The sequence below is a fragment of the Calypte anna genome, chromosome 2, assembly GCF_003957555.1.
Source record: "Calypte anna isolate BGI_N300 chromosome 2, bCalAnn1_v1.p, whole genome shotgun sequence".
Lineage (NCBI taxonomy): Eukaryota > Metazoa > Chordata > Aves > Apodiformes > Trochilidae > Calypte > Calypte anna.
In genome coordinates, this window is record NC_044245.1 from 128,661,983 (window position 1) to 128,950,340 (window position 288,358).

The 288,358-nt window shown below is 40.4% G+C and overlaps 2 protein-coding genes across 3 annotated transcripts; both read left to right on the top strand.

Moving 5' to 3' along the window:
* The first annotated feature begins 5,576 nt into the window (after positions 1-5,576).
* On the top strand, positions 5,577-66,287 carry SDC2 (syndecan 2). The gene is made up of 5 exons (XM_030445701.1): positions 5,577-5,914; positions 53,354-53,465; positions 61,819-61,952; positions 62,650-62,785; positions 64,030-66,287. Exons 1-5 carry the CDS (start codon positions 5,855-5,857, stop codon positions 64,191-64,193), a joined length of 606 nt encoding a protein of 201 aa, XP_030301561.1. The 5' UTR covers positions 5,577-5,854; the 3' UTR covers positions 64,194-66,287.
* Positions 66,288-76,134: 9,847 nt separating this feature from the next.
* CPQ (carboxypeptidase Q) lies at positions 76,135-239,197 on the top strand. Of its 2 annotated transcripts, XM_030446385.1 has the most exons (9): positions 76,138-76,551; positions 98,045-98,115; positions 103,234-103,690; positions 115,169-115,376; positions 141,685-141,892; positions 179,633-179,744; positions 193,868-193,959; positions 204,211-204,412; positions 238,666-239,159. In XM_030446385.1, exons 3-9 carry the CDS (start codon positions 103,264-103,266, stop codon positions 238,824-238,826), a joined length of 1,410 nt encoding a protein of 469 aa, XP_030302245.1. In that variant the 5' UTR covers positions 76,138-76,551; positions 98,045-98,115; positions 103,234-103,263; the 3' UTR covers positions 238,827-239,159. The 2 variants fall into 2 exon arrangements, with proteins under 2 accessions (XP_030302246.1, XP_030302245.1); XM_030446386.1 differs by lacking the exon at positions 98,045-98,115 and having other exon boundaries at positions 76,135-76,551; positions 238,666-239,197.
* Positions 239,198-288,358: the final 49,161 nt, after the last annotated feature.

Consider the following 288,358-nt stretch of genomic DNA (forward strand, 5'->3'; position numbering starts at 1 on the left):
AAAATGTTATAGCTTTCACTAGAATGGCAGAATGGTAAATTTTATCCTGTTCAGGAGGCCAGCACAAAGTGCCATTGAACTTCTTATGATGGTTAACATCAGAGCCAAAGCTGGGAATAAAAAATTTCTTTGGCTAAATTTCATGATTTTTGGTGGCTCCCATTGTCAGTATTGTGTAATTCTCTTTGCTTTTGGTGGCTGCTGGGCTTCTCTCCTGGGAAAGAGACACACCACCCCCACCCCCAAATGAGCAAAGCAATTGAGTCACATATTTAGCATTTAAAAGTTCCAGACACTTGCTGAATGGCAGGGAATGAGACCTGCTCTAGGAGCACTGCCAGGTGTGAGGGCCATCTCTGCATCTGGATGAGTGACTGGTTCAGATTTCCCCCTCTAGATGGGGGTCACAACTTCCTGAACTCTTCTGGAAAGCTGGCTAGTAGCATTCCCTCCTAGCAGATTATTACAGACCCCCTTGCTTACCTCATCCCCCTCAGCACCCATTACTGGAGTGAAGCCCCCAGCCTAAGTCTCTCTCTTTGTCCCTTAGCATTGATACTCACTCCTCTTGTTCCACAGTGAAAAACACAAACCAGCTTCATTTCCAGTCTCCTCCTGTACTGTTTCACCCTTCTCCCCATTCCTGAGGAAGCTGCTTCTTCTGCTTTCCCTGTAATGCCAGCCTTTTATTTTCTCCTAGGATGCCTCTTACATTGGGGAAGAATCACAGAAATACAGAATTGTTATAGTTGGAAAAGATCTCTAAGATCACTGCATCCAACTGTCAACACTGCCCACCCCCAATAAAATACATTTATCAATATTTGTATCACCCACTAGAGCATGTCCTGAAGTGCCTCACAGTTTTTAAATACTTCCAGGGATGGTGATCCCACCCTCTCCCTGGGCAGCCCATTCCACTACCTAGCTAATCCCTCAGTAAGGAAATTCTTCCTCCTCTCTAGTCTAGACCTCCCCTGGTGCAAGAACACAGGGTCATCATGGTCCTCCTTCAGCTCCCTCCTCACCACTATTCTTTTCCACAGAAAATGAACAAAAAAGCTTTATATGCAAGTTTTCTGTTTTCAGTTGCTGCCCAACTAAATTGCAAGCCAAGCTCAGACTTTCAATTGCATTTATATAAAGACCAGAGTTATAAACCACAGACATTCCTACTGTATGGCCCTGAGAGTGCCACATCAGACACAACAAGCACTGGTTGCTTAATCCTGCCCTTAGCTCCTGCCATGCTCTTCTTTCAGCTATCAGGGAGCACCCACCTCTGCGCAGACATATTTTGCATTTCATTTCTAATAAAAATAAACAGATAGTTGGACTAAAAAATAAATAACCAGCATAACTATATGATTCAGAGGCTGCATAGCAGAAGAGACCTTTCAATCAAAGAGAAACAAAGATATCCCAGTGTATTTGGAGGGTGATTAGAAGAGGTACCCTTGCAACAAGAGCCTGTTGAAGAAGGATGCATGTTCATGTAATTACAGTATTAAGAACTGATGCAGAAAAGAAACATTCAGTGACATATTACCAAAAATTGCTACCAGCTCTCCCGTTGTTCAGTGGTCCCAGAACTGTCGGTCGCATCCTACCACATCCCTGAATTCAGCTTGTAACAGAGAAATGAACACAACTGCACTTGCAAATATTTAGTGAGACATTTCAGTAGAAGAGATGGATAGTTTTATTGTTGTTAAATTAGAAACAAAATTTGGAAGTTTGGTGATGTACTAATAAGTCTCACTTTGAACTGTCCTACCAACCTATTCTAGCAAGATTACTTCAGATCATTGCCAATATGGATTCAAACACATACAGTGTCAGATACTTTCTTCCTTCTCACAGGTTATACTGCTATATGAGTAAGTTATTTGGGATAATTTACCACCTTTTATGATCTCCATCCTGGGCACAAACACAGCTACTGATCATTTATACAACAAATGTCAGCTCCTGCCAATGCCACCTCATCACCCAGCTAAGGCTCAGGGTTTTGCTGTGTTTGCTGGTGCTCTGGGCCAAGCGTTCTCAATCCTTCCTTGTATTATTGTCCAAATCTTAATGGAGAACCAGCATTATTAGCAATTTCCTATAATCTCTTTCTTTACCCCTGTGGTGTAAGTCCACTGGAGAACTTGGCCACGCAGAGATGAATGTTTGGGAAGTGCTTGGGAACTTGCTGAACACACACTTAAGGTGTCTTATGGTGCCTTGGCAGCCACAGGCTAGAAAACTTTCTCCTGAGATTTCCAAACTTGCTTTTTGCACAGCTCCCATCTCTTTCTAACCATGGCTCTTCCCTAAGATTCCAGTAGCTCCATTGCACACCCCACTAAAAAGGTCCTGCAAAGGCCTGCCTGTGCTTTGAGGTACTCCCAGCTTTAGAAGTGTTTCCATGGGTGTGAAGTCACTCAGTGCTATGATTGCACAGTGCAAATGAGCCAGAGCCAGGAACACAGGGTACAAATCCAGAAAATCTATTTCCTCTGGGAGAGATGCCAAGCTAAATTTTCAAATTTGGTGGACATTTGGGTTATTGTTGGGGCTTTTCTGTAGTTGATAACCAGGTGGCCCATACTACACGAGGTCCCCTTGCATCCTTCCAGCCCACAAGATGTTTTGTGAAAAAATGCTCTTTGGGGAAGTTTGCTCCTTGATCCCACTTTAATGTCATTCCAGCCTGGTTTGATCCAATGTTGGGGTTGCAATTGGGTCAGTGCCCATGAGAGGGGGGGGGGGGACTCTGGGTGGCACAAAGGCAGCACAGTGATCACTGCCTGACAGACTGCATCAGAAATGTCCAGGCAGCTCTTGCTTTCTCTTGGCAGCTCTGTCTTATTGCTTGACTCCGATTACCCTCTCATTGCAGTTCTTATTAAATAATTCATTTACATTAAAAACATTTGGTTTCAGTTTTGTGCTGGGTTTTCCTCTTGCCTCTGTCTTTACAAAATCAGGGTGAGAGTCGGAGCAGGTGCCAGAGGACTTGGCTGTGATAAGGTAACACATCCATCCTTTCTGGTACTACATGTGGAAGTGCTCCTACTGCACTGCAAGTACTCCCAACCTCAGGAGTGTGGGGAGGCAGCAAGGGGATCCAAATACAACTTTTTTTTTTTATTTCTGTGTCCTACAAGGGTTATTTTCTCCTCTTTCCTCCTCATGGTCATTTCTATCTTTCCAAATCATCCATTTGGCTTTGGCTCTTCAATTCTGTTCCTTAAAGTATTAGTGCATGTGCTTAGCTTTATGTTTGGCATCAGACATTGCCTCCCCACATTTAAGGATGTTTGTAGGCATCGGGGGATTTTGCAGTTCTTAGCCCCGAGTCCTTCATGGGCACTGCCTGTATGGATGCTTGTGGTCCATGAGGAGCCCATTAGCTGCTGTCATCTTTGCCTGAGGAAGGCCCTCCCTTTGCAGGTTGCAGATGATATTTTGGTTTTAATAGATTCTACCGAGTACATATATCCCTGATAATCATGAACTGTATACCTGCAAGAAAAGGTGAGCTTGGTTTACTTATTAAAGATGTGTCTGAAAGGTCTGAATGCTAAAAAACCCACCCTGCTGTAGTAAATCACCTGCCCCTTGGTATCTGAAAACCGTAATATGCTTCCTGTAGTCAGCTTCTCTGTCTTCACATTTGCTCTTTTATGTTATTTGTTTTTAATGTGCTGTTCTGTTTTCCTGCTGTTAAGGATCCTGCCAGAATAAGGAATGCTATTTCTGGATTCCACTTTGACTTGGGGCAAGTTGCAACCTCTTTATCTGTGCCTATGTGAGGTCCTACAGACTTGGCCCAACTGGAGTTTTCCTCCCTTTGCTTCACTGCACTTCACTCACCCACACCAAACAGTGTTGAAGTTGTTGTTTAGTTGGATTTCTACCCTGCTGTCTACCAACCAAGAGGACACAGAATTGTGTCCTAGGTATTTGCAACATACTTTGAAAGAGAAGGGTTCTATAAATCAATTTGCTTAATATAAAGAACATATTAATCAGTGTAAGATACCCCCAGCAGACCAGTCAAAATCTGAAAAGATTCCAGTGAGGAATGCAGCCTAAAAATCAACAGCATGGCATGTCCGGAAGATAGATCTAGAAATAGCAAGTGTGGTAACTCTTGAGAAGTATCACGTTCCTGGGTCTGGGTTGTGCACTGCAAGAGCACTCCAGGCATGGCCACCTACCCCTCTGGGGACAAGAGTCCTGCTGTGTCCCAGCACAGAGCTAGCTGCTGCAGCCACACTTTCATAGGGATCTCTAGAGGTGTTCCTTTGCCCGGGAGAGGTCAAGAAGGTGATGAGCAAGGTGAGTGATTGTGCCAAATTATTTTCTTTACTTACGTGGCATTCTTGTCTTGATCAGAAGGCAAGCAGAATGGGAACAGAAGGTAGTTGAGATCTCAACACCGCCCATTGGAATAAGCACTCCGCAGAGCACAGGGGAAGCAAGGCAAAGGGCATAGAAAAATAACTGTGTGGGAAAAACATCCAGATATATATTCCCTGGGCTCTTCTTGCCCCCTCTATGGCCAGGGTCCTCCAAGAGGTAAAGGTTTTGCTAAAACAAAAAGACCATTACATCCTTAGGACCATTTGACTCAGGCTATAAAAAGCTGCCTACAGCCTTCTGAGTTAAATCACAAGTGGAAGTTTGTAAGAGAGCCTGACATATTTTGCTTTCCTGGTTATTGCTCCTTCCCCGTGCCCAGTGACTGATGTAATATATGGACACGTTCAGCAGTGGAAATGCGCTGGCACAGGAGCGTGCATCGGGCTGAGGCTCTGCAATACCACCATTTTGCCCAGTTGAGAAATACCACGGACTAGTCACGGCAAGACTTCTTGTTTTGGCTTTTGGAGCACACATTCTTGGGGCTGTCAGTTCCTGCAGTATTTATTTTGAAGACGTAGCTCCTGCACCGATGAAAGTAGGTGCAAATCTCAGCTGTCTCTTACTTGCCATCTTCTCATCCCTAAAAGTTTCTAGTTTTCTTGTTGAGGGAGAAAAGCCCCCAAAATTGAAAATCTTGAGGTAGAAAGCCAAGTGGGGATCCAAAACAGGCTAAAATTTTGGAATATCCCCCCTACCCGTTATTTTTAACCCTTCCATCCTGTTTCGTCAGATAGTAGATGCAGCCACCCAGGCAAATTCGGGAGGGTGGCCCGGAGCAGCGATGCAAAATCCGCCGGCAGAGCTCTATATACACGCTGCCGCGGCCAGACTCCCCTTGAAAAGAGGGAGCCACTTCCACCTTCCCCCCCGCCCCTTTATACCGGGCCAGTCCTGGCTCGGCCAGCCCGCGGCGCTGCTCATGTTTTCCACTGGGGAGGGAGGGGGGTAAGACGAGAACGGGGAGACCGCGGCGCAGGAGGAGGGAAGGAGTGTGTGTGTGGGGGGGAGAAAGTTGGTTGAATTTGCGAGGGGCGAGAGCCGGCGGCGGCATCGCGCCGCCTCCTTCCACTGGCTGGGGGAGCTGCCAATCTGTGTTGTAATCCTGCAGGAATTTCTGCGGGGTTTAACTGGGAGCCGCGCCGCCGCCGCCGCGCACTCGGGGCGGAGGGAAGGAGGGAGGGAGGGAAGGAGGCAGGGCGGCGGAGCCGGCAGCGTGCAGTCTGCAGTCCGGGCGCCCGTGTGCCGCGCAGTACCGGGCCCGCCGGGCAGCGGCGGAGCGGAGCGCGGAGAGGAGCGGAAGGAGCGCGACAAGCGGAGGGCGTCCGCGGTCCTGCCCCGCGCCCCCCCGGGCGCTGCCGAGCGCCGCCGCCCCCAGGTTTCTCCTTTGTGCCCGGCCCCAGGTGGCCGCCGCCGCCGCGCCGGCTCCGCGGGAATAATGCGGGGCGTGTGGCTGGCGCTCACCGTCAGCTTCGTGGCCTGCGCCTCCGGGCAGCCGGTGAGTGCCGGGACGGGCGGAGGGGAGCGGGAGGGCGACGGGACGGGACGGGGGAGGCCTCCTCGGCTCCGTCTGCCGAGCTAGGGGCGCGTAGTCCTGGCCCTATCCCGCGGCATCGGTGCTGGCCGGGCCAGCGGACGGGTTCGCGGGGGCATCTGTTGAAAGCTGAGCTCTCCGCAAACAGCAGTTATCCTCTAAAAAAAAAAAGAGACATCCCTCCAGTCCCTAAAGAAAAAAGCCCACGAAGCCAAGCCGAGCACCCTGCCGCCCTCCAGCGAGCCTCCTCCGAAGTTTGCTGCGACAACCCAACCGCCTGCCGGCCCCGGAGCCCCCCTGGTGCCTCTTTCTCTGACGCTCTGGAGGAGGGGGGGCTGCCCGGCTGCCGTGGGGCGTCCGAGGGACTGCGGCGGAGCGGGGTGGGCCCGGGAGCCCACGGGGCGCAGCGTCCCGCGGGGTTTTGTACCCGTCCGGACCCCGCGTTTGGAGCCGTCGGGCCGCACCGTGTCCGAGCGGCCGCCCGAGGGAAACGCCGCCGCCCCCCGGCTTCGCAGGCGGTGAGGTGGGAAAAGCAACTCCCTTGGTTAGTTGCTAAAAGAGAAAAATAACAACAAAATAATGTAGCTAGCATTGGCTGCGTGGCTCAGGACCCTTCAAAACCTTCGGGTACGCCGCGCTGCCTGCGCCTCCCCTTGCGCGGGTGCGCACCGCTTCGCGCCTCCCGCCCAGCCGCCTGTCCGGCTGCGGAACCACCAGTGCCGGCTCCGCGGAACCCGAGCCTGCCGCTGGCCTCGCCGGCCTCTCTCCTGCGGGCTTGCTGCGAGTTGCTCGGGATAATTCCGCAGTTTACAGTTTTTTCCCAGCCCCAGTATTTGCTAAGCGAGGACTTCTGCTCGATGCAGTTTACTCCGTTGCCGGGATTTGTACCCCCGGAAAAGCCACTCTCCGGAGAACCGCTCCCTCCTGCGGTAGAGAGCCGGGTAGGGCCGCTCAGGGGGCTTTAGTTTTTTCATCGGCGGATCTGAGATTTTCATGACGAAAGGGGGCATGCAGATGACACAGTTGCAGTGTTTGGGCAAATATTAGGAAATAATAAGTTGAGGTTTCAGTATAAAATGAAAAAAAACATGACAATTTAATCCAATTAAAATGAGCCGCTTCACTGAACTAAATAGTGTCACTAGCTTGGGTTAGCTTTTGAAGTTGTCTAGCTGTTGTATAAATTAGCCCAGTCACAGCCTTCGTGAAATCTGGCTCATCGTTAGGGATTTCTAAGGATACAATTGCAAAACACTTTTCTTAAGGACTAATTAAAACAGGCTTGTGTAGAACACCGACTCCTGTTTCCGCTAAGTGTAACTGCACTGCAAAAATACCCTCGGCTAATGAGGTACAATACACTTTAATTTCATAGAAATGCTGTTATCACAAAGTTCTCTGGTGGTGTAGTAACTGTTAAACTGCCACAGTAATTGGTAAAGCATTAAGTTTTCCTCTTATTTGCCTTAGGATGAAGGCGCTGCGGCAGCACGGGCTGGGTTGCTGGGGTGTGCGGGAGGCAGTGGGGAGGGTGAGGCGGGGGGAGCCTGCCTGACCCTGGTACAGCGCCCTGCCAGGAAGTTGTGGAAGGACTGGAAAAGTAAGGGAGAGTGGCTTTTTTCCTTTTCTTTTTCTTTTCCTCTTTATTTTTTTTCCCTCCCACCCCCTTTTTTTTTTTTTTTTTTTTTTTTTTTCCCTTTCTTTTCATTATGCAGCAGTTACATGATCCCTTAAGACAGGACTTTGTAGACTGGTCTGTGGGAAAAGATAGATGCCAAATGGCTTCTCTTTAGAAACTCTCTTGGTCATAAGAGAAAATTTATATGGATGCTTAGAGAAACCTGCTGGCTTTCCAGAACACTCTCAATTATTTTTACCTGAAAATTTCTTCTCCTTCATTGATTCTGCTATTTATTATTATTATTTAGGCAAAGTTTTAAGGTAAAAGTCTTGTTTCTGATTAATTATCCAGGGGTTTTTTGTTTGTCTGGTTGGGTTTTTTTAGGTCTTTTATGAGCAGGGGAGATGAAGGCAGCAGATTTTTTATTTCCTAAAGCAGTGAATTCCTCAGGTTCACTTTGTGTAACCAACAAACCTCTCTCTTGGGGCAGGCCAAGTGGATGTTAGAGCCCTGTTAAAAACGTACTGGAAGTGTGACCTGGCACTGAACCTGGGAGCAGTTTGTCTGTGCTGGGTGCATGCTTCGTGTGCCCTGACATAGGCTGTACTGCAGATGTGTGTGTGTTTCAGTGTGCTGTGCCAGCTCCTCTGGGGGAGCAGCTCTTTGGGGACACGGTGGGGATGCAGAGGGTGAGAGGAAGCTGAGTCTGTTGCTAGTGTATCATCAGGGCTGGTGTATCACAGCCAGCACTTGCAAGGGGGTTCGCTGCCATCAGTGCTGCATGGGGTGAGATGCTGGATTGGAGTAGGGTCTGATAACCTTGGAAGGATGTAGGGGATTCACCCAGGCTTGGCTGAATGGCAAAAAATGTGCTTTTTATGTACCTTTTCCTGGTTTCCTTTTAGTAGACGAAAAGCGAGCAACATAAAACTGCTGGAAAGAAAAGTCATACTCTGCGAGACGCCTGATGTGCTTTTTAAAAGGTTGGGTCCGGTCCTGATGATAGTGGGAGTCAGCTCTTGCTGATTTTAATAGCACCAGAGAGCAGTGCCAAGCATCCAGCTGTATGTGTCAGCTCCCATTCGGAAGAGGCTGATAAAGCTTTCCCTTTTATCCTGGTTTGCAGCAGTGAGATGAATGGTTTTCCAGAGCCTGTGTGATGCTCTGACCTTCTCTGCAAGCCCAAGCACGTGTTGGCTGGCAGGTCGTGCTACATACCGCAGCATTACAGTGCTGCTCTCCTTATAGAGAGTTAATTGTGGTTCTCCTCTTCCTCAGTGAGGTTTCTGGAGATTTTGCTTCATGTCAGCAATGCATCCGTGGGGTTGGTTTTAAGGCTTTCAGTAAAATACGTAAAATAGAGTATTAGGACATCAGTGTCAGCTGGGTGGTCTTTCTGGTTCTTCTGTAAGCTTCTGAGCACTGACTTGTTGGCATAACTGCAGTTATTGAAGGATGGTCCAAAGGTAATATTTGGTGTATTATTCAGAACTGTCTAGTATTTTAGAAATATGATGCTATAATTTCTCTGCATTAGTTTCTAGTGGTTGCTCTGCTTTTGGAGTTTGGAAAATTAGTAGTGTATTGGAGAGGAGGAATCTTGGGTTTTGGTTTTTTGTTTTGTTTTGCTGGTTTTGGGTGGGGTTTTTTTGTTTTTTTGTTTTTTTTTTTTAAAAAACCCAAAAACGCAGCTAGACTTTGGCTATAGTAAGTAGAGGAGAAAAGGGAAGGACTGAAGAGAGGGGTGGTGTTTCAGATTTTTATGCCATGCATATGTCTCGTGCGTTAAATCATCATTGCCAAGGAAGTTTCAGAAATAGGTAGGAAATTTTTTAGTCTTGATTTATTTCCACCCATCCTCAATTCATGCGAGTTTTTTCTTCCCACTGTAAAATTAATAAATATCCATCCACTGTTTGTGGCTTGGCAGTGCTTGGAATCATCCAGCAGCATCTGCCATGGCTGCTTCCCTTGCTCTGGATGAACATCTGGGTGCTCCCATCCAACAGCTGCCTGCTCTGTCGTGCGCTGGAAATTCTGGGGAGCTTTGGGTTTTGACACCAGTCTTAGTTATTAAGATTCTGATGCTGCAATGGACCTGTCCCATATCTGGATGCTCTCAGGAGCAGCTTGCTGGGAATAGGTTTCCTTCCCAGGTTAGCTTGTAATTTTAAAATTAAAGAACAGATGATTCTTGACGTGAGATCAAACACCAAAGCAGTTTCTCTTTTTAATGTCTTAGCCCCAAGGTCTGAATTGGAACTGACTTAATATTCAGGCCTAAAGTGCAGAGATGTTTTCTCTGCATTTTTTCTAGATCCTTATCAAGGAAGTAGATGAGAGCCTCGTCTTTGGGAACAAGTTGGGACAAATATCTCGGGGTTTGAAGTCGGGTACAGAGATTTGAGTTCTTGGGCAGATGATACCACTGTGGTAGGTTTGAGACAATTGCTGCAGCTAATGGGATAAAGATGGTGGACTTTGGAGAATGAGCTGTAAGCCTTGGGTTTGTTTGAAGTTATGGTGGATCTAAGTCTCTGTGGTCCTAATCTTAAGTGTAATCACAGGATGCCCTGCTCAAGGCCTAATTTTTTGACTAGCAGAGGTCCAAACCTGATTTCTTGGCTAGCAGAGGTGCAAGTTGTGAAAAGCTCCATTTCAAATACAGGGTTGTGATCTAATGCTTCCAGAGAGGATGGTATGTCCCTTTGTAGAGGGAACATAGCATTTTGGCAGGGAACTCTGAGCCTGGAGAAGAGCTTGCTCCTCCCTGCAGCAGCTGAGTTCCCCGTGGAGCAGCCAGTTGCTTACAGAGCTCTCTGTTTGCCCTGCTCTTCATGGCCAATTGTCTTTATAAAACATCAAGCAGAGGCATATGGATGGCATTTATTAATTACATTAGCTCACCAAATTGACTTTTGCCATTGACCAGTTTAAACGTTTTCCTCATGGCAAAGAATTGAAGGCTTTAGTAAGGCTAAACAAAGGGCTCTTGTCTAGTTATGGAAAAGTACTCTTTTGTTTTCTCAGTAGATTTGACTGACTATGGTTTTTAACAGAAATGTTGTGTTTGAGATTGGGAAGCTTATTCGAGGCCCCATGCAAGACCCTACTTGAATATAAGTGATAAAGATGCTCTCTGTGCTGCTGCATTTGCGAGAGGGAGCAGAAGTCATGAGCAGGCGACTGGGTCCATACTACAGTCACTTTGCTCTCTCTGTTGTAGCAAGCATGAGAGAACTACTGTAGGCTGTTCTGTGAACAGTTTGTTGTTTGGTTATCTTCAGTTCATGCTTACAAGATTATAGCAAGCTGCTCTCTGTAACCTTTTCATGACTAGTAATTTATTCATAGGTTACATGGCACTGTTGGGTGGTTTGGGAGCAAGGTTTCTCTTGCTCACATTGAAGTGTAATTTACAGTCTCTTGAGTAAAGACTGCATTAGTGTTTGACCCTGTAGTAATGACAGTTCTCTCTTGTTTTCTTGATTAGCTCAGCCCTGAGGGATGCTTTCAAAAGCATACTAGGTATTTAGGCAGAAATAGAAAATACATGTAATCCTTAAAAGTATTGGAAAACTGGCTGCAGTAGGAGAAAACGTACCATTTAACAACCATTTGCAACAAGCAGTTTTGTACTGAGCAAATGATTTTTGTTGATGTCTTGAGTAGGGGGTTCATTTGAAGTGAATTGATGAGTAAAAAGGTGATGATGACTCTGCAGAACCTGGCCTTGTCTGTAGACAGGCTATTAGTGTGTCATGTAGGCTGTGCTTAACTAAAGCCTGAGCTGGATGCTCCATCTGAAATAACTATTTTTAGGTTATATATGAACAACAGCTCAAAAAAGTCTCCCTTCTGAGCAAAGTTGTTTTGTTCCAAAGGTGAATTTGTTTGGGAAGGTTCAAATAAAAACCTGTTTGTCTGTGTTTGAGTTGTGAGCATGAAGATAAATACATACTTTGTACTCTTATTAATGGTAAGGAGACAGTAAGAAGACTTGAAGGAGGTTAAACAGACTGTGATATACTGAAGAGGTGAATCAGAATGTTCAGAAACCAGCATTGTGATAAGCAACCAGAATGTATTGTGTGTACTGAAGTATTATATAGTCAGACATGTTTTGTTCCTGTTTGATTAATCATAATAAAGCATAATTTTCTCCAGAGGTGCTTCCACACTAATGGAGGTCACTTGTCACCTTTCAGATCAGCCTGAAGTGGCCCATCCTTATTTTCTGAAGTGTATTTCAGAATTGTAACTGTAATAGCCTCGTAGAGCTGTAGGGAACAGTGCTGGAAAAGTGATATAGCCTGGAACATGAAGTACTTCTTGGGGAGCAGTTGGGTGCCTGCCTGGTGTGGCCCCAAGACTAAGGATGTTAATCCTTAAGGATGTTTTGAGAGAGAAAAAATAAAGTAATAGTCTTGCTGCCATGTGAATAAATAACCTAACTAGGTCTTCCATCTGTCCTTCTATGCCTTCCTGGGATTCTGTCTGATATGTCTGCTCCTGTGCGTCCATTGGTTCATAGATTCATAGAATGGTTTGGGTTGGAAAGGACCTTAAAGATCATCTAGTTCCAATCCCCCTGCATGGGCAGGGACACTTCCCACTAAATCAGGCTGCTCAAGGCCCCATCCAACCTGGCCTTGAACACTCCCAGGGAGGGGGCAGCCACAACTTCCTTGGGCAACCTGTTCCAGTGTCTTGCCATGCTCACGATGAAAAATTTCTTCCTCATGTCTAACTTAAATCTACCCTCTTCCAACTTAAGACCGTTACCCCTCATCCTACCACTAAATGCACTTTTTAAAAGTCCCCCCACAGCTTTTCTGTAGGCCTCTTCAGGAGCTGGGGGGCCTCTCTAAAAGGTCTCCCCAGAGCATTCTCTTCTTCAGAGTGAACAACCCCCCCAGCTGTCTTTGCCTGTCCCTGTAGGAGAGGTGCTCCAGCCCTCTGATCATCATCATGGCCTCGATTCAACAGCTCCATGTTTTTCCTGTCTTGATGGTTCCAGAATTGGACACAATACTCCATGTGGAGTCTCATAGGAGTGGAACAGAGGGTGAAAATCACTTCACTTGACCTGCTGGTCATGATTCTTTTAATGCACTCCAGGATATGGTTGGCTTTCTGGGCTGCAAGCGCACATTGCTAGCTCATGCTGAGCTTTTCGTCAGCCAACACCCCCAAGTCTTTCCTTTTAGGGCTGCTTTCAGTCCGTTTCTCTCCCAGCCTGTATTACTGCTTGGTGTTGCCTCATCCCACATGCAGGACCTTGTACCAGTTGCTCAATTAGAAGCAAACTTTCCTCTTTCCCTGGGCTAAGGTGCATTAATCCCAGCTGTGTTGATTGCAGTACCTGCAGGCTGTGACCAGCCAAGCCCTGTGCACTTCATTTCTTCTGGCTTTAAGAGCTGAATCTTGTTTGCTTTTTAGACTTACTTTTTGCAGTGGAAGACTGATAATTATTCTTCAGCACAGCTTTTTCTCTGACCTCAAAGCTCTAGTAAGGGGACAAGCACTTGCAAACTGTGACTGAATTAGAAAAATACTGTTCTAAAGAGAAAAACTGTGAATAATGGTTAGTATAGATCTGTAGCCAGCCTGTATGGGCTGGGAGGTCAGAGCAGAGCTGTTGTGGCCTGGAAATACTTTTGGTTCAGCTGAAATGATCTGTCCATGCTGCAGCTTGGGCCAATTGAATTTGTCTTTTCATCCCTTTTGGCCAAAATGTTTTGGTGGATATGTCTGTGTGCTGTGTGAAAACGTGGGAGAGGTCTCTAGAAGTTTCCAGAGGGTTTGTCAGTGAGCAGGAGGTGGATGAGGAAGCCCTGTCGTAAACCATGAGATAGTTTCTGATCTCCTGGTAGGAGCTGTGGTCCTCCCTGCAGAGCAGCCTAGAACATCCATTGGGGTGTGGAGCTCAAGGATGTGGTGAGGGAATTGAAGAAGTGGCAGCTCTGAAAACTGACTACAGAAGGATAAGCTGATGCCATTTAACAGCCATATTTTCAATATACTGAATAATGATTGGAAATCTCATTGCAGCTGAATATCCAGGCTATGTGGGGTGTGAAGGGTGAGGAAAGTACGTACCATGGCCACCTGTTAAAAACAGAATTGTCTCCTGAAAATGTGCAGGTACAATAGTTGTGTTGCATAGAAGAAATGCTTTCACTCTCTGGTGGCATTTAGCCCAAGCAGCCATGCCCAGTTGAAGAGCTGGGCTATCTTCTGCCAGGGAGGATCTTTGTGTTTTGCTGAGGCTTAGGCTCAGTAGAAAACAGCCTTTCTGCTGGGATGGAAAGGCAGAAGGGTGCCTGTGCCACTGTGCTGGGGGTCATCAGATGGAGGCAGCTTCTGAGCTCCTAATAACACAGGAGCATTTGGTCTAAAATAGTTTGAGACAGTACTCTTAATAGAACTGCTGTGCTAGTGGCTGTGCTGAAAATGCTACTTCTTGTCTCTTTTGTAACTGTAGGGCAATAGAAAGGGGAAATGACCTTTCTTCCTTTTGTTCCTGTTCTTACTGTGATTCAAATCCTGAAAAGCTTTTTCTACTCTTGGCTGGTTTGGGGTTTTGTGCTTTCACTAGTGCTGCTTTCTTCACTATATTTCTGCCACTTAACCAAGACCTGGTGACTCATTATCTTGATGTAGGTCTCTTTTGTTGGACACCTGTAATTGGTCTTCCGCCTGGTGGCATAAATTGTTGTGTACTAAAAGCTACATAAACTTAACAATAATGAAGGCTTCCTGATAGTTTTTCTGAGAACCATGAATCTTGTCTGTGGTTAGAGAAGTCTTCTGGGCTTGTAAGTGTTTAGTAATGCTGCTGAGGTTCTGTGCCTATAATTTTTTTTTTTTAATTTATTTTTTTCTGACCTTTTGTAAGTGCACTGAAAGAATTAGACATCTTTGGGTTTGGGAAAAAATGTGGTGCTTCTGTAATATGCAGGTAGGAGTCTGTAATGCTTCTTCACCATGTTACTTCTTGCTGTTTCACATAACATATGAAGATCTTATCTCCAGTGTTTTAAATATGTAAAGGTGTTTGACTTGAGCAACCTGAGGAAGACTGAGGAGAAAACTTATTCTGGCAGATACTGTCAGTTTCAAAAAAAGTAGGTAGCATCCCTTGTCATGAAGATTGTGGCTGTTCAGACAGAGCTGGCACAGTTCCCACGTAGCAGAGTAGCTCACATGGCATTTCTGTATAGTGATCAGAGATGAAGGGGTCCTGAGGGAGGATTAGCAAAAGTATTTTTTGGAATTTCTCTGTGGCTTCCTAGAGATGCACAGAAAAAGCTAATCTTTCTCTCTTGTTATTTAATTCAGCTAACTTAATTGGAAAGCCTCTTTAGAGCAGTCTCTGGCAGTGAGCTGTAGCAGCTGTACAATTAGTAGTGTCACCTAATACGTGCACAAAACAAGAAGCTGTAGGAAACTGGAGGTAGATGTTTTCTCTGTATCCTAACAACCTTCCCGACAGCCAGGCTTGCGAGAGTGGACTTAGCTGTGAATTTTAAGAGCACAAAAAAACCAACCAAATAAAAAAAGGTGAATTTTTAAAGACTTGTAATCTAAATGCTTTGACTTCTTACTGCCAGTCCTGCTCTGCTGCAAAGCAGAAGGTGTATTTGACCCAATAGTTACTGTTTGAGCTATATAACTCCCTCCTACTCTCTGAAGCATTCAGTTTTGGGGTTTGGGCCTTGTTGTAGTTAATTTACAGAGTAATTTATTAGTGAAGTTTTACACAAAGATGGCTGAATAGAGGGGCTGGTAGGCTCTATTGATCATTCTTTGGTCATTCCTTAATTACTTTATATATCTGGGAACAATTCTTTGCTCTTTTCCCTCCCAGCTTGGCTGCTGGAATGTGCTGTACCTGGGGATAGCCCTGAAGCCTATTCAGAGCAGGAGCTGGGTGTGGAGGAGAGCATCAGCCCTAGGGCTGGCCAGGCTACAGCAGGGTAAGAGGTGGTGGGGTTGGTGGCAGTAATGCTCCCTGGCTGCACGATTCAGGGCTGGATAAATGCATCAGAGGGCAGAGACAGGTTTGCATTTGAATCACCAGCTTCATACTTTTCACCTTCACACGATTAATTATCATGATGCCAGTGCCAGTTAGGCGTGCATGTATATTCAGGGAGTGCTCAGTTAAGAGTATGTGCAAGACAAGTAATAATTTCTCAATCTGTACCGAGTTATGTGGTTTTCATATTTGAAATGTGTGGCCCATGGCTACAAAAGATGGTTTTTGGAAGTGCTGTTAACCAAGTGGCATATGTCAGGGACTGGAAAATGTAGGCTATTTATAATTATTCACAGGTGGAGAGGGAGGCAGCAATGCAGGGTACTTGTAATAATTATCAGCAGTATAGAAGTTCATCTCTCTTAAGCTGTTGGGTCTAATGCACTAAAAAGTATTTGATCTGAAGTCTGGCACAGCCTTCAGATGGAGCCGTTCAAAGGCATCCTGACCTAATTTTACTGCAGAAGTGTGTGAGCCTTCCTCATTCCTCTAATGTCTTGCAGAAGGTTCAGTGATAAAGCCTTCATCCCCTACACGTGCGTGTATTTTACCGCAGAGCATTTGAATAAAAGCAGCCATTACAAGCCAGGTGGTAAATATAGCATACAGCTTAACAGAAATGACCTTCAATTGCACAGAGGATGGCCCTTGTCCTGCACTTTGCAGTTGTCAGTTAGCTTTCCTTAAGGCTTTTGTTTTAATTTGCTGTGTCTTTTTTTGTGATTAATTGCAAAGCCTGAAGTGCAGTGCTGGCTCTGAGCATATAAGTAAAGACTTTGTGTTATACTGAGCTCCTGTTCCAATGAACATCTCAAAAATGTGAAGCAGCTTATGAAGAAAAGTTTGCTTTTTTTTCCAGTGGCATGCATAATTAAATTATAAAACATTGTCCATGGAGCTATATAAATTTATCAGTTAAAGCATACAGCATAAGTGCTTTGACTTTCCTGTGGCTAAATCAAAGCAGCTTTAATGATATTACGTCTTAATGAGCTTTTGTCTTTAAAAGAAAATGGGTAAAACATTCAGCAGTGGTACAATAGGGTGTAGTGCAGTGGTGGGTAGCAGTCTGTGCTATTGTCTGTTGTATGTGTAGGCTGTTTTAATCAGGTGAAAAACAAAGAAAGCAACCTGGACCTAGGGCTTTTAAATTCTCTCTAACCTGTTCACGTGTGTGTTTTTCTCATGCCATTATCACTGCAGTGCTACCAGTTGCCTACCAGAAATGTCTCATTTTTTCACAGTGTGGATTTTTTTACTTGCATTAATGATATTTCTGAGCAACACTAAACAGTACATGGTAACTGTAGTGCACTTAATTGTAATTTGTATCTTAAGTTCTTTATTTGCGCTTTTTCTCTGCATCTCTCTCCACCTCATTGGGCTGTTGAATTTTTGTTGGGTTTTTTTTCCTTTCCTGCTGCTTTTGTGCTGTCAGGCGAGCCAGGTAACTGCTAGCATTGGCACCACTCTTCAGTCTCTTGTGAATATGAGATCCAAGAGCAGAAGAAAGGTGGATGTAAACTAGGCCTGCACTGGTTGTTTGCCCACTCTCAGGAATCTGGCTTGCTCAGCTCACAGCAGTGAAAAGAGGGAAACTGGGGAGGGGAGTTGGGAATGACTGAAGTACTGGCAGAACTTGTGATGGGGAGGGGATGTTGGACTTCTGGCACATCTTGGACAGATCATAATTCACCTGGAGGTGACAGGTCTGGGGTGGAAAAAAGTTCCTGTGTCAGGGATCCTAGCTCCATCTTTGGCTCATCAGCTGTGTGTGTTTGACAGCACTGGAGCACGCAAGCCAAGTGTTTAAGCAGATGTGGATGATTTGAGCACTGCATCCCTCTTTCTCTTTGGTTTTTGGAAAGTAAGTGTATGGAGACAAACTTTGCAGCTTGGTATTTCTGCTCTTCAGGTATTCTTAGGACCCTGTGTCTTCTCCTCTCAGACTAAGGACGGGAATGCTGGATGCAGCAGCATGAGCTCTGCTGATATAATGAATGTGTCTTCTGACCCACACCATCACTTTAAAACTTACTTTTGTGCAAATCACCATTTGACTTTTTATGTGGTCAGTAACTATGCTCGCTCAAGCGGAGGGGTGGGGGGCTGGCTGAGGTTAGGATTAGTTGGAGAAGTATCAGGTTCCAGAGGACACTGTAATCAAGGTGACAGCTGCTTTCCCTATGTTATACTGAAACAAAATATCCCAACCCCTTCAGCAGAGCCTTACCAAATACATATAACCTCAGTGCTTTTACTTTTTTCCACAAGTTGGTGGAATACTTTGCACTGTTGTCTAATAAAGTATTGGAGTGCTAATCTCTTTCCATGGATACCAGAGGGGAAAATTTTGAGTTATTGCTACCCCATGATCATGGGCATGTGCTTGCAGCAATGAGTGTTTCAAGGGGCAGGGAAGGAGCACTTTCTCCCTAGGGTCCTTGTGCACCGGCTGTAGGTGCTGAGTGTGGCACAGGGGAAGAGAGGCCCTGGGGGGATTATCTGTGGCGCAAGCAGCTGCTGCTGCTGCTGTCTGGATGCTCATTTGTCCATACCCTCCCTGGTGAGGAACCTGTTAATGCAACCCTTTCTCCCTCCCACCCCTTCTGAGGTATTTACACTTGCCCTTAGGTAACCATGTCTTTCTTTGGCTACTTAAGCTGACACAATTTGAGATGCTTGGGAGTGAAAAAATGGGAGCTGCTACTTTTAATAGCCCTGATGTTCCCTGCTTGGGAGAAGCATGTTTGAAGAGCAGGCTATGAAGTCCTCTCTGAGCTCTGTATATACCTCTTTTCTAATAATAGAAGTTGAGTTTATTTTATTTTAAATAAAAACTCCTATGGGTGTGTCAGCCACAGAGAAAGAACAACCCAAAAATACCTTGCTGGGTTTTGGGTGCAGTGTGTTTCCAGTGATGAAGGGCAAGCACGTGTGAGGAAGAGGTTTATGTGAAAGAAGATAAATGAAGACCACAGGTGATGACTAGTCCTGGGCTTTATTGTGGGGCTGTGGCTCAAGTTTTAGGAGTTGTTCTCAGGTACAAAGACTTTTCTTAGTAGACTTCTTTTCAGAGAAATCTGGACTCGGGCTTTGTTTTTGTATTGCTAGGGGTGTGCTCCCAGAGCAGGCAGAGGGGCTGTAGGGCTGGTTTTGATTCAAGACAGAGAGGAGAGTCCTTTTTCCAGGCACCTAAGGAAGGGTTTGCTGCAAAACACAGCATGAGGAAAAGGGAGGTCAGTCCTGGAAGACTGAATCTGTAAAAACAGCAGGGATGAGAGACTTTAAAATTGGGGGGGAGGGGGAGGCAAGTGTAATCTAATTGCTGAGCCTCACTGAATAGAAAGTGTACCTTCAATAGTTGTGTGTCAAGTGCCTCATCCCCCTTTCTGGTTAGGAAAAGCGAAAACAAGGAGTGAAAGGACTCGGAGAAAATCATCTTGATTAAACTTGACTCACACAGGTCTGATAAAATGCCCCAGGAATTTCACGGAGTGCATATTCAGAGATGGCTGCAAAAGCCTGAGGCAGGTGGAGCTGCAGCAGGAGGGAAGGTGGGAGGCTCCAGCTGCAGGGTTTGCAGGAGGCTCCTTCTCCACCACCAGCTCCCTCCCTTTCCACCAGGCTGCCAGTGTGACTGGAAACCTCTGCTTTCCCTGGCCACAGGAACATTCTCCAGTTTATGGAAAAGCATGTCTGCGTCACTTAATTTGTGGTCAATGATGTGAAAAGTTTCCAGAGTTGAGAGTGCTCTGAGCAGCCCTGATACTCCCATCAGGGCAAAGAAACAGGTTGAGAGTTAAGGTATTGGTAGAGCATGAACTCTTCATTTCCTGGCTTGAAGCTACTTAGTTATTTCAAAGCACCTAGTTTAGCCTTTTAACTTTTCTTAGTCTCACCTAAATGGGGTGAAGCCTGTGCTGTGTGGAGACCATGTTAGAAAATATGCATTTTGAAGCAGAGAAACTGCTCACTAGTGAGGAATCATAAATATCTGACACAGGTTTTGTACCCCATGGTTTTTATTCTTAGAAGGTCTGGAGCAGTAGGTGCCCCAGTAATAAATCTCCCATTAGGAGAATGGTAGTAGTGGTGTGGGCCACAACAGCCATGGTTGCATCCAGGCTTTCCCAGTGGGACTGGTTAACCTGAAGCCTTGCAAGAGGATGGCTGGGGTGTGCCAAGTCTCCACTTGTGTGGCAGAGATCCCTCTATGGTTCCTCTTCAAAATTCTTGAGGGCTTTTTAATCTTGCCATGCAAGTAAAGGCTGACCTTTTGCATGTGGTCGAAGCTTCTTCCAAGGGAGAAGGAATAAACACCAAGGAAACTGAAGGGAGAAGTGTTCCAATAATAATTTTTAGGGCTATTTTGTTTTATTTTTCCATAATTATTTTTAATTCTCTCCTGCTGGCAGCGTAAGAGGCATCAGAAGAAGGCAATGTGTTCATTAGGTGTGGTGCAGGACTTGTAACCAAAATGAATAGGCTTCCCTGGATGGCCATTGAGTACATGATCTGGAAATAACTCCTTCATTTTCTCTTGGGGTTTGGAGATGAAGGGAAACTTTCAGCCTTCATACTTATTTAAAATAATATGCTGGCATGTCAAGCAGAGCAGGATGTTTTTTCTGATGCTAGGAGAAGCAGCTCATTATGAAAAAACTCTCACTGTTTGTGACACATTTTGTTTCCTTGTATTTGTATTTTTGATGCTTGTATTTGTGCGCTGAGGTGTTCACAAAAGCATAAGAAAGTGTGTTTTGGGGAAAGTTGTGAAATGGATGACATTTTCCAAAGGGACAGTGTGTCTCTTTTGGCAGTGTCATGATCAAACAAGTAAATACGTATTTTGGTAAGGAGCCTAATTTTGAAAACATCTGTGGAACTGTCCCCTCATACCCTTCTTAGTGTGTTTGTAATTCCACAGTCAGTCTTGGAAAAACCACAGGTGTCAAATCGAAGTATTTTTGGGTTTCTGTTTTTTTTTTTTCTTATTTCATGGATTTCAAAGTACTTTTTAATTCTGTGATAAAGGTCTGCACAGTAATACTGTATATTTTGACTATAGTAACAGAAGTTAGGGATGACTTAGCCCAGAACTCAAGTCATGGTGTCTTGGCACTTTCTGTGGAGCAAGAGCTAGCAGAGTAGTACCAGCTTCTGTTTGTTCTTTACCTCTCAGCTGAAACTTACTAGCAGAGTTTATTTGTGCATTTGTGTTTCTGATGTGGAAAATCTGTCCTCAACTAATGAAAAATGTCAAAATTTCCTCTGCTGAAAATCTGGTAGAGGAGATGAAGTACTGCTGAGCTGCTGCTGCTGATCTCTTGTGGGTAGGGAGAGCACAGCATAGAGACACAGGCAAAAGGAGAGAAGAGCCACCATTCACTTTACGTGCTGAAAATCTTCCTGTCACTGCTCCCAACCAACCAATGCCATTCCAAGAAATACACATGTTTGGGAAATGGCTGCAGCAATGGGAGACAGGCAGCTTTCCTTGTAAAGGAGGGAAAAAGCCTCAAGAAAACCCACTTCATGTAACTTTGGATCCCTTCTACTTTTGTGATTGTTTTACTTTTTTGTTTGTTTGGGGTGTTTTTGTTTAATTCCATGGAAGATGTGACTACAGTCAAGTTCCTCACCGTACTCTACCCAAGGGCCAAGCAAAACACTGTTGGGTAGCAAGTGAGTACTTGGTGCAATTTCTCCCAGTTGAGGTGGCAGGAGGTGAAGGACTTGAAGCATTGTCTCACCAGTCTCTGAGCTGCTCATCTTCTCCAAACTTGTGCTTCACCAGGGAAGCATGACAAGTAGTGTGAGAGTGAAGACAAGGTGAATTTATTAGTGAGACTAAAAAAAAAAAAAAAAAAGGGGGGAAGTGGAGATTCTGCTACTGTGACTTCTCTTGTGAAAGCAGAGGATGGCTTTCACTAGGAGAAGTGGGACAGAGTGACAGGTTGGAGCAGGCTATTTAGGTAGAAAAAACCCAAATACTTCTTGTGGTATTTAATATCTGAACTGATGTGAAAATGCACACACCTATATGGTTATGTTAATAATTCAGCGTAATGTAAGAAATCCCTATCTCCTATTGTAATGCCAGCAAATCAGTACCTGATGTGTTTTGTTTGTGAGTGAAGTACCTGTGTTTATTGTTTTATCTTTGGAAATATGTATGCTTCAGAGCTTCCAGCAAAAGAATTATCAAGTTAAAGGTTGTGCATTGCAGTGCATATGGTTATCACATTCTTATATGATGAAAATTGGCTTATGTTTTATATGAGCTATTAAAACTTATTTAGCTTTTACCTAATAAATATTTATGAGCTGCTAAATATCAGTAATTCATGGCTGATCACTTAGGTTTTCCAGGAGGCAGCTTTGGCAGGGAAGGCATCTCTCTCCTGCCCTCTCTGCAGTTTCACATTAAGCAAGATCTTTCCCACCTGCTGCTTTTTTTGCCTGCAGTTGGAATTTCCCTTTTCAGTGCTTGTCACCGAGTCTAGATTGAGATGTGGGTATCTTGCACTTCCCAGCAGTCAGAAAGGGGACAGTTCTCCAGGACAAATCCGCTTAGAGATGTGAATTGGTTTGCTTCACAGGGAGGATTGAAATGGATCATCTACTCAAGCAATGCTGTGATTTCTCCTTGGGAATTTAGGTGGATATTACGCATGTCACACAGCTGAGTTTCTGAACACATTTTTCTTTTTTAAAGGCAGCGTTTAAATGTCAATATCCTTATCTCTGAAGCTTAAGCATTCAGAATTGACCGGTATGTTTTTAGGACTAGGCAGTCTGTGAGAGGAAAATAGATAGTAATAAAATAAAGCATTGGGCTATTTGCTGGCTCATCTTCAATGCTGGGGGATGACAAGGCAGGGAGTACTACAGCTGCCATTTTCCAGAGCACCATTGGCCATGCAAATTGAAGATTTTCTACAGAAGAGGAAAGAAATAATTCATCTGTGTGCATTATGGCTCTTTGATGATCATGGCAAAACTATGTATGAAAATATATGTTACAAGGGGTGAAAAGGCAGGACAAGGGGGAACTAAAAAGAATTGGCCAGGATTGCACTGGTTTGTTTGAACAAAAAAAAACAGATTAAGTAAAAACCCGCCAACAGAAAAGATCCAACCCAAAGTCTGATTGATTTTACCATGATCAGTAAGGGCCCAACAGGCTTGCCTCAAACAACAGCTTGGTATACACTGCTGGGTCTTTTATAAATAAATGCTTGGTAAGTGGTGTTTTGCTGATGCATTAAGTGGTGGTATGCAGCAGAACTGCCTTGGGGAATCAAAACAAGTTACGGACTTTACTTGCTCAAATGTAAAGTTCCTCTTGCCTAGCGGGTCAGAGATTTCCATGTATCAGCATGATCCACTGGGATTATGGAGCTGGATTTAGTTATGTGCTTTTACCATTTTAAAAAGTCAATGCTGTTTACCAATTTTGTATAAGAAACACTAGATACTGTATGAATTTCCCCTTCAGTCAGTGTGTTCTGTGTAAGGCTTTATTTATTTTTTTAAGAGACCACAGCATATGAAAGTTAGAGGATTAAAAGGAACTTTCAAGGGTGTAATTACAATGCAGTTCTCTGCATTACACTTGTTTTGTAAACTGTTGCTATACAGCTGAATTTACCCTTTGAATAAAGCCTTATGTACTCACCAGAGTTAAATGTTTAAACCAAACCACAGGCTTAAAATTGGCTAGTCGTTACCCCAGTTACATTGAATTAGAAACTCCGGTAACAAAGTGAAAAGGTTCTTGTTTTATAGCATGAGCCGTTTTCCCACCCTCAGGCAGCAAACTTATTTTGAGTCCCTTGCTCCGAAGAAAACAGAGCTGAGTCCTACAGCTGCAGGTGGCCGTCTCGGCACCGTGAAAATAGAAACTATTTGGGTGCTGTCCCAGATGTTAAAGCCATCCCGCAGCTCACAGGCTGCGCAGAGCAACTCCGTGGCTGCCGATGGCTCCGCGGGGCGCGCTCTGGGGCTGCAGTGCCTACGCTCCTCTGCTGCTCCCGGCTCAGCCTCTTCCCAGTGGGAAAGTTGGGAAAGGCTTCCTCTAACCATGTGGGCAGCTTGGCAGCCTCCCCGGGGCACTCAGGGACCCCTCTGCTTTTGGCAAAGTAGGGGATGACCTTGCAGCCACCTCAGTTATGGGGAATCATAGAATCATAGAATCGACTGGGTTGGAAGGGACCTCAGAGATCAAGTCCAACCCTTGAACCACTACTGCTGCAGTTACTAGACCATGGCACTGAGTGCCACATCCAGTCTCTTTTTAAATATCTCCAGGGATGGAGAATCCACTACTTCCCTGGGCAGCCCATTCCAATGCCTGATCACCCTCTCCGTAAAGAAATTCTTTCTAATATCCAACCTAAACCTCCCCTGGCACGACTTAAGACCATGCCCTCTTGTCTTGTTTAAAGTCATCTGGCAAAAGAGCCCAACCCCTCCCTGGCAACATCCTCCTTTCAGGGAGTTGTAGAGAGTGATGAGGTCTCCCCTGAGCCGCCTCTTCTTTAGGCTGAACAGCCCCAGGTCCCTCAGCCTCTCCTCATAGGGTCTGTGCTCGAGTCCCTTCACCAGCCTGGTTGCCCTCCTTTGGACCTGCTCCAGGACCTCGATATCCTTCCTGAACTGAGGGGCCCAGAACTGGACACAGTACTCGAGGTGTGGCCTCACCAGCGGGAGCTTCACCTTGGAAGCTTCACCTGCTGTTGTCTCGGTTGAATGCAAAGTAAAGAGTTGTAGAAATTATATCCCAACTTTTTGAAGGTATCCTTTGAATGAGAATAGAAGGCTTCCAGCTTTACAGGAAATGGTTTTGTTCTCAAATTGTGTAGGAAGAAGCAGTTTTGTAAATTGTAGAGATGCTGTGTGAGGTATTTTTCTTCCTTTTCTCTTTCCAACCAACCAGTACTTGTTTCTTCCTCTCCATTGCATCCATGTTGCTTGTTGCTGCTACCAAAAATGAAGAGTTGGGATGAAGATATGTTCACTGTTGGATATTTAAGAAGTGCAGCTTGAAGTAGCTAATGGTTAATATTAATAGCAAACTTCTTCTAGACCATTTCATTTCCATTAAGAAATATGGGATATTCTTGCTTTTACTCTTGATTGTATCTGAGCAAAGGCCATCAACTTGTGTGAAGTTTGTTATAGTAATTGGAGATCTTTTAGTAATTTTTTGAGACACTGAAGGATGCAATAACATCAGGTGGAAAGGAGAAATGTTGTTTTCTTTACAGAGTGAGGCTGACCTGTTACTTGTTTTGGTAATAGATACATACCTGTGTATTTCTATGCTATTTTTATTTTTAGAGGAATAAACATTGAGCAATGAAAATAAATACAGTATATATCAGAGAAAGGTGGAAGTATAGGTGGCTTCTCAGCAAAGAAAAGAAATTCTTTGAAGTCTGTGCTGTACAGGTGCAGAGGACAAGCACACAGAACTTTTCATTATGAGGCTTTTCAAAAGAGTTTTTTCTAATGGCCTTCACCAAAGTGATTCTTGCTCTCTTCACCTCTCTTCTAAGCCATTTTTGTTTATCTCTGTATGCATATAGGATGTAGATTTGGCAGAACTTCATTGATTTAGGAAAGCCCTTCAGTCATGCTAGGTATCCATCAGTGACTGACGGATGTGTGGAAGCTCTGACTGTTTCAGGTTACGGCTTGAGGAAATCAATCCTCAGATTAAGTGGATGCTTGAACCAGTGGGAGAATGGCAGTCAGAGACGTGGTTGTCTTCATTTCCCAAGTATGTCCCTAGTGCCAGCAGTGGAGTGGGCAGCCCTCCTGCCTGAGACCCCTGCCAGCTTGCTGTGGGGCTGGTGCCCCAGGTCCCCTGTAGTACCTCTGCAAAGGGGGAGGAGGGCTGGCAAAGCTCAGAGACTCCTCTGCTCTGCTGGCAGCTCTGTCCCTGCTGAAGATCAGGTGGGTTGGGCACACATCTGGGAGCCCTGTGCTGCCATGTGGGAGCATGTCCCTTCCCAGTTGCCCCAATGAGCCTTTCCTCATCCTATAGCTGAGGGTCTGGGCTGCCTTTCCATTGGTGTGTGATGCCCATGCAGAACAAGCACAGCCTGGGGTCTGCCTATGGGCCAGGGACCATGGGTTGGACACGTGGGCTCAGCATCTGAAGCCAAGCTAAATTAGGAACCTTGAGGATTTCAGTCATCAAAGGAAAGAGGTCAAGCTGGCAGCAATTCCTTGTTGCAGGTGTCAACATCAGTTAGCGTGGGTGCTTTGCTCTGCTGGATGATGATCTTCATTGTGCTGGGATTTAGGACTACCCCTTTCTCTACGTATGACTACATGCAGGAAAATGTTTTTGCATAACACTAAATAGTGATTGATCCATAACCTCACTTGGCTCTCTTCAGCTTCTGGTGACTGACAACCTTTAAATAAAACTTTGTGTGACCGTGATACCTTTTTTGTAGTGACAGCTATAAGCTGGGCTCCAGCTGGTCCTCATGCGTTAGGTATGTACAGTAGATACTGTCTGGGAAGGCTGATGGCATTTAAGTTAGCTGGATCCCAGCATCTACCTCATTTTCTTAGACCTCTTAATTGTTAACAGTGCCAAATAAAAATATCATAGGGGTTTAAAGTACAAGCACATACTTTTATGGTGTCCTGAAGTATTTAAGAATTGTAAATAAGTAAATAAAACAGAAAATGAAGAGAACTTGCACTTTTCAGAGCAGTCCTTTACAGCATGAAAAAAAGGCAAATCCATTGCAATCCTTGACTTAAACACATGCTCAAATTAAGCAAACCAAATTAAGAGCAAACCAAAATGGGATCCCTGGTAAGATTCCTTTTGCGTATATAGTAAGGCATATGTGGGTATGTAGGAGCATTTGGTGGCGGTCCAAGCTCAGAGTCACAGGTTGTGGGCAAGCCCTAATCCAAAAGTGCTAACGGGGCCCTGGGCCAAAATCCATCCAGTGTGTTCCTTGGAGGGTTTGTTAGCTCCATTAAAATGCCCCACAAAGTGGTTTCACTGTTTTGGGTTGAGCCAGGACAGGCCAGAGCAAACTCTTTTCTTTTGAAGATCTGTTTATTTATTTATGAACTTACAAAATGGTGTCTTCAATTTTAGTGCTCTGCAGGGAGGAATGGATGATACAAAATTTAGTATAAATACTGAATGGCATGAACACTTAGACTAACACTGCACAGGTTGCTTTATTCAGTACCGTATCTCCTTGAAAAGACTGTGAAGGAAGCAAACCCCACCCAGTGTTGCCTTGGCGGGAGCAGCCTGGGTAGCCCCAGCTGAGTAGGAGGAGCTGAGAATCACAGAGAAGAGGCAGCTGTCTGCCTTGCAAGTTTGTGCTAGGAGCAGTTACTTCTTTTTTAAAAATCATAATAATAAAAAAAATCAAGTTATGTGTACCAAAGGCAGTTTATGTGCTGTGTTGGGCAGTTAAAGTTAGGAATTCAGATGAGGAGCGGGATGCAGTTGACTGCAGACAAGCACAGAATCATCTCAGTGGAAAAGATGAGTAACTGCAGAAAAGAGCAGAAAAGCTACTGCAAGTGGCTTGCTTATTTTAGTCAGCTGTTTAGAGAGGGAATTGAAATGGCAGAAGTCTGAGAGTCTGGGCAAGTTTTGACCATGCTAAGTAGAAGAAAGGGTGAGAAGGTGCCCTCCTGGTGAAGGAGGGCAGTGGTTGTCATTGCCTGTGTAATTCTGTTACCTGTGAAGCACAAGACGTGTAATACCCCTGTTTTCAGTTCAGTAATACTTTCCATTCCAAGGTCTCCTTGCATACTGATTTGTGATGCACTCTTTTTTTTTCTTGGTAACTGGCAGTTTCCTGCTCTTCTCTCCTCCAAAATCCTCCCTCTGCCTCCTGGCATATCGCCTGTCTGTGGAGCTGAATCCCAGGCTTGCCTCCTAGCTTTGCCACTACCTTGCTCCCGTTTGAGGATAATCTGCATGGCACAAGCAGGAAGTGTTTCTAAGGACTGGAACTGCAGCACTTGGAAATTTGCAGGTGTGGGCTTTGGTCTAGCACAGACTTGGTCGCCTCTCTGCACTCACAGTTTTATTCATCATGCTTTGTTTCTGCAGTTGCTAAGCCTTTATGTCATTCATCTTTGATAGTAGGTGGCTTTTGCTACTGTAAAATTTGAGGTAACACATGCCCTTGTGTCACGGAATCATAGAATGGTTTGGGTTGGAAAGGACCTGAAAATTGATCTAGTTCCACTCTTCTGCATGGGCAGGGGCACCTCTGACTACACCAGGTTGCTCAAAGCTCTGTCCAACCTGTCCTTTAACACTTCAAGGGAGGGGGCATCCAGAACCTCCCTGGGCAACCTGTTCCAGTGTCTCACCACCCTCACAGTAAAGAACTTCTAATGTCTAACCTAAATCTCCTCTCTTCTAGTTGAAAGCCATTGCCCCTTGTCCTATCACTACACACCTTTCTAAAAAGTCCCTCCCCAGCTTTCTTGTAGGCTCCCTTCAGGTACTGGAAGGCTGCTATAAGATCTCCCTGGAAGTTTCTCTTCTCCAGGTTGAGCAAACCCAGCTGTCTCAGCCTGTCTTCACAGGAGAGGTGCTCCAGCCCTCTGGCACACAGCAGCCTGCAGCTTGATGTTCACATATTGCACAGCAAAACCTGGCGTGGACAGGGAAGATGCTCCCTGTGGTGTCTGCTTCTCCTGTGGCTCTTTATCTGGTGATTAAGAGCTGGTCTGCTCCTGAGGCTGCCTCACTAGCAGCAAGGAGAGGTTAATGTCTTAGAGAGTAGAAGAAACTGGTGTGGGCTGCATGGAAAAATATTTTTTCTTATTGGAATCTCTTTCATTTGACAGAAATTCCAACATCTTGTGCTTCATGTGTAACTCTTGGACAAGCACATTCCCACATTGTATTGGTGCAGTGACTTGGCCAATGCCAGCAGTCAAAATTACCTGTGTTCATCCCTCTAGGTGTATGACACCTGTTTGTGTAATGTTGATAAAAGCAAAATATGCAGAGGAAGTTTTTCTCCCTCCTCTTTTCCAAGTGAAGCTTCCATTTTGGACCTGTCTTTCCACCCAGATATGCCCAGGGGGTGCATCTAAAAAGGTGGTGTGTGAGTTTTCAAGCACAGTATAACATGGAGTGTGGGGTTTCTGCTAGCATGTCACCTCACCCTGCTTTGCCAGCCTTTTAAAGAACTTGACAAGGAAAGTATAAATTACAGTTTATGACATGTTTATACAGAAACAACAGTATTTTACCAGAGACCTGTATTTTTCACTCTTTTCCTACAACTCACCTTGAACTGCCCAATTTTTGAAAGTGTATGCATTATAGTTATTTTTGTTTGTATATCTTTTTTGTATGCTTTGTGGGAAGTTTTTATAAAAGTATATTTTTTTCATCTTTAACTTTCTGTGTCATTTTCTTCAGTGTTGTGAGATACTGAATGAACATTCCTCCTGTTTCTTGAAGCGTCTTGCTTTTGTTAGTATATAATGTTTCTGCAATTCATTAGGCTATATAAGAGTTTCTTCATAGTGAATGAAAAGAATTGCAGGTATTTCAGGAATCTATGAATAGCTGTTTCATAATAAAAGGCTAATAAGATGGGAGCATTTTTTCCTTATAATCTGAGTTTCAGGAGAAGTGAGTACTAAGAGCTCAGTGTTAAGGCCAGCTTGCTAAAATTTGATACTTCAGCTGTATAAAAGAAAGCTGTAGTCTTCAATGAGATTGCAGAGAGATAAAAATACGGATCTGCCCTGTGCCAGAGTATTTCTTGCCACAGCACTGAGCGAGCACTGAGGTCTCTTTATTTAAACCGGGAGTGACAGCAGTGTTGCCTTCAGCACGGCCAAGAGCTAAGGTAGAAGGATTTACAGGATAACGAGTCCTATTTGAGTGCCTGTAAAATAAATAACTAAATTACTTGTAAATTCTATAGTATGCCACAAGTTCATCTCTGGTAAGGAGTGTTACAAAATTCTGATATGGAAATATATCTTGGGATGACCATTTGACCATTTAGGAAAGTAATTGTGCCAGATTAGCCTTGCTCTGTATAGTGAACTGCGGTAGCTGCTGTGAGAGCCCTTCAACCTTAATGCCTTCCTTTTAGGAAGTGGTATTGCTAATGGGAAGTTGTACAGATTAGGTTATATCAGTGCCTGGTTTCTATCAAACAGCTTGGCAAGAATTGCTGCATTCTCTGTTAATAGATTCTGTTCTCTAACTGTGGATTCTAAACACAATCTCAAGTGAGATGCTATAGTGTGACTTTGGAGTCGTGACTGTACTTAAGAGTATTGCCTTTAAATCGTGGAGGCTTATTGTGCTTCAGTTACTGATGTTTAATTTTTAAGCAGGGATTTCCTTGAGCTAGGCACTCTGTTTTACTTAAGGCACATAATAAGGTAAGTGTTAGATATGGATGGTTGTTTAACGGCCATAGATTTTCACAGGGTAATTAAGGTTAATGTTTTCCTAAACTTATTTGGTTTTGTATCTTTTTCAATTACTGTCCAATGTAAAAGATAGGTTCGTTGGCTACCTCTGCTCTATTTTTTTTTTTTTGTCTTAATGTGATTTAATTATTTCTGAAGGAAAAAAGAAATCCTCTTTGGTTTAGCTTCAGGGTTTCAGCAGCCTATAATCTGAAAGGAATATGCTGAATCTTGAATTGGGCTAAGCTTTTCTTTTTCCTCTCTCATCAGTAATGATCAGGAGCAAGTTTCCATAATGTAAGACATCTTCCAAGGGCAGTAATATTAACCTGTGCTGTGAGTTCAACCCATACAAGGTGGGTTTCATTACAGATGCTATAGAAGGAACATCTCAGTCAGTAGTTCCAACAAAATAATTGTCCTTTTTTTTTCTGTTGTCAGAAGCAGCTTTAGAATTTTTCTATCAGAGAAAGTTACCCTGAAATAAGTAAGTCTAAATTTACACGGATGTTGGATCCGTTTTGAAAATAATGTTAGTTCCTTCCTGAAGTAAGAGACATTCAATTTAATACTACTGGTTCAAGGTATATTATCTTTATCAGCAAAACACAAACAAATCCTGCCTGTGTATTTGAAAGGAATAGAAGCACTTAGGTGCTGTCATATGACACACAGGAAAAACTTAAGCACCAGAAAATAGAATTCAGTGAGCAAGTTTAAACTGGGAACCTATTTTCTGCTTTAAAAAGACAGAATATGCATAGAGTATGCACCTTGCTAGTGACTTCTAGATAGCTGTGACTGTTGTTATTGCAACAGCTATACTTCATGTGAAAATCAAGGAAATATAGAAATATATGCAAGTTTTCTAAACCCAGCAAAAGTTTTAAAAAAAATATTGCAGTTCGCCACAGGCTGTGTTCTGATTCTGAAGCTGTCATGAAGAGTTTGTGTATTATTTTCTGTTCCTCACAAGAGGTACTTGTATTTAGAGAAAATTAAAAGCCCCTGTGGGGATTCCTGTTCTGTAGGAAGCTGTCAAGGTTTTCTGGCTGTATATGCAGTAAAGCTTGTGTGTTACTCGCACAGAAGTTAATTGCTCCTGTGTTTAACTTCATCACAGATCTCAAGCATATAAAGGAGTTAAAATCTGGGACTTGTTCTTCCTTGGTGATGGCTGGATTTTGTGAGGGATACTTGTGTGTGTTTTATAGAGCTTTGTTTTTAATCTAAGATTGTCCTTTTACCCTCTTAAACCTATTGTAATAAAGCAAAATGGTTATTTCTAGCAGAAGTGCATATGGAGTACAGTTACACATTTTTTTTGACTGCCATACAAATTACATTCTGCATACCATGCTGCAGTGTGTTAGTAGGTAATTTGTTTTATGGTTGAAAAAAATACCTTTGCTAGTGTTTCTGGGAGCCTAAGAAGGAAGGAAATGCCTGGCCTTCAGTCAAGAGAACAAAACCTCTCTTGTTGGTTTATGAGGTTTTGGGGTGTGCCTATAACCTAAAAATGTTGTAACAGCATTTATTTTGGAAGCTTTATTTTGAGCTTTCATCAACACCTTGATGAGAAGGGACAAGCTGCCATCAACCCCCTGCCTGCTTAAATTTTGGTTTAATCCAACCAAGAGGGAGACATCATCAATGATGCATCAGACTTTGCAAACCTGCCTGGACCTGTATTTCTGGCTTTGAAGAAAGAGTGAGATGTTCACCAATACTTTCTACTAATCTCTGTATAGATATTGCTGCTAATCTCTACACTGAGAAACTCTGGAAGCAGATCTACAGGTGTTTTAACAAAGCCAGCCAGAAGTGCTTTACTTTGTTGTCTTCAGCTGCCCATCTAATACAGGATCCACTTCAGGACTGTGACCTGCAAGTTCTTTTTTAAAGTCCTTTGAAGACCTGGTTTGGTTCTTGGTGTGGCTGAGAACTGCAAAGAGCTACGTGTAAATCTATGCAAATCACCTCTTAGCTATATGCACTGAAATTATAATAAAGCTTGCTGCAAATCAGAATATGTTCTCCAACTCTTATACTTTCTTACACTGTAGGTGCAACTATCGTGGCATTTTTGAATCTCCTGCCTGTGTCTATAGGCATGTGTCTACAGGCATGAGGCTGAAAACTGTTTTCTGTGACTTGGAGTCCGGGGATGGTGAAAATGCTGATTTCTCACTGTGGAGCTAGGACAGCATAAGCCTGTAGGAAGAGTGGTCTGCTCTTTGCCACCATGCCCTCATTAGCTTTTCGTAGTGGCAAAGGGGAGGAGAATTGTTCCATCCAGAAGCAGCTGTAGCTACTGTAGCACCCTGTGCTTCCACAGCCTCTGGCATGGATTAGTTGGAGGAGACAGGGGAAGAAGGGGACTTAGTGATCTGTAGGAGGGTGCAACAGGGTGCAGTATAGCTTAAATGTACTTCTTCACTGGTGCACAAGCTGTTGCTGGTTCTCAGGGTTTTTCCCAGAGCAGCAAGAGGAACCAAAGAATGAGGTTCTTGGTTTTCTAGTTATCAGAAAACTGGGAATAGATTTGTGCTACAAAGATGTTAGTGTTCTTCTCACTTCCATAAGCAACTGGTTATTTAAATTAGCTTTGAAGTTTTGGAAACTCTGCTTTTCTGTGCTTGGCATTTTTAGCTAGAAAAAACAATCTCAGAGAAAATTCCTGAGTGTAAAGAGTCTTGCATGCATGGGATATTGAAGTCTACATTACATCTGCTGTTGTGATGTATCCTAGGGTTTGACCTGGACTTTGTCATCTGAGGAGTTTCTAGGCATGGTGTAAGTCAAGACCTGTTGGATGACACCCTGGAGTGCTCTCCAAAGCTTATCCTGCTGTGTGGGAGCTGCTGTCATTGAAAAGTGACAAGCCAGGCTTCACTCATGTTATATTCAATACCTGTGTACAGGCAGTGTGTGCTGAGGTGAAAAGCTGAGTGTTCCACAAGTGTTTCAGACATTTGCCCTTTATGCCCTGTTTTGGAGACAGCCTCCTTCTCTTGCCTGCATCTCCTACCTTTCCAGAATGGCAAAGAGAAGACAAATGCTCTTAAATTTTGTGCCATGGAAGATACCTCAGGCACAGAGGAGGTTTGCACAGCCCTGGAATGTGCAATGGGACCTGCAGGAGGCACGTGTCCATCTGGTGAGGAACTGGGGACCCAAGCAGTGCTATGTGCCTGTGGTTAGGAAGCCCAGCAGGGCACCCCTGGCTGCAGTGACTCCATTTCCACTGATTAAAATGGGATTTAGGACCCTGAGCTCCAGCTCAAATGCTTGCCTAAAAGTAGCTGGGTTTGGAGCTGAATCCTTTGCTTTAAGCCTGGAATTCTGGGCAGCTGGGGCTCTCCAGGAGTTTTAAATTCTCCATGCTTGTTTGTGCTTTTTCTTTTTTCCTTTTTCCCTATCACTGACAAACAGTGATGGTGCTGCAGCTTGGAGGCAGGAAGCATGCCGATATCCTGTAATTGCCTCTCAAATGTTAGCTGGGAAGTTGCTTTTGTATAATTGTCTTGTTTTGTTTTCAGCTTGTTTGTTCCCACAGCCTCCTATTACATTAGGACAATATGTCCCTCTTGGAAGGTTTTCTAAGCTACTGTAAGGTAATTTCATCTTGCTGACCAGGACACCACTGTCTGTAAGTGCATTTTTATGCAGGTATCCTTAGGGAATTTTCATACTGTGTGGGCACTTATCAATAGTCTGGCTTGAAAGAAGAGAGGGTGGTACAGGAATAGAACTGGAGTGCTGTCTTATGCTGAGGGAATAGGTCCTTATTGTCCATAGGTAGAATAGGTGTATAATTAGCAGAAATTTCAAGCACTTTTTAACACGAGCACATCTCACTTTTACAGGTTGGTCTTAGGTCAATTTTTCTGCTATTCTGTAGTTGGTAGGTATACAATGCTCTGACTGAATAGTATTACATATGCTTAGGGTCCATGAAGAATTTAGTAGGTAAAATGTTGCTAAAATGATAATCGGCATGTTTAACAGCAGCAGTTTCCTGCCATGCAGTTCAGGGTTGATTCTTTTCACCACCAGCAAACTCCATTAGTTTCTCATTTCACACCTGGGAGATTTCTGATGCTAACTGCTGCAGAATTTCAAGAGGTTGTTTCACTTGCATCTGAATGCTTCCTCTTGCTTCCTCTGTTGATTTTTGGAATTAAGCTAAATTTACATAGAAAAGAAATGACTTTTGAACTGATTCGACTGGTTGCTCTGTCATTGCATCATCAATAAGTCATGTTTAATTTTAAGCCTTGATAAATTACACTTAATTCTCATTGTGCATGAGAAGATAAAGTACACAGTCTAAAGATTTTACAAAACATTACATCCTTCCGAGATAGCTCAAGTCTGAATAGTTGTGTACCTTGTGGATTTTGCTTACTGTATCACAATGCAGCTGCTCCTTTGGTTTCCATTCCTTAAAGCAGCATGTGGAAAATCTTATTTCTAAAGCACTGTGTTCAGTGTGTGTTCTGTACACACTGGATGGCACTGAGAAAAGGTCTGATATATGTTAGCATTCATTTAAGGACTGCACACAGGGTAGAATTAACAACTGGAGGAGAGTTGCAGTGCTCCAAATGTCAAACAATACAACTTTCACAGCAGTAAACGAGTGACTGTAAGCAGCATAAGAGGTAAAAAGTTTACCTGGAAGAAATTTTTTTGGCACATAGTACTGTGCTAATTAGCTAGCAGAATTGGTTTTCTGTACAGCTGGGTCTCCACATTTAGCTGTATCACAGTGATTCCTGAGTGCTTGTATACTTTGGAGCTGAAGTAGCTGCTGTTGTTCATGGCCATGGAAATCAAGCTCCTTCCTGCTGACAGAACTCTGCAGTTAGGAATTATGCTGTGGTTGCTTTTTTTCCCCCTTCCTTATAAAGCATCCAGAGAAATGAGTACTCACTGTCCCAGTCCAGGGACAAGTCACCCTACTTGGTTGAATTACACTGTGTCATTACAGATAAACAGAGGTCTCTTATTGGAACCATCAGCTGCAAATGTATGGGTCTGCAGCCTGAAGTCATGGGGTTTGGGGTTTTTTTCAGTGCAGCTTATGGCAGCACTGAGATACTGAGGTTTCTGTCCGAGTCTCGTAAATGTGCTGTTGTCACAGTAATTGTTCCCTTGGAAAATGCAGATCTGCTGGCTTTGCAATGTGCCTCTCTACTGTTTTAGTCCAAAACTCAGTCAGACCTACTGGAACCTGATGTTATGGGTGCCATTTCAGTCAGAGGTTGACTCTCTTGTTGAACGTGTGTTGGAAGGACTGTTCAGCTGTTAGCTGATCAGCCTGAATTCAGATATATAAAATCAAGACTGTGACCAGCTCTCTGGAGAAGCTCTCTGTCTCAATTGATTTGCAAAAGGACCTTTTAGTCCTGAATTCAGTTGCTTTGAATTGAAGTCAAGTTAGGTACCTGAAATACTCTGTGACTTTCTGTCTCCCCATTCCTGTAGTCTCATTGGGGAGTGCTGCTTTATTAAAGCCCTGAATTGGATAATCCAGTGCAAGGCCAAAAGGTTCAAAATTACAAGTGAAATCTATTTGTAGTGATTATTCTAATTTGTATAGAGATATTGAGAGGGAAAGGAATGTGCATGTGACTCTATGGGGACTCACTTTGATCCTTGGCCTCCCTGTGCCAAGCAGAGAGGGATACAGAGTAGGAGTAGAATGCAGATAACATGGGAAAAATACCTCAGGTTTAATCCAAGGCTGGTGTTGTGTTTAGGCTGTGGCACTTTTCATCAGGTCAGCTGAAAACTCAGATCCATGCAGGAGACAGTGGCAAGCTTGGATGGTTGGAGCCAGCAGCAGAACTGAGTACTGGTCTTGGAAGGATCTGTGCCCTTCTTGTCCAGGCCAGCCTCTGTGCTGAGTGTGTGCTGGAAACTCAGAATTAATTGAAGAATAAATGCATGGGGCAGGAGGTCCCTTTAAACTAGTTGTCAGCTGAGAGACGTGAAATCAGTGACTGATATCCCTGTAATGGTGAACTGATTTCAGTTTTGCCACGTCTAAATTGAATGATGTAAATTGTGCTTTTGTGAAACAATCTGTCTGCCCACTCCAGATAAAGCAAGAGGATCTGCCACATGAAATCCTGGCTTTGGGGGGGGGTTGAAGGGATGAGCAGATGATGGATGTTAGTCATGTGCTTTATATACCACATCAGAGAGCACTGTGCCACAACCTGTGTGTGGCAGAATAAAGAAACATGAAAAGGTTTAGCATTAATCCTCTCTGGAAGCCATTTCTTGCATAAGGGGAATGGCCTGGGCCTCTTGACATCCAGCTGGGGAAGCACAATAATCCAGGTGTGACCTCATCACAAGGTGCTTGGAGCCTCCAGGAGCTACCTGTCTTCAGCTCTGGCCTCTCTCCAACCCAATCCTGTGGCTGGGTTGAAGTGTCACATGTCCTTCCCTGCCTTCCCCATCTTAAATGGAAATGCCTTTAGTTTTCTTGAGCAGGGACATCAGTCTCGAATGTACGTACGCTCTGCTGGCAAGGTCCATGTAGCTCTGAGATCAAGGGGCACTTGCACCTTAACCAAAACGTGTCAGCACAGATTCCATTGTTAAAAGAAATAAGCCTCTGAATCCCCAACATGACAGTTGTAATCCCACAGTCATTACAACATCAAGCAACAAGTCTGAAAAAGATGTTGAGTTTGATGCTGTTGCTTGAGACAGCTTTAAGCCAGAGCAGCTGAGCTCCATGGGTGGCATGGGACCAGCAGCTGCATCCTGCATTCTCTTCTGAGTTGATGAGGTTTCAGAGAGGAGCAGGATGATAGCTCTGATGGGAAGCTGCTTTCCTTTGGCAAGCCCAGGAGTATTAATGGCAGTAATGCATACAAAGAGAAAGTAACATGGCAAGGAGCTGCCATAACTCGAGGTTTCACAGGATCTTCTCTGCTTTGCTTTGAAACCATAAGCCTGAAACTTGGCATGTGCCAGGATCACTGTGCCTTCAGACTGGAGCTGTGTTTATTTCTTTAATGTTGGGGTATAAACAAGGAGTATGTGCCCTGAAAATTTTTCCAGCTGCTTGCAGAGAAGCAGTAATGGAAGCTCAATACTGAGATTGATTGATTACTCACAGATTATAAAGCAGCAATTGCAGACAGTTTTACTGTTTAAACACTGCTTGGTATTAAACCACTTTTATAGCAGACTGGAAAGGCAGATGTCCATTTAATCTATTTGGCTCTCTCAGTGCTGTATAATATCAAGAATGACAACGTTCATCAGTGAAATGGAAGCATTCAGCTGTGTGATCCAGCAGAGTAGGCTTGGAAGTAAGGGAGAAGCTTGTTTCTCTTAGTGACTCTGGTGAACTTGAGCTTTAACTTTCAGATAGAGATGATTTTAAACTGATAATAGGATGTGTTATATCCTAGGATATGTAGGATACTATACCCTGATTATAACTTTATAATAGGACATTAAGTCGATTTCCTAAGATAGTGTAAGGTGAAGAAGTGGCATGATATATCCTAAACTGTCTCTTTATTTTAATCTTGTGTAGTGTTTTTAAAAAGAAAAGACAAAAAAGCACTACAATTGCAGCCTGTCCCTTAGCATACAGACTGTATATACTCTATTTTCTGGTTAAATCTTCAAGTGCCACTTCTATACTTGGCTTCAGCCAACACCACAGTTCTGATGTTGGCTGTTACAAACCCAGGCACTTTCCATTTTGTGTTACCTCAGCATCACACCTGTAATGAGCACAGGCAGGGGAACAGAACAGCCCCTTTTTATCCCCACAAAATGGGGTTTTGAAACCCCAGGCCCTGTTGGGTAGCTGGTGCTTGCTGTACTTGCTGCAGGGCCAGCAGGCAGTGGGCTGGCAGAGGTTAATGTCCAGCGGGCCCGGGCAGGGGACAGCTCGCTGGGAACTTCTCTGATGACAAACTGAGGTTTTTCACTCTGAATGCAAATAGTGTGCCACTTCAGACCGGCCCTACTGGGAAAGTAGGAAAGAAAATGCTGCATTGTCTGTAAAGGCAGCGGCCTGCGCTTGCCCAGACGGTTGCCTTGGGCTCCCGGCACCCTTTGCTGCCTGCCTGAGGTTGGTGGCTGCAGGCCCTGTGTGTGGCGAGTGGCAGTGTCCCCAGAGTGTCCCCAGGGCCCAGCAGCTGCTGGCCCCATGGACAATGGGGCAGGCGGGACAGCCCTGACCCTTCCCCGCCTCTGCAAGGCCCACGGTGGAAGGCAAAGGGACCTCCATGGTGGATTTGAAGATTATTGGGCTTGATGACTGTAGTCTGGCTTTTCTTTCTTTCTTTAAAAATTGTCAACAGGCTTATGAAGGAAATGGTGTTTGAGCAAGCCCTGGCTTCCCGGCAGGCTTTGTGGCAGGCAGGGCTGTTGGCAGAGCCTCCCGACTCTGCCTTCACCCCTCTCATTGAAAACTGAGGGGTTAGCCTGCAACTTTGTACTGCGTTTTGGGGTGTTTGTGTCGCTTTTCTGGTCTTCGTCTTCGTGACTGATCATTTTTTTCCCCTTCAAACTGATTCTGAAAGAATGAAATGGAGGCTTGTTAAAGCCTTTTGGTTGCATAACGTGCTGTATCTGAGCCATAAGCCAGGAGTAATCTGCTCTCCCAGCCCATCAGAGGCTTCCCCGGGGGCTGCAGCGTGGGCCTGCGTATGCACACACGTAATTAATGGAGGAAGGACAGTCCCTGCCAGGAGCTGGACCAGGGCCTGCAGTCTCCAGAAGGGCTCATATTCCATCAGGCTTTCAGTGAGCAGTTTCAGAACAGCAAACTCGTGGGGTTCCAGTTTATACCAATAAGCCAGTTTTTCTGCAAGTTGTGTGTTTCACTGGACAACTACCTTTAGTTTTTGTGGGATGTGTCTGGTATGGACTAATTTTTTAAAAAGATATGAAATGAGTTGATGCCAGTAGCTGTTGCATTCTTCTGCATAATGGTCTTTGTTCACCATGTCATTATGAAGTTAATGAACTTCTGAGTGACTTTTAAGAAGAGATGTCAGCTACCATCATGAATTGAGTTTTCGACTGAAATGATTTTCAACTTCTAGTTTCTCAAGTGCTTCCCAGTCATTGTTTGTCCTCATTCAATTATTGTACTCAAAAGTGGCATATGAAAATAGCTCTTCCAAAAATCTCGTGTCTGTTCAAAGTGGGTTAGCAAATGCTGCTTGCTGTGATTTAACACATTGCAATTGCCTCCTTGCCGCTGGCTTTCTCAACATGCAAAAGCAGCCCATAAATATTGTTGGAAGAATTGTATTTATCAGCAAGTTCTTGATCTAATTTGCTGGTGTATGTTTATCAGAAAACCTTATCTACACAGTTCATGCCTACCCGGTGAAAAAAAGGTTTATTCTTGATCAAAGTGTCTAATTTGAGAAGAACTTAAATACAGTGTTATTGTGTGATATGCTTTCTACTAAAACCACATTACAGGCACATTCTTCTGTCTAGCTAGTTAGATGCCTGTGTTAAACTATTCCTTTGCATAGGATTACTCCCATTTGAAACAGTCTGTGACCACTCTTATTTTCTTACATACACATACACAAGTGTTCTAGTAATGTTATAAAACTATTCTGTGTTGTCTTGCTGTGGCAGATCTGACTGTCTTGCCGTATGTTCTCCCTGAACAGAGTCTTTACACCTCCTCTTTGTCCTCGGTTATTTTTTTAAGCTCCCAGAACCTCGGGAGGTGAGCAGGTTTGTGCAAGGTCAGGTCTATTAAGCAGCCAACATCCGTAACACTTAGGCTGATGAAACTCCTTTTGCTTGTTCCATTTCTGAGTGCCGAGTGACCCTTTCACTGAAACAAACAGAAACCGGAACCAAGAAGCTTTCCAATGCCATCAGTGTAGCAACCTTTATTCTTGCTTGCAGAGAAAAACCTGTGGGTTGAATTAAACTTTTGTTATTAAGCTGGGGTTAACTTTGTAAAGTGTAATTGCTTTGGACATATTTGCAATAAAACCTTAAGAGAATTTGTCCATTTGATTGACAGCTATGTGGAGCAGATTATGTGCTGCTGTTTTGAAGCAGAGCTGTTGGAAATAAGGTGCAGATAATTGGAATACATTCATGCTTTATCTAGAATAACAGGATTGACAAGTTACTTATCAATTGTGACCATTATTTTTGCCAACACTTAACCATGTTAAGTGGCATAAAGATGCCAGTGCTAAATTAGTTGCTTCCAGAAAGCATTACTTGAAAGGCATTCTTGTGCTACCTGAAAACTTTAGTGAATTGATAACTTAAAACATTTCTTTCCATTTGCTATGAAAGCTATGGGTTTAACAAGGGAATAGGAAAGCTCATCTAACATCCAGAAATAAAGTATAACCAGCAGAGATTTTGTGGGCTCCAGTTATGTCAGTTTGAATTTCTTTTTCCTTTGCACTTCTCCCAGCTTCCTTTGTATGTCTTGGCCCTCAGCTGAGTCTGCTTATCAAGTGTGATACAGAAGTTGGCATCAAATCTAAATCTCTCTCTGCCTGTGTGGTCTGTCTGTTGAATACATTTTATAGTGTGCCCTTGGATTAAAACATGGTAGGTCTTAGTAGTTCTGGTGACACCAAGGATTGGTATGGGTGATTAGTCACACAAGCCTCCAAGATGTGAAACTTCAAAGTGAAAGGAGGAGCAAGAGTTGCTTCCCCAAACAGGATCACCCTAAAAATATTTTGGATAAGCAGGGAAGTAGAAGCATGTATGTTGCTGCTCCATTGTGACTATTAATAATTTACAATCCAAGGAAGACTTCCAGGCCATGAGCTTGCAGAAGATTGAGATTGCTTTTTGATGTGTGGTGATATGTGTTGGTCTGAGGCTTGTTTTTCCTACTATGCCATAGAAATGGTCCTCAAGCTGGAGTCCATTATTTGATTAGGAATTTAAGAATAAATAATATTAATACTACCAATAATACGAATTTAAGAACGAAGCCAACTGTTTGGTCTTTGAGTTTGGTTGTAAGTGTGAGAAATTTACCCTTCTTTTTCTTCTCTTTCTCACCCCCCAAACCAGGTGATGGGTTTTCTTACTCAGTAGGTAGATACACTTGCTAGCTTCTGTTTCTCTACACCAGAGGTAGATACATATATGAGATACATACAAAAGTGCTGAGAAGGAAAAAGAAAATATGCAAAATAATAGCCTGGTCCTGAAAATACAGGGGTTTGGTTTCTTTTGTCTGCTGTGCATTCACACTGCTTCCTCTCAAGAGGTGGCTTAGGTGTGTAACCAGATTCCTGGCAGCAGGGCAAATGATCTGTTAGATACTATGATAAGCATTATCAGGAAAACCAAGAAAAAAAAAAAAAAGAAATCACATAGGAACTTGACAGATCCCTTTCTGGTTTCTGATTAGTACCTCCCTGGTTTGTGCTGTATTGTAAGCAGTGCTTTAGCAATAATACAGACAAAGCCTAACAAAGAGACTTGCTTGCTGGCAGAAAGTTGCTTAAAATAACTTACTGAGGACAAAGAGGCTGCCCAGGTCAACAATGCTGTGAAATCCGCAATGTGTAACAGCTTCAGGAGGTTTTGTGGGCATATGGATTTTTAAAAGCTTTAAACTGTTTATAAGGCAGCAAAGATTGTAGAGGGCTGCTAACCCTGTGTTGATGGTGGTGGGTCAGATTTGTGAAGATTCAAAGTTTATCTACAGAAATACGGAGATCTTTGTTCCCTTCAGCAGAACTCCAATTGAAAATATGAATACTAGAAAGAAAGGATTGTTCTTTGTTAACAGGTATTTAATACCATTAAGAGTCTTTGTTATATTTTACTCTTCAGTCAGATGACTGTTAAAAATGCTGTCAAACAACTTATCTGACTTGCTTTCCTTTAATTCAAGGGAAGTGAATTTATCTAATACAGTGTCATTTATTTCTGCCTTCATTATTCTTTTGGTTCTAGTTCTGTGTAGCTTTATTTTTCAAATATTAGCAGAAGGTAATGAATAGGAAGCTTATTTCATCCATTTTTCATTAAAGGTAGCCACTCATGATAACTGGGAGAGATTATGTTATCAGTTCACTAATCCTTTGATTAAAGCAGCAGCTTTCTTGACCATGCTTTAAACCAAAAAAATTGTAACATGCTCTTTGAAGGTGATCCCTTATGTAATTCCACTTGAAACTTTTATTTTGAGAAATTCCCATGTGTTGATTTTCAGAGTTGTTTTATCCGTGTTCTGCCACATCCACATGCACAGCTCATAGGGAGTGAGTAGCACAGGGGAAAGGGTCGGGATCTGGGGTTGTGGTAGGGAGAGGAACATCCATGGAGAATCAGGTGTCAGGCTTTCCACTGCTCATGGAGTAACTTTTTATTTTAGTGTAGCTCATACTATGTGTTTTCAGCTTGATTCTTTCTATGTACATTTGTGGGCGGGTCTATTGAAGAGCAGATGTATGTTAGATGTTTTTTCTCAGTAATATGAATGTATGTTATACCCCACTCTGTATTTGTCTTCAGACAAAACTGGCCTCTTGGTTCCCTTTCCCATCCTGATGCCTCCCTGCAAGCCCTATGGAGCCACCAGCATGCAGAGGAGGACGAGGGGGAAAATCCTTCTTGCTGCAGCCCCACCTGGCTGGGAAGCTGTCTGGGGCTGCAGGCAGGGTGCTGTGTTCTCCTCCAGCCCAACCTGTCTGTCATCTTTGGCTGGGGTGTCTGGCAGGCTCAGTGTTGGTGATGCACCAGTTACTTCTCTCTGTGGAATGAGGGGAGTCATGCCTGAAAGGCAGCATACCAGACAGAAGACTGCTCCTGAAGCCTGTACGAGCTGACGTATCTCTGATTTCACTCAGCTCCTTTTATAGTGGAAGTTATTAGCATAATGTTTTATACCATCTGAAGTAAACTCATTTCTTATCTTCGTATTCATCAAAGAGGAAATAGACTCCAAGCCTCTGTAGCAAAAATTCAGTTGAATAGGACAGGATCAGAGTGACGAATCCAACCACTTGATCATGTAGACCAGTGAGCTGAGTGGGCGTTAGACTGGTTGGCACCTTTAAACTGCAATAAAGTCATCTTTGTTGTTTCACTGTTTGGGGATCTGGGCTATGAAGAGCTATCTTACAAGGATGTACCTGGTCTCTCATTGCTTTCTGTGTTTGCTGTCTCTGTCTGAGAAGACTGTACCAGTGGAAACAGTAGCAGTGATACTATTTATGATTTCCGCTGTAGGGATTATGGTTCCTGGCCCAATTTAACCAAGTTTTAGATTTACCAGTGTTTTTCCTGACAGGGCAAATTGATTCCCTAGCTCTGTGCTTCCAGGCACTACCCAACAAGTGTGAAATAGTTACCTGAATAAATATAGTTGTTATTGCTCTCATGGGCTGGACAAAGAGCAAGTTCTGCTGGCTAACACGAAGTTCATGTGGATCTGTTGTTCTGTTTTGCACCACTAGACAGCTGTGAGAAGAAAATTTTCTTTGTCAGTATCTGATGTAATATAAAGATGATAATTTGGGGCTTTTGTTTGTTTGCTAGGTTATTTTAAAGGTATTTGTATAATGGGTGATTCTTTCATGTTGAGCACACAAACTGCACATTGTAATGAAACTGAGAGCTCTTGTATTAAGGTGTTTCATTTAAGCATATTTAAAACTGACTTGAGCTCTACTTTGCTTAAGTAAGAATCCAGTGAACCTGGGGTATAAATGTGTTAACAACAATATTCATCTCAGTTCTAGAGGATCCAAGATTTCTTTAAATTTTTAGAGCATTTTATCGCCGGCTTCTGAAATAGGTTGAATGTGTTCATGGGAGGGAGGAAAGTTCGTTCAGCTGATTGGTGCAATACCACACAATTTTATAAATATCAAACAGATTTCAGGTCTACTGGTGGATGTTTTTCCACCTGCAGGGAGCAGAGTCTGCTGATTGCAGGTGCCAAATAGAAGTGTCCACCAAGAGATTCGCAGACCTTGTTGTTCAGTGAGTAAATCTCCACTGAATAATAGATTATGCATTCAAGAATTGGCAGTGCTCCCTCCTTAAGCTGTGAGGTCTGATTTATCCTCACCTTTGACAAACTTCAGTTGCCATATGTAACCTTTGCTAGTAGTATTTAATTGATGCTTAATGTAACTTTAATAATACAGTAGTTGTATATGTAATGTTCCTGTTTAGGCAAAAGGAATGTACTTGATTGAGACAGTTAATTGCCAATTCTTGCTACTGTTGGCAAAAATATCTTAATTCGGATAATTTCACATTAGTCAGTTCTGGTTCCTCACATGGGGTTATTTTTGTTAAAATCCACAGACTGGAAAGGAATCAATATGAGGCTTTTGAAACTGGTGGAGGTTTGCAGTGTTCCCACTATGATTGATTACAGCTTCTTTTGTAGGGTTTTAAAAAGAACAATCTGTATTAAAAACATCATTCTTTGGTAGGAGCTCGAACAGCTCCAAATAGGTTTCCATGGGGGCTGCCCTGCAATTTGACCACTTCAAGGGATTGCAGTAATCACCAGTGGGCCAGGGCATGGAGGCAGAGGAAAGGCTATTAGGTGGGGAGTTATTGGCATGCATGCCAAAGAGTTACCCTGGCAGCTTTAATCATTCATCAACATTCTCAAGAGGAGGAAGGCAAATATAAGGGTTAGTTCTTCTATTGATTAGGAAAAAGGATCAGGAGGGCATGAAAGGAGAGGGGAGGTGTGTGTGGAAGAGGCAGTGCATGTTTGATTTAAAAGCACTGACCAGGGCAGGTAAGTGTAGTTATGACCTCTCTACCAATAGCTACCTGCATCTCCCATTACTGTCAGGCTTGTGACTGGTGATTCAAAGCCAGGCAAACCTCTTCATTCAGCATTTTCAAAGGAGCACATTGAGCTTCTTGGTCACGGCTTTCCCTTAAATTTAACCTGTCTGCACATGGGCTGATGTGTCCTTAAAAACCTGATTAGCACTTTGAGCGGTGATGATTTGCATGGTGGTTTTGATCCTATTTTTGGTGAAACTGATGGGTGCTTTTGGGGAAACATGCAGAAAATTGCCATGCTAATTGAGATAAATCAATCTGTAATGCCGATTGCAGGCTGCTGGATTCTGACGATGTTTCCACTACAGAATGCCCTTTGATATTTCAGTCTGGAGTGGTGATTTGGAAGCTGATTCAGCTGTAACCCTTCTAAAATTGTTTCCTCGTTGTATCGTGCATACGCCAAAGGCAGAGTTGAAGAATAAACTGTTCTTTGCACTGATTGATAGCTTGGCATGAAACCTGAAATGGCTTCGAATTCTTTAATTTTGGGATTCCCAGAGAAACTTTGGTATTAAACTTCGGCTTTTATATGGGAAATAAGAATTACTATGTACTGTACCCTGACTGTCATGCAGTCTCAAGGTTTTCAAGGTAAATGAGACAACTAAACTGTAGTATTCAGTTCTGGGTTTCACATACAAGGAGGGAAGGACCTGTTGCTGTGGAGTTAGGGTATGTGATATAATGTCAAATCAGGGGGTTCGTGTAAACCATACAGCAACCCTGTTTGCTTGGATTGGTGTTATCTGAATTGCCCTGTCCCACTGTCATTCCTAAGTAACCATTTCTGAGTTTGGAGTAAGTCTACGTGGGTTAGGCAAATACTTTGGTCCCAGCTTCTGGCCTGTGTGGAGGTGATCTGACCATGCAACTCTTGTTCTAGGGAAGGACCAATGGGGCTGGTCCCCTCTTGATCAGTCCCACCCTGGACAGAGTGATTAGGTTAACAGACTGAAGTTTAGTCTTTCTGTGCCTCTAGTGTATTAATGATGCACAACTGGAAGTCAGACACTCTGAAAAGAAGTGGAATTGGAATTCCATTGGAATTCACCTCAAAAAGGCAAGAACTTTTTATAGGATGTTTCTCTCCTTATGGCAGGACAAGCCTCAGCTCCAAAACTGTAAGCAGACCGAAGACCCACTACACAGATATGTGAGCCTTCATAATGGGAAGAAAAACATTTTCAAATAATCTTGAACAAGTTCTCCTGTTATCATTTAAGTTCTTTCATCATGCAGCGTACTGTACAGCATGTAATTACACATTAGGGAATATTTTTAAAGGCATAGATGACTGTTGGAAAACAGACCCACAAGCTTCTATGACTTCATGAAGAATGTGAACTTCAGTGTATCAGCAGCAGCACAGTAATTTCCTTGGTGCATGGCTTTAAGTGAACAGTCACTGACATGGTGGTGGCTTGTTGGTGTCTCCTTACCCTGGGGGGCTCTTTGCCTTGGAGTGCTTCCCTGTGAGCACCATGGATCCAGTGTATTTCCTTTAGCTCGAGCCATGACATAGGCTGCAGAAATGCCTGACACTGGCAAGAGTTGTTTTATTAATGCTGTGCCTGTCAAATACGCCTCTGTTTTGGTAATTAGTCTGGCATAACAGACTGTACACATCTTAAAAGCCAGCATCTTCTGACTCTTGGCTCTGACATGAGGCAGTCTCTGTAAATCAGCTCTTTTGGTAGACTCCTCTATTGTTGGATGCTAGCAGTAGGAGAAGCAGTTTGCAGTGCTTGCCTTTATTTCGGGCTCTCCGCCTTTCCTCCACAGCCACAAGCGGTCAAACCCTTTCTTTATCTGTTGGGAGAGATTGAAGGCCTAAAGCTATAGTTTTGTGCAGCATCAGGAAGTCCTTCTACATGAGGTACAAGGAGCGTGAATAATCTTTCTGGCATGTGCTCCATCCCTGGTAGTGCCTGTGCTGCACTGGGCAGGGTCTCAGCCTGCTGTGCTGCTGCCGGCACCAGCGCTGTCCCCACAGGCAAAGATCCGACTTACAGCACTTGTAGGGACACTTGTACAAAGCTGACTTCCTTTTCCACCCTAACCTGAAGAGGGGCAGCAAATGTTTTATAAGGTATTTTTTAAAATACCTTTGGAAACGAGCTCTCCAGAATGAGTCATGGCAATCAAAGCATTTTATGTAATTGGCCAAAGCCAGCAGTGGGGGAGATGGTGGCTTCTGCAAATTTGGTCCAGGCAGTTCCAGGTGCAAGGCTGATTTTCACATTGGGCACATGGATGAGTGGGAGGACTGGCATGGAAAGGCAGCAGCCATGGGGAGTTCTTGGAGGGGTTTCATAGAATCATACAATGGCTGGGGTTAGAAGGGACTTTAAAGATCATCTAGTTCCAAACCCCCTGAATAGGCCGGGACACCTTCCACAAGATCAAGTTGCTTAGGGCCCCATCCAACCTGGCCTTGAATACTTCCAGGGATAGGGCAACCACAACTTCCTTGGGCATCCTGTTCCAGTGTCTCACTACCCTCACAGGAAATAATTTTTTCCTAATGTCCAGTCTAAATCTCCCCTCTTCAAGTTTGAAAGCATTTACCCTTGTCTTCTTGCCATACCCTGGTGTAAAAAGCCCTACCCAAGATTTCTTGTAGGCCCCCTTCAGGTGTTGGAAGGTTGCTGTAAGTTTTAATCCCTTCCAAGGTAAAACAAAGAGATGGTAACCCTGGCAAAATGATTTGGAGAAATGAGGAATGCATGTGTTGGATTCTGTGTGAAAACCTTGCTCTCAAACTTGCAAAATTCAATTTTCGGCCTGTTGTGATGGAAAGAGTATTTTTGCTGTGATCAAAGTCACCCAGACCGTGGTGTAGGGCAGCTTTCCTACAGCCAGTACCCACTCCACTCACAGCATCATTGTGAAGGCCCCACTGCAGCTGTCACAGTGCAGTGGAGAGGTTTGGTGGGAGGTGGTTGGCCTCCATATCCTTAAAAAAGGCCACCACCACCTTGAAAGGAAGTTTGATTTCCTTGGTGCTTCTTCTGTGAGCAGCTGTAGGAGGTAACGGTGAAATGAAAGAAAGCCATCTGTAGTAAAACTATGATAAATGGTAAATATGCCTCAACATAAAACCCTACTTCAAAATGAGACATTTGTAGCAGGGTACACGTAGGCAGTGCAGGGATGCAGAGGCTGAAGGAGGTCAGTGGGCACTGTCAGAAATGACAGAGGCTCATCTCTGAGAGCCAGGAACACAATAAGAAATGCAAGGTGGATGCTTTTCTGGTTAGCACGTTTCTCTGGGGAAATGTAGTGCTTTGAGGTGTAACTCTGATTCTCAAGTTTTTTGTTGTAGAGTTTTTTTGCTTAAACTCATTACTCATTCCTGGACAAGGTTAATGAACTTTTAATGGGAGAGTCTCATCAGTGAAATAGTGTGATGGTGTGATGAGAGAAAGCAAAGAAACAGTGAACAATGATAGCAAGGCATCTGCCAGCTTTAGGATTGGCAATGATGGGGTCTGTGAGAACTGACTTCTGCTGGGTGGGAGATCATCTTTGCAGGAAGCCTTGGTGAAAATTCAACTTCTTCACACAACTGCCTTTTCTCCTGCATTCAGTGGGATTCTCTGTAATGGCCCTTGGGCATTAGCTGAATGCATTCAGGTAGTTAGCATTCAAAAAATATAGTATGTATGAGGAATGTTTCACTTCAGTAAACTCAGACTCACCAGCTGAACATGGTTTTATACAAGCACTCATAGAACAGTACAATCTGTTAATAGAAGAGGAAAATCTGTTTTCTTTCTCCTTCTTACATATAATATCTCCGCCTAATCAACAGCTGTAATGCTTGCAAATTTCCAGAGCCTTCTGGCTTAGATATTTGGGGTATAACATCACTTTTTAAATATTAGTTTTTGGTTCTGTGCATACTAAATGTGTTAAATCTAAAAGACTTCCATCTGGGGAAAAAGGAAGGCAACGTACCATTAATAACCCAGCTGCAATCCTCAAATTCTCTGTCCCATGCATATACCGTAAAAGGTAGAGAACAGAAATAGGAGCACATCTGCAAGTAATAAAATGTTTCCTTCCGTATGTCAGTTACTCATCGCTCTTCTGTCTGAGTTTCAACCAGCCATGGCAGACATTCCTTCTTCACTGCTCCTCACACCAGCTTTCTTGGCTTCATCCACATGGCATAAAAAGTCTGTGATGTCTTACTCCTAAATCATCCCCACATATTGGGAGGACTGACTGTAGCAGCAGCACTGGAAAAGTGAATGGCTATTACAGGGCACTTTATACGTTATTTTTTTAAATTAAGTGTGCCATCCTTTCCAATCCTTATTGTCTGAAGATTGTTTTCAGTTTTTACCATAGTAATTTGATGAACAATTTGTGCCTTTCATGAGATGATAAGTCAGAAAAAACCTTTTTGTTCTGTTTTCTCTCTCATTTAATGTTAGAATGAGAGTTTTAAAAAATATGCCAAGTGATCTAAATGTATTTAATTTGAAATAATTTAAAATATAAGCTTTATTAAAATAAAGACTCTGAGATTTAAATTTTGACATATAACTGGTGTGGGAATATCTTTTATCTAGTTCTTAGTGGGTGCTAATCTACACTGCATCCAGGAGATTTAGATTTATGCCAGTCTAGTCAATAACCAGACAGGAATCAGTGATCATTGGCATGTAGCATGTGAAGTATTTAGGTCACAGGATTTTGCAGCATTATATTCTTGGAATAAAAACGTAAGTGGGATAACAATGACGGACGAGAATGCAATCTCTGTCAAGAGGTAACGAGCAGTTTTTGTGGCTTCAGGGCCAGATTAAAGGACTGATAACAGAGACATCCTTGCCTGGTGTTCCTGCCATTTTAATAGATCTGAAAATAAGGCTGGTACGTAAAAGTGACATGAGGGCCCTCATTTCAATTGTTAGCCATAGGAAACCGACCCTTAAATATTTGGCCTTCATAATAAGAACAAATAGATTTATGGAGCTGGAATTTGCAAAGTTTTTTTTTTTCCTTCCTTCCAAGCATATTGAAGTGCTAGTACAGACCTTTCTCTGTCCAAGCCTACTGAAAACAGACTTGTTTTTCCAACTTATCTTTTGTGAACACTCTGGAAGTAGTCCACAGGCTGCCATGGGTTCCCAGCTGACAGGCGAGAAACATTTCTAGAGCAAATATTAAACCTCATTTATTTTTACATAGCATAAAATTGCAAAGCATGGCTTCAGTACTTGATATGCACTTAAGCACCATGAAGTACTTTTAAATTTTCATTAACCATCTCTCATTTCCCTAAGCTTAATCTTCATGGTATTATTTTTAATGTTTGTGCTTTTTTTGTTGACTGCTGGGCTTTTTTTTTTCATTCTTAACCTTTAGTTCTCCGGTTTTCATTCTAAGTGGCCCCAGGCAGCTTTGTGTGAGCAAAAAGAGGTGCAAGCTGTGGGTGTAGAGTGGGTGCCTTTACCCCAAGTCATCTGGCCAGCTTGCAGAGAGTCATTTTGGGGACAGTACAATGCATTTAGCTATGCAAATGCCTGGGGATCTTTAAGATAAAATGCTTCTTTGTGCCTTTGGTTTGAGAGAGTGCTCTCTGGATGAGAATCATTTCTAATGGAAACAGGCTGAAACACAGGGTCTGGCCAGAGAAGCTGCAGAGTATCTTCCTCAGGTGAAGCTTGATATTTGATCTGATTTTATTTGGGGTTCACTATACCCTGTATTTCTCCCTATAGTAAATGTTGTACTGGATCTGTAAGACTGTAGGGAATAATTTTCTCATTCTGATGGAGTTGTGCCATCCACAGTACTAGAAATTAAATAATGTTTCACATTGTATCCTTTTCATCCCCAGAATAAAATACAACGGATGCCCAAATTGCTGCTGAAAACTACCCAGGATTTTCTTCCATTTCTATTCCTCTGTTCTCAGCTGGTTTCAATCTTGAGAAAATCTCAGCATAGCTAGAAATGAAAGCTTTTGGCAGCTGAAAAGCCATAATTCATTGAAATAAAGGGAGTGAATATGATGGTGGGGAGCCTGGCTGACCAGGCACTTGCAGCTTGGGCTGGGTTGGATTAGCTGCTCAGTTGCCTTACAAAAACTGAATCTTTAGAATAGTCAGGAACAATTTCTGTCTTTTCTAACTCCTGTGAGACTCAAAAGAGAAAAAAAAAAGGGGGTTGTTTATTTTGGAGGGAGGGTGTTGTTTGGGGTTTTTATTTATTTAATTCTACTACTAAGTTTGCTTCTTATACAGAAAGAAGTGGGAAATGGCCTGGGGAATAAATTGATTGTTAAGTTCATATTTTTAGTCAAGACGAAAAATAACATTTGCAAACTCAGGCAGTTTCTCAGCTGTTACCAAATGCTATTGGCAGTTTCCATAGTTAAAAAAAAAATCTCCAGATTGGTCTTCAATTTTTTTTTCCCAGCTTGGCATTGGGTGATATTTACTTCTTCTTTCACCTTTTGAATATTGTATGCTTTTTCTATACTCTTTGGCAGCCACCTGCATTTCCTTTTAAATATGTTTTGTCTTTTTTCCTGCCTGATATTGAGGAGTGGGTTGTTGTGTACCAGTTATGTCAGAAAGTAAAATGGGGCAAAATGGCTTGGTCCATTGTGGCAGCCTGATCAACAGCAGGATATTTGTCCCGTGACAGGGAGATGTTTTCCTCTACAGAAAGTCTCAGCTGCTTCTTAATTACAATACCACCCTTATACACCTACTGCTGTACTTCAGGCCTTCCTTTGGAGACATCTTTTAAAGGAATTAAGGAACTTGGTGGTGACCAGACATTGTCTCCGATTTCTGCTTTGGATTGCAGCCAGTTCCAGGCAGACCGTGTGAACCAGCAGCAGCAGAGGAGAGCAAGCCTTTTGTAAACCTGTCATAAAAACAGGGCTTTTCCCTCTACAAATCCCACAGGTAAAAGCTGCCATAGCAAGAGTAGACTTTGACCCAGTATCATGTTGTTTTTCTATTCCTCTGTGGAAGAAAAACAGCATAGTGCTATTTTAGTTTAGAGCTGTTGAGAGAAGCATTAAGTACCCCCAGTGCAAAGGTCTTTTACTCTGAAATACTCTAATAATCAGGATGGCCTTTCTGCCTTTTGTAAGAATCATTTTTTAGTTAGATCAAACTGAAGACCAGTTTTTTGCTGTTAAATAGCTTAGAACTGGAATATGTTGCCAATCCTCCCCCCCCCCCCCCCAAAAAAAAAAAAAGTCACAAACATCTTAAGTGTTATTTTTTAGTTCTCTGGGGGGAAAACTAACTTTGGAAAGTCAGATATGAGTCTTTGGATAGAGGAGTTAGCCCTTTCACAGTTTGGTAACCCTTCAGAAATTCTATAGTGAATGTTATGTAGAATAAAAGAGCAATCAGCGCTGTGCAGTGAAAGTAAGGTGGAAACCCTTGTGACTCAGAGCAGCAGTTTTGGGCACTTATGTGAGATATAGAAATGATGCATTTTGGTATAGCATTTTGATTTTTGGCTTAAGATCCATTTGCAATTGTCATACTTTTTTCAACAGGTTGTGACAAATAGGTGTTCACAGTAATGCTGGTAAAAGGAGCAGTAGTAATAATAGCAGATACCTTCTCAGTCAGTGGAGATACATGGCTTCCATTAGATGGTTTATGCTCTGTTGAAAAAGCACAAGCAGCTGTGGAGGAAGACATTTTTTTAGTCTTTCAAAGTCTGAATTGTCAGTCTGAAAGGATGACTGATATGTTTTTCTATTATCAGCTCATTTTAGCAGAATCTCTTTTTAGTGGGGAAATAACTGCAGACATAAAAATGTGGTGCAAGTCATTGGAAGTCAAATTACAGCTTGTCGAAGCCACAGCTACATTTTGGGAGAGATGAATTAATTGGGGAATTGGAGCATTTTGCCTCACCAGAATTTTGGAAATGTGCTGTCTGATCTGGCTGGAAATGTCATAATCCTTAATGAGCAGCAGTCTTAGAAACATTTTTATTCTGTAGTCCCAACCAATCATTCTAATTTCTAAAGAGTTGTGTGTGGTTTGGCTCTATATACCTCTAAAGTGTTTTTTGATAAGTGTTGTTGGTGCTTCCTATTTGAGATCAAATGACAGATTTCATGTGACATCTTGATTCCTAGGATTTGGTTCTTTCTTGTTTCAGAAGCTCTGCAGAGTATACTGCAAATCCTATTTATTCATTCATGCATTGAATGAGATGAAGTGTGATTTGAAGGGGGCTTCCTTCCTGAAGATTGGGTGGTTTCCTAGTTTTCATTGTGCAGCCTTGGATTTTTTTAACATCTTAGACAAATATGTTGAATAAACTGAATGTATAAACTGTTCAGTTTGCAATCACCAGCTCTGGAAATAGGAATGAAGATTAAGAGACTGCTGCACTGGAGAACTGTTACCTTTTTAACCATTCCCTCTTATCTGTTTTCCAGAGAACAGATTTGACCTCTGATAAAGATCTATACCTTGACAACAGCTCTGTTGAAGAAGCATCAGGAGTCTACCCAATTGATGATGATGATTATTCTTCTGGGTCAGGTTCAGGTGAGACAACATGTCACAATCTACATTTTAAAAGTGTAAGAAGTAATGCACTTGCTTGAGGAAAAGCTGTGCAGATTTCCTTTATAAGCTGGAGATGATGTTTTCAATCAGCACCATTGGTGCTTGGCTCTCTGTTTACAGAGTACCGAGCATCCCTGTGGGCTGGGTTTTAAATATTAACTTTCTGCTCTGTTCTCTTACTCCTTTGTTGCATCATTTCACTGCCTCTCTCTGCTTGTCCCTCTGGTTTCTGTGTGGGCCTCTCTGTAGTTTAGAAATATGGATTAGAGAAGGCTTAGTTCTCCCGTAAACTAAGAAAACATAGCAGCAGCAAACTTCTTTTCTTTTATATGCATTCAGATTCACATAAACATGGTGTCCATTCCTTTTTTGTTGTTGTTCTTTTAAATTTAGAAGTCTAGGTACTGCCAAAAACATGACAGTCTGAGGTAATTACATCCATATAGTGAATAAAGAAATTCTTAAACATAACATACTGAGTTCTCAGACTTAAACACTCATTAGAGGCATGTAGCTAACTCATCATTTTTCAAAAAAACTGTCAGTGAAGCCTCGTTATTCATATCTTTTCAAAAGGCCCTTTTTGGAGTATCTTCTAGAATAACTGGGAGGTTCCAACCGTTAAAAATTCAGTGCAGGATTTCGTGGTAGTTCTGGAAGATTAATTTTGTTACTGTTGTGAGCATTTGCTGAGCTGTTGTGGAAATCCCATTTAATTTCCAAGTGCGTCACATATTTGTTTGCTAGTGAACTTTTGTAATTTGTCTGTTGATAAATACATATACTTGTGATTTTTTTAAAGGGTGACCTCTTGTAGCACTTTCCCTTGCAAGCCATAGCTGAGCTTTTTCAGTTGGATTTTTGGTTTTCTTTTATTTTCTCTTTGGAGGTTCAAAGATACATTAAAATGAAGTCTGCAGAGGTCCAGTTGTGCTGCTCATCCATTCTTGGCATCTGGGTAATACCCTGCATTTTGGGAGTCCTCCATGGGGGCAATTTGATATTCCAATGTGATCATGGGCGTAATTGAATCTCCTTGCTGTAGACTTCTTTGTGGGGAAACCAGACATTCAATTTGAAAATAAAATAAAAATTAAAAAATTAACAAGTCAGTGATTTCATCCAGTTCCCAAGGCTGTCTAAGGAAAATTCTGATCCCTGAGAAAATTGCACTTTTGGTCAGAGTGCCATTCTGTCATGTCTTCAGATGTTGGTAACTTTGTAAGCTTCAGGAGAGGAGATAGGCTGACAATAAAGAGCAATATGGGGAATGGTCTGGTTTTGTTGGGTCTTTTTTTTTAAATCTATCCGTGGAGTTTGGCTGTTCCTAAAAATGAGAATTCAAAATGCAGTCCTGTTTTTGAAGTGGAAAGGACTGTATAACAACTGGCTTCAGATTTTATTAACCCATCTCAGTGGTAAAAGTGGGGCCAGAAAGGACAAAAACTATTTCTAGACTGCGCCAACAGTAACGTCTTGGCTTTCTCTTCCCTCTTTTCCTCTTCTCAGCTTTGAGTCATGGGTGGAAGATGAAGTGTATAGCATGCACTCCCGCTGCCTCTCCTAATCTCTGTTTCTTTAAAAGAGGAAAGCAGGAAAAATCTCACAGTAGACCCAAAGACTAGCTGGATGGCCTTCAAGAGAGGTCGTGTGACAGTACCAAAATCTAATACTTTTTAACAAGAGAAGAACTCTTAAGCCCAAATAATCTTCTAAGCAATCTGTGAACTCGGTTTTATGCACTTAAGAAAAAATGTCAAGAGGGAAACAAATTAGCATCCCCTTGACCCTACTCATCCTATACTTACTGCTTTCTCCAGATTATGAAATGGAAAATGACCTTAGGGTGTACCAATGATCAGTTTTCCTCATAGTATGTTGAATGTGTCTTTCTGTACTTGATACTCAGTGATGCAATGTTCCTAGCAGGAAGAGCTTTCCCACTCAAGGGTAGTTTTCTTGCTGTTTCATTCCACTCCAAGCAAACAGATCCAAGATGACAACATGCTGACTCCTTTCCTTGGTATGGAAATTGCCACCAGGCCTGTGGAGATAAACAGGAATTGTCAGCACCACCATTAATGCCCTTGCAGGTCTGCAGGCAGCATAAACATGGACAAATGTCACTGTAAGCGTGACACGTTTCAAACTGGAAACTGGCTGAGGGCTTTTTCTAAGGAGAAAAAAAGGTGATGGTGTTCTGCTTTTTTTCTTTCTTTTCATGGCCTCTTTAGTCTTCACATACATTCAGCTGCTGCTGTGTGTTTGCCCTCTTGCTCAGGCCTAATCCATTGGTCAGTAGATTCCAAAGGAGCTGTGCCTGCTTCCTGAATGTCCTGTATCAATATCAGAAAGTCCACAGTGAATTCATTAGTCCATTGTTTTCTTCTTGCAGCCTCATTCTCTCAGGAGATGCCTCATTCTGTCATCAGTCTTTTTACTGTAGATGTTTGTATAATGCAGAACAATAAGAGAAAAATAAATTTTCCTGCCTGTATACAACCTGAAATTCTTTTATAACTGGTGTTGCTTTTTCCTCTGGCATAAAAGATCTTAACTGAGCCCTGGTCATGCAGCTAGCTGGAAGTAGCTGCTGAATTAGGAAAGCCATCCTCTCTATTAGCTTTATCTACACATTCTTCGGATTCTTACATCTTCTCTTAAGTTACACCTGGTAGACAATCCTATGCAATATATTATCAGAATCTGATGCAGATTTTTGTTCTTCTTTTCCCTCAGCCTAATACTTCTCAGTCAATGACATCTTGAGTTCAGATGGTTAGCTCAGGATGAACTAGGTCTAGACTGACATTGTCTAGGGGACTGTTCTTGGAGGAAAGTTATATTGGTGGGACTGGAGCTCCTCCAAGAAAAGTAAGAGCAGCTCTACTTTGGCTCTTGGCCTAATGGGAAGCTGAAGTTATGCTCCAAGGCTGGAAGGCAGTTTTGGAGTCCAGTGGCAGTGTGGTGTGGGGATGGGCCAGGGGACCATGGCTCTAGGTAGAGGAGGCACAGGTGCTCTGCCAGTTGCTGAACAGGAGCTGGCAGGAGGCAATGGTCAATTCTGGTTGCTTCTGGCCCCAGTGGCAGTGTGCCTGGCAGGCACTCTGGGCGAGGTGACACAGCCTCTTCTGGTATGCTTCCCCTCCCATAGTGCAGGCAACACAGCAGGTATTTTTTTTTTTGCTTACTAAGGTCCCACTTGCATGTGCCCTTCAGATAGCCTTAGAGCAGGAGATTCTCTTTCCACCAGCTACACTAGTCCCAAGCACTCTTTCTGACATTTACTACCTTGTTCTCCAGATCCTTTAAAGTAAAAACCTACTGTAATACTGTTTGCAAGTGGTATTTTGTTGTTCTGGACAGAATCTTCAGTATAATGCAGAATAGTTAGGACTCTTATTTTTTTCAAGGTTTTTTTGGTTCTTTTTCCCCTCCTTAGGTGAGAATTACAGGAGGCAACATCCTTGCACTGTCCCCAGTTATTTCAACTGCAGTTCTCTGTTAGGGCACTGGTGTTAGGTTTACAGTGTCATCTCTGATTGTCTGATGTTTGTTGATAAAAGGTTTGTTGGGGGCTTTGCATGTGATCGAGGGTGAGATAAGCCAGCTAAAGAAATATATCATTCTGGTATGTCACACTGATGTAGGGATGCAAGGTGTGAAAGAGGTGATGGGTATGTGTGTGCCCACCTTACGACAAGGTTTCTTGTGGTGGAAGTACTCACAGAGTGCAACGTGCAACAGCAAGAAAACGTGATACCAAAAGATAGAGTGAAATAATTTGATTTGTTTGGTAGGAAGAGTTAATCACTGGCTGCTTTGCAAGTGAGAGTGCTAAATAGTGTGGGCTTTTTGTTGTATACAATGATTTAAGCTGGCACAGTCTTGATTGCCTGACAAGTTTCCACAAGCACAAAGAGTGTGAAAGAGCATTTGCATTCCTGTCATCCACAGGGCAGCTACCAGACACATCACTGAAGGCTACATTAGATATTTCCAATACTACAGCACAATTTAGAGCTATTTTGACTGCTGTGAAGATAGCAGTTGTAGTCTCAGTGGATAAAAAGGCAGTTGTGTGATGGTCGAGAGTTCTCAACTCTTTACCACAGAGATGGCTATGGATTTAGTGACTGCAGGGTTTTTGCAGTGCCCTCACTAAGAGGGCAGTATATATTTGTAGAGGGACTCAATGGAATTACTACCCTGCATTGTCACTCACACTGACCAAATCCAGAAACTATCCACAGAGACAGTGATATTTTCAGGAGGAAGAACCAAGCTCTTGTACTCAACCATTTTGCAATATTTGTCTTACCAACCTAGTTGGAAGTTATGCCCATGACACTCTGTTGGTTTTTTCTTTTCAAACCTACTTGGATTCAGGGAGAGAAGTAGTTATCTTTTTTTTTTTTTTTTTTCCTTGCCTTTTAGGGAACATCATACTTTGTAGAATGCCATTTCTGTGTTGTGGGGAGCATTAGAGATGAGTTTTTGAATCCTCAGTCATACATGCAGGTAATTTGTGGCAGTCTAGAGAAGTCCTCACTGACTGGAAAAGGGGAAACATAACCCCCATTTTCAAAAAGGGAAAAAAGGAAGATCTAGGGAATCAAAGGCCTGTCGGTCTCACCTCTGTGCCTGGTAAGATCATGGAGCAGATGCTCCTGGAGGCACTGCTGAAACAGAAGAATAATGGCAAGGTGATCTGGTATAAGCAACATGGTTTCTCCAAGGGCAAATCATGCCTGACAAACCTCATGGCCTTTTATGAAAAGGTCACAACATCAATAGACAAGGGAAGAGCAACCAACATCATCCACCTGGACCTGAGCAAAGCCTTTGACACAGTCCCACACGACATCCTGCTCTCCAAGCTGGTAAAACCTGGGATTGGTGGATGGACCATTTGGTTGAAAAAGAACTGGCTTGATGGCTGCACCCAAAGAGTGGCTGTCAATGGGTCCATGTCCAAGTGGAGGCCATTGACAAGTGGAGTCCCACAAAGTTCAGCACTGGGACCAGTCTTGTTTAACATCTTTGCCAGTGACATGGATGGTGGCACTGAGTGCACCCTCAGCAAGTTCCCTGATGACACCAAGCTGTGTGGTGTGGCTGACACACTGGAGGGAAGGGATGCCATCCAGAGGGACCTTGATAGGCTGGAGAGGTGGGCCCATGCCAAGCTCATGAAGTTCAACAAGACCAAGTGCAAGGTCCTGCATCTGGGTCGAGGCAATCCCAAGCACTGATACAGGCTGGGCAGTGACTGGCTTGAGAGCAGCCCTGAGGAAAAGGACTTGGGGGTGCTGGGGGATGAGAAGCTCAACATGAGCCATCAGTGTACATGTGCATCCCAGAAAGCTAAATGTATCCTGGGCTGCATCAAGAGAAGTGTGGCCAGCAGGTCGAGGGAAGTGATTCTCCCCCTCTACTCTGCTCTCGTGAGACCCCACCTGGAGTACTGCATCCAGTTCTGGAGCCCCTGTTACAGGAGGGACATGGACGTGCTGGAGTGAGTCCAGAGAAGAGGATGATCAGAGGGCTGGAGCACCTCTCCTGTGAATACAGACTGAGAGAGTTGGGGTTATTCAGTCTGGAGGAAAGAGGGCTGCAAGGTGACCTTATTGTAGCCTTCCAGTATCTGAAGGGGCCTACAAGAAAGCTGAGGAGGGACTTTTTAGGATGTCAGGTAGTGATAGGACTGGGGGGAATGGATTTAAACTAGAGGAGGGTAACTTTAGATTAGATGTTAGGAAGAAATTCTTCACCATGAGGGTGGCAAGATACTTGAACTGCTTGCCCAGAGAGGTGGTGGAAGCCCCATCCCTGGAAATTTTTAAGGTCAGACTGGACAGGGCTCTGATCAACCTGATCTAGTGGAAGGTGTCCCTGCCCATGGCAGGGGGGTTGGAACTAGATGAGCTTCAAGGTCCCTTCCAACCCTGAAAATTCTATGATTCTGTGAATTCTGAGAATACTACTGTTAGCTCAGCAAGGGAAATGCCTTCCCCTTATTTAGACCTGCTCCATGGCAAGGAAAGAACTTTCTCGATAAAGATAATTAGAAAGCAGAAACCACAGGGATATGTCTAAGTCAGTACCTGAGTCAAGCCTAAATGACAGGTGCCCTGATACTTTTGGGATTGTTAGGATTCTCCTAAGGCTGTATAGAACAGGAGCTGGGTACCTTTGGTGCAAATCCAGCTACTAGTCCAAAAGTTAGATTAGTCACTTATTTATTGAGAAACTGTAGATCTGCCTCCTCCGTAGCCAGAGCAGTTCAGACCTGTAATGTTCACCATATTGTCTGGCAGACACAAGTGTTGCCTGAAGTGAAGATGGGATTTAAGGATTTTGGAGGAGCAGTTTAGATTAAATGGGATTTACCATTTCATAAAAAGAAGAAAATAAAGTTTTGTACTCTCAAAGTGTGTTTTATCAGATCTCTAATCTGATTATCGATTTTGATTTCCCCAGCTGTGAAAGTCTTGTGTAATTTGGAGGAACTCTGCAAGGTAAAGCAGGCTGAGCTACCCATTGGGCCCTTATTTCTCAAAGAAAACTCTTGAGGCAAAGCCAGAAAATTTTTCCTGTTGGATGCCTTCCCTCACCTCTGTTTTGAAGCAGGATGTTGGGGTTTTTTTCATCTTTAAATAGCATTTCAGGAAAATATTTGATTCTTTTTGTGAGGTCTTTATTCTGGAGACTGCACTGTAATTTTGGTATCTCTGAAGGTTTTTCCAGTATTCTGTGCTGGCAGCTTTAATGTAGTACTTTTTTTTTTAATGATTCCAAAATTTCTTTTATACAGTAGAGAAGTTGTTTTAGTTATTGCCTCATTATTGCCCTTACCTCAATGCCAAATGTATATAACTCTTGATCATAAGTTCAAAACTTTGTTATTGCTCTCATATTTTCAGCCTGTTTTCTTTCTCTACAAAACTAAGATTAAAAGTCAGTTTGGAATGAATGAGTCATACTGTTCTGTTGTAAGATGATATATATATTTATTTGTTAGGAATTATTCTTATGCCTATTTGCTGGAATTATTACCCCATAGTAACTTGGGTAACCAGAGTCTGTAATGAGCAGAACACATTGAGATTCCTAAGGCGTGATCCAAGAATAGGTTGATTCTTTTTCTCTTTCAAGCCTTGCAATGATTTCATCTCTTGTCTTTTTCTTCTTCCTTCCAGTATCACTAGAGGATATTTATAAGACATGTCCATTAACTTATTCTAAAGAAACCTTCATACCCCAGGAGGGCTTTGAATGTGGAGGAAATTAAATTTAAGGTTATCTTCAGGGAGTTTTATGTCCTCTTACTCTTTATTTCAAAATAAAAAGGCTTCTGCATTATGTAGAGTTTAAAAACATGTGAATTCCTAGCAAATGAAATACAAAGTAGTAGCAGGATTTCTGTAGATAGAAACCACTTGATTTTTTTATTTTTGAGGGTTTAACAGATTTGCTGCAGAGGAGAGATTTTATTGTTGAAGCAGTGTGTTACAGGGAAAAAACTGTTCAGTTCATGTGGTGTAAATTAAGTCAGGACAAAGATGTTGATTGATTGACTGCATAATTATATTCAGTTAACTGGTAATCATTGATGATATTAAGCTTTTGGCTTAATAGTTGAAGCTTAATAGATACAGATAACCACAATATCACCACTTAAAAATGGTAACATGCAGCTACAGAATTCAGCCTCCCTTCTGTAACTGATCCCAATGTGATTTGCCATGGGGTAAGTTCCCTTCATCTGGTATTGAGGACCCTCTTCCCACACACCCCTGCTATGGGACACGTGAGTGACCCCAGCCCCATGTGATTCCAGGACCTCACCACCTCCTGCCTGATGGTGGCTGCAGGAGAGCTGGAGTTGGCTGCTGGGGGCACCCCTGGGGTGGGCAGTGCTGCTGCCAAGCCCCAGCAGAGCCCAGAGGTAGACAAGATCACAGCAGCCCTGGAGGCTGCTGCTTCTGCTCCTGGGTTTCTTCCTCAGTTTCAAGTGTTTATGCTTTTTTTGTACTTCTTTTCAATCTGGTTCCTTCAGTTTCAAAAATGGTGTGGTACTTTCCAGTTTATTGCTTAACCCAGCTGCTGGTTCCCCTTCCTGTTTCATGGGATCACTTGGCACAAATATTCCCCTGACAGTTCGAGGCACAGTGTTTGGACTCAAATCTTATCTCCACAGGCATTGTCATCTGTGCCATTTCTCTAGGGTGGGCTGTGCAAGCACTCCTACCTTGCTGTCATAATAAAAAATGTAATTGGTCTGGAAGATTTTCACAGTTCAATTAAATGTTCCCTTTTTTGTCTCCAGGTGCTGAAGAAGATGAGGATAGTGCAGTGGTAACAACATCCAGAACACTTCCAAAGTTACCAACAACTAGTGATGCATCTAGGGCTGAGACTACCACAGTGAAAATGCAGACCAAGGTGCCTGCACAAACAAAGGTGTGTGGCTGGAGAGCAAAACCACTTAAAATGGTTCTGCTGTACCCCCCTGATGGCTTGATGTTAACTTTGTTTAATTGATATGTATTGAAAAGCCCCCCATAATTTTATTTTACGTAGTTGCAGCCTTCTAAATGAATACAGAGCTTCTCTCTCTACAAGAGAGTCTGTGTAGGACATCTGGAAAAGGGAAAAAAGAGAGATTAAATTTTTAAAAAAGTATTTTATTATACATAAAACAATTTCTCATTATACCTTTGAGTCTAAGCTGTACCTTTTTTACATCTCTGAAGATCTTGCCAGGTTCCATTTACTATTTCTGTACTTCCTTCTCCGTTGCCCAGAGGCAATATTATCTAACTTACCCTCAAAGGTGTTCTGAATATAACATACCTGGTGCATTAATTTCAGAATAGTTCAGAATAATTATTTCATTCATTTCATTCTGATGAACGCAGGCAACATTTAACAGCTGTTTGCTGAATATTCGTGCTGGGGTTTTGAATGTGTGGATAGTGTTTTTCATTCCAACACTGTGACAACAGATAGGTTCAGTGACAATGTCTAGCACAGATTTCTGCAGTTTCCCATGTGTTGTGTTTGTGGGTGTTGTGGAGTACCTGTGTGGCAGTGACTGTGCTGACTTGTGGTGTGCCCTGTCTGGAAGCAACAGGCTGTTTTCTTTTTTGTGCCACAGTCACCTGAAGAAATGGATAAGGAGGAAAGGTCCCAGACAGATGCCAAGAAAAAGAGCGATGAACCAGGGGAAGACTCAGACGTGTTCACCGAGAAGCATTCAGAAAACCTCTTCCAGAGAACAGAAGTTCTTGCAGGTGAGATGTCATTTGCCAAGGTCCATCTTGCCAGAAATAGCACAGAAAAGAGAGGGGATCCATACCAACTGATGCAAATTCAATGTTTGTGTTTTCCTGATAGATTCTTAAACACATTCATGGGGGTAGCCAGTGGTTAATCTAATGAGAAATGAGATAAGCATCTTCTGGAGTTGTTTAATAGTGAGGTCTTCCCAGTTGGTTTGATGCCTGCAAATTGAATACTACCTGCTGAATATTTGGACCTTTCACAACTTAGAAAGGGAGTTGCAATGTGGATTGATGTCTGTGTTGCAAAAACACGTTTCTCACCTGCACTCCTGAGAACACACTGCTGACTGGTCTGTCTGGTGCCAGTGGAGCTGCCTGGGAAAAGCTTATGGCAGGGGTGGGTGAATGGAAAGGGATAAATGAATGCTGTCCTTAGGAGAGAGAGGGTCTGTTTCCATACATAACCCAAGGAGACAGAGGCAGGCCACCCAAATTTTCACGTGGCTTACCCACATGTGAGATTTTTTTTTGGTGCAAGAACAGAGTTTACAGGTATACTTTCCCCCTGTCTCTGTTGAGAGGGCATTGGGGTCCATGAAGGTCACAGTTTTGGATGACACCTTCCTATGAACCTTCCTCACCAAAGAGTGAAATAACCTTAATATCCATGTCATTGGAAGCTTGCTGGTTTGCTCTTGAAGTTCAGTTGGAGTTGATACTTTGTGCATGCTCACAGGTGTGTGATGAATGTAATTCCTCTGTTCCCTAGAGCTCCATGGAATGTTCTATTACTCATCAATAGGAAATGAATTTCAGTCAGGGTGAAAAGTGATGGGAAAAGGGAAACACCATTTCTTAGCTAGCATGACAGAGTATTCTTTTAAGGCTGAAAATGCTAAGTGTTGAAAAATTGATTTGAAAGCAATTTAAATATTACTACAAAAATAGACAATTTTATGCTGTGGCAGTATGGGTGTCTTAATTAAAGTTTTTAGAAAATTTGTAGTAGCTTTTTTAGGTTGTTGGATCACTCACTTGTAGGTGAAATGTCCTGTGAAATCATTGCCTTCATAAACATAAGCAGGCTTTCTGAGAAGATATTTCAGGACACTAATTATCAAGACAGTAGCATAATGGGAGTCCTTTTCTGTAATTTGAACGTAATTGCAAGCTCGTTGTGCGAGATGAAAAAGAAACATGGTACTGAACTTGTTTTTCTGGCATATTGTGAATCTCTGTTTCTTTGATTGCAGCTGTTATTGCTGGCGGAGTTATTGGGTTTCTTTTTGCAATCTTCCTTATCCTGCTGCTGGTATATCGCATGAGAAAGAAGGATGAAGGCAGTTACGACCTTGGTGAACGTAAACCATCCTGTGCTGCCTATCAAAAGGCACCTACTAAGGAGTTTTATGCATAAAATTCCTATTTAGTGTCTCTATTTATGAGATCACTGAACTTTTTTAAATAAAGCTTTTGCATAGAATAATGAAGATTTTTTTTTTTTCCATTAAAGAGCCATTACGGCACCTTTATGATAAAATCCCATTGTATTTAAAACTTCTCATGTATTCCTTTAAAAATGTAAAATTAAAACTTAACATTTGCAGTGTTCTGTGAATAACAGTGGCAAAGCATTATTTTATAAAACCATTGAAGTTCACTGAATCATTTTTAAAACTTTATGCATAAATATAAAATAATGAAAATGATTGTTTTATCATATGGTTCAATGAAAGTTGTTTAGTTTTGTCGGCATGTCTCAGATTGATCTTACAAGTTAGTTTTTATTTCATTAATTTATCTGTTTCCAAAAACTGCCTTTTTGTAGTTGTCATGGTGCAATTTGTCTTTGGATAATCCAGATAACAGTAACTTTTAGTGTAAATGTAATTTTTCAGCTATGTAAACTTTAAACTCCACTTTGTATAAATTTAAGTGTCAGAATATCAATTTTACACTTTACATTGTTTCTCAGCATACCTGTAGCTTCAGTGAGATTTGTAACAGCAAATTAATGTGTAAAATTGGATTATTACTACAAAGTGTATAGTCGTATTCTTACTAAGCAAATCTCCTGTAAGGAAGATTTGGAGTAAGCTACTGACAAACCTAAGCAAACCCAAAGACTCTAACAGTATTTTGAGAAGTTGCTGCAGATTTCTATGGCCACTGTACTTGTTAATTATTTGCAATTTGAAGGTACCAGTAGGGGTTTAAATTTTTGTTCTTTAAAAATGCATTTAAGTTGTAAACGTCTTTTAAAGCCTTTGAAGTGCCTATGATTATATGTAACTCGTCGCAGACTGGTGTTAATGAGTATATAACAGTAAAAGAAAATGTTGGTATTTTATAAGCACAGACAATTCTAATGGTAACTTTTGTAGTCTTACATGGATAGACGTAATTGTAATTTGGGATCATAAACACTACTGAATAAATCATGTGGCCTAATACTGAGAATTCCATTGTGATATGCTTTTGTATGCTTTTCATTTTATGTCTACTTGCTTATGTTTTACTGTCACAAAGTACATCTGGTAGATCTTAAAAATCCAGACCAAAAAAAAAAAGGCTTTTGATCAGACTGATCCTCGGACCAGATTTGTTGCTGAGAAAATTCCTGTATCTGGCATATGACTGATAAGTCATTCAACCTTTGCATTATATTTTATGGCAGTATTAACTCAGACCTGTTCTTCCTGCAAATGTTGTTTCCATACTGTAAAATTCGAAGGAGTACCTGGTTTCATTTGTTGTGTATATTGGTTTTTGATTTGTTGTTCTGGTTTGTTTTTTCCCTGGCCTTTTGGAGAATTTTTTCTTTTTAAATTCTGCTCAGACTACAACAGAAGAGTTGGGACAAGTGGAGTATCTTCATAAGAGAAGAAAGAAATATTCCAAGTAGAAGAGAAAAGGCTCTGTTGCTTAGACCACAGATAGGTGTTGCATAGAGGGACATGTGGAGAAGACGATAGTCTGCCCCTTTATATAATGCTTCCTAACAGACAAATGGCTTCGTCTTCTGCTCTGTTAACCTCCTCATTTATAATTTTTTTTAATTTTTTTTTTTGTGAGAGAGAGATTTCCAAAACATAGGTGTTTAGGACATCAAGCTGAACTGCTTCTCAGAAATGGCAATGTATTGTAAATAAGATCTGATAGCTCTTCAGATAAGAGTTGCATAACTTGTATTTGTTGCTGTCCCAAGTTCAATGGTCATTTAGGAACAAACAAACGCTATCCCATGCTGAAATATTTAATATATTGCTTTTTAAATTACTTACACTTACTGGCAAGTTTTTTCAAAGCCATACAAGTTCAGCAAGTAAAAACAGGGTAAAAATTTAACAGGTATATCTTATTGTGCAATATTTAGTGAAATTCAATTAGTAAAATAACTGCTTGAATTAACTGTGCCAAGAAAAGAAAATTTCTGGCAAATGCTGTGCCACTGCTGTAAAATAAAGCATTTGTTAAAGTGCCAAAATAAAGTCTACCATGCCTAAACTAATACTTTATTTGTATAGTCTGACATCCAGTTTTTTTGAAGGCCACTTTGCTTAAGGTAGTAGATCTGGATTTATTTTTAGTGGTGCAATGAATATCACTGTAAGTATTGCTATAAATATGAGACACCAGATTGTTTCCTTCATAAGCAAATTGATAATTAGAAGCAGTTTTCTTTTTATTTATGTCTTTGACTCTGCCTGTATATCTAATGCACAGGCCATGTTATCCAATGTAGACATCTGTTGTAATTATGCAAGCTACCAAATATTATGCCTGTTGGATTCCTCCTGCATCTGCTTACAAGCAGAAGTGATGATAAAGTTTTAGCTCTGTTCCACCTCTCACATTTTTCCCCCTACACGTCCATTATCCACTCTGTTATACACAAAAGAAGTTTAAAGCTTCAGCTGTGTACACAGACTTAAAGTATCACAGTCTTCCCACCCTCCCTAACAAAAACTTGAGATTTCTTTAATGTGCAGTAGGAACCATAGCTGCATTTACCACCTCACGATCTCTTTGCCTTTCTCTGTTCAGTGCCAAACCATACAATTAGGGAAAAATTCTAACAGAGCTATCATCTTGCTTACAAACATCAGTTCAGTTTTCCCCAGGCTGACGCAGACCCACGGCTTCCAGCAACGCTCTTTGCAAAAACCGGGCAGCTGAATGCGCGCCTCTGACACTGAGCCTTCCTAGCACGACTTGGCCTTTGGTTTTGCTTCCCTTTTGTTCTCCCCTTCCTGGATGTGTTTCTAGCAATACTCTGGCTACTCGTGGGTGTTGCTGGGCAGCTGGGAGTCCCAGTGCCAGGCTGTGGATGCTGTGCCACGTGCCTGCAGCTAGCAGTGGCATCCGCGCCTCTGGGATGGCTTTTCCTAAAGACTCTTCTTGGCTCTTCTCTCGAGCTGCTGTAGCAGCTCTGAAATTCCTCAGCAACTTGATCCGGCACCTCCTTGTTATTGATGGGCTCTAGTGTTTATCAAAATGCCATTTTGCTTTGATTTACTCTGGGTTATAAATGGTTACTTCCTCTTAAGATTTTTTGCAAATGAAGCCTGATGCAAGTAATGCAAAGCTTATGTTAAAAGAAGTCTCCCACCTTTGTTTTTACTCATGGAAAAAAACTTCAGAAGTTGAGTTTCTTGTTCCTCTGCTTGTCAGCTTTAAAAGGGAATTCTAGCTCATGTTTACAGACTGTGTTGCTAGTTTGTTCTTCACTTTGGGCATTGCACTTCGTTGAAATAGGATAAATTAAAACCAAAAATGTCTCCTGTATCTCCTTCAAGAGAAAAGCGTATTTCTAACTTTGGCTAGTTGTTGCTTTTTTTCCTTTACAGCTGTGTATTGAAATTTATATTTGTTTGCAGTCTTAAATGACAGATTCTATTTTTAAGCAACATATGGAATACAGGAAACTTTTGTAAGTGAAGAAATATCCAGATTAAACAAAAACTATCAGTGGGAGGGAAATGATGATAGCAGGCTGGGTATTGCATCCTTTGTTCAAGTAAGCAAACAAGGGACAGGGAAAAAGGAATCTGAGGGGAAAAAGAACTCCAAGGAAGCTATTCTTGCAGATGGAAATAATACAGGGGTTTTTTTGCTTTTTTTTTTTTTTTTTTTTTTTTTTTGGGGTTGCTATCAGTTACACTTGCTACTTAACACTCGCTCATTCAGACTGGCATTATTTCCTTTAAGGAATTTGCAACATTGGTGTCCATTTTTAATGAAATTCGATATAGGTTTTGTTACATTTAAACTGTGTATGAGAGTTCTGAAACTTGGCATGAAAATTCATGCTGTCAACTTTTAGAGCATTGCCTTTCCAAAACTTTCTTCAGGTTGAAGAAACATAGCTTTGCTGGACAGTTTGTCTGTGGAAAGATACAGCAAGTATCCCCCTCCCTGACACATCTTCTGGGATGGTTTGTGGTTAGAGCAGAAGAGCAGTTTTGCTAAGGAACTGGAGGGAGAGAGGGGGATGCTGACATGTGCATTTAATTTCCTTCTGCCTCTTGGGCTGACCAGGCACTGGGTTCAGCTGCGTGGGTGGGAGGGGAGGAGCTGTAACCCAACCCTGCCAGTGGAAAAGATGCTTTGCTGAGATTTCTTTGCATGTGAAGTAAAGTTGTGTATTTTCTGCTCAGAAAACAAACAAATGATAAAAATGTAAGCACAGTAGAGCTAGAAATGGTAACGTGGGCTCCTGCTCTGACCCTTGTGAACTGATCTCACATGTGCATTGGATGTGCAGAGTAGCTGCTCGTGGGGGTGGAAACACTGAAAAAAACGAGTTTGCAGGATCTGAGCTTAGTTCCTAGTAGGGCTGGGAGGGGAGAAGGGATGGGGAAAGAGCCCATGTAAATCTACAGACATTAATTTGGGATGAGTGGAAAGAAGGCAGGAAGAGAAACTGTCCTGACAGCCCGCATTTTCCACTGGAAGTTACAAGGCATTTTGTTTTCTTGTCACACTGAATTTACCCTTAACAGAGAGCATCTGTAGGCAGGAGAGTGGGCAGATGTTGGTGTCATACCCAGAGAGACTCTCTTGGTCCCACAGAGCTTCCCAGCACGTCAGAGATCCGGGTTTCCTGGTCACTCCTGGTGGCAGTCATAGCTTGTGCTGGATGCTCTCTCCCACAGCTTTGCCAAGGCGGGAGATGCTGCAGCAAAACTACAAGTTGGACCCCAGGCACTGTCTCACAATCAAGGGAGGTACTGGGGTGGCAGAAGGCAATGGTTAGGGTGCTGCATTGCACTTGGAAGGGTCTGGGCTGTCTTTAGTCCATGGGAGTTGGGAAGAAACAGATGAGATGTGCAACTGGAGCTTTGCAGTTGAGATGTACTGTTGAATTATGAGGCAACTTTCCATTTCTTTTCCATGCTTGGGGCATGTCAAGCTTTCACTACCCATAAATCCTTCAATATCAAATGTGTTTATGGCACAGCCTGCAGAACTCTTGAGTTTTTTAATTCATGTTCCAGCTTAAAAACTGTGCTGTAGTTGGGCTGAAAGCCACTATCTCTCATGGCTGAAGGTTAGGTCCAAAGAATGGTTCCATCCTGGCAGTTCAAACCCATCCCAGAGTGAGAAAAAGTAGGAATGCCTGTGAAAAACTTCCAGAAAAATATTGCAAAACCTATAATAGTTGGTTGAAAATAAACAGAGCACAAGTTCTCTGTAAGGGGTGGCTTTATTTAATTCAGATTTTTTCTGGGGCATTATGCAATTTTTTTTTCCCATGGATCTTTTGTTGATTTTTTGAATGCAGAGGAAGCTTCTGATTTTTTTCTATTTTTAATCCTAGAATGAACCAAGCATTGACGCATAAGGAACAATAATTCCACCAGACAAACTACTTGAAGCTTATTTAGTGGTGGGAAACTAAGCTCAGTGGATGAAAAAGTTGTGTCATAGCTACCCACCCACCTTGTATGGCCATATGTAGTCCTAGAGCCTAAATAAAGTTTGGTGCCCATTTTCCTGAGCTCCTGCAGTGGAACAGGAGCTTTTCCTAAACAGTGCAGCTCCCCAGAGGCTACCAAAGAGAAACGGGAACGGACTTAGGTTTTGATGTTTTTGTGTCATAACCCATAATATTAATGCTCATCTCCCTTGTAGTCCCTTTGCTAAATATAGCGGCAGGAGAGCAGTCAACAACCATCACACTGAGCAGAACTGAGAGAATGTAAAACAGTCCAAAGTTCAGTTTTCATCATTCCTCCCCATAATTTCCGTTGCCACAGAGCCCCTAACAGAAGCGTCTCTTGTGAAGAGAAGAGAAGCAGAGCACATGCTTCCCTCTGGACCAGCCCACAGTGCCAGCTGAGTTCATGCTGACTTGAGGGAAAAAAAAAAAAAAACTCTTCTGGGGAAGGAACAGCTTCTGGAGCCAAGTCTCAGATGGCTGAGGCCACAGCTTTAACTCCTCCTCAGACCAAAACACTTCAGTGAAGGACCCTGCCTCAACCTGGTGTCTCGCTGCCAGAGCAGTGGCTGTGCCAACTCTGTGCTGCTGTGGCACAGCTTCAGGAACAGTTATAGTAAATTGTCATTACTTGAGACCCATTCCATAGGAAAATCTTCCCTGAGAGTCACAATCTCCTTGAATTATTATCTACAATCAAAACAGCAGCAAGAAACCTTTCTTTAAATCATCAGCTTTCACCTTATTTTGTATATACCCAGATATTTGCCTAAAGAAAATTGGTTTTCTTTGGCTGGTAAACAAGACAACTTGTTAACTTGTAATTTAATTTAATCTTTACAGTAAATTTTGTACTTTTTGTTCTGCAGGACCACACACTGTTTACATATTTATGCTGTTACAAAGCTTAACTCCCATTTTTATGTTCTAGTTTTTCCACTCTGTTATGTTAAAAATGGTAAATAAATATTTATTTACCAGCTGATACAGTTTATAGCTTTTATTTATTTAAAATTGCTTTTCAATGGAAATTGAGATTTCATTAAGAATGCATAAAATTAGCATGTCTTATGAAGTAAAATATATGAAGCACATCAGAAAGAAGATTGGCAAAAACATTTTGACTTTAAAGCATATGTGATTATTGGAAGTAATTTATTAGAAGCATTCTTGCTAGTTATTGAATGGCACTAATTCGAATCACAATGTCTGTTAAGACTTTAAAACAAACAGGTTTCAATCTTCTTTTTTCCCATAGGCTGAAAGAGTACAAGTTTCCCTGGTTTTTCAGCTTCAAAGTGGTTTTCTTAAAAAAAAAGCCTGAAAATAAAAAAAAGGAAGAGAATTTTGTACCCACAGAAGAGCTGTCAAAGAGTCCGAAGTTGTTTTTTTTTTATAATCTTGAAAACTGGTTACAGGTACTTGGCCATGTGACTTCTCCCAAATCATGGGCTGATTTTTGTAGCAGCTCTGGTTGTAGAAATCTTCATTTTTTTCTCTGTCAGTCTATGCTTTTTATGACACATTCAGTCACTAAAAGCTCAGTGAAATTTTACTTCAGCCTTTCCTGATGGGCCTTTTAACGCAGATTCTTAAACTCCATAGACTTGTTCTGCTCTAGTTCTTCTATATTCTAAAAAAATACCATGCTTCCTCTTAAATACGTAATATATTCTTTTTTACAGAAGCTCTTAGTGTATCAGCTTTTCGCTTTCCAGCATGACTCTCAAACCTTTCAAGCTCATAGGACAGACTTTGCAAATTTCAGTAAGAGCCATGTCATCTTCTCAGTCTGAACTGTAGAGGATCATAAAAGGTGGACAAACTTTTCCAACCTGCCCTGTAGATAGAATCCAAAACTTAATTATTACAAGGCATTGACTCTCTCACAAAATCACAGTTTGTCTTTGCTTGACTTGAGTATCCTGTTCAGAGCCTTCTACTTAAGCTTAGAACTGAGGTTATCAGTAAAGCTGAGTCCCATAGCATGCATGCTCACACCAGGTGAGGAGTTTTATGTTTGCATTCAAAACCCATCACCCATCAAGATAAAACATCTTTCACTTTTAGGCCTGTTGAATGGTAACAGCCTCTTTGGGCACTTAGTTTCTGTCCACCTGTCTTGTACCTGTCCCTGCAGGAAAGCTCCCCTTACCAGCACCATGGCCTGGCTGAAGCATTGCCCAAAGCCATCCTGCCCAGCCTCCCATCTGCCTCTCATACATGGGGATGTTTTGGGTTCATCCTGTGCAAAGACAGCCTGTTACAACACAGTTCAACCCAGGCCTACGTTGTGTGCAGGGAAAAGCTGTGTTCTCATGCAGGGTGGTGGAGTTGTACTTGGTGTCCTTTGAACTTACAACTCATGATTACTATGGATGTGTTACGGAAACAGGGATGCTCTTGTATACAGCAGGGTAAAGGATTCCCTTTAAGTCCACATACCCAGAAAGAAAAGATGTATTTTATCTGTATTATTGAAAGTACTCATGGATCTAAACTTTTTTTTGACAAATACATGTTGACTAAGTTGAAACTACATTTTGAGTAAGCTGGACGTGGATTTTCTCCTTACAAAAATGTTGAGATGAATAAAGGTTCCTAGTTGGATTGGAGAGAGTTGCTGAGAAAAACTATTTAAACTATTTATAATTTAATTCCTTCATCATAAGTTATTTAGAGAAGTATTTGACACATTTTAATGCAAATATAAGATAATTGATGTTAAGCATTCACATGCCTTTTCTTTGTAAACATGGGAGTGAAGGACTTGTGTATTGCTGGAACAATTGCTACCTGAAGGCTGGAGATCAGTAGGAATGGACAGGGAGGGCTCTGGTTTTACATCAGGTGCCCATGCTCAGCTCACCACTCATGGCAGCACAAGTCACACAGGCTATAAAAAGGTTCAAGTGGGAACATATTCCACCAATGCTTAACAAAACCCTTCCTGTGGCATAGCAAAGCGATAGCCTCTGTAAGTAAACTTGCTGTAATCTGCAGGAAAAATTAGTCAGGACATGTCTTACTAGCAAATTTTGCTGCCAGAACTTCTGTAGGGTCAATGAATGGCTGTCATTTTTATGTCCCTGGAGCATGTGTGTTCACTGATTTTTTGAGGTGCTGCATGACCTCCCTGCAAGAGGTTGGAAGAGCAGAGGGGCTGCTGCACACTGGTAAGGACCCAGGGCTTGGAGCTGCCAGCATCACTGTGCTCTTGCAGCATGGACACAGAGGCATTTTGCTAGTAGCTATATGTTGGTTTGTGTTGTTTGGAAAGGAGCTGTCAACTTCAGCAGGAGAGGCTGGATTTCCTTGACTTACATCAAGTCAGTACCAGAATGTACTGAAACTCAGGGCAACTAACGCTGACTTCTGACAGCAAAGCTGGACAGGCCCCAGCTGTGTCCCAAGCAGCCCACCCTACCCACCCACTGCTGGCAGAGCTGCTCTTCTTGGTACCTAACAAGCAGAGTCTGACAGAGCAGCAGAAAAGCTAGCAGAACTGTGTAGAAAAATAGATGCCATAAAGTATTTGCTGGTTTTCTTTCACAATGTCCCTTTTAGAATTTATTTGCCACCGTGCTGCATAAATTGAAAGATGTACAAGTCATGCTCAAGACTCGACCAGCACATCTTGGAAACTTAGGAATTTTTATTTTTGGCTCATTCAACTGAAAAAGAAGAGAAAATAAAAGCTGAAGTTTTCATTAACTAGCAGTCCATATTTACTTGCCTACAGTGCAGCAACAAAGCAATGTTAAATGCAACATTAAATGAAAAAAACAAAACAAAACACCTTCTAGTGGTACTGAAATATGTCAACCTTGAGGAGACTTCTGGAGGACAAAAAATGGAAAATGCCTTGATAAAGTAAATGTCATAAAAAGAAAACTGAGATCATGGTTCTAAACAAGGGTAACTGGTACATTGGTAATTCCTTCAGGCTGGTACAGTGTGCTCCCACTTCAAACATCTCTTGTGCTTGGGCCTGTGCTGACAGCTTTTCAAAGGAATCTCATACTTTCTTCCCTCCCCCTCCCCATTTTGCATAATAATTTGTATGTGAATATGCTTATGATTCCTTCTTATTTTAATACAGTTGCATTTTAGAGACTTCAATAAAGTTTGGAGCTCCACCCAAGCAGTCCTTGCTTCAGAAACCATGCAGCCTAAATGGACTGGAAAAACAAAGCACAGCAAACCAGCATCACCCCCACTTTGTGCAGGGAGAAGTGTGGTACCAAGTGCCTGTAGATAACAGCAGAGGATATTCAGGATCTGTTCAGGCACTATCTTGCACCTAACAGCAGACTCCACCAGTTTCTTCATGTACAGCATGCTAGGTGAGAAAAATCCAGCAATGAGAACTGTCATTTGTCCTCACGTTAAATTCCATCCCCCTTTCTAGGACATAGATGCTGGCTTATTCCTTGAAGCACCAAGTTACAGATAATTGTGATTATTTTTTACATTTGTATCTGTTCATTGCCTTTCTTGAATATTAAGTTATTGACTCTGACAATGATCCTATCAGTGTAATCATGGCAGTTTTCTGAAGATTCATCTACACAGTGACTTTCAAGCACATGAATAGATAATAAGTTGAAAAGCATGCAAGATGGATCATATGGATGACTTGTCTGGATTGAGGGGCAAGAACTTTCTTATGAAGTCTGGTAAACTGAGCATGGGTCTCCTTACCTCCACGTGCTCCCTGATTTACAATTTACAACCCCTAGGAGATAAAGACAGCAACCCTGAAGTCCTGAATCTTCAAACTGAAGGAGAACAAAACTGTTCATTTAGGGAATAATGCAAAATATGATATTTTAATGTAAGAGATGGGTGTGATGAAAATACCTCTCCCAAGACTAAGTGGTTATTGATGTGTTTGAAACCCTTAAACAGGGTGCATGTTGCTGGCTGAAGAGGTTTGGGGGGTGGAGCTCTAGGTTTTGTTAAGTCTCTTCACTTGCTCTTTCTTACTGCTTCTCAGGCAAGGACAACAGAAGACATGAGCAATGTGCTCTGCTCTTCCCTAAGACCTGGGATTAATGACAGCCATGCCAATACTTCTCCATCCTTATATTCAGTGACAGGGAAAAAAGATTATTTAGTGTTAATCATCCTTCTGATTTCTTCACGGTGGATGGATTAATAAAGGAGGATAGTCTGGAAAAAAATAATGGGAAATCGGATTATTTAATTGTAAACAAAGCAAATGAAGAGAGAAGGAATTCCTCTCAGAAGTCAACCCAAATCCTAAATCTGAATACTCCCAGTGCAGTTGCATACGAGCTCCTTCATGTAGACCTGTCTTATGTTCTGTCTCTCACTGAAAACAAAAAGGAAAGCTCTATCTTAGTGGCCAAGGTCCTAGATGTTATAGGTGCAAGAACCAGTCTGTGGGGATGAAATATTTTCTTGCATGACCTGCAGTGACACATTTAGAACTACTTGTGACATTATTTCCAGAGATACTGGCTTCACATGGATGCTTACAGTTTATATAGGACACAATATGTAAAGAATATACAAGAAGGCATAGGAATGCCAGATAGACAGGCAGCTCTTCTGTAGACAGACATTGACTTCTGTAACATTTTAATTTAAACAATTATTTTGCTACCCTCAATGATACAGGGCTCTTCAAGGGCTGTCCAGTTTGAGAGAAAGGAATTACTGCAATCTCACCAGCACGCTCCATGATATGTACAGCAGAGGACACAGCCCCCAACTGCAAAAATGCAACATGCAAATTGTGCACTGAAAATTAAAAGTGAAAACATAAAAATGAGTCAACTAAATGTGTGGAGCAGTCAGGTTGGCAGAGCCAGCCATTATCTTTATAAATACCGTGTTTCAAATCCTTCATGGTGCACACCCATGAAGCTAATTAATATTACAGTCTTTTCATTTAGGCAGAAAGTTCATGAATATTGGCATACTGTGTTGAATATAAGAGGGAAATTCTTCACTGTCTTCTTGCTACAGCAGCTTTTTGGAAATGTACCAAAGGCTTTGATCTCAAAACATCTCTAAACACCTGGGTAGTTCCAATGATTTAAACAGAACCAATCGCGAGCTTCAAGACCCATGTTTGTGTTTTAAGATCTTATCTACAGAAGAAACTGCACTCATTTACTCAAGTGCTTTTATCAACACGCCTTTATTTAAATGCGTGCAACGTTACCTGTGCAGGAAGCTGCCATGCCAGAAGCTGTGGCCATACCTCCCTTCGCAGCAGCGTGAAGGCAGCCGGGGCTCTCAGCAACCTGGGAGCCACCAAGGAAGGGGAAAAGGGGAAGGGAAGGGCATTGCTCTGCTCCGAAACATCCCCGGAGCGGGCAGGGGGAAAGGCGCCTCACGCCTCACACGTCCGCTCCCACCGCTCACGGGCCCGCTCGCCCTGCAGAAGCGCGGCACGGTGCTGCGGGCACCGAGGAGCTTTCCCCCCGCCGAGGGCTGGCGACAGTTCGTGTATGGCTGCTTCTAGGTCTCCCCCCCCCGATAGGTTTATATCGGCCGGGATCGCCCAGGCCGGGCTCGCCGCGCCTCACAAGGGGCCTATGCGGGCTGCTGCCAGACCCACCGGCGTAGGGGGCGGGAGGTACGCCCGACCTCTCCCGCATCACAACGCAGCACCGCGGGGGCCCGCGCCCTGATGCAGCTCCAGGCGCCACGGCACAACCGGTAGCACCCGGGCCCGCGCAGCCGCCTGCTCTCTGCCCCCTTTCCCCCCCGGCTCCTCCTCCCCCTCCATCCCCAGCGGACCGTAGGGGGGCGGGGGCCGCGTTGTCAGCGCCGCGGCCCGCTCGGCAGGGGGAAGGTGCGTGTTTGCTCTGCTCCCCTCCTCATCTTCCCCCTTTTCTTCTCCTCTTCTTCTTCCTCCTCACAGGGGGCTGGGGTCCGGAGCGGGAATCACTCATCCGGGCTGCCCGGGGAGCTGGCGATGCCCAGCGCCGGGCTGCAGTGCTGCTCCGGGGCCTCGCTTCTCGCGGAAGGCCTGGCCGTGCCTCCGGGGTGGGGGCACGGAGGGGCACTCAGGCCACCATCACCGGCCTCTCGGCGGGGCTCAGCCCCTTCTCGTTCTCTTGCCGAGGGCTTACTGTAAATCCCTGCCAGCGTGTTCTGGGAGCCACCCCGAAGTCGACTTCCAGTTGCTGGGCTGCAGCCTCGGGTTCTCCCGGGCCTGTCCTGCTCAGGGTCAGGGGACTGCAGACCCCGGCCTGGCAGCGGGGCGTCAGGTCTGTGTTGTACCTGTCCCTCTGCCTGTCCTCCTGCCTTTCTCTGGAAGTAGCAGCAGCCTGGTGGCCCTTCAGCAACACGTGTGAGAAGAACTGCCTGCTTACCTTCTTGTTCCTCGGTATTTACACACAAACACTGGCTTTATGTTGTACCTAGGCCTGACACACGTGCTCGGGGGATGCCAAGCAGGCGTTTATATCTCTGCCTTCATCTTGAAACCAGGAGAGCTGGCAGCAGTCACTGCCTGAAAGCTGTGCCACTGCAGGGGGATGGAACCCATAAGTACCAGCTGGGTACATTAGGTATTTAATTATCTTTTATTGCACCAGTCATAGTGAGGAGATCCCAGCAGGTAAAGCAGCTTAGTGCTTCTCAGAAGGAAATTCTAGTAACTGGTACTCATTAGATTTCTTAGGACAGGACTTTGTTCTTCAAAGCCAACTTCAACTTGGTGCAAAAGGAAAAAGTACACGAGAGGCATTTTTATAGATACCTATACAATTTTGATGTGTGTGTATATACATATACATAATTTATAAAACTACTAATATAAGAGGGAGAGAAAAGTGAGGTACAGTTTTCTCTTGTTTTTTTATAAACTCTGCAAGCTGAATCAAATTTTTCAAGGAAACATAAGGTACAGAGGAGCCTTTTGAATCTAGAGGTTGTATCTTGAAAAGTTACAAGTCTGCTCAGAGCTACTGAAGAGCGAACTCAAAACACAAGCACCAGATTTTTCTTTGCTTGCTGATTACGTTTCTTCCTTTAGACTGCAGAACTCTCGAGACCAGACTTTCTGAAGTGCTGCATAAACACGGAGTGCCTGCTTAGAGAAGGCTGTGAACATGCAACACCTGAAATCCTAATTTTTTGTTTTATAAGCCTTACATTTAATAATTTTCTTGTCTGTCATTTTCACTCTGTTCAAAATTAGATTACTTCTTACTGTTTCTCAAGATTATTCCATATCTCTTTTGTCTGAAAAGACTGTAATCTCTCAATGGGAGTGTGGTTTATTCTTCTAAAGAAATCATTGATATGACCATAGAACAGGTTTCCTGTGTGAGAATGGAAGGACTTCATACATCTATGTCTATCTAGACTGTGTTTTAGCTTGAGAAATGTGCCAGATTTAAGATTGGGTGACAAAACTTGGACTTGATTTTACTCTGATTATTTTTCTGTGACACTTAAAGCTTTTGTTAAAAATCTTTCTCTCTTTTACTACTTGTAAAATGGCCTTCTATTTTTGTCTGATGCTCCCTCTGTTAGATTATTATTTTGATTAAAACCTCAGAGTTCCCCAATGAAACCTTGCAAAAGTCTGCCATATCCATGAGAGTTCTCATGTGCTTTGGTTCCTTGTAAATTTGTACCCTTTTCTTCAGACATACCCCTCTGTCTTGGATCAGATCTATCAACTGTGACTTGCAATCAGTTGTACTTCAACCAAACTTCAATCTTTCAGATGAAGTCTGCATAGATAAACTTGGATCAGAGCCACTGCAGCTTTAGAGATTCGTACCAAGCCTTTGTCTTAGCCAATCTTTTTTCTTCATCTTCAGAATGTATATAATTCTTTTGAACAGGAGAACAATAAGATACTGAATCAGATAGCAACAGACTGCAAATCTGGGCCGGGGCAGAACAGCCTGGCATTGACCCCTGTCGGGAGACATCTGTCAGTAAAAGCTCATATAAATTCTTATTTGTTTTATAAGAGTTTTGCAAATGCCTGCATGTCTTTAATGGCAAATTGGGAAACCTCTTACACACTCTCTTATTGTTGATGTAATTGCAGAAACTCATAATACACACAGGATTCTTTTATCCCTGCTATAGTGTATTGAAGTTTCATGTTTTCAGATGGAAAACTTTGTCTTGTCATTTCTTCCTTCTTTCCTTTCCAGTTTTGGGAGGATGAAGATGAAGGATGGCAGTACATGTAAGAGAGAGCAGCTGCAGGGGTGAAATATTTTGCTTGAAAAAGTACTTTGTGCGTAGAAATGTATGAAATGATTACAGTCTTGAAGCTCTGAATTCCTTTCTGTTGTGTCTCAAAAGGAAATATTATCTGTTGAAAAGTGCATTGCAGTAATCTTTCATGTTTTTGTTACCAAATGTCTGCAGTAATCTCAAAGTACTGAAATAAATGCAAATTCTTTCTTCAGTTGACCACCAGTCACTTACATTTGCACTGCACTGGCAACAGTGAATTTTTATCTCTGATTCATAATATCCCAAATGCCAATTACTTGATTATGTCAATATTTCTGACAGCATCTGTGAAGGATACTCTGTTCTCTTTTGTGATTTTTTTACAACAAAAGAAAAAAACATCTCATGTTATCCTGAGAAAAATGTTAATCTTGTTAGCCTGTAGTTTAAAAATGATACTTTGGGTGCCTTGATTTTACAAGAGGCTTGCTTTCTGTCATTGAGACAGAGTGGACTGGTTGGGCAGAGTGGGGCAATTTATTTATTTTTAATGTAGAGTGGTTTTTATGGCCTGATATAAATTATAGTAAAGTTTTTTCTCAGAATCTTTTAAATCTAATTAACACAGATGAGTTTAATGAATTTTGTCCACAGTGGGTGTGACAGAAAAATGTGAGAATCCCTCTGGTGCTGTTGCTGCCATAAAAGTATTTGGTTGGAGTATCTATGAACAGGCATGCAGATTAAAATGCACTCTAAATAGTTGTTTATCTATTTTTTCAAAATATTTCTCTGTATTACCCATTGCAATAAGAGTTATCATAAAAGACCTGTGATCTCAGAACATGACTTTAAAAGGTACTAATTGTTTCAGAAAAGAAAAATTGCAGTCAAATTTATCTCAGTTCTTGACTGTCTAAGATAAATTAATGATCTTTATGTCTTACTGAGAGGAGGTTTATATTAGGTGACCCATCATAGATAATTTTTACATCATAGGAAATACAAACAAATAAGGTCTATTTTAAACTTGCCTGATTGACCATCCTACATGCAGTGCAACTGTGGCTGTTCCCAGCAGCTCAGGATTTGCCCAAACCTGTTTTGTGACACCATGGGTTGTAGCATCTTGTCACCCTTTTGAAGCCTGTTTTAATACTGATCTGAGAAAACAGATCTGGTTGTAAGTGTACTTGTGGGTTTTTTCTTTCTTTTTATCCAGTTGCTGGTTATGATGTCTGATCTTTTACTCAAATGTAGTGATAGTACATTTCCTCCTAGAACACTCTGTATGAAAGGGAATGAGATCCCTCTTCTGCCCTCCTCCAATTTTTCTAGCTTTCATCTCCTACATGTGTATTGATACCCTGTGCTTTTCATATTTGTGTTCTTTTTTTTCAGAGGAGGCACTTGACTGTGAATTTACATAAGACAAGAGAGTCAAAAGTGATTTTGTGTTTCAAGTAGCACCACAAAAGAAGCTTCTGTAATATTATACATGTGCCAATAGACATTTCAGAAAAAAATATACTTTTTTCAGGCTTCAAAATGAGATCTGAGGCAATAGACTCCTTTGGGAAAGCATCTACTTTTTATCTGTAACTTTGAAAACCAAAGCATGAATCTGATTTGTCTATAGTGGTTTCCTCTTCTGGTCTCCACAGGTTTTGAGATTAGCTTTTCTCATTTTGTTGATTTTTATTGTTCTGAATAACAGGCCTCACCTTCTAGTGCTCTATCTGGTCATGTTCTGCCATGCAAAACATGAGTGCTGTTCCACAGGAGACTGCAAAAACACTTGAAGTTTTAGTTTAATGAAATTCTTTATTGTTTTGGAAGCAAAAGTAATTGCAGATTACCAATTTCTTTAAGACTGGTCATATACTGCAGTGGGCTATTGATAATTTCTTTTATGACAACTAGATAAGGCAGAGAAGTACAGGACTGAGGTAATGTATCCAGTGCTGCCGAAAAACACACAGAGCAGAGAGTTTCTACCTCAATGTGAAATACCCCAGGAGGAAAACAAAGTCAACTTGATTTTAATTAATTGTTCTATTTGGGTGTCTTGAAATAGTTGTTGGGTAAGGAAGCTCTAGAGGATTTTCATAAGCAAAAATGTCTCAGGCTTGGAAAATTCCGTTCAGGCTCGGAGTTACTGCCTTTGTCTAATTTACCTGCAGGTGCTGCAGGTGTTCCCCCACAGCCACCCGCCTGTCCTTGGGGCAGTGTTTCTCACCCAGGTAGTAGAGACTGGAGTGGAAAGAGCAGAGCTTTCAGCTCTTCAGACTGCAGGGACTGCTGCAGTCCAATCTTCCTTTGAGTAGTACATCCCTGTTTTTCCTTTGGCATTACCCTACTGGTACTAATGTTCATGATTAATTTCTGCAAAGAATGAATGTTTCTCACAGTATTTGTTCCCTTAACCACCTTGCTTCCTGACCATATGGATGAGATTCTGGTGAAAGGGAATGGCAATTTGGAGGGCAGAGCCACCATAGCCAGTAGCTAGATGAACATATGCCATGACTGATTCAGATATTCTGTTGCTTGGTCCATACGCTGGTAAAATACATCTACACTGATTTTAATAGACATTACTACTGCAGTCTGTGATTTGTGCTTCATTTTGCACTTCTTTTATCTGAAAACTTGCAAAAAGGGTGGTAGTGAGCAGGAATACCTGTGTGGCTGCTCTTCAAAGAGCAACCGAGTGAGGACATGTGCTTGTTTCCAGCAAGTGATGCTGTCCAGGTCAGCAGATCTGTCATGTGTTGCAGTGCTACCTGTTGTATACTACAATTATTATTGAAAAGACCTGGCATAGCTGAACCCAGCCCATGCAATATGGGTGGATCATATGGGGCTTTTTGGTAGTTGTCTGATTTCAGACTGTTCCAGCAAATGTGATGAGAGGAGAAAGTGGTCAAACTGGAAAAAAACTTAAATAGTCAAACACCTCTAAAATGTCTGCTGTACACACACATAGCAGGTGAAAACAGTGCCTTCAGTCTAGCATCTAAATATTTGCTGGGGCAGTGAAGTGTGTGAAATGAATACTATGATTATCTCTACATGTGACAGTAGGTGAGCAGAAAACTCACTTGCAAGTCTTTCTTCCTAGAGGAAAGTATACTGTTCAGTGTTAAGTGATATTTCTATTAGTAGGCCCTTCATTGTTCAAAGTAGATCTATTTTTTTTCCCCCAGAATATTGGTTTTGAGTAAAGATAGTCCTTTTTACACAACAGCATGAGTTATTTTGTGACTGTAAGCAAGTAAGACATTCCCCCTCCTCCCTCCAGACATGGCGCTGTCCTGTGTAATGTTATTCATGGAACAAATTTGTGAAAATTGCTTTATAATTTTGTAGTGGTTTTTGTTTGTTTCAGGGGTTTTTTTTGTTTGCTTTGGTTTTGTTTTGCTTTGTTCTGTTTTTTAAATGGTACCATTTTGTTGTGATTATGGTGGAGCCTTTTCAGCTGTCTCATCCTTGTGTTGCACACCACACTCTTACCAGTCCCACCAGCATACATCTGCAGGTCACAAGGGTTTACCAAAGTCAGAAAAGTTGCATTTTTGGGGAGGAGTAGTCAAGTTCTGCTTTATCTCCTAACCACTAATGTTTTGTTCTCAGTGTGTTGCTGTTATAATTAAATGTAATCAGATGACTGTTCTCTGAAGATGGGGAACATGCAGTCTATTTGAGCAGCATGAATGGGAACATGGGGAAGTTCCTTTGGAGGATGTTATAATGGGGGCTTATCAGTATGTGAAGGCAGATGCATACTGCATAAATAATAATAAGTAGGGCAGGCATCTGTCTAATGCAACTTCCCAGAATTATCAAAATGAAACATACTGTCTTATGTCTTCTGTCCCTACAGACAAGTGGCATAGGAAGGATGGAAGTCAGCTAATACTACCTTTTTTCCTGGAAAACATTTTCAACTGTGGTGAGATAACAGGTGGGCTATCAGCAGTAAGCATTGCTGCAACTGCAGGTGGTCTGTGCAAGATCATTTGCTTTTCTGAAAGCAGAAGGTAACTTTGCCATAGATAAAAAAACTTAATTTAGGAATTAAGAACTTAAGAAATTTTAAATTCTTGCTGATGTTGCCTGCCCTCCAGGTGTTTATATCTAAGTACTTTGTAGTCAACTAGTAGGGCTAGTTGGTAAACATGAGGTGTAAAGGGTGTAGGGTTAGTGTTGCCATCAGATCTGTTCCAATAGATAATTGGGAAGTTGCTGTCATCAGGGAGTAGGACTGATAGGTAATTCATTGCCTGAAGCACTGTTTATGTCCCAGCTTGTTTCTAAATGGTTTCAAAGAAGAGCTTTCTGAGGAGTGACCCTAATATGGAACTCATGGAAGTGGGGGCACACGTGGCAAGATGGTCGTCCTGAAAGGAGCAGCACTTTACTGAGAAGTCAAAGAGGACTTTTTGTCTGCTTTCTGAATGAAGAAAGCGTTGTGACTCTATATATGAATTCTACCTCATCAGTTGTTCCTGCTTGAAAGCTGATACATGTGGTAAAAATCAAAACCCAAGTTTCATTTTAATTTGGAATTGCATTTAATTGACAGAGACACTGACATTTGCAACAGCTGGATTCACTGAAGGAAGCACAGGCTCTATGCTTTCCTCACGTTATTAGCACCACAGCCCCAAATGTTAAGTAGTCTCCCTACTCATGCTGTGGATAGAGAGAGCCCTCTGAAATTTTTGCAGGTTTGACAGTGCAAATGTGTGGGTTTGAATATTTCCAATTGCAGCTAAATCAAAAGTGCTCTAAGTGGATTGATTCTGCATGCTTTTGTTTCCCTAATGATTGGTCTTGTGACTAGAAATACAAAAGCCCTGTATGCAGAGGGATACCTAGCAAGTAGGATAAAAGCCACAGCTGTCCTAATACCAGGGACCCCTGGCTTGTTTGATAACACGGTACCTAAATAGCAATTTAAAGTGTGTCTACATAGCTTCAGGTTTTAATGTGTTCCTGGCATAATTCCTCCAGCAGACTGAGAAAGAGCTTGTGGCTGTCACGTGCAATAGTGGAAGGTAAGGTGAGCACCTGGGGTCTGGAAATGGAGCTGTGGGCTCTCTGGACTCTGTTTGGCTGTTGTCCCTGTGTGCATCCTGGTGCAGTCAGTCCCCTGGGCCTGGTTTGTTCATGGCAGCAGTGGTGAGCTGGTTTACCCAAAGGTGGCCAGTGTGAAGACTTCTCTGGAATTTAGGAGCTGACACCTGCCTGTCAGCTTTGCCTCATGAGGCATGAATTGTCCAGAAGTGCTTAAGAATTAGGAAATGTGGCTGTTTTGTTTCCTCTGGTACTTTCTCAGCACAGTATATATAATCTCAGAAATACTGGTCAGGTGCAGTGTCTGAATTATGTCAGTGCAAAGACAGAGATGTCCTAATATTTTTAATATTTGCAGAAAAAGGATTGATCACATTGTGTCTTGAGTAGTCTCTTAGGTGCTGACACACATAGGTGTGTGTGTCAGATGTGGCAAAATGTATGCCAGAAAATGTCATACGTGTATACCTACTAGTTGACTTATGATTGCCAGAGCCAGTGTCTTCCCTTGACACTCCAGTAGAGGATCAGCTTTTGTATTGTCACATTCAAGCCCCTATTAGCATCTGTATCAAAAAAGATGGCACCACAGCTAATTTGGCAGCTACAACAAAGAACCTTAGAGGGTTTTAAAGGATGGCTCTCCAGTTGTTTTTCTAGCACCATGAGGTTCAAACAGTAATTGTAATGAGAAAAGGGAATTTCATAATTCATTAAGCTACCTTCCATCTCAAAAATATTTTTTTTTCCATTTTGGAAAGATACCTCTGATGTAGATCCACAATATATTTTGGTAGTGGTACTTTTTCATTTATTTTACTTTTTCAGCCATTTATGCTGAAGCTCCTGTTGGTATTTTTGCATGTATGTTCTATGGTATCTCTGAAGGTATAGCTCTGCAAGAATGAGGCATTTTTTTTCTGCTTGGACACTTACCTATATTATCTAAAATCTATTCAATTCTGTTTTGATACTTTGAAGCAGTAAGACTGCTTTGAAGAGGGCGCATCTGTAATGCCTCTATGCTAATGCAGTCAGCGTGGAGAATGAAGGAGTTCCAGGAATCTGCATACCTGCAGGGCTGTGCTGTTATTGGTATCATCAGGAGGTTGTGGGATGGATCCCATGACTGGAGCATGGGATGGCTGGGTATAAACTAGTGAGGAAGGGCAAAAGAGAAGGGAGTGTTGCTCTCTACATCAGTATCCAGCTGGAGTCCATTGAGTTCTGCCTGGAGATGGATGAGGAGCTGAGAGAGAACTCAGGATTTAAGGGAAGTGTTACGAGAGTGTTAGGATTTAAGGGAAGTTAAGGCAAGCAATATCATAATGGGGGTCTGCTACAGGCCACTGTATCAGGATGACCAAGTGGATGAGGCTTCTCTTCAGACAGATAAAAGCTGCTTTGCACTTGCAAGCTGTGGTCCTCAAGGGGTCTTTAATCACCCTGACATCTGCTGGAGGGACATCACAGCAAAGCACCAGCATACCAGGAAGTTCCTTGAGTGCATTGGTAACAACTTTCTCCTCCATACATAGAGTACATAGACCTTGTACTCAACCACAGAGACAGCCTGATGTAAAACTTAATGGGAGACCAGGCTGCAGTGACCATGACACTTTAGAATTTGAGTTCCTTAGGGCAGGGAGGAAAGTGTGAAGTAAGCTGATGGCACTTGATTCTAAAAGGGCAGACTTTAGTCTCTTCAAAGATCTACTTGGTAGACAAACCCCTGGATGGGAAGGGAGCCCAGAAAAGCTGAATCATTTCCAAGGATCACTTCCTGCATGCCCAGGACCAATGTGTCCCCATGAGGAGGAAGGCAGGCGGAAATGCCAGGAGGCCTGTGTGGATGAGCAAGGAACTCTGAACACACTTAGGGGTAAAAACAGTTTACAGAGGATGGAAGCAAGGATGGATACCCTGGGAGAAGTACAGAGAAGTAGTCAGAGAAGCAAGAGTTCAGGTTAAGGAAGCAAAATGACAGAATTAGATCTGGCAAGGGGGGTTAAAGGCAACAGGAAAACTTTCTATAGGTATATCAATGATAACTGGAAGACTAGGGAAAATGTGGGCCCACTCCAGAAGGAAATGGGAGAATTGGTCATCCAAAATGTAGAGAAGGCTGAGGTACTCAGTGACTACTTTGCCTGTGTCTTCACCAGCAAGGACTCTGGTCACACCCTCCATGTTACAGAAGCCAAAGGCACTAGGAAAAGGAAGATCTCCTCCATTCTAGATGAAGAGTAGGTTCATCACCTAAATAACCTGAAGGTGAACAAGTCCATGGGACCTGATGGGATTCACCACAGCTGAAAGAATTGGTGGATGAAGTTGTAAAGCCACTGTCCATCATATTTGAAAAGTCATAGCAGTCTGGTGAAGTTCCTGCTGTTTGGAAAAGGGAAATGTAACCCCCATTTTCAAAACTGGAGAAAAAAGCAGACCCAGGGAACTACAGGCCTGTCAGTCTCACCTCTGGGCCTGGCAAGATCATGGAGCAGATCCTCCTGAAGGCTCTATTCAGGCATGTAGATAGCAAAAGGGTGATTGGTGACAGACGACATGCATTCACTTAAAGGAATTCACTAATGGATTCCTGCCTGGCTAATTTTGTGTCCTTTTGTGATGGGGTCACATCCTTGATGGACAAAGGCAGAGCAAAAGACATCATCTACCTGGACCTGTGCAAAGCATTTGACACTGTCCTGCATGACATTCTGATCTCTAATCTGGAATGATATGGATTTGATGGATGGACCACTCATTGGATAAGGAACTGGCTGGCTGGTTGCACCCAAAGAGATGTAATCAGTGGCTCAGTGTCCAAATGGAGATGTGTGACGGGTGGTGTTCCTCAAGGGTTGGTATTTGAACCAGTGCTGTTTAATATCTTTGTTGGTGACGTGGACAGTGGAATCGAATGCTCACTCAGCAGGCTTGCTGACAGCACCAAACTGTGGTGAAGTCAACACTCAAGAGGAAAGGGATGCCATCCAGAGGGACCTTAGCAGGCCCACAAGAAGTAGGCTTGTGCAAACTGCACGGAGTTCAACGAGGCCAAGTTCTGCACCTGGGTCAAGGCAATCCCATACATAAATACAGGTCAGGAGGAGAAAGGATTGTGAACAGCCCTGAGGAGCAGCACTTGGAGGTGGTGGGGGATCAGAAGCTCAGCATGCTCCGTCAATGTGTACTTGCAGCCCAGAAAGTCAGCCATATTCTGGGCTGCATCAAAAGAAGCTTAGAGAGCCAGTCAAGGGAGCTGATTCTCCTTCTCTGCTCTTGTGAGACCCCCCCTGGAGTCCAGTTCTGAAGTCCCCAACATAACAAGGACATAGAGCTCCTGGAACGTGTCCAGAGGAGAGTCACTAAAATGATCAGAGGGATGGAGCATCTCTCCTGTGAAGACAGGCTGAGGAGGAGGCTCTGAGGTGACCTTATAGCAACCTTCCAGTATCTGAAGGGGGCCTACAGGAGAGCTGGGGTAGGGATTTTTACACAGGTGTGCAGCGAAAGGAGAAGGGGAAATGGTTTAAAACTTGAAGAGGGGAGATTTCCACTAGACATAAGATAAAAATTCCTTTTCTGTGAGGGTGGTGAAACACTGGGAAGGGTTCCTCAAGGAAATTGCTGCGTCCTCCCTGGAAGTGGTCAAGGCCAGGTTGGAGGGGCCTTGAGCAACCTGGTCTACTGGTCCTTGACCATGCAGGGGGAGTTGGAACTAGATGGTCTTTTAGATTCCTTCCAACCCAAACCATTCTTTGATTCAGTGATCATTAGAAGACTTTCCCTGCTGAAAAACTGAAAAAACCCCACCACTTCCTGTAATCTGTTGGCTCAAGTCTCTTGAAAACTGCTCTTCCACAGCAGTACTCCTGAACCTGAAAACTATACTGTAGGGATATTCTGCAAATAGCTTTTTAGGTATTTCATTTTGTAAACATCTTACTAAATAAAAAAAATAGTTTATAATCTGTGATGCTATGTTACTGCACTCATATTTTAATTTGAGCACATGACTGAGATGTGGCCATATAAATGGCTGATTCAGCTATTTTTCCTAGTTCTGCTTCTCTGATACTGATCATAAGAAATAAACACATATCTCTACAAAGTGCTTGTCCTGGTTTGAGAGGCCCAGGATAGGAACCCCTCTCCCCCCCCTTCCCATTCCCCCCATCAGTGTGGGGGCTGCTGCTGTGGCAGTGATACAGGGGAGCAGCTGAGCCAATGGGAGGAGAGGTCAGGTGACCCACGTGGACCAATCAGAGTGTTCCTTCCCATGGGGCTCAGGATAAAATGGCTCCAAGGGAGCCCTCTGGGGGCTTCTCTGGCTGGCGTGAAGCCTCTGCCCTTGCTTCTGCTCCTCTTTTCCTCACCAAAGAACACCATTCCCCAGGACAGGTCACCTCTGCCTTCCCAAGGGGGAGCAGCTTGGCTGCTCCTGAGGCTGTTGGGGGCTGTCACTGAGACCTGGGCTTGGGCACTCCCAGCTGCTGCCCAGTCCAGGGTGGGACTTCTCTGCTTGGGCAGTCATTACCAACTGAGAAGGGCAGGCTCTGTATTTACATACATATTTGTAACTTGCTACCTCATTAAACCTACATTTTTTTTTTTTTTTTTACTTCCAAACTTAATGTCTCTCCCTTATTCACTCTTCATCTTCCTCTGGGAGGGTAGTGGGGAATAACAGAGCATCTGTCACCTGGTTACTGTCTAGAACTGTGACAGTGCTTTAGGCTCGAGTCCACTTTGAAAATCTGATAAGGTTTATGGTGTCCCTTTTTCACTGTCACAGAGAGAACTTCGACCACAGGTATTATGAAACTGGTGTTTATTCAGGTATCAGATATTTAGTTCTGAGCAGCGTATAAATTTCTTTCCCATTAAAAAACAAAGAACCTGTAAGACACTGTACCTGGTAGCAGCCAGGCATATGTGTATGAACAGAGTATTCAAAATGAACTTTAAATTTTGCATTGAATTGTTTTCAGGTAAAAATTTACATAAATTTCAGCTTCCCCATCCGTGTTTTTCCAAGCAGAAAGTTTATAGAGAAAATTGTTGATATTTAGCCAAGTTTTGCTAACCTATAGCAGCTTAGTGTAAGCTATTTCACAAGTAACCTGCATGATGGATCTTCTGAGTCACTGCATGAGAATTTTGGATAGAAACGTGCCAGCTGTGTTAGAGTTTGTGAACAAAAATAGAGAACAGACATTTTCAGTTCTTTATTACTAGCATACCAGATGCATTAATTGTTTGTATTTATAACTGTTTTGCTATCCTGTATTAAAAAATGTGAACATAACTTAAATACATCTTTAAAATTCACTTTGGGAAATAGAACTACATGTCTCAGAAAAATAGGAACTGTCTTACCCAGACTCACTGGGGTCACTGACTGCCTCTTTGTATAATTGTGTTTACTCTGTTATGTTCTTTGGAGCTTTTTGCTGTTGATTTTGTCATTGTGGATTTTTTCTCCCGCATCATTTTCCAGTTGGCTTTTTGTAATATGGCCATTTGCTTCCCTGCAGCAAGCTTTTGACCAGCTCTCCTGGTAGTGTAAGCAGAAAGGGGCTGAGTGGTCATGCTTATTGAAATGTCTTTCATGTGGCAACTGAATCCTTTGGAGATGTCACTTCTGGGTCCCTCCTCTTCCAGTTGTTTGTCCACTCGTCTTCTGTAGTTTCAGGTCCTAAAGGCATGTTTGTCTCAGTGTATGTGTGTAGCACTGTGAACTCTTAACTGAGACTGAATGTCTTGACGTGGTTGGGAAAAAAAAAATAAATTAATACTGTTAGGTAGCTGACTTGTTTCGTCCTGCAATAGCAAAGTAGGTTGGTTTTTTTTTCTCTTAAATGGTGGTAAAAAGTAACAGAAACTTAACTGCAGAACCAGAACTACCGTGGATGTGGTAGCTGTAGTGTTCTGTGATCAAATGTGTATTGCACTGGGGAGTAGCTTTGGTGGAGAAGTGGTGTTGGAACCTTACTCGACATCAGAAGGAGGTCTGGTTTTGCTAAATTTGTTTTTAAAAATTGGCTGAAAACCAGTTTTCTATCAAGCTCTTTATCTTATTTTTATTAAAGTGTCTTTATCTTATTTACAATGTGTTCTTTGCCTTGGTTCTTTACATTCAAGCTTTTCAATCCTGCTTTTGTTTGTACATTGCAGTGCAGTCTGTGGTGGGATGGGAGTCCCAGTTGTACCTTGCTACTGAACTTTAACAATTTAATTCTGATGTTTATATATTGGAGTATGGTATGATATTTCAGTACCAGTATTATGCCCTAGTGAACATGATGAAATTATAAATTATATACTTCATAACATATCTCATTGAAATTAATATCCTTTCCCACCCTTATTATAGAGAAACATTTGCATCATAAAGAAATTTTTTTCCATCAATTGTCATGAGAAATTCTTGATGCTGTACCTTTTTCAAATTCATCCTTTGTTGCTCTAGAAAGGGAAGACTTGATGGGCATTTCTTACAGCAGAGTGGCAAAAAGCTAGAAAATTAATTTTTCTGAGCAAGTCTAGAAATATGTTCACTGTTTTTCTCAGCTTCTCAAAACCAGTTGAATGTTGATACTATAGGAATGTGTCAGGGTTTAATGCTGGCCTGGCAGTTAACTGAATGAGAGTTGCTCTCTATTAATCCCCCTCCCTGATAAAGAAAGGAGAGAGAATAAGGGAGAGTTACAGGATGGAAACTAAACTACACAGCTTTAATGAAACGGTAATGATAAAAAAGGAAAATTTATTAAATATATACAAATATACAGAAAAAAATACATACAAATATACAGAAGAAATGATATCATGTTCCTCTCCCCTTCCCCCCCAAAATGCTCACGTCACCACCGAGGCTGCAGGGCAGCCCTGGGAAAGTCCAGGCTGGACTCCTGGAGTCAGCAGCAATCAGGAGCTGCTGGAACAGGAACACACAGACTCAGGCTGGCATGGATCAGGACCACAGGCAGAGGAACGGACAGAATCCTTCCAGGATGCTGAAGTAAACAGGAACAGGCAAAGAGCGGTGAAGGTGAAGGGAAGGGACTTGACCCTTGTGACGTGTATGGGTTGGAATACTGCATTTGGTCAATTTTGGTCACCTGTCTTCTCTGCTCCTCCCTAAAGGAGGGTTGCAGGTGTGACCCATTTCCTCCCTTTCTCTTTCTGGAGCACAAGATGTTCCTCAGAACAGAGCAGTGGCCTTGGTTCTGCACACCAGTCTCTAGCTGTAACTATAAACATCAAGTGTTTTCAGTCCCAGAAGCAGACACTGACTGAGAAACTTGCTGTTAATTTCAGCAAGTACAGCTACTTATGACTTAGCTGAAAGTAAAATTACAAAACAGAAAATTAGCTGTATCCTAGCCCACACCAGGACAGAGAATAAGGAACATACCTTTTCTTGTGACTGTAGAGGAATTCTGGATAAAAGCCCTAGTAAATAAGAATGTTTAGAAAAGTTAGTTACTTTTAATCTGGAAATTTTATCACATTAATCAATGGTGAATAATTATTGACTTAATTTGGAATTTTGGTGCTAATTGCAGTCAGTAAAATTAGTTTATAGGTGTTTGGAGTAAAATAGCTAAAATGGTTGGATATTTTTGGAAATGTTGGTCTTCCCTTTTTTGGGTCTTTTTCTTTGAAGCATTTAATAATGTGCATAACTTTTCTCTGACATTGTTGACTTAAAATGAAAAAATTTGTTCCATATACAAAGCAAAAAATGCTTAGTAGGAGTATGGTCGTAGAAGAATAATATTCATGTATAGAAATGCTAAGACTTTAAGAGTTAATTCTAGAGTGGTATTTGATGCATGCAGGTGAGATTATAATCTCATGTAATTTTTGTTAAGACCAGATAGGTCAGACAGAAAACTTGGTTTGTTGGACTCCTTTACTTAGTGAGTAGCTAATATTAGTTCATTTGGCAAACATCTTAACCCTTAGTCACTTTTAAGACTAAGATTTTATTGTTGGAAGGGGACACTCAAAGTATTTTCTATTTTCTGTCCAAATCTGAAGCAACATAAAGCATACATGTGTTCTGTAGCACTGAAGAGCCTTCTGCTGCAATGCTGCTTGGAGGGGCACCAAGAGGTGCCTGTGAGTGCCAGGTGCTTGGCATTTTGATGTCTTTCAGCTTTCAGACCAGCTTGTGACAGTGACATCCACACATTCATTGTTGTTAGCAAAACCTGATTTGCTCATTTTTCAAGGTCCATCCATCATCTTTAACAGCTTTTGCTATCCATAAGTATGGGATGATCATGTGGTCATAGCTCATACCTTCTTATATGAAGATAGGTTTCATCCTTTGGCCAGACCCAATCTACTTCTCCTTCAATAAACACTCAGAAAATACTTAGCATTAGAATTTTGGAAGTATTTTAACTACAAGTTCAGGATAAAAGATGTCCTGTTGAATGTGTTTTCTTTTAAGAAATGGAGTTTAGAATTTTGGGTGATGTTTAAATATGGGTGCTTACTGGCAGTTTGTGCCTTTTATGCCCCCTAATTTGTAGCTTTTTGTTTCTCTGTCTTGGGCACTTGGTTCTTTTTCCATAGCCTAATTCATCTCCTTAGATAAGAAAATACAGAAAATACAGAAGAGGTTGTAAGAGAAGAGTTCTGTGGTTTTATTGCCTCAGTAAAAAGGGGATGCTTTTCTCCCATAGAAAATGCTGAAAGAACAATGTGTGATTCTTAAAAGTTTGTGTATCAGTTATATATTGATTTTTTTAAAAGGTAAAAGATGTGTCTGTCTCAAGGGCTCTTACAATCAGGAAAGGTTCCATAAATTATAAGAGGCCACTAATGTTTTTCTCATACTGGGGGTCTGTATGTATTTTTTTCATTAGCCAGTCTTTCTATGTCTGAAGGAAACCTGTCTTGTTTTTACACTAGAGCAATAGTTAGGGACTTGAAGGAAGTGTCACCAAAGTTGAGCAACAAAATTCCAGATAATATAATTGCAGCCCTATTCTGCTATGTTTTGATTTAATTTTCCAAAGTAATCTTTCCTGTCCCCTCTGTCCCAGTTTTCTTTCAACATTATCAGCTGGACATTAGCTGTGTACTTTGGCAGTCATTGTAATATGAAAAAACATTGTATATTTTGGTGTCATTGTTTCCTAACTGCCTTTCTTTCATTGAATATTCCTCTTCTATTCAGTTGTTCTCTAAAAATCCCACAGATTTCCTGTCTTTTGCCTCTGAAACGATAATGTACTCCCTTTTGAGAACTCTTTGTATTTTGAACTCTCATTAAGAATAATATCAGCTGCTAGGTGGCCTAGGCATTGTTTGGTGATAATGCTTTGTTGTTTGTTTTTTTTTTTTATACTTAATTTTTGTCTTGTCTGTCACTGCTTCTAAAGGAAGGAAGTACAAGACCTACTGTTTCTGTAGGTTCACTGATACACTACTCTGTACATGGGTTACGGTATCATTCTTCAGGATTCCTGCCATGGAATTATTCAGCTGCTGCTGAATAAGGTAGTGTCAAGGTAGCCTCTTACAATTCTGAAGTTTTCAGGTGAAGAAAAAGTTGACTGTGGTTCCTTCTCCTGCTTCCTCCCTGTTAAGCTATAGTACATCCACCATACAGATTATACATAGGGTATGAACTCTTTCTTTTGCTGGATGGGGAGCTAATACTGCCAATATGTCCAGGCATGTTTGGACTTTCTCTTAATCTTCAGCCATCCTTAAGCATTTCACTTGCTATCCTGTCCATGTTAAGTTAATATCACCAGCTGGGTTCATATGATCATGCACTACTGGGTCACACTTAGCCTTTCAAGAATTTCAGGGCGTTATCTTCAGTAGTAGCAAATCAAGATAGTTCTTCTGAAGCTGATAAAGGTAAGAAAACTCATGGTTTTCTGTTTCCTTTGGAATTTTAGTCTTTTTGGTCCCAGTAATAAGATCTTGTGTTTTATTCAAAGTCCTGTATCCATATGATGGTATACTCTTCCTTTCCTTAACCTTAGATGTAAAAAGGCTCATTTTAAGGACTTTGTACTGTAAATCATAGAATCATAGAATGGCTAGGGTCGGAAGGGACCTTAAGGACTATCTAGTTCCAACCCTTCTGTCACTAGATCAGGTTGTTAAGGTCCTATCCAACCTGACCTTGAACACTTCTAAGCATCCACAACTTCCCTAGGAAACCTGTTCCAGTGTCTCACCATCCTCATAATAAAGAATTTCCTCCTAATACCTAATATAAATCTCCTCTCTTCAAGTTTTAAACCATTGCTCCTTGTCCTCTTGCTACACACTTGTTCAAAAGTCCTACTCCAGCTTTCTTGTAGGCCCCCTCCAGGTACTGAAAATCTGCTGTCAGAGCTCTTCTCCAGGCTGAACAACCGAAACTTCCTCAGCCTGTCTTCACAGTGGAGGTGCTCCAGTCCTGATAATTTTTGTGCCTCTCCTCTGGACATCCTCAAAGAGCTCTGTGTCCTTGTTATGTAGGGGACTCCAGAACTGGATGCCAGGTGGGGTCTCGGAAGAGCAGAGTAGAGGGGGAGTTGCCTGCTTCCATCAACTGCCTGTGCTTCTTTTGATGCAGCCCAGGACATGGTTGGCTTTCTGGGCTGGAAGTGCACAGTGCTAGCTCATGTTGAGCTGCTGGTCCCCCGTTACCCCCAAGTCTCTCTCCCCAGAGCTGCTGGTAACTTTGACTGTGAGTGTTCCCAAAGCCAAAATTTTCTAACTGAATAAAAGATCTCCCAGATGAGGAGTTTTGAAAATTCTGGAGGAGCAGTCTCTCAGAAATGTCTGCTTTTCTGCTTCACTCTTCAAGATCATAAAGCTTTCCCTCTATCGCTTTTATCTTTCTAAGTGATGGAAAAACTCTGTGACTTTATTTTTAGGCAGAAATCTCCTCCTCGTTTTGCAAGTCCACCTAGCCTTCCAGCCATCCTACTCCACAGCTGTCACAACAAACTTTCTTTCAGATGCTATTAAGTGTATCAGACATCACTCTGCAGCATGTGAGTTTGTTACCCTGGGGCTTTTCAGTCTATTCTAATGTTATCAAAACCACTGTGTGATTTCAAGGTTTCCTACATTCCTTGGAGGAAAATCAAATGGTACATGATTAGGAAACTGATAGATAGTATACAGATTTAGCAGATCTCTAGCAAATAAGTGGTTAATATCTTCAATTTATTGTTTTCTTTCCTCATTTCCCATAACCGTGACTCTTGTGAAGTCTCTGTATCCTTTTGTCTGTATTTTCAACTGGGATTTGGGGAAAACTTTGCCACACTGGGGAAGAAGCACTGGTCTAATGCTAAGATAAACTTTGTTTATCTTATTTCTTTCCCTCTGCTCCTCTTTTGGTTATCTGATTGCTGTAGACAGTTTTCCCATCTGAGTTTTTTTAAATCTTCTTTCATTCTTTTCTGTCTGTTAAATTTAAATAATTTACAGTGCAATGATTTTAATGGTGGTAACACCAGTCAGAATCAGAATCACAGAATGGTTTGGGTTGGAAGGGACTTCGAACATCATCTGGATCCAACCCCCCTGCATGGGCAGGGGCACCTCCCACCAGACCAGGTTGCTCAAAGCCCCATGCAGCCTGGTCTTGAACACTTCTGGGGACAGGGTATCCACAGCTTCTCTGGGCAACCTTTTCCAGTGTCTCACCACCTTCACATTAAAAAAATTTTTCCTAATAGCTAAATTTGCCCTCTTTCAGTTTAAAACCTTGTCCTATCACTAAAGGCCCTTGAGAAAACTCCCCCCACAGTTTCCACTACCTTTAGGTACTGGAAGGCTGCTATAAGGTCTCCCTGCAGTTTTGTCTTCTCCAGGCTGAACAACTCCCAAACTCTCTCAGCCTGTCTTCATAGGCTGATCATCTTCCTGGCCTTCCTCTGGATGCACTCCAGTAAGTATCCTTCCTTCTTGTGTTTGTTACCCCAGAACTGGATGTAATACTCTGTGTGGTCTCATGAGAGCAGAGGAGGAGAATCACTTCCCTTGACCTGCTGGCCACACTTCTTTTGATGCAGCCCAGAATACAGTTGATTTTCTGGGCTGCAGGCACTCATTGCTGGCTCATGGTGAGCTTCTCATCAGCCAGCACCCCCAAGTCCTTCTCCTCAGGGCTGCTCTCTGTCCATTCTCTGCCCAGCCTGTATTTGTGCTTGGGTTTGCCTCAACCCGTGTGCGGGACCTTGCACTGGGCCTTACTGAACTTCATGAGCTTGGCATGGTCCCGCCTCTCCTGCCTGTCAAGGTCCCTCTGGATGACATCCCTTCCCTCCAGCGTGTCAGCCACACCACACAGCTTGGTGTCATCAGGGAACTTGCTGAGGGTGCACTGAGCCCACTCTCCATGTTGCTGACAAAGACATTGAGCAGTCCCAATACTGACCCCCAGGAACATCCCTGGTCACTGATCTCCACTTATGGAAGACTTTATGGAAGACAGTGTCAAATGCCATAATAATGTCAAGGCAAACAACATCCACTGCTCATCTCCTACCTACCAAACCAGTAATTTTGTCCTGGAAGGCTATCGGGTTGAATAAGCATCATTTGCCCTTAGTAAATCCATGCAAACTCAATAGTCACCTTCTTCTTCTTCATATGTTTGGAAATAATTTCCAGGAGGATTTTTGCCTGTCACCTTACCAGGGATCAGGGTGAGGCTGACTGGCCTGTAGGTCCCCACATCTTACATCTTGCAATTTAAGACAGGAGTAACATGACCTTTCAAATACAATTGAGAGCTGCCTCACAATGACATCTGGCAGCTGTCTCAGCATTTGTGGTTGCATCCCATCAGGCCCCATGGATTTACATATGCCCAGTTTGTTTAAGTACTCCCTAACCTTGTCTTCCTCCAATGAGTGTGTCTTCCTTGCTTCAAAGTTTCCCTTTGAAATGTTAAGATTTTACAGGAAGAAATCTCTCTCCTGTGAATCACAGAATCCCACAATCATCTGTGTTGGAAAGGATCTCTGAGATCATCAAGTCCAACTCTTGATCCACTGCCACCGTGGTTCCCAGACCATGGCACTGAGTGCCACATCCACTCTCTTTTTAAAAATGTCCAGGGACAGAGAATTCACCACCTCCCTGGGAAGCCCATTCCAATGTCTGTGGACAATATTCAGACCATGTCCTTCCTTCTGTGAAGGAATCAAGGTACTGCCATGGCTGGATGCCCCCTGTCCACTTCACCTGAAGCTAAAAGAGCTGGAACTGTGTTACATCTTTTAGCTTTGTACTCATTTTGAACCACAGAATTCAAAGTGTGGTCTTTCATCCTGGAAGGCTGAGACCCTACATATTCCTTTAAGCTGAATTAAGATGAATAAGCCCTGAGCTCTGATGAAGTTTCTGAAAAGACCAAATTCACCTGGTGTAAACATGCAATGTCTGCTATGTGAAAGGCTTTCAGTTCTGGTCAAAATGGGAAGAGGATCAATGGCAGCTGCCCCTTGGTGTTTAATATAGCAGTATTAGTTTTCCCTTTGAAGAAGTGAAAGGTGGGAGTTGCAGGTTCTTAGATGGTCTAGAGAGCTTCACTTTTTAGAGAATATCCTGAACAAGAGGCTGCAGGTGAAGCTGGAACTGGACCATTTTGTATCCTTTCCAGACATGCAAGATGTATAAGGTCAGAGAAATAAAATCGAGGGACTAAAATATGCTGATGAGCTTTCTTGCCTCCTGGAATGGCAAAGAGAATCCCAGATGCTTAACCTTATTCAGAAAATTATTATTTTGTGCTAAAAAGCCATGGAATTAGATGCATTAATAGGGCTGGGAGAAAGAATTGTACTTCTTGAAAGTGTGTTTTCTTCCTGTCTCATTTGGCTCTAAACTTCTGAAGAAATTCAGTGAATAACTAAATGCATTGAACATTGGTGACAATCATTACTTTTTAAATTTGGCTGATGCTGTGATGTTTGTTTGCTAATTTTACCTAGTAAGATGTGCAAAAATCAGTAGGTTCTTTTCCCAGATAATTTATTGGGGTGATAAACTTGGTGTTGCAGAGACTGGGGACATCAGATGTGCTGTTCTTTCCCTGAACTGGCAGTGGAGTGATTCCTTTATTGCAGTCCAAGTGAGTATGACATTACTTTACCTAGCAGGGAATTATTTCTGACTGCTGCTAGCTTTTTGCTGGGTTGTGCTGAACTATGCAGGGAAAGCACAATAAATTATGTTCCCATTCTTGTGTTCTTGCCCAGGGTTTGAATTTAGTTGTGCTCCTCTTACCATGCAGTGGAGATAGTGAAAAGCTGCATGGTGGCCATGTAAAATCCAGATCCACAAAACTGTAGAGACATGTCTGTTCTCTGTTTAGTGGGAAATTCCTGGAGAAAATGTGGCTCTTAAACGCAGCTCCTCTGGGGCAGCCTTTGGGGAGAGGATACCGCTGGTTTGAATGAGGCCAGGAAGAGCAAAGGGGAGCATTTCTTAGTTAAGAGAAATATGATAACTCTGATTTCATTTCTCCATTGAAAAAAATGCATGAAATTGGTAACTGGCAGCTCTTTGAGATTGCTAATGCTAATTAAACAATCCCCTGTGCTTTCTGTTATCAACTAAACAGATCAGCTTTGTGTGGTGGATTTTGCAAACCCTTAAACAAGCAAAACCCAAAACCTTAAGTTTTTGAAACAAACTCTACAAAGCTGTCTTACTCTACTCAGCAAGTATTTGTCTTATGGCAGAAGTCAGCTTATCTTGCTTACTTCTTTGTGGGTGATGAGCTTTCCAAAAATCAGGAAACACGCCTGGTCATCCTTAGAAAATTACTGATGTCTCTAGCAGAGGATGTCTGTGAGCATGTAATTAACTGGTCCAAAGGGAAGGAATATGAGGAAAGTACTGAGCTGAGCAATAAAAATACACCCATACTCTCTGTATAGTATAACCACAAATAAACACTAACTCAGACTATAAAGGGCTTTTTACAGTTCTCTGACAGTGTCCTGAGATAACCCTGGAGTCTTCTGTTCCTGACTGTGTAAGACCTTTACCCTTTCTGTCTCACAGGGAGGAAATGTCTGTGATAGATTTGTCATTCAAATATGAAATCACAATTTATGTTGTTCTCTTGGGAAAATGACACTTCAGTGGGAAGAATTTGTTACTGCCTTGATCTCAGGTTTGGGGAACATTTGAATAGTTAAGGAGAACAGCTTAATATTCTTAGATTGCTAAAGATAATATTTAACTTGCTGTTTATGAATAGACACAAAAAGACCTATGAAAAGCCTGCCTGCAGTTTGCACTGGTTGTTGTATGAGCTGGGCATGGTGACTGCAAAATTTGTTGTTGGTTGGTTTGGTGGTTTTTTTTGTTTTTTTTTCCTTCTTGTGGTTTATGAATCCTAGAAATGTGGTTTAATTCTTTGTCCCCTTCTGTATTGCATAGCCAGCTTTCCAGGTGACATCTTATGAATGGATACCTGGTATGTGTCCTCCCTGGGAGCTAATCAGACAGGTCTAACAAAAATGTTGTGAGTTCCCTCTTCTGTTTCCATTAATGAATTGATGCTTCTAAGTACCTGCACACTGATATGTACACAACATAGGGAATAAATACGAGGAGTTAGAGATGTATATGTAGTTGCAGGACTATGATCTTGCTGGGATCATGGAGATGTGGTGGGATATCTCACGACTGGAATTCTGCAATGCACAGATGTATGCTCTTCGGGAGGGAAAAGCTGGGAAGAAAGGGAGATGGAGATGGCCTTTATGTGAGAGAGCAGCTGGGGTCCTTGGAGTTCTGTCTCATGAACCAATTGAGAGTTTATGAATAAGGATTAAAAAGCAGACCTGTATGGATGATTTTGTAGAGGGTGGCTGCTATAGGCCAACTGATGAGGAAAAGCAAGTAGGTAAGACCTGTTGTAGACAGCTGGAATTAACCTTACATTCAGAGGCCCTGACAGTCATGGGGGGCTTTTGCCATAACAGCATCTGCTTGAAGATCAGCACAGCAATGTATAAGCAATCCAGGAGGTTCTTAGCATTTATCATAACTTTCTGACATGGGTAAGAGGAGCCAGCAAGAAGAGGTGCTCTGCTGCACCTCGTACTTAGAACAAGGAAAGGCTGGTTGTGCTATGAAGGTCAAAGGCAGCCTTGGCTGCAGTGACCATGACCAAGCTCAGGATCTTGAGACCAAGAAGCAAGACAAAAATCAAGATCACAGCACAGGACTTCAGGAGAGAAAACTTTGATCTCTTAAATATTAAGCTTGATAAGAGTCCTGTGGTATAAGGCCCTGGAAGAGGATTCCAAGAAAGATCATTGATATTCAAATATCACCTCCTCCAAACTCAAGAAAATTCTATTTCAACAAACAGGGTCAAACAGAAATGCCAAGAGGCCTGCATGGATTAACAAGTTGCAAAGAAGTTCCATCTGAACAGCAGGAAACACTTCCTAATAGTGATGGTGACCAAGCTGTAACAGGTTGCCCAGAGAGTTTGTGGAGTCTCCTTCCTTGGACATACTCAGAAACTGTCTGGACAGGGTTCTGGGCAGCCTGCTCTAGGTGGCCCTGCTTGAGCAGATGGATTCGACAAGATGAGCTCGAGATACTCCTTCTAACCCAAGCCATTCTGTGATGGTGTGATCTGCACTTTCCTGACTTTATAGAAGTTACAAGTGCTTTTGTATAGTAACGTTTAGGAAGGGTAAACATTAAAATTACAACTAAGACTTTTTACTAGGGGTGGTAATTCAGCACCTTTTGGCATGATCTGCCACTGTTAAGGTGAAGCTTCTTTGGAAAAATATGGTGAATAAATACTTGAGAAAAAATCAGAACTGACAACTGTACAAACTACCAAACCTACATCTGAATTTGTGAGTTTTCTGTTTATCTCATGTTTCTTTTGCAAGGGCAAATCTAGCTAGTTGTCCCCATAACCTACACTGATATTATAAAGTCACTGAAACTAATAGAGGGCAGGAGAGGAAAAGGAACAACATATATATTAGATGTGATGTCAGAATTCATAATCTGTTACCATAACCTCATTATTCCATAAGCCTATTTTACTTATTTATTTTTAGCAAATACTAGAAAATAGTTCAGAGTGAACATGAATTCATGTGGTTCATTGTAAAAACACAGGTGGTAAAGGTGGTTTCTTAGCTTAGATCATTCAGGATGGAGCTTGGAAAAGCTTGAAATACAATTGTGAGCTCCCACAGGCACAAAAAATTGTGTAATTTCACCTTTAATCTCTCAGGAACTGGCTCAATTGCTGGTTTTACTGTGCACCTTCCGGTGGTGGGAGTTAATTCAGGAATATCTGGCAGTGTTCTGTGGCAGTCAGAGGAGGTAGATGGCCCCTTCAGGTGCTGTGATTTACAATGATATTTGGTTACTGGAAATTTGCACACTCCATGAAATGACTGAAAAGTAATGCCCAATTAAAGCTCCTGTAGTGTGCAATTGTATGAGAATAAAAGAGCATTTTTTTGTATTTTGCATGTGGATACAATATATGCAAATATATGTATTTATATGTACATATGCAGTCATACCTTCCCCCCCACTTTTGTACTGTCTCTATGCACATAACATCATGAACCAAAAAAAAAAGAGGCCTATGTTGTAATGATCCCTCAAGTCACTGATTGTAGAATTGTGAGTGTAACTCTCCAGAAATACTAAAGAAGTTCAAACAGAGAAGAAGAATAACATGGAAATGTTATTAATGGCAGGCGCTTTTAGTGAGACTTCTGCCATGCAGGTCTGATTTATCCATATTTTATCAATATTACCCAGCTAATTCATCCTTCACTATTTGTTGAACAATTGTTTCCAAGAAAAACATGTTTTGTTATGCAGAGATTAACATTGGCACTGGAGAAAGCTGCCCAGGGAGGTTGTGGAGTCCCCTTCTCTGGAGATGCTCTAAGCCTGCCTGGATACAGTCGTGTGTAATGTGATCCAGGGGATCCTGCTTTAGTGGGAGAGTTGAACTAAATGGTCTCTGGAGGTCCCTTCCAGCTTTGACAATTCAGTGATTCTGTGATTTGCCTTTAGTATTACTATTTTTGAGGCAAACTGCATTATTTTCATAAGATATTGGTATTGTCATGAAGGTCCATGAAAGTGGCAGAAGTGCGGAATCAAATATTTTTGGGCTAGTAGTAATTGTCATTTCACTTGTCTGTAATTAATCACTCTTTTAAAGTCTTATAATAGCTGCAGCCTATAGAACTGATTTAAAGGCTTTGTTTCTTACTGCTGATTTTTATCATTCAGATTACAGCCTGATTCAAATTCAAAGGAACAAGAAAATGTTACATTTCCTTTTGTGTATATAATACAAACTTTTTTATTTTCAGTTTGGATAACTGTACTTCCTGTTACAAAAGAGCCTTGCAACTACTCCAACTGATCCCAAAGGGGTTTTTTTGTTAGTTCAATTAATAGTATAGACAAATTGTTGCTTTTATGGGCCTGAAAATTTTTAAGAATTTTCTCTTAAAAATGAGAACTTTTAATGATAAAATGGACAAACTATAAAGTTGTAATGAAGATAACTCTTGAACACAGGATCAGCACTGCTGGTGCTGCACTTTTTTACAGTGCTGCTCAAGCCAGTCCCTAGGAGATTCAACAGTTAATAAGAAATAGTGTTTTTCTGGTGGTCATCGATTTATGCATTGAAGAAATTAATGCTTTCTGCCTGGGGGCACTGAATCTAAATTGCTCTGTCATCTTTCTAGTGCAATAGAAAGTGCTTTCCTGATTCTTGAGATAGAGATTAAGAAGCATTTTTATTCATGAACAGTTTAAGATTTTTTTTTTTTTAATCCAGATGTCTAAAGACACTTTGGCATTTACAGCTAATCCTGCTCCTAACATAAAGGAGATGCAAAGCTGCTTCTGAGTTGGAGCAGCTCTGGGTTTTGATTCAGTGAAGGATGTGATTATTCAAAGAGATGCAGCATTCCAAGGATGTTTCTGAAGACCACAACAAAGACTGTGTCCAGTGGTCTAAGTAACTTTTTCATTTGCTTTCAATAATTGTGTCTCACAATAATAGTGAGTTTACATTCCTGCCAGTTCTGATCAAAGCATTTTCATGATAAACTGATTTCTTTTCATTTTGGTCTGTCTGCCAATCCAAATAACAAAAAGTATTGCTGATAGCTGTATGATTTTATGTATTTTTTTTTTCTTTTTCTCTCTTCAACAGGCCATCTGTGGGAAAGAAAGAGGAGAAAAAATGAAGTACATATTCTTAATACTTTTCATGAATTTATTACCACAGTACTCTGGGAAGTCTTTGAGAAGAGATGATAGTTACCCAAAGAAGTTTGAAGACATTAAAAATGAGATAGCTGGCTACACTGATATTGCTAAAGCTATTATTGATCTTGCTGTTCATGGAAAAGCCCAGAACAGATCCTATGAAAGACTGGCAGTTTTTGCTGATACCATAGGACCTAGAGTCAGTGGTTCGAAAAATCTAGATGCAGCCATCAAGTATATGTTCAGTGCCCTGCACAAAGATGGGCTGGAAAATGTGCACCTGGAACCTGTGAAAGTACCACACTGGGAGAGAGGAGAAGAGTTTGCAACTATGCTGGAACCAAGGAATCACAACATTGCTATTCTGGGACTTGGGAACAGTGTTGCAACACCTCCAGAAGGTAACTCTTTTGGAATTAGAGTATCATTTGCATTTTAACACCAAACTGTATTAGACCCCTTACAATGTCTTCTCTTCATGGGCAAACTGAAGTTTTCTTCCTGCTACAGCAGTCCAGCAAGATAAGATGCTGTTTTTGTGGGACTTGTCTTTTGACATAGTTGTGAATAATGCAGTCTGGTTTAATTCAGTTTGATTGAACCAGCTTGCAAAATCAGAGTTCATGCTTGAACTCTCACTTAAGCCTGTATCTTTTTTTTTTTTTTAAACACTTACGAACCTCATTTGCAAAGATTCTGCTCCTCCTCTGAGATTGGTGGGCAATTTGTTCTTGTGATCTGGGATCTTCCAGCCCTTCTTTTTAGTTTTGGCCAGAGAAAACCTCCATGGGGTATTGAGCTGACATGTGATTTCTGCTATTCTTGCTGTGCCCTGTCCTGCCAAGCTCAGCACTTCACTCTGGCAAAAACAAAACAGCAGGAAGAGGAGGAGAATCTCATGCTGAGCTTGGAAAGTTCCAGCCCCTTGCTAAGCAGGGCAATAGGTATCTCTTTGTCCTTTCTTTTCCCCCCACCTCTTCCCTCTTCTCTCCAGGCATTGTCTCATGCTTACCTTGGAAAAGTCTTTAGCATTTACCTATTACTGAACTCTGTGTTGCCTTTTAGATGATGATGTGTGATACGTTACTTCAGCAACAAGAATGATCTTTAGCTGGACTCAGCAAAATTCAGGTGTTTAGAGCCCCAAAATGTTACCTTCCTTGCAAGTGAACCAACTTACAAGGTTCTGGTTTCATATGTACTGATATGGGGCTTTCTCAAGATTGCTATTTAAAGGCCAGATGACAACCACCTTCTGTGACTGCTCTCCATAAATAACAATAGATTTATTTCTAGACCACTTCAAAAGCATTCTTATTCCTTTATGAGAAAATAAATTTAGTTTAGGAAATCAAAGGTAACGTGATACTCATGTTTTTTTTAAGAATTGTAAATTTTTGTGACAGCGAGCTTTTTATTTGAAATGAAACAAAATATATGTAAAAGCTGGTTTGTTTTGAAAAAATATATAGCCCTTCAAAATACAACAAAGTAAAACTTGGTAATTTAAGATACATTTGGAACAAATCTTACTGGGTTTGGGAAACTACTACTATAACTTTTATCTGAGGTATTTCTGACATATTGAAGTAAACACATTCCTAAAATACAAAAAACCAATAATAGTATCTTTTTATCCCATTATATGTCTAAGGCTTAGTGCTTTAATAGGAGAATATTCACAGCAAAAGTTAAACCTACAGCTTATTTAATGTCCTTTCCAGTCCTATTCCAAGATTCCTAAAAAGAAAGCTAAAATTAAAAAAAATAGTGTTCTTGGTATTAATCAAGTGTTCCTGAACCTGCAGACAGAACCTGCAATTTAATCTTGGCAAAGATCTTCACATCCTGAGAAGTCTGTTTTTCACTACCCTTTTTTAGCTGTGTAGTTATTTGCACTTGACTGGTCTTGTAGCTTTGCCTTTTTTCATTTAGAAAGATACTGAACTTACATGTTTAAAAGTGCTCAGAGGGGCTAATCATGTCCTTCTTTTTCATCTGTAAATATCTTATTATGCTGACAACTGCAGGGCTGAGCTGGTGACTGGTGATGCTTTGGAAGATAAGCTTGTATTATCCAGCATTGGTTTATACTGAACAGTGTGCAAGAGCCTCCACATTATTCTTCCTCACCTTTTTACTTTGTTCTGAGATCTGCCATGTTTCTGAAGAGGTGTGTGTTGGTGCTAGAAGAATGCATGGCAATGAGATCTCTCAAAGAAGAGCAGACAGTTTCTCACGCTTGGCGGAATAATTTTGATTAAATTACTTACCTTCTGATTTAAAACTATCCTACTGTTTGTGGCTGCTATGATTTCTGTTGGTCTCATCTTGCTCTGGGCAAGTTGTGACAGGAGGAGGTTATGTAGGGTAGCTGGTGCCTGGTGAGCTCTTGGCTCTTGCTCTTCTGATTGCTGGACTGGCCTCCTGGCTGACGGAAATGCCTGGTGAGAGCTGCTCGTCACCAGCATCTCTGGGCTAGAGAATGGCAAGGTGTGCTGCTCAGAAGAGTGCCTCTCCCAACATTCACACTCATCCCAAGCACAGAGTAAAAAAAATGTGTGGTTAGACTATTAAAAGCACCACCTCATTGCTGCTGAGAAATTAATTCCCAAATCCACCCCCTCTGTTCCAAGCAGTGATTTTCATCATGCTGTATCCCTGAGAAAAAGGGATAGGCGGCTGCCCTAAATTGCATTGGAAATATTTGAACATTTTCCCTCGGTGAGGGAATATTGACAGTTCTGTTTTGTCTTGTTTTAGCCAAGATGCTGTGGGAATGTGAGTCATCTTGTAATCAAAATAATGTAACAGAATTTGAGCTGCTTAGTGCTGATTCTCCTGGCACTGTGCTGCTGGTGCTGCAAGGGATCAAACCAGGGAGATCTCCCATTGCCATGCCCAGCTTTGCCTGAAGTGTGCATTAAAGGCTGAGGTCTGGCTTTCAGATGAGGAATGGCTTTCAAAGATCTGGCCATTGGCTCCTGGGTTCTGTCCAGGTGCAGGGTTGCCTCTAAAGTGGCCTGTGCAGGTGGTCCTTGAAGATGCTTGGTATTAGCTTGATAGTTACCATGTGCTTTAAATCAGTGTTCCTATCAGGATACGTTTCAGAGCCATTGCTTTACAAACCACTCTCTCTGTAGAGGTCTGACATTACTCATGTCTGCTTAGAGCCCGAGGAGAGCACCCACTGGACATTTGTCTTTCAAGTTTTGGGGAAGGAATTAAGACAAGAGGGGTGTCTCCTCTGTCCCAGCAGGATGTACAGGAGACCATTTCTTCCTTTTTATTCTCTCAGTTATGTCCTGTATTCCTCCCTTCCCATTATGTCACCCAGACTTGCAATGCAATGAGCTAAGAAACAAGGAAGCATTGCCAGAACCTTTACAGGTTGCTTCTCTTTGGGTGTGTTTATTGCTTCATGCTGGACTTGGTGGCCCTGGTACTCTCAGAGCTTCTTCTGGAGTTCAGCTCCCCAAGCTAATGGTCTGAAGGGCTCTTTATTAACATGGCAATAGCCTAGCTGAAGTTAGAAACCTGGCTTTGGCTGTTGGAAATCCAAGATTTATTTTCCCTTGTGTCCATGGAAATTCAAACCAGTGTTTTCTAAGAGTGACCCAAAGGCCAGAGCACAGGCTGAGGCTGCTCACTTTTCGTTTTGGCATAGAGCATGCAAGTGTGTAGAAAAAAGTCCACGATCCTTTAGAGTAGGAACAGGAAACCCTAAATAGTAGTCGTATTTTAGCTGTGGAGCCCAAGCCAATATTGACTCCAGGATGCAAGGACCATATCTTCCTCAAGGTTTTCTTTCTAACCCATGCCTATGGGGTTCAAAACATTACGGAATGTGGACAGAGCTTTGCCCATTTATTGGATTTGCTGGGATTTGCCCACTTTGGGTACAGTGCAAGTTTGGCCCAGAACTCATTGGCTCACTCAAAGTTGCAGCAGTTCTGATCATGTGCTGGAGGCTTTTCTGTACCTTTTGATCTTGTGGATAAAATCCACATTCCAAAATGGCAACATTCCAGGGTGTCATATTTCTAGGTTCAATGTGATTTACACAGCAAAAGGGGCAGCACAGAGAAGATTAGATTTTGGGGGGGGTTTTAAGAGGAAAAAATGTTTTCCCTTTAAGTGTAAATGAAGATTTGAAGGTGCTGGGTCAAAAAGAAAGTTTTCATTTCCTTTGATCTCCTTACAAGGAGGGAGTAACTTATATGCCAGTTTAGTGACAGGGAGAGGAGAAAAATTAAACACAGGGTGACCTGGATTTCCAGAAGTCAGAAGAAACTGAAAATTATCACCACCTCGAAGAAATGGATTCCTAGGTAACAAATAGCATTGAATGTTAGCAAGAGCTCAGTTTAGAGAGCTAAGAAACTGGAGGTTTACCATGTTTAGTCAATGTCCCTCTCTCATTTCCAGTGTTTCAACATTGGCAAAACATACAGATATATATATATATATATAAAGAGACTGTGGTGACTTCTGGTAGTATGATTATATCCCCTGAATTCTGAGTAAAATAGATATAATTGTTGCTTTGAGAATCCCATAGTTGAAGGAAAACAGTAGTTTAGCAGATGTTTGACCAAAAAGTATCAAAGAAATCAGATTTTCTGTATGTGTTTAAAATGCACCTTTTTTTTGTGATTGTTGCCCTTGCTTTTTCATGTTAAATGAATACTAACAAGTAGAACCAACCCCAGAATGAAGTCTGCCCAAAAATTCTCCTTGAAAAAGGAGTGGTCTCTGGTTTCTGTGTACTGTTTGTTGCAGTGAAACTGAAATCACATAAATATTGAGATGATGTACTGGCAGACTTTTCCCTACTTTTTATGTTTGAGTCGTGAATTTTTGCTTGACTGTCAACAACATTTGGTTCAGTTTTGCTCTTTTAGAAGATGGTGGGAGTTTTACCATTTAGATAACATGAAAGTTTTTCCAGCCTGTTGGGGATAATGTGTCTCAAAGCTGTTGAAGGCATGTGCTGTTGCTGTAGGCTCACAAGGCTCACAGCATTTTTAGGCCAGGGATGCTGCAAAAGAAGAGGTCTGGCCACAGTCCTGTCTGATGTATTTTTCCCCAGTGTTAACTGTCCTTTTTTGTTTCTTTGTCATGCAGTGGATTGGATAATTCATCTAGATTAATAGAAGGTGAACAAAAAAAAGTTAATTTTAATGTGTATTGGAGGATTTGCCCTTGAGTCACCAGCACCTTCTCTAACCACTGACCTACTGGGATTGAAGGAGATCTTTCTGGAGGAACTTGAGTTCCACTGTTGATGAGGGGTTTGGTGCTGAGAATGGGTTGAAGAAAGTTGTAGGAGTGAGAACACCGTGCTCAGCAAAGCCCTCCTGTCTTTGTTGGATCTCTCTCCTTCTGCGTGTGAGGAGCTATGGATTCACTTCTTGAGACCTTGAGATTCAGTATCGGGTGTCTGGATTGTTTATTATTACTTAGAGCAGCCATGCTTGTGGTATGATAATTATGTTTTTATTGGAATGTGAAAGATGATATCCATGAAGGACCACAGATTCTGTGATATTCAGTGGCCCAGCATCTGGGCCAAATGTTAGTTCAGTGGCTTTTCAAATAGTCAGAGAATAGGAGTGGCTGTGTGGCTTTGAGGTGGACGTGCTGTCTCAGAAGGGCATGTGTTCCAGTCACCATTTTAATCCATGTTCAAGTGAACTGTATGGATTTGCAACTAAAAAAAATAAAAAGAATTTTGAGGTCTTGGCCTTTTTCAGTGTTGCTGAGTTGAGGGGGGTTACCTCAAGGATGGTAAGCCCAGGCAGAAGGTCCTGCTTCACACTAATAAAGGCAGAATTTGAACATGACTTTCTTCATGCATAGAGAATTCTCCCACAGCTGGATGTCATTGCCACCTTTCCTCCCAGGGGACAGCCTGCAGTGACTGGCCTCTTGACTCACTAAAGAAGAAATATTTGTCCTCTGTGCTTTCTGCCTTGGGCACCTCTGTGCTCAGAAAGTGGCTCTCCTGGATCCCGTTGTGGGATGCCTGATTCTCCCCAGAGGTTGCACAGGAAGTCTGTGTGCCATGCAGGGCTGCGTCTGGGAGAACTGGACGTCTTGTCCTGCTCTTTTGACATCCAAGGGGGTGCTCAGGATCAAGTCCAAACCCTTTGCTGCTAGAATTTACTGCTACACAGTAAGCCACAGATTACTCAAACCAAACAGTTTTAATGAGATTCAGTACTTGCTAGAAATCATGTCATATATATAAAAAAAACCCAGTAACTATTTTATAGTGTTTATTTTTCTCTGTGCTCTTACTAAATGGGGTAATAAGTTTAGTCTTTGTGCTGTGCATCCAAGCTGAATAGCCCCATCCTTTTTGATAACTCTCCTATACAATTTTAGTTTCATGAAGTAATTTTCTTTGCTGTTTCACAGAGTAGGTGAGGTCACTTTTTCCAGAAATACATTTGGATTTTACAAAATCTTTCTTCTTGATAAAAGCCCTCTTAATTTCGTGCTTCCCTAAGATATTTAAGCTTTTCTTCATATTATAATTCTTATATCAGCACATAATGGTGTGTGTTGATAGAGTAAATGTGTTTCTAGGTGTTAAACTCTTTTAAATTTTCAGTACATGCTAATAATTTTTCGTGGGAGGGAAAAAAAATGGCATGATTATAGGAATCTATCATTTGCTTCGGCCTCACTCCAAGCCTTAATTTGATGAGGTCATTGTGGATGCAGAATTTGGGTTTGTTTTTCTGAAAATCTTGTTGAATGATGATGGTGCTGAACTAATTCCTGGAGAGAGATGAAAAAGCAACATGCTGCTAAAAGAGGAAGGCCAGAAGTTGAGGAGAAAAATGTGTTTTGTGCTGATTTTAGAGGATTCTAACCCTAAATAGCGTATAATACCAGGTCCCTGATCTTACTTAGCTTTCAAAAAATGTCTTCTACTATCAAAAACCTTCTTTTCTTTGACCTGTCTCAACAACTACCTTTTTGTTTGTCTCCAGAGGTATGTATATGTGTGTGTGTGCATGTATATATATACATATATATATACACACATATATACACGCACACACACACACATATATATAATTTTTCCCTGTTGCATGCTTCATCTTTTTACATCCTCATGCAGCAGTCTTGAGTCTGGCATGTGCTCTGCCTGTGTGCAGGGGGAATGTGGCATCCAGGGTCTAAGACTGACACTTTTAAGGGAGAAAACCACATTTCAGCTGCTTCATTGTAACTTCCTACCTGCAGCTCTTTCCTGTGACCCAGGCAAAAAAATATCTTTGTAACTGTAAAAAAAAGCTACCTTGCAAATAGTTGTATGTGTATATCTACTTCTTCCAGAAGTGGAGGCATGGCACTTCCATGCTGGAGGGATGGGCAAGTCTGAAGGATAACTGGATTAGCCAAGCTAAAATCAGAAACTTGAGGCATGTGTTTAGGGTTCAGCATGGAATGCAGTATATCTTGATGCAGCAACTTCCTGGCTAAATTAGCTTTGTGGGAGAGCTGAGAGGGAAATGGAGGAATCTGAGAAATGGCAACTGTCCAGTAGACAAGAAACAAGAGAATCAGCATGACCTGGAGTTGCTGGTCGGTGAGGCAGAGCTGCAGTTCCCAGACAGGCTTCATGCACTGCTCTTGTGGTGTATTGCTGCTCCTACTGTTTCTTTACCTTCTTCCTTCTGTCCTGACTTTTTGGTCCTGATGCTTGAATCTGATGAGTGGGGAGGTAGCGCCCTTGTGTCCCTCTCGCTCTCATGACTGCAGGGGCCAAGACATGTTTCAGGTATGCTCTTCCCCAGTTTCAAAATCTCTTCCAGTACCAGAAGAGTTAGTTGTGTTGTTGACTTTTTGTGTTGCTGAGTTTTTGTGTTGCTATTTCAGGAGGTATTTTATGCTTAGAATGCAAAAATTTTAGTATATAGCACACAGTGAAGTTTAGCAGAGGCTCACTTGATGTAGTTTCCAACTTTGTTGTGTTTAGACCTAAAACTACTGTATTTTAGTTGTGTTAAGCAAAAAATGCCTTGCCTATCAGCAAGCCTCAGTGGATGTGAATCAGCATCATTGCTGTTGCATGGTGTGATTTATAAGAGAAATCATAATTCTTAGATTAACGCAGTGTGAAGTAAATGAAGTTTGGAAGGGGTGAATTGTTCACTTGTTGTTACTGAAAAAAGTAATTGTCAAATTAATGATGGCTGCACTTGGTTTTGTAACAAGATCTCCAAGTGACTGTTACTGTTAATTGGATGACAAAAATGAAATGGGGAAAAAAAGAAGGGAGTAAAGACCATAACTGAGTAATCAAGAAATGAATATAAAATAAGATTAAACCGTATGCAAATGACATTTCTTTCTGACTTTGCTGAATTCTTCTTTTAGTGCAGCATTTGATTATAACTAACTAGGTTGTATTGCTGTTTGTGTATGAGCTGAGTGTTTCTGGGGTAGCAATAAATAAAAAACAATAGAGACTGGGTTCTCAAATCTCAGCAATTCCTGGTCATTGACATGGTAAACTCTTGCCATGTCTCGCCTTGTGGCCAAGAACCACAACAATATTCTGTACAAAGTTTTGTTGATGTTTAGCAGAGATTCATCAGATTGTAAAATCTGATCATAGGGTGTATTGCCTTTTTTTTCTTACTCTTCTCTGAAACCTGTTCCTAATGGCTTCAATGTTCACTGCATTTAAACTTACTCTCCCCAGGATAGCTTGTGGGGTGCTAGGAGGTGACTCATGCCAAGAATCAGACTTCTGATGTATGGCAGTGTTGCAGGCAGCTGATTTACAGGTGCTCTTATATATATAATTGGACTTTCTGTAGCTAATAAAGAGTAACTGCAATCAGTCTTTTCTTCATCCTGCCTGTGACTGAGTTCAGACATTGCTAGTGCATTCTGTGCCATTTTTTTCAGCTGGCGGTGTGATCATCAACGTTGTGGCATGCCCAAGAGTTTAGATAGAAAAGTACATTTCTGTGTACAAGGACCTTGTGATCTGTAATTTTGTTCATAGTTGAAAGTTGCCTACTTGTTTCCACCCTTCCTACACCTTAATTCTCAGAAATGACAGGGTACAGTTTACTGTTTATTTTGAGAAATGAGAGGAAAACCATAGTACTACATAGATGCTTCTGCTCACTGGCCCAATGCAACAATATGCATGTTTCACATGAGAAGAAATAAATAGTTTTAACTTCATATAATCAGCAAAGATTATCATGTTTATAATTTTGTTTTCTCTACTTAACGGCCTTTATTTAGTTAATTCCTGAATTAATTTTTTGGACTGTGTGGATTATAATCTTTGTATCTGGCTTAAGGAGGCAATCTGACTTCAAATTTAAAGGGGTTTTCTGAAGCTCAATACCACATAGCCAAGCTCTGGACTAAGAAAGAGAGAGAACAGCTTTTGATATGGGCAGCAGAGACATGAGATATTGAATAGGTAGGAGAAGCTAGGGGTAGAGGTCAGTTAATGTGCTCATAGGCTCAGTAAGGTAAGGCATTTCCCATTTTGAAAAGAATAATTAATTCCCCTTAAACTGATAAACTGTTGGGGGTTTTGTTACATTTCACCATTTGCACAAGCAGTCTTAAGGTGATTTTGTATGTGTATCCACATATTAAGGTAACCATTGCTCTTGCCACTTTGATTGATGAGATTGAAATGATATAAAATGGGGCTGAAGTGGAAATGAGACACTGAATTAGTGACAAGTTACACAAGAGTGAAGTTTTATTTTGTTGCAGTAAGCACTGTGACTGATGCTTTAGGTACACTGTGCTGCCATTTAGTTAAAAGTGCAGATAGAACTTTTGTTTTATCAAAGGATAGCTTTATTTAATTTCTTTTGGAACATGCAAAATTAGAATACTGGGCTGGAGTTTTCAGGTCTGTGTTCTTTCCCTTAGCTTTAATTCCTGCAAAGCTCACTGTACAAACTCCTGATGCCTGTCCTCTAGGGAGGGCCATGAATATACTTCTCCATGATATTTCTCAGTGATTATAGATAGTTTCTAGCTGTCTGTAGCATTCTTTTAAAAACTGACCAGAGTTGGTATTTGTTCATTAATGTAGCAAGGTAATGCTCTTTGCTTCCCTTGACAAACAGGCAAAAATACAGCAAGTGCCTTTCCAGTGTCTGATGCATGATCCAAGTAGAGCACTGGGGAGAACTAATATGAAATACAGATTGCAGTGTCAACCTACTGAGATCATGACTTCTCTAATGGAAAATTAAATTTTGCAGGTACCTGGCTTTATTTCTTGTGGCACAGCTCCATACCCAGAACGGTCCTTTTGCTGGGATGCTCCTTAGGTAGGCAGCTGACTCTGCAGTTCATTAGAAGCAGCCAGAGTCTTTTTGCAAGCTCCCCTACCTGCCAACAACAACCAGTAAAATTTGAAGGCAATTCTCTGGTTTGGCTCCCTGTGCCTCTTTTAATAAAGCCAAGAATCTGAATAGTTGAAAGTTTTACAACTCTTTCAATAGGTTAATTCATTCTGTAGCTAAAATTCACCAGCTTTTGCTGTAGCATTTTGCCCTCTTAATGGTGCACTCTTAAGAAACCAAACTCTTCTGACTGAAACAGTTTCTTTAGGGTTTTGAAGAATACGATGTGTTGATCCTAAAGAAGCCGTGAACCTGGACACACTAGTGCTGGAAGACTGGAAGAAGTGATCCTCCGATTTTCTACCAGTTCTTATGCCACACACACACAAAATCACAGGATAACAGAATGCTTTGGGTTGGAAAGGACCTTTCAAGCCCATCTGGTCCAACACCCTTCAGTGAGTAGGGACATGTACAACTAGATCAGCTTGCTCAGAGCCCTGTCCAACCTGACCTGGAATGCTGCAATGTTTCCAGAGATGAGGCATCTACCACATCTCACCACCCTCAGCCTAAACAACTTCTTGCTTATACTGAATCTCCACTCTTTTAGTTTAAATTCATCACCCCTTGTCCTATCACTACAGGCCCTGCTAAAAAGTCTGTCCCCATCTTTCTTAATTACTTCTTATATGCTGTGAAATACAGTTCCTTAAGTTAATGTTCTAAAAAGTTGAAAGGATTCTCTGGCTTTGGGAAAAACTGTTTATCTATAAAATCATTTGTTTATTCCAAGCAACATAATACAGCAATTTAAAACTATTCCAACTATTAAAAACTAAGAGCTAGGTGGAATCTAGTTTACCATGTGTGAATAATTCTGCAGAAGTACCTGCCTGTCTTCTCTGTATCAGAACTGGGAAAGATGGGGTGCTGAGGAAACTCCCAAAAGGAGATCCAGGCTCCTCCATTAATATGAATGTTTTTTTGTTTGTTTATAAGCATACTGCAAATTTTTTTGAAAGTGCATAGATTTGATTTAATTCATGGATTAAAATATTTTTAAGTGTTTCAGTCTAAAAGTGTGTGCTTCTGATTGTCTTATGTTAAGCTAAGTTGTTTAGCAACATACCAAAACAATTCCTTGAAAAGATTACTATCTTTTTAAATTAATCCCATAGGCAACTTTTGCAAGTGTTTTTGTACTATAAAAGATTGCAGTAAGGTGTTGAAGTACATGCAGAGTACAGAGTTCCCCCTGTGTGTCCTTCTTGCCCTAAAAGTTGTATTTTAATACCAACCTTGACAGCATGGTTTAGGGAACTGTGTGTACTTGGTTCAGGGTGCTATTATAGCTATTTAGTACCAATCCCTGAAGCATTTCCCATCATCTCCCTTTTCCGATAAGAAGTTAAATCTGATTTCTTGTGCTCTACACTGCCCATGTTTTTTTCATGTGTTAAAACTGCCTGTAGGAGATTTATAGGAAAGCAATGTTAAAGCCACTGCAATACTTTCTTTCAGGAATTACAGCAGAAGTCATAGTGGTTTCCTCTTTTGATGAACTGCACAGAAGAGCTCAGGAGGCCAAGGGGAAGATTGTTGTCTACAATGAACCTTTCATCAATTACAGTGAAACTGTGCAGTACAGATCACGGGGAGCAGTGGAAGCTGCTAAAGCTGGAGCAGTGGCATCCCTCATTAGATCCATTGCTTCTTTTTCAATTCATAGGTAAGCATTTTTCTCTTTTTTCCCCGTGACTCACATGTCAGCCTGTAGTTCACATGTCATTTTTGGGCAGGCATTTTTGTTCTCTATGACCTAAACATTGTGAGTTACGAGTGGGTGTTTGGTTATGAAACTATTGGCTGCACAATAGTTCTTTTCCCTTGTGCTTTATCAGTCTTTCAAAATGTTCTCATTTTTGTTACTGATGCAAATGTTGTATATTTGTTTTAAAGAACTTCCTGCATTCTCAAGGCTACCATAAATATTCTGATTTCAACTAAAATCAAGTTGTCTTTGGTGACAACATGTACCATACGATGGTATGAACTAATCATACTGTAATTTGACAAGAATGTAAGTTTACAGTTTTTGTTGTATTTGTCGTTTTCCTATCAGGAGGCTGACTTGTATTAGATGAAGGACTAGTCTACTTTGAACAATATTATTTTGAACACTTGAGCAATAAGGCTTTTAATTCTCACTCTGCTTTTTAAGTCAGGTATGTAGAAATAACGATTTCTTAAAAAATAAGTGGTTTTAGATGAGTTGGTATGTTACTTATTATATATACTTCTGCATTTTTCAAATGAGCGTTTTTAGTTTTCTTGAGGTACTGTATTTTGTAATATCTTTCTTTTAGACAGTTTCTGTTCAGAGCCATATAAGCCATTTGTTCCTCCCTCTAGTTGCCCAATGACTCTACCAGCAGAGGAGTCATCAGTGGTAGCTAACCTGACCTTGAATGTGTGCCACATCATAAACTAGAATCGTGTCCTGTTTGGATACTACCACAGTTTCTGTTTGATCTGTGAACCTTAGTTTTGTTTCTATGGAAGTCCAGGCTGGGAAATCACAGAAATAACAGAAAGTTAGGGGCTGGCAGGGGCCTTGAAAGGTCATCTAGTGAATGCAGAGCAGGGTCACCTACAGCAGGTCACAGAGGAACAGGTGTGTTTTGAATGTCTACAGAGAAGGAGACTCCACAACCTCCCTGGGCAGCCTGTTCCAGTGCTCTGCCACTTTGACAATGAAAAAGGTTTTCCTTATATTTATGTGGAACCTCCTGTGCTCAAGCTTGTACCCATCACCTCTTTTCCTATCATTGGACATAACTGAGAAGAGCCTGGCTCCATCCTCCTGGCACTTGCCCTTTACATATTTATAAACATTAATGAGGTCAGCCCTTATTCTCTTTTCCCAGCTGAAGAGACCCAGCTACCTCAGCCTTTCCTCATAAGTGAGATGTTCCCCTCCCTTCATCATTGTGGCTCTGCACTGGACTCTTTCAAGCAGTTCCCGGTCCTTCTGGAACTGAGGGCCCAGAACTGGACACAATATTCCAGATGAGGCCTGACCAGGGCAGAGTAGTGTGGGAGGAGAACTTCTCTAGACCTATGGACCACCCCCCTTCTAATGCACTCCAGGATGCCATTGGCCTTCTTGGCCACAAGGGCACATAGTTGGCTCATGGTCATCCTTCCATCCACCAGCACCCCCAAGTTCCTTTCCCCTTCACGTCTCTCCAACAGCTCAGTCCCCAACCTATACCCAACCTGGGGTTCTTTTTTCCCAGGTGCAAGATTTAAACTTGCCCTTGTTGTAATTCATTAAATTTTTTCCTGCCCAACTCTGCAGCCTGTCTGGGCCCCTCTGAATGACAGCACAGCCTTCTGGGGTGTCAGCCACTCCTCCCAGCTTTGTGTCATCAGCAAACTTGCTGAGAAGACTCTGTCCCATCATCAAGGTAATTGGTAAAGATGTTGAACAGGACTCGACCCAGCACTGGTCCCTGGGTGGCTCCACCAGTTACAGGTCTCCAGCTGGAATCTGCATCATTGATCACCACTCTTTGGGCTCTATTGTGTACCTAGTTCTTAATCCATCTCACTGTGCATTCTTCTATTCCACATTTCCTGAGCTCACATCAAAAGCCTTGCTAAGGTCAAGGTAGACCACATCCACTGGACTCCCTCCATGTTCCTTTTCAGTTGCAACATCACAGAAGGCTATTAGATTAATCAAGCATGATTTCCCCTTGGAAAATCCTGATAACCTTCTCTTCCATGTGCTTAGTGATGAAATGGGAAGGGGTGCTTTGGTTTTGAGTCTTGTTTGAGGCTAGGACTGGGAAATGGCTAGGACAGGCACTTGGAAGCATGCTTGAGTCCACCATTGCAGTCAAAATAAAATTATTTGCATCTCAGCAGTATGAGAATTCTGCAAGCATCAGCATTTGTGATGCCTCAAAAATTTGGAGAAATGCAGAAATGCCAGCTAACTGTACTATTAGATCATGTGCAGAGGGCAGCTCTGCTGCCAGTGTAGTTGCTTGACAGCATTTTTATATGCTCCATATTACTCTAAAGAAGCCAACACTACCTGTTTAAAATGCTTCTCAAAAGTAAAATACTTTGAATTCAGATAGTATCCAAACTATACTAGTGTATTTCTTGATGCTCAACAAATGCCTATAATTTTAAAATAAATTTAATAATAATGAACAGAGTAGAATATGTTTCAAAACCAGTTTTATGAAAAATAGTATGCTTTCAAAATAGATATATATGGTAACATCAAAGGATATTGCAATCTATAATCTTTTCATTATCTGAAAAATGGAAGCTGATTAGAACAATGATCTATCCAATCGTTAGTTCTGACACCCTGTAGAGGTGTTAATTTTAAAGTGACTCTTGGTATGTTCTGTTTGCCAAACTGTTTATAGAACTGCATTTTAATATGTAGTGGAAAATTTAGAGATGAGGAAAAGAGATGCAGACTTCAGGTAGTAAAGCCTGTTTATTAGGTCTTGATACTGGCACTACAGCTACTTGAGAATTGAATGAAAAGAGGAGAAACAACAACCTAATGGATGTTTGTGTAGAAGAACTGAATCCTTAATCAAGGCTGGCAACTGAGGTGTCATTCCCAAAAGCGATTTCAGAATTAGATGCTGCCAGGAAGCATTTCTTTATGAAATGTACTTTCTGGATTTTGGGGCGTGGGAGAAGGGACTGGTTTATCTATTTTTTCCTGTATTAAAGAAGGTGCTCAGGTGCAGTCTGTCACTTCTGCCACTCTCTGATGCCTAACTCTGGTTTGTTTCTAACAGAAAATAAGTATTGTAGGCAGGGTGGATTTTATCTCCATGTTTTCTGCTGTGTTCTGTCTTCATCATCAGATTGTGTCTCCTTGACTGTCCTACCAGTTTGCAGTGCTGGATGGACTGTGTTCTGAACGTGGTGCTTCTTGTGAGTTAGTGTCTGGGCACTGTTTCTGAAGGCAGTAGCATGTTAGAAGGATGAAAGATTTAAGGTAGAAAGACAAAAAAAGTCTTCTATGTGTTATAAAAGAAAGTCTTGCATTCTGGCAATTTATATACTGCAGTTTTGTTGACTAGAACCTTTACTTCTTGAGTCTGTGTGTTTACAAATGGACCTATACTACCAATAAATGTCACTGGGATAGGAGCATCCTGAAACAACTTGAAAACATCTTAGCAGAAAGTATCCTCCTGGTACTACACTGTCACTTTCCTCAGGTGAATGATGGGTGTAACTCCACAGTTTTCCCTAAATTATATCAGCTTTGCTGTGTCTTTTTTATTTTTAAGATTTAAACCTCTTGAACAGGGGGTTTGCTTTACTCTATTTGTAATTAATTAGACTGGCTGGAACAATGGAAGCCATTTTGTGGTGTGATTTGTAGGTCACCTTGCAATGTGAATAACACTAATAGGTTAAAACTAGGTGCTTTCTGGTAGATTAAAATCTTAGGCTTATAAGGGCTGATTATTAAAGCTTACTGACAGGACAGAATTGGTAAAATCACAACATGAACAAAATCAGTGTTCTCTTGCTTGGTAGTAGTTCCTTGTTCCAGAGATAACAAGTAGCTGCCACATTGTCAAGGGAAGAAAGTTTGAAGGTAACCTTTGTGCAGGTACTATGTGGGCAGCTTATTTTCCTTTAAAGTTTGGGAGGGTAACTGCTTAGGGACTCAAACATCTCTACTCTGAATGAGGGCAAGAAGGGATGAACTTGAATTTACTAAGGAAAACTCAGTGCTGTGTTTATATTAATGGGTTATGGCAATTCATTGGTGACAATGAAGGACTTGTTGAGTTTCAAGGACTGGATTAATTTATTTTGGGCAGAAGTGGTAAGTGACTAGGAAATAAAATTAGCAACAGCATCTTCCTTGGCCTGTGAAGTGATAACAGTAGTTACATGGTTGGTATTACTATTTTTCATGGCACTTGTGTCTCGTGGCATTGTTACCTCGTTGTGTTAGAGTCAAATAATTATCTTGCTATTTTATAGGTATCATGGCAGAGTGGGTTTTGTTGCTCAGGAGAAAGGCACTGTAACAGGTAGTTAATTTTCCCTGCCTGCCCCCCAAACTCTGTGTTTGACAGCTTTTTTCTCAGTAACAATTTCCTGAAGCAATTCTTGAAACAATGATAAAAACATTTAAACATGGATAATTAGCAGTTCAGAGTAACACAACTGTTTTTAATGAACCTTCTCAAATAACAGGTATTATTGTAATCAGTCAACAGTATCAATTAGATTTGGCTTTTTGAAGAAATCAGGATGTTGACTTGGTTTGCTTTGGTAGCTTGACTGTGTTGTGATTAATGGTCCTGTAGAAGTTAGAGTAATACATATGTTTACTCTTACATACAATAAACTGATGAGTATTTCACAGTTTGTAGTGGATGTTTATAAGAGCAAAAATACTCAATTTAAATCTGTAATTTTTAGAACATTTTGTAGATAATAAATATTCTTTAGCTACTGAAATAGTCCAATATTTATCCTGTGGTGCTCCTATGAATCTGAGGCAATAAGTAGATTCTTGTTCCTCAAGAACAACAGACTAGATAAAGTCATAACACCATGTCTTGTAAGAATAACCACTTTAAGGGCTCTAGAATGAAGCAAAATTGAGTGTTTTTCAGGAACTCAAAAATAAAGTTCCCCAGATTCTCTAAGGTAAATGCCAAGAGCTCAGTTATTATTTTTTTTAATGTTGCTGAACAGCTTCTCCATTATATAAGAAATCCAATGGGGGAAATAGTACAAGGCCAAAACAGACCTGGGAAGTCAAATACTTGATCAAGTTTTCCTCTTTTGGGGCTGAATTCAGCATCTTGTACTTATCTGAAGTAAGTAATTTCCTTCACTTCCTCTCCCTTTTTTCAGGTTACAGGTGGCCAAGAAACAATGTCTATTTGTGAAGCTCTAGTGACTCTAATCAAGGGCTGTGTCTGGATGAAAATTGGATTCCTGAGTGGCATGGTGCAACTCAACATTTATGAGAGGCTGTGTGGGTAGCCCAAGTGGATGCACATGACACAATTAAATGCAGGCATGCCAGGGCTGGAATTACATTTCATGTAATGTATGTGAATTTGAACACTATTGCTCCTTTATCTTAATTTTCCCTTTTTGTAACTTCACTTGCTTTATTTTCTTTTACCATGTACAGTAATGTTTATCTTTTCTTATATACATTGTACTATCAGTGTGTTTTCTTTTCCTGTTCTCCCCTTTATTCTTCACTATTTGTAAACAATTCTCTTTTCAATCTTGCTGGCAATGTATTTGAGTTACTGTCATTTTTCAGCTCTCTCAGGTGCTAGCACAGGGATTTCTTATCACATCCCCTCTTCCTAATGCTTGGTCTGCTGCCTTTGGTTCTAGATGTGACACTTGCCTGACAAAGAGAGATTCCTCCTTTCCATGTCTAAGCAAAGTATTCACAGAGTGGTGGAGACACTCAGCTTCTGCTTGTTTTGCCAACTTTTCTGAAATCTGGCATAGTACAGAAGTTTTGGTAGGTGTTTTTTTTGTTTGGTTTTTTTTTTTTTTTTTCTTTTAGTTTTCTATCATAGCAAAGAGATGCATATGACCTTTAAATCTCATGTTTCTGTTTTTGAAATACTGAATTCTCTGGTCATAAGCTCCTTCGCCTCTTGTTCTGCTGCTCCTTGTACAATGAATGCCAATATACATCATTTTTTGTACCATCTCATGAGTCATTCTTCCTCTGACCTCTTCTGCTGTCCATAGAGGGGAAGCAGTGCCGTGTCCATGGCACTGTATTTCAGCTGGTTAAGACTTGTCTGAGTGCAGTTCTCTTTTACTATGGGAATCAACGTGACCTGAGCCCAGTCTGAGCATGAGCTGTAGGTCAGGTCCTTGAGCATCTCTGTCTCTCTGTATGCTACATGGTATAGCCAAGCAGTCCTGTATTGCCTTTCATGTATCATAGCCTGGGAGTGAAGTTGGTGAGAAAGTTTGACCCTAGAAAGCTGTTCTGGTTGCCCATTAAATAGCCTGAACTACCAGCTGTTACTTGCAGCCAAAAAATCTTGACCCATGTCTAAATTTCTAAAACTTAACCTACCTTAAAATAATTTCAGGAGCTCTTCAGCTAACCAGTTAATTTTTTTATTGTGTTCTTTGATTTTCATTATTTCATAAGCAAAGTGATTGCTATGAATAGGCAAGCCTATAGTAGCACAAAATAGAGTTAGGTTTGTCTTCACTTTTTCTTTAGTCACTTGGTCTGTTTTAGTCTGGGACTGGTCATCCAGATTGCTGCTGAACTAAAAAATATTTGCTTTCTTCAGGTATTTGGGTATAAATAAGGTGCCTTTGGCACTTGTTGAAAGGAAAAAATGAGAGTGGCTTATATATACAAAATGAAGTAGGAGTTTTTGTATTACTAGTTTTTATAAGTTTCTGCTTCACTTTCCTCTTTTTGCCCAACACTTGTACACACATTCTTCTGATCTGCCTGTAGCACCCTGGTGGCTGTGTGATTTTCTGGGCTGCTGAAGCCATGCAGCCTCAGTGGCATATCTGGACACGCTAGGGACCAGCCTGGCTGATGCTCACAGGATGCATAGTTAGAGAGAATCCAACACATAACATTTCCAGCCATATCTACAGGCCTAGTCTGCATCAGCTGCTGGTGCCCTTGGTGCATCTGAATTTTGTTCCCCTTCTTCAAGTTCTGCATCCGTTCAGGAATTTGTGGTTACTCCAGCTTTTGGCATGTTAGTGCGTGTGGTATGCAAGTTAATATCCTGCAGTTCTGTTCAGTCCTCTCAATTTTTTCTTTGCTTCTAATTAAGGTAGCCTTGGGCTATCAAGTCTGCAGGGGTGGCATGTATTTCAGTCCATCTGTAAACCTTTTTCCTTTTTTCCTTTTTTTTTTTTTTTTTTGGCTAATGAAATAATCTTGTGTCTTGTTATTTTGGGATTAAGGACAATGTCTTAGTGGTTATCCAAATTTTTTCCTCTTCTGATTGCAAATAATTTTTAGATCTTTCAAAACAAAAGTCCCTGTGTTGCAATTAAGTTTTTTCCGTCTGATGATAAAATAAATACTGCTTTTATATAAAAAAAGCTGCAAACAAAGATTTAGGTGCAACAGCTGATACCCAGCATGTGTTAACTCTTGTGCCCTGCTCAGTGCATCTTCTGTGCCATGCATTAAGTGCATCTTCTGGTTTAGGTTTTTCAGAAAGGAATCTAGCACTGGTGCTCAGAGACTGCTTGGTGATTGGGCAGACAAGGATATTGGGAGGTTCACTTCAAAACCTCATTCTTTATTCAGCTAAATGGCTAATATGGATGTACTATGTGAGACCTTTTAGCAAGTCACATCCCCTATGTAATAATTTAAACTGTTTATGGTGTAATTTCCATTGTAGTGGTCAGAAATTTGCCCTCTGTGATACTACTTCTTTAGTAGTACTTTATACTACTTCAGCACAGGTTGTGGCTTTTCATTATTAAATGGTAATTGCAAGAGAGAGCTCAAGGACAGAGCTGAGGCATTCCGTAAATCAGGTAAGACAAGGGTGTTCATTGCATGTCAGCCAAGTAGGTTTCCTTGATGCTGATGTGTATAGAAAATCAAATGTTACTATTATTGAAAGGTTTTTTTTTTAGAAATGGTGAAACCAGATTGCCTTTTTGTCAAGAAAAACTGCTAAGAAAGATCTCTTTTGGAGGCAGAAAGTTGCTGGGTTAAGCTTCCAGAAATAATGTTTTTCAAAGGATGTCTGGGACACAAGACATTTCTCTGAGTGTGAAAGTAAACTATTTCTATATTCCTTTAGTAAAAAAGTCTACTACTTTTTTTATTAGTCTATTTACCTTTTTTTCCATTTCATGTGACAGTGCCAAGCTGGTCTCTGGAATTCTTACTGATTGAGTGTAACACCATGGTCTTTGTTCCTGGTGCATACTATTGTGAGCAGTGCCACCACTTCTACTTCAAGGAAGCTTGCTCTTGTTGGAAGTAGGAAAATAAAGAGTTTGCCTCTATTATGTGTAGATCTGATGCCTTCATTTATTTACTCAAGAAGCTTCCTTTGCTAATTATCATCTTCCAGTGACAGAGTATCACTTCTTATTGCCTTGTGTTTTTAAAATCCTTTTTTTTTCCTCCCTAGCATGCAAGTTTTGTGCACACAGGGTGAATGTTTGTGTTGAGGAGTTATTTTCTTTCAGTGGGGAGGAGAATGCAGCTGTGGTCAAGGTAGTTTAGACCTGATCTCTGGGGCAACTGGAAAACTGGTGAACCTGATTCTCCCCCTGCTTGATATTGTGCATGCTAACTTTTGATTCACTTTTTAAAAATTATTTTTTGTTATAAAAATATCAGAGAATCATAGAATAATTTGGGTTGGAAGGGACCTCTAAAGGTCATCTATTGCAACCGCCCTGCAGTAAGCAGGGATACCCTCAACTAGATCAGGTTGCTCAGAGCCTTGTCAAGTTTCATCTTGAGTATCTCCTGGAATGAGGCCTCAACAACCACCCTGGACAACCTGTTCCATTTTTCCACTACCCTCATGGGAAAGAACATTTTCCTAACATGCAGTTTTAAATCTACTCTTCTCTAATTTAAAACCATTGTCCCTCATCCTATCACTAGAGGCCCTTGCAAACAGTTCATCTCCAGCCTTCCTGTAAGCCCCCTTCAGATACTGGAAGGTCACTATTAGGTCTCCCTGGAGCCTTCTTTTCTCCAGGCTGGAAACCTCGGATCCCTCAACCTGTCTTCGTAGGAGAGGTGTTCCAGCCCCCCTGATCATTTTTGTGTCCCTCCACTGGATCTCCTCCATCAGGTCCATGTCCTTCCTGTACTGAGGGCTCCAGAGCTGGATGCAGTACACCAAGTGAGTTCTTACCAGAGCAGAGCAAAGTGGCAGAATCACCTCTCCCTGGCCACACTTCTTTTGATGCAGCAAGGATGTGATTTGCCTTCCGGGCTGCAGGCATGCACTGTTGGCTCATACACAGCTTTTTATCTACAAGCAATAGTCTCCTGAATAGGCAGCATCTTCTGTCTGCCTGGGGAGTGCATGAGACATAAAAGCGGGAAGAAACAGGGTAGTAACTGTGGAGATGTAACAGGAATGCTGTAGCATGACTGAAGAGATCAGGAAACACCACCGATGATTCGTGACCACTTTTCTCTTATGGGATTAGTATAGAGTCAGGAATTGGTCTTAGGAGACATTGCAATGAGATGCAGTCCTGAAGCAATATCCTGTGGCAATAGGATACAGAATATTGTCTTCTGTTCTTCAAAGGGACACACAGAATGGGTTTGTGATGTAACAAGAGAAAATAAGAGTAGACCATGTTTTATGAGTCTCTGGTGAGCTCATGATTCTAGTTATGTTTCATAGTGCTGTGTACATTGTCTTTCTGCCCTTAGAGATATGAACTGGTGGTGTGCTGTGGGATTAATTTTCTTGCCCTGCACTTAGGGGCTTTCACCCCAGGATGTCTGTATATGTTGTTAACTGACAATTCATTAATTTTTACTTTGCTTCCTGTGTTCCCTGAAGGCCAACATGCCAGACTGTGTTCTGCAGTGCAGTCTTTGTGCTCACTTTTGGGCAAATCCTAGCTGTCAGCAAGAGAAGAAATGGAACCTGTGCTTTAGGACAGAATATTATTAGACAGTGGGTTCTTGCTATTTGAGCAGTGATTAAGAAGTCAGATTTCAGGTGACTTCATAGTAGTAAGAACTCTGTAGATGATGCTTTTTAAGTCCAAATCTATCTTTAGCCTTTGCCAATTTTTTTGCCTCTTTTTGCTTTGAACTGCATAACTGTTTTTTTTTTTTTCCCCAGTAGACAGGATCTGATGTGACATCTGAAACCTTTGGGTAATTTCATACATTTGGTATATTTGTTTTCTTATAAAGTCAGTAAAATCGTGATGAGACTAACAAGGGCCTTCTCCAAATCTTAATTTTGACTACTCCTGTTCAAGATTACGTTCATGTAATTGGGAGTAGTTTCACCCATGTAGTGTCTAGTAATATAGGCAGTGTCCTGTAACTTTGGTAGAGGTAGCTAAAGGGCCAGTAAAGTCTTTGTCAATAGACTTTGGTAGCCAGAAAGATGCTGTGAGAATAACAGCCCTTTGAAAACCACACTTCCTCACTAATAACTTCCCAAGGCAAACCTTGATCAATGCATTATTAAATTTTTTTATGTTTGCTTCCAGCCCACCCACTCTTCTGATATTACTGACTCATACATTTTGTTGGTGGCTAGATGGCCACTTGTATAATGAATACCATGTGTTAACTCTGGTCTTATTTGGGTACCATGAGCACCCATTGATTAGATTTGGTGATATCCTGGAGTTAATAAGATTTAAAGGAGCAGTTTTATTCTACCTTTGCGTTACTGGTTCATGTATATAAAGATGTTGAGCATATAAAACTGCCAAGTCTTGTGTTTCTTGTACTGATCTTTAAGGAGTTACAGCTGTGCTTGCTGTGGGTTGAGTACTGGGAACTTTAGCAGTTTTCCTTGATTTCCTGTTTTGCCCTAATCAGTTCCGGCTTTCTTCAGTGCTGCCAGCCCCTTCTGAGTCTGTACTGTGCCTACAAAAACATGTTAGTAAGTTCAGAACCATCTGACATGATTGTGATGGCTTGAACCATCAATTGTAGGTTCTGTTTTAATGTTGTTGCAGTATTAATTTTTCTTGATTACTGTCACAAGCATCTCACCTGTACGTGGCAACCATAAATGTAGCAGATTGAAGGGAAATCTGATTATGAAAATGCAGATAAAGATTATAGAGAGGGATCTGAGTAATACAATGCCAATGAATTATTTTCACAAGGAGTTTATTTATTTTCAGCTGCTGATAGGATCTGAGAAGTATGTAGGCTGTCATTTCATTTCTCTGTAGTTTTCCACGCTTTTACTGTGTAAGCATGGCACTGAGGACTTTATCAGGAGTGTTCATCTCCAGAGCACATGAGCACATAGCTCTGAACACCTGGAAAGGATTAAATAGTACCAGAATGGTACAGAATTGATGTTTGAGTATAATTGTAGCCTAATTCTCTTTCATTAAAAAGAAAAAGATAGAGTGAAGGTGTTGTTTCTTGAGGTTTTCTGGGATTAAGTCCATTAAATTCAAGTTACACAGCAACTCACTTTTTTATTTTGGTCCAAACAGAGGGCTATTGTATGGGTTCACCTGTCTATCCAATTTTATTATTTTCATGTCTTATAATTGGCTTGCCAGTTTGTACTTCCCCGAAAGTATTGTTTCTGCTTCCTGTATTACTTAATACACCTTTTTCAAAATTTATTTGATATTGTTCTTAATCTAATTATGTTAAAAAAATAACTACATATTACAGAACAGCTTTAGCATGCTTATATTAAAGTTTTACTTATAAAACATTGTGTCTGCTGTAAAACATCTGAAGTATTCTTTTCAAGAGGTGCTGCTGATTTCCAAAAGTGAACAGGGGGCAAGAAAGTCCCACAAGTATGGACTCTGGCTAGATGTGTGTGCTTCAGAACCTGTCTCTGGCATACAACAAAATGTTTTAATTTGATATGTAACCTTTTACATATTTGATGTAAAACAAACAGCTGGAAAATTATGGGTGCCATTTTTTATATATACTTACTGTGCTACCCAACTGTTAGTAGCCACAATCTCTCTGGTTTATGTTGCAAGCATGCAGAAGATTTGGAAATCCTAATTCCTCATTTTTTTGCCTCGTTTATTTAAACATGTGAGCAAACATTTATGGTTTCCTCCTACATATTACATTTTCTCTTTACAGGAATGCATGCATTATTTTTCCGGGGGTAGGGAGCCTCTCGTTTTTGCTATTTTTTCTACTTCCCACAGTCTTGCTTGTGGCTTGTCCATATGGTAGAGTATTTCTGTGTTATTTCATTAAATGTTGTCTTCACATAGGAAGGCCTTACCCTGCTGTGTTAGCTGTAATATGGTGTATGTCAGGCATTTAAGTGTGATGTGCTAGACTGGTTTGTTTGATGAAATGACTTATTTATGACACACAGATTTTTACTTGTGTTTTCAAGAAGTAGGAGCCAATTATTCCACAGTTGTTTAGAATTGTTTTCTAAATGTAGCCTGATGCTGATGGCCAACAGTAATAATGGGTTCTTCCCTGTAGAAGTAGTCTTGTGTCTTGTAAGTGTAACAATTTCAATTACTTCAATCCTTTTCTCTGGCTTTGTTTTTCCCTTCAAATCCAGTCAGTCACCTGAGCCTCTCTCTTATCATATTCATCTTGTTGCATCAAGTCCTAATTCTTTGGTCTTGCCTGCAGGATAGGGCTAAACGGTAAAAATCCTTCTCCATCTGGTTTATTAAATGAGAGGTGCCAACTCCTGTCTCTGCTCTGCCAGCAATGCCAGCTTTGGTTACTTGCCTGTTGTCCTCTCCTTCAGGCACCTTACTCTTTCTCTCGTTTTGTTTCTGTATTTAGGAGGATGGTGCAAATGTGAAGCCAGAACTTTGTTCTGTTCTGACTTGCCTTTTTAAATAGGACTTCTGGTTTTTTAATTATAGATTGTTCCCATATGTCATTAGCTGGATGGGTGAGTAGGGTCAGTGATCTTTGCTAAACTGTGTGGCTACCTTGCTTTCCTACTCACTCTCTGTCATAGTTCTGTATTGGCTGTCTAGTATGAGTATTGCAAATATTCTGTGAAGCAAAGGGAGGACGTCTTTGATATGTCTGTGTTAATTATTGTTAAGCAAGGTTGAGCATTGACTGCAATTCCTGGATTTTAATCTACTCTGATCACAAAAGAAGATTTATTCTAAGAATAAGAAACAGAAAGGAACCACGTAGTTCCTTATTGACTTATTTCTATTCAGAATTCATCAAATTAGTTTGCTAGTAAGTGTCAAGAATATAAAACATACCTCAAGAAGAGATATTGAAAGTGCTGTACTCTTTAGCTCTGGAAAATTCAGATTAATTCTAGGTGTTTGTGCCCAGGACAATAAAAGATGCTTTTGTCAGATGAGGGAGAATAATCAATGTGAATTAACTAAAACCAGGGATTCTGAAGTTTCATTCATCACTCTGCCTTGTATCCCTATGGAATCTTGAGTAGCTCAAGTTACTATTATCTTCTTCCCTGTTTGCAAACAGCAATAGTATTTTTGAATGTTTACTTATTGTGACATCTGTACATGTCTTTGAAGAAGACAACATTGAATGTTGACTCTTCTGAACTGTGATTAGGTAGTCAATAGTAGATTCTGCAATAATTTGCCTGTACCAGAAGAAAGTAATGGTTGTGTTTCATAACAGTGGGTGGCTACTGCTGATAAACAATTGTATAACCGTGGGCTTTTCTTATGAAATAAAATGTAGTGTGTTTGATTGTTAACTTTGGCTAGATTGAGATTTCAGGTTGACCTGACAGAGATCTGTGGGAAGGCTTTGTCAGGAGGTGAGTGGCAGAGCACACAGATGATTGCCTTGCAATATAGTCCTTAAAAATGTAAATATTTTTTTTTAAATTGGTTGATTGTAGCTCAGAGAATTTGGATTTTCAGTTTAATTCAGTAACAACTCACCATGAGAGAGCAGAAGCCCCTGGAAAGAGCATGAAGTAGATGGCATTTCATAAAAGTATAAGGCTTTTTCTTAATAGCAATATTTTATCATCAGGAACAATATGAATACTAGAAATTAGGTTAGGGGATTCAAATGTGATTTTGCCACTAGGTCTGAGGTTTGGAAAGAGTTAGCTTACAGGTGGGATGTAAAGGGGGATTTTGCTGTTTTCTATAATCTGAGCATTGTTTGCACCTTTTCAGGGAATACATTGTGATCATACCTTAGGGAGGGTCTGTGTCTCCCTGCAGTCTCCAAAGAAGGAAATAACTTTCAGGGCTCCCAGGTTCAGGCTCTGTGAAGGCTGCAGTTAGGAGAGGCAGAAAGAATGCTAAGTGACTAGGCAGATAGGGTACCAAATCTTCAGGGTATGTATCTTCAGGAGGGCATTAGAGGAATCAGAATTTGTGCTTAAGCCCAAAGAGCTTAAGCTGGGAATTCAGCTCTGTCCAGATGCAGCCAGCACCTGAAGTCCATAATCCCAGGCTGCCACATTCACCTGAGAAACCATCCAAGGTTGTAATTCCACAAAACTATGAGGGTTTTTTTATTTTTCCTTTACTTAGTTTATAATGCTGACAGTCTAGGAAAACAAAAATTGTGTGCTGCGGTGTCTGAGAATTCTAACATTTCAGTCTTGCCAGAAATGCTATGTGAACTAAGATACCCATGAGAAAACTTGGAATAATAAGTGCAGCTGCAGTTTCTGATTCTAGAACCGTAACTGTTTTTCAGTGCCTAAAATTAGGTTTCAGTCATGTAAAGCATTATGTGGTACTTCTCAGTGACAATCAGTGATGCATTCCTTTAACTCCTTCCCTTACCGTGGCTGCTTTTTCTCACATATATCAATGATACTTATTGGAATGAATTGGGAGTTAGTGAGAAGATGGCAGAATCTAGGCAAGTGTGAAAAGATGACATGTAATTGGAGAACACCATTGAGAAGCATCAGACTCCCAGGTAGTGCTTGTCTATAGAAATTTCTTGGGGAAGCAAAGGAGAATGCCAATAATTTCTCTGAGGATCTCCCCAGTCTAAATTGAAACTTCTAGTGTAGTTGGTCATAGTTGCAGTAAAAAATTTAGAAAAATAATTAAAAATGTTTAGATCAGTGTCAGCTCATCATGTGATGTGCTTGTTGTGTATGTGTATAAACAAAAGATGTATGGAACAAGAATATTGTTACACCTAAGTCAGTCTAGCAGATTAAAGAAAATGTAAGTGTATATTTTAAAGCACTCAGGTCAGTTTGGGTAACTGCTGAGTATTAGTAAAGTAGCTGTGAGGCTTGAAGGGTTTTTTAGTCCAAGGACATTCATGGGTGAGAAGTTCTTACCACAAATAGACTATTTTGTCTACCTCCACCTGTGTATTTCAGAAAGGCATTATAGGTTTAGCAGGACAGAGTTTGCGACCTGGATGTCTGTTTCAGCAGGATGCTCCTAGACATATCCATCTTCCCCAGATGTTTGAGAAATCAGAAATTTCCAAGCAAGAAGTTGAGTTAGCAGCATTTTTGCAGCCAGGCTACTTGGCAGTTTTTTAGTTGGGGCACCAAGAAGTGATACTCTGTGATGTGCAGTATACCATGGGTCATGTCAACCATCAGCCGTTCATTGCAGGTGAACAGTTCAGTGGTTAAGCTGTGGATCAGGCACTGTCCAGGAGGTTAGTTAATACTGGTTCTAGTCAGTGTGTAGATTACAAAACAAAATTCATCTGCAGGTCAGTGAACCTTTATCTTCCTGTCAATTGAGCAGCCTGCTTTTGTTGTCTAGGTGTACGAAGGCTTTGCAAGCTCTAAGTGATCTTTGGTGATCTTTAAATTTGTTCTTCAGAACAGCTGCTTTAAATTATGAGGTAAATAGTTACTAACTGCACACATCCAGAGTTGTTCTGTAGTGTTCAGTATCTGCCTACAGACAAGCTAGATGTGAAACATGTACCAGTTCCAACAAATAATTTAAGTAACTCCAATGTGCTTACACAGAAATGTAGTACTTCTACAGAGTATTTTATAGAAAGAAATTTATGCTTGATAGCTGCAAGTTAATTCAGCCTGTGTAAATTGTCTTGTAAAGCACAGTTCTGCTTTTAAATGTATACAATATACTTCTAAGTAGTTACAGTTTTTAACAGATTTTCTGTTTATATTATTGATGAAATTATATATGTGGTCTCAGTATTAAAATCAACCATCAACAGTCAGTAAGTTAGTTGTCCTGCGTAATGTTCTTCAGGAGGAAAAAAAATAATTCCTTATTAGCATATGAACACTAGGAAAAGAAATCCTACTTTTTATTCTATTACTGTCTTGCAGTGTTGCCCTAGGTGGGCTTCAGCACGTTTGTATCTTGAGTTCTAAGGCTGTGCAGAGGTCTATGAATGCAGGTGACTTGACGCATGGCATTCCTCATGGAGACTGTCTGAGCAAAAGAGAGAACCACCCAGGACAGATGGATGGTTCCCCAGACAGCTCTGTTGTGCTGGAACTACTGGAGGTGAGCTCAGAGAGCTGCAGCATTCCCATGGCTGTCACTTTTCAGGTAGTTGGAATCTTGTCATGTCCCTAATTCCAGTTCACCTTCTCAAAGCAGCACATTTTATCTGACCTGACTTTGTGCCCTTGGATTAGGTGGAAAAGCATTTCTGTATTTAAATTTATGTGCAGACTATAATAGTCATGATTGTCATTGAACATTCCAGCAAAGGCCTCCAGCCTATCTTTTTTCCAACATTTTCCTATGCAGCACAGATCACCTAATGAAAAGGAAGGAAAATGGTATTGTTCCAGACAGTCTTTCTTCCAGCAGAGAACTCTCCTAGGTACTCTTTATTAGATATTAAAGAAATCCATAACATGTAAGAGAGGGGCTGAGATTAATCTTTTCTCTCCCCTTCAGCAGATGATGAAGAAATCAGTGTATCCCCAGGATTAAACAGGAAGAGCACAAACCTCCAAACAATACACAAAATAATCTGAGTTCATTGTATGCACTGAAGAGAGCAACAAACCTGATAGCTAACATAAAACAGTGAGAAAATGTTACCATTCAACAGCAGTTTTTCTTTTCCTTTTGAAGAAGGAAAATGTCTTGAATTCTCAAGACATAAGTTTTTTCTTGGGAAGCCCCTACATTCATTTCCTAATGGCAGCTGCTGTGCATGGGATGTTCTTCCTGTGTCCTCCCAAAGAAACCGGCAGCAAGAGAACATCCCTAGAACTGATTCAGTCATTCTGTCAACCGTGGTTTGCACAGCAAAGATTGGGGTTTTTTTTTCAGTTTGACACTCTTCATTTCCTAAACACAACACTAATTGCCAGGAAAGGAGCTGTTCTGAGGAAATATGTAGCTATTGGGACATACTATATTTCATCTGATGCAGATTATGAAGCTTTTGGGAGAATCTGCCATAACCAGCAAGTGCAGCTGGGAAAAGAATGCTCATACTTGGCATGACATCTTGCTGTGCTACTCAGTATTTAGTCCTAGTTCACAGGAGTTATTAAAATGTTATAATAATCTTTGTAAATATATTCTGTTGCTAAAAGAAACTTTTCAGTTCACAGTGGCTTTCAAGCGTGAAACTGAAAAATTCAGAGCACCTCTATAACTTTGGAGTGACAGTTGAGACTTACCTGAGTTTTGAAAATAAGAACATAGCATTTTATTGAATTAGTTTATCAAATCAGTGTAATACACTATTAGATAAAGTATTTTTATCACTTAAGCATTTACATTGCATTTTACGTTTCCTGAGTGTTGTATAATATGTCAACTAAATAGTCTAAGATAATGGTCAGGTGATGTTGAAATAGTTCCTTTTAGTAGTGGTACTACTAAAGCCTCTCACTTTTGGAGGGAGAATAAATGTTTATTCCCTTTATATTATTTTTACTAATACACTTTTTAATCTCTTGACCTGAAATTATTTTTTTTACCTCAACTGCAGAAGTGTTGGATTGCTTAATAGAAATAGTTTAATATTCTCTAGTAATTAGATCTGGGAGAGTGAAAGAAGTATTTATGCAGTGAACATCTTTCAGAGTTTCATTTTTCCTCAGAAAATATAGGGGCTCACCCTGACAAGTGTCTTCCACTGATTTTCAGTGGAAACAGGGTCACAAATGGTAGAAAACATTTCTCCATTTCCTCTCTTCTACTTCATTTCTGGGTTCTACTTCTGTGCTGTCTATGGTGGTAATACCCAAGTTATTTCACTGTAGTTTTTTTTTACTTTTAGAAGGTCTCTCCTTTTATCCATCTACATAGTTGTGCCAAGATACTGTGCTTCCTCCTGCTGTCTTCAGAGACCTGTTTCCCTTCTGTCATTCCTATTTCTATCTTGTGGGTTTTTTCTAGACTGTCCTTATATTCCTGTTAATTCTTAAGCTTTAATTTTTCCACTCTAAAAATGTATCTCCATGAGGGTTTGTTTGCATTGCTCCAACCTAGGGAAAAGCTATTGGAGTTTAAGCTAGGTTTGTATTTTAGGTTTTTTGTGGAGGATGGAAGTCCAAAGAGTGTACTACTCCAAATTATGTGTGGTGTGTAGAAGGAAGAAAAGTAGAACAGTTCTATCCAGGCTCACTTCTGTGAGTTTGAAACTTTCCTGGATTCCTTTCAGACCTTGTTCCCCTCTACTTACCTCTGTGATGTGCTGATTACCAGAAAGAAGTTTTATGAGGGGTGAGGCCAGTATCCTGCATCCCTATGCTTTTCATCCATCTCCCTGAGTGAGGTGGCTGCATGTTACCCTATATCATGAGCAATTGTCAGAAGGAGGAGGAACCTTCACATACTGTCCTGTAAAGTATTGTATCCAGTGCCAGAGGAAACTCAAGTTTCTGGTGGGACTTACTGTGTATGCCTGCACATGGGGGAGCTCAGCCTTCCCCACTTACTGTCTGCAGTGAAGCAGAGACTTTGAGGCACCAGATGGTGATTGATCCAACCCTGAAAACTATGGTGCCTCATCACACCTGGTTGTGCCTGATGATTTTAGTGGAAGAATTCATTATCAGTAATAACAAACATCATTAAATGCAGGAGGTCTCAAGGACAGATTCTAGGCAGCAAGCTGCTATTTAGTTTGCTAATGTATTGCTGGCCTGTAGTGCCTTTTTGTCTGATTCTCTGCTTTCCAAGTAAAGAAAATAGGTGGTTTTGTTGATGTTTGGGGTTTCTGTATTTGGAATTATTTATATCCTTCCTGTAGGTATAAAGTATAACATCTGTTTCCAGTGAGATTTTTTTCATTTGGCTTGTGTGCTCACTAGTCTCTGGTGATAGAGGGGTCACAGAAGATATAAATATGGCTTCTGCTCAAGACTGAGAAGCCAGGAGTTGAACAAAAAAATAAAAAGCAACCCCATGAAGCCAGAAGCCTTGCAGCTGCTGGCAATTAAGATTGTCATTGGCTTTCCCTCCAGGAGCCCTCCACTAAGATACCTATGGAAGTGTGGAGCAGGCAGCTGCATTCTCACGAGGCAGAGATGTAAACACAGGAGGAAGGAGCTCACTTGCTCACGTTGAGCAGAAGGAGGCCAGACTTAAGTGGTTCCCTCAAGGTATTGTCAGCTGCTGGAGAGTCATCCTCATGTCTGCAAGATGCAGAAAGTTACTTTTCCAGCTGAAGAGCAGCTGATGCAAGCCTCCATTTCCTACAGACGTTTGGAAAGGACTGTGCAGACCTTTCTATTTTCCCAGCAATCCTGGAATGGAATTCATTTGATTTGCTTCATTTGATCATTTTACCATTCATGGTTGTTTTCTACTTCTTGTTTGACAAACCATATCTAATCTGTGCTATTTTGTAAAAACTTCTGTGGTTATTGGTAGAATTCCCTTGGTGCGTGTGGTACTGAATGTTAGAATAAAATGCAAACATATACATGTTCATTGCACTCTGCAGCCCAGCACATATGTAATTATGTCAAAGCTATTATGTGTGTTTGGTAAAGCCTAATTTTAATGAGTGCCTACCACTGATTAGATGCCGTTTTCTAAATGTTTATTTAAATGGAGTCCATGTGGTAACAAAGTAATGATGTACTCTTTTTCAAAGGGGGTTTTCCTTGGTTTTACTTTCCAGCCTGTAGTTTCTGGAGTCTCTTTTACACTTCATTACACTTAATGCAGAGGCTACATCAATTAAAGATTGGTAAAAAGTAATCTAAAAGAGACTGTATAACTATACTCCTTTGTATCAGGCTGGTGTATCATTTCATTCCATACTTGTGCCACATCATATTTTTGCTCTTTACTTTCATACTTCATAATTCATATTTTATTTCAAATTCATTGGTCTTGCTGTTATTTCATCTTACTGTAAACCTACAAATCAAATCCAACAAAGGCAATATAAGAAGCAAAGAAAGCAAGAGAATCTTGGGACGAATAGTGACAGAAACACAAAATTAGACTGAATTTATTTCTTCTGTGTTTTGCCAAGTGGCTGTAAGTAGGGAATAGTCTTGATTTTATTTGTAAAGGCCTAATACTTCCGAGAAGATTAACAATACTTTTGACATTTTAACTAATTCTTTTACACTTTGGCCTTTATCCAGATAATGGTTAGAATCTTAAAAGAATGTACACAGTCTGAGTGTGTTAAAGGACAAGTTTTGTCTTGCAAGGACTGTGTGGTTCTGGAAAAAGAGTATTTACTCGAATGGAGTTCAGCCTTTCCCATGCTGCTTTTGATGAAGAGAAAAATACGGGAGTGAGGCACTCCTGAGTAGCTCTTCTCCATAGCCTTGAGATCAAGATGTACTGTTTCTCTTTTGTTTTGGAGATTCCATCATTCCTTAAAAGTATAAAGCTTTGTATGTGGAGGTTTGGGAGGGGTTTTTGTGATACATAGAATATATAAGTGAAGCAACAGAATGAAGATATGAGAATGATGTGACCTCATTATCCTGAGTTAAGGCTGTGATCTTGCCATAGGTATAGCTAGTGAATAATACAGTTATGGTTCAATTCAGGAATTATTTCATTTTTTAAGTCAATCATAAAAAACAGCTGACCTGATATGAGTGTTTGGTATCAGTGTGTTTGGTATAGAGAATATGGCATGGGTCTTGTAGAGAACACATCATGTAAGTAATTAGTATGAGTGAGTAAGGATACTTACACAATGTTGTTTTGTATTTCCCAAACCCTGTGAGGGTGGTGTGAAGAACTGTGCATTGGGAGTGTGTGTATACACATTATGACTAAAATAGTCTTCAAAGGATTTTGTATAATCAAGTTTTGTTGTTGTTTTTGTTTTCCTTTAGTCATGTTATAGTTCTTGTCATGTCATACTAACTTCTCCCTTTAATAGATTGCTGTCTTTGCCTGAGGCTTCAACTTGAGATGTATTTTATATCAGAACATCCAGTTTAGCTTGAACCACTGCTTCTTAGATAGTTTACTTGTCCTTGGGCAGTTTGGCTTATCTTAGTGATAAAGATTGTTAGTCCAGGAAAGAAGTAATGAAGCACACAAGGTCATCTACCACAGTAACAAGAACCAGAACTGACCTGACACTAGTAGAATTTCTTTCCACCTATGCCTTTTAATTTCCTCTATTGAATTAATTTACTCAGGAGGCAAACTAATTTACTAGCTACCTTTTGACTTTTTTATGCTTCCTTTATATTTTCCTGTAAGATGTGAGCCACATATGTTTCTTACTAGTCAGTTGATGACCATTTTCAACAATGACCATTTTTAACTGCTTCATTATTCATCTATTGATATTTCTCTTAAATACTTTCTAAGATGTGAAATCTAGGGGTTTATCAAAAGTAAACCCCAACCATTTATTTATCTAAAGCTTGTCTGAATATAAATCTTGAGATTGAATGACTCGAGCACAGATCTTATGAGGAGAGACTGAGGGAGCTGGGGGTGTTCAGCCTGGAGAAGAGGAGGCTCAGGGGAGACCTCATCACTCTCTACAACTCCCTGAAAGGAGGCTGTAGCCGGGTGGGGGTTGGTCTCTTTTTCCAGGCAACTCTCAGCAAGACAAGAGGGCATGGTCTTAAGTTGTGCTGGGGGAGGTTTAGGTTGGATATTAGAAAGAATTTCTTTACCAAGAGGGTGATCAAGCATTGGAATGGGCTGCCCAGGGAAGTAGTGGATTCTCCATCCCTGGAGATATTTAAAAAGAGACTGGATGTGGCACTCAGTGCCATGGTCTAGTAACTGCAGCACTAGTCGATCAAGGGTTGGACTTGATGATCTCTGAGGTCCCTTCCAACCCAGCCAATTCTATGATTTTTTATTGACATTAATAGGTTTATAAAGGCACATCTAGCTAGATGTGCTCAATTTTAAAAGTAGTTTAAGTATGGAGATAATGTGATCCAGTAGGTCTAAAATGTGAATGTTTTTATTAACAAAACAAGCAAACAGTAGAACTTGCACTCCTCTACTATACACCGAAGTATGGTGTAAAGTATTGTAAAGTATGTGTATAAATAAAGTTTTGCAAAATTAATTCAGGCTTTGCCAGGTGGCAACAATTTTTTCAGAGGGAGTTTGGGTTTGAAGCAGTAGCAGCTGATGTGACTCCCAGGTGACACAGCAGGACACACTGGAGTTGCACCTTGGTTGTCTGTAGGTACCCTGATTCTGCATCAGGGTTGCTGTTGCTTTGTGATCTCCCTTGTTGGTTTTGTGATGCTTTTCTTTCTTTTTTTTTTTTTCCCAGGAGCAGGATAAATGCAAATCAGGTATATTTTTTAATTTCTTAAGCAAATTTATTTTTCTTTAGAAAGAATATCCACAAATACTAGTTCAAACACAATGAAAGAAAAATCTTCCTCGCCCACCAGGACCAAAATTCTTTCTGCTGAACCACATCTTCATGTTTTGATCCAAACTCAGGACTACTTCTCTTTGCCTGCTACACACAATTGTCTGAGAGCAATTTCTTTTCCATTTTGTTTGCTTAATTGTTGCTCTGGTCCTGCAATGTGGTCAGCAGCCTTCCAGTGATCTCTGCATAAAAGGGGCTTATTTACTAAGAATTATTTAATGTACTCTTTCATACTTATATTGAGTAAATTATTATTTAGATATCCTTGACACATAGCATCTTTTGCATACATATAAACTTTAATCAGTTATATCCCAAGATGCTTAGAATCTTCCACAAATATTTTCTGCTTGAGTTCATCTTGTAGCATTAGGAATACAGAGGACTGTGATACTGCCTTATGACTTTGTATTGATAGTGCTCAGTGTCCATTTCTCTTTTTGTAGCAATCATTTGGACAGTCATCCATTCCCTTCAGGTCCTGGTACCATCTGAACAGTTGCTGGCTCTGCCAAAATGTCCTAATTTGGGTAGTTTGCTTTACCATTAGAATCTCAGTGAAATAGTAGTTCAAGCATAGAAATGGAAAGCCTACTGGATGACTTCAAGGTTTGTTTTTTGTGCTAACTGGGGTAAATGTTGTATTTGCAAACATTTATTTGAAGTTTGTAAGTATGTGTGCATCTCAGTGGGTTGTCAGAACTTTATTCACAGTTGTGGTGGAGTGTCAGGACTGAGCATCTGTAAAATATGTAATTGCTACTTATCTTGGAGAAACAAATACAGTTTTAGGAGTTTCTCTTGTTGAGCACCTGGGAAATAAGGGGAACGAAATCAATACAGGTGGAGATAAAACTTGATTTACTGCATTTCAGTGTACATTGCATGTTAGTACTAAGACATAACCTTGCCAGAAAACACAGGTGAATGAATTAATTTAAAATTAGCAGAAACTGTTTCTTTTTGGTTGTTGAATCTAGAAAGTTTTTGGAACATTAATACATGAAATTGTCAGGTTTGGGTTTTGGGGTTTGTTTTGTTTGGTTGTTTTTTGGTTTTTTTGTTTGTTTCATTTTTTTCATTGTGTTTATTTTGTTTTTGGAAAGTATCTCAGTGCTACCTTTATCCCCAAACACTCCAAGAAATATTAACCATATGCAGCAAATTGTTGTAGTTTAATAGAAGGGGGGGGCAGAAGTCCTGGTTTATTTTCAGGGTCAAAGGGTAAGATCTGAATTTATAAGCCTCCATGAGTTTTTGCCACTTGGGGAGGGTTATGTGGTAGAAGAGATTCTGAGTACCTGGGCTCGTACTCATGGTGGGCTATGGGTCACCCAACCTGCAAAGCTGATGAGGAGAGAGGTCATCAGCCTTTGTGTGAAGTTCAGCCATAAAAACTGGGAGCAATAATTTCCCAAGCTGTTCCCAGCTAGTAAACAGATCTTTCCCATAAGACATCTGTACTGATTTTTAGTATTTAATTTTCAGTATATGTTTATACGTATACATGTAGAACTTTAAAAAAATTGTTTAAGTGTATATACATTTTTAAAAAGTTGTTTAAACGTATAAAAATATGTATCTGCTACACAAAGTAGGCTCATAGGTGAAGTTTTTACCTGTTGACCATGATTCTGGACAGCCAGCTTTAACAGGGAGTTGGACCACATGAGCTCCAGAGGTCCCTGCTAACCTCGACTGTTCTGTGATTCTGTTATTAGTATATTTATGAATGGTGTGAAAATATACCTGTGAATTTATTACATTTATATACCTGTATATAAAAATGCCTGTAATCTGGTTTGAAAGCTTGAATTCTAGCCCTTCTTCATAGGGTAACATGTAGGTAAACATGATTTAGCTTTTGAGAAACATGTAGGTTAAGGATACCATTTAGCTTCAGATAATTCCTTCAGAAAGTGGCATTTTGCTAATTTAGTAGAATTCAGTCAAATTTAGCAATTGAGACACATTGACAAATGGCATATTCATAAGAATACTGAAGAAGCTTCTAGGTAGCTGAATATTTTATGTATGTTTAAAGCACCTCTGGAGTAGCAACTGAAATGTGAGAATTACGAAGGAGACCTGAAATAGAGCATTACACATATATTATTTCAATTTAGAGATTTATTGCAGAGGATGACCTAGAGAAGTACTAGAGAGTTACTTATTCAGTTTTACCCTAATATTTCAATGTGCAGTTCTAAGCTTATTTTAGGACTTAGGACATGTAATTGTATGCCAGTCGATTTCCTATCATTGTTGTATCAGAACATTCATTGAATCTGTCTTCTTGAAACAAAGAGCATTTTTATTCCATTTTTTTTCTGTCTCTGTAATGAGGAGTAATTTTATTTCAATTTTAGAAGTGGGAAATGAAGGCAATGAATGATTTAATATCAGAAGTATGTTTGAATTTGGGCATACATCTAGATCCTGATTTCTCTCTTTTCCCATGTTTTTTCCATCATGTATGGCTTTATATACAACTTCACTTTAAAGGTATTGACTTCAGATGCAGCTGAATTTCTTAATACTTCTGAAAGACACATACAAAGCACTAGAAAATGGCAAGTAGGTAAATAATGGTCAAATGGTAAAAAAAAGCTGAAGGAATTTGTTAAGGAACTTGTCCATTACCTTATAACGATCGTGTGATGTCAGATGTGGAATCATTCCTCCAGTTAGCTCTGCATGCAGCACTGGTACAAGAAGCCTCTGGAGGGAAAATATTGCTTTAAGTGGTCCTGAAACCCTCCACAGCTTTCAGAGAGGAAAGAAGTCATCACTCCATATCACACTGTAAATATCAGAGGAACTTTGTGGTTATTTTTATTGTATTTTGTTCCCCTTTTTTCATCTCCACAAGGCATCACTGTTCCTAAATGGAAGACACCTTACATCTAATAGGGCATATCTTAGTTTTTCTCTGCATAATTTGTGTAAAGTTAATTGTTGGCTTTTTTGTTCGGGGTTTTGTTTTGGTTTGGTTTTAGTCCTCTTTTGTCTACAGGTAGTGGTTGAAATCTTTAATATACTAAAATAAATGAATGTGCTTGCAGATTTTTTTATTAGTTTTTTTACATTCTCATTGTCTTATTTTTCCTGGTGTGTCTCACATTAGTGCTCTTCAAATTTAATTTCCAGTCTGATGTTGGAATGGTTGAAGTAGTGAATTTTAATTTCATTACTAATGACAGGGAAAAGCATGCACTTCTTATGAACTGTTCACTTACTGACTTTTCATTGATTTTGTTCCTGATAAAGTAGTGAATAAAGCATTACTACTGTAATGTCAAAGCATGGCAATGACCAAAATAGAGCTGGCACAGAATAGCTCTCCAGACATGAGGAATAGTATGAAAACACTTTTGATGTGTTTTATCAAAAGGTTTATTTAAAGATAGGGAATATATCCTTTTTGAGAGTCTGCTGGGGATGCTACTGAAAGTATTCTTTTTAAAGTTTTGTAATAATAATAGCTTAGGGAACTAAGTTGTTAACACTGTTTTTATTTTTGTTTTCACAGCCCACATACTGGATGGCAGGATTACCAGCCTAATGTGCCCCGAATTCCCACTGCTTGCATCTCTGTGGAGGATGCTGAAATGATGTCAAGGATGTCTTTCCGGGGGACCAAGATCATTGTGCACCTGAAGATGGGGGCTAAGACCTACCCGGACTCTCCTTCCTTTAACACAGTGGCAGAGATAGTTGGAAGCAAGTACCCAGAGCAGGTAAGTTAGAATATATTAAAAAAACCTTTTTTTAATTTAAAAATACGAAATTACAAACCTCAAAGAAATTACTCTTGTTCACCCACTCTTCTATACATTTCAGGCGTCCCTTGACTTTTCAATCTTTTTCAGGAAGTAGGTTTGAAATCACCAGGCGCAGTTCTAAGGTACTAGGATATATTTTATAAAACTTTAGGAATTACTCTGTTCTAAGAACAGGAAATTCAGCTAAACTGTACACAATTTAACATCCTCCTTTTTTTTTCCCTGGCATTAAGCTCACTTTAAATAGTACCATCTGCATAGGCTTACAAGGAAGCATGTACATAAGCAGAACTGAAATCCTAGCACTGCAATGAATACAGTTATTGCTTTAAATAAGAGGTAATAACTTATAAGTTGCCGTAATGGTTTGTGCCTGGGGTTTGCTTATTATTCTGTAAATAATCTGCAAGTGGTTTCTTGATCAGGTAAGTCATCCAGGTTCTACTGTCCAGAAATAAAATTGTTGGCTTACCTTTTCCTCAACTATGAAAGTAAATGCAGAATGTCAGGTTAGCTTTTTGAAGATATTGTGGTTGTCTTGGGTTTTTTTCAATCAAATCATTGCTGCATTTAGCAGGAGTTGTATGTGTGGTAGTTTAGAGAAATGAATCATCTGCACTAAAAGTATCTGTGGGTTCTGTTTGAGCAGTTAATCCTAAATAGTTCATTTCCTGTTATGACTTTTCTTCTTTCTTTCTCTTATCTTCCAAGTTCTTAGCCAAAAATCATACAAACTAAATTTCTGATGCTGAAGGATTTATGCCAGGTATGAGGTCTTCTCTTTCACCTTAAAACATGGAATGAATTCTCAGGCAGTATGGTTCATTGTGAAAATTTTGATGCTACCTCAATGACAGCAGCACTAGAAATTGCTGCTGGGGTACATCTACTGAGCCACAATTTTTTTTTAAACATTCTAGTTTTCTGCCTTTAATGAAGGTAAGAATAACTACCTATAAACCAGGCTTAGCTCTTAAATGATTGTATCTTTTCTGACATGGTAGTTCTTTACCTCTGGCTTGTGATGTATAGAGATTGTCAGTGTTAGCATCAATCTGCTGTTTCAGAAGTTGATAACTGGGCAGCGAAAATGTAACTACTCTCATGATTGTGTCTGTGAGTCTTCATGAAACACATATTTACCAAGTTAAGGACAGTGCTCCAGCTTTTAAATTAGAGTACATAAAATAGGTACTTTTTGTCATCTGATTTTTTTAGCAATGATTCTAGGCAGTGAGTACTGTATCTTACCTGAACTGTAGTTGGTGGATTTAAAAATTGGACCCTTAAAGTCAGATTATGAAGCATCCAAATGTAAATACCAAAGATGTGTTAAGGTCCTTGCCTGTACTTGCTTTCCTCCTTACTGTTCTGCTGTTTCTTTAAGTACTGAAATGGATTGAGGTCTCTTCACTTGTAGTGAGCAGCTCAGTTTTTTTGAAACTCTGGGTAAAGAGTTATTTACAAACCCCCTGCTGATGTTAATGGGAGTGGTAGTGGACACACTTTGAAAATGTAACCAAGAAACAGAAAAATAAAACAAGTGAATGTTTAGGTTTTTTAGTGCTCGGTTCCTCTTGGAGCCTTAATGAGTCCTTCACCACACTCATTCCACTGCGTTACTCTGGTAAAAAAGGGAACCTTCTAGCTATTTAGGCAATAAAATACACTGCAGACCCAAACTCTCACAGTGCCTTTTATGCCAAAGTGTTTCAGTACAAATCTAGGGGAACAGAAAGGTGCCATTTCCACAGGCCAAAATCTCAATTTAAGATTTGAATTGGAACAAAAGCAAATCTGGATCTCTAAACCCTGGGTGAGAAATCAGCAGCGGGTGGTATTGCTTCTACAAAGGTCTAAAGTAAAAGTTTTAAATTAGTCTGAAGTCTCTGAAACAACCAGTCATGGGCATTGTAGCAAATTATAACTTAAAAACTGGAACTTACTTGAAAACAAGGGTCACCATGGGATAATGAAGAAAAATGGTAAGAAGTGATACAGTTCTAGATGTAATCACATGTTAGGGACATTTGTACTTGTCTATATATATTGACCAGAATTTGATATACTGCTAGATTCATAAATAATTCATTAATTTATCCTGCAAGATTTTAGCATGTTTATTCAATCAAGAACTGAAATTGTATTTGTTTGAAAATAGTCAAATGCAAGCAATGTTGAATATTATTATTAAAATCTGAAGGAGAAAACAATGCTTTTTTTTTTTTTTAATCTGTTTATGGGGTTTTGTTTGGTTTTGTTTGTGTTTTCTATTTTTGACCACTTCTGTCACATATCCAGTTCAGTTCCTTCTTTTTAGGTGACTTTCCCAAGTTTGTTTTTTTGAGGATTCTTTCATACAGCAATGGAGAGCGAAAAAAGTAAAACTAGAAAAATGTTAAGGAAAGAAAAAAAAAAGTAGTTGAAATACTTCTGACCTACTTCTAGGAAAGTTTGCTGTAGCTTAAAGTCTTGTAAGAAATATTTTGTTTTGCTGTTGCAAGAGATGTTTGGTATCATCAAAATCGATACACAGAATTGTCAGGCTTGGAAACCTGTGCTTAACTTCAACACATTTACATTGCTGAATAACTTAAAACAGTAGAAGAAATGTAATTACTGCTTTGTGAAGCTCTCATAGATTCATTCACCTTCAGGAGCAATGATGTGACATGGGTGCAGATGTGCTGTTGCTTTTTGAGGCAGCTCTGCAACCAAGGCATACAGGTTCTTTTGAAAAGTTAACCCACTGATACCTCTGGTTTCTGTTCTGCTTTATTCTTTATCCTTCTGCAGGCAGAAGCAGAAGGCAAATACCTCACCATCAATTGCTTCAGCAAAGAAAAACATGCCTTGAAATCTGCTCTGAGTTGCAGCTTTATGCTACCAAGTTTTCAGGTGGTGCTGTCAGTGAAGTTCAGGGTCTCACCAATGTTTCTGTTCTGTTTGTGTATTATCTTGCTTCTAAGTCAAGGAAGGGCTGCTCTCCCATGGTAATGTCATAGCTGGCATGACCATGCATGTTCTGAGCAGAGAGATCCACCATCCCCTCTGACAGTCCGAAGGCTCCCTTTTAGTGCTTGCTAAGGCCTGAATGCCTGTAGGTGCTTAGAAGAGGTGAGCCTCTGCCTATAAGATAATGAGGTCAAGATCCATCATTTCTTTCTATAAGCAGATAGGAAGCAATGGGACCAAAGAGACTGGACAGATTGGAGAGTTGGGCTGATTCCAGTGGGATGAGGTTCAACACAGCCAAGTGCTGGGTCCTGCACTTTGGCCACAACAACCCCATGGGGAGCTCCAGGCTGGGCACAGAGTGGCTGAGAGCAGCCAGGCAGAAAGGGACCTGGGAGTCTGGATTGACAGGAAGCTGAACATGAACATGAGCCAGCAGTGTGCCCAGGTAGCCAAGAAGGCCAATGGCATCCTGGCCTGTATCAGGAACAGTGTGGCCAGCAGGTCCAGGGAAGGGATTCTGCCCCTGTACTCAGCCCTGGTGAGGCCACACCTCGAGTACTGTGTCCAGTTCTGGGCCCCTCAGTTCAGGAAGGAGAGATTGAGGTGCTGGAGCAGGTCCAGAGAAGAGCAAGGAGGCTGTGAAGGGATCCAGCACAAGTCCTGTGAGGAAGGGCTGAGGGAGCTGGGCGTGTTCAGCCTGGAGAAGAGGAGGCTCAGGGGAGACCTCATCGCTCTCTACAACTCCCTGAAAGGAGGAGCGAGGGGGTTCGGTCTCTTCTCCCAGGCAGCTCTCAGTAAGACAAGAGGGCATGGACTCAAGCTCTGCCAGGGGAGGTTTAGGTTGGATATTAGAAAAAAATTCTTTACAGAGAGGGTGATCAGGCATTGGAATGGGCTACCCATGGAGGTGGTGGCTTCTCTGTCCCTGGAGGTTTTTTAAGAAGAGACTGAGTGTGGCACTCAGTGCCATGGCCTGGTAACCACAGTGGCAGTGGATGAAGGGTTGGATTTGATGATCTCAGAGATCCTTTCCAACCTGGATGATTCTGTGATTCTGTAACATGCCCTGAGTTGATGCCTTGGCAGCCTTTTTGAGTTTGGAATCCCATGCTCATTGTGCTTAGGACAGCAGCGAGAGTGCAAAACCTGTGGATTGTGAGACTTAACATATTTTAGCTTGCATGACTGCTGATAGTTGAATTTGTGAAACAAAAAAGTATGGTAGCAGAGCCTGCTGAGGTCCAGGCTGTTGTGGGTTAGCAGCATTGAGGTCCATTCCTGGCTTCATTTTGGAGAAGGAGTTTTTGAAGTACACTGTCAAACCGGGGACCATGCTGTTAGCATCCTCTGTGAAATGTTTTATTTAAGCTATGTAAGCTGACACTGGAGACTGACTGACTGAGAAATTTACAAGTTAACTAATGTGATTTTCATTTGAAATACAGGCAGAGCTGGCAGTAAAATATGTTTGTCTTCTCATTTTAATACAGATGTAACATGATTGGTCTCAAAGTGCAGAAGCAACTGTTCCCATCTCTGGAGAAATGCTATAAATAGAGGCTGTTTCTTGTTAGTCTGGCTTCAGTGTACCTAATGTGCCAAAGGCTGAACCACAGATAACTTCATTAACTGAAAAAAGTATCAAAGTGGCTAAAGGTATAACTTTTCTATAATGCTGACTTGCAGCATCTTTCCATAGTGTGTATTTCTTGGTGTGCATTGCTGTTCTGTTTATCTTACAGTTACTAGGTGGTGGAAGAACTAAGGTGGTTTCCTAAGTGCCCTACAAAGTATATAAATTTAATGTTTGCTCATTATTTTGTGATCTAGCATACATATCGGAGAGCAGAGACAGAAAAGCTCATAAGTGACTTCTTTGGAATCCTAAAGAGCTGTTCCAGGAATTCACTCTACACAGCTTTTTTGCCTCCTGTTTTTATGGAGTGCCGTATCTACAAAATGTACCATTTGAAAAGTGACTCTGTTTTGAACACCAGAGGCATAAATAACCACTGAAGAATGTGCTGTAGCTCTGGGCCAAGTTTGGACGGCACTTTGAAAGTAGCAGTCCTAAGAATGACCTGAGAAACAGAGTTGCTAAGGTAGCAGATCGTGAAGTTTTTTACCAATCCATGATTTGTGCAACAGAACCTGCTTTACAAAGGAAATAGTAGCTTTTGTTTTTATATTTCTGCCTTTCTCCATTTCAAAAATTAGCACTCTCTCAGAATTTTTGGTACTGGGCAAAGCTTCAGCAGACAAGAGAACATGAAAATTGTATGAAAATTATCCAGACTTCTGAGCCTGTTTGACATTCATGCACATAAAGGAAGAAATAATTTGTAATAAAAAAAACCCAAAATGAAACAACAAAAAAAAAACCAGTCTCATGGAAAAAAATAAAGCCTTCTGAAGACATGTAATACTCAGTACAATGTTGTTTTATGGCCTGGCATCCGTTCTACATATGTTAACAAAATGTCTATCCATTAGCCCTTTGATGTGGCTTCCAGATATCCTTATGCTCAAACTAAATCATGCATACAATAGAGCTTTGAGTAGAAATGTTTTAAGAGCCTGGTGCCATCATGTTATGGCTCCATTATCACATTTTCTCCATGTGGATTGTTTTGCTATTCATTCCAAAATGTTGAAGGGTTTGTAAGCACACTTCTGTGAGCCACTCGCCTGTGACTGTGAGCTGATGCTTGTCACTGTTAGAATTTAAGGGAATTTTAAAGAATTTAAGAGATAATTATGAAGATAATTTGAAAGTGCCAGCCTCTTACTTCACGATAGTGGGCTCATGGGAAAGAAGATGAAGAAAGAGAAATAGTGAAGAGAAAAGAAAAAAAAACCAAACAAAACACTAGAAAGGATAAAGAAGGAACATTGGCATTGTTAGGAAATATTTTATTTTATTTGAAATTTTTGTATCAATATTTGCTGAAAGAAGTAGTGTTGTGTGTGTGTTTCTTTTATTAGTAACAAAACTTCGTACTATTACTTGAGGGGTGTTTTTTATAGTGTGCCTTGTGGGAGTGTCAATATTGCTATCATTTATTCTTAAACAGAGGTCTTGTCATTATGAAAACATTCAAAATAATATGAAACTGGTACGGAGGAACATGTTTCTTTGTAACTTGACCATTTAGGTCTTTTAAACTGCCTGAAAGCCTACCAAATTTTGAGTTTAAAGTGCATGGTAAATTCTGTGGTGTAGAGCTTGGCAAATCTTCTAAAACTTGAATTTCCTATTTAAAACCCAAGAGATGACTGAAAACCTTTAATTCTGCTAGGGAGAACTTGGCAATAGCTTGCTTTCTGACTCTGACTTATGCATCCTAAAGTAGGCATTTTCGGAAACCTCAGTTACTGGTACGAAAAAAAATACATCATATAAGTGGTTTGTACATATGGGGTTGATGTCATTAAGGGGCAACAGTTAAAAAGCATTGTAGTACCTAGAGTATCTGTTTGAAATACTGGTGGAACAAGTTATATGTGTATATGTGGAAGAAAAGCTTAAAACAGCTTACATATTTTTGAAAATTATTGTCCTGATAAAAATCTACTGGAAGGCATCAGGTGAAGTTCACCAATGTAACGTGACCTCTGCATATTCAAATGCTTTAAAAATGACTATACCCTATCAGTAAATGAGCAGCTGAGAGTGGGCGAGGGCCAGGATGGTAGAAGTCTGTGCTGATCATGGAGACACCTGACACTGTTGGGTTTCTCAGCTTGGTGATGCCAGGGCAGAACCAAGGGTTGTGCTCCACTAGGAACAAGCAAACCACCAGGTCCTCCTCTCATCAGCTGAGAGACAGTAGCTATCAGGGCAAATGTGCTATTGCAATACAAAGGAAAACTATTATCTTTAGTTACCATCAACAACTATTGTCCAGAGGGAGCAGGACCTTCTGAGAACATAACTATTCAGCTTTCTGGCACTCAAGTGGTGATGTCCTAGAGTGACAGTGACAAGGACATCTAGGTTCCCTTCCTCTCTAGGGCCAAGTGGAGTTCGGAGGAATTGGGTGCTGTTCTCATCCTGCTATACATATTCCATTCTTTTGATGTAAGCCCAGGCAGTGTGCTTTCTGCCTTTTACCCAAGCCTGGGCATAGATACCAGCATATGGATGTCATCTGGCTGGCCACCCCGGCCTCCTTCTCTTTTGGAATGCAGTCTGGTATCAGCTCAAAGCTATTTGTTAAACCTTTGCTATGTGTACTACTCTTTGGAGCAATTGGTTGGATTTTAACTTCTCTCTGCTTCTTAAACTGTGGCCAAATCAATTGTGAGACCAGACATTAAAAACGAACTGGCCAGCAAAATTATCTGAGCACCCAGTTTTGTAGTCCTTTTGATGATGTGAGTATAAGCAGATACACTGTAATTTATTTTCTTCCCACCCATTCCTTTGTCTCTACTCCCACACAGCAGTTTAAAGAATTACTGTGGGATTTTATTTCAGCAATAATTTACAAATACACACAGGATTTACAGAATAGTTGTGAAAGCTTTTTTTCTCCACATTGAAAAAGTAATATTATAACATTACACTGGATCATTTTTGCATTCTTATATGCAAGAGCATCTAAAGGCTAGTCCTGGGTTTAGCAGATGTGATACTTGCCTGAGGCATGAAGTAAAAAAATATTGAAGGGGAAGAAGGAAAGAAACTATATTGTACATTTCATTATGAGTAAGTAGGTGCTGGAAATGCTAATGCCAAATGTCAAGGATTAGTTTTAAAAGCAACAAACAAACAACTATTCACTGTAGAATTAGTCAAAGAGCTGTAGTCACTGAGTGGTTTGGGTTGGAAGGGACCTTAACCTCTCCTGGATGGTCAGGGCCACCTTCCACTAGACCAGATTGCTCAAGCCCCATTCTGCCTGGCCTTGAACACTTTCAGGGATGGGACATCCACAACTTCTCTAAGCAGCCTGTTCCAGTGTCTCACCACCCTCACCACCCTCACCTCACAGTGACGGATTTCTTGCTAATACCTGATCTAAACCTACCACCTTTCAATGTGAAAACATTCCCCCTTGTCCTGTCACTGCATGCCCCCATGAGAAGTACCCCTCTAGCTTTCCTGCTGGCCCCTTTCAGGTACTGGGAAGCCACTATAGGGTTTCCCTGAGGCCTTCCTTTCTCCAGGCAGAACAAACCCAAATTTCTCAGCCTATCTTCATAGGAGAGGTGCTCCAGCCCACTGATCATCTGTTTGCATTTGTTAAGTGCAGACTGTATGCTTAACCTTGTACAAGAGGAGGATTACCAAGATAGTTCTTGTCTTAGTGAGGCACAAAAGATGAGTGCATAGTGCTAAAAAATACTTTTTTATGCAAGTCTATTGGAAAACTGCATGTCTAAGGGCATGTGGGTTGGATGTTCAACACAGATTCAGAGCTTCCCACATACAGGACCAAGTGTGGAGGAAGATCTGACAGTAAGGTTTTAGATGGTGGACAGAGCTAATGTTGTTAAATGTTGTGTGGAGTTGAGGGGAAATGTTAAAAGCAGTGAAATCTAAATTGGTCAGGTTGGAGCTGAGGTAAAAGGGGGCAAGAACTTGGTCTGCTCAATCACACTGAAATACTGACATAAAGGTGTTAAACTAAAAAATGTGTGATAGCAGCAGCTGAGAGTGATGGTTACACCATAATGTAGCAGAATATCTAGCAGAGTTTGTGGTTTTCAGTGTTCTTGAGAAACACTGAACCAACTGCAGAACTGTGGGCAGACTGGTTAGTGTTTTACACATTGAATTGTTGCTTTGTGAGAAGAAGGTGTAGGGAGAGATGGTGAAAATTATAAGCTGCCCACAGCTGGCATGGTCTTTAAAATAATCAGTCTCAAGAACTTGGTTTGCTTTGTTAATGTGTTCTTCAAAGCACTGAAATAATTAGTTCTTGTTTTTTTTAATACCATTGTTATATAGTTTTTCATACAGTTTCATCAGGCTAGGAATCCCCTTAAAGGCCTTGCACTTTGCCACTGTAGCTTTATTTTAAATTTAGTCACAATGATGATCATAAGTATTTATGATTTGGCAAAACAATATACACTGCCATGTATATTACATCAGTAAAATTCTTCCAAAATGATTGTTAATAAAAGGACAAAAATCTTTGGAGGCTGGCAGACATAAATCTTCAACAAATCAAAGAATGAGTTTTCTTTATAGAGTTTCTCAACTGTTATCAGTATTTATACCAACAATGTATCGTGATGTAATATATAATTTATCTAGAATTTCATTGTGCAGAAATACAATTCTAAGTCATTTAACAGGTAGGTAAGTGGAAATTTTGGACAATTTCCTGATTACATGATTGCCTTTATTCAGCAGTACTTGTCAGAAAGGAAAACTAGTTCATGTGTTTAGGAATGCAGTCTCATTTATTCTTTATCAAAGCTGAAAAAAAAGGGTATGTCAAAGCATCTTTAACACAAAGTGTGTTTTGTATCACAGTTTCTGTAGATTTGCTTCTTTACACATACTGAAAAGTGTGTTCCTCAGAGTCTGCATTTGTTTTTACCACTACTTTTTATTCTGTTGTTTATTCTATATAGGGATTTACAAATTTGAACAAAAATAAACTAAAATGTATATTCTTCTCATAGTTACATAGTTCCTTGACATCTGACTTCTATCACAGTGTTCCAATTTACAGCCATCATTGGGAAATATAAGTCCCAAGAAATGTGTATGATGTCCTGGTATAAATTACTCAGAAAAAAATCCGTGTCCCATTTCAACTAGTCACATATACTTCATCATATATGGGGTGGGGAATGGAATAATATAATGATATAAGATTAAATTGTCTGTAAACCATACTGCTTTAGAAATTGTATCAAATGGGTGCATATAAGCAAAGAGAAGCAGAATTTTCCTTATGTTTCAAGTGTCTATTTCAGCATATCAAGGGTGATTGTTGCCACCTCAGTACTTCACTCAAAATTCTGGGCTTTATTCTTGAATTGTGTGTCTGATCTAATGACCATTGTGCTTAGTTTCTGCTTGCAGTGATGTCAGCTGGATAGACATATTTCTCATCGTCTCCATGTGCCAAATTTCATGTGCTGCTTGTGGGAGAAGGTATTCCATGAAATAATATTCCTTTAACAAAATTTATTGCTGTAAGATATAAATCTATACGATAGTTTTATTACTCCATCTTCCCTTCTTCTGTGGTGTGTTGCATGGCAGAGTGGAGCCTATTCTACCATTCCAAATGGGAAATTTCTGTCATCCAGCTTCTTGCCAGGAGGGTGAATAGTGAGCTCTAAAACGTGATCTCCTCCTCCTCTTTTTTCTTTCAATTAATCAGGAAGAGGACTTGAAATCACATTATTCTTTGTGAAGGAAAGGAAAAATAAGATCAGGAACTGTTGGCAGGTATGTTCCTGTCTTATCTTAGAAGCAGATACTACAGCTCACAACCTGTTCTGCTTGTATGTTTTTGTTTCTTGGCATTGTAGATGTGAAGTTAGGGTTGTCTTCAATTTATATTCTCCATTTCTGCCTGAAGTCCACTGACCTTCATTTATATGCTAAAGTGCTTCAGAGATCTGTTCACTTAGCTGGAATTAATGTTCAGATTATACTTTATTTGACTGTTTCTTAACACATTCTACAAGTTGTTCTGCAAGTCGTTCTGGAAGGCTGCAGCTGTTATACTGTGCATATAAATAGGCTATAGTTAAAAAAATCTATAGCAAGCCCATGTCTGATGGCTATTTTGTCATTCATTACAGTTCCCAAACATCAGATAAGCTTGGCTAAATAATTGAATTGCACCCTTAGCCACTAAATATGGTGCATTTACTGTTTCATGGATTAATTTCATAGTTTAACTTAATTAGACATATTTAAATGGTGAGTTTCAGGAAAGAGATGTGGGTAAGTGTAAGGAAAAATAAAAAGCTGGCTTTGATATATCGGTTAAATTTCAACAGAATTTGTAAGGGGAGTGCTCTAGGTGATATGAAAATATGTAGACTTTATATTCACACACAATTACCTGCTAGACATCAATGTACCAGCCCTCTCTGCCCCTGCAAAATACCCAGCAAGCCCTTCAAGGATGCTTGAGATTATTTGTTGCACAAATTCAGCAAGAGGTGACTCAAATGACTTTCATTTTCATTCATCTGTAGAAGGTTTTTCTGTACATTAAGAAGCCAGGGGATGTTCTCAGTTCCACTTCAGAGTGACCTTCTGAATCTGCTGCTGACTGGACCAGGGTGCAGGTATGGAGAATGTGACTGCAAGTGTTGCCAGGGTCACACAATTAAATACTTAATAGTCTGGAGCAGAGAACAGCAGTTCAGAATGATCGTGGCAAATACATAGGAATCATTGGTACACATCAGGGTGAAATGTGATCTGCTTTGCTTTAGAAGCAGAAATTTCATGTACAGTATGCCTCTGGCAGGGTGGCTTGTATAAGGTCTTTGCTGTATTCTGAGAACAAGTTGTAAGGTTCTTAGGCCTTGGCAGGTGTGATAAAAATTGTGGCATAAAATTAATGAACATAAAATTAATGACATCCAGCTTTTTCTTAGAAAAGCTGTCCTAGCATGCAAGAAAGAATGTTTTAAACAAGTCCAGAAGTTGGGGACTTGCAGGGTCACACTTGAAACGCATGTTCATATAGACAAGTGGAGGCATCTAGTCAATCTTTCCTGAGTCCAAAGAGCTCAGACTCCTGAGAGAAGATCTGATTGTTTGGCAGCTTTAATTGCTGCAGTTTCTTTCAAAATCCTCTGCACTGAGGACATGGCTTTGTTTATCTAATTATGTAGCACATTTAAAGCTTTTAGTGATCTTTCAGGATAGGATTCTGCAATATCATTAGGCATGAGCATTAGCTATTTAAATAAAGATCCACCCAATAATATATAGATGGGAAAATACATAATTTGCATGTCTCTCAAATTAAATCATTTGCTGATAAATTCAGTTTTATTAAAGGCTAAAGGAATTCAAATTTGTGTTGAAAGCATGAAGAAATTTTGGCTTTGTTTTCTAATGGGAGACTTCTCCCTCATTGGGAAAGGCTGTGTATATTTAAAAGAAAACCAATAAAAAAATTCCAGACCAAACCTATTCCTGCTTACCCTGAGAATCACTTAATGTATTACATTAAGATGATCTTTGAAAGCCACTAAGAAGCTGAAGAAAGAGCAGCTAGCCTGCAGTAATTTTAGATGTTTAAATCCAGTGGCACTGAAACTATTTAAATTGCTGTAAATACAGTTTTAGTGGTTTGAAAGAATCTTCTTTGTCTATAATTGCATTTTCATTTAATGTTTATCTCTTAGGAATAGATAAGGTTTCTTCTCTCAGGGTGTTGCAAAAAGATAGTAGCATAATTTTTATAACTTCATTTTGCTGCTTTGAGCACTTAAAACCTCTTGTTGAATATTTGAAGCAGAGAACTGTTTTCTTTTTTCCCCCCTTATCTGAAACCACATATTTAATTGTAATGTGGTTCCTAATTGCTAATACCAATTTAAAACAGGGATGTTGAACCAAGCAGAAACAGAATCACAGGTTATCTTCACTTTGCTGAATAAATACAGTTGCTGTGTGGGTGCAACATTGACCTAGGATTTGAATGCAATCACAAAAGGTAGTGTGGTGTCCTTCCCTCCATTTGACTCAAAAACTCCATCTCTTGTGGTGTAGAATAAGAGACATCTTTGTCCTTCTCTTTCTTGGTGGATCAGATGCAGCTATTAGCACTCTGGATGCTAATCCACAGAAATTATTAATCTGAAATTATTAGCATAATGCTGTGCAATTGCTCTACAGCTGACCTGCTGAATTAGTAATTAGGAAACCTCAGTTTATCTAAGGTTCTCTTGACAGTCCTGTGAAGAACTTCCATTTTCTCAGAGCTCTCTTCCTTTTCTCTGCAGTGTCTCAGGTTTAATTAAACCTTTGCCTCTAGAAGAAAATAAAATGGTTTTCTGGTACAGGCGTAATGAACATTCATCTCTGAAGAGTTTATTATGCAGGTGAAATTGAAATTGGTTGGACATGTATCAGTACATAAGATCAATATTTTAAAAATGATAAATCTAAAATGTTTATCACAATCCTCTTTGAACCTTGGAGGAAGGATATGAAAGTAACTAGCCTCTTTTTCAACTTCTTATACTCTTTGTTTTAATGCTTTTTGAAAAGAATAAAAGGGAAAATAGTAGCATAGATAGATGGCAAAAATGATTCCAACTGAAGGCCGAAGGTATGAAATAATTTCACAGGCATAATAAATGGCACAAAAATACTTATTTGTGATGGATAAACCCACTAGGTTTTGATGAATAAAAACAATAGATTTCCAACCTGTCATAGATTTACAAAAACATTGCTACTATGATATCAGGGTGGCACAATGTGATCTCTATTTCAGTCCTGGACCTAGAGGTGCAGCCTTCATTACTGGAACACCACCCCCACAACAGGTAATCCAGTGCACTGTAGGTCTGCATTGGTAGGGATGCCAAAATTCTATCTCCCTTCCCCTCACTTTATCCTGTCATTGTATAAAGCAGCAGCCTTCCCATAGATGTAACCCCCCCTGTCTGGTTCACCGCAGTCCCTTTTTGAAATGATGTGGATAGTCTTTCCTCCTTCTCCCATTTGGTTGAAATTAAGTGCAGGAAGAATTGTTTAGCTGTGTACTACAGCCAGATTCTTGCACTGTGGCCTGCAGAGCACCAAATGATGGAAACCTTTTTGGTGGTCGACACGCTGAGTCAGCTGGGGGGCTGCAGTGGTGGGAAGAGGAAGGAAGTGCTGTGCAGGTCACGAGACTGTGACCTCTGAGGCTTTTTGGCACAGCCCTGAACAGGCTGTCATTCTGTGGGCCATGGTTTTGAATGAAAAGTTGTATTGAAATACCCATTCTGTTTCTAACTCTTCAGCCTTATTTATTTTTGTGATGCTCTAACTGTACACCAGTTCTATGCTCCCCTTCCAAGTGTCTGCACCCAAGTGTCTGCATGGTGAGTGCCCCTTCCCCAGTGTGGCTGCTTTGGGCTCTGGGGGCTGCTGGCTCTGCAAAGGCAAGTCCTGGGGAAAACTGAAGGCAGTCTGGTTTTGCCACTGCTTGTTTCTAAAGAGATTTTTTTGCTCTGCAGTTTACCACTTGATGCAATCCATGCAGTGCTAGCTGTACGAGGAACTTTTATTTAAATTATAAATTTGAAGTAACTGCTCTCTTGAGTTCAAGGTGACCTACAAAGTTTTGCCTTTCCTACCCAGTGTTGTTCCCTTATTTCTGATTTATGTGTTGGAAAGAAGTGAGAAGGGAAGTATTCATAGAGTAGTTTCTCCTTCAGGTCTGTATGTGTTAAAGTAAGTCCAAAGCAACTGAATGTGGGAGCTGCTGTTCTGTCCTGAACCTCTCCATTCCCAAGCCAAAACCCAGAGGGACTAATCAAAGGCTGCTATAAGCTCATCTGACAGAATTTAGCCTTCTAGGTCAGTGTCCAGGTCAGAAGATGAACCACTTGTGTTGCAATGTCAATAATTAAAAGAGAGACAACATTCATGGTTCGTTTCTACTCCTTTCTGAAGCAGTCCCCATGAGTCCTGAAGAAACCCTGATCATTCCATTCTCTCTTCCTGCTTTTCAACAACTTCAGAGGACTCAACACCAGTAACATGTGGATGAGACTAGTCTACATAATAATCTTTTCCTCACCATGTATTTCTATAGTAATAAGATGAAGATTGTATCAATCTTGTGCTTAGATGAGATCAATTAATGAATGAAGAACTGCTAGATGAAGCTGAATTTGATAGAGATTTCTGGTGGGACAGAAAGACTTTCTGAAAAATTTGCAAACCTTCTACTGCTGTCTTTTACTGAAGAAACATACTTTATACTGATAAATTTTATGTAGTCATATTAAAGGCATTAATCTTCTCTGCTGCTCCTCTATTTTATGGCTTTTGCAATTTAAAAGCACAGCATGAAAACTGTAAATTCTGCAGGTATGCTCCCCTTGCATAATGGGCCACATTCTGACAAAGCTGTTTTAGGAGGTGTTACTTCTCAAAGTTGGTCCAACCCCATAGAATTAAATTCCTGAGGACTAACTTTTACTGATCTGTTCCAAAGAAAGGCAGCTTCCTTTGACCTCACTTTCTCTGCCACAGAAATACAGCACCATGTATATTTTCAAGCCCTGCTCTTCCAGCAACAATTAACAAAACTTTAGAAGACACTCCAAGATGTTTTTCTCCCCTTGGAATAGGTTAAAGGATAGTATGTGACAGGTACTCATGCTACAGGATGATGCACTGCCAGTGAATGTTTAGTGTGTTCTTGTTAGATAGCCAGGGATACTCTGATACTGCAGCTATGCATAAAGATTTTTTTATCTCTCTAATTTTGAAAAAAAACAACAGCTAAGGACAGATCTAGTATTAGATTTTACTCCCTTTTAAAGTGTCTTAAATAGCAGGGAAGGGTGAAGCTTTGAAGTAGGATGTTCCACCTGACTAAGGGGCACGAATCCCATGAAAATCTGAATTTAAAATTTAGGGCCTCCCCCCAGTAGCTAAGCTAGTAGGTGAACTCAAGATAAGAAGCAGGAAAATGCCATCTGGCTGAAGTTTTCTCAGTTTGTATCTGGGCTGCAGAAGTATTTGAGGAGACATTGTCTTTTTCCTGTCAGTAGCACCTGGCCTGATCAGGCACTTGGAAATAGAAATCACTGGGGAGTAGCCTGGCATTTGTGTTTTGCCTTGTAGAGAAATTTATGTTCCTGGTGGTGTACAGCCCTGGGCAGCCATCCCTGTGAGGGTTCATACACTGAACCCATCAAGTAAAAGAAACCCAAGTTCCCAATCCAAGCGTGCAAGTTCTGCTCACAGATGAAGTAACACCTGTGCTGAGGATTCTCATGGAATTTGTAGTTCTTACAAATGCCCAAATATTCATGATGCTTCTAAACACAGCCTTAAACTTACTTTGCCAAAAGATGCAGTAGGCCAGATCCATGAGTCATTATATGTATATTTTTTTTCTTCTTTCTTTTTCTTTCTTCCTTTTGCTGGAAATAAAACAGCTTTTAGAAGATTCAGCAAATACCAAATAGCAGCAGCCTGTGCACTGAGCTCTCATCTCACTCTTCTGCTGACTGCAGTAGTTTTCTGCTGAATGCAGGATCAAGAGCTGACACTAGTATCTTAATTTTAATGCTTTACATGACTCCACTGTCCATTTTTAAATCAATTTAAACTGTCAATTTCTAAATCAAAACCTCTACAGTTAGTTTGTCTGTCTCTGGACAGGCAGGAGACAACTGCCGGGTGAAATTATCACAGAATCACAGAACTGTCATGGCTGGAAAAGAACTGAGAAGATAATGACTCCACCACATCTCTGGGCAGCCCATTCCAGTGCTTGACTACTCCCTTAATAAAGAAATTCTTCCTATTATCTAGTCTAAACTTCCCCTGGTCCAAGTTCAGGCCATTTTCTCTAATCCTGTTGTTATTTACTTGAGACAAGAGGCCAGTACCATGCAGTAGATTCTTCCTAGGAAAAAAGTCAGACTTCATATCCATATATGAGAATTTTAACTCACTTCTGCTTGAATCCTCCTCGTCCCAACCGAGCATGTCACTGAGTGAATAGTTACTTTTTCACTTACTGTGTCAGGAAGAGGGATAGGGGGAAGAGATTTCTATTTTCATGTTCACATGAATGTGCCAGTACATTGATGAGGGGTATCTTAAGTACCAAGGAATATGTATTTTAAATATGTTTTTATTTAAAAAAAACAAACAAACAAACCCGGTGTGTGCTGAATCCTCTGTTTGTTTGAAAGCTTTGTGTTGCACAGCCTGGCTTGTATGCTTTGAGAAAAATCTTTGGCTGGAAATGCATGTTCTGCAGTGAAATAGGAATATTTTTGTTTACTGAAACCTGCTTATTCCAAGAAGAGCTGCAAAACTTTGGGAGAAATTTTTGCTGTGTAAGATGCTTTGTTTCTGGGTGTGACAGCACAGAAACAATATGTATCTGGCATACTTAGGTCTGAAGTTACATTGTTCTTGGCGATCTCATCAGGAAGATATGCAGTGAATGTTATCAGAGCTGGAAATGGAGTGGAGCATGTATTTAAAAAAGAATAACTAAAGATAAACTCACTTTTGCTTGAAATTTTAATTTGGCTGAGTTCCTTAGAGGAGATTTTTATTTAAAGTATACCTAATAACCAAAATTATATCTACAAACTCCATTTTATTAAAGCTAATAACAGCTATGTATTCAAGAAGCTGTGCAGAGGATGAGGTGCACTGAATAAATACAACAGATTAACTTACTGTTTATTGGGACACATTTTTTGTCCCTTACCTCTACCCATGCAGTGTATTTTCTGCATTATTCTATGTTAACTGAACATACTTTCAATATTTAACTGTATAGAGATGTCTTTTGAAACTTGTGGCACTGGTTTTGGTTTACTGTGTCTTATGAGAATGAAAAACACTGCAACTGGAAGTAGATTTCATACTTTTGTTTTACTGTCTGGTTCAAAAGTGCATGTGAAAGAGGTTCCCAGAGATGCTGCACTCAGAAACTATGACTCTTCTTAAGATAAAAGAAATGGTTATAATCCTTTCACTAGCTAATTTCTGCATGCTCTAAATGGATTGCTGTGTATCCACGAGAAAATGCTCATAGGAAAAAGAGTTTTCTGTTTATTGGATTTTGTGCAGCAATTACTAGGCTAGACAGAATGATTAATAAATGACTGGTTTAGTAATTTGGAGCGAATCACTTTTGCTGTAACTGAATTACAAAAAAAACCCCATGCAACAACAATACAAGGTTTTTACTGCAAAATTAAATATTTTAATGGTACTTTCTGTACTTGACAAGATAATGTACCCTTTTTAATAGAAATCATTGTACTGTGGCTTAGGAGAGGACTTGGGCTATCGTACAGAATTTGAATATTGTGGAGCTCTAGATTTATTAAGATGCCAGGAGTGATTGTTGTGAAGAAATGCATCCCCTTCTGCCTTTTTCAATGTGGTTTTAGTACTGAATTCCCCTAATATGTTCTTGCCCAGCCTGTCATGTTGTGACAGCAAGTCTGCAGGATCAGCGCAGTGAAGCTGAACCTGCACCCTGTTAGTCTGACCAGCATGGGGAATGGAGCCAAGTAGAGATGCATCAAGACCCAGTTAGACCAGTTTTGCCCCAGGTATAGTTTATAGAAGTCCACAGCACTGGGAGTGTCCTTGAATTTGGGAGAACCAAGACAGATGTTCAGGAAGCAGCAGTTAGGTGACTGTGACAGAGATGTCCTGACTTCTACTTGGAGCCTAAGACTGCTTTTAAAGGGGTTTGCAATCCTTATTTATTTCCCACCTAAAATAAAGTAGAAAGTTTCTCAGAGGAGGATATAGGTCAAATGTTTCAGGGTTCCTAGGAAGTGCTTAATCAGGAATGGTTCTTCTGCCCATCTTTCCCAGGCAGAACAACCAGAGGCGTTCCTGGGGGTTAATTTCCTGACTTGATTTGTGTCCTTTGTGCTGATCTCGTTTCCTCTAAACTCAGAGCAATCTCGGCTGAAGTTCCTTTGTAAGTACAGAATAGTTAACATTTGTCACACTGAGAGGTTTTCTTTTTAGATCTGTGCTTGTTTGGAGTTTTTTTGAGCACGTTTTTGTCAGCACAAACCAACTTAATCGTGAAGCGTGCTTTTTGTGATACTTTGAGTGAGCAAACAGTGAGCATACAGTTTACTTCTGTATTCAGCAGTTCCGGCAGAGAAACCAAACAGCCGTATCTGTTTAGACTGCCTCCATTCTGCCAAGCCTTTGTAGCCCTGCCAAAGTTCCCCACATCACTGATCCTCCCCGTGAAAATCAGAGACCACTTCACTTTGTTCACGCGGCTGAAAGCTGCTCACAGTGTGGGATTTGGGGGGCAAAATTCTTTCAAGAATGAATTACACTCAACCAGTTAAGAGTCATCAGAGGAGTAAATCAAAGGGACTGTTTGTTTTGACTGGTGTCTGATTTGTTTTTGCCAATATTATGCTCAGTATGAAAATTTTAAAAAGCCCCTTAATTAAGTGTGATATTTTTCCATACAGAAAAACAAACAGAAGAATTTGGTGTAGCGTTCACTGTGTCCTTTGTGCAGGAACTTTATCATCTGAACCATACAGACTTCTTTCTATTATGTCCTATAATGGACAACAGTCAGGCTTTAAAAATTGGGTGAGAGGATTGTGACTTGTGTAACATAGGGCTTAAGGAGTGGGCAAAAGATTGTACTTACATCTAAAAATCTGATCATGGGAACTGCTCTGCTTCTATAAATTGTTTATAAAGAATCAAAAACAAAGTGACAGAAATGCAGATGGGATGATACAAAGTGGCTAAAGCAGAATGATTTTAGGAGGAAAAAAACGTTCCTTTGTTTCTCAGAAACTGTGATAGAATATAATTTTAAACTGCTGAATTGTTAGCAAATATCCTTATGAATAACCCACTGAGGAAATGACTTCTTATCCCAAAACTATTTCCAGCAAGTTGTGCTTGTAAAACTACTTTGGAGACTTAAGGGAAGAGACTAGAAAGAAACAGTTGTTTTCAACATTATTAAAGTATGAATTCTCATAGCTGAGCTACAGAAGTCATTAATTCTATGATTACAAAGGTTCAATTGCATTAGTTAAATAGTCGATATATGGCAAGTGACGTTTATGAGGAACTGCCACTCTGTACCCTTCGGTAAGGAGATTCTAGGAGATAGAACAGGTTAGGTGTCTTTATCATTTTATCATCAATACTACATCAGTTTCACATGTAATTCACTTATAAGTAGAGATATCTAATCAATATTAATGATTAGAATTTTGACAGTATTCAGTTAGAGTGTAATGTTTATAGCTAGAAAGTAATGATACCATGAATCCTGAAGAGTTCAAAATAAGTTTAAACACTTAACGCAGATTTATTATATGGGGTAAAATGTTCTTGAGAAGACATTTGGCAATTTGATATTATTAAGGAGAAGATGGGAGAAATCTGTGACTTTAAAGGTGTGATGGGGGCCACCTCTGAATAGACATAATATGTAACTGTATCTAGGTGAAATTACCATGTTCATTCATTCAAAATTGTCTCTTTCAGAAATCCAGTTGGTTATAAATATTTTTTAGTTTATGCATATTTTTGTCAGAACAGAAAATGTTTTGAATCGGGCTGGTAGATGATGTTTAGATCCACATTATTTGCCTATTTGTTACAATAAATCTTTATAGTGATTGTGACAGTAGTTAATAATAAAAGCTTTGTACCCGATGCTACTTTAAAATAAAACTTAGGGATCAAAATCACTTCGCAGTGAAGGGTGGAATTTTGCAGGCACTGGAAACTCTGGGGTCAGGTATCCAAATCTTGCCAACCAGATACACTTATCCACACACAGTTACCCTCTGTGGAAATATCTGGTACCTGCTGAACTTACAGTCCAATCATAAGAAAAAGAAAACTGAATGATCTTCTCATCTAAATTGCCCTCCTAATTTTGCTGTATTCCAATGTCTGTAGCTGTGTCCATAGTATCTCAGGTTTTCAGAACACTTAAAAAGAATAACAGGGAAGTGAGTCTCCCAAAGATTTTACAGTGGGAACTGGGGATGAGAGAAGAGCTAATCAGATGACACATAGGGAGCAATTAAAACACTGCTTTGTAAAATGTTTGGGAGTATGGATTTTTGAACTAAAAGTTCCAGAAGTTCAGAGCAAGTACAGAAAGATGCTTGATAGAAGTGGGGGAAGCTGAGGGATTAAACTCACTAAGAGGATTTTGAGGCATGGGGAGTGACATGGTTGGGCAATAGAAAGAGAAATCCTTTTACACTGTCATCTTAAATGAGGAATTAGTAATGTCAGAGAAAAGGAGGTTACAAAAGAGAGGTAATGAAAAAGGCTGGAGAGAGGTGTGAATCACGATATGTTCACAGACAATTAAAACAAGAATGATTTCAGAGGACAGTGAGAGAGAGGGGACCCGAGTCTTTTAAATCCTGAGACAGAAAGATAAATGAGAAACAACAGATAATACATTTTAGAGTCTTTTTAACTGTTCAACTCATTGCCAGCATTTCTTGCAGATTCATGTAGGTCCTAGAGATATCCGCCAGCTGGGTTTCTCATGCTTCCACAAACTCTCTGCTTCAGATATTTTGTTCTTGATGGTTGCATCTAGATTTAAGTTATCTGTATTACTACTTTATTTTAAGAACTGGTGATTCCTCTTGATCACTTTTTTCTGTTTTCTGGAATAGGATTTGTTGCAATTTCACAATCTTAGATGGGGCATGGTCTGGAAATCCGTCTTTAGCTTTCAATTTTTAGTCCTGCAAAGGCATAGTATTGCTTACTGTAAAGAAATTCAGTGGAAAAACAAAATAGAAGCACAGGATGGGTAGTGGCATGGGGAAATGATTGTAGAATAATGATGCATTTCTGAAGTGAGGTTGGTGAGGAAGAAGGATAAAATGTGTCTGCATATAGTATGAGTAATTGTTTGAGATAAATTAAGCAGGGAATATTTAGATGGAGTATCATGAAAACCTTTCTGAGAGAGATGTTTAGCTGTCTATAGAATGGCTGATCGCTGTGCTCCCTGAGTTTCCTCTGTTCATATTTTGAATGTTTCAAATGCTGCAAAATACTGACAAGGAGAAAAGTTTGCTGTCACATTGCATCTCTACTGGCACTAGTTTTTTAGTCTGTTTTTGTTAGTTCCATTATCTCATTAAACAAACTTCTATTTAGAAAAGAAAACACATTCCAATGTATGAATAAATAACCTTGGCTCATCTGTCTTCTGACTTGAAATATGCCCAGTCCAAAGAGGAGGAAGGGCTACGGGGCTGTGGGCTGTTGTATGCAAATGGTCAGCCTTGCTGTGGGGGGTTACTGCTTGTGCTTAGAACTGAATTTTCTTTTTTTCTTTACCAGTGGTTTTGATTTTCACCCCCCCAGTGGTTTTGGTTTAACTCTAGTCTATGAACATGACAGAAGCATGTCAGAATTACTATGAGAGTTTTTCATTTATTTAATGTGGGATTGTTTCTGTGACCTGGGATGTTTGGGAGAAAAGCACAAAGGAGAAAGAAATGAGTTTCTAAAATATTTGTGTGTGCAGCCTGAAAAATAAGAGATGATTTTCATTTGATAATTACCCATCCATGTAGTAGATAGTGAATGAGTCAAAGGTAGCAGTGACAGAAACTTCACAGCTGTTGAGAGAAGATTCCATTGCAGTTGTCTCTATAAGACACTCCTGAAACTGGCTGAACTTCTGCTGGCCTTGCACTTGCAGCCTTGTACATCTTTGATGCTGCTTTGGTATTCACCATCTGCAGTTAGTATGTCTTCCTCTTGTTCATTCAGTCCTTTGATCTCTCCTGTTTTGATAGAAATTTAAACTCTCCTGGACTCATTTCAGCAGCTTTCTGGAGATGATGTCTTCCACCTTTTGAATGAATCCATCTTCTCCCAAGACACATTTTGGTGATTGGTTACTAGGACTCCTTCAGATGGTTGGTGGTGTAGTAAAACCCAGCTCTAAAGGTGGGGTGTTCTGCATTTTAGGGCAATGTCAATGATGATTTGTCCAAGCTGGATGCATTTTACTGAGTTACGTGAAAGCTACACCAAAATTCTATAAAGGCAGTTTGACCAGCTTGGGGATAAACTGGCATCTAGCTGTCTTTACATCTTAAGTGTCTCATAGAAAAGAAAGATGAATTCACTATCTGCTGTAACAGAAGTGTTACATCATAAGGATGCTGGAAATGTGAGGTCATTTACTGGACATTGATCCTAATTGATGGCCATTTACATAGAAAGTTAATGCGTGGAGCATTTTATATAAACTAAAAGAAATAAAAAATGCTGTAAACATTGTTTGGCTCAGATGGATGCAGCCAGACTAATCAAAACTATATTTAAACTGTGTTAGCTGTGTTTAGACAAGATCCAACAAGTTGTTTCTTGGCTGCTGTAGGGAGGGCTTATATTCAGCTTCAAAGACTTCTACACAGGGTCAGAGTTTCCTTATGCTTCACTTCTATAAAAACCATGAGAAAAAAGCTAAATCCTTCTCTGCTTTCTCACTCTGTTGACATGAATATTATTACTTGTACTGATATCCAGGATACATTGTTCACTAGTTATCTTATGCATCCCTTTTCATAAGAATTAAGGGGCTCCAACCCTCCTCCATGATAGTCCAGAGAAAAATATTTCAGGTTATTGTGCCTCTTTTACTCCATTTTTGAATTTTGTAATCTGTTAGCACTTTCCCCTGCTTCCTTTGGGCTTTTTTTTAATTTATTTTTAAAAATCTGTCTAATTTTACATTTTCTTGTGTTGGTGTGTAATATGTTATTTGTTGTGCCATCTATTACACAATTTGGATATGCAGCTAGTGCTCAATTGCTCAGATACTCCTCAAAGAGGAGAAACTTCAGGCCAAATCACTATGCATACACAATGACTTCTCTGTGCCTGAGGTTGACATCTTCTAACTAATAAACCTAACCAGTACTTTCATTTATAAAGGGTGCCCTGCCAAAGACCTTGACACTGAAAACTAAATTTTTAAAACCATCAGCCTATGTTCCTGCTTCCCACAGAATATTGCTTAGAGTCATTCTTTGTGGACTCATGTTTTTTTGGCAAAACCTGAAGTTGTGGTAGGCAACTTCGTTTTAAGAAATTAAGATATTGCTTGTATATGCAGGGGACAGCTTTCTTGGGAATCAAACTCCATACTGCACCAAATGCACTCATTGTCCCCTGCAGATATAAAGCAGAGTTTTTTCATTGCCTAAAATCAGTGTAGCATAAGCAAATGGTGCTTTTTCATCAACAAGTGATTTCCCACTGTGATAGACAGAGGGGGGGAGTATACAGGGATGCTGACCACATCACTTAACACTATGGAAGTTATTCAGATCCTGTGATGGATGCTGGGCAACTCCATAAAATAAAATAGTCCTTGGTTGTAGGTTCAATGTTAAAAAAAAGTTTTTAAAAAACCCTAACAAACACAGAAAACAGTCCAGACTCCACAGATCATGTGGAAGGGTGAATTGAGAGTAACATATTTTTAGCTCACATGTTATTATTTGAATGTCTTTGACATCATGTGTTGACTGGATTAGAAACACTTGTGCTCAAAAGGTCTCTTTTCTCCTGTATCTAAACAAAACCCAGGTACGTGTTCACTGGCATTTCAACCACTGGTCATATGGTCACAGTTAAATATTCCTAATATGATATTAATATGCTTAGAAATTTTTCACCTGTCAAGAGTCTTGGAAAAGCCATTTTCTTGCTATGGCTGAATAGCACGAAGAAAATGCCTTTAAAGACATATATAATAGTTGTCTGGAGTCAAGAAATATGATTTAATGTCTAGTAAACTGTGGTTTTATGAAAAATTGTGTATAAGGTCCAAGATTTAGGGGCAAGGCAAACACTTTACAAAAAAAAAAATATGCAGAAGCATGGAGGGCAGATTCTTTGTTTTACTTTAACACGTTGTTATTATTGGCCTAAATAATCACACATTGGTATTTCCCATCAAGCATAAGAAAATGTACTTCTCTGTTTCTTGTCTAGTTCTGAGTTCTGCAACATAACTTCAGGAGAGAGATTTGCTACAAATGTCATGCTAAATGAACTTTAATCTTGTAACACTCTATTGTATTTTGTATGTGCACACACTTCCTCATATTGAAAAACATATGTATCTCATTTTATATATAAACTGTTCTTGATTTAAGTCTTTGATGATCTGAGATTAGATTTTGAAAACCAAAAATTTAATAACTTTGGGGATATTTAAGGGTACTTGAAATGTTACATGTTCTGGTTAGAATGCATAGACACATTATATCTAAATATGAATGGCCTGTTGTGAAGTCCTGAAGATGAATGGTGCTTTATGATGTGTTTTCTGGTTTTCTTCTCTGTTTCCTCCATGGTGGTCAAGCTGTCAATAAATAGGCTGTTGGGGCTGAATTAATGGAGAGGAAATTGGGGTTGAATATTGGAGAGGCAAGAGAAAAGACTGAAATAAGATGGTGAAGTATCTTTTGAGGAATGTGATAACATCCCTACATTTGTCATTTTCACTGTCTCTGGTTGGTGAATGGTGGAGCTTGCCCTCTCCCTTCCATCGTTGCAATGAGTATCATTTCCATGTCTTCCAGATAAAGTTAATCTAATCCAGCCTGAGTTGGGCAGTGGGAGAGGAGAGAAATGTCTTGAGGAGAGAAATGCTCACTCTTTTGATTTGCCTGGTAGCCACAGTGGCCCACCATAGGTGGCTGACCTCTCAAACCTCTGGAGGAAATGCTGTTTGGTGTGCTTCAGAGTCAACCCTAAAGTTAGAAAAATGGGAGAGGGTAGGATGGAGAGGGAGATTTTACTTAGAACCTAATTGATACTTAAGCTTTTCTTATGAAAACCACTGTGGATATAGGGCTGTGGCTGCTGATGAGAGGTAGAGCAAGTGAAGCAAGGTCGTCAGATGCTGTTACAGCAGCAATGGCAAAGGGAGTGTGTGGGGATGCCAAGACAACCCTGTGATGGAAAATCTTTGGCAACTTTAATACAACTTTTATTATTAAAAAATGTCTGTTTAGCACCCGTCCTGTGCCAGTGCAGTCCTCCACGATGTACCTTGAACTTTTCTTTTGCTTTGTCCTTTGTCTGGGAAGACCCAGAGGAAACTCAGTTCTCTCATAACTTCTTAAAAGCTTTTCTACAGTGCTTTTACAACCTGGCTTTCAGTCCTGTTTTTGTTTACTTAGTGTTTGCTCGGGGTAATTTGGAGAGATTGTGACTTAGTACAAGAATCAGCTCAGTAGGCAGACGTCACTGTTGAGGCAATCTAACACACTTTTTGGATGTGTCTATGTGTGTTTTCTGAACTTCTGGTACTCAGTTGTGCTTTGGCTGGTGGCATGCTTAGAGCAAAAGGTATGTTATAATCCCACCAGGTAGTACCTGTTCCCAAGCAGCAGTTTGTTATGTATCTTCCCATGGAACCTACGCTGATTTGATGATACTAGCAACAAGACATGGGCAGTTCTGGTGACATACTTGAACTGGAGTCAACACTTTCTATAGAATTTCAGAAACCTTTTATCTGCAGCTTTCTCTTTACCTCATTTGATATCTTTATTGTCTAATAACTTACTCCTTCATGTCTTTTTAAAGAACTGAAACATTAGCTAGTTTCTTTTATTTTTGGAAGACATGTTTACCGGAGAACGTAGAATAACTCTGAGTTAATTGTAGATTAGAAGGTAACAGTAAGTTTGCTTGTTACCTTGCAAAGGTTGCAGGCAAAGTCCTGGAAATATTTCAGCTCTATGTCTTTTTGCCTGATTTGTGGTTTGGATGCAATTGAAATGGTGTGATTTCAGCTGCAGTGTTAGGATCAACTGTCCTGCAGCTGGGGAGAGTAGAAGTTAGTTACCAGAGTGATATCTACCACTACACCCTGGGTTATGTGAATGTAGGTGGTTTTAGAAAAAAGAGTATAGAGCTCACACGTTTCAGGGACTTATTCATTGCAGAGGACTTGTTCTTTAGAGGGCTTTTTTCCAAGAGGATGACTCTGACACCTGTTGTTCAAGAAAGATATCCTGCCAAGCTGAGGGGCTCCAATATGGCAGGATTAGCAATCTACTAGCAGAGTAGTTTTGCCTTTTTTGCTTAGTTCTACAATGACTTATTTTCCATTTAATTTCATATGTTACATGCAAAATCCAGAAAAAAAGCTTTTGGCTCTGTTGTTCAGGAAGGCAAACATAATAAATGTTTGTTTGCTGCTTGCTCTGAGCTTATTTTGCAATCAGCATTTTTCAAAACTATAATTCAAATGTCCTCCAGTGTTACCACCTCGTGGCTCACATTTCCTTTGATCTATCCCTGCCATATGTGGATGAAAAGTCTCTTGAGAAGAACAGAACATGGTGGAGATAAATGCTGGCAAACCTTCAAGCATCTTCTCTTCTTTCAAGAGGAATGAGGCATATGAGAATGGCTTGGAAAGTTAGTAGTAAATTTTATAAGACATCAATGGGAGGAGCAGATTTGAGAGAGAACTACAGATTCCTATCAGTTATTCTGAAATTATTGTGTTTTTAACTGCACTAACATGGAAATAAAAATTGCTAAATGCACTCAAATGCTAAACATATGAACTGGATTTTTTCTGCAGCTATTTCTGATAACAAGGACAGGAGTGAATGCATTAGGAGAATCTTGTTTTCAAGCCTCTAATTCTCTGTGTGTAACCTTCTCAGATCTTCATTTAAAAGCTAGAACAAGTTTCATTTAACATTCAACTATTAAAATATTTAAGCATGCACAGCCCTGATATAATCTTAACTAAACACACCTTTCAAGCTTATTAATCTGGGACATATAATAATTTTCTGTGTACTACTGTGATAACCATTGTGTTTCATTTTGAAAGTTAAAGGCACAAAACCTAATAAAATTAGAATAGAATCCTCTGAGAACAGTGCCCGAAAGGGAAATTAAATTCATTTCAACACAAACAGATATAAAATGAAGTACAAACAGAACTGCAGTAATAATTTCAGTGTGACACAAGGTTTCATTAAAAAAAAATCACAACATCATTATTGCATTCAGTGTCAGGTTTGTGGAGACTGGGTGGATGTAGGGTCTTTAAAATGCATTTTTTAGAGTTGATGGAAGCCTGATGTCTAACAGCAGCCAGTTATGCCTGCCAGCTGGTTAGCCAGTGCTATATAGTTGTCAGAATTTCTGTGAGCCTGCATTCCTCTGTCATGTGTGAAATTTGGGGGTGCAGGGATAGTTAAGTAAATGTTAAGTTGCAGCCATAAGTGGAAAAACTAGAAGGAGGTGGCATTGGCAATGAGACACACAGTCTTTCAGATGAAGATTAGGCATTCAAATTTCAGATAAAAAGGAGCAGTTAGCACTTTTGAGTTGCCTTGGGAGATACATTTGATGTTAAGTCCAAGAAGGCAGAAATCCACATCACACAAACCTATCTGTATAACCTGGACCTAGGTGGTGTTTCTGACATTTGTCTTTCCACTCTGTAGCTGAATGCAGAGGAAAAAAAATCCACTGTGAACATTTTCACAAGTGCAAAAAGTTTCCCACACCCTGATGGACATGCAGAATTTTTTGCCTGTGAGAATGCCAAAGGTTATACCAAGGTGCAGCCTTTCCCTGGGCACTTGATAGCAGGAGATACAATAGTATATAAACAAAGAAATAAGGGACAGATAAAGGGTGAAGGGTGAGCTCTCACTTTGTATCAAAACTCTGGGTTTTTGAGAAACACTAATAGAAACCGAGTAGGAAAATCTGTCAGTGTTACTTGCAAGTACTTCATTGTGTCTCTGCAAATATGAACCCTCAGTTTCTGAGTGGCTGTGGACAGGTACTAGAAATTGTGGTCTGAGTTTTCATTAGTGTAAGAAGATGCATCTCCATTAATTTCAATGTAAGACAAGGGCTTTGAGTCTTCACTTCTTAGTATTTTCTGTGAAAGCTGTCATAAATACAGGAATAAATACTAATCTTCACTGTATCCCTACGTAATAAATGGTTGTTTAGTCCCATTTTACTGATAAAATAGAACTAGGCATTATTTTAGTTGCAATTAATTTTGATATCTGGTAAAGGAAATTTTGAAAGTAAAATATTGAGAATGTTGCTAGATCTCTAGTAATGTAATCTCTAGTAATCATCATAGCAGTTACAACCTCATCTTTATGCAAAGGTAAGTGATATTTCAGTGATAACTGGTTTTGTTTGCAGGTGGTTATTGTTATGATTTTTCCTCTCAAAAACTCTAGTGGCGTGCTGAAATACATACATTAAAATCCTTATTTTTTAAATACAGTATTATGAAGAGTAGTATTCTGAAAAGTTGCAGTTCAGGAAATAGGAAACAAAGGATTCTAGAAAACTTAAATATGGAAATGCTAAATCTTAAATTCCAACACTTAATAAGAAAATGGTAGTAACTGCAGTACTTGGTTATCTTTTGTATGCTCATATAGCTTCTATGTCTCATTACGTTTACTGTGATGACTTTATCAGTAATAATTTTTTTTCAAACTAATTCTCTCCTTCACTGTCCTGTATGTCATAAATGAGGTTAGCCCATGCTATGTAACCACTCAGAGGTTTTGAGATTCACTTTATACAGGGAGATTTGGTTACAATATTTTCTGAGAATACTTTATTTTCAGTCAGTTTTACAAAGGAGAGATTGTGCTTTGAAGAGTGTACTGTATATTGTGACACAGAGGCTCTTTGAAGGTTAATCAGCTTTTTAGCAGTAATAGGGATGGATTCTTGTGTGACTAATTGGGTCACTTCTATTTCATGTGCAGATCTATCATTTAATCAGAAGCCTGGAAGTTGAGACTTACTACACTGCATATTAAGTAGAAAAGACAGTTTTTGTTTCAATAATTTTTTCTTTCTGAACTTTACTGTGTCTTTAGGACTGTAAATTAGTTGAGACAGCTAGACTGATTATTTGAGAACCATTCCTAATGTGCATGAAATCTAATAAAAGGAGCTGTACAGTGAAGTCATATTTGGACACTAATGCTAAAAGCTAATTTGAAGAAATATTCTTATATATACAAAATAAAATCCACTAAGTGTAGTAATGTTCCTGATCTACATTTAGGACATGATTTAATTCAATTGCAGTTTAATTGGAGGCAGTTAGTGTTTTCTTAAAGGCAAGTGCAGAAACTCACATATCTTTTTTTTCACGTATTTGTATCCCAAAACAAATACTTGGGAAGTGGTCAGGGTGGAATTTTTACCAAGTATGTCATTAGGTTTTTTTTACAACTGAGTATCTCTAATATAGATCCATGCTTGAATTAAACTGTTAAAGTTCATGGAATTACACACAATGGAGTAGAGCCACATTTAAGTGTAACTGGACAAAGTGGTTTTTTTTCTGGTAGGAATGAGTATTTTAAACTACAGGAGAGTCTATATTGAAATATATATATTATATATATTATATATTTACGTATCTAAACTTGCATCTAAGTCTAATTCTGATCCCATGCCATATAGTAGTACTGTGCTGCTGGTGGGCACTCAACATTGTTAGTCTTATATAGCCCAAAAGTTGAGATGCTGAGATTGAACTAATGGTATAGATATTAAATGTAGGGTCCCTGCAAGAACTGTTGAAAAGGTTATCTTTGTTATGCAGTCCTTGAGAAGTTTTCTTTGAGTCTGTCTTGCTGTTGGAAGAACTGGGTTGAGTTCCAGAAAGGAAGATGATGTGTGATGCATTTGCTGCAGTTTGTGTGCTGCTACAGCACATAAGGTTACAAGTTCTGGTTGTTTAGATTTCAGTAGGCCTTTGATGGGGATGCCAAGAGGCTGATTTACAGAATCTTACTGCATGACACAAATAAATAACTACTGTAAATATTTTAAAACTTTAGGAATGTTGGATTGTTTACAGTAATGTAGTTCTGCCTGGACATGAGTTATCAAGAAGGAAGATTTGATAGCTCTTAAATTGTTATTTATTTTGCCATGTGATTTGAAACAAGAAATGTTTGAGGTGGATTATAAAGAGAGTGGGTCAGGGCAAAAAAACCAAACTACATACCAATGTTTTATTCCATTAAGATGATAGCACTGTTTCCTGAAAATGAGAAAGAGAATACAGCCCGCAGACTAAGAATTACTTTAAAAGAAGGTTGCTGTGAACACTAGTGTCAACTGTGCTTTGTGGATATTGCTTGGTGTTGCCATTTTCCAGAATGTATTTCCAAGCAGTACTGTGGAGGATGCTAATACATCCCAAAACTGCCATGCCAGATTTACTAGTCTTAATTTGCAAATCTGTGTACTTGAAGACATCATTTAATCATAGTTTTGAAGGCAAATTAAGCATGATGGGTTTAAATTTAGTCCTGCCAGCTGTTTTATTTGCCCAGTACTTAGTTACATGATGTGCTGCTTCTTTAGATCCTTATAAACTGAAACCATCTGGCAATTCTTAGTTGTCATGATACCTAAATGGGGAGATTAATCAAAAAGGTACTCGCTGTGCTTAGGAGCATAGGCCTGCATTTGGTGCTGGATTCCTCTGGAGAGCTGATTCTTCTGAGAACTCAGTTTTTCAGTCATGCTTTAGTTGGTTGGGACTGGGGAAAACAGAAAATTGTGAAGTTAGAGAATGTTTATGTGAGTAAAAAGAACAATGGCACAGCCTGTAAATTGTCTGTGCCAATTTATAGGCACTTTTCTGGTTTGACTGAATAGGGAATCCTAATTCTTGTCTGACTGCTGTTTTTCTGTAAGTTTGAAATCAACTGTATGTTCATAAATGTAAGTTAACTATTGTACAATATCCCATGCCCTGCAAGGGGCTTTCTGAAGAAAAAGTATCTAGTGAAATAATGTAAGACGTTATTGTTGTGCCCAGAACTTTAGATGGACCTATTTAGAAGCAAACTGGAGGAAAAAAGAACCACAAAAATTTAAATAGCAGTGCTTTTCATGAGTTGCCAGGTAGTTGGGAACTGGCTGGAACACCACAGACCTGTGCTGCCTGTGCAGACATCCAGCTTGTGGCAGTGTTTGGCTCAACTGATTTGAGAACTCAATTTACAATCAGTGTTCTAGCTTGAAGTTTTGGCATACAGACACTTGAAGTTTGAGTGCATCTAATGTGAGTAAAGATGCTTGATCTGGCCCTAATACCCTTTTTAGTTCTTGATCATCCCATTCTCTGTGTATGTGATCCTGTTCAAGTTTTCTCTCCTCTCCATGCAAGTTAAGGTTTTCCTTATGTTCCCTGTATGCTGGAGGGAAGCATGTCAGGAAATATGCTTTTCAGAGGTTTGGCTAATGGAAGTGATTACTAAGTTTTTGTAATACAATTTCATAGTCAGAGTCCATCAATAAATGTCCTACTTTGTGGACCCTAACCTCCATTTGTGAAGTCTTCTTCATCCATGAAGTGTAAAGATGAATGGTGATTTCATTACTTTTCCATTACCATCTACCTCAGCTAACATAAATTACTGCATGCTGTTTTTCACAATTTGCTATAAATGTTATTTTAGTTTAAATTCTGTGATTGAAAATGCAACTTATAGTTCTTTCTTAATATTTATTATTCATGATCTCTAGTGTTTCATAGAAAGAAGACTTTGCCTTGTACCCCTACAGGATCAAGTGAGATTGTGGAGGCTAAAAGTGAAGTAGACTGTCCTTAAAATTCTCTCTAACCAAGCAGAAGGTAGTTCATTTACATTCCATGAGGTTATTATGTGTATGGTGTACTAGGCATGTGTGACTACCTATGGAATGGAAAATTATTTTCTAGTGGCAAAAACATCCTGCTTAGAGAAGGATAACTCCATGACCTATGCAAATGATCCTCTTCCTAATTTTCTTGTTTTAAAAATATAAAGCATAAAATTTTATAGCTATATAAAATAAAATATAAATTTATAAATATTTCAACATACTTGATTGATATGATGGGCATGACTTAAGGGCATCCAGTAGAGGCCATAATGCTGGTGCAGAAGGAAATGGAATAACTCATCTTCTATTTAAAATGCTTCCTGCAGTTTCACTTCCGTTCCATTGCCTTGGGACCGTGTCTAGAGTAGCATTTCTTAGCTGGGTCACTGCAGGAAAGCCAAATCTTAAATTGTGATGTTTCATGCAAGCTGCTTTATCCTAAATTCATTTCTAGTCGATGTGGCAAATGTGTATTGCTATGTTTTTACTATCCTCTATAGGTGCTTGTGGTTTCTATGTATATTTAAAAGAAATACTTCTAGTTACATATACTTACTTGCATTGCTTTCCAGTGCTTATGTTCTGTTGGCATGTGCCAATGTTTCTACCAGGACGTTTTGTGCAAATGTAAGTGATCAGTCTATGTGTAAATTTGGAGGTGACTGTGTCCCATTTTAAGAATGTCTGTGGCTGGTTATCAGCAGGATCACTAAAACTTTTATTTCAGCAGCTCTACTAAAACATGACAGTTTTAAAAACCAGCTGTCCAGAAACTTCTTCACATAGAAGTACATTGGTTGTATTTATTTAATTGTTCTTGGCATCAGTTTAAGTAAATCTAAGTGAAAGTTCATCCATAAAATTATCTGACTTTCTCAATCCACTTGAACCTTGATCTGTTTTGGTGTAATGTTCTGCAGTTGGTAAGAATGCTTTGTGATTGAAGTCTGTAACCCCAAATGGGATTACATCACATTCTTCTGATTCAGAATTTCCTGCTGGTACAATACATGTTGTTACAAAGAAATGAGAAGTAATTCCCTCTCATATGCTCATGTTGAGGTTGCTGCCAGGGAACAGCATTAGTGAGGTGCATCTTCTCAGTGCTAAAGACAAGGTGTAGCTTCTGGTGTGAACTTGGTTCTCTCTCAGCAAGTTTACAGACTTGTTCTAAATAACACCAGCTTGGAGCTGTTTCCTGGGAGAATGAATAGTCATCTTCTTATTCTTACACCAATTTTGCTCTAAGAGCAAACAAACCACATGGAGATTTTGAAGTTGTGGAATAGGTCTCCTTTATACCACAGGCAGGTGTGCTTTCACTCAGAGCCTTTTCTGTTCTTGTTTAAAAATTATTATTGTTTAAAATTCCTTATTGAGTGGACAGTAATGAGTTTGCAGCAGTCAGCTGCACAGCCTTGTGGTGATGTTTGAGCTCTGTCCCCACAGATGGGGATTGCAGTGGGGCTGTGCAAACCTCCCAAGCTCTCAAAGCAGAGTTTGTTCATGCATCACCCTCACAACGAGCAAACAAATATGTGTGTGTGTGTGCATAGTTCTCCCTCAGAGTAAAACAAAAAGAGCAAGGGGTACCACAGGGAGTACTTTTTTTCTGCTCTCATTTTAGAAGGGTTTCTACCTCCAAAGCTGGCATGGCTGGTCTTAGATTATCTGTGTTCAAGTGATGTTGCTACTGGACCAGGGGCCTGCCACACGTTAAATATTTCTACTGCAGGGCAGCATCCCTGGCAAATGAATAAATGTGAGGCTTTTCTAGAGGGACCTGCCATTCAAATCAAAGTGCTTCTGGGGGAGAGGAAGTTTTGGAATAAAGGCTACAGCATGGCTGTCTCCTACCAAGAAAATCAATCTGTGCTGGAAAGCAAGCACATATTTAGTTAAGACTGGTCAAGCAGAAAAGTTGAAGCATCCTCCTCCAAATTGTAGAGGAACCAACCAGAAAAGGAGCTTTGCTGGAACTTGTTCTCACTACTATATTCAGGCTCCTGAGCAATGTAAAACTCAATGGGAGACCAGGCTGCAGTGACCATGACACTGTAGAATTCAAGATCCTTAGGGCAGTGAGAAAAGTGCAAAGTAAGCTGACAGGAATTGATTTTAAAAGGTCAGACTTTGGTCTATTCAAAGATCTGCTTGGTAGGGTAGACTGGTACAAAGTCCTAGATAGGAAGGGAGCCCAGGATAGCTGATGTCTATTCAAGGATCCTGCATGCCCAGGAGCAATATGTCTCAGTGAGGAGGAAGGCAGGCAGCAATGCCAGGAGGCCAGTGTGGATGAGCGAGGAACTCCTGGACACATTTAGGGGTAAAACAAAGATTATAAAGGATGGAAGCAAGGATGGATACCCTGGGGGAAGTACAGAGAAGAAGTCAGGGAAGCAAGAGCTCAGGTTAGGAAAGCAAAATGACAGGATTTGATCTGGCAAGGGAGGTTAAGGGCAACAGGAAAACTTTCTATAGGTGTGTCAATGATAATTGGAAGACTAGGGAAAATCGGGCTCACTCCAGAAGGAAATGGGAGAATTGGTCATCCAAAATGTAGAGAAAGCCAAGGTACTCAGTGACTACTTTGCCTGTGTCTTCACCAGCAATGACTCTGGTCACACCCTCCATGTTACAGAAGCCAAAGGCACTAGGAAAAGGAAGATCTCCTCCACTCTAGATGAAGAGCGGGTTCACCACCTAAATAACCTGAAGGTGAACAAGTCCATGGAACCTGATGGGATTCACCCTTGGCTCCTGAAAGAACTGGTGGATGAAGTTGTAAAGCCACTGTCCATCATATTTGAAAAGTCATGGCAGTCTGGTGAAGTTCTTACTGACTGGAAAATGGGAAATCCAGAAGGACCTTGACAGGCTGAAGAAGTGGGCTTGTGAAAATTGCATGAAGTTCAACAAGGCTAATGCAAGGCTCTACACCTGAGTTGAAGCAATCCCATGTACAAATAGGGGTTGTGAAGAGAAAGAACTATGGGCAGCCCTATGGAGAAGGACTTGGTGGTGATGGTGGACCAGAAGCTTAATAACATCATTTTGCAGACCAGAAAGCCACCCATGTCCTGGCCTGCATCACAAGAAGCTTGAGAGAGCCAGTCAAGTCTCTACTCTTGTGAGATCCCCCCTGGAGTACAGTTCTGGAGTCCCCAACATAACAAGAACTTAGAGCTCCTGGAACGTGTCCCAGAGGAGAGCCTCAAAAACTATCAGAGGGATCGAACACATCCCCTAGGAAGACAGGCTGAAGAAATTGGGGTTGTTAAGCCTAGAGAAAAGGAGGCTGCAAAGTGACCTTATAGCATCTTTCCAGTGCCTGAAGGGGGCCTACAAGAAAGCTGAGGAGGGCACTTTACATGGGTAAAAGATGTAGAGAAGGCCTATAGAAGGGACAAAGGGCAATGGTTTAAAAACTGAAGAGGGGAGACACTGGGAGGCTAGACACTGGGAAAAAATTCTTTCCTTTGAGGGTGATGAAATGCTGGGACAGGTTGCCCAGGGAAGCTGTGGATGCCCCCTCTCTGGAAGTGTTCAAGGCCAGGTTGGATGGGGCCTTGAGTGACCTGGTCTAGCAGAAGGTGTCCCTGCCCTTGCAAGGGGGTTAGAACTAGATCTTTAACTTCCCTGCCAACTTGAGCCATTCTGTGATTCTGAGATGGAAAGAATAAACTGATCTTCAAATTTTCATCACAAGCTTTTCCATTGTCTAAAGCATGACACTTCTGTTTTTTATAATACATACATTTATAAATATTTCATAATGTATTTTCTAAATTTAAGGAGTTCTGACACATTCTGATAGGACACATGGCAACACAGTTAATATGACTAGTAAATTGTCATGGCCCTTGTTTAATGCAAAGAGTCTTTTTAGCTGTGCTACCTGAATTTGCAGTGTTTGCTGCACTCCACTGTGTGGTTTGTTTGGGTTTTTTTTTTAAGCTGTGAAAACTTACTAAGATTTATCTTATGTGATAGGAAAATAAAGTTTTATGTGATAGGACCCCACGAGGTTAGCTCTATGCAATTTTGTCTGCACACATAGACTCACCCTCTGGGGCTGATTATAGGACAGACTCATTATGTTCCTATTATCAGTGCTAGAGTAGTTGTCCTGTGATATATGAAAGATGAGATGATATTGTCAGGAGATCCTTATCTGTTAGGGAGAAGAAGGTGACAAGAGGAATAAGTATTTTTTGTCTTCTAGAGCCCACAATTCTCAGAGCTCATTGACATCAGTGGACCAGGCACTTGGAAGCATCTTTTCATATATGGCCAATTCTCAGCAGAACAGAGACAGATGCTCCAGGGGCTCCTTCAGTTTTTCCTCAGTGTTGAGTTGTTGTAGGTTGGGTGCTTCCACTTCCACCCTACCCAAGGTCACTTTCCTGGTATCAGTTCCTCAAAGTCTCCTGGGGCACTGCAGCAGCACCCAGCTCTTATTTTTATCCTATTGCATCATTTTACCACACTGCCTACTCAGCTCAGAGTTCTCATCATTCCTTGACCTTTCTCTTGCATTCATAGATCCATCAGCCCTTCAGCTTCAGGTCCAGATAAGAAAATCTCACTTCTGGTGTTGATCTGATGCTGCTTGTTGGCATTTGAATTGTTTAGAGCTGAAAGTGGGTGTTTCTGGAGATAAAAATACTACTGTACTCTACTGTAGCCAACTTTCTTTGTAGAAAACCCATCTGGGACTTGCTACCTTGTATTTTTTAATTTTAAATATCCTTATGACTAATGTAACTATAAAAATACCTTGTCATTGTTGTAGCACATAGGATATCCAGTAATAAATTAGGAGTCCTTAGTGACAAGTACCATAGACATATAATAAAGCAACAGCCTCTGTCTGGGAACACTTCAGTCTAAATTCATATTTCTTCTTTATGCACCCAAAACCAGGGTTAATCAAATTTCCTGCCTAGGGGCCCAAGCAGCTGGAATATGAAATATATTTTCACCATTCTGCAGTGTAGTAGTCCTGTATCTCAGGAAAGTATGTGCTTTGTACTTAATGTGAAAAGAAACCCTTTCATTTAAACATTTCTCACAGCATAGTTTGATTTAGGCAGTGGTTTGAAGCAGTAGGATGCGTTTGGTCATCCTAGAATTATATTCAGTGACTACAGAACAATATTTTAGTTTTCTTTGAAATGTTTTCTTCCTCCTTTCCTAAACTAAAAAACCAATTTTATGTCAAAATCATGGAAATGCTTAACTGCTAAATTGACTTTTCTGAATCAGTGTTTTCATGTAGATAAGTTTTTTCATAATTGCTTTTCCAGATTGTATTGGTCAGTGGACATCTGGACAGCTGGGACGTTGGGCAGGGAGCTATGGATGATGGTGGTGGAGCATTTATATCATGGGAGGCATTATCACTCATTAAGGATCTGGGTAAATATTTAATTTTAAAACACTGTTAATGCATTACTTTTCTAGGACATGTTGTATGTTGTCTAAACTGGATTTTCTATTTTATCTATTTCTCTGAGCACAAATATCCATGCTTAGTATAAGTATTTTTCAAGTTTGTCTGTTAAAATCCTTTAATCATAGGGGTCACTGGAAAGCAAGACATGGATCGATGATCCAGAAAGTGCTTGGAACCTGCTTTGAACCTATGGTGATGGTCACCATCATCACAGACTGAAAGCTCAGTGTAAGATTTAGATCTATTCACCTTAGAAGAAAGTAACTTCTTTTCATTTTGTCCTAATGAGTCTTTCCCTATTAATGAAGATGAAGCTTCTCAAGGTCACAGCTGGTCTTCTGATATTCATGGAACCATAGAATGGTTTGGGTTAGCAGGAACCTTTAGTGGTACCTAGTCCAACTGCTCCTGAAGTGAACAGGGACATCTTTAACTAGTTCAGCTTGGTCCAATTGGCCCTGTCCAATTGTCTGTTCTAGTGATGCTATGGATAAAATACCAGTGTGGACTTGCTCAGCCTACTGTATCCTGGTTTGCACAGCTCCTCTGTGTGAGATCTGGAAAGCAAATTTCTACTGTTCATGGGCTTCATCTGACTTGTGAGTAGAAGTGGTCTACAGACAGTCTGTCATTGTACCAGGGCATGGTCTCTGCATGTCTGCATAGGGTGTGTTTGGTGGAAGAGGTGGTCCATAAAGTAAGACGAGATAGGGCCAGTGTATGTGCAGGAGGAAGCTATGGCCATTTACCTGTGTTCTCCAGACACTCAACCTCTAAAGATTTGGTCTGGTGTCCTGCTGTTTCCAGTCTGATTTCTGGTCTCCAAATTGTAAATACTGGGTTTACTGCTTGAGCAGTTTTTGAGCTAGGTTTTTTTTCTTTAGTTCCACAGCCTCACTCAAAAACTCTCAAAATAGACTTCTTAGGTTGTCAAGCTGCTATCCAAGGATGCTTTTCTCCTTTTGTCAGATGGAATCTATTTTTCCTCATCATTCCCATTTTCCAGAAGTGTAACCTGTGGTCAAGAGGAGTGCACCATGTATTCATTAAAAATTAAAATCAGGTGTTGTTCATGCTTTTAGTTCTGGCAGGGTTTAAATAAAAAATTAGCCTTTCCTGCTTCTGATCATAAGGATTTGTGCCCTTGAACAATCTCAGTGTTCCCTGAATGCTCTTTGTAGAAAATCTGTTATGTGATCAGTCACTCTCATACTGCAGTCATCATACATCAGACATCCCTGTGAATTCTTTTTCTATTTTGCATTATTTAAACCTCTTATCTCTCATTTTCCCCAGCCTTGGAATGATTGGAATATCAGTCTGTGACTTGAAAACAAAGTGCATCTAGTTTAATTTTTTTTCTTTTAAAAATAAACTAAAGAGGATTCTTTTACAGAAGTCTTACTCCTTTTTTTAGTATGTGTTTTTTTTTTTAAATCTTCCTTTTATGATTCTTGGAAAATTGTCTATGCCCCCTTCACTGTCAAGAAAGAAAAATATAATTACGCTTCTGTGTTTTCTGACTCTATTCCATTCAGAATAAACATTTTTTTTTGTCCTCCTAAGGGCATGTTCATGGTGGGACTGTATAATTCTTATTCCCTGGATTTCCCTTTATGCATGGCTGAAATGCATCACTCTCTGCTTGTTCAAATATTTGATTTCCTCTGATAGTAGCCTGTGTGTTTGCTGTACGACCTGTAGTGAAACACTATTTTCTCAGCTGGGAAATGCCAGAGTCTCTGCTGTTGCCCTGTGTTCTGGCCAGCTGTTGTGTTCAGCTCTTCTTGTTGTACCAGTGTTCTGCATGAACAAAAGTCTGGGGAAGAATGTTTGTGTCATCACATCTAACCTGTAGATAACCATGGGAGATAGGGCCTTTTGTAAACTGTCTTATTTTAATAATAATAATAATAATAATAATAATAATAATAATAATAATAATAATGTCTAATTTACATAAGACAGCATATTGATATCACAGCATATTGATTAATGCAAATTTTATATCTTAGGATGCCCATAAAATCTGACAAAAAAGGAGAGTAGTAAAAGATGTGCAGATTGTGTGAGAAATGAAGTAAGGAGTAACATTTCAAATCAATTCCCATAGACTGTGTTTTGAGCAAGCACTATATTTTGAACTGTTGAGATTTGGTTTAATATCCTTTCAGACCCTGCTAAATTTAGTCTTAGAACAAGCCACCAAATACCTTATGGCTTAAGGATAAGCCAACTCAGCTGTAGGCCACATGTAGGCATTTTTTTACTCTGTACTGGGAACCTTAAAGCCATGGTGAATTTCATAGCCATAGAAACCATGTCTGTATTTACTAGAGCATAACTTATCTTACAGCTCTGGTGATACAATCTTAAAGCTGAAGTGAACATTCTGATATATGAATTACAGACTATGAAGCTGCTATCATGTAGTGAGAAATATTCTGCCATGGTCCATTGCTTCCATGAAAACAAGATATTACTACTCTGTTTAAGCAATTTTCTTCCATGATTATCAAATTGCACTTCATCATGATATCCCTGTGACCCTTGAATGTGGCTGGTGGACACAATTTAGGCCTCCTAATTAGTGTTTTGATACTTTCATTTAGTACTTGAGGAATTACTATGGTTTAAATACCATTCCACACTTTCAACATAACCTCCTCCCTAAGCTTTTGGCTTAGGATCAAATACATTAAATTAATTGAAAAATCATAGTTTAATATGGGTATATTTTATTTTAAGTAGTACAGTTTGTTTTCTTGTTTAAAGTAAAATTTTTAACAGTTTTGCTTTAATTTCTGAGTAAATCGGATACTTACCATCCTAGCCTTTATATTTCCTTAATCTTCAGTATTTGCTTTTATTTCTTTTAATTGAGCTGGCAGTTTCTGCATAATATTGTTCATTTTGTTTTGTTTTTAATTTCTGGTGGTTTTGTAGAGTTCCAGGTACTGCAATAGTTGTGTGTTCCCTATAAGGACACATAGCAGTAGCATAGTCTGAAGTAGTTTTATGGTCTTTGAGTCTTCAAACTCCAGATAGATTTTTTTTCCCATTTCACTTCTTGATTTTGCATGAGTTTTATGCTTTTTTGAAATAAAAGGAGCCACAGGAAGGCCAGAATTAGCTGAAGTAATTTTAGAATACATTACCAGAGAGTAGAATAAAAAGATTCAATTCGTGTAAAATTTCTTGTATACATTTTAAAAGAATAGTACCTGAAAATGTAGGACCAGATTGTGAACTACTGTAGTTTTTTAATACTGTTTAGAGCTGTAAAAATTCAGTTGGACCTGGAAAATCTGCCTGTAGAGCTAAAGAGTGGAAAGTTTCAAGTTTGTCTGAATACTTGGCTTCTAATAGCTGCAGTCTCTCTGCCCACCTTCCACACTGGTGTGAGAGGAAGGGGGCACCTGCTGATGTTGTTGTTCCCTCTTCTTCTTCTTCAGGGTGGAAGCACAGACAGTAAATGCAGAGCAATCACTATTGGATGGCTACATTCCAGCAAAAGGGATCTTGCTTCACATGTTTTTTCCAGAGCTACCCCATGGAGAAAACTGAACTCCACCTGTTCTGTGTGGCTTCAGTTTCACTTTTGAAACATCCCCTTCAGCATCTTTCAGTGAAAAGACAGCACTGGCTTGTGCACATGTTGGTACCAGCAGTGGTCAGAAATAGCTCTGGACCTGAGTGAACAGAAGTGTTTTCCTTAGTGCAGCTTAGGAAATCCATACCATCTTGTCCATATCAACTCTTCTCTTCCAATTGTTTGCTTTTCCAGTAGGTCATTTCAGAAAAATTCATGAACTATTAGCCATATTGATGGATGTTATACATAGGAGTCTTTCCTCCTGATTAATGTTGAAGTTTATTGAAGCACAAAGGAAAGAAAAACAATATTTTTTTCCCTGGAACTTTTGAAGCTTATATATGCTGCTGATTGACAAGATCTCTGGCAAGCTCATGTGCTTAAAAAATGAAGAACTGGAAGTTTTTCCATAGAAGTTGCTAATGTGAAGTAAGATGAAAGTTTCATCTGGTTATTGCTCTTTATTCCTTTGTCTGGGAATAAAGATGTCTTTAGAGGCACTGAGGCAGTTAGTGAGCTGGTCAGAACTGGTTAACTCTAATTTCAGTGGAGCTGGGGCTGTTGTGATTAGCTGAGGATTTCTGATGCTTAAGAAATTCCCCTTCATAACTGGGGACGGGGGTGTCTGAGGCAGTAAACTTCTGCAATGTGCAGTTTGCCTGCAGCTGTGTCTGGCAGCTGCTGCCTTCCCCTCCACAGTTTTTAACCTTTTGATCAATTTTAACCAAGTTTGCGTGAAATAGAAATATTTAGAATATGAAGTTTTGATGTGCTCTTAGCAAGTGAGTGATTGAGGAGACGGGTGAGTGCATTTATGCCCTAACTGAGGGAGAAGCAGGAAGAAACTCTTCTTTTATCCTTTCCCTGTGATGACAGATGCCTGGTCAATCAGCACATGTGTAGCTTTGGTGTAAGCACCAGAGCCTCTTTCTTTATAATTTGTCTGCAAACTCTGCATGATAGGTAACAAATATTGCTACTATGGTAGTGAGTGTTAATTGGGGTAATTTAGAGCTGATTGCAAGGCACTGGGGGTGTTCTAGCAAGGACAAGCTGAGGCATTCCCATCTTGAAGCCGAGGGAATCCTTAGGGTGTTGCATGAGCTGTGATGTGGTGTGAGGGCATTTGGAAGCTGTAGGAGAGACAGCTCTTGGGCAGGTTGGGGGTTTTGTAGTTTTGAAGAACAACAGCTGTGTTGCTAATTACGGTCTACAAACCTCCAACCCAACTCATTTTCAGGTTGCATTTATAATTCTACAATTCTACATTTGTTACTTTGTGTGCAAGAAAACCCCCTGGTGTCTCTGGAGATAGCCAATGCCATTTGTCTCAGCATTTTCATGTTGGTCTGGTTAATGCTCTGGTGTCATTTGAAACAGAGGTTCTCTTGTCCCCGTGTTCCATGAGATTTACAAAAGAAGCTGCCTTTCCAGGTGAGGTAAAATAGCTAGTTAAACAGCTACTCATAAAAAAGCATCATAAAATTACCCCAATTTTTTTTTTTAATTTTATTTTGGGTTTTTTTTTGGTGCTATGTTTTCCTTTAGTTGACTATACAGGTGAGTAGACAGCCTGTGGGGCTCGATCCTGTTCCAGATGTTGGTTGCCAGTTTCTGTGAAGGAGGTATTAGTGCTTCTCTTATGCCATTTCAAGCCTCCTGATACCACTGTGCTTGTCTCATTCAGGACTTACACTCGTGTACATTGTATTTGAGCAAGAAGCAGATATTATGTGTCCAGTGCTTTTGGATGTGTTCCTGCATTGTTTAGCTGAGAGGCATTTCCTAGCTGAGGCCACAGGCCCTCTGCTCTGCTCCCACCCTGAGGAGCACCCTGACAAAATCACCTTGTGCTCCAGCACTAGAATCGAGGGACTTCTGTCCTTAAAGGGAGTTTGAGGGAATGACAGTACCAGAGAGAAGGCTTTAGAAGGCTGATGTATGGCAGTGTCATCTTCCCAAGCATACTATTTTATGCCTCCTCACTGCAGTAGAGAGCATGAGTTAAAAAGGCAGTTGATTTTTAATGGATGGATTTCTCTGCTTTCTTCTGAAAAACTTCAAACATAAAAACTGTTGTGTCTCTTTTTAATTAAAATGTCTGGAGACAATTTTTTTCCTGTTGAGGAGAGAAGCTGGAGGGTTCTGCTACTTGACACTACTATCTAGTTTATTTTCACTCTCACGTCTGCTAGCACAGGAGGAATCAAATAGTCAACAGGTCCTTTGTTTACATCCCAGGTTTCTTTCTGTAGTATTTGCCCCCAGGCTACCTCTCCTTGTTCAGAAATGTGTTTTCTACTCTTCCCTGGCTGTTTTATGGTCTCACTTGCTCCATGAGTAGCCAGCTCTGGGTGTCCTGTCAAGCCCAGAGGTGCACATATGCCCACCAGTTACTGCCCAGTCTGTATGTTAACGAGTGCATGTTTGCAAGGAGCCCAGTGGCTGTGTGGTGAATTTGCCAGATCACAGAGTTACCCTCCTTACCTTTAGCTGCCTGAACTGGAGCCATGTAAGGTGATCCCAGCTACTGCTACCTCAGCTCCTGCCTTTGTTGAAGTAGACAGTACAGACTTCAGGAGAGGCTGCACTCCAAAGACCAGTGCCATGGTGGATTGAGGTAGAGAGTAAACATGTCCTGGGCTTTGGTGTTGTCTTGTGCACTGAGCTCATGTTCAGTCATGTTTGCATGCCACAGGAGACCAGGAAATCTCCTGCTCTGACTGTGCCTTCAGTTACTTCTGGGAGTCCTGGTTCTACTGTGTAAAAAAATATTTGCTGTGGGGACCTGCCAGAGCAAAGTAGATGAGCAGGGCACATTTCCCTCTTCTGCACCCAAGGCAGGATGCCTGATGCCATCACTATTAGAGCAGCCTGATGAGAGAGGGATGATTGCTGGCAAAATCTAACCCCAGCCATCACACCTCTTACATGGCTTTCCTACATTCCTAGACGATGATCTATATGCACATGAGGAAGGGAGGATTGTGTGGTGATAGGTGCTATTCAGAGTTCCCCTCTTCTTTCTTTGCCAGTGTTAAAGAGAAATAGAGTTTCATAAGTTAATTTTTGTATAGATGTAGACACAGATTTGCACAACTGAAGTTCGGTTACATAGCACAGAGAACTGCAGAAAGGTTTTTAAAACAATGTACATAAGTATTTCAAGACACTACTTGAATTGCATTTAATGTAACTCATAAGGAGTTGATTAGACTGATTTTTTTTTTCTTTAAAACTTATTTAAAATTAAAATTGTAACTTTCATCTGAATTGTACCTGTGACTAATGTGCCTAGAAAACCGTAAGACAGACTTCTATGCAGTTCACGTCAGTCTTTGTGCAAAGTTGCCTTTCTTGAGTCCAAATGACCTAGCTAATATATAAGAACTAAAGATATGTTTTATTAAAAAATTATCACTCTAGTAATTCCTTTCCTGCTAATTTAAATTGAGGTCATGTGACTGCAATTTTTACCTACTTACTAAAAATTTTATTAAATGTTCTTCTGAATTTCCTATAGCCATGGTGTTGTAGTTGCTTGCTGTATAGGAGATACATTATGAAACATGATTAAATGACTGTTTTTACAGTAGGGTTGGGGTTTTTTTAAATTAAATATGCCTGATATTAACTCCTTGTTCTTACATTCTTTCCACTTCCCCAAAGCTGCATATTTTATTCTGACCTTCACCTTTCGCAAATCCATTAAATCTACTTGGTATGAAATAACTTTGTGTGCTGTTGCACTACAACTGCATTTTTTCCTTCATTTCAACATTTGCTTGAATGCATATTTAGCAAATGCTTAAGTCTTCAATTTCCATACAGCGTTGGTGTAGCAGAGGGGTAGCAGACATGCAGAGCTGTTAATCCAGCAGGAAATTTAGACATAGGAGTCCCCATATCTGTGTCATCCATTCTCCTATGAACAGCTACTTGCCCAGGAAGTTCAAGGTAAAATGTATGCTTTGCTCATCTATAAAAATCTTCAAAACCTACTGACAGAGGCTACTGTGATTGTTTTTCACATCTGTAACATGGTGAAAGGCTGAAATCCTTTCCAGATGAAGTCAGGCGCATCTTACCCGTACTGGCAGTTGTTTTAAGTTATGTATTTTGACTATGGAAAGACAAATGTGGCTTTTCAGACTCATCAGCTCAGAGGACTGTGACAGATTTGGCCTTTGCCCCATCCAAAGAGCAGAGAAGCAGAGGCAGAAGGCAAAGCCACCATTCAGTAAGGTCAAACCATGTTTGATGCTTTGAATCCCAGAGAGGGAAGGAGCAGGGTCTTCCATTGCCTTTTTTGCTCCAGTTTGATACACCTTTAAGGAAGGAGGTTTCCCTAAGGATAAGTAAGATGCATTTAAGACAGCATCTTCTTGCTTTTGTGGGTCTTGGAAAACATGGCAATGGGATTAGAGCAGGGCAGGGTGTGGAGGAGTGCTCTGCTGACCACAGTGCTTTGCTGCTTTATACATAAACAGGCAAGTAGTGTGTTTTTGTTTTTTTCCTTTACTTCATGACACTATGCTAACTGGTTCTTTGTTTAAAATTCCATGTGCAAAAGGGCACTTTGTCAGCACTTCTCATCCGAGCTGCCCCTGAGCTGTTCTGCTGGGTATGACAAGGAAGAGAAAGAAACTTTTGGTCTGGCAGCATTACTGCCTGACTTGGTTGCAGCCCATCACACCAGGCTCTGGACTGTGCCTCCCTCCTCTCCCTGCAGCTCCCCAGTCAAAATGTTTAATCCACGTTATTTTTAGTTACTAGACTTACAAATTATTCACAGCTTTTCCCTCCACTCTTGTATATCCAGCTCTTTCCTTGACATTTCCCTTCGGATATTCCATCACTTTCTTAAAATAAATCTACCTAAAACATCTCATGCTTCACACCTCCACTCTTCTGTAAGTCTGCCCTTCCTGTTCTGTCGTAAACTCATCAGCTTCTCTAGAAACAGAAAAATAAAATAAATTACTGCTGTGGCCAGCTTGACTCCTGCCTTCCCTTTATTTCTCACTCCTCAGCCCCTGTTTTGCCGACTTTTTGTCTTCTTCCTGTGATCCTATGGCTCTTCACCAGGAGACCTCATTCTCTTTACTCCACACCTTCAAGACTCAGAGGTTTATTCACTTCCCAGTGCTATCCTGTGCAAGGAACTCATCCTTGGTGCTGCAAGCAGAACCTGTATCAACAAAGAAAAATCAATCAGATTGTATTACATTAGACTGTTTTAAGACAACAAAGGCAATTTCCTATACAAAAAGCTGTTTCTGTCTTGTCATTTGAGCTTCAATAGAGAATTACAAATATAGCATAGTCAGGGTTTCGATAATACTAAAAGTGTATTTTTTTTAAACACTTTGCTTTGCCTTACTTTTTGAAATTTATGACTTTAATAGCATTTGATTTTCTCTGTTAAACCATTATTTTTCACTCCAATAAAACCCATTTTTGGACAGACATTTTTCTGCTCAAATTGTGAGATTAATTGTCAGAATCATACAAAATTCTATTTCTAATAACAGGATGAAAGACAAAATCCTGATTGTTTAGAATGGAGAAAATGTCTTCATTTTCAGAGGAAAAACTCTGGACATCCTTGATTAATTGCATTATTACTGTCACCCTATAAATTGCAGTTTATTGCCATAGGTGTGTATTATTTGCAATTAGCCATCAAAGCAGGGTGCTAAGGGGAAGAACTATTTCTCTAAAACAGCTTTTCTGTGCCACAGAATGCAGAAATAAGGTAATAATCTCTAATATACTTCAGAAGATTGAAATTTTCCTGTCTTCTATTTCAAAAGCTATCAGAACCCTGCCATAAAAGCAGTATAATTGTGTAGCAAATATTGAGAATTTACACATCCTCACTTCACTGAGACCTTAAATTTATTCCAGAGTAAGTGTGGGCTCTAACTCTGGGAATATTATGGAGGACTGCAACACCAGAACTCCGTACAGTCTATTACAAATTTTTAAAAAGGGCTAAAAAACTTATTGTGACCTGGTGAAAGTGACCTTATTTCATATTTCACTTGAGGTCTAGACCAGAATAGGAAATATTATAACTAAAATTATCAGTGATATGAAAAAAATCGTGTGATGAGAATGCAATGAGAGCTAAAATACGTAATTTTCTGTGAAATCCAGCACTTCAGTTGAACCAGGAAATAAAGTGCTTGTTGAGATTCTGGAAATTTCAGAAAATCTCCTGTTTCCTAGTCTGTTAGTAAGTCAAAGAGTTTCCACTTCAGCAGATCAGTTCTAAAAGAAAATGAAAAAAAGCCATCTGCATATTTGGTCAGATTAAAAAAATATTAACAGAGCATCACTAGTTTGGAGGAGATTTTAATGATGCATAAAAGGACTGCCAGTGCCTTGTTTGCAAAACAGTGCAGTTAAGAATAACTGTTGATACTGCTAATTTGACCCTAGAATATGCACCAGAAATTGCTTTTCTTTTTGCAGAAGGCTGCTAATAAAGTCAGAAGACTTGGGAAATTTCCATGACCACTGTGCCACAAAAAGACACAGCAGAAGAGAGGATGGGGAAAAGAGAAGGCATAGCACAAAGGAAACTCAAAGACTGAGACACAGTTTCTTATGATACTGTTTTCAGACAAATCCAGTTGGTACCACAATAAATTTAAAAGGATGAGGGCAAGCTAATAATAAAGAAATGTGTAAGTACCTCATTAAAAAGGACAGTAGTCATGAGTTTGTCAACGTATTCCAACTTCAAAGTCTACACCTGCAGTTTGTCATCAAAGGCAGCCCTGAAAGTCAGAACGCCATCACATGAATCAGCCTTGGGTAACTGGTGTATTAGGTCTGTATCAGGGACCTCTGCAAGTTGTTCATGGAGTAATTTCAATGACAAATTTGTGACATGGAGTATCAAATAAGAGTGTCAATGTTTTGTAGTTTGCCTGGGAGAAAGTAAATGGTGTGCAGCCACGACGTTCAGCTCCAAAAAGCAATGGAGTGGATGGGGTGTGGACAATAATCTGCTGCAACTAGAAGAGAGTGTGTGCTTGGCAAGATCACTATCTTTCTTGAGTAATTTCAGCTGATAAAAAGCACATTACTCAAGTTGAATTTCCATATTGTCATATAGCTGAAGTGTTCCACATTATTGATATAACATCAGGGGCTTAGCAGAGATCTTAAATATACCATTTCATTCTTGTTTACAGAAAACCAGGCTGGTAATTGAAGTGGAAGCAGACTATACCACTGTTTGATGGTGAATTCTTCTTTAGCAAAATATGGATTACTGGTTTTATTTTTATTTTATGCTGTGGTAGAGGTCTTAGAAATACCAGGCATTTTGTGAGAAGTGCTTGCATGATAGATATATCCCAACTAATGTCGCCCAGAAAATCCCCTATGTCTAATCAGCTGTAAACCTGAAAAAGGTAGGGAGTGCATTAGGAATTTAATGGTTGCCAGCATTGTCAGCACATATCTTACTACTTCTTGAATAATCCTTTAAAGAAATTCTAGGCCACAGGGTATTAATGCAGAAAAATGAATCACTCATGATGGTAAATAGAGCAGTGGACAGGACTTGAGGATGGTGTATCTGTATTTACCTCTCCCTAGTAGTTGCTGAAGCAAATACATCAGTGGCTTAGGCATTATTAGCAAGAAAGGGATCTGGTAGTGCAGTTTGTTCTACTTTGATGCTCAGTTCAAGGCTTTTCTGGACACTTGTGCAGGGCCTTGGGAGGATGAAGCTGTCAAAGCTTTAAGAAACCTCATGGTCTTTGCAGCTTCAGAGCACTTAGTGAAAGGCTACAGTGATTTTCCTTCTTACTGGATACAGATGAGCTTCAGGCCTATCTTTGTACTAAGGACTTTCTCCTTTCTTCAGCTAATGCAACTTCTTATGAATATTCTTAAAAGTCAGGAGAGGTGGGAAATAAATGCAGCTTTCAGACTGAAGTAATAGAAAAGTACTTTATAAACTAAACCCAAGAAGATAGTATTTCCAGCTGAACCCACTATAAGTTAGAACAGTGTACCTGTTAGTGTACTCACATCAGTTTGCTTATGTGCCTCATATGAGCTGAGCAGCTCTTTGTTTTGCTTATGGATGATTCCAATGCTTCACTTTCAGAGGAAAAAAACCTTTTTCATAACTTTTCTATATTTTTGATAGCTTATAGCAATATGATGACTTTATTGAAGAAGTCTGATTAGCTACTATACAAGGTATTCTTAGAAAATACTTTATTTAATCATAGAATTGTTCTGTTTGGAAAAGACCCTTAAGATCATTGAGTCCAACCATAACCTAACTCTACTACCACTACTGATCTGCTGAGTCCAGTGCTAAACCATGTTTCTAAGCACCGAATCTAAATGTCTTCTAAACACCTCCAGGGATGGTGATTCAGCCACCTCCCTGGGCAGCCTATTCTAGTGTTTAACAAAGCTTTAAGTGAAGAAGTTTCATTTAGTATCTAATCTAAACCTCCTCTGGTGCAACTGGAGTTTCACCTTCTGAGTTATCCTCTTGTGAACCCCTATTATTCTCTTTACTGGGATGCTGCAGTAAGATGAAAATCATGGGATTTCAGTGGTTTTGAGAAGTGCTGAGCTCTGCAACCTACAATTGAGTTACATAAGCTTGGATCCAAGTGACTCAGGGAGCCATGGTAGGATCCCCACACTGATCATCAATTAATGTAATTATAGCTTGCTACAGTTCCCAGAATGGTCGATTTAAATGTTTCGGTTTTGTTTTCTTCTGATGTCCTTTTTGTTGGACTATGTAACATGTCATTCACATAGACAAAGTTAATAGAGTCACTATTGCAATTGTTAAAGTTTTCCTTCATTGTAATATTTGCTATCTGCCTCTCTACACAGTGCACCCATCACAGATCATAGTTCTATATAGTCCAAGAGCTATTTTATCATGCTTTTTCCACACATACTTGAGTTATGATCTGCATGACCTCTGATTTTGTGGAGATGGTACCTTGATTAGGAACTGATAGCTTTTAAGAAGCAAACAAAAATAATTAAGTACCATTAAAGCAAATATTGTAACTTAAGTACAATATATCATATCTTATATAGCAAAATATCATATCTTTATATCCTAAAAAAAAAAAAAAAAAGCGTTTTGAGAAAAATGTAACAATTTTATTTGTGAATATTGGATTTTGTTGATGTTCTTTGGTCAGAATAGCTGTGATTTTAATAACAGGTAGATAAATGTATGTGTCCTGTGCTGCATCAAGAGATACACAGACAGCCAATTGAGGGAGGTGATTCTTCTCCTCCCCTCTGGTCTTATGTGACCCCACCTGGAGTACTGTATCCAGTTCTTCAGTCCCCACCATAAGGAGTCAGAGCTCCTTGAATGTGTCCAGAGGAGAGTAAATAAAATGATCAGAGGGCTGGAGCACCTCCCCTATGAAGACAGGCTGAGGCAGTTTGGGTTCAGCCTGGAGAAAAGGAGACTCTGAGGTGACCTTATAATAACCTTCAAATATCTGAAGGAGACCTAGAATAAAGCTGGGGTAGGGATTTTTACACAGGTGTGCAGTGAGAGAACAAGGGGCGATGGTTTAAAACTTGACAAGGGGAAATGTAGGTTAGACATAAGGAAAAAAGTCTTTACTGTGAGGGTGGTGAAATGTTGCCCAGGGAAGTTGCCATAAAGGGGAACAAGTACTATCTGTTCAGTTCTGCCATACAAGAGGCAGTTTCAAGATTTATCTGGGGCCATACCTTTCTTACTGAGCTACCAGAGCAAAATAGAAAATGGCCTTGTTTTAGCCTGGTTTAGAAAGCTGTGCATACATGCAGCAGCTGATTGAATTTCAGATTCCAAAGTACAGATTGTTGCTTTTCATTTCTCTGATAAGAAGCACAATAATATTGCAGAGCCCCTCAGTTCTTGAAATGGGTAAACATTTCTCATAAAAATCCAACAGCTCATCTTCAATTAATTGTAGTAAATTAACCATGACAAAGCAATGGCAATTCTCATGAAATATTGATATGGATTTGCTGAAAGCAGATGTGTATTACTTACTGCAGACCACCCCAATGACAGCAACATGTGTCTCACAAGATAGCTATTTTAATGGTTGCACTTGATGATCTTTAAAGTCTTTTCCAGTCAAAATGATTCTATGGTTTTATGTTACGGTTTTCAGGCACCTACAGGATGTGTCTAAAAGGTGCTTCTCTTGTGCTACTATAACTGTTCATAGCACCACAACAGCCCACTCTTTCCTCTCATGAACTCTTTCCATGTGCCCCAGTCCTTCCCCCCAAACAAGAAAAAAAGTGATGGTGGCAAAAAACCCCATACTTGAAATAGGTTGTTTGGTGAATGTAGAGATGATTGAATTGGAATGCAGACTTTCCATCCATTGGAAGGTGTAGATCAGTTAAAAAAATGCTCACATATATGGATATTTAGAACTAAAAATAGTATTTAAAATTATATTTTAGGACTTCGCCCAAAAAGGACTCTACGCTTGGTACTATGGACAGGAGAAGAGCAAGGAGGAATAGGTGCCAAGCAATACTACCAGCTGCACAAGGTAAATGCTGTCTTCAGATGATTTGTTAGACAGAACTTTTTTCCCTGGTCTTGTGACTTGGATATTATTTTTCTCAAAATGTTCATATTAATATCTAATCAAAAGTAGTGATTCCAGTTGTGCCTGAAAGTGCATATTCTGGTTTTAATCATAAATGTAAACTTCATTTTACAGTGATGTGACCACACATACACATGTTCCGCTTGACCTAAGATTGTGTCACAAAACTGCTCTGAAATAGGTACTTCATTATGATATCTGTCACAGCTTTCAAACATAGCTAACTTTCTGAGAATACTTGATGAATGGTCCACATATGTTGGCAATATAAATAACTTTGTCTGCCTTAAATATTTCTTCTTCGTTGCATTTTCCCATAATATTTTACTGTGTAAAATGTAAAATACTGCAAATAAAAGATCGTTGTTATCTTATCATAGTAGTGTGTAACCTAAAATACTCTGTCAATTATTAATTTTGTGGGATCTGGAACATTTTAAGTGCTTGATTTCCAGTGATGCAAGGAACACACAAACTCCATGACTTTTTATCAGGATAAAAATATTGTGTGTCTCTCCTGCATACAGCTGGCTTTCCGAAGTTGGAGGGCAGTGGCGTAAAAACGTTTTGGAGATGTTTTAGAATATGTGTGTGGGGTTTTTTCCCAGAAAAAAAAAAATGCTATACCTGTATATTTAAGCTAAAATTGTTATCTTTTATTCTTTTCCCTAATTTAATAGTATTGCTCTCCATAATGCTTAATATATCCAACCAAAAGACATAATGAATGCAGATGTGTTTAGGAAGTCACGTGCTCTACAATAGTACAAAAGTAGACTTGAAAGTGATTTCCAGAAGTATTTTTAATGGTAAGCAACCTATTGGAACAAATAAGTAGAATTTTCACTTCAGATCATATTCTTTGTGATGAACAAAACTAAATCAATTTGCATGTGCAATAGAGTTGTCAGTTGTTATTGTTCTCTGGCTAATTGATGAACAGTCAATTATTTCTCATTAACTTGTTTAACATTGCTAAGTGTATTAGTTCTTCCTTGTATCTCCAAACTACAAGGAAAGCTCAGCTCTGTCATTTGAAAGTGGTACCTTAGGGCTTGCTAACTCAGCTTAAGGAAGGTGACAAGTTGGAGTTTATTTTGTATTAAGGACTGGATTCACCACTGATGTGTTCAGCAGGATTAAACTAGAATGAAATGTTCTCAAGTGTGTAGCACAGGAATGAGATGCTTCTGGTGTATGAAAGGGCATTTTGGAGGAGCTGGAGGGTTGCTTGTGCACATCAGTCATGAGAAATGTATCATCACCTCTGTAGATTTCCATGTCAGAAAATGAGCTCCATCCTATGGTGGTGTTTTCAGCAACACATGAAATTCTCTCGTGCACGTCTCATCTTTTGCCAACAAGTCTGCATTTCACTTTTGTCTCTACGATTTATGTTCAGATTTAATATCAAAAAGCAGGCTTGAGGATCAAATAAGGAAATATAAAACAGGCTGTGAGCTGTTTGGAAGGTGTTTGGTTACTTTGCTTTTAAAAAAATCGAGACAAAGATGTGTCTCAATTTTTGCTCTTCTGATGCAATTCCATCTGGATGTTTTACTCTGTGAAGAAAGCCCAGTCTATCTTCACAAGAATTTGTAATTCACATGGAGAATTTAAGCAGAAGTGACATCCGTCTGTTGTTTGTTACTCTTATTCCCCCCCTGCCATGGGATCTGGCATAATTATAGATTGATACAACTATAGAACATCACATTACTCATAATAAATAAATAAAGCAGATTAATGCTGCACATTATATTTAGCATGAAAAATAACCTTTTAATGATTTACTTGTGCAAATTTCTGGCAATTAGGATGGTGTGGCACAAACATTGCTTGATGATGATAATGAGTAAAAGTTAACTAAGAGGGGTATTTAAAGATGCCTTGTTAAATGAAAGATGGCCTGTATGAGTCATCTCCATAGCTGGGCTTATTATGGCTTTAGTTCACTACAAACAAGTAGAAATATGAATGCAATAATTCAGCACAGACAGACATGGATTTCCTTGGCATTGTAAATTACCTCCTGTCAGTGGGAGTGTGGCAAGGGAGAAGAAATGAAGACAATATAGTACTGGACAAGTACAAATACTCTTACTTTTGTAGATTATTTATTATTTCTTTCTATTTAATTTCAGGTCTTTCTTTCTCATCCATCACTCCAGGTTGCCATTGCTGGAAAGTGGATGAGTTACTGCAGAAATAACTGAGATAGCAGCAGTGGAGTGGTTTTAATATGGTGTCAATAACTAATTCATATCCCTGCATAATAACATTATTTATATAGAATCATAGAACACCTTCCACTAGACAAGGTTGCTCAAAGCCCCATCCAACCTGGCCTTGAACACTTCCAGGGATGGGCAAGTGCCCACAATTTCCCTGGGCAACCTGTCTCACCACCCTCACAGTGAAGAATTTTTTCCTAATAGCTGATCTAAGTTTCCCCTCTTTCAGATTAAAACCTTTTCCCCCTCATCCTTTCACTACATGCCCCTGTAAAAAAATCCTTCTCCAGCTCAAGTAAATCACTCAAGTATTTCTGTAGAGCCTCACATTACAGTTTCTGGTTAGTAAAACTAATGCTAAGGTATATTGGCTGTTCACAGCTTCATGAGAATGTAAGACCTGCCATATTGGGTTGACCAAAAGCTCAGTCTAGTGCTGTCTCAATTTTCTACTAGCATTCAGTAAGGAAATACTTAGGAAATTCATATTTGTCCAGCTGCAGCCAGAATAAGCTCAGACACACAGATTGCTAGTGCAACCATGCTTTCATTTTATAAAACATTTTTCTGGAGAACACCTCCTGGTCTTCCTCACTTGTTTCTTTTTTATGGTTTTTCTAAGACATTTTGAAGAGTTAAAAGCCAAGTATTGTTCATTTAATTTCAGTGCCTCAGTGAGTGCAGGGCTGTCACTCACTTGCAGAGCACTTACACTGTTTTGACAGTGAGGTAGAAGTGTCCCAGGGGAATCACCAGCACATTTGCTCCCAGAGGAGATACCTGCTGAAGTGCTCACTGCTTTTAACTGTTACCCAATATTTAGATTTAATCCCAGACTGAAAAAAGGCTTGATTTTCTGTGATGGTAATGACACCATATCCTGATGAAAGGTACAGAAATTGAAGGATCTAGTTATAAACCTGGCTCCAGATCCTGGGGTTCAATGCTGCATCTGAAGTCTTTGCCCAGTGCTCCCTGTTCTGTAACCCAGTTGCTGAGTAGGGCTCATATGTACAGACAATACAGTAAATAACTTCAAAAACATGAAACATTGCAACTGCTGCTTTCCTTTCCAAGTTAAATGGAAGAAGCAGGAGGAACATGGTTTAGTAATTCTGGAGGATCTTATGTTGCCACTGTTCAGTACGAATTCTGCTACAACCTTTAACAATGATAGCTGAGTGCCCTCCAGTAGGTTTTTAAAGTTTTTTAAAATTTACTCTTATGCTGTGTTAATGAGAGGAGAAAGAAGTACATGTAATGAAATGTCTGGACTCGGTGTCATTGCTTCAGACTAATTTCTGTGAAAGATCTGTGTACTGTGATGACAAGGTTACAGTTGTTTGCCCAGCTGAATTAAGGGACTATGAATGGCTGATAATATTTATTTTGGAATAAAAGTATGGCATACAATTTCCTGGAAAGGCAAATATATTTTGTAATTAGAAGATTAACAGATCCTAGGCTACATTCAAATTACTTTAGTAACTGTGTTGTGCTCATTAGAGGCATTAATGAGTTATGAATTTATTTCAAACTGCATTAGAGAAAACGTTTTTAAAATATTTCTGCTTGCTTTCATTCCTATCTTAAGGATGCTTTCTGGTACAAATGCCATACACAGTCCTAACTATTTAGAAAATATTTAACTTTATGAAAAATATCAACCACTGGTGTATACTATGGTTTCCTCTTTTTGTGTTTATTGCCAATAAGATTTGGTATTTTTCCCAAATTGAGTCTGCATTAAAACAGGACTTTCTGAAATGCTGGTATCTCACTGTTGCTAATATAAGTACTCTGTTGATGCTCACAAGAGGTTTCTACTGTGATTTGCTAATGAGTTGCTTTCTCTTGGAAGCAAACATTAAAAAAAAAATTGTCACTGTGAAATTTTCCTTCTCCGGAAAATATTGGCTCCTCAAAACCAGAGTTTTAAGAAAACTCATGTTTCATCGTCTTGTCTATTTCCCAAGGTATCAAGTACTCTGGTGAATAGTTAGGCATGGATTTGTGTCTTATTTGAACCATCATGGACTTGAATGTGGGTCCTTTTTTCCCCAGCAGAATATGTTGACCATTTGTCCATTGGCTTTTCTCAGGAAACATTCTCTGTTATTAAAACTTCTGTAAAATTTCTGCTGGTTGTTTTGACCACTGGTGTCCTGCTGATCCCTTTCACTGAGAAATGAAAGAAATGCATAAGGATGGAAACATTCCATTACAAAACTGCAAAAAGAAAATAACTGCACTGTATTCCCCCGAATCACAGTTAAGAACCAGCAGCATCAATAGTTGTGTTAAGCACAGTAAAGCTATCATCATTAAATATACAATTACATTTTACACCGGTTCTAGGTCAGTTAAAATTCATAATTCTTAATATTGAAGTGTCACATTCCTAGTGCAGAGAAACACATTCCTAGCTTTAGAAGAAGACAAATTTTGCTAAAATACTAGAAAGGGCTCATTCTTTACCCTGCCTGAAGCAGAGAAGACCCAGAATCCATCACAGTGTGGCTCCTGGCAGTCTTCATTCCTTGGGGGTAAATTGGATACATGTTTAGTGTTAGGAGAACTTTCGTCTTTGCATCTTTCCTCCCATTTCCCTCATGCTAGTAGCAAACCTGCTGTCTGAAACATGTGAAGTGATGGAAACATCTTCTGAGAATAGCTGCTCTGCTTTTATTCTCCTGGCTGATGTACCCAACCACAGGGATTTGGTGCTTTGGGATGTTCTGCTGTGAGGAAGATGGGTTCCTTCTATCCAGATTCACTGCATTTGTGCAAGACACAGAAAATTGTCACCTCTTGTTGACTCACAATGATGAATTTTCTTCTCATTGACTTCTTTTCATTTTAACATTTCAGCTCTTACCCATATGAGAACCTAAAAGTGTTCTGCATAAAACCAGAAAATATTAACAATTAATGTTAATAATTTATATTTATTATTATTATGTAACAAAAGTACTCATTTGCTTACTGAAAGAGTAAAAATCACCTTTGTCTGAATTATGTAAACTACAAATTTTTATTTTGGTAGTGTTTCCTATTTTCAGATTAAAACCTAGGACCATTCAAAAAAGGACAGTGATGGGACAGTCATTCAGAGTAATAGTCAGTGTTTTGGTATCCTTGTATTTAAGCAGTGAGAGGTCTTAAGTTATGGAACGTTTTCCAGGAAGAACACTTCTCTTTGCTATACCTCTTTCTCAAAGAAAAAAGCCTCCCAAGGCAGGGCTGCAGGTCATCTGATGCATACCTTACGTAGCCTGCTGCTGTCTTCAGAGCTGTCTGCTTTTTCCTGTCTGTCATCCCTGAGAACTTACAATACTGAATGGTCATCTCTGTGAGTGCTGGCAAGTCACTGCAGAGGAAACAGTAGCAGTATTGTACAAGGCAAAACTTGCTAGGAGTATGTCTTTACTGGGTGAAACAGTAATGAGTACATGACCAAATACTGCTCCAGGGTTGTGTAAATTACTGAGATGTTTGTCGTTGTCTCTTTGAAAATCAGAACTCCATAACTCTGATAGTGAATGAGCCATAAATCCTGTGGACTTTTTTAAAGACTGCTTTCCCACAAAGTGTGACACAAAAAATATTTCATCCTATAGCATAACTTATTCATGCCTTATCACCTATCAAAAATTGTGTTAGTCTTCAGTTTTACAGCAGCTTTCTCCACAGAATCAACCACAGAACCATCCAGGTTGGAAAGGACCTCTGAGATCATCAACTCCAACCCTTGATCCACTCTCCCCTGGATGCCAGCCCATGGCACAGAGTGCCACATTCAGTCCCCATGCCCAGCCGAGGCCCAGCCTGCAGCAGTTTATAAAAATTTATAAATCACAGTGTTCCTTATTTTCCCTCTCTTTATTCAAAAAGAATGTGAGTGGTTTGATCACACTCACGGCTACTGGTGACTATACCTCGATGCTGGCTGATCTCTGCTTCCTGACAGCTGGTCTGGTGGGTTTTTCTCTAGTTGGATTTATGCTGTTTTGCTTCATTAAATAACGTTGATCCTAAACAGCTGCTCAAAATCACACTGCACCATTTTTATATATTAGCAAACACTTAGAGGGTATTATTTTTTTTTCTTTTCCAGATGTCACACTTTGATATTTCAAGTATTTTCTCTTGTCTTTCCTGTAGTCTTAGTTGCCAGCCTGACAAAGAGTTTTGATTTAAACACACTCTTAGTGCTGCAATGACCATCATTTAGCTGTAAGTTCTGCAACACCATTGTCACTGCACTATACTTGGATCCCAATTGCTCTGAGTCAAATACTGGAATACAAAAATATAAGTGTTGGTGTTTCCTGAAGTTAAGTGTAAATCAATAATAGAAAGCTGAAAATGCACTGTCACATTAACTGATGTCCCTTATTACTGGAACAAATTAACCATTAGTCAAGGACAGTGCTTTGCTATTACAGACTCCAGTGTTTTCCTTGTGAAGTGGTGATTTTTCTCAGTGAAATGAAAAAGAAAACCCATAAGTGTGCTATTGGACAAGTAATAACACTCTGTTTTTAAATAGCCCCAAATTACTAAAGGCTTTTGAGACAGCTGTTCCCTCCCTTGTCCTTTCAGATACTTTAGCTGGGTAAGAGGAATTGCTGTCAGTGACTGAGGAGATAAATGATGAGATGTTGGAGTATAGTTTAACACTTGGTAGAGAATTAATAATTGGGATTTTGACTGAATAAGTAGCTACATGTAGGGCATACCTGCTTGAGATTGCCACTGTTTGTGCCAGATGGGACTTGTTTCCTACAAACAGAAGTACCAGTCACTTATGTGGCAAGGGTTTGTTTTCTTAACTGGAAAGATTTGACTGTAATTATATGTTTTCAAGTGTTTGCCTTAGAGATGAGAAGCACTTGTATTTTTAGTTTTGCTTATCAGACATAGATGTAGATTGTATATAGAATAAAGAAAAAAAAAAGGAAATAAAAGAAATAAAGAAATTAAAAATAGAAGTATTGGTAAGGATGGTGCCTCTTTGCATACTGAATGAAAATAGAAATAGATATTTATGGAAAGTAATTTTTCCCATGCAGTATTAATAGTGATGTTTCATTTAAAAATTCAGTCAAAGAGCTAAATATGATAATCGAAAGAGATGTGACCTCTTCTGTGACCAAGTCATAGGAAGATAAAGGATAAAAGTCTATTTTAATGTTCAGAGAATTAGGCAGCAGGTTTCATCAGTGTGATTTAATTTTCCAGTATGTGCTAAGAGAAGTAGCACAGTATCAAGATGCAGAAACTGGGATTATTTTCTAAAAAAAAAAAACAACAAACCAACAAAAAAAAAAGAGTACTGAGTTTAAAATGCTTATTTAAATGATACATTCACTTTGAGGAAAAATGAAGGAGACAGCTGAGCCTGCAGTTATTTTCTAAAATCTTACTGGTTTGTTGGGCTTTTTCCTTGAATTAATCAAGGGAGTACCATACAGTCTCACCCCACTTTGCTATGTGGCAATTACCCCTGTACCATAGAGAGCAGAGAACAATAGAGCATCTTCCCTATAGCATATTCCATATTTCCCAGTGCATATTTCTTTCTATATAAGTAGAATATGTGTGTACAAAATGTTAATATAGTGAAACCGACCTAACCCCGCTCCTCCCCCTTTTTTTTTTTAGGTAGCAACTGAAAAACTCATCAGTGAATAGTTTTATAATTAATCCTATCTTTTAGTGGACAAAATAAGGAAAAAGCTTTCTCGAGCACACATGGCACTTCAAGTAATTGTGACCTGTTTCTTTTTTGTCCCCCTGTGAGTAGTTTCTCTCCCCAGGGTGTCCTATTTTCATGCCAATCCGGCACGTTCTAAGAATGGAACCGCTTTATTACAGAGCAAGAGTATGGAGTAATGTATTGTGGGTGGTTTGTTTTCTCACTCTCATATTAGAAACACATGTGAAGATTTATAAGAGAAAACACAACTGAAGACTGCAGCAATGCTGCTCTACTAGCAGCTTATGAAGTTTTGTAACTTAGGAATTCTGGTCTTTGGAGTGGTAGGTGAGATTTCATCTCAGTATCCGTGCTGTTCCCACACTCACACTTTTCCTCACCTTACTGGCCTGAATATTCCCTTGATTCTCTTTATTGTTCCCACTCTTTGCAGCTTCTCCAGAACTGAGCAGAAGTCCTGCTGCAAAGACTCAGCCTCAGAGGCCATTTCTGAATGACTTCTATCATGGTATTTGTGCAGGACTCACTATAATGAACTTAGCTTTACACAAGCACATTGAGATGTGTGTTGTCTTCCCTAAGCCTTGCTCCTTGGGCTTTTGATATAAAGATTTACATTTTAAATCCCTTGTTATGTTGGTTCGTTATAACACTCAGTGGGCTTTCCTTGGTCTTCTCTCCTACCATGTTCAGAGGGTCTGTGGATCATAATAATTTTATACTTACACTCAGAACTTGGAGTACTGCATTTGATGATGGTACTGGACAGCATGTGTAATTCTTTACACTCTGTCTTTTAAGAACTAAAGAATTTTTTTAATTGTATAAAAATATTGTTTGCCAGTTTGGTGACATCATTGGTTATTTCCACTTTGATTTCCAGTAGCTGGATGAGTGGATGGGTAGATTGGTTATTTTAAGGTACTGTGGCATTTACAGTTACTTCATCATATACAAAGATCTGGATTGAATTTTGTAACTACTGAATATATTTCTAAGGTAGAAGTGGATACCTCTGCTATGTGAGAACTTGTTTCATATAACAGAAAATGTGTTGGGAAAATAGAGTGTAAAACAGTTCTTGGTAAATTCTATAAAGAACTTCTGAAAACTTATGTGAATATCACATTCACAGCCATATGAACTACAAATACGTAGTTCATATTTGGTTTTAAATCCACAAAAATGTGAAAGAATTTTTTATGAATTGTAGGCTTATGTGAGCTGTTAATGGTATGAATCCATTACCCACTGCTATCACATATCTCATGTACCGTTTTATTTTGTCTTTGTAATTAACTATGACAACTATAAAGTTCTGGAATGAGATCTGGGCATAGTAATAAAACCTACTGTAAATTCTTTACTGACATTCAAGATAGCTCTTTTCTGCCTGACCTGGCCATAAACTCCTTTTTTTTTTAAAAAAAAAAAATATTACTTGCCCCTCAAAAAGAGTGAGAACTTCCCTCATGTAAAGTCCCTAAGTACTTTATTCAAATTAAATCTTTGAGATGAAGTGTTATGAGTGTATGGGAAGCAAATAAATATCTCTGGGTGCTGGTTTTCAATCTTTTACCTATTTATACACAAAACCTCGATATTTAATGTTTCCTATACGGAGTTACCTGGGAAGAACAAACTTCCTTTAAAACAGACATTTGCCCTTCAGGTCAGTTGGACCCTTGGAATTTTTGTTCTTCAACTGGAATAAGAGTTGACTCCAATGGTACATTGAACAGAATGCATTTCTGAAGAGGCAGCAGCTGTTTGGCTTTTTTATAGGGGATGTCCTTTACAGTCTAAGCAAGGTTTGAATGCATCTAGTTTTAAAGCCAAGCAGACTGCATACCCTTCCCTCCTGCAACAGAATCTCTGAGTTTCAGGTCTGAGAAGAAAGTGAGAGCTGCATGTGAAAACTGAAATATGGGAGTAATTAATAGCTTATCTTTCTAGGTAGCACTTCAGAAGTCCTACAGCAAGTGTTTGGCCAGGCATATTGTGATTCCTACAAAGTATTGGTGCCTCAGAGCTGAACTTGAACTATTTCAGCTTTTTCATATGGAAATATTAAGTCCTTTCAGTTATGCTTATATAGACACAATCACAGGAAGCATTTATTTTCTTCTTAAATGAAGTTGTTATGGTGTGCTCACAGTGGCATACAGAATCTGGTATGTGGTTCCAGTTAAAATAGCAATAACAAAACAGTCCCTTCTTTCCTCACGTATTTAGGAAAATATCTCCAACTTTGATATCGTCATGGAGTCTGATGAGGGCACCTTCAAGCCATCTGGACTGGGTTTTACTGGCACTGCTAAAGCTCGGGACATTGTGAAAGAGATCATGACCCTGCTGCAGCCCATCAATGTCACGGATGTTTATGACACCGCAGACGGAACGGACATCAGGGACTGGATGAGAGATGGGGTGCCCGGTGAGTGTGCTTACAGGTGACACCACTCATCCTGTGCAGTAGCAGCTTGGGTGGGTGGTCTGGTGCTTTGAGAATAGGAAAAAATGGTTTCTTTTGAGTAGGAAAATGTACCATTTTACCTGGTAAAATGCAGGAGTATTAAAAGGTGACCAACAGAAATAGAACATGGAGTTCATCTGAGCTGCAGTTTAATGATGGTACAGATTATGCATAGCATAACATGCCTGAAATCTTCTTTTTAGCTTTAGGGATTTATAATAATTAATCCCAGACTGGCGGTTTATAAATAGTAAACTAAGGCAGAGGGGAATTCTTCTAAACAGAACAAATAATTTTTTTAATTATTATTGTTTTATTTATTGTTAATTATTTATTGTTTATTATTTAATTATTATTGTTTTGACTTCAAAATACAGGGCTATTCCTTCCATTTTATATGCTGAAGAAACAATGATTTTGAGAGATGACTTTTTAAAGGTTATGGGCATTAAGGTATGCTAAGGAGGTAAATGCTGCGAAGTTTGAAGTGGTTTAGGAGTTTATTTGGAGTATTTTATCTGGCTCTCAGTGAAGAACAGCTTGTAGTGAAAGAGGCTTGCAAGCTGTGAGAGAAATCCAGCCCTGGCAGCCCCCATGTGCTGCCCCATGTGTGTGGAGACCCCACAGTAGCACAGGGGTTTGCAGAGCACAAGAGTTCCAATTAGAGGCCAGCCTGGTTGAAGCCTTAGTGAATTTCCATGGTAGGTTCCTCACTTGAATAGTATTAGAAAGAAAAAAGTTTTATAACACAGTTATTAAAAAAGTTATGATCAGTTTTAAAATTTTAAGGTTCGTTTTCTTCAGTGTTTTATGACTGAAGTAGACTGATACATTTCTTATGCTGGTTTTAATAGTAGCTAATATATGCTTGGAATCTCTTTAACTTTTGATTTACTGGTTTGGTTTTCACATGGTATTTTGTGAAAGATGCAGTGGGTCATTGAATATATGCTTCTTCTTTATGGACAGAATTCTTTGCTTTTTACTCACATGGGATACAAAGATACCATAAAGTTGACTGCCTCAATAAATGTATGGATGCATAATTTGTAAAGAAAAATATTTGTGCTGGGTAAGAAGTATGGATGAATGGATAGCTTTAAACAGCTAGGGATACATCTTCAGCTGGTGTGCACTTGGGTTCCTAGGCTCTGTGGGTGCATCTTACCTGAGTATTAGGATCATGCTGAGTTGAGAGAACATTAGCACTGCTGAGAGGCTGCAGCCATGCACGTGTCCTCCACAGCCTGGAATCACCTATGCAAAGATGTCTGATCCAGAATTTCAGACCAACATGTCTCTGTTGTTGATGGAATATGAGAACTCACCCCTCTGGCTGGGTTTAGAAAATGCAAGTGAATCAGAATTATTTCCTAGGAGCATTACAGGTTGTCCTTAGGGACTTCATTGTGCTTTTACATCTGAGTGGGAAAGATTCCTGAAGAAAAGAGAGAACTTTAAATGCCTTGTTTTCAGCTGATAATGTGAGTGTTGCTTGTGATGGAGTGTCTATTGAACTCTTGTACACCATTTTTCAGCAGCTGATGTGCATGCCGGTTGCCAGAGTCCTCTTGACTAGTCACCTGGGCTACACGTGTAGTGTACACTCAGCAGGAGCAGGGAAGAAACTGGAGCCATCTTCGATAGTTATTCATATAACTCAGCATAAAATAAGAAAAATACCACAAACTATAAGCTTAGCCTTGGGAAAATATAAATACAACAGAACTGAGACCTCAGTTTTTAAAGAAGTCATTCTTGCTTTTCTATTAAAAATTTGTCACATTAATTGATGTTGGGGTTTTTTGCTGTCTGAAGCTTTAATTCATTTAAATTCATTGCTTAACTTCCCATTAAGAAAACAACAAAGTATTCTTGCAGCATAAAGAAGCAGTGATTTTGTTTTTCCCCGTCAAGCTCCAGTGGGAAGGAACTATCTCTACTTAAAGACTTTTGGCTGCATTAGGTTGTATTTCATACTGTACCAGGGCAAAGCCTAAGGCATCTTGTAATCTTCATGCCTTGTCTGCAGTATTCTCACTGCTCAAATGAGCCCTTATGGTATATAATAACATGGGAACAAATTGAACACACTATAACAGCTTTTGTAATTTTATCCAATTTAAACAAGCAATCAAGTGTTGACACTTCATCAATTGTATTTAAATATTTTCTTGAAATGCACTTGGTGGCTTTGTTTCTGTAACAGTGAGAAAAAAAAGATGGTGGACTTCATGAACAGTAAGAATGGTTTCTGACATCATTTCTCTAGAAATTTTCTCCTTTTTGGCATTAAATGGATTTTGGGATCTGCCATTTTAGATGCAATTAAGATTCTGCTCCTTTTGTTCCTTTTGTGAAAGATCCACAGAGGGCAACAGAAGTTGATGGTTTCCAGAGCTGTTCATAACTGCTCCTGAGACTGGTGAAGTGACGCCGATTGCAGTTTTCAGTATGTTTATTTTTATGGGGCATGCAGTGAAATGTTATTTGTAACATTACTTAAACATATTTACTAAGAAAACATCAGTGACTATTCTGGGATTTTACGATGAGAGAGGCCAGGAGGGTTCAGAGGGCTCTGCAAACCATAGGCTGAAGTTTAACTAATACCTTTAAAGCACAAGCAAGGTGATGTGCACCAAACACAGCTGCTAATGCTGTGTAACTGCAGATTATTAGAAATATTTCTGTCAGTGGCCTTTATGTTGGATTATTTTGAGAACAGTTCAGCCCAGCAATGAGGAATGTCTGTAACTGTGTTTTTCTAGTGATAGGGTTTTCGGCTACTGAAAATATTTGTATAACATTTGTTTTGCTTCTTCATGAATCATAAATCAAATGAAATGGGGTTTTTGTGGTGTCGTATTTTTTCGCTGTGGTTTTACAGTTTGTGTTGACCATTGGTCCTCAGACTGCTCCTTTATTAATTATGCAATTAGCTTTTTCAGCTCTCTTTTTAATGATTCAATTACTTACTTGTTTTTAGTTGGGGATACATCTAAATGTGTCACATGAAGCTTGCTCCCTTCCAATGCCAATTCCTAATGAAGTTTGGCCAGAATTTACAAATATAGCTGGGGAAATGGATTGGTTTGGTTTATTTGTTTGGTTTCTTCGCAAGCTTTTTCACAACAGGCTTCTTCAGTGTCTGAAATGGTTAAAAAACATTAAGCAAGGCCTGACAGATGAACTCTCAGGTATCTGATGATCACAAGGATGCCTCAAACATGATTAGACCAGTTCCTAAGATAGCACTGGGGCTGAGTCAGCCTTCCCTTCAAACCTTCAGAAACTATGGAGGAGGAATGAAGTGGTTTTATTTGTATTACGGTATTCAGTGAACATGAGTGAAGCTTTAGGTGTCATGGGACAGAAAAATGAGTGCTCTCCTATTTTTGCAGTGGGAAAGCTTTTGTGACACAGTATTTCCAAGAGATCTGGTTCAAGGATGCTCCTTTTGGGAGGTTATCTGTTGTTGCAGTGCTTATGATGGGAACACTTGTCTATTTGGAACTGAGCTCTATTTGAGATCGAGCTGACCCAGGACATCAAACAACTCTCAAAAGGCATGTGGCAACTCTTTTTAAAATTCAACCAATTTCAACTAAAAGTGAATCTCCTTTTTACAATGTCACTCTAAACCCTGGTGGTTGCTCATGTCTCTATCTCCACAGTGACAGTGTCTTCTTTTCTTCTTACATTGCACAAGAGAAGGAATTACTTTTCCAGAAACCAGTAAACCAGCAAACCAGTAGTTCATGTAACTGTAATATTTCTTCAGAAATCAAAAATTCATTGCTAACACAATCTATTAGTCATTTAGTCAGAGGTGGCAAACAAATACTATCAATTGTTTTCCTTTGTTTTTATATTTTCATAGTGCTTCTTTATTACTTTTATCTAAAATAAGATGCATTTTAGCCCTTAGACATCAAAACTGACATACATGGTTTCCTTTCTTATTATGCAAGAGGTCAAACCTTTCAGTCTCTTCTCTTCTCTGGACCATGCTGCCAGCTCATGCCCCCATCCCCATCATCCCAAGAAGCACCAAACAAACTCCAGAGCAAGACTGCCAGAGTCCTTGAGCCAAGCCTGCTCCTCTGCTCAGTGTCAGCCAGAGGTATTTGAGAAAGTGGTGGAAAAATGGGACAACTAAGGGGCTTATTGTCAGCATCTGTATCTTAGCTGAATCTTCATTTTAGGGCTTATGGTCAACATCTATATCTTGTCTGAATCTTCATTGTAATGAGTCTGAGATATATCACTGTTGTGTGATAATTAGCAACATTGTATTGCTTTTTTCCAGATAATTTGTTTCCATTTAAGTATCATATTTTATCACTGATAGGAAATATGGTGAGTGAGTGTGTCCCACTGCAGAAGTCACATTTTCTGCAACTAAGGAGGTATTAAATTAAACCAGTATGCTAAGAGAGCAGTTATAATTGCTTGGCACTTAAAGAACCTCCTGTAAGAGCTACAGCTATTAGAACCATTTAAAATCTTGATTGCAGAAAGAACTGTGTGTATTAATCTGTAAAACAATTCATCTAGGCTCTAATTTATCATTGTTCCATAAAAATGGGGTTTTGAAATTGGAAATTACTCTAGAGTAATTAAATAAATTTAATATGTTGCAATGTGTTACAAGGGTGAATACCTTAAAAGGCTCATAGTTTAACATAATATCTCAGTTATATTAGCCTTTCATCTGACCGTTCCTGCTTTTAGTAAAGTTAATAAAGTATTTGAGACTAATAAGGTAATGAAATAATTTTTCTGTAAATTATGGTATGTTTTCTTATTAGTTGTGCTACTTGACTACCAGACAAACTTGGCCATAATTTGTATTCAGTTCTTTCCACCTTTGTTCTGCTTGGGCTAGAGTCTTGTTTTAGCATCTAGGAATAGGCAACTATGTATAATAATTAACAAGAAGAATCAGAATTGCAAGTTTGTTTGTTCAATGTAGACTAGGCACAGACCATGCAAATTCTCAGCTGGGATTGTACTGTTGGATAGAGGGATGGAGCTCAATGATAGGCACAGTGCCTGAATGCATATTTTGCTGGTAGTTTTAAGAGGGCTTCTGAGATACATTTCTCATTAATGCAATTACATTACTAATGTAAGTGCAGAGGAAAGTCCTGTCAAGTCCTCATAGAATCATAGGATCATAGAATGGCTTAGAATCATAGAATCAGCCAGGTTGGAAAGGATCTCTGAGGTCATCAAGTCCAACCCTTGATCCACTACTGCCATGGTTCCCAGACCATGGCACTGAGTGCCACATTCAGTCTCTTCTTACAAACCTCCAGGGATGGAAAATCCACCACTTCCCTGGGCAGCCCATTGTTAGATTGGATCTTAGAGATCATATACTTCAACCTCCCTGCCATGGGCAGGAACACCTCTCATCTAGACAAGGTTGCTCAAAGCCTCATCCAGGCTGGCTTTGAACACCTCCAGGGAGAGGGCATCCATAACTTCTGTGGACAATCTGTTCCAGAGTCTCACCACACTTGTGCTTACAAACTTCTTCCTAAACTCCAGACTAAAACTGCTCTCTTTCAATTTAAAACCATTTCCTGTTGTCCTGTTGCTGGACACATGTATGAAAAGTCTCTCTCCAGTCTCCTTGTAGGTTCTCTTCAGATATTGGAAGGCAGCTATAAGGTCCCCCTGAAGACTTCTTCAGGGTGAACAATCCCAGCTCCCTCAGCACCTCATAGCAGAGGTGTTTCAGCCCCTGGAGCATCTTTGTGGCCCTCCTCTGGACACATTCCAGCAGATCTGTGTCCTACTTCTGTGGAGACACCAGAACAGGATGCAGTATTTGAAGTGGGGTCTCACAAGATAAGAGTAGAGGGGCAGAATCACATCTCTTGATCTGGTAGCCATGGTCCTCTTGATGCATCCTAGGATACAGATGGCTTTCTGAGCTGCACAAGAGCACTGTGGGCTCATGTGGAATTTCTTGTCAATCAAGACCCCCCAAGTCCTTCTCTTCAGGGATACTCTCAACCCACTCTGCACCCATCTTGTAACTGTACCTGGGACTGCTCCAACCCTGATGCAGGACCTTCCACTTGGACTTGTTGAACTTCATGCAGTTTGCACTGGACCATTTCTCAAGCCTCTTAAGGTAAAAAATAATGTGTCATCTTTAGGGTAAAACAATTAATCATTGTAGAAAATAATTGAAGACTGCTCATTCACGCTTACTTTTAATTAAAAAATTAAGACTGCTTCTGAATGAACTTGCTAAAGTCTACTTTAACTATGAACTCCGCCTGTTCAGTAATGTTTTAAAAGTAATTATGAGAGATTAATAAAAATACTATGAAGAGAGAGCTTGACATAGTCAAGAGTGAATGCTGCAATTAGTAGCAGGTATTACTAAGTGGTTTTACTTCACTAAGTATTATTGTATTAGTATTCAGTCCTTCTGACTCTAAACAAATTCAGCTTCAAATTGGAAGAAAGCAGACACCTTCTTCCAATGAGGTCAGTGAGCCAGAGAAGAACCTTGCAGACTTGGTGAATTTTCTGTCATTTTGAAAGTGTGAAAGAAGACTTGGGTGTCCTTCAAAAAGTATAGGGTAAAGCAGGAGGGATGGGCTTGGTATAGTAGTTACAAGGTGAAGTTCTTCACTGTGTGTTGTGATTAGATGGGAATGGGTGTGGCTGGTCTTTTTAAAAAAAATAAAACCTGTGAATCTGGCAGTAAATCTTACAAGCATTGTTCCGTAATGAAATGCCACTTTTCACAGTTAAGTTTACCCATTTCAAACAGACTAGCTTTGAATATCAAAATCTCTTGTGTTCGATTTGCACAGTGTTTAGATAATGCTAATTACAATTTTAAAAATGGAATTACTGTTAACATACAATCCCAGCGGAAATCCAAAATGTGAAACCAAAAATATTTCCAAAAACTCTATTATGCATTTCGCAACAGCTTGAATTTCTCAATTCATTTTTATTTATTTTATTTTCTTCAGCATCTGTGATACAGTTTATGTGACAAAGTTTTCTTGGTGGTCACAAGCTATGAAATAGACCACATGGGTTAAGCAGATGATATTACATAGTACTTATATTTATCTTTAAAAAAGCCAAGGCAATGCAGCTTTAAAATAATCATATGTTAATACTACAATAAATCAGTTTAAAACACTGACATTCTGATTGTCTTTTAGAATCCTAGAAGAAATAAAATTGTTCCAATGTATCCAACACTGTATAAATACTAAATAAGCCTATTAATCTAGTAATGAAAATTAAGGCATTTCAAATACAGTTGTAAATCCTAGTGGATCTTGCACTTTTTGATTAGTGGAATTCTTTCACTTATAGGTATTTTGTCACCATTCCTTCTGTCAATATCAGTAAGGTTGAATTTTTTCCTTAATTTTAGATCACAGATTCAAAGGATCATTCTGACCTTTAAGATCATCTCGTCCAACACAGTATTTGAAGTGAGGCCTCACCAGTGCAGAGTACAAAGGGGCACAATCTATTCCCTGGTCCTGCTGGCCACACTTTTTCTGATACAGGCCAGGATGTTCTTTGCCTTCTTGGTCACCTGGGCACATTGCTGGGTCATTTTCACCCAGATGTCAGTCAGCACCCCCAGGTCCTTTTCAGTTTGGCAGCTTTCCAACCATTCTTCCCCAAGACTGTAGCATCGCCTGGGGTAGTTGTGGCCCAAGGGCAGGACTCAGCACTTGGTCTTGTTAAATCTCATACAATTGGACTCAGCCCATTGATCAAGCCTGTCCAGGTCACTCTGTCAGAGCTTTCCTACCCTCAGGCAGATCAAAACACCCTCCCAACTTAGTGTCATCTGCAAACTTACTGAGGATACACTCAGTCCCCTCATCCGTATCATTGGTAAAGATATTAAATAGACCTGGCCCCAACACTGAGGAACAATGATGTTCCCTCTGGGGAACACTGCTGGTCATCAGTTCCCAGCTGAATTTAACTCCATTCACCACAACTCTTTGGACCCAGCCATCCAGAGTTGTTGTTTTTTACTTAGTGAAGTGTACACCTCTCTAGGCCAAATGTAGCCAGTTTCTCCAGGAGAATGCTGTGGAAAACAATATCAAAGACTTTACTAAGGTCCAGTTGAATACATCCACAGCCTTTCCCTCATCCAGTACATGGGTCACTTTGTCACAGGGGGAGATGAGGTTCATTAAGCAGGACCTCCCTTTCATGAACCTGTGCTGACTGAGCCTGGTCACCTGCTTGTCCTGCACATGCTGCATAATGGCACTTAAGATGATTTTATCCACAACCTTCCTGAGGTCAGACTGACAGGCCTGTAGTTCTCAGGATCCTCCTTCTGGCCCTTCTTGTAGATGGGGGTCATGCTTGCTAACCTGCAGACTACTGGCACCTCTCTGGTTAGCCAGGACTGCTGGTAAATGGTGGAAAGTGGCTTGGTAAGCAGTCCTGGGCCCCTCAGTTCAGGAAGGAGATTGAGGTGCTGGAGCAGGTCCAGAGAAGAGCAAGGAGGCTGTGAAGGGATCCAGCACAAGTCCTGTGAGGAAGGGCTGAGGGAGCTGTGGGTGTTCAGTCTGAAGAAGAGGAGGCTCAGGGGAGACCTCATCACTCTCTACAACTCCCTGAAAGGAGGGTGTAGCCAGGGGGGGGTCGGTCTCTTCTCCCAGGCAGCTCTCAGTAAGACAAGAGGGTATGGACTTGAGCTCTGCCAGGGGAGGTTTAGGTTGGATATTAGGAAGAAATTGTTTACAGAGAAGGTGATCAGACACTGGAATGAGCTACCCAGGGAGGTGGTGGATTCTCCATCCCTGGAGGTTTTTAAGAAGAGACTGAATATGGCACTCAGTGCCATGGTCTGGGAAGCACGGCAGTAGTCAATCAAGGTTTGGATGTGATGATCTCAGAGGTCCTTTCCAACCTGGCTGATTCTATGATTCTGCTAGCCCCCTCAATACCATCTGTCCCTATAGGTTTTTGCATCTCTAAGTGGTGCAACAGGTCACTAACCATCTCCTCTTGGATTATGGGGGCTTCAAGCTGCTCCCCACCTCTATCTTCCAGTTCAGTGGACTGGGTACCCAAAAAATGCAAAAGGTATTTAAAAACATTATGTGAGTTAGATTTGTGTAGGAGACCCTATTATCAAATAAGTTCCTTCTGTAAGCACGCAGAATTCCTAAACATTCCAGAAATTGTCAATAAATTTACTACTTCCACTCGCCTTGTTAGCAGGAGAACATGCTCTGTCTCAGAAAGGAAACCCTGAAAATATCTAACTGAGAATCTCATTTGGATTTGGGGTGTGGTTGTTTTTATTCTGGTTGTGCCTTTGAGAGGCATATTAATTCTCTATTGTTTGTCATGTAGGAAAGCTGAATTCTGTTTCTGTGGGTGGGAATATTCTTTTCATATGGAAGCATTTGCCATTTGTTGATCCTAAAAAAAAAAAAAACAAGTGTCCTACATTAACACACAGACCTCAGTGTTAACATGTTAAATATGCAGTTTGGAAGTACAAGTGAGCTAAGCCTTATTCCTAGAACTCTGCCTGACTTCACTGAGGCTCATGTGAGTAATGAAATAAATAGGAAAAAAGAGGGTTTAATTTGTGTTCCATAAGGAAGTTAGAAGTGGAAAATGCTTGCCAATGGGAAAGTGTGGAACTTAAATGTGAGTTGCTCCAATTTTTAAAAAAAATTTTAATTAACTTTTCTGGAATTTATATGAAAAATAAAATACATTTGTAATGTGGAAATGCTGGGAAATTTCCCACCAGATGTGCAACGGTCCAGAGTGGCTTATAGGAATAACAGCAGAAATATCTGTGAATTTGTGGATTTCATTCCTGGAAAACACACTGTAGTGGAATCAGTGTTAAAAACTGAATTAAAAAATAAACTGTTCAGTAGCATTCCAGGAAGATCATGTGTAAGCTGCTCTTGATGGGAGGGACACAGGCTAAATGTATTAAGAGCAGGCTTGCAGCTCTCAAAGTAGTTTCCTATATGAAATCATATGATGAGTGTTTTTATTAGGATTCTTCAGGGCTTGGTACATCCTCAACCATTCAGAGTTTCCGTTGGTGGTTTGGAATCAAGTTTAAAATTGCAACAAAGCACAGCTGATGTAGTTGCTATTGGAATGCTAATGAATAACAAGAGCAAGCTGATCATCTGGCCAGGGTGCTTATGTTAGCACAAGTCCACTTTGTTGACACATTTTTCTTGTACTGGAGTCCCAAAACAAAATGCAATATTAAGAAAAAATCACTTTGTTGGACCTGTTGCTGACCCTGCTGCTAATGTAGTCCACACATTACCTTCATTGCTCCAAGCTCTAACTAGGCCCCCTGCCCAGCAGTGCCTCCAGGTCCTGTTCTGCAGAGCTTCTGCCTCGCTTGTGTGTCTCCTGCCTGTTCTGCTGCAGTGGGTTGTCCTCTTCCAGTATAGCACTTTTGTTTTGCTTTGAATTTTCTGAGGTCCTTGTCAGGCCACTCCATGATTTTGAGCTCTCTGATCAGCAGCTCTGCCCTCAAGCACACACAACTGTCCCTTCTGCAGATGTAGTGATGATCCAGTTCCTATCTATTGCCTGGGTCACTGTTGAAGATGCAAAGGGTCTGGCATTGACTCCTGCCTGAGGACGTCACACCACTCATAGCCTGTCAACAGTGAGACCTCAACTCTTGATGTCTACCCTTTGAGCCCAGTGCTCTGGTCAATCTTCCACCCACTTTTATTCCACTCCTCTGATCCATAATTTTCCCAGGGGTTATTGTTAGTTTGTTTGGCTTTAGTCATTGGAGTCTTTCCTTGATTGCCACAACTTTTCTGAGATTATAGAAGTCAGTCTCTCAGTGGCATTAGCCCACTCCCTTATGGAGCCCATCCAGTTCTATTACTTTGTATTTGCCCCATTTACTTAAATACTCCCTATTTTCATTTTCCTGTACCATAAGTAGTACTTGTTCCCCATTCTCTCCAACTCTGCTGCCAGGTAGAGACTTGAGAGTTACTTCAAATTTTAAACCATGGCAATTACTTTTGTACTATTCTTTTGTTACTCATGAAAGCTAATATAGTGAATAATATAACACTTCCACAGCATTTTTTCCTAAGCTATCTAAAAGTTCTACATGGAAAATAGGATGTAAAAACATCTCAGCCGACTGTGCAAGGCACATTGCAGGTTTGAACCAAGTGTGTTTTTGATCCAGGATCAAAAAGATTTCTAGTGACAGAGCTTTAGATGTAACTCAGAAAACTTGTCTTTCCCTAAGCAGCAAACACACTATGCTTTCATTTGCAGGTGACATTTTCAGTGTAAATTTCTGAGGCTTGTAAAGTATGCTTTTGATAGTAGAACTTGCTGAACAAATACAAAGCTCAGAAATCATTTATAGAGACATCTTCCTCAAAGGACCAAGTTCAAAATTATTTCAGTAGCAATCTCTTCAAGACATCGTTAACATTTATAAACTTCAGAATGGGAACCTTTCTAACTGTTTGTCTTCAGAAATTATTCTACAGATTTGATCTACAGTGCTACTGAATTTCTGAAGAGAAGAATTTATAGAGCACTGTTTTTTTCTCCATGTGTATCTCTTTCCAGTGACATTGTGTATCTTTCATGCAATAATTCCTCTCAATTCAGTCATAGAACAGACCACAGAAAAACACTTACCTGCGAAAGAAACTGAATATACATTTGTATTTTGCAGTGGCAAATCCTCAAGAAAGGATCATGGATTGTGTAGGAATGCAAGAGAGAAGGTACCGGGTCTCTGCCAGCTCTGACATCAGCTGCCATCATCACCAAACAGTTTATTCTCTCTTAGTTACCTGGGAAGTGCAGAGGAGCTACCTTTTGTCTCTAAATGAGCATAAAGAGGAGGTAATTTTCAATACCTTCCTAACTAAGCTGGTCTGCCTTCTGGAATCATCAGACCTTGCATTTGTTTAGCACAAGAGCAGCTTTATGTGATCAAGCGTTGTGGATGTGTGTAAAAAAAAATAGTGTATGTAGAAAGAGCTTCCTACAAATATATTCTAGGGACATGTAAACAAATCTGTCTGCAAGGACAAAGCAGAGCAGCAGTTTATTCAAGCTCGTCATCCAATGAGCCCAAACACCTAAATAAGAATTATTATGCATCAGGGCCAGTTTGTCCACAGCGCTCAGCTCTTTGCAGTGCCTGTGACAGGAGTGTCTCCATCACCATGTAGGCTTGGAAATCCACCAAAGAAAATGGACCCTTTTCCTGTTGACTGGCTAAATTGGATTTTCAAACAGTTCAGTTCTATTAACTGTATTAAACCCAAGCAATGACCTTCTTGGACAGCAGAATTTTTGTAGTGGTGGTTGCTGTTCTCAAAGAAAGCTAAATTAAAGAAATAGCTGAAACTGGGAATTTTTAGCCTCAGGTCTCCAGGCTCCTGAGAGATTGTAGATTACTCCTGAAATGTACAACTTCATCTGCTACTAAGAGGAAAGCAGGTTTGTTGACAGTGGGCTTAATCATCCATCTGTTGTCAGTTGGGATCATCCATGTGTTAGAAAATGTTTATGGATTTTGAAATTAGAAGCAGCTGAAAGCCATTAATGTGGTTTCGTAGAGGGGAAAGAATTTGAGCAGTTTAGTTTTCAAAGGGTAGCTTCTCAATCCTTATGCACAGAGACATGAGGGTTTAGTGTACTGACATTTTACAGCTCTTCCCCATTTCCTTAGGGATGTGTAACACACAAACACCTCGCTGGCTGGAAGCTGCTGGAAACAGCTTACAAAAGTAAATTAGAGATACAAGGCAGAAAAACTAAAATTATATGAGGAACAGAGGTTACGACAAAGAATCCTAAAGTAAAGTGGTTTTACTTCAAGAGGAGATATATGAATTTCCTGCCTGCTTCCCCCACTCCCCAAATCCAAACCCACAGCAACAACAAAGTAAAGTGGAGAAACATCACTAAAAAGATGTGAGCAAGCTGAGAAACATCAGCCCATCTCCGAGCAGACAGATGCAAAGGAACAAAAACCAAACTTGCTCTGGTGAAGTTACAGAAATTATTTTCAAAAATTTTTGTGCCTTGTACTCCCTAAGTGGGAAACTTCTAGACATAAGACTTTTAGCTGTATTTTTACACACCCATGCTTTGCAGATCATCTGAAATATTTAGGAGCAGAACATTTTTCTGATTTGAAGTTCTTATTTCTGTACTGTTTGTAAAATGCAACAAGGTTACTGTAGAAGTTTCACATCTATTTTAATGCCACATACAAGGTCTACTTGAAATAGTGATCCCAAATTTTCCTCTGCCTCACAGGCCAAACTTAGATGTAGCCATGGGTCGAGTCAAGCACCAGAGAAAGATCAGTAACCTCTTAAGGAGCTATTTCAGAAATGCATACAAACAGAAGAGATTTCAAAGAACCACAGAACTGGCAAGAAGATCCTTAGAGAGCATCTAAACACTCTCCTGTCCAGCAGTCTTGGCAATGCCTGTGCTGTTTCTTTCTCATTTGTTTATGCAGTTCTTGAAGATGAATGGAAACATCACTGGTCTGTCCCAGTTCTATACTTAGTGCTTAGGGATGTTTTTCTAGTATATAACCCCAGTTTTTCCTGCTGTGGTTTAAGTGTATTAGCTCTCTTTTCTTTCCATTATGAACCCGGAGACATAGTTATTTCTTTCCTCTTGAAGAAGGCTTTTATGTGAGGTTGATTATTCTTGGTGTAGTTTATACTTGCCCCTAATGATCCTGCTTTATTTTCGAAGTCTCTCCAGTTTTTGAAGATAACTTAACAAATTCACTTCTTGTCTGTACATCCCTGGTTGGTGTCAGCTCTTGGCATGGGAAGACTCTACACCATCATTTTGATCTATAATGAAAATATCAAGTAGTCTGAGACCCCTGTGGTGTCCCACTCTGTGCACGCTTCCATTTTTTACTCCCTAAGTTCAACCAGTTTGGATCAGCTTTATAATATACATCATTTTAATAAATCATTGGCACTCATAAGTCAATGGGGCCAGGTGGTTTACACCCTAGAGTGCTAAGAGAGTTGGCAGGTGTGGTTGCCAACCCTCTCTCCATCATCTTTCAGAAGTCCTAGCTAACCAGGACTGGACTGGACACTGGCAAATGTGACACCCATCTTCAGGAAAGGCCAGAAAGAGGATCCCAGTAACTACAGACCAGTCAGTCTCACCTTGGTGCCAGGGAAGGTTGTGGGAGTGATAATCCCAAGAGCCATTATAGATCAGTTAAAGGTCCACCAGAAAATCAGGCCCAGTCAGCATGGAAGGCGAATCCTGCTTGACAAACCTGATCTTATTCTATGACAAGGTGACCTGCTTAGTGGATGAGGGAAAAGCTGTTGATGTAATCTACCTGGACTTCAGTAAAGCCTTTGGCACTGACTCCCCTAACATCCTCATGGAGAAGCTGGCTGTCCATGTCTTGGAGAGGCACATACTCTGCTGGGTTAGAAGAGTTGTGGCCCAAAGAGTTGTGGTCAGTGGAGTTAAACTGCCCAGTTGGTGGCCAGACACAAGTGGTGTCCCCCAGGGCTCAGTGCTGGGGGCATTCCTATTTAACATCTTTATAAATTACTTTGATGAGGGGATTGATTGCAGCCTCAGTAAGTTCACAGATGACACCAAGTTGGGAGGGAATGTCAGTCTGCTGGGTGGCAGAAAGGCTTTACAGAGGGACCTGGACACACTGGATCATTGGCCTGAGGCCAACTGTATGGAATTCAACAAGGCCAAGTGTCAGGTCCTGCATTTTGTTCACACAGCCCCAGGCAATGCCCAGGCTTGGAGAAGAGTGGCTGGAAAGCTGCCTGGCAGTAAAGGACCTGGATGTATTAATTGACAGTCAGTTGAATATGAGCCAGCAATGTGCCCAGGTGGCCAAGAAGGCCACTGGCATTCTGGCTTGTATCAGAAAATGTGTGACCAGCAGGACCACGGAAGTGATCCTGGCCCTGTGCTCAGCACTGGTGAGGCCCCACCTCAAGTACTGTGTTCAGTTTTGGGCACCTCAGTACAAAAAGAACATTGAGGTGTTGGAGGAGATCCCAAGAGGGGCAACAAAGCCAGTGCAAGGTTTGGAAAACATCCCCTGTGAGGAGAGACTGAGGGTGTTGGGGCTGTTTAGTCTGGGGAAACAGAGGCTGAGGGGAGATCTTATCACTCTTTACAAATACCTGAAAGGAGGTTGTAGTGAGAGTGGGTTTGGTCTCTTCTCACTGGTGACAGATGACAGGACAAGGGGAAATGTCTTCAGGTTATATCAGGGAAGATTTAGGTTGGATATCAGGAGAAACTTCTTTACAGAAAGGGTTGTTAAGCACTGGAACAGGCTCCCCAGGGAGGTGGTTGTATCTCCATCCCTGAATGTGTTTAAAACTCATCTGGATGTGGTGCCTGGGGACATGGTTTAGTGGTGGGTCATCAAAAATACGGTAATAGGGTTCGGACAAGGTTGGACTCAATGATCTTGCAGGTCTTTTCCAGCCTGAGCAATTCTATGACTCTGTTTTCTTTGTTTGTTCTTGTGGCTTCAGTGACTAACACAACTTTGAGGTTTTCTACATGTTTTATTAGAAGGTTAGTTCAAAGGAAGCCATCATGTATTCTGAGGACATGGAATGGTGTGCTGGGTAGTATTATATTCCAGTAGCACCTTGAGATCACACTGCTTTTGTGACTGGCATTAAAAGCACTGATTCTAGGTGCATGCTTTGGGTTCTTTTCATAGTTAGATTATATTGTAGGAGTAGTTTCTGTTGGTAGATTTGGTCTTTAAGTCCTTATGGTGATGAAGATATTTAGAAATGTTGATTTATATAATCAAGATCTATTTTGATTAAATTGTAATAGAAAATAACGAAAATGTGAGTTCCACTAAGAGTAAACATTTAGTTAAAATTTAAATTAATGATAGAAAATGTCTTTTTAAGTGCTTGGGGTTTTTTATTTTACAAATGTCTTAAGTCAGAAAAATGTGAATGATTGGAGTTTTTGTTTTATTACACATGATGAGAGAAATTTTTTAATTGGGGAAAGAATAAAGCAGAGTGGTGGGTTTTTTTCTGCAAAACAAAAAGGCTTATTTCTTATCTCAGCCTTTAGTTGTCATACTGAGATTCCATGAAACTGCAGTTCTTTGCATTGTATATTACTGCAGCAAGATATGCTAATATGGGCTAAATATTATTAGATTAATCAAAGCAAACCAATTATTATAATGTACAAGAAATTCTTTGGAATTTGATGCAGACACAAACCAGACTGATTCTGGGTTTTATCAGACTGTCCTGTTATGACTTAAGGTAGAAGCCACCACAAAACTATCATCATCTCTGGAAATAAAAATGTAAGTGCAGGAGAGGCATATATGTACAGCACAGAAAAGATCAGTAGTTTTTGACTGTAATATTATATTATAGAGAGTGCTCTATTATATAGAACAACAATTCACCTTTTATACCAGAGGATCAGAGCATCAGTGCTAACCAGAGAACAGACATAAGGACACACTTCTCTTGACAATGGATAAGTGGATAATCAAATGGAATAAATCAGCACTACAAGGTGTTTTGGAGGCTGGGGTCAAACATAAATGTAAGAAGGCTGGACTACTGCAAGGGAGAAAAGTCCATCAGAGGCTAGGCCATCACAGTGCTATGAGTGCAAGTCCTCAGTCAGAAAGACCATAAACTGCTGATGGCTGGGCAGGTGTACTGAAGGGAGAGACCCTGTTTCTTCCAGTCTTCCTCACAACATTAGCTGCTACCAGAGACAGGGTAACAGGCTGGCTGAACCTTTGGGATTCTTATCAAGTTCAGCTGGTTTTAAGTTCTAAGTAGCACTTGTCTACTTATAGTCTAAATAGTGCTAAATAATCCAGGTAACCACTCTCACAGTACTCTTTATGGTCAGTGGCCTTTTAAATGCAGGGATGTTCTATGTGTTACATGAAGTGCTGGATATAAATTATGATGCAGTCCTTCTTTTGAGCCTTTGACCCCACATAACATAAATCCAAGGTCCTCATCCCACAGCTGGGTGCCTGTGGCTTCCTGCTGCAGCAATTGGCCTGAGCTGAAAGGCAGTGTAACACAGATGGGAAGAGAAAGGGGAGAGGGAAGATGAAGTGACCGGGGTGGTGCTCTGCGGAGATAGACTTTCAGCTTTCCAAACCAGCTACTCTCAAATCAAAGCATCTTTATTTGCTTTCTACATTTAGGCCAGAGATAAGCAGGAAATACAAATGATACCAATGATTGTTATTGACTCCTTGTGTATTTCTGCTGTTCTGTGCTTTTAAAGTGCTAACAATCTACAAGCAGGTGAGGTGTTGCAGCAGCAGCCCTTTGCTTCCAAGTTACAGACTCTGAAATAATCTGAATGGGTTTGAAATTTTAAAAAAGTTAAGTGTCTTTTTATTTGTATTTCATAGCAGAATGATCATAGATGTCACCAGAAGAAATCTTCAGAAAAATACTATTGCAGGCTGGGCAGCTGCTGTTTTTCTTGCACTCAGGCTTTAACCAGTGTATCTTGCAGACTGACCCAAGCCCCTGTGCTAACAGCAGCCCCTGGAAAAAACAACAGCAGTCTTGTAGGCTGCAGCTTGTACCTCCACAGTTCCTACAGTATCAAGGAAGCCATAGTGCATTCTCATTTTGTCATCTCTCTTCACAGCCTGTTCACAGAAAGCTGCAGAAATAGGTGCCTGCTAATGGCTGAAATCCCTAGTAATGGCAAAGCTAACATAATGCTCAGGGTGGTTTCTTTTTTACCTGTGCAAAGGGGCTAGGAAGGTCCCTAGGCTTTTTGCACAGAAGTGTTGCTGCCAGCTTTGAAAATTGTTATTTGCAAATACTTTCTCCAGCTACCATTAACATGGAGGTCGTAACCATCAGCAGCAGGAAGGAGATGGGCTCTGACAGGGCAGCTCTTACTCTCTGGCTGTGCTTGAGTATGGGAAGCACAGGCTGAACATGTCAGGATTTCTACACTCCACTGCAGTAACTTGTTTCCTTGGCCCGAACAATTTTAGCCCTTCTAACTTCTACCTAAGAAACAGATTTCATTGGGCAGCTAAACCTAATGGACAAAACCATCCCAAATTATACACATCTTAAATTTTAAATCCCTAGGAAGTGCTAAACGGGAAGCAATGAGGAAAGTTAATTAGTCTGCCTGCCTCTTCCTTTAGTTTCTAATTACTATGGGTACTTTTCTTGTCCACCAAAACCTGCTGGCTAGATTTTAGGGCAGATGTTAATGTACAGTCACAATTTAAAGCACATGCACTCAATGCTGTTGAAGCCTCCAAGTGCTCTGCATTTATGTCTTTTATTCCAGAACACTTGGGGGAGAGAAGGGATCATCAGACAGTTAAAAATGTAATTTGCTTGTTTTCTGGTTTCCATGCAGATCCTCTCTTTCGGTCAGACAAATAGCAGCCAGAAAAACTATTAGTGGTGAAATGATTTCAAGAGATGGTGCAGTGTTTTTGAGAGCACTTTTTTAGTATCTGTAGAAACATTTTCACCGTGTATACCCGACCTAGTAATTTAATTTCACTGAATCTAGTAACAGTTTCATTTCACTATCCCTTGGCCCAAGTAATGACTTCAGGTATCTAATTAGAGAGCAAGAGGGAAGGGACTGCACATGGTCCTTAGGGCCTGAGCAAAGAAACACTCCTGTAATAATTGAACCAGAGCAAGCAATTGAACCAGCAAGCTCCCGCCTGCTGAGTGACTCTCCTGCCTCTGTGGAAATGGGCAAGATCACTGCTTTGTCTGTGTCTTGTGCTGGTCCTCCCCAGCTGGTCGTGTCTTGGCTTCCCTTCCCCAAGCTGTGCCAGTCATGGCTTGTGCCCGTCTCTCAGCCCTCCTTATGGTTTACCTGGGCAAAAACATTTCACTCTGTTTCAGATGCAAAACATTTCTTCTGCAGCAAAAGGACAGTACTGAATGTATGTCCCCATTGTTGATAGCATTACTTCATACCTTTTCTTCAGGTGTTCTCTTTTCCTTTTTCATTTGCATTCCATTTAAATTGAGATAGAAAAAAAAAAAGAAACCAACAATTGCTCTTTCACTGTTTCAAGAAGAGGATATTTGGCTACTCCATTCACTAAAAGAGATGGCTGTGAAGGCACCCTGGGTACCTCATCTAATTCCAGATAAGCCTTGGGCTCTCCATATGCAGCACAAGACAGAATCTAATTATTGAAGTAATTGCTGTTGCCTTCTCTGCTACCCCATGTTTTTTCAAACCCAGAGCCACCTCTGGAGTCCCAGCTGTGGCCCCTGCTGGCAGCAGTGGGACGTGGTGGCAGTCTATCAGCCTGGGAACGATTTGACTATGCTTACCTGGAATGAGTTTCTTATTTAATATCTCACTTGTCTGGTTTTTGACCCTGAAAAGATTAAGTGTCAGTGGAAAGTTTTCCCTTCTTCACTTAATGCAGTCTGATTTCGGTGGCTGCATTTCTGAAATGATGGTGCCTTTTTTTCACCTCTTCTGAGAAACTTGATACTTGGTAAGGCTGAGGTTGTGCTACCCAGGACTAATGAGATCTGCTGGGTTTTTTTCTGTGTCAGTCCTTGTAGGAGCAGGGAATGGAAAGTATTCAACCAATAATCATGAAAGACTGTTTTGCAACAATGGATCATAGAAAGAGAGAAGTCAACCTCTTTTTGCTACCAAATGCCTGTCAGTTTTAAAGTGAGGATAAAGTGAAAGTAGGGTGAGGATAAAAAAGTAAAGTAAATAGTGGCCAGCATGTTATAAAAAAAAATCAGATGTTATTTTTAGGTAGCATTTTTAATTCTGGTTTGAATAGTCACTTCAGTCCTCAGCATTTTTAGCATGCCATTCTATACGGAAAGTGCACATTTGACTCCAGAAAGGTTTTTAATTATTTATTGCATTATGTGTGTACATATATATATGTAATATGTATGTGTTTGATGTGTTAAAAAAGCCTTCAATTTATCTATTTGATTAGAACTAATTGTCATATCTTTTCATACTTTTCCAATGAAACTTGAGTATTTTAAATTTTCGATAGACTATAAGGTTCGTAAGTATTCTCAGCTTTATCTTAATGATGAACAGCATGGGTACAGAACATTTTCATTTATTTAAGAAGCATACATTAGTACAGTAATCAAAAGGAAGGCAATTTGCTGAGGATAGAGATCTAAATTAATCTAAACTGGCCCCAAGTGCCTTTCAAATGTGATCCTAGTTATGATAACTTGCATTTGGGGAGCTTTCTATGAAAGAGAAGTGTAGCAATGCAGAAATTAAGATTTTTCTTCAAGGAATTGATTGTATTCTAACTTCTCTCTGCTAAGATAATTATGATCAGTAATAATCATCCACAGATCATATCACTTGTTCTAGGCTGGTAGCAGTCATCATCACTGGCTCTTTTTCCCCTTTATGTGAGGCTGTAGGTGTTGTTTGGATGTAACACCATAAACACCTTTACAAGAACGTGTTTGCTCTTGATTCTTTGACTAATTCCCATTCCAAGTGGCTTGGATTCAAGCAGCTGTAAATACTGGTCAAAGTTTTAGCATGGTCACAGAGTATCAGAAGAATAGTAGGGAGTGTTTAAACTCACAGAGGTTTGTTTACTTCATAGTGAGTAGAGCCAATCACTGCTACCAAATCATCTGCATTTTTTGCATTGTTTGTAATGCATTGTGTCATTTGAAGCTGTTCATTAAATTTCTGTAAAAGCTGCACTGAGAACCATAAGCATATAATTTTAAATGGAGCCTTGTACATTTTAATCCCCAAATGGTGAACAATATGTATTGATTTTTTTGATTTTGTACTGAGTCTTATGATTGCAATAGAGATAGATATCATCTGGAGAAGGACTTCCAAAATTATGCTTACATCTCAGCATTTGGGCAGCTGGGCACACTGGTACCTAGTTCTACTTCTGGAAAGTTTTCCTCAAGTCTTTGCTTTCTGTGTATTGTATGGGGCCTTCACCCATATAAATTTCATTTGAATGAAAACAAAAAGCCCACTTCAAATTAATGAGTAAAGACCATATTCTGTGCATGGTAATATGGAGAATGCAGTAATCCAAGGCAAATGCTATTTACACTTACATGAAGGGCTGAAACTCTGAAAGCAAGTAGGGTAACCTTTCAGCTTAATTTTAAGATGAAATTAAATTTCAATTTAATTTTCAGCTTCTCTTAGTGATCTTTCTAATACTGTATGACTTCTGTCTCATTCTTAATATATCTGCATTTTGACAAGTCCCTCATTGTGTTTGCACTGTGGCAAAATACCTATCATAGCAACTCAAATTTACAGATTGGAAGAATGAGGTTAGTTAGGGACATTGTTTTCTTTACTCTGTCTTCTTCTAGGATTAGTTCTGCTGCATGAATTGGAGCCCACAGACAGTGGTACAATGCAGAGTCATAGCAGGTGTGGGGAATTTCTGTCCTTCCCTTCCTTAAAGAATTGAAATCCTTTAATTTTCCTTTTTCTTTTCCAAATACCCCACACCTTCCCCCCTCTTAATTTCATGAAACATTTAAACAGAGAAAAATTCTAAAACTGCAGATGACAGTGTTGCAGCAAGGGTCTTTGTTGTACCTTAATTCATTTTATTGTTTTGTTTTGTTGTTTCTTTGCAGTTTTGTTGACAAAAGTACGTAATTTTTTGCTTTAGAATTTCTTATTTTACTTCCTGCTACTTTGTGTTCATAGTATGTGGGACAAGGTGATTTGCAGGCCAGAATGGGGAGTACTACTACAGCTTTGTTTCAGAAATGCTACAAAACTTCATAATGTTCCAGATCTGAACAATCCTCAACCTTGCAATAAGATCAGATCTGAACTCTGCTCCAAGTACCTATCTGGTTTTCTATTAATAATGAACTAACTAAATGTACAAAATCTACACTGGTTTGTAGATCAAATGAAAGAAGTATTTCATCACTAATATGAGGAGCATTTAACATTTGTTAGAAATTATCTTATATCAGTTTAAAACTCAAGTATGCATTAATCAAAGTAACCACAGATTTTTGGAGGATATTTTATTGTTGTAGCCATAGTATTCTTCAAGTCTAATGGTCCTACATCTAAGATCCACCATGATCCTGTTTGATAGTCTCCGTGGGTATGACAGTAAAGAGGCTGTAAAACCACTGCTTATCCTGTTGATTTTGTGTGATATAAAATATAACAGACTTGTAGAGTGCCTAGGAGGATTTTTACTTGAAGTAGGGTAACCATTTGTTGTTTTTTTTTCATAGCTAATTAAGCACCAGAATGGTCATTAACAGACTTTGTTCTCCATCTGAGCAGAAGAGAGCTCTGCTTAGTTGAATCCAATGAATATTGGCATTTCTAGGAGCTGGCTGCTTGCTGTGGAGGGCCCTACAGGAATTTTGTGATTAAGCATCCAGTTGTTATCACCAGATGACCTACCCCTGGGAGGGTAGGTTAGAGCCTGAAGGGAACTTAATAGAAACCTGCATGTGTCCTCTCAATCTCCAGCATCCTTTGGGAAAGCAGACTGAAAGGCTTCCATTAAATCAGATTGTGGGTTTGGCTTAGGAAAATGTGAACTACAAAGATGCTTCTTGAATGGATTGAAAATGCAAATGAATGCAAACAGTTACTGCAGCCTGAAATGCTGCTCAGAACCCAATACATGGGTCATTCTCACGGTTCCTGCTCTCCACATCCAACCTTCACACCATCCAGGAGTGCCTCTTTCCACTGGATTTCTGGGGTGGTTTGGAAGCTGTGGGCACAGGGTGGAGCAAGGGTCCCACAGTCCCTGGGAGCTGCCAGGAAGCTCTTTGGCTGGCAGAGGACAACGAAGAAGGCACTTTAATACTTCAGGTTTTGTGGTGAGTTTATAACATCAGCTATGTGGGGCATTTATACAGAGACTACAGAGACATACAGAAATGCACTTGGTTAAGAAAGACAATTTCCATGGGTCCCAGTCTTCACTTGAGCCTCATCTGTGACATTTAAAATTTAACGGTGTTAAAATAAATCACATGCTCAAGCATTAACTGCTTTGTTGAGCTGAGGCATAAACAAACACATGAAAAGTAATTCTAAATTGTAGAAATTGCTGATTTTGCAATGATTTTAATCTCTCCTACACATTGTTTAAGAGAGAACGCAAAATGTAAATTTATTAATCTGATTTTAGAGCTATCACCTTTGGTAAGTAGTTTCTGCATAATATATGCATCCATGCACCTCATTTTTAAGAAAGCACAAATGAAATAAACTGTATTTGAATGTACAGAATATATTATAGGCATCTGTTACAGATATATAACCCTTCTAAATTGAAACACACTAAGCAGGGAATCCTCTAAATAGGGATCTGTGAATCACTGAACCAGGGTGGTCATGGGGCCAAAAGAAGGGCTGCAAAGGCAGAAAATACAAAAATAATGGCAGAGTCCATGTATCCTTTGAAAATAGAAGTCATGTCTCAGCAATCTAGCAGGGCTTTTTCAGAAGAGTTATAGCCATTTTTGTAGCTTGATCTGGTCAGCAAAATACAGTTGATGCTTCAAAAGCCCCTGGATCAAAGACCTTTGAGAAATAAGCTACTGTGAAATAAAAGGTATTTTCCTCTTGCAGAATCACCGAATTGTCACAGTTGGAAAAGACCTCTAAGATCTCTCTGTCCATCTGTCAGCATCCTCCTCTCCCCCCAACACATTCATCAATATCTGTATCACCCACTAGAGCATGTCCTAAAGTGCCTTATCTACACAGTCTTTAAATAGTTACAGGGATGGTGACTCCACCACCTCCCTGGGCAACCTGTTCCAAAGCCTAACTCCTCTCTTAGTAAAGAAATTCTTCCTAATATTTAGTGTAAACCTCCCTCGTAGCATCTTCAGGCCATTTCCTCTAATACTGTCATTAATCACTTGGGAGAAGAGGCCAACACCCACCTCTCTACAACCTCCTTTCTGGTAATTGTAAAGAGCAATGAAGTCGCCCCTCAGCCTCCTCTTCTCCAAACTAAACATTCCCAGTTCCCTCAGCCTGTCCTCATAGGACTTTATTCTCCAGACCCTTCACCAGCTTGGTTGCCCTTCTCAGGACATGCTCCAGCACCTCAATGGCTTTGTTATAGTGAGGGTCCTAGAAGTGAATGGTAGGTCCTTGTCAAATGGTCCTTGTCTAATGGTCCTAGAACTGCAGCCTCACCAGTGCTGAGTACAGGGGCACCATCACTTCCCTTCTCCTGCTGGCCACACTATTCCTGATACAGGCCAGGATGCTGTTGGCCTTCTTGGCCACCTGGGCACACTGCTGTTCCATATTCAGCCATCTGCTGACCAGCACCCCCAGCTCCTTTTCTGCCTGGTGGCTTTCCAGACATCTCTACCCAAGCCTGTAATGTTGCATGGGGTTGTTGTGACCAAAGTGCAGGACCCAGCACTTGGCCTTGTTAAACCTCATTTTATTGACCTTGACCCACTGGTCCAGCCTTTCATAAGTGATTAAAAGAAGGTAGAAATAAATTGTCAGTCTTCATAACAGGAAAGTGCTTTATTAGGCTGCCCGGCCACGTTTTATTTGGCACTTTCAGTGCTTATAAAACTCCATATTAAGGGAGTAAATAGCAGGAATAGCAAGTCAGCAAAGTTTGCTCATGGCTGCTTTGAATATTTCATACCAAAACTGATCCTGACTCTAAAAATGTGACAGTAATCTTACAGTAGAAAATGCCTAAGCAATGCAAGAGTCAGGTACATTTTTGTGTCAATAAACGTGGAGTATTGCAGGATGTGTGTGCTCTGCATGTATAACAGGATTCACATGCATTATTTGCAGGAAGAATGAACTGGGAATCACTGGATAATTGTCTGAAAATCTCAATACCCAGGAATGGTAAAAAATACTGTGTTTTGTGCAGCTGGGGAAGGAAGAGATAAGAAACACAAAGCTTCTGTAGGTAATGTGTTGTGATATGCTGCCACTGCATCATGAGTCCATTCACACACTGGCATTTGCAGGCAATACTGGTTTCTTATCCAAGGAATGGTGAAACATCTTTAGAAAAAGGAGAAGAACCACCAGCATCCCGCATCTGTGGAGTCATTAAATAGTTTCTGTATGAGGAGGATTCTTCAGCTTGGGAAAAAGCTGCTGAGTTAGGGTGTGATAACAGTGTATTAAGCCATCAATGACAGGCAGAAGATAAACAAGGAAAGTCAGGGTGCTGCTGCTACAGCTGACAGAGTGACAACCCAAGTGCTCCCACGTGAAACACTCGGGTACACCATGGATTGCCACAGGGGGCTGTGGTAGGCAGAGGTGTAAACAGGTTCCAAAATGGGATGGGCAAGCCTGTGGAGAATGTCTCCATCCCATGTAGCCAACCTGGAAGTGTGGAGTCATGTTTGGGCAGTACCAGCTGGGAATGCTCACCCTTTTATTTTCTATCATTTTTTTAAAAAGAGCCTTGCTGATTTAAGACAGCATATGAGTGAAGGAAGAGCTTCCAGTACCTTTTACTCTTGAAGAATCATCTATTTAGCTTGGGGTTTTTTCCATTCAAAGGCTGCTTAGGATATTATTTTAGTGTCAAGTCAACCTGTGCTCTGTGGAGTAGAACTGCTTCCCTGAGACCTCATTTCACAGGATTTCATGCGAGTTTGGTTTGAATCCCCAGCTGTCACCCATCCTCTGCAGCAGTGTATGAAAGGTTAATGCCTTGCAGAAGTAACTGTGATAATCCTGAGCTGCAATTTAATATGTTTAGTGTATCCAGGGAATTAATTCTCTAATGCATTAAGCAAAACAAGAAATAATGCACACTTCATATTGTCTCCCTTACATTGAAGGCTCCATTTAATTAGCCCCTGAAACAACCAGCTGAAAGCTTTCCCTCTGCCTGGTTGTTTGAATCATGAATTTTAAAGGCTTTTGAGAGAATGACTCAGGAGGTGAAACAGCAGGGCTTCTGATGTTATTTATAAGCTCTGTACTGGAAACTATTTCTGTGTCTGTAGCCACAAAACTCGAGCAACTTAGCCTGTAATTTCATCATTTGAGACTGACAGGAGAATTAGTGCTGTCAGCGCCCCACTAAACAGCATTAGTATTCTCCATTGCCTCTGCTTCCTTGAAAAATGGATAATGAAATAATTGGCATTAAAGCCAGCTATCAACTACAGGTTATTCAAAAAAAAAAAAAAAAAAAAAAAAAAAGAGGTTGATTTGTGCACCAAAATTCATTCAATAAATGCCTGCAATAATTGGGTCTTCATTGCAGTAGTGGTTCTGAAGACTGCAATTGAGTTGAGGGCAGCTCACAAAGTGCCTGTGCAATCCCTGGCACAAGCAGCCAAGTGCTCCATAGGACTTGCAGCACCAGGGATGCTGTGGCTTCAGGGGAGCCTTCCAGCCAACCCACCCCAAACAGAACAATCAGTGCAGCAGATTTACTTCCTGACCACTGAAGATTTGTGACTTTGCTAGGCTTTAGAAAGACACAAAACGAAAATATAAATGAGAATATGAAATTATGTTCCTGTTTGGATCTTTTATATGTCTTTTTTCTTTGGTAGATCTTTGACATATATCCTTTGAATGAAAAAACGTGTGTCCCCCCCACCTCCACTCTTCAGTTTTGACATTTCAAAATGTCTGGGGCAGCAATGCTCCAGCTGTGAGAAGTGAGAGGCTATTGATTTTGTTATTCTGTATGTGTATGGCACAAAGTTGAGTTAACACTCTAGTGTGAGAAGGACAATGCTCTTCAGTATTTTCATTTTCCTGGTACATAGCAGTTTTTAACTGCATAGAAGATTGTGATGTTTCCCTTTGCCTCATTTTTTCCTATTTCTAAGTACTTAACGTAAAGGAAAAGGACACATATGTTTCATCAGGTCTTATTCTATTTCCAAGACATTGTAGTGTTCTAGTACATTCCTAAATTGTGTCATTGGCATTAAAAAGGTCTGAGATTGGAATAAACTTGATAATGAAGTTAGGGAGTTTTTCTTGTTTCTTAAGCAAAAAGCAGGGGACAAAACCAGTCTTTAATACATGAAAAAAGGCAGCTGTCTATTGGAACCAGAAAAAGCAGAAATAAAAATGAGGTTTCAGATCAGGTGTTTGCGTTGACATCTTACCACAAGCAGTACCTTTGATAGGATGCAGATTTGTCTTGACAGGGAGATGAAGCTTGAACACATAGGTACTTGGAAGATGCAAGAGATACACACGTTGACTTGTGAAGCTTTTCTTTTAGCTTCATCAGCTTTTGGAACTGTTGAGCAAAATATCCTTTGTTAAGGCATTTCCAACTTTGCTGTTGGGAGGTAGTATAGCTTGCTCAACAGGGCACTGGCCTAGGCTCAGATGTCTGGCATGTCTTCCTTTCTCAGCTGCTGTGAGAAAATGAATGTACCATTTCATCTCTGCATGCCTCTCTCATCCTGCAGTCCCTCTTGTCTGTTTAGAGTGTATGTTCTTCTGAGCTGGAGTCTTTTTTATTTGGAGAGGTATATATGCTGTATAAAATAATGGAGTGACAATTCTGTCAGTTCCTCTAGAGACTACTGTAAAAATTAACCTAAAAATAGTTAATAATTCTTGTAATTCATTAGCATATTAACCTCACATTAGCATAATAACCACATATTAACCTCTAGAGACTACTGTAAAAAGAAAGCTAATGAATTTAACCTCACTGGGTATGGCTATGTACATGTAGAGGTCAGTATCGCAAAGATCTAACTGTAATATTGAAGACCCAGCACACCCAGGAGAGGTTATGCAAACGCTGGAGAATTTCCCATGGTATTTGAAAGTCTCATGGAATATTTGCATTGTAAAGTTTACTTGAAAGCAAAGACAACTAGAATGCCACTGATCGAGCTATACAGCAAATGTGCTGACTCCAAGAGTCACATTTGGCTTCCTTTGGCAGTTAAATGGAATTTAGGATATAAAAAAAGAAAAGAGAACATTTATGGAGGAATGTAATGCCAAAGGGTTTACACTGAAAAAATACTCTGAAGCCTTCTGTATGCCTTCCTTCTTGAAGATACCTGTGTTTTATGGAAACTGCCTTTGGAATCATTCTGATGATCAGAAACTAATTTTCCAGTCATTGCTTGCACAAATGTCAATATTTTTAGTGCTGAAATATCTGAGAATGGAGTTTAATTCTCATGGTGATTTATCATGTCAGTGTATATGAAGGCACTAGTGGCTGACAGTGATTGACAAGAAGCAGTGGTCATCATTAAATAACATGTCCATCATTCTTCTGGGGGTTCATTCATTCTTTTACTTAAATAGCAGCATCTCATCTTCTTAAGTTGGCAAGAAAAAAAAAAGTTTGTGGCAGACAGTTTATTAATTTGTGAAGAGTTGGTGTTTAATGCAGGCATGTTGTAAGGCAAATAAATATTCTGGTCATCAGGTAATTAATATTCATATTGTGCATTTCATGCTGAGATCAGAAGCTAGGGATGGGCTGTTTTTCAGAATTCCTCAACATGTGTGTGGATTTTCATCAAAATACTCTTACACAGCTGAATTGTGAAAACACGTTGTCAGTATCAATTACCAAAGCAGCTTCTTTTACCTGCTTTATGCAGGGCATCAAACCATATATGAAACAATAGCTGATTCTGCAGAGACTCATTAAATGAGTTCAAGACATCAATGAGCCTGAGCTGAAGAATGTGAGTTATGAGATGTCTGAATGAGCCAAGAAAATTACGTAATGAGTTAGAGAGTCCTACAGAAGGCTTGAGGTCAACAGGTGCCTCTTGGGCTCATGTTGTCCAGTCCCCCTGCTCAAACAGGGCCAGCTGTAGCAGGTTGCATAGGATCATGCCCAAATTTTGAGTTTCTCCAAGGATGGAGACTCTGCAACCTCTCTATGCAACCTGTGCCAGTGTTTGACCACCCTCTCAGTAAAAAATTATTTTCTGGTATTCAGATGGAATTTGTTTTGTAGTCATTGTCTCTTGTCCCATCTGGTGTTTATACACATGGATAAAACACCTCCTAAGCCTTATATTCTCCGGGCTGAACAGCCCCAGCTCTCTCAGCCTTTCTTCATATGAAAGATCCTCTGGTCCCTTGTTCATCTTAGTGGCCCTGTCCTGGACTCCAGCAAGGAGCTCCAGATGGATAGATGGAGAGATGCCATTTCTGGAGATGGTGCCCCTGGTACAGTGTCACAGGAGGCAGTGTAACTTATTTCTGCCTCATGAGGTAGCCACTATCTGGGGCTAGGAAACAAGGTCCTGATGGCACATTCCTGACAGTACCTCAGACAAGTCACATACAGGGTAAATGGAGAGGGTGGAAGTGTTTGCAAACACAGCAACAAAAGGTTGACAGTCAATAATTTTTATGTTTGATTGTGGTTTCTGGTTGTCAGTGACCATAGCTCACATTAACAAAATAAAGCAATGGACTGCTTTGGTGCAGTTTTGTAGCATTTCCTCATTTTTCTCACAAATGTAGGACAGTCATGAAGATACATGAAGATATCATGAAGATACTCTTGTGCTTGGTAGCAAAGGTTTGAAGATAGCTAGTCTTAAAAAGAGGTCCAGCATTTGAAGAACGAAATGGAAAACAGTATTTGTATTTTAGTTATATGCAGAAGGGCTGCAATACTTAGGATACAGTGTTTACTAGGATTTGATCACAGGACACTTGCCTGCTCTGCTAAGGGTACCCTTGATTTTGCCAAGGGTATAATTTCATTGGTTCAGATGACAACAGTATCACTCCAAACCCCACAGTACAATTCAGGTTTTCAGCAGGTATTTGGTCACACAAGAGCATATGCTAGTTGTGCATGTTTTTAAAACTATCATATTTGTGGAGTAAGCTGAACTGTTTGGCAAGCGCTGCCCTGCTCTGTAACCTCAGGACAAAATTGGTTTTGCCTGCATCCTGCTCAGTGTGCAGACTCCCTGAGTGGTAAAAATACAAGGAAACGAGCTTGGAAGGAGTCAAAAGCAGCAAACCAACCCTAAATAAAAGCTTTCAGCCTCCACAACAAAGAAACCAGAAGCCCATTCTGAGAAGTTAGAGGCCTAACTGAGTGTTTGCCTCTGTCCCTTCTTATGCAAAGTTTTCCCATAAAGGGCAAGTAAGGTGGTGCCTCACTGCAACAAGGAGAACCTTGTTTAAAGTCCCTGAAACACACATGGGATGCTACCAGGTAATGGGATGCAGGGACCCATGTGCTACAGACATGAGATTTGCCTCTCCTGGTCCCTCCATCCCACCTATGTAAACGGGTCCCATGAGGCACCTGAGGGATCACAGGTGGGAACCAGATCACTGCCAGAAGGTAACTGAAGTGCTTTGGCAGGGAGGGTTGGACTGGATGATCTTTTGAGGTCCCTTCCAACCCCCAGTTTTCTATGATTCCATGAACTGGACCCCTGTACTAGAGAGGGTTTCCTGCCACTTCGTAATGGAATGATGAATTGTCTGTATATTATCTTACTAAAGCCGTAAATTATTAATCATTTAATTTCCAGTATTTTTGGTGCATTGAACTAAGAAGTACAGCATTTTTGGCAGTGAATTTTAACATTCCCTGTTTTCATGCCACAACGTCTGCTACATCCAGCTAGAAGCGGTTTCTCCCTGAATTCCTTATTGGCCAGCAGTCTTCTTCATATGATTCGCATCACTGTAAATGTGAACAGAGTGAAAAAGGACAATTAAAGAGGGTTGTTTGGCAAACATCCCCTTTTTCTTTATGGGTCGTCTTGCTCTGCAAACACAAGAAGGCAGCAAAGTGCATGAAACGTGACAGTGGAGTACCCAGCCCGTTGCTTGTGTTTCTGTTTGAGTATAGGCTTCGCCTGGAAATCAAAATTAAATACATGATAACTATCTACATAACACCTCCCATATGAGCATTTTTAAATACTTGATTAGATCATTCAGACTCTTCTAAGGCTGCATACAATCCCCTTCCTAGATGGCTAACATGGAAATGGGTGAATAATTTATAGATCTATGAGACGTGACTACTCATCTGTTTTACTTGACTGCTAGCTTATGTAGCTGGCAAAAATAAACCTCCATTTGTTGCCTTTTCCTGATGGAAATGTTAACAAGAAAAACCCTTGGATCAATTTCAGGTGAAAAAAAATAAAATGGTTAGCAATTGGAGTTTTAAAATCTGTATCCAGGTGATTTTTCACCAGTTTCTTTCAAGCTTCTGGAAGTGGCATTTTTGGCTCTCAGGCAAATTTTGTTTGAGAAGGGTTAATAATTCAGTTGCTGTCAAGGATACAGTACAGTCAGCCAGCTGCTGGACTTTGAAACCTTGCTGTTTGAAGTGTTATGCAAAATTCTTCTCTCCCTGCCAATGCCTTCTGTAAAGATGGCCACTTGTGTTCACAGCATTGCTTCTTCTGTGAAGTTTTTTAGAAAAAGAGCTGTAGGATCCCACAGTCTTAATTTGGGCAACCCAACATGACTGCTGTCTGCTGAGCCCTGCAGAACTTCCCACTTCACAGTCATCTGCAGGGCTTGATCTATCTCAGTCCTGGATGCATTTGCTGGGGAAAGAGCTCTATTCAGTGTTTTGCCACAGCCTGGTGACCTTTGAAAGCCATAAATATCTGCGGGCAGCTAACATCAACATGGAGGAGTCTCAAGTTTGAAGCAGGAGACATTAAAATTGCTTGCAGTCCTATCTGTGCCCCAGGGTGTTTCATGTCTAGAGGCTTGTGTGGGGCCCTCGGCTCTAAACTATTCTTGTGCTTGAAGCCAAGAACATGGATTTTCACTTTTGTTTCTAATTACATAGGCTAAAACTGCTTTCTTAGGGTCTTTTCCTTTGTGTCACATGATGTTTACAGGTCACTGACTTCAGTGCTAGCCCAAGACATGAGAGAAAGCACAGCCAGTTTAGGAAACTTTCAATACTCACTCTACTCACACACTCTGATGTTTCTTGCACAGTAGCTGCTTGATGCCAAAGTCATCATTTTTTGATTTTAAAAATAAATTTAGAGAAACAAGTCTGTTTTAGCATTTTGAGGGGTTAAACATTACAAAGCAAATGGCATTCCATTCACAGGGATAAAATGCTATTCTGCAAACTCATAGTTACTGTGATTAGTTAAATGTCTATGACAAATTCCAAGCAATTTTTGTCTTGAGTCTTAGAAAAGTTTTTTAAAAATGCCATGAGTTTGCCTTAACTTGTAATGTGTAGTGAAGGCCATCAGCTAAAAAAATTTTTCATGGCTCAACCCTTTTATGGCTGTGTATATTTAAAAGAATTCAAAATTAAATTTTAAAAGTGAATATGAGTTGACATAAATTCAGTGCTGAAACTACTGAAATATAATTCAATACCTGTAACCTACCCAGCAACTTCTGTGGAATAGCATTGCTTCAAGTCAGTGGCAAAGTCTCTTAAGAGCACGAAGAGCTTCTTAAAATAAAATCAGTCACAATACCATATAACCATATGCTACAGCATTTGGTCTTTATACATATCATCTCTCATATGAAGAAATCTTCATCTTGGATGGAATTGCCTTTTTTTCCCTCTCTCTAAAATAGCAGTGGAACAAGCTGTCCAAGTCATTTCCCATTACAGCAACACAAACATGCCTGTTAACCCACAGTGAGAGCTGGACTCCTTCCTGAATGACTGTACGAGTGATCAAAAGACATGTATTATAGGAATGTACAGTTATACTGTGAGAAATTTTGCTTTCATTCTCTTCAAAGGCTTCAGGCGTCTCAGGGAAACCAAGGAAAATCATAACAGTAAGTCTTAGAATCACACATGGGTTTATCAGAGCCTTCATCGTCTGATACTGATTTCCACTGTGTATAAAGAAATCTTCGAATAATATATTTACTTCTTCTTTGTAATCAAGCAGTCCTGTTTTTTTCCTGCCTAGCTTGGCATGGTAGGTGTAGCCTCAGTTGGTGTTTCCACCTGCAGCCCACAGCTCTTACTTGTGAGTTCACATCAGTGCTTGTCCTCTGGGTTTGATGACAAAGCAAGGAGGGGGCCCTGTTGTGCTGGGTGGGTCCTGCCCTGGGAGCTGTGCCCCTCCAAGCCCTGGTCATCAGGCAGGCCAAGGGAATCAACACAAAGAAATTGTAAGCATGTTTCAGTATGGTCAAAGAAAATATCCCATTTATTTATTTTCAAAGTTTTGGGTGGAGTTCTCTTAATGGTGGAAGGCTTGGTGAGATTGAAACAAAGCAGATGGAGGCTGATAAAAACAGAGAAGCAGAGAACTGGGAGAAAAGAAATTGCAAGGGGATGTGGTGTCAGAGAGGGTTGGTGGGGACTGGACCAGGGTGAAAATGCATCAGTGTCACCTGTCAAATGTCATCTGTCCTGCAGTACCTGGTGGGACAGCAGCTTCTCCTACTGCTCTTGGCTTTGGTCTGCCTTGAAGCTTGAGTGATGCCTCCCCAGCATTACTTGTGCTCCCTGAGCCTATCTGGCTTGTGGAAGAGTAGTTCTTTCCCTGCCCATGTGCCCCCAGAGGGAGTCAGTTGTTTCTGACTGGGAAAAACCCAGTTTGCTTCTGCCCCAGCTGAGGAGGACAATAGTGAGAAGTAATATAGTCCTGGGCCACCTGGGTTACCCCACATTATGTGGAAAACTACTACTAAACACCACATCCTTGGGATGAACAGAAGCTCAAAAGGAAATTTCAAAACATTCCCCAGCACAATAGCAAGGAGAGAATCCATAACTTAGTCATAATTCATCATTGGAACAGTAGGATGAAGAATGGAGGAAGCAGAATGCGTTGCTGCATGTGAGGGTTACTGAAGTGATTTTATTACCTGAACACTGGTACTCTTAGAGGAAAATGTATGTGTACTGTTGCTGAGGAAGGGAATCTCCCTGGGGAAGGTCAGATTTTCCCCAATGTGAATTTTTGTTGCCTCATACTCACTGAAGTAAAAAAAAAAAAACCTACAAACTAAAACATACAAACTGCAAATGCCACAAATGTGCAGTTATTATATAGAACTTTATACTCTTGCATGTGGATTTAATCATAAGCAGGATTCTAATTTGTATTCCTCTTTAAATATTTGTGTTCCTACAATGGAATGTTGCCCATTTTTCTCTCTAGGTGCCAGTTTGCGTGATGACCTCAGTAAATACTTCTGGTTTCATCATTCTCATGGGGACACGATGACAGTTCAGGATCCAAACCAGATGAATCTCTGTGCTGCTGTTTGGACTGTTGTCTCCTATGTAATTGCTGATATGGAGGAGATGTTGCCAAGGTAATAAAACAGCAAGAAAGAAGATTTCTGTTCTTCAGTAAAGATTATTATTTCTGTTTTCCTCAAAGCACATTCTCTTACACATCCTTGTTTCTGTTTGCTATTTTGATATCTTCCATTTGTAATTTTCACTTCAAGTTTCTTCTATTAAATACTTTTTAAAATTCTGATAAAGGCATGATACCTTTTTGACTTTGATATAAGAATGATTTGTACACAAATTAATCCTATGCAGCAGCAAAAATATACCAAATAAATTTGCTGCACCAGAATAATTAATGTATTGGGTTAATGGACATGTTTATGTGTTTCTTTTCTGTCTTTCACTCTATGCATTAGAATGATGTACTAATAATAAAATACCCCTTTCTAATTACTCTCCTATGGTAATAGTGCAGTTTCTATGGAGTTTTCAGGTTATGGGACAAATTAATCTTGGTTAGTTTAGTGGTAAAATAATGGTAAAATAATCAAATAATGGTCAAAATGCTGAAACAATTGGTCTTTCAATACTTCATTCAGCTCCTGCTGTTAAATCTTACGAAGGTTTCTTCATGTGAGACTCAGGTAAGCCAGGACATAGAGGATAGGAAGCCAACCACAACCCCCCCATCTCTTCAGTGTGTTTTCAGGCAACTCCCCTTGGAAAGCTGTACGTGTCCTTTTCTTATTGATGGGAGACTCACTGTAGTGACATGCAGAGAATTTCATATGGCAGTTTTTCTCTTGAAATGCCACGCTGCTTCAGAAACAGCATCACAACCATGATTTGTGACCTTCACTACCTGCCAGCTGATATCCAAACAAAGTGCACATTTTGATTTGGGTTCCTCAAGCCATTCTCAGCTTCCCTTTTATCCTCTGCTGGAAGCCAGGCAAGAGGATGCTGATACATATGCATTTTGATAGAGAAATTAATCTAGGAATTTGATTCTTGTATACCTTACTGCTTGATGGGTTTTTTTGCATTGTTTTTTCCTGCTCAAAGTTTAAGAATGTTCAGATGAGTTTCAGGAGTAACTGTAGAGAATATATAGCTAATGTTGAGGAATGTTTTAAGGCATGTGATTTCTGCTAACTTCTTTGTGACGTGGTCCTTGTTTGTGATTTTAGATTTTACAGCAAGCAGACGTACTGATGTGAGTAGCTGCTGCAATATAATCACCATCCAATAACTAATGTAACAAACAGCACAGAGCATTAAACCTAATGGCAGGCAGTCCCTGGTGCTGTTAATCAGCTCTGTAGCTGAGCAATAGCTGAGTGATGAACCATTCATTTTTGTAGAATTAATAGCCATGATAGCTGTTTGCTAAGAGTGTTTGTAAGAGTGGTTTTACATCAAATTTATTAAATGTTTTGAGTTTCCTTCCAGATGATGTCAGGAACATAAAACCTGCCCAGAGATACTCTCCCTGCTCTTTCTTTTGAAAGAAACAGTATTGAGAGCAAACATTTCCTCTGCTTTCAAGGCATGATACCTACACTTCTTTTTTCTGATTAGCTTGACAAGAGCATAGCTGGGGGTGCTCACCAGTGACAGATCCTTGTCTGTCTCTAAAAACAACTTTTTGACCTTCACAGAATATAACTGATTTTCTTCTAACCTGTGTTCTATGTCTTTTTTTCCCCTCAAGGCATGCCATTTGGTACATCAGAGGTTAAGAAGGGTTTTCCATCAAGTTACATTTATTGTTACAAATCTTAACCTGTGCTCACTTGGAAAGATGGGGGGGGGGGGTTGGTGTTTTTCTTCATTGCCTCAAATCAAATGGAGATTCTGGAATACTCAAATGGAGATTCAGGAATATGAAAAAAATCAAATGGAGAGTCAGGAATTCTCTCTGCTGAGGAAAGGAATGCTGCAGGATGCCCCTGAACATCCTAAGAGCTGCTTGTTGGCTCATTGGCCTTAGTAATGTGGCACTCCTGAAGAAAATTGAACCTTCGTGTCAAATTCAGATACAGGATTCTAGAGAGAAGTTTTACAGAGCAGATTTTGAAAAAAAAAGTTAAAAAAATTCAAAGTAGCCATCTTATTTTTATATAAATAGTGATTTAAAAATTTTTTCCATTCTCAAATTGAAATCTAAAACTTTTTTTTACATGTAAAACCAGGTTGCTCTAAGATAACACATGGTCTGTTTATTCACCAGAGCTTTTTTGTCTGATCTGTCATAGCTCTCAGATCTAAAAGGTCAGCTCTTCACAGTGCTACCCTGATAATCTGCCTCTTCAGATCTACCTCTCTCAAACTTTTCCCATAAATTGAGAGATGCTAATAATTCTCTCTCCTTTCCCAGTGGGTTTTTGTACTTTCTGTGCAACAGTTTATCCCTGTTCACTGTAGCAATTATGCTGTTTCTTTTGCTAGCTAATAAACATGTACCAGATTGTCAATTTTCAATTCCAGGACACTTCTGAAGAAATTCAGGTAAGCCAACAGAACTTTACTTTCTACTTACATGCCACCCATCATTTTTGAGACTCTTTCTCAACTTTAGTTGAAAGAGTAATAGACGAGGGTATTGTTGTTATCATTATTAATGGTGGTGTTGGTGTTATTAGGGTCACTTGACATATATCTGTGCATTGCCTAAGTTTTTTGATTACAAGATAAAGGGACCATGAGTATGTTTCCCTCTGACAAAACACTGTCAGCTTTGGACTAGATTGCTTTTTTGCCTGCAAAGATCTGGGAGCTCAGAGTTGAGAAAATCATGCTAGTATTTAAATATATGTCATAAATTTAAATTTCAAATAAACTTTTTCCTTGAGACATTACAAATCTTTTGCATTGGATGAGAAGAAGGGAGGCCCCTGGGAGCCTTCCTTTCTGCTGCAAGTGAAAGCTTTCAGGCAAGAGTTACAGAGGGATGAGGCCAATACATAATTCATTTACCCAACTATACTCCAGCACAAATGCTGATGAAAAGTCCCTTTTCAATTCTACATAATGTAACACAGGTAATTTTGCCAGTAATAAAAGAAGAATTGCAGGATAGGAAACTGAGTTGATGGTTTTGTCCTTCATGACAAAATGACATTATTGGAATTTCACTGTCTCTTTGAATGATTTGGTTCTGTGTGATCCCACAAGATTTTTACATCTCTTAAAGCAATTAAAAACAAAGAAAAAGACCTGTTTCCTGGAACAAGAGGTGAAGCAGTGCTTTTGCTGCTGCTACACTGCAAACACCTCTGGCTGTATATTTTGTTAGTATGCTTCCCCCATGGTGAGTTGAGACACTTCCATTTGCCATGAGTAAACATCAAACTGATCTTGATATCTCTATCTGTCTCATGAAATATACATACCATCTAAATGTGCCCAGATGATTAATTTACTGCTATGTAATGATTAACATAAAAATCTCATCACTGCACAGGATAGAAATGCTACCACTAATTGCTGGTTGAAGTGAAGAATGTTTTCTGTATAGAAATTAATGATGGACGCATTGCAGCTCACTCCTGAGTGGGAATATTCAAGATTTTCTGGAAGAGATGCATCTTAATATTTTGTTCTTTTCCCTTTTCTACTAAATGATGGGAGATCCTGATCAAGAATATTATTCTGTGCATGGTTTGTTTTACCTTTATGGAAATGCAGGATTCTGTCTACAGCAATTGCATGGAAGCATCACACACACCCACACTCTCCATGGTCTTCCATGGGTACTTCTGGGTTCTTCAGCCCTTTTTCACAAAGGAGCTGTGATTTGTAGTTACATTTGTGTGATAAATACATCGTTCTAGCACCTGATTTAGGCCTTCAGGAGCCTTTCTTCTTTACCCTTGGAGGAGGGACCTCAATGACAACTTTTGTTATATGTGATTAAGTGAAAATCAGGTTTATGGAATACAAAAAGGGAACGTCCAATGGAGGAAACACAAAAATTACAGCAAAGTAACACTGAGGTAAGAACTGTGGTTTCAAGTACTGGTGTTTTACTCTACTTTGCTGGGTGACTTGAAGAACACTACCCGAACCTATCCCCATTTCACTGCTAAATGGTGGCAGTGGTGTTTGGTGCTCAGGTTTGGCATAGCCTGGTTTAACAATGCTGTGTTAAAATACGTGATACATGTACAATACAAGTTCATAGCACAGGTGAGGTTCAGTTGGAGGACAGAAATAAGAAGTTAACAACACTTAGCTGCATGAGAATTCATCTGTATAACGTGTCTTTAAGTAATTAACTGTTTGCATTACATTCCTTGCATTATTTGCATTTGCATTACTCTTTGTATTTACTATTTGTTATGGCAAACAAACAGAAATGCTCTTCCTGCAGATACTGCCCATTTCAAAATAGAGTTTGGACATTAGGCATATCCATAAATGAATGGTATTTTGCATCCAGGAATGATGTGGGCCAATTATGTACATGAAATAGTCACACATCTCTATGTATCATCATATATTCCATCTATATATAATAGAACCATAGGATGTGAAATAGAACCATTTGGGTTGGAAAGGACCTTAATTATCAGGTAGTTCCAACCCTCCTGCCACGGGCAGGGACATCTTCTGCTACACCAGGTTGCTACAAGCCCCCTTCCAGGTTTCTCCAACGTGCCCTTGAATGCTTACAGGGATGGAGCATCCACAGCTTCTCTGGACAAACCTGTTTCAGAGTCTCACCACTCTTTCAGTGAAGAGTTTCTTCCTAATATATATAATTTCCCTTTAGACCATCATACACAAGCTAAGTCTCTTTCACAACATCAGTGGCCATACAGTGGGGCAGTATTATTGTGGGAAATCTTTTCTCATGGGAGAAGAGAGTAAGTCAAATGATTTTCTAAAAGCTATGCAGCCAGGAAGTCCAGAAGGTAAGTTAAGGATACTGAAGTTCCTACCTCAGCCAAAGTGTGTTGCCTATTGATGACTTGCTACACTCTTTTTTATAATAATAAAATTATATAATTTTAAGGCTGGAGTGTAAAATTCTGTGCAAAAGTGATTTTTTGGATTTAGCATATGCAACACTCTGGACTGCAAGCTTAGGAGAAAAAAAAAGAGAAAATATTTTTTGTGTTTTCTCTTAGTTAACCAAATCAGTGATTTTAGGAAGAAAAATAAACAGCCTTACACCATTTACATTAGTCTTGAAACATACCAATGAATACCTAGAGACATTTCCCCCTATGTCTCTACATAGACATTTTCTATGTATAGAAAATCTTTCTTATCCTGAAGGTTCTTTCATTTTTGCTTTATATGCAGAAGCTGCCAAAAAAATACCTGGATTTAGAGAGCAGCAACTGTGTTCTTTAGTCTTAGTAGGAACTGAGATAGTAGTTCTGCAAGTGTCTTGATAAATCTGAAGTTCTATGAATAGATCAAATCTCTGGGAAAGCCTTTGAAATTGTGATTTCACTGAGGACCTTTGTGACTCATGTTATAGTTTCTATAATATCTTGACTTCACCTTTGTGACTGTGATTATTCAATATGTTCCTTATTCTATACCTTTTACTTTTCCAGTAATAATACATCAGTGATAAAGCTGCAGAGAATCCATATCTTATTGCCTCTACTTAAAGCAGTTTCCCTGATTCTTTTACATTTCATCATGTTTGATTTTGCTTTAAACTTTTATCACTAGGAAAGGAAGATATTACAGCTTTTAATCTGACACACAATGCAGAGGCTAATGTTCAAAAGCAGATAAAAAATGTTCATGGTTTTTATTAAAGCTGCTGTGGTCTTTCTGTGCCTGCTATCAAGCTTTAGCTCATCAGTAAGTTGAGTTTAATAAAAGGAATTATTAGAAACTGAGTCATGAGACATTTAACCATGGATAGTTTAGCAAGCATAAGTCACTACATAGTTTCTGAATTAAATTAAAGCATTGACTGCTTTACCCCTCAAAACTGCTCATCATAGAAGCAGAGAAAGCTGTAAATATCTACCAGGAAATCTGTGCTTCCCTTCAGCAGTGATTCCCAATGCTGAGTTCTGTGTAGCTGTTCCTGTAAACCTTTGTAATGTATCCTGAACCTTTAATATGAAACACTGAGAAGCAAATCATGTTAATTGTTGGGAATTCCTTTATGCTCTTTTTGGCAGTGGCTGACAGGGTACTGGTCTACTGAGAACTCAGTCCAGCTTTAGGAGTGCTGTCTCTCCAAGCAGGTTTTCTCTTTGGCTATATGGCAAACTTAGTGGAAGGGTAAGTGTAAGCAGTAGAATAAATTACTTTTAAGATATATCTTGTTAGATCTTCATGAAATGATGAAAGCTATGGGTTTGTTTCTTCAATGTACAAATACCTTTAGCTTGTTAATAGCTGAATTTAGTATCTGACATATGCAGTTTTTGAATCTTCTTTTCATTCTTCTCATAAACGGTAGTGTTTCCATAGGTATGATTTGATGATAAATAACCAGTAAACTCTGTATAAGTACCATGTATATTAAACAGCAGCCTATTAATGTTACAAAAATGAGTCCATTTACCAACAAGAACAAATTTGTAATATTAAAGAGAGGATTAATTTGGCAAGTTGTGTGAAGGAAGCAGACAGAATAAAAGGAAATGTACACTTTTACTTTCAACTGAGAAAAAAAATCTCATTTCAGTGGTTTCATGTTGGGCATGCATGTGAAATCAAGAAATTGGAGAAAATGTGTCCTTTTCTGTTGATCAAATTCCTAATAGTGCTGGTATCAGCAGAGACTGCTTGGCAGCAGGCTCTGAGGCCAGGGCATTCTCCATCTCCTATGTGTTTGATAATACACTGGGTGTGCTGTGTTTCCAAAACTCTGTAAACTTGAACTGATGGGGTGAGGCATTTGTTGGGGATGTTTTGCAAGAAGTATATGACACAGCTGTTCTTGACACCATCTTGATGTGCTGCAAGCAAGTAATAAACCAGACACTGGTAGCTCAGCCCCTCGCATCAGCCCAGGTGGTTGTCCTGGGGTCTTGTGGAAAGAGTGATCACTTTGGGCCTCATCCTGAGAGAACTGAAGATCACTGGCCAGATTTAAGGTCCTCTTTCTACACAGCTAGGATAGGATTGCCATGGAGACTTTCTGCTCATCCCATGGGTCCAGAAGTCCCCCAGATAACCAGATGCTCAAGAGAGGTGATTATCCCACTGAAGTCAGCACTGGTGCTGCCTCACCTTGAGCACTGTGTGCAGTTCTAGGCCCCACCATTTAAGAATGATGTGAATGTCCAGAGGAGGGCAAAAAAGCTGGTGAAAGGTCTGGAAAGAATGTCCTAGGAGGACAGCTGAGGACTTTGGGATTATCTAATTAGGAGACAAGAAGCCTGAGGGGCAACCTCATTGCTCTCTGCTGCTTCCTGAAGAGGGGATGTGGAGAGGGAGGTGCTGATCTCCCTGGTATCCAATAATAGGACTTGTGACAATAGTTCAAAGCAGTGCCAGGGGAGTTTTAGACTAGACATTAGGAAGCATTTCTTTCCCAAGAGGTTGGTCAAGCACTGGAACAGGGTTCCTAGAGAGGTGGTTGATAGCCCAAGTCTATCAGTGTCAGTGTTTAAGAGACATTTGCACAGCATGCTTGAACTTTTGGTAATTCCTGAAGTGGTCAGGCACTTGGATGGGATGATTGCTGTAGGTCTTTGCAAGTGGAAATAGCCCTGCTCTGCTCCTCTACTCAACTCTATCGTCCTTTGCATCCATGCTTCCATGGAGCTGAAGCAAGCAGAGTTTTTTCATGCTTATTGACTGACTGTAGGTGCACTCCAAATGCTAGAAGTTCAGGAAGACCTCTGGGTCACAGGCTCCCAAGTAGCCTGAATTATAGCTCCAACTGCAGTGCTTGTGTATCTTTTAGACTTGGATTTCCAATGGATTTATAATAGATAACATTGTCATCACACTGTGAAATCACCAAAGTGGAATACTTTTCATGCTCCCTATCTCTGCATTTCAGAGCTGTGTCTAAACAAGCAGGAACAGTAATGGCTGTCAGTGGAGCACTTGACAATATCTTCAAAGCAGAAGAACTGAGTAAACATTTGCTGTGTGTGCTCTATTAGGTGTCAATGATAATTTTATCCTTCCCTCCCTCATCTGCGAAGTGATGGATGGGGAAAACATTACTGCTCTGGGTTTCTGCAGCAGTTACTCTTAGAGCTGCTGCTACAATCCTTCTAAATTGGTTTGAGGTGTAAGATTATACGAGACATCAGGATTTGGCAAACTTCAGAGAAGTTTCATATGTGGCAATGCTGTTTATTGCTCAGTGTTTATTCACACAGCGGTGGACAACGCTTTAAAACAGAAGTGTAGGAGTTTTGCACTATTTGCACAAAAATATTGCTGACCAGGTACAGCTTTGAAAGGCCTCAGTTACTTTAGTGTTGTAAAATAACAAAGTTAATTTTTTAAAAAACATTTGCAAACATGGGCAGATGGTGTTTGAGTATTCTACACTGTCACAGAGCAAGCATTTACATTAGGCTCTTTCTTTTTCCCAAAGTTAATTCTGATTTCTACAAATATCCTCCAGTTGCCATCAATCTCCAACATTCTTACAAGCTCTAAATTTACTACCAAGCTGTAAAAGTTTGCTTTTTGCCCACTTTTTTTTTTTCCCCCCCTTTTTTTTTTCCCCTAGAGTAAGTTTGGTCTAGTGGTTTTAACTTAAGACAAAACCAGGAACTTTGTAGTTCTGTCTTGGAAACCCTCTTGCTGGGTGGTCTTGGCACACCCTAAAGGTATGCCTTCTGCTTTAATTTTTCAAAAACTGAAAAAAATAAAGGTCTATTTCCTAGCCTAAATTCTGCCAGAGGCATGGGACACTGTTTGTTCTAGTGAGGAATCTTTTTATCTTTCATTATTAACTGAAAACAGGTGAGGTTTGAGCATCTTCTAATTTACACTCTAGGTAAATTAATCAGCTGAAAAATACTTCAACTTGGCTGAAATCTGAATACTATGGCTGTCCATCTTCATTGTGACTGATTCATTGTTTGGATTGGAAAAGGCATCAGAATTTGGTAGGCTTTTTAACCTCAGAACAGATGAAACCTTGGAGTTGTGGAGTATTTTCCCTTGGTTAAAAAACTGTATGAGACATTGTAAATGTTTCCCTTCAAAGTTCTGCACAGAGACTTCTAGAAAATGACATGGAGGGGAAAAAATAGAAATAGTGTAAAACCCAACATGTGCGGTCATGATTCTGGAAACAGGGATTATGTTCCAAATTTGAATTGTTTGCCTTATTTTTTTTCAAGAATAGGACATAGGATAATAGAACTGCAGAGTCAGTTTAATAAAGTGTCTAATTTATTCTTAATTTATTCTTAATCCAAAGTCATTTTCTAACCACTGCAGGAAATAAGCCCTACTGGAGTCAAATCAGAGAAAGTTCAGCAAACAGTGATAGATCCTACCCTTCTTCATTATACTAACCAGAAATCTTCATTAATATCATAGACTGCTACTGTTACTGGTGCTTACTGAGCCTTTATTACAAATAATTAGGAGTCATCTCTCATTAAGCACTTACAAGTTAGTGAAATGTCAGAGGATTTCCCTTTACATTCAATTTTATTACAAATTCATCCACTTTCCTCTCTAAATTCTTAGTGGATGCAATTAATGGCACTGAGGGTATAAATTAAAGTTAAAATTTCAATGGCAGTGGCTTAAGAAGATAGTTTTACTGATAACTCAGTCTGAGACTCCGAATACATAGATTACTCACTTTTTCAGCTGCCACTCCCAGTTCTAGATTTATTACATTTTATTAACATCATTTCATTGCTAAAAGAAATTAAAACTTAACTTGGTTGTGTAAAACTTCTCTTCTTTGTACTTTACGATTAAACTCGAAGTGCTTTCAAGGTGACTTATTACCCTCAAATATTTTTTTCCAAATACTCTTTTTGAAAGTCAGTTTACATTTCTGTCACTGGTAATAAGCATTCACACAGCCAAAAGAAATCAGCACAGGGAGCACTCACTCTTCTTGCAGGCACTGCCATAATCCAAAAGTAGTGGTTAAACAAGGAGAACCAGCAATTACATACAGTAAGTCTGAGATGTTGCCATTCAAGGAATGAAAAACATATTCTTATCTTGTATTCAGGGTGGAAGAAAACTAAACATCTCTAGGGAAATGGGATGTAGAAGGTAAAACACCAAGAAGTGGAAATGTGAAGATGAGGTTCTCAATGTGGCCAAGGAAATCAGTGTAGTGCCAAGATACCCGAAGCAACTGTTCTAGCAGCTGCATAAAAGTAAAGAAGAAACTGAAGAGCAAAATGCCTGTATTCAGCACAGCTATATAAAAAGTAAGGAATTTTAAATCCAGGAAACACTGCTGTTGCCTCAGATGTTGCTACAGAACCAAGACTTGGGCCAGGCTGATGGCAAGCTTGGAAGTTTAAAGAAGCTTTAAGCAAACCTGAGTCAGCGGGATGGAAAAAAATGTGTAACTTATGGGCTCATTATCCTTCATCACCCAAGTAGGTGAAAATTGGCTGATCTCAATGCACTTTTATTAGAATTTTTGTTCAAGAGAAATTTGGAACAAGAGTCCCAGATGCCAAAAGAAGTGTTGTGTGAAGCTGTGGTTGGAAACTGTAACAACACTGCTGTAGCAGGGCTTTTCATCTTTCTTTTTCCTTCTGCTGAGGATTGTTTTGTGCAGTCAGAGCTGAGTCCTTTGTCAAGGTTTACTTTAAAGTTAGAAATTGATGGGCTTCCCACAATGTCCCCTGAGCAAGTTTTCTTTGCAACAAGTATTCTCTACAAACTTCTTTATAGCTTTATGTACCTTAACAGTGGCATTATGCTGGCCTTCAGTGTGTTTCTTCACAATTTTCAGGCACAAAAAAAATAAATAAAAATGCCCTTTTACTTGTCTTCTAAGAGCAAGTGATGTTCATTGCACTGCAGCTGTTAATTATTTATGTTACACATAGGGATTCTTAATTGAAGAAAGCAAGAAAGCAAAACCCAGCTGTGTCACTGCTTCTCCAGCCTTTTGAGATCAGGACCTTTGTGGAACCTCAGCAGCATCCTGAGAGTAACAGGGGATGGAGGGCACAGACAGGGCTTGTTGGTCATCTGAGTGCTGTGCTATTTGCCTTCAGTATGTCACTGCAAATTCAGTATCTCAATATCACATCCAGAGAAGTTCTAGAAAATCCAAAGGACATTTATGCCTCACCTTTCCTTATAAAGAAGCTTCTGAAGTGTTCAGACTTGCCTCCTGTCCCCACTAAGGGTTTTATTTAAGGTCGATATCTAATACATTAACGCAAACAACAGGAATAAGAGTGTATTGAAAGTTGTTTTTACACTTTAATACTTGGAAAAAATTACTGCACCTTTTTGAACAAGAAAGCAAAAGATACTGCACAGAAGAAGTGAGACATTTTCCATCAGGAGGAATGTGTAGTTCCATCTGATATAAGGAAGGAGTACATTTTCTCACTACTGAATTTGTCTGAAGATACATCTTATAACAAATCGCCCCTTAATGTTGTGAGGATCCATAAAAACAGGTCAAATACAATAGCCAGACAATCTGCATTTTAAATAATGATGAGGTTAATAAATAGAAAAAAAGATCAGAGAGATATGATGTAGCAAGGTCCTCTAAAAATCTCTCAGTGGCAGTTAATAAAAAGAACTTCAAAATCAATACATGACTTTTCTGGAAGCTGATGTAAAGTCATTAAAATGGGAGTAATGTTAACTTGTATGCCTGCAAGAATTCAAGCATTCATGTCCAGGGCACTTTTTGTCTGGGGAAAAAGATGATCAAAAACTTCTGTGAAGCAAAGTAATGTGTTACAGTGCCTCAATTTCTGCAAAACAAGATCTTTCACAAGAAACTAAAAGTCATTCCCTCAAAGTAACTGTATCATCTTGGCACCATTTCACAAGAAGTTCCATTCTCTCCCTGACTGGCTGCACAGGGGCAGAACATTTGATTTGGTCCTGAGAAAGACTCACTACTGTCTTTCCCTTGTAATCTGTGAAATGAAAAGACTGTACCTGGCACAAAGACAAGCCCTCCTGTGAATACTACAGATTGTTTTTCATTGTCTTGTTAAAAGTCTTTCATTTTCAACCTTTCCCCATTTCCTAGACCTGGCTACCAGAGCCCAACAAGACCTCAAGCCAAACAAGTGTTTAAACACAACAACAACAAAAGCTCAACTGGATTTTAAAACTTTAAAATATTTTTCTTTCTTTTTTCAAATGCCTGTCTATTTACCTTCAAGCATGGACAGTCTCTGTGGTTCAAGCTGTTTACATCAAGAGATTCCTCTCCATCCCTGTCTTCTAGAAAAGACTTTTCAACAGCTGACACTAGCCATAAAGTATCTATGCAGCTTTGTTTTACTTTGTTCTGGTGCAACATAGCATGGTTTCACTAGCAACTGGAAAAAATCTTCATGTTTTCTCTTATAGTTTGGTTTGGTTTTTTGGTTTTTTGGGGTTTTTTTTGCAAGCTTTTCCTCCATTGTTTTTCCTTTGAGTTTGGTGGCAGCCTGCAAAGATCCCTGTTTCCTACAACTATTTCACAGGAAAAAAAGATAAAAATTTAAAAAAGCAATGGAGAAGGGGCTGTCCCTTGAGATTTCACTATAGTCAAGTGTGCTGCATGCTTGGACTTAAATTTGGACCCTGAAGCAGAGCTGCACAAGTACAGATGGGCTTGGAAAGGATCAACATTACAGCTTGTGAATCAGTGACTTGCCTGCACTGGACCTTAGACTGAAGGAGTTTCCATGAAGTAATTTTACTGCTGTATTTTCCTCTAAATTTTTAGTTTATAGAAGCTCCATACCTCTCAAGGAAAACTCAGTGATAAAATTTCCATTTTTCTTGGTTTCATCTTGAAGTTTTGGTGGAAAACCTAAGTTCCTCAATTAACGTATGCTGTTGCTTTATATAGACCTAGTAATGATTAAAGGCATAGGAAGCATATGAAAACTGATAATGAAATATATATTAAGGCACAGAGCCAGCTACATTTAACATGCTTTCAAGTTTTATTGAGAAGACCTTATAATGTATTTCATGGAGTACATAAAGCTGAAATTGTAATAAAACAAGATGAAGGCTTTAAATGCATGCAGGTAGGCTGGCTCTACTGCTTCCCAGGCTGAAATACACTGTGACTATTACACCTTACAAAACCCTGCACAAGTGTGGTCTAACACTCCAAGCAACCCTGACTCACAGAAAACAGTGCAAAATCATATTAATGTCTTTGAAACAAAAATCTAAGCGAGCTGTATTCATTTGGTGGTATCAGTTTACACTCATAACTGAAATTGGTGTTTACCCAAGATTTTGCACTTAGTAGTAAAGCCAGTTTTGGATGAGTGGTGCAATGTTCTGCTGCTGATAAGCACTAAGGACTCCAGCTGCTGGTGTGCTTCTGGTCTGTGGCACTGGCTGCCCCTCTGTGAGCATGCTGGCTTGTGTTTGATCTGAAAACACTGATAAGGTTTTACTGCAAGGAAAAAGCGATCCAGAATCATCCCTTGGAGAAAGGATCACTGGTGTGGGTACCTGTGGCCTGGGTCGCTTCAGAAACAAGAAAAGTTGATTCTAACAAGAGTTCTTTACTCAACTCATCTAACCTCTGTCCCAACAAAGTTTGTTTACCAACAGTTATCATTTCCAAGTGTGTTATCTGGGAATCCTGGACACCAGCAGCATCCAAAGGCTCTGTTTGATGGCATAGCTATGGTGAAGAAGAGGACTCAGCTCTCTTGTTTGGTACCTGGGCAGTGCTGGAAGTGGAAACTCTCAGAAGAGTCCACGGAGAGTGTGCAAATGTGGTTTGACACCAAGTGCTGACTGCTGTGACACACCAGGGCTGCTGAACATGAGTTTGTGGGCTTCTGGCCAAGGCACTTGTTTAGCAGCAGGCAAGTTGCTGCTGCTGCTGCTTCCTTTGGCTCTACACGGGGCTGTGGTGACAGCAATCAGTCCTTTCCCTAGTCCTGAGAAAACCTGTGTCATCACCGTGGCACATCAGCTGGTAAAGAGTTAGCATAAAGTGCATCTGTGGGAGAGGCCACCCTAATCCACCTGTTTGTAATCTGAAAAATATTCCTTGGCACTGATTCTTCTTCAGCCACTGGTAGGGGACTGTGCCCTCTGCAGCTTGGTACACAGAGGAATGGAAGGAGATAAAGTGGTTTCTGCAGGTTAATCTTTGCTTACTGTGTTGCTTTTTTAATAGAAAAGCAGTTGAATGTGAACCGGGAATGATTCTTCAGATATTATAGTGAATAAAACCTCTCTGTCACTGGAATAAAGAGACCTGGATGTGAAAGCTTTCCAGGCCATACTGGGATGGGAGAAGAGGCTATTGCCGAGACCCACATAGAAAGAAACCACTTCAGCTCTGGTACATTAGTGTTAATGAAGTGTAAAGCAAAGTATAAAAGTGCTCTGCATTTGTGAGATAATGTAGTAAGATGTGGGTTTGTTAAATCAGACATAATAAATGGAAAGCACAGACTTTGCTTCCAAATTAATATTACAATGATTTTAATGCTTTTGGTCCCATTATAAATCATTAGATGTACAAAGGAGATACCTGGAGGCACGTTCCTGACTTACAGTTACTGATACATTTGTAGGAGGGAAATGAAGTCTTAACAAAACTCAGATCACACAGTTCTAGATATTACTAATTACAAAACTTGCTTTAATTTAAATTAATTTAAAAAACAGGTTTTTTGTTAGCATATTAAAATAGGGCTACCCTTTTTTAATATATAAGATGGGAGCAGTTTAAAGGGTATGCAGCAGCTGTTTTGAGTGACCTGGTAAGCTTTTTTCCATGTGTAAAAAGAAGCGTAGAAACCTGAAAGAGAAGTTCTTGGAAGAAGCAAACTGGTGAAAGGAGTGTAAAGGAGAATCATAGAATCATAGAATCATAGAATCATCTGGGTTGGAAGGGACCTCAGAGATCATCAAGTCCAACCCTTGATCCACTCCCCCCGTGGTTCCCAGCCCATGGCACTCAGTGCCACAAGACAAGTTTATTTGCCTAGCTCATTTGGTTCTCCCAAACTGTGGACTCCTGATTTTGAGAAAACAAACCTGTGCTTTAGTGGCTTTTCTGCATTTGTTGCTCCCCATGTGAGCAGGCAAGAGCCACAGAGCATGGCAAAGCCTTCAGCACCATCCCTGCCTTCAGCTGGACCAGCACCATGTTTAGGTGGTTTTTTCACATACACGAGAAGGAGAAAATTTCCCTTCCACTTTCTCTTGTTGGATTTTTCTCAAATCAAAATCACTATCAAACAGACATACAAGCTTGAAGGACAATTGGACACTGCCAGGAAAAAGAAAACCAGGCTGCAATGAGAACTGATCACCGTGTTCAATAAAAGTTGCTCCTCAATTTTTCATTCTTATTGTATTTGTCCCTAAAAGATGCTATGAAGATTGCAGGATTTTGGCTCCTTGCAATTTCTTTTGCAGGATTTGATAAAAAAAACAGAGTAGCCCCCTCCCCATGTTGTCCTTCACTGAGAGGCCTAAATCTCAGTGCATTAAGAACTTCTGGATTGTCAGCAACTACCAATGACTCTCAAGCAAGGAAACTTTCCTTAATGCAATCTCCTAGAATTCAGGTTGTCTCAAAATCCAAAATTTGTCTCCATGGTTGTATTGCCTGCACATTTACTTAAGAAGTAACCATACATACAGCAAAAGGTTGCTTGACCTGTGCAGCAGTTGCATACACAGGCAGATGTAGTTTGAGATGTAAAAAATACATTATCTTTCACATGCACACCCAAACCTAGGCAGTAACTGCTTAATATTAAAAGTTAGCTGGAGTCTGGTGTACAGAGTGAGTATTTTTGGCTGTCTAATGCCAAACTGCTGACCTGGTAAAGGTTTCTCTCCCTACTCACCCCGTCCAACTTCTGACAATGTTTTTTGTTCATTTATTTTTCACAACTCTAACATATTAATTGCATTAAGAAGGGTATTAAAATATTAGCAGAACTAACCCAGTCTTGTCTTTTCATACTGTGCCTATCAAAATGCATTGAAAGATAATGGAAATAGAAACAATAAAATTTCATCTGCATCCCACACCTGCATTCAAAATTCGAGATATGCAGGTACTAATTATTATAATAAGCTGTGATTTATGTAGATACTTGTGAGTCACCTGTAAAACTTTGAGCTCTCTGGTACAGTAAGTCTGTGTAGGCACGTGTGTGTAAATGCCAGGCAGAAAAATCCAGAACTAGCAGTACTGAAGTGAAAGCAAGAAAACACCTTTTAAACTCAAATAATTATCCTGTATTAGGGATACAGCCTTGTGTGCTTGCTGTATCAGGGAACCCTTTTCCCAGACAGAAATTGCATAGAATATTGACCATACCTGTAGATAAGTAGATGAGCTTCCAGCACATCTGGCCTCCAGAGCCAGCCCTGGGGTTTTTTACTGAAACAAAGGTGCCAACCTTAACATCACCTTGGGTTTTCTAACTGAAATTCCATAATTAAACTTACAGTTAAACAACCACTAACTGGGTTTTTGTGTTTTTTTAACTATCACACAAGGAGTACTGATGAGAAATCTAAAATGCCATCTTTATGATCATTGCTTTTGGGAATGATGAGTGGGAAAAAATTGCAGTGCAAGCTTTATACTGTGTACTTCCTGGCTTGCACAGTACATGCCTATAAAGAGAAACTGCTGTGGAATGACTTTCCTGCAAAATAGCTCCATTTTCATGCGTTGTAGAGGTTCATCATCTCCTCTTTCTGGGCTATGTTACTTTCCATCCATATGAATCCTTTTCAATTTGTAATTTCAATGGGATCTCCATAACCAGCTCCAGTTTTATTCGTCAAGATACTCCTTTGGTTTTTTTTAATGGTCTGTTATTGAAATATTCCTACGAGATTATCTAGAATAAATTAACCTCATATCAGTTTGTATTCTTGTATGTGAATGGCTATGTTCAATTTTGCATACCCCGGGTGACATAAATATCCATAAATGGATGTAAGAATGCAGTTTGCTTACATACCACTACAAATAGCAAAGATGTCACAAATGGATCTGGTGGAAATTTACAGCGTGACTCATCTTCTTTTCCCCCCCCCCCCCCCAAAGAAAGGTCATGAACAGAGTTCATTTCCTTCTAAAGTTTGGAAGGGAAGGGGAATCCTCCAAAACAGACATTTGGGTATTTCCAATTTTGAGACTTAAATGGTTTTTATTATTTCCTTTTTTCTCCACCCCCTTTTTCTTCTGTCATGGAATGTGTCAGAGTAAATCTTTGGCATATGAGATTCTGTTCAGTTTTATTCCCATCTCACTAACTTTTCAAACAAGCAGAAGGGAAAGTTGGAGGGTAAAACTCCTGTGATGTTATTTATTCTAATGCATTCAGGAGAAAACGCACAAATTCATTTTCAAGTGTATTTTTTTTTATATCGATGCTTGGTGGGTTTTTTTTTTTTAATTTGTTATGTTTGCTTTTTAATTGTTATGTTTCCTTGAGATTTTCCACTACATTGTTTTTTTCCTTTATTCATCTCACCCTTTCTGGTGATATCTTGAAATACAGAATAATAGCCTAGCATTAAATTACATTATGGTAAAATACAAATATAATAGAGCATATTACCAGTACATTTAGAGTTACAGCAAATCTCTGATTTTTACACAACTTTTCAATCAAATTTAGAGCTGTGATTTGAAGTGCTTACAATAGGCTATATTTTGCCCTGTTTGTCATCTTGTGCTGTTTGTTTGCAGCCTGTAATTACAAGGCAGGTTGCTGCCTGCCTTGTGTAGCCATGGGGTGGATCTGAGCCCAGTGCAACAGGAACTGATGGCTGCTTCGCCAGCCCCTGAGCAGCAACAAACTTCCAGGTCTTGCAGTTAACTTTGTTTGGTATCCAAACTGTTGTCTGGTGATCAGATCACCAACTGATCAGATGAAATAGCCCCAAAACCACCCTCAGAAATCTCCTTCTCTCTCCCTTCCCTTCCTCACACAAGCACTGAGGAGAGCCCTGTATCTTCCTGCACTCTCCTGGGACTTAAATCCTGCACCCTCAGGTGAACCAAAACCATGCTGGCACACACTAATTCAAGAATATGTATATAATTTGTTTTGTTTGGGGTTTGGGTTGGGTTGGGTTGGGTTTTTTTTTGGCAGTGTCCATCCTCTTTGCACTCAGGAGAAAAAAAAAAAAAAAAAAAAAAAAAGGAGGTAGTGAACAATCCTACAGAGGTGGCCAGTTTCAGCATTTTCATACATTGCTTCTGGGGAGCAAGCACCAGCTGTGTGGTGGTGGAGGGGCCATTTTTCCTGCAGACAGCACACGAAAGGGCAGACTTGGTTGTGACAACCCCCAGAGCATGGCACAAACAATGTACTGGGTTTGGCCTCCAAGGCACTGCAGGAAAACTCTTACAACACACCCATAGCCAAGCTGGGTCTGGGTGTGGGACGTGGCTTTGGGGCAAGGTGGTGAACACTTGAAATGATGAGTTGGAGGGAAACTGTACAAGTGAATGAGAACAGGGTTTCATTTTCAGAGTGTTACAAGTACTAGAGAGGGTGAGCTCCTTGGAAAGGAGTCTTCCACTAAAATGCTGATGAAGTATTTCAGAAACCCAAAACTACTGACAACTAGGAGTTCCTTACAGATGGGCTACATTTTTATTTCTCTGACTGCTTTAGCACCCAGATATCATATATTTTCTTGACAGCTGGATGGTGGGATGTGAATGGGCCACTGGAAGTGGAGGGAGCTCAGTCAGGCAGTAAACAAAGTAATGTTCACTTCTGTCCATCCTCTCCGTCTCTGTGACCATGGACAAGTGGTTTACCAGGATCCCCTTGTCCCTCAGCTGGGGACACGTTACCACAAGGGTTATCAGGCTCAACTCATTCCTGCCTGTAGAAATACAACTATTTTTATTTCATGTCTGTTGGATGGCAGGAACCTTCACTGATCTGTGAAGAGGACTAATGGTGGCTGCATTGGGCTGCCTGAGAGGCTGGCTGGTCATTAACCACCAGCAGTGTTTGTGAGAGAGCTGAGAAAATCTGAGCATTAATTAAATCATAATTCAGCCTCCTAGGGTTTTTTTTGTAATATGTAGTTGTTTGTTGCTATTTAAAGATTTCTTTCAGTAAAATTATTGATGGTGTAGTGGCTTCAACTCAAAACCACAGCCAGTTGCTGTGAGGCCAAGCCATGAAGGGGAAAGCCAATGATTTCCTTGTCATTCCAACTCTATCCCTAGGAGGCAACTTGAGAGAGAAGAGCCTCTTTTGTCAGCACAGCCTGATAGAGTCATTTCTGGAGACACTTCAGCCTTTGCCACAACCTTCATGTTGCTGTCTCACCTGGGGAAAACAAGGAAGGGGACCTGAGCACTCCCTAGACTGGCAGGAGAGGGCAATGGACCTTTCAATCTGGGTTTCAGCCTGGAGTCCAGGGTCCCACTTTGGGCTAGCAGGGGGACTTTTGGCAATGGGGTGGGCTATCAAGATTCTGGCCAGCTGCCTGGCACAGGCTGCTCTCCACTCCATGTCCTGGGGCAAGCAGGGGGCATCTCTGCTCAGTATCTGTGATGGTCACCTGCCTGCTGCTAAGCCTGGATTCATTACTGTGGGGAAACATGATGCCTGCCTGTCACACAAATGCCACTGGTAATAACACAACAATTAATCATGGAATGGTTTGTGTTGGAAGGAACCCTAAAAATCATGTACTTCCAACAGCCCTGCATGTGCAGGGATACCTCTCACTAGACCAGGCTGCTCAAAGTCCTCTCCAACCTGGCCTTGAACACTTCCAGGGTTGGGGCATCCACAACTTCTCTCAGCAATCTGTATCAGTCTTCATTCATAGATGGAAATAGACACCTGGATGAGGTCAGGAGGCTGTAAAATGTTTTTGAGCATCTTCAAGATACAGAATGTTAAGGCAGTGACTGTCACATATAGGTAACAGGTAAGAGAAGAGAGAGGGAACATAAAACAGGAAAGGAAGGGGAACATTACACGGGAGTCAGCTGCAAACACATAAGGAAATAAGTGCAGTGTTATTAAAAGATGGATGCACTGAGGAGTCCAAAGCCTGAAAGATCCCTTCATTATCTAGTTAAAGACTCCAAAAAGCTGTGGCTAAAATGTGAGATATCAGCCTAACAAGTCTGTTTATACAGATTTCTCTAAACAGTTCTTCAATCAGATCTTTTGCTTCTGCAAAATCTTTCTTTTTCCCTTGTGTTTTGATCCCTTTCATCTGAAAGGACACCCTGCCATTTCCCAATCTGTAAATAAAACTCACTACGATAAAGGTCATGAGCTCAGTCTCCGGGAAGAATTATCCTACGATGAAAGGTAAAGGCAATTTGGGGCCTCCCAGTACTGCCCTTTGCATTCACAGCTGCCAAGGCCAGATGAGCATTGCTCAGTTCCCCATATCTCTTGAGCTTGCACAAATAGCAGATCTTCCCCTTGCAATTATCCTGTGCTGCAAAACCAGGATTTTTTGAGATTTACTAAAGGGTCAAGAGACTGACACAGCGGGCAGAGATGAAGAGCACCACCAAACTCAAGTTCCGGGTGGAAAGGAAAAGGTCCTTTGCAGGTGGGATGTGGGTTTTGCTTGTTTGTAGGTGGCAGATATGTGTATATTCATTCTCTTTGCTTGAAAGCTAGCTCCTTTGGCAGCTCCTGCCTGAATTCTATGGGAAAATACTTGGCAAATCACATGCTGACATGTTTATCTTGTTTGCTGTCAGGATGAGTAAGTGAACACTGTTCGCTGAACACTATCCTGCAGCTTGCATGGAGCCATAGCTACCATTCATGAAAACTGACAGAATAAATGTATTTTAAAACATGATTTTTGTAAGACTCTTATTAATCCTTTGTTCACCTCCTGTTCTAAGTGACCTTTAATAGAACTGTGCTCACTGGAACCTCAAACTCCAGCACAGTGTCACCAGGGATGACAAAGTGACACTGTTGCCTCTTCTTAAAAGTGATGTATTGAGTTAGCTTCTGCCCTGGCATATATACACTTACATGTCTTCTAACATCTAATTACACAGAAGCATCCCACAGAAAGCACATATTTGGGCTTTTAATGTTAATCCAATAAAAAAGCAATGCAACCATTTTGAGATAATTATGCCATCAGCAACCCCCTGCCTGCTTGCAGGAAGGCACTCATGGGAACTCCTTGTGGGTGTTCAAACAGTGTGAGAAAATAGCGAGTGCATTGAATCTCGTTTCTATGGCACAAATATTTCAGTGTGCTAGAGTACCTCGGAGCTAAGAAATCTCTGAAACATCAACATTTGGTTTCCTGCTTGATCTAAGCTGGCCTTGCCTGAGGCAGGGGTCGATAACACACTGCTCTGTTGTTTGCCAGAATTAAGAATAGCCAGGCTTGTCTGATCAGCTCCCTCTCCAGCAATATCAAAGTGCCTCATTCACTTTAAAGAGCATCAAGCTCTGGCCAATTTCCCTTTTGATACTGGCAGAAGGGTGGGAGGGATGGGAGGGAGGGACGAAAGGGTACAATAAAGATTTCCCCATTCTTGGGTTGTTTTGCTCTTTGCTTCAGTTTGCCTGAGGGGTGCCAGTGCAACTTGCTCCACAGGGGTAGTTTGTAAAGGGGTGGCTTGAAAAGTCCGGTGCTAAGCTTACACATGAATGAACAAGGCACTTCAAAGCCCTGGCCAGTCTTTTAGGGCTGATAATACTTAGCAGGTAAGGCCAGAATTAAGCCAGAAGTTTGTGCAATAGGGTAAAATCTGGAAATCAGTGCAAGCTCTGGGAAGAGAGAGTGGAGTCACAGAGTTCAGAAAGAAAAATGTGGCACGCTGATGTGAAATGGCAGTGATGACATCAGGGCTTTTAGCAGTGCTGTACTCTATTTTATCAGTGACAAAGACATGCTGGATGTCACTTTTTTTCCAGAACTGGCCACATGTCACATTCAGAGCACAAGTACAAGAAAAGTACTGAAAGTACTGAAGAGCCATAGAATGGTACATGGACCAGCAGCACCACATGTTCCACACCTGCAGCACCTTCAGACTTACAGCCATGACCTAGAGCCTAGCTCTCCTTTAGGTCCCTGCCTTTGTTGTGTGTCCAATATTTTTACCATCAGAGTAGAATGTGTGGGCTTGACTGGCTGCATGGCACAGTGCTGGAACCCCACAGCCCTGGGCTCCTGTAGCAGATGCATTCCCTTAATGAGTTTTGCCTTGAATAAGGAAGGGAATGATGTCTGTCCTCATTATTAACAACCTTGCCCTTTTGAAATACAGTTTGATATGAGGAGAAGCATTTGTTTTGGGAGAAGAGCTTTGCTGGTATTTTTAGGAGCGGGTTTTTTACTGAATGGTGTGTCATGAGAAAGGGAAGATTCCTCTGTATTCTCCTCAAGAGATCATCCACGTGAAGCAGAGTGTTAGAGAAAGCTCTGAGAGTCTTTTCAAAATCACTGACTTCAGTAAATCAAAGATAGAACTGTCCCTCGCATCGCTGTGATCTAAATCAGGGTAAAGTCCTATGTAAGATTGCTGCCAGAGATGACACCATGATTACTTCTTGTCCCTATTTTCTCTCTGTTCTCAGGAAAAGGCAGTAAAATTATTCAGCTCAGATTATGAATTGAGCAGCACCTGTACTTTCACATCCTTTATACTATGCTTTATCTCCCTTGACACAAATGCCAGACCCTTGTGTGACACTGAAGAGGTGCAGAATAGAAACCATGGCCAAGTGTGTTACACCAGTAATCCTAAAGTCTGTCAGCAAAGTGGACTTCCAGGGAAAGAGCAGGTTATGCTGGGAAAAGAGAGCAATTCTGGTGGGAGAATCTACTTTTTAAGCTGAAGGGGCATTAGTTGTAGTAGCTACCTGAGCTCAGGTCAATGCTCACACGAGATTCAAGATTTCACCTGGAATAAACTGGAAAACAGTAAAGCTTATTATTTTACAAAGGACTTTCATGAATAAAGCATTTGTTCTCTTCATCCAGTGGAATGACCTATATTTGTTTTTTATCTAAAATGTTTCACAGGGAAAATTTTCCCCTTCAATTTTGTTTTACTTGCATTCATCATATCCATTTTACTGGAAGAAAAGTCTTCCTATTAAAGTTCATCTTTTTTTTAAATTTTCTTTTTGTCCTCATTAATCATTCAGAAAGCCTAGAAAATCTTTCCAAAAGTACAGTTATCTCACTGGCACTTGAAGAATGACCATTTTTCTAAGCAACATAACAGTTATCTTTATAATATAAATATATATCTTTATAATATAACAGTTATATTTTCACATGTAATTTAAGCCAGAAAAAAAAAGAAGTTACTTTTTAAAAATGCAGTTCCATGTCTTGTTTTCCTGCTCTATGGTTAAGCCCTCCCAAGCCTTGTCCCAGCAAATCTTGTGCCTACAGACTGAAGCTCATTCAGCCACCAAAAGGACCTGGTCCCCAAGGCAAACCAGCATTTCAGGGCACACCAGGGGAGGACAGTTCCTTTCTGGCCTTTTTGGTAAACACCTGGAGAATGTGACCAGGCTATCATCACTTCTCTGTCAGGATGGGGGTTTCTTGATTAACGTGATGGCTGGCATCCTCATGAGATGGCTGCCTCCTCAGCCTGGAGAAGAGGAGGCTCAGGGGAGATCTCATCACTCTTTACAACTACCTGAAAGGAGGGTGTAGCCAGGTGGGGGTTGGTCTCTTTTCCCAGGCAACTTTCAACAAGACAAGAGGGCACGGTCTTAAGTTGTGCCGGGCGAGGAATAGGTTGGATATTAGAAAGAATTTCTTTAGCAAGAGGGTGATCAGACATTGGAATGGGCTGCCCAGGGAAGTAGTGGATTCTCCATCCCTGGAGATATTTAAAAAGAGACTGGATGTGGCACTCAGTGACATGGTCTAGTAACTGCAGCAATAGTGGATCAAGGGTTGGACTTGATGATCTCTGAGGTCCCTTCCAAGCCAGCCGATTCTTATGATTCTATGATTCTTGAAAATCCCACAGCACAGCTCTTCTAACTTGAAGAAAAGGTGTGGGGGAAATCCCAATTCATTCAACAGATATTTTTCTACTTCACTCCACACTTGGCAGGTGTGTGGCTCAGAATTAATCTCTGAAGCTGTCACGCATTTGTATTTCTTCTTCATGAATATGCATATCTGAACAACTACATAATTAAAAAGCACCTGCAATACAGGAAATCCAAATCAAGTCCCCCAGCCCCAGCTTCTTGAAGCATCCCCAAGCTTTGAGCCTCCTGTGCTCAAAATGCAGCTTCTCTAAAAAAAAAAAAAACAAAGCTTCAGAGCAGTAGAATGAATGTACCCATGGGGATAAGAGCTGCATCTCTCCATGAGTGCCCACAGCATAATTAGTGGCAGCCCCTACTGTAGTTTCTAACTACGTCCCAGCAGGTGAGTGGGTTAAAAAAATATCTTTGTGTCTCAAGTAATTTCTCCAATCAAAATAATGAACTTCATTTGGAGCTTGTTAGGCCTTACAGGGAAAACACAACCATGCCGAACAGAGCTTTTGGAAACACAGATGGAAGTTTTGGAGTTGGAGCAGCCAGGTACTGCCATTAATATCCTCAGGCATTCGCAGCTTCAAAGTCAACTCCCTCTTCTTTGAATTGCTTTACTGATGCTGAAGCTGCAGCTACCAAGATAAACTGAGCATCCCTGCTCTATCTGTGGGGCTGGCGAACTTCAGAGAGAAACCATGGTCACACTCTGTGATATTAGTCTGGCTAGCAGGTCAATACTGCTGCCAAAAATCCTTGTAAAATGTACTCTAATTGGGCAACTTTACAAAGCTTTAAAATGGTATGGAAAGATGGGTGCTTGGGTTTTTTTGATTTTTTTTAAACCTGATGGATTATAAAGAGTTCTAACATGATACTTACGGTTTAGTGTTACAGTCTTGCTTAGTTAGCTACATCTGGTTTGGGGGCCAGTCCATCAGCTGCTATAATTTTTGTAAACTGTGTAATCTGAAATATTTGGGACAATTTCAGAGAAAATCCTAAGCAAGGATTAAAATTATCACTTTAATGTTCAGATGATGCTCTGCCAATTGACCACTGTTTTCACAAGTAGCCCCTGGTGTGTAGTGTCAAGGCGTGTACAAATGTGCTCTTGTATGTATCTAGGGAGAGCCAAGATAAAATGAAAAGCCAAACAGCTGAGCTGAGCCAATGCCCCTGAAGTCTCCCATCACAGCTCTTACAAAAAAGATGCTCAGTGTTATGTGTCTTGATGCCATGATCATCAGCAACATCATGCAAGCACATCCTGAATACTCAGCCACTGCAGCAATATTAATGCTTTGCTCTCCACGTTGTAATTTTTGTAGAAACTTATCCTTTTCTTTTGGTTGTCTTTCTTCTTTTCTTCTTTTTTTTCTTTATCCCTTTCTTTCTTTTTTTCTTTTCTGTTTGCTTTTTCCTTTTTTATTTTCTTTTTCTTGCACTCCAATATAATCATACCAGGCAGATCCTGACTCAACTTGCTCCCACTGCCAAACTGTGGGGGGATAATCAGCTGCCACTTCTTCCCAGATGCACTCTCCTATATTTTCTTTGCATAAGGTATCAATGGCATGCTAGATTTGGAGTCTGGCAAGACTGTTAAAATTTCCTTTCAAAAAAAAAAAAACCCAAACAAACAAAAAAAACCAACCAAACAACAACAACAACAACAACAAAACCCAGCCTACTACCACCATTCCAGATGTGGAAAGCTTTCCTGGGCAACAGGTGAGGGGCAAGGTTTTGAAATGTTTAAGTGGAAGTTTAAGTTTAAGTGGAAACTTAACAAGAAGTTAATGCCAAAAAAAACCCAAAGCCTTTCTTTACCAAATCTGGATAGTTGGTGTTTTACTCACTAAGCCATTGTGTTCCTTAAGAATGTGAGAAACCCATGATGTGTTGGAGGAACCACCATGACAGCAGCTCCCGAGGTGTGCTCAGGATTGCTTTTAGCCCCTTACTGCCCTGGGTAGCAGGAGCAAAGACATCATGCAGAAGGAGATGAAACCTGCTGCCTACTCACACTGCAGTTTCCCCATGTGCCACCTCTAAGGAGATGCCAGACACTCCCTTAGCACTTTCTGCAGCTGTGCAGTAACCAGATTTTGGTTTTGAGCCTTTTTGTCTGCTTGTTTTTCATAACTTGCTGAAGTCACTGTAATTTGAAACAAGAGTCTGCCACTCCACCCACACCAGGCTATCACCCACAGAAACGGGATGCAGTTCTGCTGTGCCTGTAAGGCATCACCAAAGTTTTTGCAGAAATTGCAGCCCAGCCCAGTTCTCATTAGTACTGGTTTCAAACAAGTACAGCATCACTGGATTCAGTACAGCAAATCTTTGTTCTTTGTGTGACAGAAAAATGGTCACTGAGCTGCTCCCAGTGTACCATAACTGCACTTGCTCCTTATTACCCAGTGCTGGCCCTCATCTACATCCGCCTTGTGATCTCCCTGCTACCCCACCAGTGCCTGGGTTAGGTTTTGGTAGTGGCAGAGACAGTTCTTATCCATGCAAGGGGAGAGCTGGAGGCAGCGCTGGGCTGGGGCTGGGATTTCTCAATGCAATCCAGTGCCCACAGGTCTCTAGCTCTTCTTTACCACAGTACAGATGGGTTTGCCAAGCTATTTCTTCTCTGCTTGTTCCCCTTCTGTAAAACTGCAAAATCATTAACATGTTAGTAATTTTGTAAATTGGAAAGGATGTTTTGATTGACTTTGCTCTCCAAGTGGATGTGGAGAAGGAGAGTATTGTTAGACCAATTAGGAAGGAAAGAAGTCTGTTAGATCTCACTTTTCCCTCTGGTGTACTCACTAAATAAAAAAAATTGGATTCCACCTGCTTGTAGATGGGTGACCGTAGAGAAGACGTGTGTTTTCAGCCTGCAGTTTCACTGCAATGAAATGCTCAGACACCCATGGAACAAAGTGGAGAAGAGTCAGAAGTAAGTGAAATAAAATTATCCCCAAGGAGAATGATCCTGGAGCCCTCTGCTTGGGAACTGTTGGCCTGGTGCCCTGTGGTTCTCCCTGAGTACAAGCAGTGTTGGTCTCCTGGTGGTCTGCCAGCCATGACAATGAGGCTAGAGCCTGAATTAGGTCCGATCTGGAGCACAGGTCTCAGAGAGCTGCACTTGTCCCCAACACAACCTGGGGACAGCTGTTTGCACCATGGTGTTACTGTGTCCCCATCCCCATGGGCTGCCTGGCCTGGGCACTGCACTGACAGGAGGGAGCTGCCAGCTTGCTTTATGATTTCCGCGAGCAACTATTGATCATACTGTTTCTCTTAATTCTGTTATTTTCAGAGGCACAGAAGGAACATTAAACAAATAATAAACTTCTTATGACTAAGGAGGATTAGAGTCAAATGCTCAAACAAAGGACAGCAGGGATTTAAGGAAAATTATATTTTCCATGTCTTTCTTCCACACCAAACCCCAGGGCAACAATCTCAGAGAGCAGATTTTGCAACTTTAAAGGAACCTCAGAAGCTTTATTTCATCTCAAGTATTATAAGGAAAACTTGTGAACAGGGATCCAGACAAAGCCATTGAAGTTCAGTTCAGTCACGTGCTTTGGAGGAAAGCTGTGTGGTACGAAAGAAAAAGTTTTCAAAATAATCTAAAAATGACATCGGAATCCAACACCATGCTGGGGACCTGTCCTTTACAGCCACTTTGTGGCTTTTGGAAATGTCAACCATATAATTTTGTGTGGATGCTCCTCCATCACTCAAGACAGAGATATTCAGGGAAAAGTGACACAATTGCCCTCCCAAAGCTCCCCTGAAGATGGACACAGCATCAGAGCCAGCAGAGGGGAAGCAGCAAAGGAAACGCTTTTTATCCTAGAGAGAAGACATGTGTCACCAGAAAATGAAGCTTCCAGACCATATACAAATAAGCCCTTTCTGCAAAAGTCAGTATGCATCTGGTTCCAAAAATGCCACATGTTCCTAAATAAATACATTTTTTAAAAACTTCCAGCTCCAGCTGGTTACTGGTGACTGATTGCTACATTATTATACTTCCACAGCTGAGAAATTTTTTGTTATTATGCATGTGTGAACAGAAAGGGTAACAACTAAGAATTATACATGATGGGGTGGATGGAGGATGATTAAAGATAATGAGCTGACAAAATGAATATACTATGGAAGTGTTTTGAAATGGGACTCACCCACCCTTCTTTACTGCTGCCAGGTATATTTTTTCCATTCTTACCCTGCCTCAGGTCTTTTCCTTGCATGATCCTGCCCCTCCAAAAGAAGTTCAAGAGCTTGATAGTGCAAAAGAAAGTGGAAGAAGAGAAAGAGTTTGAATATGTTGTATCCTGCCCAAAAGAAGAGCTATGTTCTGGAAAAAGAGGTTCAGGATCACCAGTAAAAGAAAGAGACGGATGCTTTGGAATGTGAGCTGCCTTACAGCTTTTCTCCCTGTCTTTGGCACTGGAAGTCTGTAACATATTTATTACTGTTGGAAATGCTGAGCCTGAATATGGGAGACACGTGGGACAATGGAGATACTACAGAGCAGAAGCTGCGAATGCTGAAACTGAGACAGTGGCCAAAACTTGCCATGAATAATGTAAGAATTGCTCTGGTCCTTTTCCTACTCGCTCGGGGAGGTTTGAATGAATTCAGCACTAATGTGCTCTCTGAGAACGTGCACTGCCAACTGGATTTTCATGGGGTAGAGTGGGAAAACTTAAATCAGCCTTTAAAGTGAAACTGTTTCCCATTTCTCTGTAAGATGGTTACTGCTGAGCATAAATATGCATACAACAAAAATGGCCCTTTTTCTGGGCAGAATGACTCCAGGTAACTTAAAATCAGCGCTGGATGATGATACTGCAGCAAGGACTTCTTCTCTATTCTCACACACACACACACACTGGCATAGCTTTATAGAGACTGTATTCAAACCCACTGTTGCCAAGAAATGTCTGTAGCCCAGTGAGCAGCACTTCTGCTGGTGCAGGCAGAGTGCTCTGCAGCATCACACCGACTACTGCACTCCACCCAGTTCCACTGGAGGGGAAAAGTGATAAATATCCCAAAAAGGAGAAATCGAGTAAGACGAAGGAAAGTAGCCCAGATGTCACTGCTGGCAACTTTAGCAGAACAATGTTTAAGTGCGTTGCTGTCATGATAATTGGCCAACTGCTCCCAGGCTGAGGGGCTGGGGATGCCTGGTGGTCATGCAGCGAATGAACTCTGCCTGCAATGGGGACTGCAATGCTGCATTGAGAGAGGATTGAGACAGGAGGAAGGAAAAAGGTGGTGTTCTTCCTCATAGTCCCATTGATGCATTGGAAACTCCTATTTTTTCTGTGTTTATAAGCCCAGATATTCAGACAAATTGGGGAGAATTTGACAAATTTCAGCTCATTGTTCCTCTCATTGACTGAACACTGTAGTAGATCCTGATGTGTTCACACAGTTTAAGTCAAACTAAGGTCAAAGTGATTCATCGATTTATTAATGCTATGTAATGAACTGGCAATCATTGAACAATTCATTCAGGGTTGATATCAGCAGTAAAACAGATATTCACTGCATACCCCTGTTATAAAGAGGTAACTATAAATTTGTGACCCCTCCCCTACACTATCTGTAACTAATCCAGATGTGCCAGGTGCACACAGAGATCTGTGTATGCACACATATTCCCCCTCACAGGCATGGGGGTCACAGACACCCTTCCTTGTCTGGGACCTCCTGCCTGCACACCCTTGCTGTAGGATCTGTAGGTGCCCCACTCTGTGCAGTCCTGCTCTGTCCCACACCCCTGCCAGCCTAGATGTGGGTGAATATCCCACCCTAGGACCCAGGGTGTAGTTTCCTGTATAGCACCCACACTTCAGGATCCCCAGGGCACCTCCACTGCCAACATCAATTTTGTAGTGTAAGCCTGTGATGGTAGAAATAAGGTCAGAATGATTTCCTAGTTTGCACAAGTACATGGCTATTTAAAAAGTCCAGAAACACTTCAGATCTGGGCTCTGGAGTATTGCAATAGAAGCGGAAGGGTTTACCAGATGATCTGGAATAACTCCAGGGAATAACTGCTTTATGCATGTGCAACAACCCCTCCCAGCCTCAGAGGGAAAGACTTCACCCTGCTGTCCAGTCTTTGTGGGTTTTTTCCATTGTTTTGGTCCTAACCTTAAACTAGTCCCTCTTGCCATGAGACATGTGCTACTTGAACGTCCTGCTAAAGAGAAAAACACATCTCTGTCTGCCTGAACTTTGAATCCTGTTATTGCAATGTAACAGCTTGGAAAGAGTCTCCCTATCAAGAACATAATGCAGGGCAACAGATAGGTGTGTGTCAGCATGTACTGTGACTGTTTTGCTGTGTCACAGGCATCTGTGACAAGTCATATTTAATGCTTTGTAACAGTCTTAAGAAAGTATTAGACTTTTGCTCTGAGAGGGTAAAGAAGCAAAGTACCCCGGCCCACCCATGGGAACAGTGAAATTGAGAGACTTAGAACTGATCTGACCCATATAAATGAAATACCTTTCATCATTCATCTGTCATCTTTAGGGATCCATCTTTTCAGTTAATGTGTGTTTTCAGATTCTGAGTTATTGATTACAGAATTTTGAGCTCTGAAAACAAGATATATTTTAGGATACCAAAGCTATATAAAAGTTTTAAACTATGTGATTCTTCAAGGGGCCCAGAGTCAGAAACTCAAACCAGAGTTGTTTCTGCAAAGACTTTGGCTTGTGCTTAATGGAAACAGCAGAGTTTGCAATACATATGGACTGCCTCAGCCAAGTTCTACCTTTTGTTACAGTCAGTGGCAATAGTGAAAAAAAAAAATCATCTGATCTCTAGAAAGCTACAGCTATACTGTTTTATTTTTTAGAAATACTTGCAGAAGTCATCTCAGCACTATTTGCTATCAAGGTCTCTGTCTTATTTCTTGAATGAAGAAGAAGGCACTGACTTATGGAATGAAACAAAATTTTATGGCATGAGAACTCCTGGGATAAAATCTTGAATAGGCACACCCTTTTCCATGAGCCTTGGGTAGTTGGGAAACAACTTCTGCTCTGATATTTTTAAGAAGGGAGGAAGGTCAATGATGTTTACTTCTGTATGCAGACCATATTTTCCAAGAACAGGTAATTGAATAAATTTAATTTTTAATTCAATTTTAAATTAATAATTCATTAAATCTTTATTTTGATCCCAAGAAGGCAGGAGGGGAGAAAACTCATTTTGTTTGTCTTTTTTATTTTAGCTCCTGTGGTCTAATTGCATTGCAGGGTCTGAAGTAATTCAAGTAGTACCAGAAGCATAGTGGGAGAGGAACATGGTATTTTGCTGACAAGAAGGAAGAAATATACTCTAGGCTTGAAACTTGAGGGTGGGAAACCAGAAGAAATAAACATTTGCTGTTCTATTGCAAACACCATGGTTCATTTCTGTGCAATGGTAGGTGTTGCTGGTTTTACATTAAGATACTAAATTGAAAATTTCTTTCATTGTGTTTAGAAGAGATTATGTGTTCTTTAATTCAAATGAATGAAAGCAAATATAAAAACTGCTTCAGTGAAAAGCTAAGTCAGCAGTGCTATTAAACCACTTGAGATTTGTCCCTAGTCTGAATCTGGAATTTAAGTGACTAATGTGGTACAAAGGAGCTGTTAAGCTGAAGTCAAAGTGAGTTTAGATGAAGCATTAGCTTACTTTTTTAGGAAAAGGTCCTTTGCTATAAAAGCTTTGTTGACACCTGAATACTTTTGTGAAGTATTCTGTAAAGGCTGGAAGCTGGTGTCCAAGGAGTAGTGTGCTGCTATCAGACAGAGCTAGACTTTTAATAAAAACATGGTACGACAGTATAAGGAACACAACAAATAACTTTTAAAGTGTACCACTTGTTTTTAAAGTACTGTTGCTATTTATTCCACTGGGAGCATCAAAACCACATTTGATATACTCACTACTTGGAAGTCAGGATCACTGTCTTAACAGAGAATATATGTGGTTTAAAATCCAATTCCCTCTTTCTGCAATAGGATTTGATGAACTGTGCTTGATCAAGACTTCTGTCATCTCAATGTATTAGTGACTGTCTAATCAGAAACACTTTTTAAAAAGAGTTTTGGTGCAAATTTCAGATCATAGTCCCAGGGATTAAGTAGAGAGGCTCTCTGATTATGTTAAACATACATTACTGAAGCTGAGTTCATTCTGCAGGTAGAAGAAGAATTTGAGTTTCTGTCTTTATTGAATGTGATTTCTATGCCCTCTTTAGAATGAAGCAGATCTTGACCCCAAACATGATCTGAGCATCTCTGACATCTTTACTTCGGGCTTAAGCTTCTTGTAAATCCTCCTCATAGTTCTCTCTAGGACAGCTAACATCTGTCTATGTTATGTCTCTACATCTTCTATAGACCAAAATGCCACCAAGCAAGAAAAATACCTTTGGGCTTTATCACTTGCAGTTCCCTTCACTAAGAGGCCCTTGAGTGATGCTTAGCTCTGGGGCACAGATGAGAAGAGTTCAGAATGAGTTTGTGAGGCACATGGAGTGATGCTCTTGTGGTTCCTCAGTCTGCTGGCATTCATCTTGGACAAATTGCTGCACTAACATCTTGATCAATAGACATGAATCCTGGACACCGAGGGGCTGCTATTCAGTCCAAAATTCAAACTGGGATTTCTAGCAAAAGGATGTCTAAGGGTGCTCCCATATCTAATTTAAAGTAAGCAGGCTGGAAACTGCTGAAATAGTCTAATGGTACCTGGCTGATGAATGACCAAGCAAGCACATTGAGGTCTTTTTAATTATAAACTCAGTACTCTACCTTCTGATTGCACAAAGATCAGTCCTATCCCTCAGCATCGTGCTACTTGATCTTGCTCTTAGCTAAGGGAAGGAGCTGATAGAAGTCCTTGTCTCTCAACGATCCAAATATCCTATTTCTCAAATATTCCAAACACCTTCCTCCCTCCTGGGCTTCAGTAATACTGGGATTTATTTGCAAACAGAATCCTAGTAATAAGCCTTACCACCAAATGCTATTTGTAGCAAAGCAAGTATCTGTAACAAAATGTAGAGAGCTAACCAGATTCTAAAAGGGAATAAAATTAATTTCAGAAGTTAAAAATAGCTACTTTATTGAGTTCAGATTCACTAGTGATGTAAAGCAATTTAATTTAGTAGGATTACATGGCAGAGATACAGTCTAATACATCTAGGCTTACCCAGTGATGATACTTACCAAATACCTAATCTTGTGTTAATTTTCCCAATGCATATTATTAAATTCTGTATTTTTGGAAGTTATTTTTAGTATACTTTCTATGGAGATTACTGAATACACAAAACCTCAGTATTTTCTTGAGCTAGCTACTTATTTATTTCTGGTGACGACAGAGCAAAACATAACAACAGCAATTTGGATAGATGGTGATAGATTTCTCTAAATATTGAAAATCAAAGTGAGTCATTCACAGCTTTTGTTTATGGCCTTTGCTTGTTAAAAACAATTAAAAGTGTTTGTTTTATTGATCCTTTTCAGAGAGAGAGAACTATTTGAAAGGACACATCTGAAGATCTGAATGATGTATGGTGACAACAGGTACTCAAGGGATCCCCTGCAAAAGTGCCCATGCTGGAATCATCCTTCAGCCCAATTCCACCCCTCTGCTACAAAACCAGTGTGGTATTTCCAGGAGCTGTGAATAGCGAGTGTCAGCCTGAGTGTTCATGTCCCAAATCAGTGATTAAAGGCTAGCTGTGTATGCCAGGAAATGGAAATCTTCTATTATCCATCTCAGCCAAAGAAATTGCTTTTGGTGCCAGTTAAAAGGAATTGGAGAGTTCTGCCCAGGTTGAAAAGTATCTTGCAAAGCAGATGGATGTTGTGGCTGAGCAGGAGGAGGGATAATATGGTCCCCCAAAGGGATGCAAGTGCCACTGAAACTGGTACAAATAGCTGTAACAACATTTTTTTAAAGTGATGTTTCTTTTGATTGAGAGCCAAATCTGAGGGTTATGGGACTGGAGAGAGATTGAATAGACCTGATTTTTTTTCAGTTCTAGTTGTAAGAAACAAGCTCATGTCACAGATAAAAAGCTGATGGGCATCCAGGATTCCTGTGGTTATAAATCCAACTCCACCTCTGAACTGGTCAACTCATGTAGCTTTTTGATTCTGCCAGATAATGTTAATATTGAAATTGGAGCATCAATATAGACAGGCTCAGACAAGTTCATTCACAGTGATTAAATAGCCCATCATTTGCAGTCTCTTAGTTGTCCTTTGGTGGCTCTTCACTCCCGAGTCAGTCAGCCAAGTTGAATTCCCACTTTGAAAGCCATCAGTGGTCCATAATTGCAATCTGTAATGGTGGTGCCTACCTCTACTCATGAAGGGTCAGAGAATATTCAGGAAAGTGAAGGTGGATCCCAGGAGACAGCTTACACATCCACAGGTTGGTGTGCAACCTGCTCTGTGCTCTCATCTCTTTCTCCTGCCCACAAGCAGACCAAAGCTTGCAAGGTGAGATGAAGCCCACAGAGCACTCCTCTCCTCACTCTCCAGGAAGGAATCTTGGGGCACATCCCGGGGCAGTGCTGCCTCTGGGACATCAGCCTGGAGTTATCATACAGGAGAGGCCCTTGTTGAATCTCTTCACTCCTTGGTGTTTTGTCAACCCCGAATAGAAGCACAGATGGACTGACAGCTCCAGAGCTGGCATCCCACCCTAGTCCTGCCTGCCTCACTTGACCTGCCTGCAAGAATAACTGAGGGTCTGGCAGCCTGGCACAGCAGGCAAAAAGGCAGCTCTTATCTAGCAGTGGCACAAGTAGACACTTGCCTCTTCCTGACAACGTGACAACCTCCCACCATGCTACAGACTGACAGTGGAATGATGCACCAGCTCTGCTTTCCCTTCTTTTTATTTCCATGTCACTTAGGCTGGTGGGATTACTCCATAGCTGTGTGCCACCATTCACCCTATTCATTGGGTCTTAAAAGAATGACACTGTCTAGGTGGTTAGATACTGGTTAACATGTTGCTCTATGCTACTTGGTTGTTTTTTTTATTCTGCAGTGATATGGGCAAAAATCAGCTGTACAGCTGCTTTGCAGCTTTAATCTTTCCCCACTTACTGTCTCTCAGCAAAACAATTTGTACATCTTTGCTCAGCTGATCTCCCCAAACTTGCCTGAGAGCCTTATCTGTGTTAAGTCAATTCATAACCATATGAAAAACTAAAGAAAAAGCATCTTTCTTTGCTATTAAGTTTGAGGAGAGGATAGGAGGGTTAATAGGTAATTTATAGGACCCAGATTGGAGTACAAATCAATTCTTGGTATGACTCCAAGATTCAGCAGCCATGGATGAATTCTGCAAAATTCAGACAAAAATGTTGATAAAGCTGAAAAGCCAGGTGGGAGGCTAGTGATGGGGTTCAAGGCATGAGGAGAAATGAGTCTCCAGTTGCTAGGTGATGTGTGTCTAGCAGACAACTCTCCTGAAAAGATGACTGCAGTTTTCTTCTTTTGTTTTAGCAAATACAATTACATCTAGCAAATCACATGTGTGCATGTACACACAGCCCTTTCTCCTCTTGTGCTCCTCCTGCCTGATGGATGGATATTTTCTTATAACCCAAGCTTCTTTCTCTGCTCTGCTCTGCTCTGCTCTGCTCTGCTCTGCTCTGCTCTCTACAGTTAATGAAATCTAAGCAAGACCCTTGTAATGGCTGAAGAGGAAGTTTTGTGAGAGCTGTAGAGACTAGGTCACAAAATAAACTATATTCTTTTCGCTAAACCAGACTCAAGGAGCAGAAATTGTCCTCTCTGTGACTGTCTCTCAAGAAGCAGGAATGTCCAATGTTAGTAATCACAGTTGGATCTTTACTTGCATTGTTCCTGTTGTTGGAAATCACAGCCAGACTTCAGCACAATGTATATTTACAGTTTACATATGTGCTCCAACTTTCCTCACTTATAGGTAGGACTTGAGTTTAACAGTCTTGAGTTCTTTAAGCTGCTACCAGTAATATGTTAAACCCTGTATTACTTCACTGAGGCCCAATTTAACTATTACAGCACCCCTAATCTACTAATTTGTTCATTTATTAAGTAATGTCTTAACTGTGGGGCTCTTTAATATTGAATTGATTAGTCTAATAATAATAATAATTCAAAAATTCTGACAGGGAGAAAGGAGTATGAACAAAACCAAGACATATGTTCCAGTTTCTTATCGGTATGCTTGGCTTTCCCACATGACCACCAGACACAGAGCTTTGTCTCTTCCCAGGGTGTGCTTTGGTAAATAATGTCTGTAAGGGTTGCTTTTGGCAGAAAAATCCAGACGTCTCCTGCATTTGCCTGGGAATTAACCCAGAAAAGGAACAAGTCTGGACAGCTCCTGAAAAGGAGTTGTCTTCTTCTCTTGGGTGGTTACACATCATTTCAGGCTTCCTAGGTTGGGTGGTGCATATTAGAACCATAGAAACATAGACTCGTCTGCGTTAGAAGGGACCTTCAAGATCATCTAATTCCACTCCCCCTGCATGGGCAGGGACACCTCCCACCAGACCAGGTTGTTCAGGCCCCATCCAACCTGGCCTTGAACACTTCCAGGGAGGGGGCAGCCACAACTTCCCTGGGCAACCTGTTCCAGTGTCTCACCATCCTCACAGAAAATAGTTTCTTCCTAATGTCTAAGCTATATCTCCCCTCTTCAAGTTTTAAACCATTCCCCCTTGTCCTCTCACTACACACCCATGTTAAAGTCCCTACCTCAGCTTTCTTGCAGTCCCCCTGCAGATATGGGAAGGCTGCTGAAAGGTCACCTCGGAGCCCCCCTCCAGGCAGAACATGCCTGCCTTCTCCATCACATGCACTGGTGTCTGATTCCCCAGCAGCTGGGAACCTTTGGCCTCTCTCTTGCTCCTCTCCCAGCAGCTGCTTTAATGTATCCAGCACAGAAATGAGGCAAAATTCCAAATAAGGGACACAACTGCTGCCTTAGGAAGGATTTTATGTTCTGTTCAGAATGTCTTTGCCAATACCCCAGACTTACAGCCCACTGTTTTGTAGGAAGACCTCGGGAAAGTTTCAGTTCTTCTGTCATTACCATGTGGACAGGGAAGCCATCAGTGTCCTCAGCCTCCACCATAAATCCTGTGTTCCTACCCACATCTGCACAGGGCAGACAGGGCCTTTAAGTTCCCCAGAGCTGTATTCTGGGCCACAGCACTGCGCACACTGCCATAAACTATCCCAGCATCTCACATCCAATGAGACAGATGTATGGGGAGTTATAGGAGAGTGCCCCATCCAAGCCCGACCCAAGCTGTCCTCCAGATTCAGGTATTAGTCCAGGTGCTCCATCTTTGCAGCTAACTATGGTTCCCAGATAGAGCTTGCTGAAATTTTGTATAGAGAAAGTTTTCCTAACTAAAATATCCCACACCTTTATTCTTCCCTTTCCACCTCCCTCCTCTTTCCCACTGGGAGATGCTAATGCAGGTGAAAACTCTTACATTTTCTATGGAAAATTTTGAAAACATTTAATTTTAAACATTTACAGAATTGAGCATTTCCAGCTCAGGAGAAAGTAAAAGAAAAGAAACCCTCATAGTTGAAATATTTTTCGCTATCTGAATTAATTCTTAACTTCTTGAAGGAAAGAGATGCTTGATTTGACATTTTTCACTTTAAATTTACACTGAGAGAACCTCAGTTTTCCAAATAGCTTTGTTTTTTCTTCTAAGAAGTTGTCAGATGTAACTTACAATTTACATTAAACTCTCATCTTCAACAGACATGATATAAGGTCTTTTAGCTGTGAAAGAGCAATTGGTTTTGCTTGAATTACAAATCTTTTTAAAATACTTCTCTCTTGCTTGGGAATCAAGTTCTTTATTTCTTATTCAGGAAAAAAAATCCCACTCACATAACAGACAGGGCTGGCAAAAATCATTAGTCTTGAGATCACCAAGTGGGGTCAGTTCAAAATAATCAATGTCCAGAGTTTATAACTCCAGCAGTTATTCAAACTACTTCCAACAACTTATTAATTCAAATTTTTGATTGTTTTTCATGCAAACACTATGTGACTATTCTTCAGCTTTAAGGGTTTTCAAAATCAACAGACCTTTAGTAAGAATTCCCTGTGCTTTAGGTCACCCTATGCCTTTGATGAGAAAGTCTCCTATGACTTCACTTCATTTGCAGAGAGAGGTTCACTTTCTGCTCTGACCAAAAAGTTTATTACTGTAAATGAGACTGCTGTATTGCTCTGGGTTGGATTTTTTTTTTTTTTTTTTTTTTTTTTTGTCAAGAGATAGACAAACTTTTCCTCAACTCCCCTTTCCTCTAATGAGCTCAGAGCAGCAGGAAAGAAAACCCAAAGGCATGGAGACCAGCCACACTCTTGGGACTGTGGTTTCCTTGCAGATACGCTGGGATCTAGAAGTGCCAGTTTATCAACACTAGGAATGTCTCAACCATCTAATGTGCTGGAACCAGTTTCAGTCTCCTGTAATTCCCTCTGCTCAACTGGAATTACTCCAGGGGTAAAAGCGGCTCCCAACACCATGTACAAAGCAAGCTGGCTGTTCTAATGTGTACAGACTCTGGAAAAAATAATAAAGAAAAGCATTTTAGAGGAAAATGACTTATATTGTAGCAGCTACTCTGGCTCAGGAAAACCACCCTAATTTATCAAAACTAATGAGATTGTTTAAGATTGCTGTATCTAAAAAGGGAATTACCTAATAATTTTTTTAAATAAGGCCACTGATTTATGGAAATGTTCATTTGGCCTGTAAGACTACAGTTCCTTTCTGGAAGGAGGAGAGATGATGTAGATAGAAGGCCAACATGCATAATAAAGAAAGAAAAAATCCAATAGCACAAAACCCCATGCCTTCAGGAAAGGGTGCTTCTGAACATGCTACATTTGCAGGATAGACAATAAAAGTGAAATTAAGAGTCCATCGTAGCAGAAGCACTGCTTTTCTGCCCAACCAAGAGGAAATGGCAGGTTTCCTGAGACTGGTTTGTGTTTAGGCCTCAAACGAGGTGAAAGGGACCCTGTGAGCGGTCTCTGGTCTGCTGGGGCATCCTCCTCTACTGGAAATGCACATCTCTGCTCTTTGCTCTCCAAGGGCATTTCTCCCTGAGAGATCAGGCAGTGCTGACATCCCAGAGGGTCTGTGAAAAGGCAGTGGCTTTGCCTTTAAGCCTGGGCTTGGCAGGATCTCTGGTGGAGCTTTTATAGCCACCCCCCATTCCTTGCTGGCATTGGAGATGGTTGTCCTCCAAGGACAGCGATTACACAGGCTCCCTGGTAACCAAGGCTCAGGGACATGTTTCTGGAAGAGCAGGAATTATGAATACCTTCATCCCACCACAGCAACATCTCAAACCTAACCCATCTGCAGGCAGATTTTCTGCTGCTGGGGATCTGATGGTTGCTTATGCCTGTGGCATTACATCACTGAGCTGAATCCAGCCCAAGGCCAAGGCACTCGCAGTTTAATGTAATGAGACATCACCCTTTTGGCTACAGCAAAGCAGTGACCTTGAATGATGGCAGGACTACTAATCTGGAGAGTATTTATGTGCAGTCCTAAATGAGATTAACATTTGTTGTGTATTAGGTGGTTTGGTAAAGATCTATCATTTCACTTTCCAAAAGAGAGCAGCAATAGCCTAAAGAGCATACAAAGTAGTAAGCCCAGAGATGGTGCAGGATACCTGCAGAGAATCTGCTGCCCCAGAGACACTGCACCTTTCTTTTGTGTCAAATCCCTTCTACCCTGGGCTTTGAAAACAGGCTTCAAAATTTTCAGTGTATCAGATGTATCACAAAGCTGGTGAACTCAGCTCAAAACTGACACCACTCCCAACATACAATATTTGGTCAATCTGCCATCAGCAGTAGCTGAAATCTTGGTTGTGAAGAGCAGTGGTTGTGCTTAATTGTTTAGGTTAAAAACCTTCAGCTTGATTCTTGCCTCCTGAGATTTTTTTCTTTTAAATAAAATCTACTTGGTGATTCTCTGGCCATAATTGGAGTTCTGGCTTTCCAATGGCCAAACAAGAGGGTCTCTGACCTGCTATGCTTGCTGAGCATTGCTCAGTTCTCCAGACCTAAAAGACCAATAATTGTACTTTGCTATTTTTAATGGGATGTGCTGTACCACTGTATGCAGCAACACGCCAGAGTGAAAGGACACTCAAATAGCTGAAGTCCATTAACAGTAAAAGGCCATGTACATCAATCCCAAAAGTGATACTTGCATTTCCCATGGGAACTGGGTGGACAGTTTGATAACTCTTCCTCACAGCATCCTCAAGCCTTCTGACAACAGGGAAGTACCATGTTTAATTTTTGCAGTAATGTTATGGTCTAAGGAAATGATAGTCATAGTGAACTGAGGTGAAGAGGAGCTTTAATCTTGCTGCTGTGTAAATAGTGCCAGGAGGTGCTGTTAGGAGAGCTGGTAGTCACTGCCACTGCCTGGGGTGACACCAGGACACACTGGCTTGGGAGTAATGACACCAGTTTTGGATTATAGGTGAAACAGAGACCTACAGCAATTGATATGTGTGCTGGAGCACTGTATCAGCCATAACGTGGCTTCTCATAGGAAATTATAAAAAGACAGATACTTATGTTTCTGTGCTTCAGTGATATTGGCTTCAAGATTTCTGCTTGGATGATAGAAACTGCTCAGCCCAGCCTGCAGGTATGCTAAGCAGAAGCATCTGAATTTGCTTTCCTGTGTCTCTAGGTATTTTTAAAAGATTCTTGATGCTTCTATATGATTTTCTTTTAATTAAAAAACCCTCAAAAACAAAAAACCCAAAACCAAAACAAATGTAGGGAATAAGACAAAAGTTCCTGTGTCTCAGTGTTGCATTAGGTCATGCATAATCAATAATGGCTCAGGCCTTCAACTTCTTTCTCTGCCTTGTACTTTCTTTTCCATAATGTACCTTCTGAGAGACAGTAACTTTTTTATATTATTTAATGCCAAAATTGCTACCCAGGAGTATTGTGAAAAGATCTGAAGATGAAAAATCTCACTGAATAAAATTCTAAAAACATTTTGTGTGAAGTTCTTAATCATCTTCCAGCTTTTGACAGAATGACTTCAGTTCCTGGAAATTTTTATGCTCTTCCAAATCTTATTGCCTAAATGAATGGTAAACAGTACAGAGGACACCTGAGGAAAACTGATTTCTTTGTTGCAGGGAGGACATATATCTACCTCTCCTTCACTCACATGTTCTTAAGAGAGTGCAATGGACATGGAGAGAGGAACACATCTAGGACTTGATTTTTCTTGCTGTGTAACATGAGTCACATACTGCTTTCTTATAACACAAAGCAAGGAACAAAATTAGCTAAGCAAAAGCAGTGTTGCCAACCCTTTTCCCTTAATTGATCCCTTCATGATCTGTTTCCATGCAAGATTCCTTAATTTAGATTTCATTTTTTCATCTTTCCTACCTGCTCTCCTACTTCAGTTTCAAAACTTACTTTCTCCAAAATGTAAATAATGAGTTGGTGACCCAGAGAACACAGGGCAATCAAGCTGCAGTGTCAGAGAAAGCCTTCTGTTTCTAGGTGATCAAACATTTGTGTGATTAAACTCAAACTGGGTAACATATTGCTTTCCCAGAGCAGTTTGTTTCTCCCTTGCTGCCTTTAACAGCCTTCTGACTCGTCAGCCTTTCACGTGGACTCTGACTGCTTCTTAAAACAAATGCTGACACCTGCTTCAACAGCAGTATCCCCTGGGACACATAAAGACTGAAAGCTCTGTAACCCTAAAGCAAGTTCAGATTCTTGGCTCAAAGGCAGTGCTGAACCTAAGCCCATGACCCCAGATGTGACTGAGGTGCTGCAATTTAGGTTGCTGTATTCCCACTGCATTGCAGTCTTGCAGGTCTTGTTTCAGAACGTGCTTCCTTTCCCCCTCGTACTCCACATTTTAAAACAAACCCAGAGGTTTGTTGTTGCAGCATGACAGCAACAGGGATATTTTTCTTGAGGATATTTCAGGGATATTTTCCTGAACGGGTAAATGCAGACGCAAATTTTCTCAGTTTATTTTAGGGTTTGTGGTTATTTCAAGAGCCTTCAGGAGGATGCTCGAGCTTGTGTAAGACCTGCAGCATTGTGCCTGAGCTTCAAACTCTTCAGGGAATCCACCTGAGGAGAGGGTGTTTAATATCTCACAGCCACCCTGGTCGGCTTCTGTCAGGCTTCAGCGTCTTTAGAAATGCCCAGTTTCAAATTTGAACGCCAGTAGTCGTTTGTAACCTTAGAAAGCACATTGTAGCAAAACATGAAATTTGCTCTTTTTTCATTTCCACTCCAACCCTGCCCCTTCCTCTCTCCTTTGAACTGTTCTCACCACTTGCCAGTGCAGTACAGCTTGTTAACTGGCTGCCACTCTGATTTTTCACAAGTTTGCCACGTTGCAGTGACAAGACCATGTCAGGGCCCAGATGCTTCAGAGTAAATAAATAGCACATCTGGGATTTGGAAATGGGCCGGCTTCATGTTGTGGAAAAAAACTAGTGTGGAAACACATCCAAAGAATACACAGCTGGAAACTGTTAACTCTGGAAGGAAAGGAAAAAAGAAAAGAAAAAAAGAAAAAAGAAAAAGGAGGCAAAAACTCAGGGATTACTACTGCTTGAGATCTTGTGCGTTATAATTGCTGAGAAACAGAAACTCAGTTTACACAGCAGTTAAATTAATGGCATTCCTGAAAAATTGATAGTTTATAATAATTGACCTCAAGCAACATAAAGGCAGCACAGGGTGGGAGGCTTGACTCCTCGCTGTCTGGCTTTCTGGGATGTGTTTGGTAACATCCCAGCTATTTGAATTCGCAGGCGAGCTGGTGGGAGGATGTTGGTGGTAGAGCCATGCGACTGCCCTTCTGGAGCCAGGCTGCTGAGAACCAGAGCAGTTTCCCAGGCCCCCGAGCTGCCTGTGTCACCCAGGGTGTGCCGGCCCCAGAGCTGCCTCTGCAAGGAGCCTGGAATGGGGGCGGCTGCACTCCTTGCATCACTCCCACTGCCAGAGGAGCTGCACCCCTGGTAGATGATACAGGAGGGTGAATCAGCAGCTGCCATGGAGGGGGATGCTTCCACCCACTCCCTCAGCCAAAATCGTGTTCTGCTTCCACCAAGGGCAGGGGAGGGCTTCAGCAAGGTAAAACTAGGACAGGGGAGGCAAGAAGCCACCGAAAATAGAATGAAATCTTATCTTTGTACCTTTGGTTTTTTGGACGGGGATCCTTGTATTTAAAAAATTCAAGCCAAAGCAACAAAACCCTCAGACAGCGAAATGACTCTGAGTAATTATTTTAAGCACTGCTCCAAGTGAGGCATACATCATGCAGAAAAGCTCCTACTTTTCATGTGGGCACCAGTCCTAGTGTAGAGCCTAGGTGGAGTGCCAGATGCTGCCACAGTCCCTGTGCTCAGAGTGTCTCTTTTTCCAGACTCCAGTAACTCTTTAATAGCTCTGAATGATCCCCTTTTCTCCATTGAGATAATCATTGATTGCAACTCAGAGCCAGTCAAACTATCCTTCATCCAAAGACCATGCAGCAGCCTTTGCTTCTGGAATGAGTTCATTGCACATCAGAGAGCAGAAAATTTTTTTTTCTTTTTCCCCAATTTTTTTTTTCACTTTTTTTTTTCCTCTCTTGGTTGCCAGACTTCCTTTCCCTACTACACATAAATTAGGATTTGTCATTGCATAAATGGAAAACATAGTAACAGAGCAAACTCAGAATCCTAGATCAAAATATACCCATTAGGGCAGCTTTGGGTCTGTAGCCTGTGTAGCTTTAGGTGAATAAGTCCGTCCTTGCAATGGTGGGAAGTGATGCTGCAGATGCTTTACTGTAGTTTTGTATGCTTAAGAAATGCTTTATTGTGCCCGGACAGATGCCATTTTGTATTTCCTAGCATTTATCTTATTTACCCCAACAAGACTCTGTTTCCATTTTATGGTTAAGAAATAGAATATTTCAGCAAAACCATTAAAATGTTTTGGGCAGAAGAATGTAAGGGCTGTTTCTGAAAGCTTCCTGCACTACAGACAGAAGGAGGTGTGGAGACACCTATATCCAGTGTCTCTGTCTCTTATACAGAGCACAGGAGGGACAGGCAGCTGAAATGCAGCCCGCAGAGTCAGGAAAAGCCAAGTGTGATTTCACCTTCTGCCTGAGGAAGATCAAACCAACCCTTCTGTCTCCAAGGAATTTCCCTCACCCCTCAGACTGTCACGCAGCTGCTGGGTTAGCACCCTTGCTCACATCCTCATTCACATCACTGCTATGTCCTCATTTAACCCATTGCTTATCCCTGCGCCCTTATTACCTTAAGCCAGGTTAGGCTGAAGGCAAGTGTTGGGTTGAGCATGTGGAGAAGAAAGCCTGAGGCTAACTGCATGGTATTTGGGGAGGCTCTCAGTTAGATCAAGCATTTAACATGCCCAAGTCAGCAAATCAGGAGTGTTTGCTTGCCCTGCCACAAGGTGTTCTGTGCCTTGTCTGTAGATCACTAACCATGCCAGCAGCAGCTACAGCTTTTACTACTGGCATTTCTTGGAGACCCAGGAAGGAGTGGACATCAGCTGCTCTACAGACACAGCAGGTTATATGTCCAGTTATTGGGTTCAGTTGTGTTATTAAGAATTAACTGAAAGAAATCCTATGGCCTGGGCGATGCAGGAAACACAAACCGTAAACCAAAACTGCAGGAATTTCTGAAGCTGTGTTAATCCAAACAAAATATCCCACAGCAGGCTGGAAGCAAGTCCTGGCTTCCCAGATATTTAGCTCCTTCTTTCTTTCCCTAAAGATGGTTTGGAAGCCACACTGCACACTTTCTCAGTGAAAGGTCTGGGGCACCTGCCCTCAGGAGAGGATGCAAGGGGAAAGTCCAGAGTGGAGAAGATGCCTCCTTGCAGTGCTAAGTCAATTTGAATTTGCTGCAGCATTGTGGATTCTATTGACTCAGCACCATGACTTTCATGGCTCTCCTTCAGAGGAACTGTGACCTCTGTGAGGGAATTCAAACTCTAGTTCCCCATCACAAGTGATGGAAGTTTTTCACTGCCCAAGAGTCACTGAAAGAGCCTCTTCCACCTAAAGGTCTGGCCTGGTGATGGGCACTGTGGGAGCAGAGGTGGCAGCAGCAGTGGCAGTGAGAGCATGGTGGAAGGGAGGAGATTGTCACAGCAAGTGCCAGGTGTGCTTCAGAGACCTGCAGAGTATATATGGGGCTGGGCAGTGCTAGAAATGCCCGTGGCTGCAGAAGGCTGCTGAGGAGATGCTGCACATGATGTGCTCCGTGCAGCACTGAGGTACCTGCTCTGGGTCAGAGGGTCCTGACTTTGAGTATCACATACACAGGCAGCTCAGCAAAGATCTCAGCAGGATTCAGTGCTGTCACCACAAAAGCCAAGAATGATTTTGATTTGCCAAGACACTAATTTTAGAGAACAAAACAACTTCTTCAGTTGAATACTAAATATCTTTTGTGTAAACCACTCTCAGACATTAACAGACTTGATTATTTTTTGTCTGTGAATCCCCACATAGTGACAGTAAAAAAATAGTTTTACTTAGTACAACTAAGTGTAAACAAATGTATAAAAGCCCAAATACAAATATCTGTGACTTTGATAGGGAACTAGAGTTCAGCTTGGAGCCACCTAGAAATCTCAGGGCTGGTTTTACATTGGTGATGCTTCTTTCAGATGCTGAATATTTACAGAAGTGGTCCAGATTGCATGAGTCTGCATTCATTTCACTAGCTGAACTATGGCTTAATAGTGAAAGCTTGGGTTTTGGAGCAAGTTTGCAGCTAGTTAAACTATTGAAGAAGAACAAAAAGTGACGTCACTGAGCAAAAGGCCAGTGGCCCTTAGCCTGCATTTGCTTGTGCTTATTTGAAAATGGTCCTTTGGCCCATTTGGCTTTGTAAGTCTGTTTGTTTGTTTCTTGGGGTTTTATTGTTGTTGCTGCCCATTTGTTACTCTTTAAGGGCAATGTGACTTTATAATTAGTAGATAATGGAAAATGTTATGTCCAGCATTTTATTGTGCTTTCTGTTTAATTTGTTAAAGATGACATACTGGTACGCTGATTGTTTTCATTAAAAAGGGAGAGGTTCCTATTTCTAAATTTCTCTAGAATTCTACTTTGTTTATTTACAAAATATAATGACATTGGCTGAACAATCTTTAAAAGTATCACTCTTTTAAAGCATAGTGACTTGGGTTGTTTTCTTTGGTTTTTTACTAGGGTAGATAGGTTAGGACTTGAGCTGTGTGAAAAATGAATGAAAGAATTCTGGGTAAAAAATCTTAGGTATTCCTGAGACTTGTTTCCCTCTTATCCTCTCAGGACTGTCAACACAGAGCCCTCACAGCCCCTAAACTTTGCTTTGGAGGGAGCACGTTGCCTCTGAACAAGCAGGTGGCTGAGGAGGTGTCAGCAGCGAGCTGGAACCCTCACTCACACTTCAGTCCTCGGGGTGCCAAGAGCAGCCCCTGGCCTGCACAGGACACAGCTGATGCCACACAGCCTGAGAGCATCCTGAAAAAATGAAAACTTGGAGATTCAGGGCTCTCAGCAGCAGCACCATATGTTTGGGGCAATTTTCACACGATCGTTTTGACAGGTCATGTCAATCCATCCCTGGCATGCTCAAACATCTGGGACCACATCTGTCCCCAGAGATCAGCCAAACAGTCTCTCAGCCAAGTAAAATGGTCATCCTTGCCAAATTTTGAGTACATCACGTGGCTGTATTATTATTCCCATCATTAGCATATGCCAAGGGCCAGCGTTAATTGCTTTCTCATCCCATGCCTGTGTGACAGGAGAGCTCTTGCTGGCACATTGGGGTCTGCAGCTCTTGTCTACCAGGACCTTGTTTGGGTGTCAGGAACATTTTGGAGGAGGACTGGTGAAATTATGTGAAATGTTTGTTTCTGTTACCGAATTTACTACTTTTGCTTAGCCTTTAACTTAGGCTAGGCTTTTGTCATATTTTATAATACAAGCTGAAAAGTTTCATTAGGAAAACAGCTGTGTGAAATGTTACAGCAATTCCAAAATTAAACACTTCATGTCAAAATAGTTCTGCATTGACAGTTTTATTCCCTCCTCAAGACTTCTTTGTTTAAAATCCATTAACCAGACTAACTCAACACAAAATCAGAATCACTGTGATTTTGACTGCTATTCCATGCTTTATGTAGTCACTCTTAATTTTTAGATACATAATCTCTGATATATATGTATATATATATATATATGAAATCCTACATAGAATCCCTGTACCAAGTACCTTTCCCATTAACCTTTTCTGCATCTGCTTGTACAGATTCTTTGGTGTTAGCAAACTTTCTTCTAGTGCCAAAATCCTTCACTGAGCCCATAATGTTTTCCCACAAAGTCTTCAGCGTACTGATTCTTGGGATTATCTCCGCTTTTCTTGTACATTTCCCAGACTATTACTGAAAATAAATGGAAATAATAGATAAAACTATTGCTGCTAAGGAAAAGAAAACGATGCTCATACATGTCTCTTGTTCTGCAGAGGAACCAAATCCTGTTTTAAGTGCCGCACCAGGCAACTCTCCATCACCATCTCACTGCTCCTGTCACCGGGTTATGGTCAGGCATGTTTTGAACACTAATTCCATTCCTTCTGATGTTCCTTTTCAAAGGGAATATTTGTCTCTGGGCATTTTTATTTTTTTTTTTATCTACTGTGTTTTAACTGTTTTCCAATGCTTATGGGTCCATGCTTGGTTTACTCCTTTGTTTCAAAAAAATCCTCTTTCTGATCTGTTTTTTTGTAGCCAGATATTCATATCTGAACTGGAATGGACATCCCTATGTAGTTGTTATACTAGTGGTTCACTCTTTTTGCAATCTACCAACAGCAAAACTGTTCAGAAAACATTTCTGGAGGCTACAGGATTCCTTTCAACAGAAGAAGAATCCTTTCTTCTTTGTAAAATTAAAGAAGGAACTAGAAAAGGCCAAGAGTAAAGAAGTAAAAGATTTTTTTTCTTGCCAAGTCAATCAGACAAACACACATATATATGACTTTTTTCAAGAATAGCTGTGCTCCTGAAAATGTTTTATAATAACAGTTTCCAAAGTTAGTGTCCTTCAGGATGTACTGAATTCTCTGTGTTGTAGCTCCCCTTTTGAAGGACAAACTACCAATGTGTTGAGATGCAAACTCAGTCACCATGGTCTCATTTCCATACCTGGCAGTGACAATACCTTATTTTCCTCTTCCTGATACACTGATAAATAGTCAAGATAACCAGAATTATATTGTGGAGAGTCATTCTCTGACAAAAAAACACTGTGTTTTGGATCCTAAATCAACTCCCTAGTTAAATCCTTTCTCCCCTTTTAATTTATCTACATCCTCAAGCCCTGAAAATTTAATTAAAATAGCTCAGTACTCTGAACTGGTCTTCCTGTGGCATTGAAGGGGATGTTGGGCACTCAAAGAAACACTGCTCTGATTTAAAGCATGGAGTGGTACTAATGGGAAACAATAAACAAAATTTTTATTGAAAATCAAGCACATTTTTTCTGTTGCTAACACAGAATCATAGAATCAATCATAGAATCATAGAATGGTTTTGGTTGGAAGACACCTTAAGATCATATAGTTTAAACCCTCCAACATGGACAGGAACACCTTCCACCACACCAGATCACTCAAAGCCCCATCCAGCCTGGCCCTGAACACTTCCAGGGATGAGATATGCAAAGGTTCCTTGGACAACTTGTTGCTGTGTCTCATTACCCTCAGAGTAAAGAATTTCTTCCTAATGTCTAACCTAAATTTATATTCCTGTAGTCCATTTCCTCTTGTCACTACATGCTCTTATAAAGTCCCTCCCCAGCTTTCTTGTAGGCCCCTTCAGGTACCGGAGGGCCACTATAAGGTCTCCTCAGAGTCTTTCATTCTCCAGGCTGAACAACCACAATGTTCTTAGCCAGGACTCCTAGGAGACAATATTGATTGATATTGTTAGCTCTGAACATCATTAAAAATAAATAAATAAATAAAAAGAGTATAAATTGGATGGGCACTTGTGGTACCTTCTTCTTCTCCTTTTGCAAAGACTGCTACTAAAGGAGATGACAGAATCACAGAACCACAGACTGACGTGGAAGGGACAGTTAAAATCCACCTTGTCCAATTCCCCCTGCAATGAGCAGGTACATCTTTGACTAGATCAGGTTTCTGACCATGACCGTTTCCAGGAATGGGGCATCTACCACCTCTCAGCTACCAGTTTCCACCCTCCTTTCCTCACACGTTTTGGCTCCCTCCTTTCCTTCCGCAGCTTTCTTCTTGCTCTAGCTCTGTTAC

Coding starts and splice junctions, on each gene's coding strand:
- SDC2 (XM_030445701.1), top strand. CDS start 5,855: ATGCGGGGCGTGTGGCTGGCGCTCACCGTCAGCTTCGTGGCCTGCGCC. Junction 5,915..53,353: donor CCTGCGCCTCCGGGCAGCCG/GTGAGTGCCGGG, acceptor TCTGTTTTCCAG/AGAACAGATTTGACCTCTGA. Junction 62,786..64,029: donor GAGAACAGAAGTTCTTGCAG/GTGAGATGTCAT, acceptor CTTTGATTGCAG/CTGTTATTGCTGGCGGAGTT.
- CPQ (XM_030446386.1), top strand. CDS start 103,264: ATGAAGTACATATTCTTAATACTTTTCATGAATTTATTACCACAGTAC. Junction 103,691..115,168: donor TGTTGCAACACCTCCAGAAG/GTAACTCTTTTG, acceptor ACTTTCTTTCAG/GAATTACAGCAGAAGTCATA. Junction 115,377..141,684: donor GCTTCTTTTTCAATTCATAG/GTAAGCATTTTT, acceptor TTGTTTTCACAG/CCCACATACTGGATGGCAGG.